The 280074-nt window shown below is 44.3% G+C and overlaps 24 protein-coding genes and 1 non-coding gene across 50 annotated transcripts; 13 read left to right on the top strand and 12 right to left on the bottom strand.

Moving 5' to 3' along the window:
* Nucleotides 1-6977: 6977 nt before the first annotated feature.
* Nucleotides 6978-7689, bottom strand: LOC131665987 (uncharacterized). The gene is made up of 5 exons (XM_058938290.1): nucleotides 7641-7689; nucleotides 7424-7566; nucleotides 7289-7343; nucleotides 7097-7208; nucleotides 6978-7032 (listed from the first exon to the last, which is right to left on the bottom strand). The coding sequence occupies exons 1-5, from the start codon at nucleotides 7687-7689 to the stop codon at nucleotides 6978-6980; spliced, it is 414 nt and encodes a 137-aa protein (XP_058794273.1).
* A 1086-nt stretch (nucleotides 7690-8775) lies between these two features.
* LOC131665951 (SIFamide-related peptide) lies at nucleotides 8776-10058 on the bottom strand. Its single transcript, XM_058938234.1, has 4 exons — nucleotides 9993-10058; nucleotides 9488-9575; nucleotides 9162-9316; nucleotides 8776-9089 (listed from the first exon to the last, which is right to left on the bottom strand). The coding sequence occupies exons 3-4, from the start codon at nucleotides 9295-9297 to the stop codon at nucleotides 8998-9000; spliced, it is 228 nt and encodes a 75-aa protein (XP_058794217.1). The 5' UTR covers nucleotides 9298-9316; nucleotides 9488-9575; nucleotides 9993-10058; the 3' UTR covers nucleotides 8776-8997.
* Nucleotides 10059-19715: 9657 nt separating this feature from the next.
* LOC131665876 (glutamate decarboxylase) lies at nucleotides 19716-40810 on the top strand. Of its 6 annotated transcripts, none has more exons than XM_058938089.1 (12): nucleotides 19716-19802; nucleotides 19919-20000; nucleotides 21356-21447; nucleotides 21738-21828; nucleotides 23592-23828; nucleotides 29987-30309; nucleotides 30373-30624; nucleotides 31125-31192; nucleotides 34900-34978; nucleotides 36013-36162; nucleotides 36277-36471; nucleotides 36557-40810. In XM_058938089.1, the coding sequence occupies exons 3-12, from the start codon at nucleotides 21385-21387 to the stop codon at nucleotides 36728-36730; spliced, it is 1632 nt and encodes a 543-aa protein (XP_058794072.1). In that variant the 5' UTR covers nucleotides 19716-19802; nucleotides 19919-20000; nucleotides 21356-21384; the 3' UTR covers nucleotides 36731-40810. The 6 variants fall into 6 exon arrangements, with proteins under 6 accessions (XP_058794072.1, XP_058794074.1, XP_058794071.1 ...); XM_058938090.1 differs by having other exon boundaries at nucleotides 19727-19794; XM_058938091.1 differs by lacking the exon at nucleotides 21356-21447 and having other exon boundaries at nucleotides 19722-19802.
* A 3737-nt stretch (nucleotides 40811-44547) lies between these two features.
* On the top strand, nucleotides 44548-46245 carry LOC131665955 (fas apoptotic inhibitory molecule 1). Its single transcript, XM_058938240.1, has 5 exons — nucleotides 44548-44579; nucleotides 44936-45168; nucleotides 45254-45379; nucleotides 45453-45502; nucleotides 45574-46245. Exons 1-5 carry the CDS (start codon nucleotides 44560-44562, stop codon nucleotides 45739-45741), a joined length of 597 nt encoding a protein of 198 aa, XP_058794223.1. The 5' UTR covers nucleotides 44548-44559; the 3' UTR covers nucleotides 45742-46245.
* Nucleotides 46246-46417: 172 nt separating this feature from the next.
* On the top strand, nucleotides 46418-48242 carry LOC131665986 (uncharacterized). The gene is made up of 6 exons (XM_058938289.1): nucleotides 46418-46496; nucleotides 46551-46673; nucleotides 46946-47059; nucleotides 47106-47511; nucleotides 47575-47807; nucleotides 47874-48242. The coding sequence occupies exons 1-6, from the start codon at nucleotides 46418-46420 to the stop codon at nucleotides 48209-48211; spliced, it is 1293 nt and encodes a 430-aa protein (XP_058794272.1). The 3' UTR covers nucleotides 48212-48242.
* A 569-nt stretch (nucleotides 48243-48811) lies between these two features.
* Nucleotides 48812-52339, top strand: LOC131665902 (angiotensin-converting enzyme-like). The gene is made up of 13 exons (XM_058938142.1): nucleotides 48812-48972; nucleotides 49532-49669; nucleotides 49755-49913; nucleotides 49994-50093; nucleotides 50164-50307; nucleotides 50492-50795; nucleotides 50878-51030; nucleotides 51087-51211; nucleotides 51290-51465; nucleotides 51539-51699; nucleotides 51781-51903; nucleotides 51982-52166; nucleotides 52218-52339. The coding sequence occupies exons 1-13, from the start codon at nucleotides 48904-48906 to the stop codon at nucleotides 52337-52339; spliced, it is 1959 nt and encodes a 652-aa protein (XP_058794125.1). The 5' UTR covers nucleotides 48812-48903.
* On the bottom strand, nucleotides 52214-54387 carry LOC131665904 (uncharacterized). 2 transcript variants are annotated; one of them, XM_058938144.1, is made up of 9 exons: nucleotides 54249-54310; nucleotides 54115-54177; nucleotides 53940-54032; nucleotides 53734-53872; nucleotides 53582-53667; nucleotides 53159-53374; nucleotides 52907-53072; nucleotides 52750-52835; nucleotides 52214-52678 (listed from the first exon to the last, which is right to left on the bottom strand). In XM_058938144.1, the coding sequence occupies exons 4-9, from the start codon at nucleotides 53802-53804 to the stop codon at nucleotides 52455-52457; spliced, it is 849 nt and encodes a 282-aa protein (XP_058794127.1). In that variant the 5' UTR covers nucleotides 53805-53872; nucleotides 53940-54032; nucleotides 54115-54177; nucleotides 54249-54310; the 3' UTR covers nucleotides 52214-52454. The 2 variants fall into 2 exon arrangements, with proteins under 2 accessions (XP_058794127.1, XP_058794126.1); XM_058938143.1 differs by having other exon boundaries at nucleotides 53940-54177; nucleotides 54249-54387.
* Nucleotides 54388-54475: 88 nt separating this feature from the next.
* Nucleotides 54476-58594, bottom strand: LOC131665906 (methyltransferase-like 26). 4 transcript variants are annotated; one of them, XM_058938149.1, is made up of 3 exons: nucleotides 58577-58594; nucleotides 58473-58499; nucleotides 54476-55452 (listed from the first exon to the last, which is right to left on the bottom strand). In XM_058938149.1, exon 3 carries the CDS (start codon nucleotides 55440-55442, stop codon nucleotides 54789-54791), a length of 654 nt encoding a protein of 217 aa, XP_058794132.1. In that variant the 5' UTR covers nucleotides 55443-55452; nucleotides 58473-58499; nucleotides 58577-58594; the 3' UTR covers nucleotides 54476-54788. The 4 variants fall into 4 exon arrangements, with proteins under 4 accessions (XP_058794132.1, XP_058794131.1, XP_058794130.1 ...); XM_058938148.1 differs by lacking the exon at nucleotides 58577-58594 and adding an exon at nucleotides 55768-55830 and having other exon boundaries at nucleotides 58473-58496; XM_058938147.1 differs by lacking the exons at nucleotides 58473-58499; nucleotides 58577-58594 and adding exons at nucleotides 55768-55830; nucleotides 58219-58466.
* On the bottom strand, nucleotides 55837-58222 carry LOC131665905 (dnaJ homolog subfamily C member 21). The gene has a single exon (XM_058938145.1). It carries the CDS (start codon nucleotides 57987-57989, stop codon nucleotides 56034-56036), a length of 1956 nt encoding a protein of 651 aa, XP_058794128.1. The 5' UTR covers nucleotides 57990-58222; the 3' UTR covers nucleotides 55837-56033.
* Nucleotides 58595-59214: 620 nt separating the features above from the next.
* Nucleotides 59215-72583, top strand: LOC131665931 (WD repeat-containing protein 7). 9 transcript variants are annotated; one of them, XM_058938192.1, is made up of 25 exons: nucleotides 59215-59329; nucleotides 59688-59857; nucleotides 59947-60179; nucleotides 60256-60377; nucleotides 61842-62032; nucleotides 62111-62256; nucleotides 62531-62551; nucleotides 63148-63174; nucleotides 63967-64060; nucleotides 64134-64539; nucleotides 64623-64843; nucleotides 64925-65259; nucleotides 65351-65556; nucleotides 65710-65847; nucleotides 66233-66301; nucleotides 66854-66955; nucleotides 67742-67948; nucleotides 68020-68287; nucleotides 68344-68560; nucleotides 68619-68841; nucleotides 68899-69236; nucleotides 69307-69630; nucleotides 69705-69797; nucleotides 69857-70054; nucleotides 70139-72583. In XM_058938192.1, the coding sequence occupies exons 2-25, from the start codon at nucleotides 59693-59695 to the stop codon at nucleotides 70322-70324; spliced, it is 4530 nt and encodes a 1509-aa protein (XP_058794175.1). In that variant the 5' UTR covers nucleotides 59215-59329; nucleotides 59688-59692; the 3' UTR covers nucleotides 70325-72583. The 9 variants fall into 9 exon arrangements, with proteins under 9 accessions (XP_058794175.1, XP_058794173.1, XP_058794174.1 ...); XM_058938190.1 differs by having other exon boundaries at nucleotides 60256-60398; XM_058938191.1 differs by lacking the exon at nucleotides 62531-62551 and having other exon boundaries at nucleotides 60256-60398.
* Nucleotides 72584-81528: 8945 nt separating this feature from the next.
* LOC131665923 (homeobox protein unplugged-like) lies at nucleotides 81529-89283 on the bottom strand. The gene is made up of 4 exons (XM_058938175.1): nucleotides 88680-89283; nucleotides 88278-88601; nucleotides 83414-83673; nucleotides 81529-83353 (listed from the first exon to the last, which is right to left on the bottom strand). Exons 1-4 carry the CDS (start codon nucleotides 88933-88935, stop codon nucleotides 82961-82963), a joined length of 1233 nt encoding a protein of 410 aa, XP_058794158.1. The 5' UTR covers nucleotides 88936-89283; the 3' UTR covers nucleotides 81529-82960.
* A 9580-nt stretch (nucleotides 89284-98863) lies between these two features.
* LOC131665950 (dynactin subunit 6) lies at nucleotides 98864-104484 on the bottom strand. 2 transcript variants are annotated; one of them, XM_058938232.1, is made up of 5 exons: nucleotides 104360-104484; nucleotides 99810-99980; nucleotides 99632-99750; nucleotides 99418-99560; nucleotides 98864-99340 (listed from the first exon to the last, which is right to left on the bottom strand). In XM_058938232.1, exons 1-5 carry the CDS (start codon nucleotides 104380-104382, stop codon nucleotides 99239-99241), a joined length of 558 nt encoding a protein of 185 aa, XP_058794215.1. In that variant the 5' UTR covers nucleotides 104383-104484; the 3' UTR covers nucleotides 98864-99238. The 2 variants fall into 2 exon arrangements, with proteins under 2 accessions (XP_058794215.1, XP_058794214.1); XM_058938231.1 differs by lacking the exon at nucleotides 104360-104484 and adding an exon at nucleotides 100179-100733.
* A 2000-nt stretch (nucleotides 104485-106484) lies between these two features.
* Nucleotides 106485-108573, bottom strand: LOC131665985 (coiled-coil domain-containing protein 13-like). The gene is made up of 10 exons (XM_058938288.1): nucleotides 108491-108573; nucleotides 108312-108406; nucleotides 108110-108246; nucleotides 107868-108030; nucleotides 107560-107795; nucleotides 107313-107491; nucleotides 107032-107236; nucleotides 106775-106956; nucleotides 106571-106705; nucleotides 106485-106506 (listed from the first exon to the last, which is right to left on the bottom strand). The coding sequence occupies exons 1-10, from the start codon at nucleotides 108571-108573 to the stop codon at nucleotides 106485-106487; spliced, it is 1437 nt and encodes a 478-aa protein (XP_058794271.1).
* A 311-nt stretch (nucleotides 108574-108884) lies between these two features.
* On the top strand, nucleotides 108885-108957 carry Trnar-ccu (transfer RNA arginine (anticodon CCU)). The gene has a single exon. It is a non-coding gene; the product is annotated as a tRNA-Arg (tRNA).
* A 196-nt stretch (nucleotides 108958-109153) lies between these two features.
* Nucleotides 109154-111522, bottom strand: LOC131665945 (uncharacterized). The gene is made up of 5 exons (XM_058938221.1): nucleotides 111493-111522; nucleotides 111064-111377; nucleotides 110031-110989; nucleotides 109815-109953; nucleotides 109154-109730 (listed from the first exon to the last, which is right to left on the bottom strand). The coding sequence occupies exons 2-5, from the start codon at nucleotides 111352-111354 to the stop codon at nucleotides 109485-109487; spliced, it is 1635 nt and encodes a 544-aa protein (XP_058794204.1). The 5' UTR covers nucleotides 111355-111377; nucleotides 111493-111522; the 3' UTR covers nucleotides 109154-109484.
* Nucleotides 111523-120099: 8577 nt separating this feature from the next.
* On the top strand, nucleotides 120100-229197 carry LOC131666005 (tensin-1). Of its 2 annotated transcripts, XM_058938318.1 has the most exons (23): nucleotides 120100-121072; nucleotides 158065-158173; nucleotides 158902-158939; nucleotides 182186-182299; nucleotides 182372-182500; nucleotides 193676-193759; nucleotides 196424-196678; nucleotides 196992-197155; nucleotides 197251-197400; nucleotides 197772-198069; nucleotides 198399-198636; nucleotides 219089-219393; nucleotides 219484-220130; nucleotides 222430-222631; nucleotides 222728-222925; nucleotides 223479-224129; nucleotides 224511-224875; nucleotides 225056-225145; nucleotides 225585-225687; nucleotides 226043-226229; nucleotides 226314-226679; nucleotides 226759-227038; nucleotides 227126-229197. In XM_058938318.1, exons 1-23 carry the CDS (start codon nucleotides 120980-120982, stop codon nucleotides 227283-227285), a joined length of 5226 nt encoding a protein of 1741 aa, XP_058794301.1. In that variant the 5' UTR covers nucleotides 120100-120979; the 3' UTR covers nucleotides 227286-229197. The 2 variants fall into 2 exon arrangements, with proteins under 2 accessions (XP_058794301.1, XP_058794302.1); XM_058938319.1 differs by lacking the exon at nucleotides 225056-225145 and having other exon boundaries at nucleotides 120121-121072; nucleotides 182186-182500; nucleotides 193676-193738; nucleotides 222430-222640; nucleotides 223479-223928.
* Nucleotides 140703-144052, bottom strand: LOC131666006 (putative sodium-dependent multivitamin transporter). The gene is made up of 7 exons (XM_058938321.1): nucleotides 143851-144052; nucleotides 143347-143466; nucleotides 143055-143276; nucleotides 142646-142989; nucleotides 142452-142571; nucleotides 141722-142384; nucleotides 140703-141306 (listed from the first exon to the last, which is right to left on the bottom strand). The coding sequence occupies exons 1-7, from the start codon at nucleotides 143854-143856 to the stop codon at nucleotides 141036-141038; spliced, it is 1746 nt and encodes a 581-aa protein (XP_058794304.1). The 5' UTR covers nucleotides 143857-144052; the 3' UTR covers nucleotides 140703-141035.
* A 1674-nt stretch (nucleotides 229198-230871) lies between the features above and the next one.
* Nucleotides 230872-235296, top strand: LOC131665984 (carboxypeptidase A2-like). The gene is made up of 9 exons (XM_058938287.1): nucleotides 230872-231041; nucleotides 232181-232675; nucleotides 232758-232857; nucleotides 232955-233060; nucleotides 233160-233321; nucleotides 233540-233765; nucleotides 233990-234217; nucleotides 234418-234602; nucleotides 234963-235296. The coding sequence occupies exons 1-9, from the start codon at nucleotides 230872-230874 to the stop codon at nucleotides 235142-235144; spliced, it is 1854 nt and encodes a 617-aa protein (XP_058794270.1). The 3' UTR covers nucleotides 235145-235296.
* A 1019-nt stretch (nucleotides 235297-236315) lies between these two features.
* Nucleotides 236316-237181, top strand: LOC131665983 (trypsin-1-like). The gene is made up of 3 exons (XM_058938286.1): nucleotides 236316-236367; nucleotides 236430-236760; nucleotides 236815-237181. Exons 1-3 carry the CDS (start codon nucleotides 236316-236318, stop codon nucleotides 237179-237181), a joined length of 750 nt encoding a protein of 249 aa, XP_058794269.1.
* Nucleotides 237182-238278: 1097 nt separating this feature from the next.
* Nucleotides 238279-244084, top strand: LOC131665982 (transmembrane protease serine 9-like). The gene is given in 13 exon segments (XM_058938285.1): nucleotides 238279-238319; nucleotides 238421-238735; nucleotides 238942-239050; nucleotides 239053-239196; nucleotides 239198-239251; nucleotides 239327-239489; nucleotides 240912-241049; nucleotides 241134-241224; nucleotides 241298-241604; nucleotides 241689-241773; nucleotides 242947-243277; nucleotides 243528-243843; nucleotides 243917-244084. Coding segments are annotated over 13 exon segments (2262 nt in total).
* A 594-nt stretch (nucleotides 244085-244678) lies between these two features.
* On the bottom strand, nucleotides 244679-247383 carry LOC131666034 (carboxypeptidase B-like). The gene is made up of 7 exons (XM_058938365.1): nucleotides 247017-247383; nucleotides 246750-246944; nucleotides 246142-246261; nucleotides 245759-245892; nucleotides 245499-245674; nucleotides 245192-245423; nucleotides 244679-245104 (listed from the first exon to the last, which is right to left on the bottom strand). Exons 1-7 carry the CDS (start codon nucleotides 247234-247236, stop codon nucleotides 244742-244744), a joined length of 1440 nt encoding a protein of 479 aa, XP_058794348.1. The 5' UTR covers nucleotides 247237-247383; the 3' UTR covers nucleotides 244679-244741.
* Nucleotides 247384-247651: 268 nt separating this feature from the next.
* Nucleotides 247652-250195, top strand: LOC131666035 (uncharacterized). Of its 2 annotated transcripts, none has more exons than XM_058938366.1 (5): nucleotides 247652-248231; nucleotides 248859-249066; nucleotides 249127-249329; nucleotides 249404-249546; nucleotides 249995-250195. In XM_058938366.1, the coding sequence occupies exons 1-5, from the start codon at nucleotides 248175-248177 to the stop codon at nucleotides 250089-250091; spliced, it is 708 nt and encodes a 235-aa protein (XP_058794349.1). In that variant the 5' UTR covers nucleotides 247652-248174; the 3' UTR covers nucleotides 250092-250195. The 2 variants fall into 2 exon arrangements, with proteins under 2 accessions (XP_058794349.1, XP_058794350.1); XM_058938367.1 differs by lacking the exon at nucleotides 247652-248231 and adding an exon at nucleotides 248660-248760.
* A 1393-nt stretch (nucleotides 250196-251588) lies between these two features.
* LOC131665865 (piezo-type mechanosensitive ion channel component) lies at nucleotides 251589-273620 on the top strand. 5 transcript variants are annotated; one of them, XM_058938064.1, is made up of 38 exons: nucleotides 251589-251860; nucleotides 255708-255796; nucleotides 257895-258110; nucleotides 258207-258430; nucleotides 258508-258954; nucleotides 259962-260009; nucleotides 261060-261171; nucleotides 261245-261354; nucleotides 261443-261709; nucleotides 261771-262100; nucleotides 262172-262320; nucleotides 262393-262536; nucleotides 262619-262746; nucleotides 262814-262956; nucleotides 263029-263205; nucleotides 263303-263831; nucleotides 263920-264036; nucleotides 264102-264544; nucleotides 264629-265019; nucleotides 265187-265651; nucleotides 266337-266479; nucleotides 267292-267468; nucleotides 268265-268534; nucleotides 268617-268693; nucleotides 269008-269091; nucleotides 269812-270091; nucleotides 270170-270333; nucleotides 270418-270585; nucleotides 270658-270834; nucleotides 270906-271053; nucleotides 271124-271338; nucleotides 271420-271578; nucleotides 271673-271799; nucleotides 271872-272287; nucleotides 272362-272756; nucleotides 272831-273065; nucleotides 273150-273377; nucleotides 273454-273620. In XM_058938064.1, the coding sequence occupies exons 2-38, from the start codon at nucleotides 255733-255735 to the stop codon at nucleotides 273602-273604; spliced, it is 8118 nt and encodes a 2705-aa protein (XP_058794047.1). In that variant the 5' UTR covers nucleotides 251589-251860; nucleotides 255708-255732; the 3' UTR covers nucleotides 273605-273620. The 5 variants fall into 5 exon arrangements, with proteins under 5 accessions (XP_058794047.1, XP_058794046.1, XP_058794049.1 ...); XM_058938063.1 differs by lacking the exon at nucleotides 259962-260009 and adding an exon at nucleotides 259452-259574 and having other exon boundaries at nucleotides 261254-261354; XM_058938066.1 differs by lacking the exons at nucleotides 259962-260009; nucleotides 265187-265651 and adding exons at nucleotides 259452-259574; nucleotides 265967-266032.
* A 648-nt stretch (nucleotides 273621-274268) lies between these two features.
* Nucleotides 274269-275563, bottom strand: LOC131665867 (uncharacterized). Of its 2 annotated transcripts, none has more exons than XM_058938069.1 (2): nucleotides 275319-275563; nucleotides 274269-275249 (listed from the first exon to the last, which is right to left on the bottom strand). In XM_058938069.1, exon 2 carries the CDS (start codon nucleotides 275202-275204, stop codon nucleotides 274278-274280), a length of 927 nt encoding a protein of 308 aa, XP_058794052.1. In that variant the 5' UTR covers nucleotides 275205-275249; nucleotides 275319-275563; the 3' UTR covers nucleotides 274269-274277. The 2 variants fall into 2 exon arrangements, with proteins under 2 accessions (XP_058794052.1, XP_058794050.1); XM_058938067.1 differs by having other exon boundaries at nucleotides 274269-275235.
* Nucleotides 275564-277439: 1876 nt separating this feature from the next.
* LOC131665862 (venom serine carboxypeptidase) lies at nucleotides 277440-279294 on the top strand. The gene is made up of 2 exons (XM_058938053.1): nucleotides 277440-277954; nucleotides 278167-279294. Exons 1-2 carry the CDS (start codon nucleotides 277670-277672, stop codon nucleotides 279283-279285), a joined length of 1404 nt encoding a protein of 467 aa, XP_058794036.1. The 5' UTR covers nucleotides 277440-277669; the 3' UTR covers nucleotides 279286-279294.
* Nucleotides 279295-280074: the final 780 nt, after the last annotated feature.

The raw sequence follows: 280074 nt of genomic DNA, 5'->3' as shown, positions 1-280074 counted from the left end.
CTCTCACAGCTTAAGCACTGCCAGCCGAGAATGATTTACAGTGGTATAGATTTCACCCCTTTCTTATACCATTTCCGCTTTTGCAATTCTTAGTTTTCATCAAACTAATGACTTTTCAAAAATAAAATATTAAAACATTTTGCGCTTATACGTCTCTTGTGCTATTCAAAAATGTTTTATCAATTCTTCCGATACATTGTCATTTTTTTGTTCGATAACTAGTATTTAGCATTCAGTATTTATTGATAATAAAATAATATAAAATAAAGAACCTTACCATAGGTTCTTAAAGAGTCCTACCAAAATAAATATTGAAGTCAGCCATCATGAAATGATTATTAGTATATTTGGTCATTTCTACATATTTGTTGTACCATTATAACCGAAGAACTTGAGTGTAAGCTTGTTGTGTATAAAGCACATACGTATAAAGCATTGAATATTGAGTATAGAGAACTTAAGTACACGGTGTAATCCGATAATCCGACTCGATCAATTTTCCCAAGTGTCGTGTACTCAAAATATTTATAATCAACGGTGTCGGTGTGAAAATGATACGTTGGCTTATTCCCTTCGAGCATACCGTTCTCGTGATGGCCATTTGCGTATATTCAACTAGAATTTGACAATGACAGTCTTTGGGAAAACGAGGAGCAGCGTATTTGAAAGACGCCGGATGATTGGTGCATTTATCTCCACTATGGGCCTACTGTAGAACATTTGTAGCGTGACGTAATATTCTGGTCGTGAAAGACCTTGCAGCATGGGTATTCGGCATATCGTTTATCGTTATTTCTCCTTGTGTAATTACATTGTTATTAATTTACGGCTCGTCCGGGCATGAAGAATGAAAAATTAACAAGGTGGAATGAGAGATGGCACGGTAAGGTTGTTGCTGCATAAAATATCAGCGTGGACTAGTTGTACGCGTGTTGAGTATAATAGCGCGATGAAACGACTGTGTTTGCAAAGTATATCTTTTCTGTTTCGTTTCGACTCTTTCATTCTTTGGGCAGAATATAGCCCGTGTGGGGCTCGTCTGCGTGGAGCGAGATGAAAAAAAGGATTGGTTACGCATATCTTTGGCCACGGCTCACTGAAAGTAATTCGATGGCCTCGTTAATGTCCGCTTTTATTGATTTGGGTCGAGCGTAAATTCGAGATTATGCCTTTTAACGTCAGGCCGCCTCTGGCCGGTTCTACCTACCGCGCATCATATTAGTATATATATAATACATTTGATTGTATATTGGTCTATTAATGGCCATACAAAATACACGTGTATTTCTTTGGCTATATAAATTGGATACAAAGCGGCGCGCTTTGTGAGTTTGATGAACTGCGAACAGCAGTCCATACGAGGTGTTAATGAATGGGTGATTGTCGCAGCAGCGGCGTAAACAGTTCATTCAACAAATGGGCCCGTGCAAGCCAAGCAGGATCGGCGTCGCAGGAGGACAAGTTGTCGCGCGCGCCAAGCTAGAGCGAACCCGAACAAAGAAGCCGAGATTATGCCATCGCGCGCAAATGTATGCGCGGCGGGCGAGGCCTGCGCGCGGTCACGTGATCCCCAAGCCTATTTGCGTATTTTGCGGAGCGCGCTTAATTGGCCGCGGGTTGCAGCGGCGGCATCTCGATGTTATCGGCGTAACCCGGGGCGACGCGCCGATTCATCTTTAATGGCAGAACGCGAAATCAAAAGGACCATGACGGTGGCGGATCTCTGCTGCTCGTTTTCTACCGCTCGCTACTCAACTCTGCTTCTTTTTGTTTCTCTCTGTCTCTGCCTTTCTCCCTCTCTCTCTCTCTCTCTCTCTCTCTCTCTCTCTCTCGCTCTCTCGGCTTTCTCGCGGTTGGCGCGTCGACGACGCCGCCATCATTACCCGGCATGACAAAGCGCCTCCGCTCCCTCGCTCCTCTCTTCGTCTCTTTCTCGCGCAGTGTGCCGCGCGTGTGAATACGCTAAGCCTTTTTCTCTCTTTGGTCACCGCCTATATTCTTACACCTATTTTTCACACGCTACAAGAGTCTTCCAATGGCAGAGGTGACTTGCCGATATGTAACTCACCGCCGACGCCACCGCGACTGACTGTTGACTGATGCCGCCGTCGTCACCGCTGCTTTCATCATCATGGCTTTGACTGGACCTGCCCCGCGCGAGTTGTTTCCATTACATTCTATTTCTTCAATTGTTTTTTTCCCCTGATTCCAATGTCTTTTCGCTGTTTGGAGCACTCGTACTCTGCCCGTACAACTAGGTGATGAAATAAAATATGACAGTCAATCAACATTGATTTATCTGTCCACGCATACTCGGTTAATTACTCCATCGAACGGTAAATCGACTACTTCGAATAATCTGAATTGGAACAAAAACTATATTCATCGATTAGGCACACGAGGCCTCATCATGAATGACCTGCGGCATCGTTCCTCAATGGATGAGCGGGAAAGTACTTTTCCTCGGTCTAGTTAAACAAAAAAAATAACCGCCGCCATCAGTGCCGAGTGCAGCTCTCTCTCTCTTCCTGACAAGCTCACGTGGCAGGTTCTTTCTAAAGAGAGAGAGAGAGAGAGAGAGAGAGAGAGAGAGAGAGAGAGAGAGAGAGAGGGATAAAAAAGAACGTTAGCCGTGAGCATTTATGCTCTTGCCTAATTGATCCTCTTCTACCTGCCGCAGAGATGAGGAAGGCGAGGAGACAGGCGCCAGTCGCATCCCTTTTTTCCTTTCCGGTCTTTCTTTGCATGTGCCTCTGACATTAAATTAATCTTGAAGCTTTCATGAGAAAGAGAAAAAAAAATCTTGTCTTTAGTTAGAAGCGGTGCTTAATTGAATTCCGTGCGAAGCAGGGCAATGTTCGATCGAACGATGACACGTTGGTACAACAATCAACTCAATTTTGCCAATGTGGAATAGTTCGACAGCTGACGTGAATATAGCACCCCATTAGGATAGTCTCACATTTAACTTTAACGAGTTGATCCGGGCGCGCTACCACGGAGTTTTATGTAATTGTTAATTCATAACTGTCTCGGAGCGCGAGCTTCTTTGTTTTAATGCGAATTAATCGATTTATCAATAATTAATACCTACACTTTACTGCGCGCACGTACAGTCTTGTTTCCGCTCCTCTCGCGCGCAACAAATTAAATTGCGTGGTCTTCAATTATAACTCATCACTGTAACAACAACGTCAATTAAATTTTATAATAGTATATAGTTATTGTAGGTTACACACGAAAATGTTTTAATAAATTGGAACGCGCGCGGCGTCACAGTTAACTATTAAAATGACTAGCCGACTCCCTTAATTGCATCAACACCATTAAGGTTTCAATCGGTCTAAGCTTGATCACAAAGATTTCGTATACATTAGCGGCGCAACAGAAATATTGATTTTGACGGGGCAGTAATTAATCGCCGAAACGAGGCGGCTAGAGCCGCGTGGCAATGGAGGCGTGCGCGAAACTGGCAATTAGAGAATGCACGGCCGATAGATGCGGATCAGAGAGTCTCTATGGTTTTCGCTCGCGACAAGAGATCGCAACTGGTTGTGTGCCTTATCGCGTGTCGAATTAAACGGTATACGACGGCTGCCTGCGGATAGGACTGCAACGCCGCACACAATATTATGTGCGCTTGCATTCGTATCGCATGCCGCAAATTGGCGCAAATATTTACGCAATTGGCATGATGATAACCACATTACGTGATTATGTGCGCTCGTTATGTGCGCGCTCACCCTGCGTCCGGGTAAACGGCGAATCAGGGTTATTAAGCGACTCTCTGCGGCCCCGTACTCCATAGCATATACGCACTATGTCTCTCTCTCTCTCTCTCTATAGGTGCATTGTTGCAAGCGAGTCTATATGACACTTCCGGCCAAGCGAGCGAGCTTTTTTTTTCTATATATCGGCCTTGGCCGTTTTCATCAGCGACGTATTTTTCCCTCTCTTTTTTGGAATCTGTGTCGCGCGGAGCGGGCGATTGCCGATACATACGAGCGAGCGCGCCGTGCGAGATTGATAGTCTCTATTTCGTGCATGCGAGTTGATGATGAAGGGTGAGCAAAAAATTGTTAACTGCCAGTCGCGTTGTTCGGGAAAAAATTTGAAATAAAAACAGCTGCTAAAATTATGACAAATACCGATGAATTTTTTTTTCTTCGGTCGCGCAAGTTTTTTTGTTCTCGAGCATTTTACATTTCACCTTTGTTATCTCAGATCTGGAGCGACTCGTACGACCTATTTTCCCAATGTTAATAAAACACGTTTTTACGAATAGCTACACGGAGTACATATTGTCGAACGCGACAAAACGCAAATCCATAAAACTAACACTGATGTTTATCGTTAGCTCGCGGTCGTATCAGAAGTGTCTTTTGAAAATTTTTCCTACAAAATTGCGACATTTGGCATTCACAGTCGACAAGCGGCAATTTTGAAATGTTTCTTTATTTTCTTTTTTTAACGACGGCGAAATGGTATTTGACATAAAAGTTTTACTATTGCTAGCAAATTATTCAGGAAGACTCTTATTCAGCTTTTCAATGTAGTAAAGAACAAATCAAGATTGGATAAAGTAATTTTACCGGTAGAAAAAAAATTTAATGATGTAGCTCTGTCAAGTGCCTCTCAGCTCGTGGACGTATTTTCTGTGACGCCGACACGTAAAGGAACGGAAAATTCATGCGAACACGGTTTTTCTACACGCAGCCGTAGTCGGATTTTTTTTTTCCGGCGTTAATTGCTCGAGCTGTGCGCGTGCGAGGGGCAATTCGGTGCGGGCATTGCGGAAAAAGTGTCGCGGGGTCGCCACGAGAAAATCCATAAATTGGTGCACGGCTCTCGCGTGGCGATGCGTTGCGCAACGCATAGACAAGAGAAGCGAGCGAGATAGAGACATAGACAGGAGGCGTTACGTGCGGTTTCCGTAAAATTGCTAGGTGCGAGAGTCGCCGCGCGGAAAGCCTCGCCAGCGGGTTTCTCGGCTCGCTTTTGTGACGTGCGACGGACTTTTGCGAATTCTCGAAATGACGCGCGGGCGCGCGCGTGAAGGAGAGCAAGGGAGAGAGAGTTACGGGACAAAATTCGCGCGCGTCCCCCACGCGAAAGGAATAATAATTAGCCGCGGTGTGTGTGGCTATACGTATACGTAAATGTTCGTGTCTACGTACGAGGTGCGCGCGAGCGTCCAGAGGAGAGTGCAGTAAGGGACAGAGCGAATGGTTCCCGGAAAATTTTAACGACCGCTCGAGCGAGCCTCTGGCCGCGAGGCGATCGTTACTCTATATGCACTTGCCAAGTGCCCACATGCACGTTACACGCACATATATAGATATACACGGGAGCGCGCGAGCCTGCCGCTAAAAGAACCGAGCCGCACTTGCAATTTTTCAGGGTGCCGCGCGACCCCGCAATTCTACCGCACAATTCAGTTATTCAACTATAAGAGTCATTCGCATTCGTCATTACAATGTCTCTGTACTTGCTGAATAAATTAGGGTTGCGGTGGAGCAGTTTTTCAATGACGTTTCCGATAAGTCGTTATTCAATCAATCATGCTTTCTTCGGCGTGAACCAACCATGTATACGGTTATTATCCGCAGTTCAGTCTGGCTTACATGCAGCTACAACGATAACAAAAAATCAGTCGATCACTGCGCAAAGAATTCCCAGAAGTTCATTTGGAATTGCAAGAGATATAAGCGCAGACATGTCGAACGCGATCGTATATATGACTGTGCTTTCAAATCCAATAGCAACATTTAAATGTCTCTCACCCATAGAGTTTCGTTTCATTATGCTACGCGCTGCAGTGCGCACGCGAGCAACGATCAAAGAACGGAAAAAAAAACAAAGCAAAACAAAAAAAAAACATCTGTAACGGCAGCCCGACGCGAAAACGCGCCGTTGGAAAATCCGCGCTCGCGTGCGCGTTTTCCCCGACGCAATCATTATCGGCGAGGCTTTTTATTGTCTTCTGCACAGCGGCCCGGCTGCCGTAGCCTTTTTTCTCTTTACGATTTTTCGGGGAATCGCCGTTCGCTATCTCGCGCGCGCGCGCGCGCCGCAGCCACGCTGCGCTTTGAATTTTAGATGCGACCTGCAGTGGCAACGCTTCGACCGATTGGCAAATTTTATGTATGCCTATAAAATTTGTCTTTGCCGAGGAGAAAGCCGCGGCAAATTCGCAACCTCGCGAACTTTCGACAGCGCCGCGTTTGCGAAAGCGTCGCGGCTAATGATAAGAGATTTTGAGCGCGCTTTCGGCGATCGTAATGGCAGCCGCTAAAAAGAGTCGAGGAGTGTGTAGGAACCGACTAGATGCGCGCGTACGTCGCGGTGCAAATTGAAACGCTTCGATAGACAAGTTAACGGTGCTTGTGTCAAACGCGAAACAATCTTCGATTGCGTCTTGCGGTATTTAGGTCAGCGTGGTAGCAGCAGAGTGAGGCACGATGCCGGTGTTTTAGAGCCCTTGGTAATGAATTTAAATTGCCAGCTCGCGACGTCGAGGCGACGACATAAACACAAAGGGTTTGTGCCTTAAACACCAGAATTATTGTAATTACAACAATTTATTGTTTCGCAGAGAGTGCGCTCTCGAGCTCGTGAAACGAGTGGCGAAGAGGGAGACGAGGAGAAAATCGTTCGGGCCGCTGGCGCCATCTCACGCCAGACGCGCATATTTTTCGTCGGACTCTATTATCGACTAATTCTACTAGTCGGAACGAGCCGCCTTCATTTACTTACGGTTGGTACGAAAGTAATTCAAATGTATACAACAGAGATGTGAATACCGGAGGAACATTATTCAGGTTGAAAGAAACTCTCCATGCATTTCTAAAAAGTATCTGCAATATTCTTGTTATATTGATTTTATTTTTGATTCAATTTTTTCCATCACCTCGTATAGTGTGTAAATATTAAAATAATATTACTTTAAAAGTTTTATTGACCTATAATTATTTATTTCATACTTGTGGAACTTTTGTCCTTTTGTCTCGCATCCATAATTCGTTGTTGAAACTAGACAACACAATAAAATTGCACTTTAAAGTCATGTCAATTTTCTAATTTTCATTGAACTCACTCGACCGATGCTTTATGCAGTGAATCTTTACTGTATCCAGCCAAGGTTCTCCATAATTCTGGTGGACCCTCAATTGTTAGCGGAAAATTTTGCCAGGCTTGAGTATCAAATTCTATCATCAACAGGAAAAAATATACAATTTATTCAGAAGCATTTATAAACTATCGATACATATCCATCTAAATAGCAGACCTGATTGGAAACCAATTTTTCTTTTTGAAATTTGACTCGCATGGTAATCATCAGCCTATATTTCATACATGAACATGACAATTGTTTAGTATATACAAAGAGTAGTATGGTTATAGATCAATCATAAAATCTTACAGTTGTATCGAAAGAATGTTCATTTAATTCACTTCTCCCAATACGAGGAACATGTTTTGCAATCTTTAAAAAGAAAGCTGGTACTTCATCAGCATTTGCATCATAAACTCCAAGTTTAGCTAATATAGCTGCCACTACTACAACTATTGTAAAAGAAATATAGTTAAAAGACGAAACTGACTTGCATAGTTTTGTAAAAATTACACTCATACATTACCTTTAAAAAAAGAACCTTTCCGAAAATGTAGAGTTTCAAATTTTGCCATTTTGTTCAAAGTTTGACAACTACTGAACTTGATGAAACTAAAATGTCTCATATATACGTGCTAAATTATGCCCTCTTTATTTTATCCACGTCTTTAATTTGAATTGGCAAATTTACTTCCATTTTATTGCTATCACGTTTAACCCAAGTAAATATTGCCAGTCACTTTACACATTCAATACCTGTAGTTTTTATTCCAATTATGAAGATTATCAATTGAAATTATTCAAATACGGCCTTGGTAAAAGTGGTGAAATCATTACAAAATTGATTTAATTAATAAAGTTAATTTTCACATACGTTACTTCAAAAGTTACCGATATTATTTGTACGGTGCGGACAAAACTTTTTTACCTATTCAAAAAACGTATATCGGCTACATGTAACTTTTGTAAAACATCATACAGGTCAGAGCCCTTATATTCTTTTTAGTTCATTGATCTTTATAGGTAGAATATATACGACCTCAATAAAATAGTTCATTTGCATTTTGTTTAACGTCTTTGTTGATTTAAACATGAAAGAATAAAGTATAATATTTATAAAACTGTTGAGAGCCATAGGTATCTTCGATAGACAAACAACAATCAACATTATATTTCAGCGGAAAAAAAATGTTATTTCAATTTATATTACTACGAATATTTAATATATTTTAGTTTAATTTTTTATTATTTATTAATCCTTAAATGAAACATCGAGTAAATTTATCTCAAACTCTATTTTAACAAGTACCGCAAGTCAGTGCCCCTGTTCTAGCCATATGTCTCTATATCGATATAATCTGACATTGCGCTATCAGTCAGAAAAAACTTCTCTTTTTCTTCGAAAATTTTCTTCAATATATTAAAAATATTTTACAATTGAAGTAAATAGTAATTATCACTAATTTTTCTTACGTATTCATACTGAATAAAAATTATTGGAAAAAGATCGTTTTTAAGTTTATAGTTAAACATGTAATCGTTCTTTCTGTTCATAGAAAACTTTTTAATAATAACACAACTTAAAATATTATAATGAATGGTGCCAGAGAGAATTATTTCAGGACGATGTAAGATGAAAGATAAATGAAGAACTTTTTTGAATCACATCTTTATTGAATAAATAATAGCTTATACATAGTGACGAAGGATCATAGAACTAAATTACTTTGAAATTATAGCAAAGAAATTGATATTTTTTTATGATTTTTCTTTAAAATATTAGATATTTAATTATTCATAACTAAACCGACATTTTCTTGATGCTCAACTTCAAGCGCTCGACCTACTATTTTCAATCTACTAAATTTTTCGACGATATTGTATTAGTTAGAATCTTGATGCGAGTACCATGAATTGCAGTTGTCTCTTGCTATTTCACATATAGCATCCATAGCTCGGGTCGCCATATCATAATCTGTACAACAAACGAAAGTTATATTGATTATTTAAATATACAAGACATTTATCTCTAAAATCAGTACATGACGATTACCAGAAATGGAATTGGCACGTTTGCCAAAAATGCTGCCGTTGAAAGGTGGTTTACGATATGCAGCATCAACATTGATGATTGTAATAATCAATGCCACAATTAAAAGAATTGCAAATCGAGTAGTAAACATTTTCGAGTGCTTATGTTTTCTGAAACAGAGAAGACAATGATCAATAAATTTTATTAAAAAGCTTATAATAAAACATCACGGAAGTTTACATTACATTCTCATATTTTATCAATTTTTGTAATAACAAAAATATATTATTCAATTATAAAATGACGCTCTCATCAACGTATTGTCATTAGAAAAAACTTACCGCCTTCTACAGAAGCAACTGCTAGAATGCTGGCTGATCGAGCGAGCTTTCGCTTTTATACTCTGAATATGACCAGTGACAAATAGCCCTGCCAAACACACAGGATTCATTTCATTATAAATATCGAATAAGATTAGAACCCGAGATTGTTTTTACTTGAAATATTGAAAATATATAATCGAATACTGATAGAATTTTCAATTGAAACAATGAAAATCAAACAAAGTCATCTTTAAAAAAATTCAACTCGAACACGGCAAAATCTTAAAATCCTATGAGTTTAAATTTTAACGTTTTAAGTGTGTAATTGTGACGTCACCCATAAGAAATACATTGTCGCTGAATTTAAACGTTTAGAAGTGTTTAAAATTGAGGACAATGTATTTCTTATGGGTGACGTCATATTAAACGTTTAAATTTAAATACATGGGTTTACCGTGGAAAGATTTTTTGACAATCATTCAACTTTCAAGTTAAAGGTTTAATAAAGTGATTGTTACTTTACTTAGTAGATGACACCTGTGGATGGCTTCTGGACAACGGATACTGACAAACTGCGGCAAAGAATCGAGACTCCACTCCTTATATTGCGGCTGACTTATTGGCGATATCATTGTAAGGATAATACATTGTGCAGCTAACTCGATTAGGGCTTGTGTGTTGTGAAGCCATCAGTGACATTAATACAATTTTGCGTTTTCTTGATGGAATACGAAACCTCAAGGGAAATTCTGTCTTCAGAATTTTTTCACAAGTCTCTTTATAGCTATAGTAAATATTATGTGTAGAACATTCAATGATATTCAGTAGTCAATAATTAAGTTACTTCATTGTATAATAAAATTCTAAATATATAAATATTCGATATCGTTCGTGAGAAACAAATTGAAAATTTATTACTTATCCTCCAAAATTACAATTAAGAATTTATTTAATAATGTAATCAGCTTGGTTACTTTAATGAAAAGCATCACGATTAAAGATCATTGTTTAAAATATTTTCACAGATAATATCGCAACTGTTGTGACAGTTTATTTAAAAATAATTTACTGGTTTCGATTGATTCTCTGCACGTTTGTTCCACTTTCAACATTACATTACATCTGTACCCTTATATCCGTATTTACTGAGAAAAACTAAATACAGTCCTTTTTTTTAATGATACAAAATAGAATAGTATCCTGTAGAAATATATAAATGAAAAAACATAAACGTTTTATTTTACCATTATTTATTTAAAGTCTAATAAATTGAAATCAATATTCGCTGATTTTGACAATTGACGTTAGCAAAGAAAGAAACATATTCTTGAAATGACCAATTTTCTGATTATATAAATAATTATTTCAACGATAAATTTCTAACATTAATTAACTTTCTTAGACAAAAACAAATAATTATCTATTTTTTATCTTACTCTTCAATGGTAATTTACCGGCGTATCATAAAACTCGCTCGTCGATGCGATCTATCAATTCTTGTTCATTTCCATCAGTCGATAAGACGTTTATCATAGTATATATAAATATAATATTTCCGCAACTATAACAAAATAGAAATATAAAATAAACATAATATATTGCAGGTTTTAAGTTTAACTGGATGGAAATTTATACAATTCTTTATTCTGTTGAGAAAAAGAATGGCTGTTACTTATAATTACAATATATAATAAATTGTAGATAATGTAATAATTGTTTAAAAATGTACTCTTCTCGCTTTATACTTGAAAACTTGTGTATTCTTTTAATAAGTATTGTCACGATAATTGATTTGGATGATATTAGGAAGTAATATCACAGCAGCATACACTAGCTACCTACCACTTACACACAAAAAATTATATTTTACACCATTTTTCCAAACGATTAAACGTAGTACCCATTGCAGCCTGAATTATTCCTTCAAAATTTGTTTGTTTGATCAAATAATCGATAATGTTATTATGAATTTATTTTCTTTATTCGTCGATATTACACTTGAATGAAGTATGGTTCCGAATGTTTTGATTTCACTGCTATTCGCTTCCTGAATTTTTTTTTGCGAAAATCTGTATTACTTTACAAATATAATTGTCCAAATGTTTATATAGAATTTTATCACATTGTCAAGATATTATACAAGTACACCTCATTACTCTAGATACTTGGAAAACGACTACTATTTAGCCATCGAAATCGCAAGATGGCTCACTTTCTATTGTTGAGCCTAGCTCGCATATCTTTGCATAATTCGTGTATTTGAGTGTGGATTAAAAGTCTACATATTTCTATATAATTAAAAATATTTTAAATCATAACTAGAAAATCTATTGTACGTAGTAATAAAAAAACTACAGGAATTAGCATTATTAAATAATTGACTGGACATCTCTAATTCTAAAAAGATAGTCTAAAAGACTAATAATCACAAGCTTATCATATTAACTGACAACTGTTGTAAAATTTATGTAAGAATTGATTTACTAGGTACTTATAAAAATTTTATAATGTAAGTTATTACATTATTTATTCATGATTGATTATAAATTATAACAACTTAATGATCCTTATAAAGCAAAAAAAGTTATCACAGAAAAACTAGTTATAGCTTCTAAAATAATTAGTTATCTATTGCAAAAACATCAGCAGTAACATAAAAGTCACCATAAATCATGGAGATAATTACTTGTTTTCACCAAGTAGTTGCATCTATTTGTGTGTAGCAGAAAGCTTAATAACTTTACGAATAAAGATACTTTAGGCTAATTTATATTTTTGATAACTTCACATGTATTATAGCTTATAATAAAGAAATAAGTTTCTATATTAGATTATTTGTTTAATTCTCAACATAAATTGAATTTTTTAGATAACTAATTTTACGATGATGTTTGTATATAATTGACCATGATTTGGAATAAGAAATTAATCAATTTGGTATTACTAATAAAGTTCTGATAATCTTATTCAGTAAGACATGTAAATTTTACATCATTTCGAATGTAAAATTGCACAAAAAATTAGTAAACTGCATTTGCTGACTGTCAGTAGTGCATTAAATTGAATGTTTTCATAAATAACAAAAATAATAAGTCAGGTAAAGAGCATTGAAAATAAAATCTTTTTGTTATTTATAAGAATAAAAACATTAAAGAGTAGTCACATCTTCTAATATCGATTAAAAAAGGAACTATTATATTTCATTTATTAACGATAGATTTATTATAGATTAATTGGGGTAAATATTAAAGGTTTAGAATCATTATTAACAATAAAGAGTTTATAACTATGACTTTTTACAATACTATTTTATTATTTCTTTATTCTTTAATGTACATTCACAAGCAGCGGTACATCTGTAACAAGCAAGTAAATAATGTAAAGTGTTGAAGAAAAATCGCCTTGTACATATGCAGCTTCAGTATCAGTGATCTGATACAAAATTATTCAATAACTTTTAATTAGAAGCAAGCTAATCTTAAAGTTACCACAATTATTTTCACTTAATTCGATTCTTTGACTTACTCTAATTATTGTCAGAGACAGCATCTAAAATTGAAAGTTATTTCAATAGTCTTATATTATTATGTATAAAATATGCATTTTTAAATATCTGCGTGTACTCCTACTTTAAATGCAAATGAATACCATTCTTAGAGTATGTATCATCTATGATTTATTGTCCTTACACAACATTTTTATAAATAAATGGTTAAAAAACTTGTTTATCATAACTTTAGTTTATCTTATCTATCACTAGCAAACAATCTTCTGAAAAAAAATGTTGCAGAATCTTTTATACTGTCATAATTTATCTTATATAGAAGTTCGACAGTTACTACAATAAATGATCTATTCCGTTATCTTATATTTAATTTTTTATGTACAAGTCGGAAGACGTTGATTTTGCTGATAATTACATGTAAAAATTACGATTTCATACGTTTTAAACAATCATTCACTATTATGTTACACGGCAACTACACGATAAACAATATGGAATAACCGCCGATTTTGCACATCGCGCCCGGTTTCGAAATAGATTATTGCATAATAATACACACATAGTTCTCACTTGCCGAGTTCATCCGTCGTAAAATTAAAAATGTTATATACTGTGAAAATTATCACTGAATTAATAAATTTTTTTTAACTTTTCAAATTGCAATTTTTAAATACTAAACAAATTTTGAAATCACATTTGATGATTACGTCGTATGAACTAGGCAAAAGTGGACATTCTTAAGCCTAAAAATAACTACAAAAACGCCAGCAATATTAGTATATTGATTAAATGTTGATAGATTCTCGATACATATAGTTGTATGGCACATGTTTATACATATTCTATAACTTGAACATTAATCTAAAGTTAATTATATACTATGTCAAATCAAAACTCTTGAATATAAATTTTTAGTATGAGGTAATATCGATTATTATTCTATATACCTATAGTTTAAAGTATTTAATAGAAAAAGTAAACTATTTTACCCAGATAAAATTATCTAGATAAATTTTACTAACTCTATAGGATATGTTAATTCATATGCTATCATATTATTTTTATCTGTGCATAACACACATTTTGTTTGTACAGATAAGTATACTTCTTCTTTTTAATTTTTATAACAAGTCCTAAAATACGTTAGTTATAATATTACAAATTTTCACAATAAACATAAACGCATTAATAAAAATAAACGATCTGGACTTTAAGTAATTTGGAATATGCAATGTCTGTTAATATACAGATTCTTTCCATTTCTATTTCTCGAATGTCTTGGAGGCTCAATGTTGAATCTGGGTAACGATACCATGATGATTATTCTTCTGTTAAATCAGCTATTCTGCACATCAAAATTAAAAATAATCTATTATTGTTTTAGAAAACCTTATTCATTAATTACGATAAATGGCGAAAATATAAGTTGTCGAAAGAACTGGATAATCAGAAAATTTTTTAAAAAAAGAAAGAAAGAAAAAAGAAAATAACCAGTATAATGATGTATGTACTTTATTCGTACATTCATTCGTTTCAAAATTTTCATAGCCAATAAATGAATAATACCATAACAAATTCATATGTCCTGTATTTTTCAGTGTAAAGATAAATTATAAGGCTTACCCAAAGTCAATATTTGGTGCTTGAACTGGATTGCAATTGCTCTTTCCTTATAAATATATAATTCTGAAAGCCAACCTCGTCACTTTTCAGGGAATTATCCGACGATAATACACTGTCAATATTCAATTGAAGTAGAGTCAGTAAAGTATGCAGTATATCTTACCCCTGAGGGAGCTTCGGCAAAACTGAGCAGAATAAAGGCTAAGCGCGTTGTTTGAAGCAAACGGTAATGGCATCGCGCATGCTCGGCGCGTGGCCTGAGCACCCTGTCCGTAGAAGGACACCCTTGGTTAAGGAGAAGGGAGAGGCCTCGTGTAGCCCACACCCACTACTATCTCGTCCTCCCTCTTTCGGCGTCATCTGAAAGTGATGGCAAATCAATACCAGGCAGCACCAGTATCCACTACCATTGCCACTGCTTGCATCCATGATACCGCGAAAATAGCCGGTAGCGCTAAGGTATTTCCGGTTTACATATCTCCCTGTAACTACTATAGACAATGCGACAATGTCATAATCCATACATGTCTTGTGGTACATCTGTAAGCTCTCATGTAGGATAATAATGGCATGTTCATTGACTGGTTGTAACAAAATTATATTCATAGGCTTTGTAAAAAGAAATTACAGACAAAGTTTCAATCATTTTGAAAAGATTAATTCAATTTAACGTATATAAATATTTTTAGTTTTATTTGAAACCAAGATAACTTCTTATTCAGTCTTAGACAAAAGACGAAATTGAAATCTTACAATAACACCTATAAACAATTTACTGTATATTATGATACTGAGTACAAACTTTTCTATAGTAGTGTAAAAATTATCAAGGGTTTATAAATTTACGTTTTGAAAAAAGGTTCTAATATATTTTAATAGTTTTAGAGATTTGGTTTCATAACACTTTCATATAGTTGTGTCACATATAGTAATGCAATATTATCAAAGATTTCACACTTTCTAGTATATTTTTTAAGTAATCCCTTTTTCTTGATAAATAAAGTTTGTCTGGTATTTTGTTATCTAAACTAAAATTAAAAGATTAAAACTATTGCAATATATGAACTTCATAAGCTTATAATACTATAGCATTGTTATGTTTTTAAATTACAGTTGTTCACAATAACGAAATGCAATGATACTATATGTTTTATGTAAAAAACATAAAAAAATCCATCTTATACTAAATTTTTAAAATTAATTATATAAATTTTTCATCTTGCCTTCTAGTTAACAAGAAGAATGCAAAGATAATACAATAAATACACTCTTTATCATCCGCAAATCAGTTATATGAATTATCATTTGAGTTAACTGAGCTATGAAAACTTTGAACTCACTCTATCAAGTCACTTATTTGCACTATGATTTGAGACTTAAAAGTTGTAGAAATAAATTATTTTATTATATGATATACTCTATTAAAAGTTTTCTAAATAAATTTTTATAAAAATTAATAGAATTTAACTGAATTTTCAAGCGTTTGTAATATGACGTAATAAGAATACAAAATAATTGACAGAACTTTGATAAAAAATAATTGAGAACAATAGAGATAATACAACTTACCACTTACTGGCGCAAAAACAAATTATGAGCAATGTAAAACAAAGCTATATTTGTAAAAAGAAGTTAGCTATTTTCTTCGAAATCATACGTAGCATCTATTGAACCAAGAGATTCTACCATTATTTCAATTATTCATTTTGATTAATAATTGTTTTTTCTTCAAAGCTCAAAATTGGTAAGTTTTTCTGGTGTCATTTACATAATATTAAGTACTATATAATTAAAATTTTTTTACAAATTAAGTGAATTAAAACTCTACAATCATAGATAAAACGATTAAGTTTGGTGGTATATAACCTGAATCCTCGCTGAGTTTCTATAAAGTATTTAGTAATAATTCACATATTATTGAAAAACACACACGGGTGTGTGTTTGTGTATGTATATGTCTTTTACAAAATGAGTGTCACAGCTGAATTTCACAAAATTGATTGCATTTGTCTAATAGAAAGCTATAATTTTAGAGGTCTATACATATTTAATCATAATATTATCGCACACCACAATCCCTTATATATAATAGCTAAAATACTTTAAAAAATTAACAATATTCTACTATTCAAAAACAAATTCTGACTGAACTTGGTAATCAAATTTTTAAAAGAGTTAGAAGTATCCAAAAAATGAACATAAGTACTTACATTGTAGATATTGCAAGTTATGCACGATGGATAAAAAGGATAAAAACATGTAGCGGCGAATAAATGTAATAAGTTAAGTCAGATAGACAGTTCCAACAATACATTCAAGTGAGGTTGCAATATTTAGGTACCTGCATTGACGGATTGTATTATAGATATCAAATCTCTGTCACAATAGTGAGGAACCGATGACATAAATGAAAATTATTATGCTATTTAAGGCAAATTCAACATAAATGTTGGTTTTAATGCACGAAAGTTTTCCAAAACAGGGTAGTCAAGAATATTTTTTTTATCGCCCATCACGAATGATTTCTATTGTTTATTCGCGATTTCAATCAAATCGAGCCGGAATATGGATCTTGGGAAAGCTTTTTTATATAATTTCTCTATCTTGTTGTCAGCTTAGCATAACTGAAAAAGTACATATTTACAAAAACAAAGTGCGTTCAACGTCGTTACATTTTTATAGGCGTATTCAAGTTTTAACAGCGTTAGTGTAACGCTCATAAGGATTTCAGGCTTCATTTAAAATGATAATGAGCTCAGGGAAGCTTTACTTCTTAGCGGCACAACAGCGGATTCTAAAGCGAAGACGTGTAGCGTTTTCCCAATAAAATGCTTGAATAAATGTGTGCTTTTTTTCAATTGAAAACCCTTCATAAACAATGAAAAAATTAACGAGCATTGTCGAGACCATTAAATCATTCTCTGTGACTTGGCAGGCGGCCTCGAACTTTCGTCGAATCGCAGGAGAAAACCGCTGCCTCACTTTCTGCTGCTTGTTTTTCATCCTGGGATGATAAAACTTTTCGGTTCGCGCGTGGCTCCAGGGCCAAGAGAGGAAGATCTTTTTCTCTACTTATCAGAAAGTTCGTTAGATCGTTGTTAGGGAGAAGTTTCTCGTGAAATAATGAAGGTAAACTTTTTACGAGAGATTTCGCCTCGCTGGAATATTAGTTTCCCTGGCATCTGCGACATCGGCAATTAAACGCCAGCAATTCAATCTTTAAAAAAGCGCTCGAGCAGCTGCACACGATAAAAAAGAAAATGACGAAATTTCGTTGGTAAAGAGATAGAGTAAACAGGCTTTTTGCCAAGCAGCGTCCGACATTAGCACTCCTAATGAAAACGAGAGCCAGCAAGCTATCACTCGAGCACATTTTCCGACGGAGGCTAGCAGAAAGAGGACGAGAAAAAACGGGTACACGGGCGAAGGGATAGTGGCAAGGAAACGAGTGCCGCGGGTGGGCGCGTTTGCAAAAGTTTTCGGGTCTCGTGCGCGCTCGAGGTCTCTGCCGCTCGCGTCCCTCACCCGTGCGAAGGCCGCGCGCGCTCGTATTGATCAAATCCTCTCCGGCGGCCATGCTGCTCGCGGCGCCACCTCATTGGCTGACGTCCATTTTGCGCGAGGCCCTCCTCCAGCAACCCCAACCCCCGCTAAGTTGCGAGTGAGAAAAAGAAAGAGTCGGCAGCAAGATGAGAGAACGCATCGCTGGCGACGTTTACCTTCCTCCCCTTTCCTTACTCGCGTTTTTTTCTGCCTCGCTGTTGCACGGCTCTGTGCCAAGACTGACGTGGGTGACTGTGTACGAAGTCGCCGGATAAATCACGCTGGCCCACATACGCTCTGCTGGCTTCTTCACGCTATTGCCTAATGAGACTATCCGTCACTCGTCGTCGAGGATACCAATTTTTTCCTTCGCTAACTCTATTCTTTTCTTTCACCGTGAGATTATTTTCCATTCACCCTTATCGAATATCATTTAAAATGTAATGTTACAGCACCAACAGATACCAGCATTATTTTCCAGATTTATTTATTTTCAGTCTGAGTAAAAAAAAAATATGCGAAAGCTCGAGAGGTTACTTTCTACGTGTCAAAGATGCTTGCGAAACTTGGACGTGAAACAGTAAAGTTCACTCTCGTAAAGCGCTTACGAAAAAGTTTTTGAGTTGGCCTCGATTTTACAGGCTTATAAACTTTCGAGGGCAGTTGCACGTGGGTCGGTTGTTCAGATGTGGCGTTTAATTTTTGCAAAACTTTATATTTGCGACGTACGTTGAAGATGACATAATTGCTGTATTTGATTTGGGGACTAATGGCTATATAAGTCGCAAGGTAAAAGAGAAGATTATTTTCAAAATTATTGCCTACTAACGCGAAAAGTACTTTGTAATTTCCGTCGGATAATGAATCGAAGATTTGTGATGCAACGCTTCATGGGAGATTTAGAGAAATGATTGTTATTTTGAAAATACGCTCTGATCAGGCACAGAGGGAATGGCGGAGAGATATAACACTGTACTAAAAGTCAGGAGTTCGCAGGTGCAAGTTACGCAAGTGAAAATGGCGGTGTAAAAAGTAGAGAGCATAAATTACGAGGGACGAACGAAGCGAAAGAGGTAATAGCTGCTCGCAAGCTCCTCGCTGTCAGTCGTCGACTCTGGCGTGGCTCGGAAAATAGATCGGTGCTCGTTGCTCGCATGTGGAGTACGCAATCGGCATATTATAGTATCTAAAAACGTCATTATAAGCCGCATACTAGCACAAAGTGCATGATCGGACAATCGCGAGCGAGGGGAGAGTGACGCAACAGTAAAAGTATCGGGAGGATTGGTGGTGGGGCACACGTCATTCGGCGCTGTACATAGGCATACACACATCTCGTTCGAAGTAGTGAAATCGCTGTGGCGATATCTCAGCGGCGTGGACAGCACGGATAGAGAGTACACGTGCTCGAGGATCACCGGGGATGGGTGCTGGCGGCTGGACGCGGGGGATGAGTGCTGACGCCATTGGCTCGTAGGCGTCGTGGGAGCCACGCCTACCCGAAAGTGGGTCAGCCGCCGGAGCGCCACCCCGGCTCTTGCTCGCGGCTTCCTTCCCTTCGAGCTTTCAGTCCCGCGCGAGCCCACCCCAAAGCCCGTTCGCCGTCGACGCTGTCGTCGCCGCCGCTGCTACCGCCACCGCTGCCGCTCTATCTGTCTGTCTGTCTGTCTCTCTCTCTCTCTTTCTCTCTCTCGCTTTTTCCGACCCCGAGTCGATTCTACTCTCTCTTTCTCTTACCATCCCTTCTCGCTAACCCGTGTACCTGACGCTACATATAGATACTGGTTAGAACGAGAGACTGCGGCCAGTCCAGTGGAGGAGCACCTACGCAGCCGCTCGAAAGGACGGAAGGCAGGACAGGTTCGTTCTAACCCGCCACTTATCCTATTTCTATGACCTCTATCAAATACCACTTTTTCAACCCTCCCTCAGAGATTTCGTACATTTTACAATGACAACTTCATCATCTACAGAGCTTTTGTTTTGCCACAACCTTCAGTTTCACATACTATCACCAGTGTAAATTTGTACAGTCAGTTGTGTAGTAACTTTTAGTTAACTGTCGAGTTCATAACGTTAGTAGCCCGTCGCTAATCTCTTAGATAGTAATTTTATTTCAAGAGTTTTCCCTCGAACAAAAAATGACAATTTAATCAGTTAATGGCTATCCCTGGAAAGGAATTTACCAACTGCACTCCAACCACAAAGCCTTCAAATCTCCTCAAATTTACGATTTCACATTAGCAATTCGAAGTTACACCTTATCCTAGTTAATCGTTAAATCCTGTCGCTTCTTATTGGTCATTAAAAATCAAACGTATTTCTTTCCAATGCCACATTTGCACACAAACTTATGATGTATTCTATTCTCTAAAGAGGAACCGTATCACTCGGAGTATGATTGCGCATGAAATCTACCGTTTAGTAGTTGAAGCCATCAACTTTTGTTGGTTCACTATTTTAGCGCTGTCCTCGAGCCAAATAATCCGCGCGGCGTAATTTTTCAGCAAACCCTGAATACCCAGTCGATAGTGCGTCCTTCAACTGATATCGGTTGCTGCGCACGTTAGCGCTGAGAACGTAATACAATTGTTCGGCGTGCCTCATTGAACATCGAACACGGACGAACATTGACTCTCGAATTCGCACGATAGTTGGATTAGCTCGGTTAAAAAATGAGATAATTGTTTGGGCGATGCCTGAGTCACGTCACACTACATTTCTACCGCTATACGTTGCGCGCGCCATTTTGGATTTCGATACTCGACTGCGAGACTACATACGTATATAGTGCAAAATGCCTTGCACATATAGCTCGGCGACTTGTGCAGTGGAAAATAGCCAGTTTGCGGAATAAAAGAAGTTACGGTTTGCATTCCGCATTAATTAGCAAGAGGACAGGAACATTCCGTATAGCTGTCTAATTACTATTGATCGTATCCATCAACATAAATCCATTTGAAGAGCACGCCTCATTGCTCTCAACTATCGATTATGCATTAACCGATTAAGCTCTGTCGAGATCTTCGAGCAATAAAAAAGACAGAGAACGATTTTAACGTTTCCTTGGTCGCTCGGTCTATTGTGCTCCAACGGTGCTCTATATTGCCTCTGGCACTTTGAGATGTGGAACAAGCAATTGTGAAACGCGCAAAATCTTAGCTAGCGCTCGGAACCAAGAGACTGTAGACGAAATCTGTTGTTGACTGTTGTAGGGATCTGAGTCCAGGGGCACTGCAGAGTCATGGACAATATCAATGTGCAAATGCTCGGCATTAAAGTAACAGCGATCAAGGCATACTTATATGTAAGACCCACGCATTATCCATCTCTGTCTTTCTTTCGCATTTCTTCTATCTCGCCACATTACTCAAAATTTTTTCGCATTTACCCTTTTCCCTTGCTTCTATTGTTGCCTGAGCCTTGCTGTATACACTGTACTATTTGCCTCTTGGATTTACCTTCAATTTACATTTGATTTTTATGCATTTTTTTGTAAGTTGTCAAATATATATGGCGGCGGATACATGAGTACATAATATATCGAGCGAAACTTTATTTTTCCAGCTTAACGTATATTGCTTGTGTGAATTTCAGAACTTTGCCAGAACACATTCACCCACCAGACTCATGGGCTCCGAAAACACATATTCGCTCTCCAAAGAGCACTGCAACCTCAAGTATTCGGGTGAGAAACTATTTCTTGGGATTTATCCAGCTCTCACGGAATGCCTTTCTGCTTGACAACTCGCTAGACGTGCCTAGCCGTATTATATGTGCGTGCTTCACAATACTGCACACCACGCGAATGTACTTTTAGCCTTCCTTCGACGATACTTTTGAATGCAATTTAAAACAGCCGGGGGCTTCTTTATCAGTGTTTGGCCAGTCGAAATAAACCAGTGTCCCGATCGAAATCAATAAGCGACGTGCTGGCGTGTCGACACAGATTCCGTGAGTTTTGACAGAAGAGAGAGAGAGAGAGAGAGAGAGAGAGAGAGAGAGAGAGAGAGAGAGAGAGAGAGCGAACGCGACCCGAAGGGGTGCATAATAATCGAGGATTTAGAATTAGTCTGAAGAGTTCGAGAGCTCAGAGACGACAGATTACATCACCACACGGGCACCGAAGGGTTCTCGCCTCGCGCACACTTAGCTCGCTTTACTTTGCGCGTACATATTGACACTCGGGCGCGTGTTGGAACGCCGATAAAAGTGGCACTGTATCTTCGGGCGCGCATTCTTATCCGGCGCCCGACTGCGCGCCTCTATTACGAGTACATTCGCGAGCCCTCGAGCTCGCGCGTTCTTTTCGACCAAGTCTGCTCCGCATAATCAGCTGATCGGCTGTAATCTCGCGCTCGCATAAATCGGCTCGGCTAATTGCTACAGCGAACGCTACTGCTCCCCCGACACGGCTCTGATTTAAGTTGGATCGCGCGCCGCAGCTGGCATTCTAGCGCCAGACTCTCCAAGATTTAGTGCAAATTTGTTGCGCGCGCGCATTACATCCGGTTTATAGTTGACTCTAGCTTTGCCGCGGGCGGGCTGCTTTACGGCTATCGGTAAATATTGATCATGCGTAAAGTGACGTTATTCCGCGCTCTCCGTATGAATTTCAATTGAGAATCACGACGCTCGAGGGCCTATTAAATAAGTGACTGTCACTCCGAGGAAAAAGCAGCATTAAATAAGGTTCTCTCTTTATCTGCCTTTTCGTTAAAACTATATAAGCGCTGGGAAACATGAGCGCGCGCGATCCTCCAGACGTTAGATTGATGGGGCGAGATTAGCCGGATCTCCGGCAAAGAAGCCCAGGGATTTTCCTCGTCCGACCGACCGATCAAGCCCCATCTTACAAATAAATACCCTCCTATTTTGTTCCCTGCCCTTTTCTCTCGTACTCGTACTCGTCTCTCTTCCGCTATATTGAAACGACCTCGCCAAATAATTACTGCATCATACTTGTTTGCCTGCGCATTAAAGTGATTCTCTGCATTTGACGTACTTTTGGCTTCCTCTGGAAGAAACGTGCTGGCGAACAGATTTTTATTATCGGTGCCATTCTTCTTTCAAAGCGAGCCGTAGAATAGTTGTAGTTAGTGGGAATCGAACACCAGGTTGGAAGGTCAACGGCCAGGCTGAGGAGTAAAAGATGGCCTCATACCACCAAACAAGTGAGAGTGTGTCAATTGAGGTCTATACTTTCAATTGTTTGATGAGGTGATGCCATTCTGAAAGCCAGCGATAGCATCGCATCAGAAACAAACACGGTGAGCCGAGCAATCGTAGCGCATTCATTTCATATTGGGCACGAAAGTTTGAAATGGCGCCTATTGTTTGCCTACTAGCTTCCTATTTCTAATAATGACATTTTGGTAGCTTGACCAGCTCCCATTCTGTCGCGATAACTTGTTGAGCTTACTTTTTTTTTCTCTCTTCCGATTGGCTTAGATATCCTGCCGCAAAATGCAGAGGGATTCCCGGCCACCAAAGAGTTCCTCATGAAGGTAGTCGACATACTCGTCGACTACATTAAGAATCAGAACGACCGAAACTCGAAGGTGCTCGAGTTTCACCATCCTGACGAGATGGTGCGACTGTTGGACCTCGAGATCCCGGACACCGGCGTAACATTGCAGCAGCTGCTCGTCGACTGCTCGACGACACTCAAGTATCAAGTAAAGACAGGTGAGTGACGGCTTTATTAAAATGCAGATTTAAAATCAATCGGCAATAAATGGATTGAGAATGCTAAAAAAACTGTAATGCCATCGAGGGTTAAACCTGTCATAACGGCTGCATTATCTCGGCAGTCATCCGTATGGCGGCTCGATAAGCTGCATAATTTCATATTCAATTTAGCATACGCTGGCAGTAGCAGTGGAGGTGGAGATAAGGCGGTTAAAGATACTCTACATAGCCGTCGGGCGAGCCCCCGAATATACACACGCGTATCGTGATAAATAGCTTGGGGTGGCGAGAGCTTTGCAAAGAGAAAAAAAAAGCCACCAAACATAAAATATCTCTCTATATTATCGAGTATCGATCGATCTTCTATAGCATACATCTACTTAGCAAGAATCGTGGAGTTTTGTTTTTTCTTTGGTCAGTGCTCTACCGGCCTTCTGATTGTGCATAAAATCCAGCTGATCTGTGCCCGGCTAAAAGGCAATAAGTACATGCATCCTTGGGAACGGAAATGGAAATGTTATGGGAAGGGAGGGGGTGAGCCGGCAAGGACGGAAGTCGACCGCAAATCCCCCGCGGAACTCGGCTATCTCTCGCGGGATTCGATTACCGGGCCTGAATGGGATGCTAATGCACAATAGCCAAGCTCGCGCGACTCGTGGATACACGGCGATACTATGGGGCGACACCCTTCAACTCGCTCTCGCTATTCACGGGACGCGTGCCCGAGCGATACGCAGGCAAGCCCAGCGACGTCCATAGACCAACAAAAACTCGTTATTAGATTACGCGCGCGCCCCTTCCCTCCCTCCTTGCACCCGACAAGGCTGCTTGCCTTTTCTCTCGTGGCTTCTGACTTTTGTACGTGCGTTTTTCCTTTCAACCTGCAATCTGTGCTGTACATACAAATGTCCCCGTTCTACTGTTGGCAACGAAATTTCGACCTATTATTGCACTACGGCGCAATTAATAATGTGCGCAACGGGTTCAAATGAGGTTATTGCATTTGAAAAAGTTTCACGCCAAACAGTGGGAGTAAACGGACAATGAGTTGCGTGTCAGAATAAATCTTCGTGATGTGCATATTCGAAGAATGAAACTCACGTACGTGACGTGTAACTAAAAAACGTCATTTGAAATTCAAGCAACTTCCTAGTCTAATTTTCAGAATAGTACCTGTATCTATATACGTTGAGCCAGTGAAGGGCCGTAACGGCTTTACTGGCCTGACATTTTTTAGATAGTCGTTGTCGGGAACAGGCGAACAAGAATAATGATAAATTCGAATTTCGTTGAAGAGCAAATGTCCAATTTTAAGCTTGCTTATGTCGAAAGCTTGGAAATTAATGATGCTAAATACAAAGTGAAGGTTCACAAAATATAACGTGGTTAAAATATATCAAGCGCATTGTCGTAATGGCTTTGTTAATTTAAGGATTGTTTCGTGCGCGTACTACTGAGGACTTTTTCGGCCAAACATCCGAGGTCAGTGTGTCGTCGGTACGTTCCGCTATCCGCCTCGCTATTTCCGCTCGCTACTTTTTTCTTTACTCTCGCAGCTTTGCTGCATGATAACGAGTGAAGCCACGGAGGAGGATGTGGCATTCAAATTTTTTTATTTCCTACCTAAAATGAAAGCGGATGGTGACGATGATATACTTTCCTCATTTTCTCACAACGTAAATGCCAGTACAATAAATTCTATCGATCACGTATATGCAGTACAACGTTTAATAGATGAGAATACTGGATTGGATATTGCTTATCGAGGTAATGAGATTTTGTTCACTGAGTTACTCATGTTTTTCGTACACACGCTTTTTGTTGTTTTGACTGTTACACGAGGACGTCTTTCTGTCTAATTACTGCTACGTTCATTTGGATCCGTTTCTAACATAGGTGTACAATGTAAGGAAAATTAGGGGTTTTCGCCAGTGGTCAAGGCGCATCTGCGTTTATAGTTTTATGAAGAAACGGTCTTCTTTCCTTCGACTGCTGCTATGACCATAACTCATTGATACGCTATCATAAGGATTTAGAACAATAGAACAAGGGCAAAAGGAATAGCCGACGCATTGGTTGAGCTGTTTCTTACTAGCTGTGCCTGTCTACTCACTTCGCTCGCATTCCGTCACAGTAGTGATGCAGTAAAGCATCGCTGCTACTTTAGAGTACGTAGTGTAAGCCCAAAACATTTCTCTCGCGATCTACAGATCGACCTTTTGGCGGTAATGTAATCCCGCACTTATCCAACGTTGCGTCCAGCAGATATATATTTTTTTCTATTGATTTCAAATTTTGACAACAATTTATCTATTTTCGGTATTTCATTTTGCTCAGCAAGAATGTGATTGATGTTTGTGTATTTTCCGATAACGTTATATAAATGACGCGACCTAAAAAAAAAGGGAATCAATTCCTAGCCCCAGAAATCACGCAGCAATACGCCCTACGGATTGGTTTTTTCACCCTCTGCTGATTCCTTCTTTTGGATCTATATTCCTGTGGTTCTTTTTCGCGTAGGCTTTTGTCATCGCGATGCTCATCTCTGTCGGCACAAAGCTCGCTCATACGCCCACCAGCGGTTTATCGATCGCTCGATATTACAATCGCCGCGATGAGATATTTCAACATCCTGCGCCCGCTTGCTAGCTGCCATCTCGAGGGGGTACTTCCGCAGTGTGCTGCTGTCGTAAAAACGCGCCGAGATTGCAGACTTATCGTCGATAAGGATTATCAGCATGTAAAGAGCTGAATTTCAATCGATAATAACGGTCCTAATTTACGAGTATATCTTTTTTCACTCTTCTCAGTTGCAGACTCATACTTTATAAGTGCGAGGAAATCTTCATCGGTTGTTGGCAATTGATATTTTTTGAATTAGCTACGCTGTTGACTGACAATGTCTGAATATAATTCGCAAAAGACCGATGAAAATGAATGAATGCGAAAAAAGGGACCAATTTTTAAATCCCCTGTACGCGATTGCAGTTGGAAAAGCAATTACGCCGCACTTTCCGAGGCAATATATCAAGCTATTCAATATAAGAGAATTTCACGGGGACTTTTGATTTGGACTCGGCGTTGCGCCCCGCATCTAAAGTTGACAAGTCAAGCAGAGCACGCCCGACGTATCGAATGTCTCGGAAAAATAGGAAGATGACTCGCTCGACGAGACGGAAAATCGCAAAAGCCCACAATTACTCTGTGTATTTCTGTTGTGAGGGGGGGGGGGGGGGGTCGAACTGGCCAATTATTCACAGAACACGGAGGAATTTGCGGCAAAATCCCAGAGTGGATGCTACGCGAGCGACGGGGGGGAGGAGGGTTGTGTTTGTATGTATCCAAGATCCAAGTGCGCGGGTGCAAGCGCGAGGCGAGGGGGGTCGAGCGAGAAACACTCTTGCGGCGCTACGCGTACGAGCGGGGCCACGTGCGCCACGAGAAGGGAGCCGGCGACGGCCAAATTCAATGGGATCGCTGTAATTAAGAGCCATTTCTACGCGATTCTCTCTCTCTCTCTCTCTCTCTCCCTCGAGGCCGCTTTTAAAAGCGATGCGTCTCCGGAATTTCAATCGCTGCGGGCCGGTGCAACGCTCGTGCGTACTTCTTTCCGATAGAGCAACCTTGCCAGCTATTGATTTCACTTCTTTTTCCAAACCGAGGCAACCAGTGTAAAATTGAATTGCTCGCGGGGTATCCATGACTTGGACGAATGAAGTGTAATCTACTGGCCTGATGAAAGCGAAAAAAGAAAGCTGGGCGCGATTAGTGGCCGTTGATTAAATTTGAAAAAAAAGCGCGTCGAGAGCGAGGAATTCGAATGTAGAAAAGCGCGATGCATTCGAAGAATTTCAATAGCTCGCAGTCGTTCGTGCGAAAATTATCTGAGAGGCAGTCGATCTTTCACGCGGCCGGGAAAAACGCGGAGCAAGACGTGAGTATTTACCGGATAAACGAGAGAGAGAGAGAGCGGGCTCGCGCAACTCCCTCCTACGCGGGATTTGAATTGTTCCCGGGTACGTGCATGATTGATTGTAGGAACCCCGGCTGCACACTTCTCTTCATGCGAATCTAAAGCCCCCTAATTTATCATCGAGGACTCTGCAGCAAGCAGGTTTGTCGCCGCCAATCGCCGACTTTTTTTTTTCTTTTCTCTCTATCCCTCGCTGCGTAAGTTTGTATAATATCATTCGAATCGAGTTCATTTCTCTTTATCAACGTCGGCTGATCGAAAGCCATGGCAGCGTCCTCGGCAGATCAAGCATTTTATTGGTACCAAAGTACTAACATTGAAGTCGCTCTCATAAATCTCCATGTATTTGCGAATATCGTTTCGGAGATAAAATCGAGACTGATTGCGCCAATTTCGCTTGGCAGATATGTTAGGTGAGAATTAAGCGTCCCTGATTAGAAGCCATGCTGAGTGCCCGCAGTATGGAGGACAGCGGTGGCGGCCATCTGGAAAATTCTCTTAGGCGCGGTCCGAATGTGCATACAATATGCGGACGCTCGAAAGGTCCTCCGTTTGAGAGCCGCTGGGCAAACAATCTAGTCGGGCAGCGACGCGTGTGACGCGCAAAATGCGGGCCACCCCAAGTCGCGCGAGATAATTGCGAATAACAGCGCGACAAACGGCCGCGGCCGGCCCAGCCGCCACTGAGCCTGAGATCGACGTCTATAGGGGATTTACCGATTGCGGAATGCTTCGGTGCATCGCTGCCCCTGCTGCCCCCTCTCCTCCTACTTTTCCCTTCTTTCTCAATCCACAGTGATGCGTGGAGCAAATGTATCTATAACTTAGCTGCAGGCACCGAGAGATTGTAGATTTGTCTATGATATAGCCGATATTGTGATTAATGGGCTGTACGGGGCTATGCTCGTTATTGCTGTATTGGGGCCGTAGTTCTTTCTCGTTAGCTGCCATAGCCAAGGTCTGCAAACGATTGTTTCACTTGCGCTCGAGTTACGCCGATCGAGACAGCACGTACCTGTCCAATGACTCGTAGTTGAGCCGTCCGTGAGTACCATAAAGAATAGAACGCGTGGAACAGTGGATGCAATTTGTTTAATCCAAGATAAAGAATAAATACAAGGATAAGGAATCGTCTCGGTCTTTGCTTCTGCACAAGTACGCGCGTGAAAATCCTCGGCTAGGGGCACGTCGGCCAGACGTCACACGTCAATCAGCCGCCCCGTAATTCCGCAAGATTAAAATGCTCGTTCCTCGTGCCAGAACCCTTGATTAATCTCTCTCGCTTGCTCTTTCTCTCTCCTTTCGGCCAGCGCTACTTATTAAAAGCTCAGAGCTTACGTCACGGGAAATTAGCTCCGCTCTCCAGCACTTTCTATCTCTCGCTCTCCGTCTCTCTTTTTCCCTCTCACTCTTTCTCTTGGTCAAGTACTGCGGCTTCTCTTTTCTAACGAAAGTAAACCAACACCTCCGTTGCTTGCCGTTGCTCTCAATCATCTCTGCATTGCCGAAGGACAAAGATAAGCATTGACTCTTTGATATTGCCTCGACGGTCGATTCTAGTTTGCTTCAGAGAATGGATCGCGGGAACGAAATTTATGTCGAGCTTGGCCTCGAGGAAAACAAACTTGCCAGAATCAAATTGCACCGCCAATTTCCCGATTACGTGTGATGAGAACGCGGGTAGGATATATTGCAAGTATCGGCACGGGCGTGGATTCGCGCTATAAAAGCGAAGACATAAGAGCGAGCGAGCGGAGAGTCGTGGACGCGTTTGCGTGCGTGCAGCTGAGAGCGGCGTCATCGAAGCGAAAGCTGAGCAGCGAGAGCGAGAGCCGCCCATCAAACAGAAGCATTAGGCTTGATCCGGCGCGCGATGCTCAGCCAAGCGGATGACAACACCGGCGCAGCTTAAAGCTTTTCCCCTGCCGCTCTCCCGACGCGCACTTTAACCGTCTGCCGCTGAAAGCGCAGTCACGGCACGGGGCGCTTTTCAACCCCCTTCTCACATGGCCAACTACTCCTGCGCCTGGACTATTAATTATACCGCGCCCGCGTCATTAATGACCGCGAGAATTGTCCGAATCAGAGCGGGTTTGTCAATCTTCGAGCTGGACTTTGATTTATATTTGCAGAGCGTACCGACGATCGTTTACAAGTTGAAAGTTGCAATGGCCATTTGCAGGTCATCCGCACTTCTTCAATCAGCTATCGTGCGGCCTGGACCTGGTCTCCATGGCTGGCGAATGGCTCACTGCTACGGCCAATACCAATATGTTCACCTACGAGATTGCGCCCGTGTTCATCTTAATGGAACACGTGGTGCTGCACAAGATGCGCGAGATTATCGGCTGGCCCAATGGCATGGGCGACTCGATTCTCGCTCCGGGCGGATCGATCAGCAACCTCTACGCTTTCCTGGCCGCTCGCCACAAGATGTTCCCAGAGTACAAGGAGCGGGGCCTGGCAGCCATTGGTGGACAGCTCTGCATGTTTACATCCGACCAGGTAAATCTCGCGCGCACGCGACGAAGCGAGTCGTCGAGATTAACCTGGCCCGTCGATTTGCAGTGTCACTACTCGGTCAAGTCGTGCGCCTCGGTGTGCGGCTTGGGCACCGACAACTGCGTGATGGTGCCGAGCGACGAGCGTGGACGTATGATTCCACAGCGCCTGGAGGAGCTGATTTTGGAGCGCAAGGCCAAGGGACACATACCGTTCTTCGTGAACGCCACTGCGGGCACCACGGTCATCGGTGCCTTCGATCCCATTTCGGAAATTGCCGATATCTGCCAGAAATACAACTGCTGGCTGCACATCGACGTGAGTTCTACTCTCTTTCTTCTTTCTTGTCCTTTTCACCCTCCAGAGCCTCGGATGATTGAACGGAAACTCGCCGCCAGCCTGTTATATCGGCCGTCGTAATGGAAACGTTCGCGCGGAATGGACACGTCTTTACTGTGTGTAGCAGACGTTTAACAGACGACGTATCACTTATATTTTTCGAAATTATCATCTTTGTTCGTAATTGAGTGGTGCTTCAAGTGACAGTGAATCGCTCTTAAAGTTTGCCCCTTAAGCGAGAATCTGTGTCAGCGACGCTAATCCGAGGGCGTAAACGGTTGAGTGTATCGACGAGCGCTTTAACGTAAATTATTGATGCGACAGTCGAAATGACTCTCTGGTCGCTTTCGGCTTTTGCTGTCCGACTATTTCTGCAATTCGTCGATGGGCCGTCACTGCGATCACCAAACATTGCAATAAAACGCCAACTATGTTTGCTCCTTTTCTCAAGCTCACATTCGATTTTCTTCGTGTTACAGGCAGCTTGGGGTGGTGGACTGCTACTGTCTAAGAAATACCGACACCCAAGATTGACTGGCATAGAACGGTGAGTTTTATTGTTGATCCTTGTTCAACGATGAAAAATGTCGCTGTCTGACCAAATCGACTGCTCACTACTTGCACAGTAATTAGACCGCAGCCACGTAACATTTGCAACGTTGACAGCAATTATAAAAAGGTCAATGCTTTAAGAATTCAATTGTTCATTCCAAAGTTAATTCGAGAAAAAGCCAGCTTGAAATACAACGTAAAATTAGCATTTCTTCGAGCGTAGACTCTCGACACGAGCGATCCATTACCAGCAAACTATCTCGGCTTTTTTCCTTTCTCTCTTTTTCTCTCCGCTGAGCTTCGTCATCCCTCCGGCGAAGCTATTTTGCCACAATGGTGTCGAGGGCCCGTATTGATTTTGACGCCCCTCGCGGCCGCACTCAGCTGCGACTGTTTTTCGAAGGACTCCATCAAACTAAGCTCCCAATAAACTATAAAACTAAGGATTAAGCGTCTCTCGCTCTTTTTCTCTCCGCAGCCACTGCCTACATCTCTATCTATCATGTGTGTTTGGCCCGTTCTGTTTTCCTACGTATAGAATAAGAGAGAGAGACAGCGTAAATCCCAGTTGTGCAGTCTGCGCCAGGGAATTACGCCGTCATTGAGTCCCTCTCTCTCGCTCTCTCTCAGTCCCGGCGTGTTGCTCTTTTAAATATACTTTGGAAAGCGACGGAAATGGAAGTTTGTATATACACGGGAACAAGTGCAGCTTCCATAAATAATCGGATTTCGCACTCTCATGGCTTTTACAGCTGTACTTTTCTTACTTTGACGTGAACTTCGTACAGGTACCCCATGTGAAAGGGAATTATAATAAATGTAAATTAAATTGTTTTCTTACATTTTTTTTATAGCCGGATTATAAAGCTCTTTCGTATTCTAATATATCGTCTAACTGTAACTTCAGAAGATCGTCAAAGCGTACAGATTTATTTTTATAAAATTTTAAACACTTTTATTAATTTTGAAGTACACGTATTTTGAAATTTTAGAGAAGTTTGCGTTGACTATTTCGAGCGATAATTCATATAGACATTAATGCAGACAGGCAAACTAACTGAATGGACGCTTTTCATAGTCACACACCGGGTACGTGACAAAAAACGAAAAAATATCCCGACACATCGACATCGAGGTCACGGCTGCGTGTACGCAAAAACAGGACGAAAATAACAATCGCGGCACGATGTACGCGTACGCAGGGGTGGGTGTACACGCAGATGCGTCGAGATGCAAATCGTGAATTAATCTCGCCAGAAGCCCCACATGCAGCGCCTGTTCCATCCCCCTAGTCGGTCAGACTGCAGACAGCAGCTTCCAGTCCGGATAACAGCAGTCACTCCTTTCAAGGCGCGCTCGACTCGCGGCATCCCCTTCCTCAACCTCGCAGATTACCGACACGAGCGCGTCTTCTAGTCTCCTTCTCCGCTGGCTTCCGCCGCGGGACCTGTAGCCCTCGGCGAGCTTCCGCTTCGCCAGTGTCCCTTGAAAATTGATACATTTCTTTATTGATAACGTAATCTCAACATCTTTTCAATCTGCTTTATTGTCGGCAAAGGACGTTGGCTATCTTCGATTGCAATATTATTAATCATCTAAAATTATAAATCAAAATTAGAAGTGAAAAAATTTATCTATGATTGAAAAATATTAAGAATTGCGTTCCTTCTTGATATTTTCGGTTCTAAGATCTACTTCTAGATCATAAAACATGTTAAAGCGATAGCCGACAGCAAGCGCGAGTATAACTGTCACGATATTAATTCTTTCGTACGAATAAAGAGAAATGCAGCGAGTGAAAAACCATTTACAATCCCGGGAATGGACGCGATACTTTCCGCTCTGTTTTTCTTCTCTACTTGCAGGCAGCCAAAAGTCGATGGCAAGCTCGGCGTACCGAAGCGTAAAATCAGGACGCATACGAGATCTCGGCGCACGGGAAGTTGTTCTCGCGGCGAAAGTCTTGATTAAAATGGCAAGCAGCACCGGCAGGGAGGGCGAAGGACAACGGGAGATTCGCAGGCGCAAGCAACAGCTGGATCCGTTCCCCGGAGCGCATTTAGCACTGACTCGCTTCCTCGTATTGACGCGCGGGCTCGCGCGCGCGCTCTTTTTCTCTTATTCTCTGCGCCTCGCTCGCTCGCTTGCTCGCCCGACAATGTCGGATTAAACTCGGCTACAAAGGGAACTCTCTCTTTCTCTCCCCGTGAGCGCGCTACGAGATTGTTTTGTCAAAAGTAACAGAAAAACAAAAGAAAGATAGCGAGAGAGAAAGAGAGAGAGAGAGAGAGAGAGAAACGGAAAGTGAAAGCGCAAGTCAGACGCAATCGCAGACGATCGTCTACGCAACGAGGGGCCGATGGGACGCTGCTACAGTGAAAAATGCCTCGTCTACAGTCCGACTGCAAGCAATGCGGTTGTGCCGGTAGAAATTAGCGCGTATCTACGAGAATCCAGTGATTACGCACTCGAGTCGTAAGTTGCTGGTAGGCCCGGCTAATCCGTATGGCTGGCGCGTGCGTCATTAATTCGGTAATAAGTTGGCGGAAGAAAGAAATCTCGCTAGGCGTCAACAATATGAGTGGGGAATTATAGCGCGCGGACGCTTACGGGGGTCTCGGTTAATTAGCATCGCTCTCGTCTCGTATATAATCTTCGGCTGTAGGGACTGGCGGCGGTGGCGGCGGCGGCGGCGGCGGACGGCGGCTCAGCCCCAGCTGCGAATCGCATTAATCACAGGCGGCTTTATAAAGGCGCGCGGGCCGTGCACAAGACGACTGCCTGCAGCCCGAACGCCCATCGACCGGAGAACACGTATATACGTGTATACATATATAGCTTTCGCCCGCAACTGTTGCAGTACGTCGCCTCGCTGACAGCGGTTAGACTTCGTCGAGCCGCTCTCCGGCGACGCACCGCGAGCACGCGGAGTGCAAGCAGACGACCGGAGGAAAAGCAACGTCGGAGGCGCGTCACTCGGACGCAGGAGCTGCTCCGTATGGCCCGTGAGCAGGAGCAACGGTCTTTCGGCTCTCGCATTCGGCACAATGATATTGCGCGCGATGCTCGCGTGACAAATGTTATCGATACATGGCGAGTGACAGTGGCCAAGTGTCGCGCGAATATCCTACACGGCGTGCAGCTGGCGCGCGCGCGCGCGCGTCGAGGGTCCTCGTGCTGAAGTGATTCGCGTCATGCGCAGGCACGCGTCGCTCTCTCGGTCTCTTATGAATCTCGGCGCGTGCCTTTATTTGCCTGCAGTTGATGGAACATGCGCCGAATGCTCCATAGCTTCTGCCGCAAGAACTGCGAGAGCTGCTAATTGATGACTCTTGCGGATCGCGTTGAGAGATTCAAGGGGTTAGACGTGCCCTGCGGGAGTGTCGGCCGGTGTATTAATAGTTCCGATCGATGGATCCGCCAGCAACGCCGATAGAAAGACCCAGCGAACTGCTTAGCTGGCTTCGTATCTTATAGCCGGTTACCTCTCCTGGGATACACCGGAGCTCGACTCTCTCCGCGCGAATATCAGAGACTTTGACGACCAGCCGAGGCTTCGCGCTCCTTTTTCCAGCCAGCCCCGAGTGGAGGGGCTGCATCTGGGGAGCATCGCTCGCACGATGAGGATTTGGCGTGAATGACTCGAGTGCCGCAGATCCATCTAATAAATATCTCGTTTAATGTTCGATTCTCTTTTTGAAGGGCTGACTCTGTAACCTGGAATCCTCACAAGCTGATGGGTGCTCTCCTGCAGTGCTCGACCATCCACTTCAAGGAAGACGTAAGTCACGTTCGCAAAGATTTATGACAGTCGAGCGAAGCGATGACGAGGCCGTGCTCCGAGCTATCAATTTTCTGTGAATGCAAAGCTGAGAATCTGACAAAAACGGGCGGCTACGCGTCTCAAGGAAAAATAACGGAGCGGCCCAGATCATCCTACCGTGGGCGGTCTGCGAAAAATAGGAGCGGGCCGCGCGGGCAGAATTTCGCGCGCGATGTGCTCGGCTACGCGCGGCTCGCGCGTCTCGGCCTCGCGGCGCGCGCACGGCGCTCGGCATTCCGGCGCTCTCGCGGAGGAATTTAATTAAACTAAGAGATAACATATGTTGCCGAGCTGCCGAAGGGTGCTGGCGCTGGGCTCTCCCCTTGGGCGCGGGCTCCGGTTATTGCTAACTTCTGGCCGCCCCTCCTCTCGCCCTCGCGGGATATTAAAATTCCGTGCACCGGCTGCGCGCCACCCGAAGCCGGCCGATTGTTTTTCCACGCGCGTACGCCGCCGAACTGTGTCGCCGCGCGCCCCATCGGCCCCCGCGCGCTCTGATTTTCCGTGACGCAAGCTCGTTTCGGCGACACTCGGCATGATTTTCTTTTTTCCAGGCGACGCGGGGCTCACGGCCGAGCAAGGGGGCCGACCACGGCCACCGATCGCGTCGCAAAATTAGCCCGAGCTCGTTCCCCACATAGCGAGCGCGCTTCGGTATGCACCCGCGCGTTCGTCCTCGCGGACGCCAAGAAGCCTGGCCGATATTGCCAAAATGCCAAAGTACATATCCAAGTTGACGAGGCTCGCGCGCCGCCATTTTGGAAAGCTCGATGGCAAGCTCGACTTGCGCTTGCTGCGCATGTGTTGAGCCCGCTTATTGACCGGCAGCGCGCCAAGCGTTTCGCGGATAGCCTCGAAAACGCCGACGCCGTTGTCGCTGCTGCGAAGGAGAAGGACTTCCGTCCTCCCGCCCGCCGCGTTTCCTCCGGATATTCACGCCTGGGCGTTAGAAAAATATCACGAAACTGCGCTGTTCTATTGTTGGTAAACAGGGTCTGCTGATTAGCTGCAATCAAATGTCAGCCGAGTACCTATTCATGACGGACAAGCTTTATGACGTTAAGTACGATACGGGAGACAAAGTTATTCAATGCGGACGGCATAACGACATTTTCAAACTTTGGCTTCAGTGGCGCGCAAAGGTAGGCACGAACAATCAATATAACGCGCCATTTCACACAAGAGCGGGAGTCGGAGGGACGGGGAGACGGGCAGGGCCAATCTTTAAGCCTGGCGCTTGTGTTGTTGCGTCGCAGGGAAACGAAGGCTTCGAGCAGCACATGGACCGGCTGATGGAGTTGAATCAGTACATGGTGCGCAGGATCAAACAGATGCCCGACAGATTCCACTTGATCCTCGAGCCCGAGCTGGTCAACTGCTGCTTCTGGTACCTGCCGACGCGACTGCGCAACAAGCCCCACACGCCCGAGAAGGAGAACGCGCTGGGCCAGGTAGGATCCGATCACGATTCGCTAGCGGCGGTCTGCGATCGCTCGCGACGACACACAGTTAATCGGTCGCGTGGTTTGTCGCCAGATCTGCCCGATTCTCAAAGGACGAATGATGGAAGCCGGCACTCTGATGGTGGGCTATCAGCCGGACGATCGAAGACCCAATTTCTTCAGGAACATTATATCAAGCGCGGCAGTCACAGAGGCCGACATTGACTTCTTGCTCGCGGAAATGGATCGGCTGGGCCATGATCTTTAAATCCCGTAATCCTATCGCATTAAGAGCAGCTGGCGACTGAAGGTATATCGCGACCTTTCACTTATTCGCTGTCCTATTTTTTTTCACTTCTGTTTCGACGCCCCTCGCGACACTGTCGCTCGATCTTCCGTTCCTCTCAGATTGTCTTATTCATATTGGTGCTTCCTTCGCGATTTATTGAACAATCGATATTGTCTTCACTCTTTGAGATTGCCACGTGATATAATGTACAAAGTCCCATAGAGCCGTACTTGCATTCCAGTTATCCATTCCACCGTGGACTCGCGTATATGAAAATCAGGAATATTATATGATGTTATCAATTAGCTCGATTTATAAGAATTTATTGCATTAGTTAACAGATTTTATAAGTAACTCTCAAAGTATTATTCTAATCTTTCAGTGCTCGTAGATTTATCTCAACGGCTCACTTTCCTACTTGATTAAACAAATTTTTAATTATTTATAACAACCATTTTTTGTGGCTAATATACAAAGCAAAATAATATAAATGTTGTATATGAGTTGAAAATTTATGATAAAGTTAATGCCAGATATTTAGAAAAATGTAGAAAACTATCAAAGAAAGTACGAAGAGTATACATAGGCAATGATAATCTACAGTTTAAGCCGGCATGAGACTGTAGTATTGTTATAAAAAGTTCAGAAACAACGTAAAAGACCTGGCCATGATAAAGTTTAATGTCAATGAAACAAAAATTCATAGTCTTAAGATTAACTAAATGTAAGCAAAAGAGCATAGCAAATCTATGTAATATCGTCAGAAATGAAGAAAGAAGCTATAATATGATGATCTGGCCGTGAACCAGCAAGTTTTGGTTTATGAAATATTGTGACGTGCACGGATTAATGAAAATATCACACGGTGCAGGCGAACCGTTTTTGTTACAAATGTCTGCAGCGCAGATCACTATATTTTATTATTTAAAACGATTCCGATGTTATAAAGTATAAATATGCAGATGTCTGTACAAAGATATGTTTTTTTCATACAGATTATATTTTTCACGACATATTTTTCAATGAGGATTTTGCCTAAAAAATTCAAATTGCGTTCAGAGTTTTTTAATCGATAGCTCGTACGAGATTTTTCATAGTGTAACGATAAGATATAAAACTGGGAATACGGACATATTAAAATCTTTCATGTAACCAAAACCTGTTCAGAGGCTGCAGCGAATTGTTCGAGGTGCAATGAAACTGTTCATATTTCGTTCATTCACTTCACACGAATAATTTTAAAGGAGTAACTTCATCGAACATACGATTTTAAAAAGAAGATTGATTGTTATCAAGAATGGTACTATAATTGGTTAATTTACGAATTAGTTGTTGGGTTTTAAGAATAGTTAATTAATTGCTTCTTTGAACATTTCTGCCAATGCCAATACAAGTAATATTTTAGATTTAACTTCGTAAAACATGTAAAACTGTAAAGATTTATTTTTTATTCCGCTGTTGAACAGCTTAATATTCATAGATCCTCTGTTATTGTAATCTAATCATTGAATTAAAATAAATATGTATCAGTCAACGCGAATATACTTATACATATATACACATATACAAATATACATATATTTAGAGCAGAGATTGAACAAAAGAAAAAAAACAAACCCATGAAAGTACGTGCTTTTATTGACAAAACTCTCGCAGACTCTTGGCCTGTATCACACAATTGCAAACTAAACAATGAAAACTTTCTATCTATCTACAAGGTTGTTCTATTATAAACAATAATTAATTGTTTATAAAAAGAAGACAGCATGTAGGTTATCGAGGTAATAGAATCAGTTTTATTCGCTGCATAATCATTTTTCTTCATCGCAAATTTGTGACCAAGCCGAGCCTTTACGTGAGAATTATTTGCATGCGTGAACATGTAAAACTCCTTTCTGTGTAAGTGTGCCACAGCCCTGAAGAAAAATGGAAGCAAGCTGTCGGATCGCCCGCCATTATTGCGTAGATTAAATTGTTGCTCATGAAATAACACAATAATATCTTCATTGATGGAAGAGTTCAAGCATGTTTGAACGATTTTTGTTAAATACGAGTAAGCTTGATTTTCCAGACTTAGCCAATCTATTAAAATATGTTTAAACAGTTATTTTACGCGCAAAGTAATGATTCACAAAACCGTATGTAACAAGCATTTCAATCACGTCTATATAGACAAAATAATAATAAAGAGAGAAAAAATCAGAGTAAATGTAATTCTGCGTACATGGATGGCTGTTACTATCACAGAGACATCGACAATAATTGTTGTCAAGTTGTTAGAGTAAACTTTTTGTTTGAGAGAGGTGATTGCATGACTATACATTCTAGTCGAGCTCCCGAAGAAATGGTTAACTTCTAGTCTGCAAATTAACACTATTTTACTTGCGCGAACAGTTTGGAAAGAATTGGATATTGATTTTATGTAAAATAAATAAAATGCAAAATATTTGTCAGATAAATTTATCAATTATCTACAGATGATTTGAATAGACAGGACTTAACATAAAATTGTAAAAGCCATCAATTTTTTCCGAAATCCACTTGAAGTCGATTGTTTTAAAGTCACGGCCAAATACTCAAATTATGATAATGTTATCTCATAAATGTACATAAATGCTAACGCCGTTGAAGTTGCCTTAGGCAGTTTTTAAGAAACCAGATAATAACGTCAGTCCAGTAACATATAGTAAATGGCGTGAGAGAAGTCGAAAAATAACTATATGAAAAATGTCACAACGCAATCATCAATGTAAAGAATTATAATATGCCTGTAAGCAAAACCAATGTTATCCCAACTACATATGTATTTTTCAAAGTTTGAACTTTGGTGAACCTGTTCAACTGTGTTATTCTCTGAATATGATGTTCATTGTTTGCAAAATTCAAAAAAAAAATAAAAATCACAAAAAAAGTTGTAGAAATTTACATTACTATCTCTGTTATAATTATAATGAACCTTCAAAATTGCAATGAAAGCTGTAAAACCCTTTGAAACAATGTTCATTTAACAACGGCTATCTAACTATAAAAGAAAAATTATATGAGCAAGTCAATCTACTGTATAAAGTATGCGTACAACAAAAAAAGAGCATAAATATTTTTATTAGCAGTGAGCAATTTTTTTTAATAATAATCACTTGTACGATATCATAATTAACAATGAGAATTTTAATCTTGTTATATTCGCGATTCCGCAGGCATTGAATCGTCAATCTTCCACTGTGCTTTATCAAAACGAATTTAGTAAATTGCAAAATTTACTTTTCAGTAAGACATGTAGCAAAGCAAAAACACTATGTATTTTTAATAAATATTACCAACATGAGTTTATTTCTGTTATGATCTGATGCAAATTGTTTTATATGCACTTATCTGTGATAGACTTCTGACATGCGTTGATTGGGTAGATAACTCTACAAGTAACTTTGTTCACGTAATTATGAATTGTCAATTCTACATTTTAAAAAGCATACATTGTAAATATTTCGTAGTGAAAAGCAACCTTGATGTATAATACAAGGAACATAACGTAGTATTTATAAATTTATGCAAATTTATTGTTTCGTTACTCAAGTTCTTGAATGGGACAATGAAAGAAGTATAAGAAGCTCATGGCTTTAATTGAAAGAGAAAACAGAAAAAAATATAATTCAGATCGTTTTGTTGATCTTAATCTATTGTTGTTTATTACACATGTTTAATTATACGAATTGTAAGATAAAAAGTAATTTTAAGAAAATAAATACAACAACAAAATCAAACGTCTTCCAAAAGGACAAACGTAGGAAAAATATTAAAATAAATACGCGTGTATGTATATTTTATCTGAAATTTTTGTTTAATGGCTTGATATAGTTCTGCTTTCAAATTTGGTTTTATGTGTAAAAAAAGAGATAATTAATTAGTAAAAAGCTTTGTCTTCTGCGACAGTGATGAGCTAGAAAACTTGAATGCTCTTCAAAAAGTAAGCTTGCGAACCACACAGTCTTACCTACACAAACTTACTCATTCCTGATTAATTACCTTGTGTATATCAATGTCTAATACAATAAAACACTGTTATTTGATGTTTCTTTATCAATTATTTTTCACCCTAGCTTCTTCGTCCCAAATTCTCCAATCAACGAAGATGTAAAATAAGACTTCTATTTTTTCCTCCTACTTTAAAAAAATAATAAGTCGACGACATGCAGTGTTGTGATTGATTGATGCAAAATTTTGAATTTCCGTATACTTTGAAATAGCCTTATTATATGTCCAGAAGTGTGATATTTACATTTTAGCAGTAAATTCAATCTATAAATAACTAACATTCAAAGAGGTAACAAAAGAACATATAATTTTGAAACGTATTGCTAATAATAATATAACACTGGAACCGTAGAAAACCTATTGAGCAACTTTATTGTTGCGTGATACAAATAATGCAATAAATAACAGAAAAACCAAAAAAGTGCAAGGTGGGCTAAATAACACCAGTATTGAGAAAAATGTTAACACTATGTAAATTTTATTTTTAACGTTATTCCTTCGTCTATAAATGAACGCAAGAACTAGTCAATGCATTCTAACTTTATCATATAAAATTCAAAGTAGTTCCTCTAATTTATAACTAGTGTCACTTGTTTGGTCACCGTAAACATGTGAGTAAATTATACGAGGCGAGCCTATTGGACTCGAAAGATAAAACTTCAGTATGATAGTCTCGCGCAATTCATCAGACAATCGCCACAGTCGTAGCTTTCCTTAAAACTGAAAATGAAATCTTTCATCAAATGTTTTTCGCATGCGAAATTTCTATTCAGATTTGCCATACGGCATTTTCATTACTACTGATAATGTAAGTATATACTATTGTACATAAGGATTATATATAAATAAGCGTTTGAAAAATAAAAGCATTGTTATTATTTGACAGTATCTTGATTCTACAAAAGGTTTCGACGAATTAATAATCTGCAATTTGTCAGATTATAAATACAACTTCTTATAAATCCTTTTAATCACGGAATATTTCTCTTCACGTGACATCTAAAGTTCAAGAACACAAACTATTGCGAGTTCAAGTAGCTCGATATAACAGGTTTCTACTATACACTAGCGTACCAACTTATCTACTGAATCAAAGTACCATGGAGCACGTTATACTATCGTTATTCGAAACTTTAATAGATGGTGTTGAATCAAATTTTAATTTATAAGATAATTTCATCGTTATTGATATATAAGCAAATACGACATTTAATTTGATATTAGCTATTTGCGTTTTCTTATAGCCAAAGTTAAAAATAAGCGTCGCAATTGGAAATCAAATTTTAGATTTATTTGTTATAGCCGATTAATTCATCGATCCTTTATTGACAACACAGCAGCATGTTTTCCACCAAGGCGGTCTTAATTTCACTTGATAATTCATCGTGAATGAAGGCTAGATAAACCTTACAGAGCTTGCTCTCCATTGACAATGCAACTTTGCAATAATCGGATATTTGATCGAAGTAAAAGTCACTCTCGCTATTTTTTTATAAACTAGTTTTTTTCATTCCTTTTGCTTATCACCGTATTAATATTTCCTTAAGAAAAGGCGACGATACATTTGTCGGCAAGACTAGACAATTACAATATAAACTTCTATTCTTCCGTTCACCCGTGCGAAAAATGTTGGAATGATTACATCACCTCATTGATATACGTAAAGAAAAAAAACACGCGAAAAAAGAGTGCGATGTGCGTGAGTAATGCCGTTACTCTGGTTAAAGGAAGTACCTACCGGTGGGCTACCATGGTAGAGTGAGCTTGGTGGCGGTAGACATAAGGCGTACGCGTGGTCAAACGCTTCCGGCGGAGGGCCCCCCGCCGATTTACGAGCCCTCGTGGACTTTGAGTACAAAGTGGCTTTCTTCGTCGGAAGCCCCCCCCCCCCCCCCCACGAATCTCGGCGACACGCTTGCCGCGCGTAACCACATCTTCGGACGACTGGAGCGGTAAGCCAAATCCTCGTTAGTCGCAATTACCACGCCAAGCAAAATTGTACGACTAACTAGTTACAGCTAGAGATGTTCAAAAATGAGAGTATGTGCCACTACCATCGTTTATTGCGCCCAAAATGCGCTGGATCATAACAATCACTGCAGCTACGGCATTAATTTAAAGGTCGACATCAAAGATAAGCATTGACTTCGCTATTTTTTATGCGATTCATTCGTGAGAAAAAATTGTAGTACCCACGTGGAAAAAACAGTTTGGAACTTTGTTTAGGACTTTATAAAAAAATGATTTTGTTCAATTTTACATGATTTTATAAAATTTTATACATTTTAAATAAATAAATATTTATTATATAATTATATATAAATATTTAAATAAATATATAAATAAATATATATAATTATATAAATATTTATTTAAATATATAATTTATTTAAATAAATAAATATTTATAATACAAGTTGAATATAAAATTTTATAAAATTTTTCACAAATTTGACATAGTTTTGTAAAATCATGTAAAATTGAACAAAATCATTTTTTTATAAAGTCCCAAACAAAGTACCAAACTTTTTTTTTCACATGAGGGCTAGTTCCCAGCGGAATGAACACAACAGTCAGGCGATGTAATTATAAGTGCATATACTGGACAATGCAACAGCAATTAGCTTATCAAACTGTGACTGACTGCAACGTTAATCCCGGCGAGTTGATGGCTTTTGGAACTATCAACAGAGAGGTGAGTAAATAGTTTAGCAGAGGTAGCAGTTGGTTTCTTGTACGTGTTTTTTTATGTTTGTTTTTTAACTTGGATTCCTAATTTTTACGGTTCGATACTCGACCTTAGTAGGGAAAGTACTCCTTATACCATACAAATTTTTTTTGCTGGATGACAACGAAGTTGTCATTCGTAAATGAGTATTAGCATTGTAAAATTTGTTAAATACAATAATAATTTATTTGTTTGTTTTTTAATTTTTCGAACAGATTTTTGCGACCGTGAAGGATGCTTGATAGGTTTTGGATCACGTACTGGAAAGTTACTGCTATTAAAACCAGAATAAGATATATTAAATAAGTAAAAATTATAGAAGATTTGTAAAAAATTTTGTATTGATAAACATTATTTATTTTATTTTTTATTCTTTCTAAACATTTCTCGAGATTTGGATAATATATGATAGTAAGATGATAGTATGATGATTATTCTCTCTTTTTGCTCTATGTATATTTTTTCTTGAAACATAGAAATACATCGGATTTGCGTTCCAAAATAGTCATTAATTTGTATCTTCTTTGTTCCTATAGCAAAAACTCCCCTAAGGATAACCCAATCTCTCTCCCGCTACTAAATCTAGAAATTTACGTAGGTTCTAAGCCACAAAAATCACGGTGTTTTTGGTATATACACTTATTTTGAAAAAAAAGCTATAGATACCTATCGAAAACCGAACCCAGACTTACCACATGGCAATCTTGTACTCTATTCATTGAATCATCACAGCTCTTATTCATGTATTTATTTACATTTATTAATTTACAAGTATTGCTATCTTCTTTCCAAGGCCTCTATTTGATTATAAAAAATGAAGAAAATATTTAAATAGATTGTAAGCATCAAATGTGAATACAGGTTGAATATAAACAAGATACAAAGAAGCCTTGAAAAAAGTTATCTGTTTATGCAATCTCATTTAAATTATTAAAAAAGCGACAGCGCAGAAATGACCAAAATATTGATCCTGACTGTATTCATGAGCTTATAGTCGCACGTGCGCGATCAATAAAGTGTACAGTGTTCCGTCCACCTGCCAGTGATCATGACCAATTCGATTCTGCGGTAAATATGTGGCTGTACAATCCCATGCCATTGTAATAGAACATTTATTTGAACACTTGTCGGTGTTTTCAGTAGACCGCACTGTCTTGCCAATTCACCGAGTTCTTTCAGCAACCGCACTGACAATTTAAGCGCAAGATTTTTTGGCTATAGTTTGAGCTTTGCCTTGTCATATAACACGCAGTAATGGTAATAATTTAAGGTTAGGAGAAATGCTGGTTTTAACATATATTGCACCCTTTATTCTCAATATACACGAGCACCGCGAGGCCTGCGTGGCAAATCGAATATATTTTTCTGGCGAGGCCAAGAGAGCCGCCTGTGCAGCACTAAACGAAGTAAATTGCGCGATGCAGGAGCTTGCAGGCACTGGAGTCGCTAGGGAATCAACCCACGGCGCGCTGGGAAGTTCCCCTTAGCGATGGCGTGCATGTAATCGAATTCGAGCACGGCACGGCGACCGGCCGGCGCATCGTCAAGATAGACGGCAAGGTGTTGGTCAATCGCGAATGGATGTTCCGGCTAGTTGGCGACGAGATTTTTCAATTTGAGGGCGTTCGATTCGTCATCAGAGTTGACCCAATTCCTGGTTTGCTTCATCCCATCTTTTCTGAGAATCACAATCACTATACGCAATGGCTTTTCGACAATATTAATCTCTCTCGAATTTGCAGGTCTGAAATACTCTTACACGCTGTGGGTAAACGGCAAGAGCTTTAAAAATTTTATTCAATCGCAGTCGAAAATTCTAGAGACTTGGTCCACTCAAATAGGTCAAAACGAATATAGAATTATTTTAGGTATGCATCGATAGATTTTTATTATTGCTCGTAAAGTTGGAAGCATTCGCATAGTCACTGCATTTTTTTCCAGATAAAAACAGTCAAGCAGTATGGGTAAATGGCGAACAAGTCGAGGTTGAAGTGAGTATCTATTAGTTTTATCTCAATTAGTCCAAGCTTGTTACCATATAAAGACAAAAAATTAATTGCAGTCTGAGTTCATCGATGGCGGCGCAGAAATACTTTTTACGATCGCGGAATTGCCAGCTGTTATAAGATCTTGCAGTTCAGGACAGAAAGATATCGGTATTATTTATTCTTTATTCATCAATGACATTAAGATTTCAGAGCAAAGCTTAGAAAATAATGTATCAGAATGACTATCACTTAGAGAAAGTATACTTTTACCTATGTAAATGTTTATACTTTCTTATTTTTCTTAGTAACTCTTTATAATTGGTGTGTTGATATTTATTGTATATATATACATACAATATATTTGTGTGCGTGTATTATTAATATTGATATTGCGATTATATCATACACTTTAGTTTGAATTTTATTCTCGCCTGCCATTTTTTGTAAAATCAATATCGTTAGTATAGACAATAGAGGATTTAAAACAGTCTTTACTGTTATAGCTGTTATATCAACTTCAGAAAAAAACTGATAGCAGTCAGTGCCGATGGTCTGAACGAATATATATTGTCGATGAAACGTTCTAATTCCTTTTTTTGTCTACACAGATCAAGGACAACGATATTGATATATTGTATGCTGTTGTTTATCAATTTCATTATTTATTTACAAATGTAACGTTTACTATATTTTATAAGAATTTAGAAGAAAAATTCAAATTTTGCAAAAAACAAAGAAATGATGAAATGAAAGATTGTTGAATAAACAACTTCTGTCAATTGTAACTTATTTTAATAACCTGCTGTCGTTGTGAATAGCGCGATATAAAATTATGCGAATCCAAATACATTAGTAAAATCGTTATTACCCAGAAACTGATGAGATTGAAGAAATTTCAAAGCTTCTTGACATCTCATAATGCTATCGCCACGTGCAAGCTCCCAGAGCTTTGCTGCAAGGGTCATAACCTCCGTCAAAGACGAAGGCAACTACGAAGGTGAGACTCGTAACGAATTTGATTAATGCGCGAATAACGCTGAAATAAATGCAGAAATGTCGGACGAACAGCTACGAATGACTTTGGAAGAAGCGATGCGTACAAGTAGAACATTGACCCTAGAGAACGAAGTATTCGAGCATTACCTACGTCGCCGATATCCGCTGTACTTACAAAGTAAACGATGTGCCTCTTGCACGCTTCAACGGCACTCGACCATTGTTTGTGATTTTTCGAATACACGATTGCCGGCGTTGGCGGAATTGAACGTGCATTATTATTATTTCTATAACAATTAAATAAAACTGTCACGTTTGTGCTTAATTAGGTCAATGCTCGATCCCCGCACGTCTCACTGATTTCGGCCACCACTGCATAAGATATTCCGTTTTTTAGTTGAGTTTATCTCTTATGAGAGAAAATTGTCGGTTATTATGCCATTCGTTCAGAATTGCCGCAGATAACCGAATCAGCACGGCAAGCACAAAGAATCGCCGGCTTGCGCGTGTCACTGCTACGAAGTAGCCGAGTCAGTTCCACGGCCAGCTTCGCCAGCAGCATGGGTTACGAGAAAACAGCGTCGATGGTTAGCATGATCACTCGCACCAGTTCCGGAAGTCATCGTTCGTCTTTCGGCGTGTCGGTATCATTACCCAAGCAGAGCACCAAGGGGCCCAAGTAAGCGCGGACAAAGCCCAAGAAGCACCGTTGAGTCTAAACGAGTTGCCTTCTACACAATTATAAGAGCGTTGCAATTATGCTCGAGCTCAAAAATATTTAGGATTACAGTGAGGCATCGTATCGAATTGATTGACAAAGAGGTCGAAGACATGAAAAAACAGTTCAAGAAATTCGAAAGAGATTTGACGAGAAAGAAGGAAGACATAAAAACGCAACTGGAGGTAATGAAGTGTCGGATGACGGAAAGCAAGGAGGCCGTTGCACAATTTGAGACTGAGGTACTAGGTCATGTCGATCCAGTAACGAACAAAGTTCCTGCAGAAAAACTTGTAAGGTAATAATTATAGCTTACAGTACCATGGAATTGAAAAAAAAAACTACGCAATATATCGCAAAGGTTCATGGAAGAGCAGTTAAAAATAGCCGGGGCTATAATTGACAAGTGTAACTTGGGAATAGTCACCAGTAATCGCTTAATTAGGGAAACTAGAAAACATATTGCACGGAGAGTAGACGTTGGTAACACACTGCGTCCTGTAGATTTCGAACAATTGTCTATTGAAAATGACTATCTCATTGAGGAGAACGAGAAAAATAGTATTATTCTGAGGGCTTTAAAGCGAATCAATGGTAATAATTAAATAATTACGAATCAAATAAGCTGTTTTACTAAATTTGGAAAAACGGAATTTGCAGGTCATTTCAATCTCATGTCAAAGTATCGCAAACAAAATCTAATCGAGCGAAAGTTACAATTGCAGTCGATCGAGAAAGAATTGATAGTGAAACAGCGTGAAAATTTTGACCTGCATCGCACCCAAATAAGAACAGGCCTAGAACTGGAAAAAGCGCTGGCTCAGTTCAACAATATTAAGGAGCTTCAGGAAGAATACGAAATACCGGATGTCCTCGACTTCCTCGAGACTCAAAGACAATTGCAGGAAGCAAGAAAAAACATCAAAAGATTAAGCCGGCAGCGAAAACTTCAAGTATTACAGTTGAAACGTTGCAGAATGTTTAATTCGCCAAAATAGTAAAATTGTCCTTCTACTTTTCCTTACAAGATTGCCGCAATTGAATAAATATGTATAAATAAAAATGGCCGCTAATAGTCTCTCATGCAGAGCTTTTTGGTTGATACGTAGTAAGAGGGCAATTCGGTCAGACATGCGATGTCACGTACGAAAGTAAAAATGTATTCGAAGGTTCAACGTTTTTAAATCTTTGCGAGAATCAGAAGTGTTACAAAGACACAATAACAATCTGATTTAAAAAATCGCACGGAAAGGCCAGAGGCAGAAGGAAAACGCGCAGACCGACGGAGGAGCCAAGCGAGAACTCAGCAGAGTCGTCCGTATCAGGTAAATCTGCTGTTAGAGTAGGACGTGCGTGCCTAAGATTTCGGCGTGTGCGGCGCACGAGCGGTCTTCACGCTTCACGCACCGGCGACGCCTGTCCCTTCCTCCGCCTTAGCAAGCGAAGCAAGTTGCACTGGCGAGTCCACAGCCGCAGCACCAGTACACTTTTGCGCGCCCTGGAAAAAGCGCCAGTCAATGTTTCTTCGCGCGCTTTGCTTGTCGTTCCTAAGGTAACAGCGCGAGGAGCGAAGGGTGTCGCTCGCTGTTTATTAGTAAACTGCCAAGAGGGGAAAGACGCCCGCGTGCTCTCATATGAGGTGTGCAAGAAAGTCTTTTGCTCTTTGCGGTGAGTTCGCTCTCTATTGAAAATGAAGACACTGTGCATCGCTCTAGTTGTTCAGCTGCTTGCCGGATACTCGATCGCGCGTTATCTCGAGGTAAGAGTTTCCAAGTTACTCCAAACTTCACCAGCGGCTCCAGTTTTTGCAACGTTATTTTGCGAAAGTTGCGAAAATTTGCACTGCTTTTTTCAAATTCATAAACATTATGATTATTTCAAAGAAAATTATTCACTGATTGTAGATAGAACACAAAAATTGCCTCAATTCTATTGTGAGATGAACAGTTTAGCTAGGGTCAAGCTTTGATGCCGAGTAGTGCGATATCAACGGTACATTCAAGATGATACTCTTCGATAAATAGCCTTTCCGCTATTCTCGGACATGCATGGCAAAACGCTTATTGTTCTTGGATCCGCGTGTCTTGAGCTTGAGTCACTCTCGTTTAAAATAGCCCATTAAGTTTTCTTTTTACGAGTCCGCGCCCATAACCGGCGTTGCTAAACGTCTAATCGACTATTATCTTCTATTCGAAAAACTTCCATTCTCCGCTTGCCAAATGTCATTCGAACGACGAAAGATTGTCCTTAATTGAATGGCCGATTTATGTGCGTGTGTGATCTGGATGCGATCAAATAGAATGACCTGCTGGTTTCAGGGCTTGAACGTTAATCTAGGCGAGGCGCTTCAGTTTCTAAGAGAATATGATCAGGAGGGATCAACCGTTTGTAACAAACTCATGACGGCACAATGGAACTTTGCCACCAATATTACTGATCATAATCGTCGAAAGATGGTACGCGATTGACTACTTTCAATTGCTAGATTACTCATTCTTACTCTATTTAGAAAATTAACTATGACGATTTTATTGCGTGCAGCTCGAAGAACAAACGATGAAATTGAAATTTGATCGAGCTTCTTGGCGCAAAACTGTGAGTTTCGCTTGGAGTCGTGTACCTGATCCATTGGCGAGGAGACAGCTTAAATTAATTGCAATTAAGGGGCGCAACTCACTAACGGACGATAAATTCAATGAAGTGCGTATTGTTAAAGCATTATAAATTTTTATCATTGCAAACTAAGTTTCGTGTCATTGTCATGCGATACAATGTTATAGATGCATCACCTCATCATGGAAATGAAAGAGTTGTACAACAGAGCAAGGCTATGTCCTTACAGAAAAATAGGAGTACCGTGTGATCTATCATTTGACGAAGGTACAGTAAAACATCGCAAATCTATTTTCAAACAATTCATCGAACCGATTAATAGTGAATACATTTTCAGATATTGCTAGACTAATGTCGCAATCCAGAGATTATGATGAGTTGCTGCATTATTGGCAAGCATGGCACGAAGCTGTAGGACCGCCGCTTCGAAACAAGTATATCAGATATGTCCAATTAGCTAATCAAGCTGCAAAACTCAACGGTACGAATTTTATGTTTTATGAGCGTTACTCATTAGGTATAGAATGTGATATTGCGACAAATGGTTGAAAAAATCTCTGAACATATGCAATGCTTGGTTAACTGTCAAAGCAATTCTGTTCGAACTGAACGTGCATTAATACAGACAACAATTTTTAGCCATTATTTGTTCACTCTGACTCAAGGTTTCGCTGACGCGGGCGATCAAATGCGTGAGATCTACGAAGATGATTACTTTCAGCAAAACATTGCCGAAGTAATATCAGCGATAACACCTTTGTACAAGCATCTGTTTACGTACGTGAGGAGTCGACTGATCGAGAGATACGGCGACAGGATACGCAGCGATGGGCCCCTGCCTGCACACGTTCTCGGCAATATGTGGGCACAGAACTGGGAAGGTATTTTTAATCTTGTGCAACCTTTCCCAGCGGTCAAGAGATTCGACGTCACTCTCGATATGATGATTCAAGGCTACACTTCTCTCCGGTATGTTTTCCCACGAATCGTGCTTCTATGGAAAATGAATAATGCGGTTTCCTTTACATGCATACTCATTATTTTGCTTCAGGATGTTTCAAATGGCAGAAGAATTTTTCACGTCTATGGGAATGAAACCCATGCATCCTGAGTTCTGGAGATATTCAATGTTTGAGAAACCGATAGATAGGGATGTCAAATGCAGTGCTAGTGCTTGGGATTTTTGCAATAGAATGGACTTCAGGTATCTTTGGCGTACTAAAAACCATTTAAGGTCTACTCATATTTCACTTTTTTCAGAATAAAACAATGTACGAAAATAACTACCGAAGATTTGGTGTCTACGCATCACGAAATGACCCACATTCAGTATTATTTGCAGTACAAAGACCAGCCGTTTATCTTTCGAAGTGAAGCTTTACCCGGTAAACAGCAAACTGAATATTTTTACATTACGAGAATAAATACAGCAATACAGCATTGTTTCTTGCTTCCCTTACAAGGATTCCATGAGGCAGTGAGCAATGCCATAAGTTTATCCGTTTTTAATCCTCAACATTTGCATAGAATCGGCCTCTACAACAATTCTACAGATGATTACGAGAGTAACATGAATTTTCTCATGCTGATGGCTTTGCAAAAAGTAGCCTACTTGCCATTTGCTTACATTGTAGATCAGGTAAATTATACTAACTTTTAAAGATGAACTTAAAAACCAAATAATTTAAATTATGAATGTTTATTCGTATCAGTGGAGATGGCGTGTGTTCAGCGATGGTGTAGTCGACATGACCACTCGATGGTGGGAATTGCGATTACAGTATCAAGGTATACTTCCTCCTGTTCCTCGAACAGAAAGAGACTTTGATCCTGCATCAAAATATCACGTTCCGGCAGATCTTCCTTATTCCAAGTTCGTTGCAAATTTATCTTTCTTGAATTATTATTCTCTTGTATTTTTGCGAATTTATCACGAGCTAAATATAATTTTCAGTTATTTTGTATCAGTAGTCCTGCAATTTCAATTGTTTGAATCGCTTTGCGATACTTCTGGTCACACGGGCGACCTACATAACTGCGACCTATACCGATCGCGAGAAGCTGGGCGCTTATTATCGTAAGTTAATCTTGAATAATTATATTTGAAAAAATCGCCTTAGAACAAAAAAAACAATGTGATAAAATTTAATTACAGGGATATACTGTCATTGGGTTCTTCGATGAGCTGGCCGAATATTATCAGACAGATGACGAGAGGCCGAACGAACCGAATAGATGCAGGTGCCATGTTAAGATATTTTAAGCCGTTGACGGAATTTCTAAGGCGACATAACCAAATGGAGCCTGTGATCGGATGGGTGACAAACCAGGAGGATACAGGTAAGCCTAAACTATAACATAAACTAAATTGTAATTACCTTGTAAAATTAGATCTTCCATATTCATTTACAGCTTTGTTCGCCCATTGGTATCTCGGAGGTACCGCCAGTATTACCTCCTTAACAGTGATTTTACCAATAATACTACTTCTAACGCTTTACCGTATTTTCTAAATGGAAAGATAACTATGCAGATATAAGAGTCATAGCGTTCTATGTAAATAATAACTTATATGTAAATAGAAACATGTACAAATTTTTTTGCGATAGGTAATATTTAAAATGATAGCTAGCCCGTTGCAGTAATTTTATGACAAGGCTTTCCTTCATTGTAACACTTTAGCTTTTGTAGTTTCTCGATATTCACTTCCATGCCTTGTTGATTTCCGTTGTTATCGACACAAAAGCAATCGTTTCTGCGACACTGCCAAGCTTGAAAATTCCCGTTAGGACAGCAATCTGGCAATTCGACTACTCCAGCATTTGCCAATAGCTGACGAGCTCTTGCACAATCTAAAAATTTTTAATCTCGTTAAAAATCATCAATTACATCAGTGGAACTTTCTTTTGAGCATTGCGCATACTGCAATCCATATTTTTCTCTTCGGGTTCATCGATTTCCGCTTCGTAATCGTCAATTTGTTTACCATCTGGATCGACGCAGATTTTTCTATAAAAATGTAACATCTATTTCAAGACATCAAAACGTCGAACCAACTTAGTTAAGGAAAAAAGCCTTACTTAGAACCTGCTAATTGAATTCTCAAAAATTTTCCATCTGGTTGACAGAATGGTTCCTTCATTTCAGTAGTTTGATTTTCGTTTGCTTCGACGCTCATTGCATAAAAGTTATAATTGGTTTCACAATCGGTACTATATTTTCCAGGCGTGTGTTTTGATGGATCAACTATAAAGCATTGAAAGGTAAATTATAATTTATTGCTGCCCGTATAGTAATTTAAATCTATAGTAAACTTTAATTTTTTTACACACAGCACATTGGATGATTTTCTCTAATTTCCTTTTCCAAAACTATATCGGTATCCGCCATCGGTGAACCTGTTTTAGGGTCCACACAAAGACAGGCCGCATTTTCACCTATCACGCACTGTAAATTATCAAAACTACCAATTTCTGTGCAGCGGGACACGATTATTTGATGACGAGTATCCAATGTATTTTGTGCTTTCCATGCGTTCGTTGAACAACCTAATAAATATAATATTTAATTTATTATTTATATAACACTCAAGAAATTATTTATTAAATAGTTTTACATAATATATTGCATCTTAATTAGAATCAATTTTCTCGAATAAAATTTTAGACCAAAACAAATAAATTGTGATTTAACTTATTAAAATAAAGCTTTTTACAAATTGCAATTTGACTTATTAATATCATAAAATGACTCACCACAACTCATTTTTTCCTCATCTTCATAATCCAAATATGGCATTTCTCCAAATAATCTTTCTCCTGTAGGAGCACGGCAGTAGCATCTAGAAAAAAGCGTTTTGTTCAAAAAAAGTTTAATCAACTGATTTAAAAATGTAGTAATTATTTACATAGAACCAGGAATACATTGATAAGGTTTAAAAAAGCCATCGTCGTCACATTGAGGCCGAACTTCCGTCATTCCTACGTCTCCTGCATTTAAGCGCTCGTCATAATTATTTTGAGCTTTTGTACAATCAGTATTTCTTACTGCAAAACGTTGATTTTTAAAGCCTTTTCTATGACCTTATTAATAAAATTTACAAATATATCTCACTTCTTCCACATGTGGCGTTATTCCCCGCTTGATTACTTATACATTGCAAACCTGGACCGCATATTTCTAACGGAGATACGGCACCAGGTTGTCCTAAAACACATACGTCATCTTTTTCGAGCTTTTTTAAGCAATATTCACAGCAATTACAAGTATCTGGGTGCAGAAAACGTACGCTATTTAGATTTTTTCTACAATATGCGTTCGATGTGATGCACTTTCCGCTTTCTATTTGTTTCTAATAAAATGAAAATAATTTCTCGATTGAAAATGTATTGCTTGTTCATTAGTCTGCAATAATTGATTTACCTCGCAGAATTCTTCCGTACACCTGCTATCAAAATATTCGCACAAAATAATTAAAAACAAATGAAAGTACATTAAAAGATTCAGCAAGAATAAATTCATGATATTCGATAATTCAAGAGCAAGCTTTAAAACGACAAGAACTGACTCAGAATGGACAATGTGACAGCTCAGTCCTTATCAGCAATATCTAACTATGAAAAAAATTAAGATAAGAAATAATAAAATAATTTCAGGTAGATCGTTTATTTCCGCAAGTATTGGAATCATGCATACATATTGATCGATCATTTATAATGAATTATTGAATGTATTGACTTACGCTTGAGTAAAAATTACTGTACGCAAATAAAGAGCAGTATAAAAAGAAAACTCGAGATTTTAAATAAAAGTTTAATTTATAATATCAGATCTGATTTTTAACAAGTATGAAAAATTTTTCGAAAGAAATTAGAAAATAGGTAAGAAGTTTGTTGTCAAAGACAATTGGACATCGAGAGTGAAAACTTATGATGTTAAAAAGAAGGATAATGATACAGAGATTCAGAAAACATTGGAATGCGTAGGTATTTTACTGGTCTTTTGCCAGATTAAAGTCTTATTATTAGCCGGCATCTCAATAGTCTCGAAAAGCTGAATGCCGTTCATCGCAGCGAGTTTCTTCAAGTCCTCGATATCCCGTACGCCCCACTCTGGATTCTGCGATTTCAAGTTCTGATCGAACCTGACGTTACTCTCTGGCCACAACTTGCCACTGACGGCATAAGGTCCATAAGTGAACAGAATTCCATCGGACTTCAAGATCTGGCCGGCATTTCGGAAAAGACCCTCGGAGCAGCGGAAAGGTGCGATGTGCATGAGGTTTGCGCTGTAAATGTAGTCAAAGCTGTTCTCACGAAAGATGTCCCCGGGCCAAGTTCGGTAATCGGTGGTGATGTCGATGTGCACTGGCTCGGCAACATTGCTCAGGCCGTGAGCGTGCGCGGCAATGCTTTCGAGAAGGTGAGGCTCGCACTCCGATGGGTAGAACGTCACCTGGGGAAAGTAAGGTGCAAAATGCGCCACATGCTGCCCCGAACCCGACGAAATCTCTAGCAGTCTCTGTTCTGAACCGCGTCGAATGTATTGGTGGAGCACCGACAATATTGGCTCCTTGTTGCGGTCTGCCGCTGGGTAGATCAACTTTTTGGCTGCCATCGAGCTGCTTCTGCAATTCGAAGTCAGCGTGTTAGGTGCGATCACAGAAAGGAATAGGCAACGATCGGACGAACACAATTTTTTATTATTCAGTCGTCTTTTCTAGCAATCTCTATTGAAATCGACTTTATAGTAATTAACTTAACAGTCTAATATATACTGTGCAATAATCAAATGATTTAAAGGAAATTACAAATTAAATCCAAGAATCTAATGTATATAAGCATAATTATTCACGAATGACGTAATGGTAATGAATGAAAAATAATGTTTTAAAGAATTATTGATAACTATGAATATGAAAAAATTAATGCATTTCAATTACCTGTGCGTGGCAGCACAGTGAATAATATTCATATTCGATATTAGAATTTTTGAAATTTATTTCCTGGAAGCAAATATCACAAATTATGTCTTGATTAAAATAATTAATCAAATCAGCAGAATTACATTAGTTTGAAAGAAAAGAATTATCAAAGAACTACATATAGATTACTATACATATTTATTGCTTAAGTATCTATAAGTCGCAGACTCTTTATAATAATACATAATTGGAAGAATTAACAATAAATAGTTCTTTGAGCACATTTAATCACTATTTTTATTGGATTTCCCCTTTCCTTTACCAGTCCTTTCAACACTTTTTTTGACTTTTGTTGAACTGGGTAAATACACAGAATGTCCAGTCTTTTTTAAATGTTCAAATAACTTATTTTTACTAGGAAATTCTTGTTTACATAACGCACAAATATGTTCCAAGTCTTGATCAGCATCTGCACTTTTTGGTGCTTTTTTAGAACGATCAGTTTCTCGTGCTTCTCCAGCTGCTTGTCGTTGAGCTTTTCTCAGTTCTTTAGCTTTCTTGCCTTTCTTTTTTCCTGGCAATGGAGAAACAGTTTCTTGAGGTGATTCATCATCACTTTCTTCTGCTTTACCCTGATTTACATCTAAACTATTGGTTGCTATATCAATATCTTTATCATTATTTACAGAATCTGTATTTGATTGTTTAAATTTTTCTATTAACATCTTCTGTTGCTGCTGTCTCTTGCGTTGTTTCTTTGACAGACCCATCAACATGTCCACCTCTTTATCATCATCATCTGTATCTTCAAGAATTGACATTCTTAACGTTTTATTTTTCTTTTTTTTCTGTTTTTTTAATTTAGGAACAGCTTCACCTTCTTGATCTGATATCAGTTCTTCATTGGGAGTGTCACTGTCATAGCCATCTTCATGATTTTTGTCATCGGATTTGCCAAGGATATATCCTACTCCTATAGAAGATTCTCCTGTCATAAAACTTTTCTTGTTGTCTGATCCTTTTTCTTGGTCATCTGAATCTGAATCAGATATTTTCTCTCCATCAGATGTTCTTACATTTTCATTGTCATCTTTATGCTGGATAGGATCCAATATGAAATCAGGCATTTCTGGACCAGTAGCTAATTTTGTGTCAGATGGCAGTGATGTTTCGAAATCTTTCATTTCATCGTCTTCATTATCTTCTGCACTACTTGAGTATTGGTCATCATCTTGAATCATTGATGCTTTCATTATAGCTAAATTATCTTTATGCTTTTTTGAATTTTCATGGTTACTAAATGCTTTATGAGTTTTAAAAAGCTTAGTACATGCAACACAGTACAAGGTATTTGATTCATCAAAATTTGATTCTTTACTGTCGTCATCTGATAATTCTTCACCAAATTCTGCTGCTAAAGTTGCTTCAATATCTTTTAACTCTGATTGAATATTGGAAAACTTTGACCATTCACATTCTTTGTGCTTTTTCAACTCATTTTGGCGTTCTAGAAGCATTTGTCTCTTGCGATCTTCAGTTTTTTTTTTATTTTCTTTGGCCTTTTCCTCAAGCATTTTTGCATGGGCTTGTACTCTTTTATCTCTTTTACGCACAAATGCTACAAGATTTCTTACCTGCTCATTTCGCTCCTTTTTAGCCTTATCTCTTATTTTTTTATTCTCTTTTTCCATTTGTCGCAAAGCATATCGATTTGGAGCATCTCTTATATTGTATTGTTCTAGCCAAGCAAAGGACCTTTTAGTACTGTAACTTTGCCAATAGCTATAAAACTTATGGAAGTCATCATATGTACTATTTGAGTTTCCAAAGTTAGGTACTTCTTCATCAGAATCACCTTCTTTGCTGAACTCTGCATCTTCTGCAGCTAATTTTTCAAAAACTGTGCAATACACACTATAAAATCCTTTAGGATCATCTCCATAACCTTTGAAACAAGATGATGAGAAATATTGAAATAAATCAATAGAATCATCTTTGTAGTTATCTCCAGTTCCTCCTTTTAATATTGCTTCTCTATGATTGTCATACCAAGCTCTTTCGTGCAAATCACTCAACACCTCATAAGCTTGTTGTACAAGCTGAAATTGTTCTTTAGCTTCTTCAGGATTGTCAATATTTTTATCTGGGTGCCACTTTAATGCCAGTTTTCTATATGCTTTCTTAATATCATCATTGGTTGCACTCCGAGGAACTTCCAATACTTCATAATGACATTTCATTTTATTGTTAGTAAAATTGTAATACACGAGATCTTCAACTTTTACTTATGGAATAAGATAGATACTGTAATACTAGATAGAGTCAGTATTTGATTTTTAAGTTGCATTAAAGCTTGATTGTCAATTCCTTTGATTATTCGATTTTTTTGTAAACTTAATTGACTTTAACGTTTAGAAGATTGTATCTGTACTATAGATTTCGATAAATTTTGAATATATAGCTATTTACCCAGGAAAATGAATCTTGCTTCACCAATTCAGATATAGAAAATGAATAAATTCATCAGTTTGATTGTAGGTTATGATTTTAGATTTATTAAACTTAACTGACAATACTGATATAATTATCGTTCATACACAGATGATTTTGAAATATAATTACTATTGTAAAGCTGAAATGTACTCTTAGAAAATTTGGCAAAAATACTACGCAAGGAAAATATATAAGCAACAATCAAGTAGCCTTATTTTTATCGTGCTTACCAAAAATTTTCCGTCTGCAGCGCCACCCTACACGTGGAAGAAAAGATGTGCGGAGAAAATTAGTAAACAATGTGGGTGGGGTGGCTATATATATATATACATACCTACGTCCCACAAGCATTATTTTTAATGAGATTTTTAATCAGGTTTCTGTAGCGAACTTTTTATAAAAACGCTTTACATTGATTATGATTTTGTTTTTATTGTCTAATGTATTTAATATATTCCACAAAATAAAAATATCATTTTTATTTCACATAAAAATATTATTTCTATAATTTTATGCTGTTTTATATGAATAAAATAGAAGCTACCGCGTATAAATAATTAGGTTCATTCGCAAAACTTTGTAATTATCATTTATTGCTAATGGTCGATTTCAAAATAGCATAAATCAGCGATCAAACCAGATATAACTCCAATTAAATTTTGGATAATTTTCTTTTTAATTAAAATTTGTTCTTGTAAATAATTTTAATTGTATTATTATCAACTATACATATTCTTGTAAGAACAAAACAAAATAATTATTTTAATTTTCGATCCGTACATATAAAATAATTTACTAAATGATCTACCTATAATTGATGTTTAAATAAATTATCAAATATAATCAATTAAAAAAAACCCTGAAATGTTCGTTGACACTGCGAGATTTTTTCTGAGTAAAAAACTTAGGAGTGTGTAATAAACGTGAGTATGCAAGCGTAAACAGCTGATCGTTGCTGATCGTATTGACTGACTAATAATCCAAAATGGCTACATGCATGGGTATACAGTGAGAAGTCGTGGTTTTTCGGGGAAATTCGCCAAGTCTGAAGGCACGTAATACTTTCTACTGCCCAAAAATTAAACAGGTATATTTTAATGGTTGTATCTATGTAATTACAATAACGTTCGGGCTGCAGAATATCCAGTAACGATATTCTTTGAAATGTCAATGCCATCTGACATCTCCGCGAAAGTAGTGTAGCAGACGCTTTATCTTGCTTGAAAGTACCGTAACGAACTTTTAAATATTAGACAAAACTTGAAATTTTGCGACATTTAGCTGCTTATGAGATTTATTTGATAATCATTAAATTACTTTGACACCTTACTTATTGATCCATTTCGAGGTCATTTTATGATAAGTCTTAAGATGTCTTGCATGTGGAATAAGAATTTTAAATATTCAATTATAAAAAGAAATATTTTTGTGTTTCATTGGATTAGTAATCATGACAGTTGGCACAAGTTTAGTTGTACCTATAGTGTTGTGGGGACGTATTGCCCCTACACATTGTATTTCATGCATATATTTGTCTCGAGACCAAAAAACACTGGTCACTGGCTGTTACGATGGACAAATTTGTTTGTGGCAAGTGGATCCTGAAACACTCAAGGTAATATCGATTTAGAATTTAACTAAATATTGTGATACTTCTGTAATATATTTTCATGTATTAGAATTGAAAAGTTTTACACCTTTTAGATGACTCCAAGATGTTTATTAGTTGGGCATACAGCTCCAATCTTGTGCCTTAGTCGAGCCAGTGTTATCATGGAGCAAAATTATATTGTTAGCAGCAGTGAAAGTGGAGAAATGTGTACTTGGGATTTAATTGATGGAAAATGTCGTGAGACAGTTAAGCTCAATAATATTCACACTCAAATGTTACCTTATGTCTCTGCTGGAGGAGAAGATGTTAGATTATTTTGTTCGGGGTATCATTTTTAAGTTATAAATATAGCAAATAATATTTTATTTGGAAGATAAAATGATTGAATCATGGACTTGCAGTTACTATCCAGAGGTGTTGGTGATGGATCCCTTCAGTTTAGAAGTTTTATTTACACTAAGCTCTAGAGTCAATCCTGACTGGATCAGTGCTTTACATGTCTTACGGCCGGCCAAACGGAAAGGTCGGTTCTACGTGCACACAAGTTAGTTACACTCATTCACACCTATGCTTTTTATCTTTTTCTTCGACATTGATTCCTTTATAATCCTATAATTTTATTTTTAATATTTATTGAGTAAAGTAATTTTTTTTATATAATTGAATATAATTATATTGCAAATAATTAAAAATATGTAAAGTTAACAAACTATAGCGCACTCTCTTGATTTCAAGTATTAAAGCTTCAATTTTTTTAAGTAAAGTTAAGTGTGGATAACGTTGGGTTGCTCTGTTTTAATATCGATAAAAATCAGGAGGATTTGTGGTTAAAGTATCTAACAAATATGTCTATCAATTTTCTAGTGTTGTACATAATATTAGACCCCATTAAAACACTTATAAAAAATTTTAATGTACATTATAATGTTACAGCATGTAATCAAAATGGATTCAAACTGGTACTTGAGTGCTGGTAGAAATTGTTTTTTGTACTTTTATTTTTTTTAGAATTTCGAATGGGTTTAATCTTCAAGGTGTCTAAAGACAAACATTTTTCAATTTATTCATGAAAAAATATTGGTTTATTAACTGACTAACAAACATTGGGCTAACATTCTTATTAACATTCTCATTTTGCATCAAATTTTCTTTTTCTCATATCACAATCCTAGCCAAATTCATTTCCTTGCTATCATTAATCATCTACACACAATAATTACAAAACAATTTAATCTGTAAGTATCGTAGTTTCATAATTACTCTTGGAAAAATTAATAGACGTTTATATTTTATCAATACAATATGTGTAAAGCATGAGAAGCCTGTAATATTTATCTGAAGAATCAATTTTATTTATAAGTTGCAATTAATAATATTACTTCATATAATTTAATATTATTAGTTACATAATATTATTTTTAATTTATCTTTCACTTCTGATATTAATTCAACTATCTCTCATAACTTCAAATTTATGAAATATTAATTCTACTGACTTAAGCAGTAACAAATTTTTATTTTTCATATAATTTTTTATTTTTAAATTGCTTACATGAGTTAAATATAAGCTTAGACAATATTTATAAATAATTGTACATAAGGTAAAAAATTATATAATTTTTAGTCATTTCTAAATATTATTATTTAAGTAATAACAACATTGGATTAATTTCTTATTCTTCAATTGATTGCATTCCTGCAAGTGGCTATGCTTTGCATGAATAAATTTTTTTCTTTGATTCCTAAACTGCTTTAAATTAGGTATACCAGTCATTTTTTTGCATGAAATATAATCAAAATTGAATTTTAATGCTTCAAAATGTGCATGTTAATAAGACATTAAAATATAACCAATTATTTTAATGAGTGTTTTGATTTTATCAATTACAAATGAAGAAATATATTATTATAGTATGAGAAAAAATTTAAATGCAGTTTAAAACAAGTACATTTATGGTTTACATTAACTAATCAATGTTTTTTAAAGATGATGTGGTATTGGCTTTAACTACCACTGGCACAGTTAAAGTTTGGACACTTCTTGGACATGAAAATCGTAATAGTGAACCTCTGTATGAGCATGAAAGCAAGCAAATCAGATGTTTGAATGCCCTAGCTATGACATGTTGTCCATACAATCAACGTACAGTACTGATAGTATGTTCTAAATATTGGCAGGTAAATGCAATTTTGTTGTCTTTCTCAATAAAACTAACATATTACATACTTACACCGTACTTTTTTGTATGGTTACAGATCTATGATGCTGGAGATTTTTCAGTATTATGCTCAGTAACAGCACCTAGAGGAGAAAGGTGGATGGCTGGTGACTTTTTAGCTGCTGATCGGGTAATTCTTTGGAGTGATGAAGGACATGGCTACTTATACAAGTTACCAGCCAAGTAAGTAACTAATGCCATTCAATAAAATTATCCAAGTACTCTTTATTTCAATATTACAGTGTTGGTTTAAGTGGTTAGAGAAATCAATTTTTCACGCAAGAATGTTACAAAATAAAATGCACTTGTGTTAAATTGAGCAAAGGTGTAGGAAAAAGATTGATTTCTTAAAGTTTTGTAATTTTACTTTTTATTCTAAAATTACACCCATCACATTTAAAAAGATTAACATCATTCAATAAAACTTACAACTGTGTATTTTTTTTATTGGTTATAGGGTTATTACACATCTTGAAAGGTAGATGTACCAAAGTATTTAAACATAATTTTTACTAAACGTTTACAGTTACGCTTTAACAAATGTTAACTCATAGAAATTTGTTATTATACAAACTAACAATAGTTATCTAGTACTTAACAATTTTTTCGATAAAGTGTTTATAAAATTCAATTGTTACTATTTTACTTTAGACAGTATGGCAGCTAAGTAGTATTGAAGCACTTGCCAGCAATGCACAAGTTTTTATTATTCCATTATTGATCATCATTTTTTCTACAGACATAAGAAGCATTTACAAGCATTGTTCATCATGAAAGAACATTTATTACTATTCCTTATTAATATTCATTATTAATATTAATAATGTTAATCATCACCTTAAGAACTCATATGATCAAAAAATATGTTTTCATAATACAAAAATATTTTTGTTTTGAGTTGATTGTACTACATTGTAAACTAAAAAAAATTAATTTTATTAATAATAATTTTCCTATTCATTGATCTTTAAAATAATCTAATGCATTTTACTGGTCTTTTTTTCACGATGATGATGTTATTTCAATAACTGTTTAACATCTGACATAATCTACGTTGGACCTGGTCTATTATAGCAAGCTGAAGGGCAAGGCTCTCAGCAGGTAACCCGCCACTGTCATTTACAATTCCTATTACCTTCACTGTGAAAATTATGTCTTACCTCGCGACTGTATTGTGACATTGACTTTTTCTCTTCCTACAGCTTATCCATTGTATTTTCACGTGTTAGAATTAATTTATTTTTCCAGAAACCTGTAAAAGTTACTTATTATCAACTAAGTGAGATAGCTTAAAACGTAAAACTGTCCTATAGTTTTTTAAACTAAACTTACTGTCTTTATTTTGTAATCGACAAGTCGAATAACCTTACGATTTTTATTTCGACAACTAGCTTCTCCCTCATCCATTTCAACGTTCAATACTAGTTTCCATATGTTCATGCTTTTTTCTTAATTTTAATAGTATAGTACATCATGAGATTTTACTTAAACTAATAGAATGATTGTGCAGGCTCTTTTTTGCTTCTGTTGCTTAAATGAGTGCACGAATATACCGATATGTGGAATGCTTGGTAGCAGGTGTATATAAAGGGTATTTTATTTGCAGTTCATTGCGTTATATTGCGGGAAATGTAAATAAGTATTGGTTGCCGAGAATTGTAAAAATGAGCAATAGAGGGCTGTTATTGCTCTAAATAACTTTTATACGAAATGGGATAGCTTCTGAATACTATAGATGTGTGTTCTTTAAGTGTTAATATTTTTCGTATGCATGTTTTGATTTCTCAAAAGTATTTTCATGCAAGCTTATTAACGACAAACTAATTTTTGAGAAAGCCAAAACGATCGCTTGAATTAAAGTGAACTAAACAACTAACACTAATTACTGAGCAGCAGCGTGGCAGACAACAAGGAATTCCATTCAACACCTGCGGCCGAATCTGATCAGCCTTATTTGTATTGCACGTTGACGCAACCGGGCGATAAAGTTTGTATACTTGTCGTAAAATTTGAAGATACCTACTGATCAAAGTAAATTTCTGACGATTATACTTTGATAGCCTCTGTCATGCCCGCCAGCAATGCGACTAGTCACAGCCCAGCGTGGCAACAAAACTGTAAAGTATCTTTTGCGCGGCGACAGCGAAGGTGTCGTAATGCTATGGACAGTCCCAGAGGTTCCAGGCGCTCAACTGCCTCAAATGAACGATGCGGCCACGCCAATGTTACCCCCTACTTTGAAAATCAGTATTGCCGATGCTTGGGAAGCAATGAAGCCGTCTCCTGTTGGCATTTTGGATCAGCTGGATGCTGGAGATGGCCACGGTATCAAGCTCACGGCTAGCATTTATTTACCCCAACAAAGTCGGCTAGTTGTAGGCAGAGAAGATGGAAGCATCATCATCGTCCCGGCTACGCAAACTGTAATGTTGCAGCTGTTGCATGGAAATCATCAGCAATACGACGGTAAGCAAAAAATTTGTTGAATTGGAAATGCCGAATAATGACAAAGCGATAACTGTTGCTAACTTGACGTTGCAATCCCTTAGGTTGGCCTCCTCATCAAACTCTTCACGGTCATTCGGGTCGTGTCAATTGCTTACTGTATCCCCAAGGCGCATCCCCAAGATATGATAAAACTCACCTAGTGTCTGGAGGTGTTGACTTTGCAGTCTGCCTATGGGATCTCTACGCTGGAACATTGATTCATCGTTTCTGCGTTCATGCTGGGGAAATTACTCAGCTTTTAGTTCCTCCGGATAATTGTAGTGTAAGTGTATTGTTATATGATAAAACGTTCAGCGTTATTGTGACTTCACTGCAAGTAAAGTTGTTCTTATTGTATTTACAGCCAAGAATACAAAAATGCGTGTGCAGTGTGGCCTCGGATCACAGCGTGACGTTGTTGTCGTTAGCCGAGCGCAAGTGCGTGGTCTTGGCCTCACGCCACTTGTTCCCAGTTGTTACCATTAAATGGAGACCATATGACGATTTTATGATTGTCGGATGCTCTGACGGAGCAGTTTATGTTTGGCAAATGGAAACTGGCCATTTGGATCGCGTCCTGCATGGTATCATAGCCGAGGAAGTATTATATGCTTGCGATGAGAACATCATAGCTACATCTAGTTCGACTAGCAACGGTGGTGACTTAGGTCTTGCCAATCCAGCTGTTCACTTTTTTAGGTACGAGTTCGCCTATAATCTAAAAAAAAGAGCTGCAACAAGAACAATATATTTGCTCCTACTGACTATCGTGCGTTGAATTGCATTGCAGAGGTTTGAGACATAGAAACTTATCGGCCATTCGTCATGCAACGCAACGAGGTCTGCATCAATTGCAGCAGCTCCACGGTGGCCATGGAAATGAGCACGGCAATCAAATCCGGGCCAAAGGAGCTCCACTTACCATCCAAGGCTTCCGTAGTAATCCTAAAGATCCAGAGAGTCACATACTCTTTTTCGACATCGAAGGCTTAATAGGTAAAGTTTGTTTCGCTTTAACATATACTTTATTTTCAGGTATCCTGTTCGAGTGAGCCACGATAGCTCGATATTTTCTTTGAATCACGGTGTTTATCGATAACGTCTTACATTGCTTTATAAAAAAATGTTATTTCGCTGCCATTATTATAGTACAATTATTGAGCGACGAGTATGGTGCTATGTCACCTGGAACATTGGAAGCGCAAGGTTTGATTAATGCCACCGAATATCAGAAGGTTGCTGCACTTACGCAGTCAGCAAGCCCTGATGCGCATAAGAAAATTGCAGGTGAGCACAGTCTTAGTACCTGGCACTCCTCTTAGCCCTTTTAAAACATGTTCTTATCAGTATTCGAGCTATATGAAAAATTGGTTTGATTTTTCAACTTTAAAAATGCTATGTCTACTGTCGGTCGTCTATAATTATTCATATCCCGTTTCTAATATATTATCGAGAATTATCAATGACTGCTATATAATATTTTCAACTTCTCATCAGTTATTTGCCACTTGCTTCGACGATTACTAATAAAAGTAGATGCTTTTTAAAAAATATATTTCAAAGACCGCATTGGTCGTTGAAGGGTTAAGAATGCGGGTGCAATCAATGTATTTTTGAGGTACTGCATGTAAGGTAAAACCCGGTAAACATTGACTAATCTCAACATTTGTAGACTTTTTCGGTCGCGTCAAGGATAAAGCTGGCGACATGGAGAGGATATTGAAGGAAAAGGATCGTCATGGTACCGTGCTATAGCAAATTGTAGAACCTGCAAATTTTATTTGTTTACTCTTACATTTATTATTTATTTAATCTATTGTTCCACAATTTTATTTGCTTTTTAATTACTGTTCATTGTTACATTAACTGGCCTTATATATGTTTTTGTTTCACTGTCGATATCTTATTTTTGTTGACAAATTATGTATATATACACGTTTACGATTGAAAAATCGAATTGAATTTCATACAAATTTGACTGAGAAACGCTACAATTAAAAAGCTCAATGATGAATTCAACAATTTCAATTGATTTTTCAATCCAATTAATTTCATTATTATTTTAATTACCTGTACCTTGTTATATCAACATAAGTTTTCAATGGCAGGACTTACAGCTTGGTGATCCACTGATAAAAAATCTGACGACAACTCGTCCAGATGTAAATCTGCAAGTCTTGTTTGCGAAGCACTGTGCTATTTTGTGGTTTTGTTTTTTACTACCCGGCTTTATTGTAAAAAAAATATCATGTCGAAGTTACATAATTTGCTTAGTGGGTGGATTTCTCTATAGGTATAATTGCTAAGATGAAGGAGGGCGCAGAAAATGTGCATACTAAAATACAAGCCAAAGTGGAAAGTGTTGGCTTGAAGCCGTCGACTCTCGATGGCAAAGGTTAGAAATATGTTTGCTTTGCAATACATGAGACACAAAATAATTGTCGCAAATTATGTTTTTTGCATGAATTGCATTTCCACATCTCGCTTTTATTTATTATTATGACTGCATCATTCAATATTTATTATATTGTGCTCTTGTGAAAATCAGTAATTCAAGGTGCTATTTTATTTTTCGTTAATTAATATTGAATTTATTATTTTATTATGTACGTTTCAAATAATTGGCCATTTCATCGAATCATAAGTTCATTTTCAATATTCCATCTAATGTGAGCTGCTTGCATTTCTTTTTGAAGAAACGTATATTTTTTCTATTTTTAGCATAAGATCTACGTCTGGTGTTCAACGTAGGTGCTTTTATTGAAGGCATGCACGTTCGCTTCCTCATTATTAATTTCATTCATTTCAGTTTGTACTCGATAACAGTGACAATATAAAGGGCAATATACTCCATATTCACTGTTTTGTGTTTATTTATTATCATTATTCACGGTAAATGTCTTGTATTGATCCATAATATCGTTAATATATAATTTATTATAAAATGAGCTTGTTATACGATAGAAGAACAAAGTGATCCATTAGGGTTGTATTATTTTCGGTATCATTCAAAATTGTTATTTATGTAACAATGTCATGTAATTTTTTAATAGCAATAGTCTATACTTTAGCTGTAACTTTCGTTTGTCAATTATTTTTCTCTCTATTACTATTGTAATGATTAAATTTAATTTGAAAAGATTATTGTTAAAATCAACCAATCAAATTGACTAACTTATAGGTGATGGTTGGAACGCTGACGGCAGGAACTCATTAAAGCGCAATGGTGCTTTCAATGAACCGAACTCGACAATGGAAATAGCTCAACTCTTGTTAAGCTTACTGCATGCTTGGGGAATGGATCCAGATCTGGATCGGGTATGCGAAGGAAAATTAGGTTTGCTCAGACCGATGGTGCCTGTCTCGTTTGGAGTTTTATCCAAAGGAGGTGATTATTACGTTTTGTTTGCTAAGTACTCTTTAGTTAAATTTACACGTTCTACTGTTTGCTCGTGCCAGGATATATGTCGTTCCTGTTGCCAACATGGCAGAGCCACTTGGAGCAATGTTTAGGAGAACCAGTAACGCAGTTAGAACAGCGCTTACCAGTCGAATTAGTCAGGCAAGAACGCCTTACGCGAGCTTTCACGTCGAGAGCTCATTGGGAGTTATCAACGACTCTGACCAGCAATCACTTGTTAGCCGTGGTAGCTCTGTCTAATACTTTGATGTCGATGAATAACGCAACGTTTGTCCCTGAACAAGAGAGGAGTCGTAAAATGCACAGGTGACCATGAATTTTTTGAATGATTTTGAAACCAATGAAAATTAATATTTTTGTAGACCGGGAAGTAGACCAGTCAATTGGAACAAAGCAGAAGAAGAAAATGAAGAAATTTACACGGTGCAACAAGCCCAAATCAAACAAGGGTGGTCCTTGCTAGCTACGTTGCACTGTGTATTACTTCCTGATAAAGTTGCTACTTTGGGTGGATCAAAAACTTTCAAAAGACCGCAAGTCGAAATGATGGCTCGGCGTTGGCAACATCAGTGCCTTGAGGTTTGTCCAATTACAAGAATTGAATCTGATGAAGCTATAAAATTTGATTTTATTGCAGATAAGAGAAGCAGCTCAAGCACTTTTACTGGCTGAATTGGGAAGGATGGGACCTAAAGGTAGAAAAACATTGGTTGACAGTTGGGCTCCATATTTACCAATGTACAGCACTCAAGAGCCTATTGCGCCTCAAAATCAAAATCAAAGCCCACCGTCGGGTAGCCCTCCTCCAAATAATGACCCACAAGAAGTAGATGATGACGAAGAAGAAGAACTTGCGGAAGGTACATTTCCCTTTTCAATGAGAAAAGAAAGGAAATAAATAATGCGCGTGTTCATAGAATTAAGCGTGTCGAGAAAGCCGTCAAGTGCCGCAGAGCTAAAACGCAAGCAAACTACTGCTGTAGTATTATTGGGAGTCATCGGAGCGGAATTTGGACAAGACGTGTCGGCTAATAATCAAAAGAGAGACAATGACCAAAGACGGAAGAGTTCAGTTGTCGAAGGTTTTGGAATCGGAAACAACAACCTCTCTAGACTTACCAGCATGGCGCTTACCCATTTACTATATGCGCCACATTCACCAAAGTTACCACTGCACACTTCTCTTAGACGAGCTGCAATAGATCTCGTTGGCCGTGGGTTCACTGTGTGGGAACCTTATCTAGATGTATCCAGGGTAAGTAAAAACTATATCGAGTTAAAAAAGGATTTTGATGCTTAATTATATATGATTGTATGCTTTAAAGGTACTATTAAGTCTGCTTGAAATGTGCTGTGATGCTGACAAACTTGTACCTAGTATGACCTACGGTCTTCCATTGACTCCAGCTGCAGATAGTTGCAGAACCTCCCGTCATGCCTTGACCCTAATTGCCACTGCTCGTCCAGCTGCGTTCATTACGACGATGGCTAGAGAAGTCGCCAGGTTCAACACAATGCAACAAAACGCACAAGCTCTCAACGTTAACCCTGCATCGAGTGTACTAGCCAGAGCCAAGCCAGAAATTTTGAGAATTGTTGAGCAACTTATTGACAAAATGCAGAGTGAAATGAATGATTTATTAGTCGAAGTATGTTTTTTTACAATACAGTCATCTCTTTAAATCTGCGTGAATGATATTTTTAAATATTACTGCGATTGCAGGTTATGGACATTATTTTGCACTGTTTGGATCCTGGTCATCTAAAGACCAAGCCATTAAACGAAGTTTTCCCAGCTGTTTGCAGATTCAACCAAGTAAAATTACAGTATATAATAGTTTGTTTCTCTTAATAATGCGTACATTATTTATATAGGTAAGCCATTACCCCGCTACTCGCAGGATAGCTGTTGGAAGCCGTACTGGTCATATTGCGCTCTATGAGCTTCGTGGCACCGTAAAATGCCAGACTATCATTGCTCATCAAGCTCCGGTAACTGCTTTAGCTTTTTCACCAGAAGGGAAGTATTTGGTTAGTTACTCTTGTTCGGAGAATAAACTATGCTTCTGGCAGGTAAGAACATATTATTTATAGTTTTTTTGCATATTAATTGAATTCAGTTGAGCGTTGAAAAACAAACCATTTTTTATGTAATAGCAAATAAGCAGTGGAATGTTTGGTCTTGGAAACTCACAAATTCGCTGTATCAAGTCTTATAGCACTGCGCCAATAAACGACGTCGCGCGATTGAATCCTATGAAATTAGCTCGTCTCATATGGATAAATAACCGAACAGTGACCCTTATGTTAGCTGATAGCTCTGAAACTCGCTTTAACGTTTGAATTTTTGTGAAAATAATTTTTGTGACGTTTTATCAAATAGTTTTAACCGGCAAATAAGAATTAATATCGCACTTGCTATACGTAGACTTTTTATATATCTATTAGAAATTGTGATCTTTAACCAAATATGTATTGAAATCTTCTTTATTTCCTATGTTACATGTGATCAGTCTTGAATTTTTTTTGAAAAAGATTTGGTAACGATTGTTGAAAGTAGATATTGCTGTAGTATCAGCTTTTAGTAATATACTTTTAATTTAATGAAATCCTTGTTGATTGAATATGGCATCGATTATGAATCAATATATGGTTAACTTATTTGGTATCAAAATGTTGTTAATAGGTCAATATTAAGTATGCTGTTTGTCTCGAATTATTGAGCTCATTCAGTCATCGCAAACGTTTGAAAAAAAATGAAGCGTATTTTCGTTGCTTTTGTGAAGTCATTTAATAGAAATTGTACTTGTGTGCATGGAAAAAGCACTGTGTGAGAACTGCGTCTAACGGCGATGAGAACTGCCAAAAGCTGAGCAGTAGAAAAAGAAACTACATTATCTAAACACCACCCGGGTCTTAACTTGTAAATAACAATAAAATGAGTCAACTGTATATTGTAATAACTTAAAAGTATTGAAAAGTCAGCCTTAAAATCAACCAAAAGACATACCAAGTGTTATGAAATTGTTGTTGGTATTTTTATTACGAGAACAGTTGAACATCTATGGGTTATTATCATGAAATGCTGCATTCCTATGAAAATAGTTTTTTTATATAACTTCTCGCATATTAAATACTTTTATGTACTGTACGATCTATTTTCGAATTGATGACATTTGTACGCTGTAGAACGTGATTAACAAAATTTTAGATACATAAAATATATTTATTTAAATTGAGTTCTATCTTGCACAGCGACCATCGTCAGCTATAGCTGGTTTAAAAACACGAATAGCTGCATGGCAAATTTTCATGGCAAATTTGGTCATAAATGACTTAATTTTATTGTGAACCGGTCGCAAATACAAGTGAATGTCAGAATAAAAGTGTCAACTGTAATTTTTATAAAAAACGTTTTTTCGACATTCAAAATTAATGAAAAATTGATGAATCGTTGAATTATTGAATTTAGAGGTACTGAAATAAACTTTGGTTAACTGTAGTAAACCTTCAACATTTTCTATACAATTGTACATTTTCCTCTATCTTATCAAAGTTAAGAAATGAGAATTGGTATTAACGATATTGCTACTAATCAGCTAGTTTAAAAATACAAGTAGCATTCGTAAATATAAAATGATTTATTTTTACCATTTGAGTTTTCACGCCATTAAAATGTGAACGCGGTGACAATAAAATGGCTAGTTTAATTTTACCACTTGTTACCTTCTAAGCTATAAAGCATCAAAACGTTATTTGTGGAGTGAAATTAATCTGATAATAGTATTACGCTTGCATCTAAATAAATACATACTCTTATCGCATTACACGAAATGTAATGCTTTCCGGATCTTTGACTTGCTGGCGAGCAAAGAGTGCTTTTTTGATTAATACATTTTTAATTTGCGTTTCGTTCAAACCTTGTTTTTATGTAATCCACTTTGCATAATGATTGCGCCATGTTATTTCTTGACAAACCATAGCTTGTTTTTTATGTATAAATTATTAACTACGTTATTATGCCTGTAGTAATGCATTGAGTAATAATAGATGAATAATAGTAAAAAATAAACAAATTTTTGCAATTTTAACGGAAACTTGAGCATTCATCTATGTCAGCGTTGGAAAATGTGTTTGCGTGAATTAAGTATTTTACCGTGATTTGTTGTTACTATTTGCATGGTTTAATAGCCATCGAGTCTTTGATTCCGGATTAAAATCACGCTTCATTGCTACTGGTGTATCAGTTTTTTTGCATCAAATTCAAATGTTATACGATGTTTCGCGACGTCGAAATAATTAACTTTATTTAAAACTAGATGAATTTTTAGTCGAAATGTGTTTGTAGAATGTCGCGATACTCGTGAACGGTTGCCTTTGAAAGCAATCAAGAAACTGGGTTATCAATGAATGTATTATAAATAGTCGGAATGGCGCATTACCAATGCAGGTGTAAGGGTACGACAAAAAGAACAAGAAAAGCCTGTGAGCGTCATGTATTTGTTGTTAGCATTAGCGTGTATTTATCAAATGTATTTAAGCTCATTTATTGATAAATATATATCACTGCTAAACTATTATGTAATAATAAACATGTATATAAATGTACAGAATGTCTAATTTTACTCAAACGCTCGTGTTGCTTTGAATGGGCAAGTCTATTTAACGAGCAAGAAGCAAGAGCATCCTGATAGTTCCCACTGAGTCGAATCTGTTCGGTTAATTAAATAGCTTGAATTATTTAATTTATCTGTAATTAGCTCTAATACATAGATTATACACATTTCATTAACATTGACTGTAGCGTTTAGCTGGTAAGCGCTTATCGATTGTTTCGGCTATAGATATTGAAAGCAGAGTTTCTCTTATAGGTCTTTGGTGTGCGCCAAGCGCTGTAACAGCGTCTGCATATTAATCTACATCGCTGCGGAGTTCGTCTGCACCAATGCACGCACTCTCACGTCTTTTTTTTTCTCCGAGTCGACATCGGCATGATAATCAATTATTTTTATCGCGCAAAATGATCCACCGTCTATCCGTCACATTGGCACGACTGCGAATCCAATCGGTCTTTACTCATCGGTACAAAATGCACGCGAACATTTTATAAAATTTATGCTCAACGTTTGACAGTTAAAATTAGATCAATGTAACAAGATTGATTAAACGACGCACGTAGCGAAGAGTTAGGAGAGACACCCCGCGCTCCCTGAAAGCAACTCGTGTATTATGGCGCATCATGCATTTATGACAGAGCTGGATGGAGGCTTGTGCCCCCTTCGATCTGCGTTACTGCGAAAAACACTAGCTCATTCATAATTCACGTGAGAGTTAATCGCGCGCGTCCTTCCCTCGCCGCGACACATAATTCTGCGTGACTACCAAATGGAAAAAGAGAGTGAATTTGTCTATCGGCTAAGAAATCTATTCTGCATTACGGATATATAAATAATGTATAAGCGGATTATCGCACTATAAGCTACTCGTGACTATAGCACTTGAGGATAGGGGCTTGTGTCGAGATAATTAATTGTTTGTAATGGGCTGTGTGAAAATTTGCGACTTGCAATCGTTAGCATCCACTTTTTAAGGCGATATGATTATTGCGTTCAGCTTAGTAGATGTCGATAGTCGCGAATATAAAAAGTTTCAATGATCCATGTCTAAACAACAATCATCAATGAACACTTGCATCAGATATCATTTCGGCTGCTTATTAAGCGTGTTAAGCGTTCTCGGTGATGCAGATACCAGTGATGGAAATTGCCTCTTCAAAGGAGTGCCTTAGTAACGGTAGCGTAACCGCAACTCGTTTACGTATCTGTATGTCAGCATAGAATTTTCAATATGTATGGTAATTTGAACAAGCCTTCTTCTCAAGTAGTCGCTTTGATTTGTTCCTCTCTTTCTTATCCAATCTTTCAAGCACGTAAGAGAATTAATTTTATAAAGAATTAATTCTCACTTGGAAATAAAGGGTTTTTTGAAGTAATAAAGTTTCACCTCGCAATTTTATATGAATTTCTTGCACAATGACGTTGAACTTATTATTTTACATTTATTATTAAGAGGATGTGCAAGCAGTATTCAGGTGGATCTCAATTGAATAAAAAGTTAACAATTTCATAATCGCATATGTGTGTGTGTGTGTGTGTGTGTGTGTGTGTGTGTGTGTGTGTACACCATACTAATGTTCACTTATACAAAATTCAATTTGATCAGATTAAACGTCCTTAAACGCAAGTGTCTTTATTCGTTGAAGATTTTTATAAAGTTCCGCTTAATTTCAATTATAGAACGTAAAATTAAAAGTACGATAATAACAATACTTAGGGCAGACGTGACTTGGCTTGAGCTCTGTCCACTGGCATAAAAATATACTTTGGCTGTGGCAACACGATCATCCAGTTAGCAAGAGCATGACAAAAGCGGACGAATGATACGAGTGAAAAGTTTGGAGTGCGGTGGTGTAAGGATCGCAGATCATCGCGGGCGTCGTTGCGTGGTCGGAGCGACTTGTCTGCTGACTCATCGAGGTTCATTAAGAGCAGAGAGTGATCGGGTCCTGATAAAGCGAAGCCTCGGCAAATTGGCTATATATACACGCGACACACCCAGCCGATGCCGCGCGCGATTTTCATCTTTGACGTAAATATAATTCCAAAGCGATATACCGCTCGCGGCGAGAGCGACTGAATTAATAATAATCCCTCTCGCGGCTTGTTTGCACTCTATTAATATTTGACGCTGATTAGCGAATCTCTCTCGCTGCTTTCGTGCGCTATCCGTTCCAGATGACGTTAATTCAGTTGTGAATTCATGCTCGGGCCATGTTTGACGAAAATTACGTATGTGTTTTTCGCTTATTGAAAATGCTGTCGGGTAACGCGTTTGTCGCAGATTTCGCGTTAATAGCTCAATGCTGAGTCGAATAAATGAGCGTTCGCCTTGTAAGCGTGCATAATGGAAGATGGTGGTGGAACGCGATGAGTAGTTGGTCAATCGGGGATAAAGGAGGTACATTAGCGAGTCGCGTGGCTAAATAAATCAGTGATCAGTGACTTCTGAATGGACCCGTGGCAGTGACGCCCATCGAGCGAGAACGCGCGAGTGCTCGAGTCACAGCCTCGGACAAGCGAAGTAAGCGACACCGAGAATAGACCGCAATTCCACACTGGTGCCTTGCTCGGCAATGTCTGCCGCTTATAACTGTTTAATGAGTGCCACGCCGCGACGCGGCGCCCGCCAACATCGTGTTTATTTGGCAATTACGCGATCAGCCGCCGCGGCCGCGGAGTGTCGCCGTTCCGCGCTTATTTTAACAGCTTGGCACGTCTTTGTCTCTGTATTTACCGCAATTACACAATCAAAGAGCTTTTATCTCGTGCATCACATCAGCGCAGACAAATTGACAGCATGAAAAGGAGCATTTCAACGAAAAGCCAGGCAATCGAATCGGAGCCACGTATAGTATCGCAGCAGCGCGGCGGAAAATCCCCGACAAGAAAATAAGAGTCGCGGAAGTAAGCTAGAGAGGACGGGTTAGCCGGAGGCGAGGCGCGAGTGTATGCTGAGTCAAGTAGTGCGCGCGTGCGAGTCTGTGTCCACGAGCGCTCCACCCACTTCATCCCCGGCGAAACACAGTCGCACACACGCGAGAGAAAGAAAAGAGAGAGAGCAATAAAAAACAGTCCAGTCAGCGGGGCGTGGATGGGAAGGGATATCCCCGAGGCGAGCACTCGAATTGCCCCAAATCCAAGACTCTCGCGAACGGAAGAGCCATTTAAATAGCGACCCGTAAAGCAGATAACTGCTCGCACTCTCTCTTTCTCTCGCTCTCCTCGTCGCCGCTCTACACTTTTCTCAAAAACCTCTCCGTTTTTATTTTCCTTTTTCCTTCTTCTCGATCTTGATCGCAAGCTTACGCCAAAAGGGTGTGTCCCTTGACAGATAAATTTATTTTATTTGTCCTGCAACGCGAGGCGACCTTTCGATGTTATGGTGTTTTTATTCGATTGATCCATTCTCACCTTCTCCATTGCAAAGTTCCCGAGATAAAGTGCTTCGTAAGCTTCCGATGTTCGGTTGTTTTCATAATAAACGACAAACGTACAGTCGATTATCGCCCAATGGACTATTTCCAGTAGCTTGTGCGCGTATTTCAACCGAGTTGAATGAAAAATCTTTAGCACAGTTCGCGACAATAGCCTGCTTACCTCATCTATGATTAACAACCCGCAAGGACCAACGTAATACATCGTCGAGGAAAGTACAGGCAGATGAGAGTTAAAAAAAGGCATCATAAGAGACGGGGATATCAGTATCGTCGTCCTCCTCGTCTCTCGCGGTGTAATCAGCGAGCCACGCCCATCGTCACGGAGCTCTCTCTCTCTCTCTCTCTCTTTCTCTCTCTCTCTCAACGTTCCGCCCACCGGAGAGCAATTACACCCCGCTAGCACAGAGGAGAGAGAGAGAGAGAGAGAGAGAGAGAGAGAGTTGGTGTGCGCGAGCTTCCTTCCTTCCCTTTCTTGCCGAGACGCTTTTGTGCGCGACGCTATCTTCCTCTTCGCATACTTACTGCTGGACTTTGTTCCGGCTGCTGTATGCAAAGTTACCCAAGGCATTTTTAGTCGGCGCGTCTATTCTAAGAAATCTGCAAGTATACTTCTATTGTGGTTCGTTCGATTAATGCAGTTCCATCAGCATTTAATTGATTATAATGAGCTTTTTTTGTGATCATAATTTTGCGCAGTCATGCTGGCATCCCTTCCCAATGTCACCATAAAAAAGGTCAAAAAAATATCAGAGTCACGTGGCACTTCACACCATTTCTGTTTGCTGCATAAATCTCTCTTTCCCGTTTAATTTACCGAGAAACACACCGGGCGATCACTTCGTCGTTCATTCTCTCTCACTCTCTCCTTTTTTTTATTTCTTTTTTTTTACCGAAATCCACCCTGTCTCAATTTATCGAATCTCGATTCTTTTTTTATCGACCATCCCTTTGGACTTTTTTCCCCCGAGTCACCATGCCATCGCCGCTGGCGTCCCTTTTTCCGACCACTTCGTCGCTCTCTTTCTCTTTCTCAATTAGGCGCCTTAGGGCGATCGAGCGATTATTGTCAGTAACGCTCCTTTAATCTGTCGTATTTGGTCCTGCGATTTCTTTGTTTTTTCTCTCACTCCAGCTTCATTTCGACTTTGCTTTTAAATTTAATTGAATTCGAAAGTAAAATAGACTCTAAAGCATTTGAGAACTGATACAAGAGATTCGATACATAACTAGAAGAGTGCATATTTAGTATTCACACCTGCAAAATTGACAGAGGATGTCAGTTGCAGCTTTTAGTTCATTTATTCATCCAAGAAGGCGGGCTCGTCTAATTGATTAGATTGCACTAAAAGGACACGCTGCCTTCCTAAAATAGGTAAAAGTGTTTTATTATTGTATGAGGCAAGAGAATTTAATTTCCATCCATTAGCTTGTATCTTTGAAATGCATAGGTACGATTTAATTGTCGGGCACGAGGACTGATTGTTTTACACGAAACAGGTTTTACAATTTGCTGCATTTATTAATCAAACAGCGAAATCATATTTAAAGAGTGGTTGAGTGGAGAGTCTGGTTATTTTTACGGGCGACTGATGTGCCATGCCGACACTCTCTCTCTCTCTCTCTCTGCATTCAAAAAGAAGTAGAAGCTTTAAAAATTGATTCGTTTCAATATTCGCCTGCTGCGAATAGACCTTGAGATCTTTATCTTTCTCGCGAGGCAGTCTTCACCGCACGACAGCTAAAATTACGTGAATAAAATGTAATCCAACTCAAAATAGAGTCGAAACGATAGTCGTCCGGAATGTCAATTTTTCAGCTGCTAATGAAAGCAAGTATAGAAATCACGGCAGCAGTCGCCGAGTGACGCCATTCAATCAGGACTAGGCATCGACGGTAAAGCTGCGGAGCGTGCAGTTGGCTGATTAGTCGCGCTCTCTTCGAGCGATTTCACGGCCACTTCGGAACCGCGTCGCGGCAAATTGCGACTGTGGGAAAGAATCGCGCCAAAGTGCTCCCGGACCGATGGGAATTAACGGGCAGGAGGGTAAGGGGCGCGCGCGCCCCGGAGGACGTAGCCTGCGGAGGCTAAGTGTCTCTTTCTCGGCTAGCGCGTGGACGAGCGGATGTGTTGTGACTGCGTCGCTTCGCCGGTCAATCTCACGGCTGTTAACTTGGATTTACGACCAACCTCGGAGAGCGATCCAGGGGCCTCGCGGCCTGCCCGCAGGAGGAGAGGAGCCAAGCCGAGGAGGCGCCAGCGCACAAAAGTGGTAGAAGCCCGTCGTCGTCGTCGTCGTCGTCGTCGTCGTCGGCCGCGCGCGACAACGGTCAACATGCCCCTCGGGTCGAGGAGCGGCGCCCTGAAAGCGCGCGCACCGCGCTGAGGGACCGCACGGCTTCACGGCTGCAAATCATCGATGACAAATGGATGCGCTTTTTCCGAAGCCCCCGCCGCGAAACTTTTCCGCCCGCTATTGTCGACTCGCCGACTTTTGTTCGCGCTCCGTGTGTATATACGGACGCGCGCGCGCGTGTGTGCGTGTCACGTGCCTGCAGGAAGCCATGACTTCTCTCTCTCCCTCTCCATTTGCGGTCTGTGGCTTTCCGACTCGGACGATAATCTGCCGATGTGCGCGCGCTCGTGCATGCGCCACTCATTATGCCGCTTTCGGAAGTACCCGTACGTGTCCGTTCTGACGATTATTATTTTATTAACGACGGTCTGTGGCTTGCCTTTGCACTGGCCGATAAGCCGTTTAATTTGTTTACAGGATACTGCCGGTCTCGTCTATTTTCGGCTGGCGCCGATAAAGAAGCAAAAAGAGGCGCAATCGTTGTTAATTACATTCCTTGCTCCGCGCATTCGTCGCGAGTCTGTTGAATTGTTGAGGCGCGCCAATAACTCGTCGCTGAACGAACGTCAATCGATCTGACGTTTGATCCGAGAGCGGAAATCGTGGCTTAAAACGATTTTAGCTTGCTGATGAAAATTAATCAACCTCCAATTTCGATATGAATTCTGTCGATAAACCGTTCGCTTTAAGTGACAACAGCAGGAGCAGCAGCAGCAGCAGTAGCAGCAGAAGCAGCGCCTACCTTTTTATACAATATTCAGAGTATCGCTCTCGAACAAGCCGTCGCGCTTTTATTCTCCGCGGCCGCGACGATTGCGACGTGCATTTCCGAGCCGCGGCTGAAATATCCTCGTTGGGCGTCAATATTGCTTATCCAATACCGACAAGTCCCGCGCGAGTTTGGCAAGCTCGGAACGGATGAAAATTGTCTTGCAATTAGAGAAGCTCGTCTAGTCTGTCGCTCGCTGATCGGCGCGTTCATTAGCCCGCATTGTCGAAAATCGAGCGTTCTCGCTAGCTTCTTCCTCGCCGACAGTCGCGGCACAACGAGCGGTCGTCGTCGACTGTGTCCGTGCGTAAAAGAAGGACGCCACGGGACTGCGAGCGGGCAAATTGTTCTTAGCGCGGCTCGCGCGAACACAAGAGAATTCCGCGCGCGAGTGTTAGTCTCAGCTAGAGCCCATTTCAGAGAACTGAAGCGCGCAGCCATAGAGCTCGCCGGCTTCCTTTCTTCTATTTACGAGCCTCGCGGTACATAATGCGCGCCGGGCTATAGCGCGTGCAAGATTATAATTCGCCTCTGTCGCTCTGTCTGCCGCCCAGACTAGCAGCTAGCGACGGCGGCAGCGGCAGCCATTACACGTAACGGGGGAAGCTTATATATAGCAGCGCTCGTCGGGGATGGAGGCGTGTCGCCTCTGGGCGATGATTTATCCTCGTCGCTCGCTCGTTCGCTCGCTCGCGCGCGCGCGCGCTACCTAAACTGCTAAACGACCCGCTCCGCGTCTATTAACCGTAATGCACTTAGTTCATTGTAGCCGCTAGGTCCTGCTCTCTGCTGCTGCCTAGTAATGATGCTCGCTCTCATTGTGGCTCCGAGAGTCTTCGAAAGCAGCCTTCCCAAATCCCCCCTCCCCGCCCCGAATCGGGCCGCCACTCGTTCTCTGATTATCTTCCTTAATTTCATTTGACTCGTTCCTTTTTTGCCGTCGTAATTGATTAAACCTCGGCGCGACTAGGGGGCTTTGAACAAACACGCGACATTCCCCCGAACGAGAACAGTCTCTTCGCTCGATCTATTCGATGTGTGCGCGGTCTTTACGCAGCTGAGCGCGTCAACAGACATCGACCTCGAGCTGATCGATGAGGCTTCCGTGCGCCACGACGCTTTTGCATTTGCTCGCTCGGTCGCTCGAAGGGCCGAGAAGGATAACGAAAAACAAGCTAACGCGATTCGCGACTGGTTCGCCGGCGCAATTGGTCCGCGAAAGGTGACGGAAAATATGCGCTCACGGAGGACGACGAGATGGACAAAGATGGACGAGATGGCGCACGCTCGGGCGGGAATTGTCGTTGGAGAGTCGCGCGAGGGCCGCGGCAATTGTTTACAGAGTCGAAAGCAATCGGGCGCGCGGGACTGTAATTGCGGCGCGCGCGTATATAGCAGTTTCGGGGCGTCGCCCGTATCATGCCCACCGAATTACGCGCGCGGCTCGCGCGCTGCTCGCTCGCAGCTGGCGCGCGAGAACGCCTCCGAGCGAATTGTGCGCGCGGCCGGCGGCGCGTAATTAGGGGGTCGCAACGCGCGGCGCGCAACCGCGACAGCCGCGCGAATTAATCGAGCTTCGGACGCGCGGGCCGCTAATTTTTCGGGAAACTGCGGGCGCGCGATCGGAGCCGATGTTTGTCAGCTCGGCAAACGGGCGTCGGCATCGGCGACGATGATCCCCGCGCGCCACGAGCAGTTAGAGAGAAGCGATCGCCAGAGGCACATATGGGACGTCACGCCCACGAGGTATATAGGCCTTATGTCAGCGTACGCGGATACGCACCCGTGTACCTTGCTCCTCGTCCTTATGCCGCGCCGCGGATTGCGGCGGCAGTTTAGCAGCCCCGCTGGGAAGAGTCGGCCGTGGCGGCAGCGACGAATTGTCAAAATACGAGACAGCGCGCACAGTGCGACGATCACGCCTTTCGCGCCATAGATCTTGCCTTTGTGCCGAGGCCTCGCGCGTGCTGTGCGTGTTGTGCTTTTGGAGAGGCGTGAATTTCGGGAGGCGCGCGAGCGGAGGAGTCGGGTCGGTGCCGTTTGTCAGCGCTCGCGCGAGGAATCCTTATTCATAAGGTCGCTTTGTGCACGGGCCAATAGGGGATCGGCGCCATTATTGATTTCTCGAGTGTGCGGCAGCTGATCTTGTTTACCATGACATTCACACCACTCACCTTGGCTACTGCCGCGGACCGCGCGCTCTTGTCTTCCTTGTCCCTTTCTGCTGTGAGTTTCATTATCTCCGGAATCCCATGAGTGTCCGAGCGCACAAATAGCTCGGCCTAGAAATAGCGCGCTCAATATAAATAGTGTCTTCCGCCTTGATTGATGGGATATGAAAAAAGATAGGAGATCGATAGTCTGCAGTATAGGTAACATGTTTTATTGCGCTTTCGTACATGACGACGGTTGACGTCGCCTGCTCGCTTTTAATACAGATCCTTAATGCGCGGTGCCTTTAGGCAACGGTGCCTCCACTCGGTTTGGCCTTTGTGTGCACCATCAAGGTGTAATTCGACTTACCCAACCACGAGAGATTATCGCTTATTGTGCGTGGTCGTCTATACGTTACATAATCATACAGTATAAGTCATATGTATATTTATGTACAGGCAAACGCACAGGTCGATCTTGCTATACGCGCGACACTGCCAGTTTTCTTTTCGCTCTGCCTCTTCGCGTATAGCGGCATCGGTCCGCGGCCGATAATAATACTTTAAACGTACGAAAATTATTGTAAAAAAATACTAGTAAGTGATATACATCGTGAACATCTCATAGCTAATGCCACTCGTATAAATATTCAAACGGTTTGGCAAAAATTCATCGGGTTATTTACATCTCGTTACTGCTATATGTACAATGACGTTATTGTGTTCACAATTAAACACGTTACATGTAGTTCACGCTACATCTTGACCAACTAAAAGTCCTCCGAGATTGTTTGCCGGTATCTCGATAATCAGGCTATGGCACCGCCGCTACTGAAACGATGCTTCGCGCTATCGTGTCTTATGATTACGGTGTAGTCGTGAGAAAATGAAGTATTTTAATTTAATTTGAACCATTATATTGGCGCGGCCGGCCCGTCACGTGCAGCCGAGTGTGCAGTATCATAAGATAATTAGAGAACGCGAGTCGAAGCTCATTGCAATCGAGTTTGAAAATAACGACGGCGCTGTTGAAATTATTTGCAGAAGAAGCGCTTCACACGTACAATAGGTATATGGCTCAATTTAGACTGATTATTAAATGTATGAGGTGAATTGATGCAACAGGAATATCCCACATGTCCGGCTGAGTCGAGTGAAAAAATAGTCAGAGTGCAATTGATCAATTATCGAGCAAATAATATTTAAAATACATCGAGTACAGCCATAAATAATCGGCCGTATATCCCGCAAAAGATCAGCGAAAAATATGGTCTATAAGCGAATCGTGGGTGCGGCAGCGCTCGCTCTCTCGCTCCCGTCGGCGAATATGTATTCATAATTCACCCTTTGTGCTCTCGCCCTTCGCTCCCCGGCGCGAGTCTCGGCGGGATAGGTGTACAAGATTTGTCCATTAATTCATTTGAAATGGCGATTTGTATACGCGGCTCGAATTAAGCGCGGAGTGGCGTGCACGCGCGGCTGCCAGAGGGTTCGCGATGCTCGAGTGCTCGTAGGCTGCCTCGCGCTCGCGCGCGCTCACCTCCGACAAGTCGGCGGCGCCGACGATCGCTACTCGCTTTGGCACTCGAAGCCGCGCCGAACGAGCGCGTCCGGGCCGAAGACGCTTGGCGTCGCTCAGGCGCTCGGCTACCTGGCCGATCCGGCGCTCGAGGGTCGCGGGGCGGAGAACGCCCTCAGCGCGCCCGGCGATCCTATGCTCAGCGCGCCGCCGCCGCCGCCGCCGCCGCCGCTGGGGCAGGGCGAGCTGGGTATCCTCGCCGTCAGGTTGAGGCCGGCCGCCGCGGCGCTGCTCCCGTTGGGCGCCGTCGGCTGCGGGCACTTCTCCAAGTGGTGATGGTGCGAGCGCACGGCCAGCCGACTCACGTGCACCGGGATCGGCACGACGATCCGCGGCCCGCCGCCCGACTGCGCCCCGGAGCCCGCTGCCCCGCGACCGGCCGGGTTGCCCGCGCCGCCGCTCGTCAGGCCTGCCTTCACGCGCTTCCACTTGGCTCGGCGGTTTTGGAACCAGATTTTCACCTGCAATCCGGGCAATCGAGACTCAGCGACCTCGCTTGCCCCCACGCCCGAGCGACTTACCTGCACCTCCGAGAGCTTGAGCGCGTGGGCGATGTGCGACCTCTCGGTCAGGCTGAGATACTTTTTGGCGTGGAACTCCCTCTCGAGCTCGAGCAGCTGCTCGGAGGTGAAGGCGGTGCGCCGCCGGCGCGCCTTGTTGCCCGCGCCGGCGGACCCCGAGGAAGCGGCCTGGCCGGCGGAGTCGGCGTCGCCGGCAGCCCCTCCCGTCGTCGCGCCCTCGTCCTCGCTGTTGTCCGCCGAGGCACGCCCGTTCTCCGAGCCTGAAAAACCACACCGATAAATCAGCCGCTCGATGAATTTCTGCGTCTCGATAGCCGCGCCTGCTGAATCGCCAATAGGTGGTGGCGCCTGGCACGGGAGGAAGTCAGGCATTTTTTTCCCTCGATTTTTGATGGATTATCGATCGCCAGCTGATTACACATGCGACAAGTGTAGATCTTACGGGTGTGATTCGATCGCGTAATCGACGCTATTCTCCAAGCTGCGTCTTGAAATCCAATGGCTCTTTCTTACGGCCACTAGTCGCATATCAGATCTTGTTTATTTTTCTTATTCAAAACTGCAAAGCTAATCCTATCTCGAGTGTCAAAGATTTCGAGAATGCTTGCGATTTCATACAGAAGAGCTGTTTCAAGCTTTCTACATCTCATGTAAACAATAATCGCAAAGACGAATAGAGTTTGGTGAGTAAACTATGTATGTACATATACGTATGCGCGCGTGTTCTACAATCGCGTAAGCAAGTCGAAGGGTAAAGCAATGCTGCAAGTTGGCCAGACAAAGTAAAAGTTATAGGGTCGAGGCAGTGATTGTCGGCAACTGTCGCGCAAGTTTGGAAGAAGCAATTATCGTCACGCGAAGTGCAGAGACGGGAGATTGGGCTGCGCCAACGAGGAGATGGAGAGCAGCGTCAGTCTAGCATAAGTTAAACGGCCTCGCTAAATATCGCGCTGAATAATTAAGCCGAGAGATAAATTTCGATCTGAAGTCCGCGTCGCGCGGAAGCGGATGGGAGCGCGAGCGGCGAGCTCGCTGCGTCTTTACACTGCAACATTTGATAGCTATATAAAGACACTAATCGATCGCCTCCCTATCAGTTGCGCGCGCGGAAGACTTCGCTTTTCTAGATTGGCCGTTGTACTTTGCGCGACTGACGCACGTCGCCGCGGCTCGTTGCGCCCTGCGCCACGTCAAAAAAAGCACCCGTGCGGATGCGACGGAGGAGCGAGCTGCATTCCAGTCTCGATTAAGCTTGCAACTTTGCCCGGCACACTCGTTCGATGATTCGCATCGGCGGTCGTCAGCGCGTTCGCTCATCAAAATGACATACGAACTGGCACGAGCTATTTCAGCGCCACACACCCATCGAGATTCCGATTTAGCGAAGCAAAAATGAACCTCAAATCGTCGACTGTAGATTGATGCGAAATCGAGGGTTCGACATGAACAATTCAAGCGTGCATAGACCACAGCGGCAAGATTTTCAGCCACAAGGCTGTTCCTTTGTTTCAAAGTATGCTGGGTACGAGAAATATCTTCTGAATGTTTAACACGAAAACGGCATACCCATCGCGACGCGCGCGTTCGCGTTCGGAAGAGCTGGATTCAACAGCGATAAAAAGTCGCAGTTAGCGTATAGTACTTAATTGCTTCGCGAGAGGGTTATAGCTGTTGGTAGATTTAATGGCAGGCTATAAAATGCGTCGCTGCGGAGAGAGAAAGGGAGGAATACCGCGAGTTATTGGGTATTTATGTATGAAAATTGTGCTCCGCGTGGAAATAAGGTCAATCGTTAAGGATCACCCTGTACCCTCCGTCTGTATGCCCATCATTTTCAAGCTCTCAAGCAAGTGTTAATTTTATTTTTAGAGTGTGTTTGCTCTTTGTTTCGCTGCCTTTCTTTGTCTTTATACTCTGATGCTACATGCTGCAGTAAGATAATTCGATGTGCTCCTATTAGCAACTGACACATGTTAAAATAGACCGATACTTCGCCATGAAAAATCACTGTCAATCCAAATTCGCTTCGGGTTATCTTGCACTCGCGATCCTGACGTTTCCAAATCTATTGCATCTGGCAGTTCAGCGTGTTTCATGCAGATTTGCAACGTGAGGCGCGAATTAATTTTCAACATTGTGATAGTATAGACAGAGTCTTACGAGCCGTTCAATATGCAGCTATTGTTAAAGAATCAGTCGGCTATAGCATTAATTGACGATCACTTTTAACAATGAGAAATATTTTATAGTAAAATTTTAATTTGTCGCCACGAGCTATCGTTTTTATATGCAGTAAATCTAACTTTAAAGTGCAACTTGATGCATTAGTAATGAATGCACGATAATTATATATATAAATAATTATCGGATAAGTGCTATATATATACATATATAGCATTTATCCGCGGATGACAATTATTCGCAGCTTCCGTTAATTTCCTATATCCGCCACGGAAGTGTTTCATTAAGGATAGCATGAGGATAGCTCGGTGATTTACTTAGCCGCGAGCGAATATTGGTGGTTGCGATCGCTATGAATGACGCAGATCAGAGGTTGCCGGATGAAAAGCTCGCCGAGACTGTAGGTGAGTGTTCAGAAGGAATCGATGACCTGTATTTGAGAATATAAGCGTGTAGCTTGGCGGATGCTATATAGAGGCGGCAAATCGATTGGCCGTCTGAAGCAATTACCTTTGGCGAGAGAGCGAGATACTCGGCGGCGCGCGCGGGGCTATAGATGTAAATGAAACGGGTGTAGGGCTGCTGCAGCCATGAATTTTTCAGCGGACCGGTGGTTAGCGAGACCGAGGCTCTTGACGTCAGCGCCGGCAGTCGGCAGTCGGCGCGAGATCGATGCGCGATTAATTCTATTAACGAGCGACAACACGTAGCGGCAGGACTTTCGGGTCGGGCGCGCGGATAACGAGCTGCCAGACGCTCGGCCGTGTCTACGTTCGGCGCGGCCAGCCGCGAATAGCCCTGGCAGAGGAAGCAGCAGCCGGAGACGCAGGTATGTCATAAGCAGCGAGCACGCAGACGGACAGAGAGAGATATAGATTCCCAGAAGCTCCCTCGTGTCGCGCATGAGAAATAAGCAGGCGAAGGAAGGCGCGCGTGTGGTAGGTATACGCTTCATCGCCCATTCACTCGCGCACGGACGGCGCGCTCTGCCTACGTGACGCGAGTTTCGGCTGTGGCTCTGCTCTCCTCTTTCCCCCGCGTGGAAACGTCTCCCCGGCTCCCGGCCCTTCGAGCGCCTCTCGGCGCTGCCGTTAACTTTACGGCCCGTGCCCACCGCCATAATCCTTGTGTAACTTCTGATTTGGCTCGACAAACGTATTTCTTTGTTTTGCGCGACCCGTGGCCGCCTCCTGAGAGGCCAGAGCACGTCGATCCGCGATACGACGGCAAAACGCGCTGCCGGCGCTATTGTTAAAACGCGGGACGTCATCGCTTTTACTGCTCGCCTTGCGTCAATTTGATTTCCTAACGCGCGCGGCTTCGGCATTGGGCATTCGCGGCACATCGTCCGATTAGCCAGAACAGGAGCCGCCCGCAGCCACACGCGCGCGCGCGACGCCAGGCAATTAAAATACACTGGCTCGCCTCCTTTTTCCACCGGCATCGAGCAATGCTTAGTTTCGTTTGCGCTCTCGCTGATTTTGCGAACCGTTTCTCAATACTAATGCCTTGGCAATCTACCGATAACAATTGCCAAAGCCCACGTTGCAACAATCGCGGGCCCGAGCGCACGCGAGTTGCCGCTGAAAATTCAGCGCGGCCCTGTGATCTTCGCCGCGGCTAAAGCGTTTCATTGAAATGTCGGGTTGGCTGCAGCTTTAAAACAGCCACTCGACGGTAGCTCTTTTGCATAATCAATCGTCGCGCTCCTTTCAGCCTTGCTTAAAGCTTCAACAGCCGAGACTTTTCAGACTGTCTGCATTGTTTATACGCGAGAACCAGCGAAAATTTACGGCCGGAAAAGCCTGAAGATTTCGTTCAAGTTGCACGAGCGCAGCCTTCCAATTGATCATTTCCGACAACAGCGATTTATCACGTTCTAATATCGTGTCCGTGCGCTTGTAAAACAAAGCTGGAAGACTGGTAGTTGTAATGTGTCTTTTGTATGTTAAACGAAAGTGACGCGGCTAATCGGCTTTTATTTATCACGCCAAAATCAATAGACAAGCGTTTCTATTTCCTCGCCAACACCTCATTATGCCGCGACGTTGCATAATTAATATCAAATTTCCTCGGAGTGGGGAGGGATACCTGCTCACCCACGTGCTCTCTCTCTCTCTCTCTCTCTCTCTCTGTCGCTGTGGGGAAACGTCGAGGACCCAGAAATCGAACGCGGGCGAGGTTTGTGTCGCATGTCAAATAGCCAAGCTCTTTGGCGAACCAATTAACCCGTCGCCGGTTGAACGATCCTTTTGATCGCCCAAATACATTTCACCCACGTCGAAAAGCCGTAAAGCCGAGCTCGCTCGCTATAGGCGCTAGCCGCGACGGCGACGTGAGTCACTGAGAAATCGAGCGTCGTGGGTATCGACTGCGCCGCGCCGCGTACCGTTGCCCCGGAGAAATTTTGGGCCCATAAACACGCAATCGCGCGTCTCGCATACGCGCTCGTCAAATAAGCGGAGCCTTACAACACACGCATAAATTAGGCGGCGCCCATTAACTGGTAAGTGACGCATCGACCGAGTGAAATCACACCTCTGCCGTTTCCTTATTCAGCAGCGAGGCGAATGAACCGCCGCGCTCGCGAGCGAAAAAAAGAGAGAGCAATTAGGCGTGTCCTGCGTCGCCGCTGAATCACCGGCGTGATCGCGGGGAAAGTGGAGCGCGAGCGCGCACTCACCGTGCTGGGACTTGGTCAGGTCGTGGGCCGAGGGCGAGGAGGGCGACAGGCTGCCCTCGTCCTCGCTGTCGTCGGTGAAGTTGGCCGCGGCCGCGGCCGCCGCCGCGGAGGACAGGAGGCGCGCGGCCGCCGCCGCCGCCGGGTAGGCCGCGCCCTGGAGGTGGTTCAGGCTCAGCTGGCTGAGGTGGTGGCTCTGCTGGTGCGGCTGGCTGGACGGGTAGCTGGCCAGGTGCGACGGCGGCAGGCAGGGGCCGCTCGCGCCGCCGCCGTACATCCGCATGGGCTGCAGCCACGCGCTGTACAGACTCAGCGGCATCGCGAAACCTGCGGCGAAACTCGCCAACCTGTCAGCGCCAGCGCAGCCGCCGCCGCCGCCGTCGTCGCGCTAAGACCAGCACTTACCCGGCAGAGCTCCGCTGGCCGTCGCGAGGCAGTGCTGCTGGTAGAGCAGTCGGTTGGCGCTCTCCTCGCTGGCGCTGCCGCCCTTCTCCTCGTCCTCGTTCCCCTGCCCGCTGGCCTTGCCGGCGCTGCCTATCAGGCTCTCGATGCTGAACGGCTTCGGATTGGCGCGGATCTTCAGATCCATCGTCTCCGTCTCTTCGCTGGCCGAGCCCACGTCCAGGTCGGTCTCCTCCACACCGGAGTCCATCTCCTTCATCGTCGGCTCGCCGGTAACTTGACTAACGCTCGCTCCAACTTTGCTGGCTCGGCCCGATCAGGCGGCGCTCATCTCTCGGTCCCCGGCACAGCTGATTACCAACACTGCGACCGCGAACGATCGCGCGGCACAACTTTAGCACCAGTCACCGCGCTTCCAAGACAGAACATTTCCGCCTGGCGAAGACCGACGGTGCACTTTCACTCTCGGCAGCACTGTATCGTTCGCCAATATCGAGCGCGAGGAGGCTTCGATCGGCGAAAGAGTTTCTACGCGGCCAGGCGCGCTCGTCGCTTGGATCGTATCGAGCGGCAGCTCGCAGCGACAGCCAGGCAGGAGGTGAGCGGAGCCGAGTCTCTGGCCGACTGTCGGGCTGTCGGCTCCGCAAGCTTCGACTCGCGGCGAGAGCTCGGCCGAGGCGGAGGCGTGGCGGCGAGCAGCTCGGTGCGCATTGGTGGCCGCGGGGCCAATGGGGCGAGCTCGGCAAACCCTTGAGCGCGAAATCGCCATCTTGGCCCCCGCGTGCGCGCGGGTCGCCACCCGCCGGCACGCACACGCGCGCACCAACACGCGTACGCAGAGTCGATCGTCGATGCTCGCGAGGCCGCAATTAGCCGACGCTCGATCCAGCCCTGCCTGGCCTCGCTTCGGACCGACTTCGCTTCTTGCTTCTTTTCCTCCTCGGCCGCACGTATACGCTTGCCCAATGCGGCGAATCCGTCATTAATCGCTATACTCCCAAGATCGACTTTCTATCACCGCAATCACTTTTCACAGAAACAAATAAATTCACGTCCAAAATAACGTCAAGTGGTATCTCATAAAGCACCGCTGTAACGGGGTCTCTATTACATTTCTATTACATCCCAGATATTTTATCCCATTGAAATATCCAAAATAGTAGCAGAAAAGCACTGCATTTAATATTCAACACGAATTCCAATCCAGTTCTAATGCAGGTATTTTGTTGTTATTTAAATCCGCATCAAAGTATCTGTAAATAAATAATCAATATATAATTTTACGATGGCTATTTATAATAAAATGGCCTCAGGTTTATAGATTCATTGACCTCTCCGGTAAAAAATTCACAACAATCAGTGCTGTAGGTCAGAACAAATATATTTTGTCAACAATTTGTGCTGTAGGTCAGAACAAATACATTTTGTCTGTTCTGACCTACAGTAGTGATCGTTGACAAAATGTATCTGTTCTGACCTACAGCACTGATTATTGTGAATTTTTTTTTCTTTTTTTGTTTCCTGAGGAGATTAACGAAACGTTAAAAAAGATCTTCCATTCCTCCATTGCCTATAAACCGATCGAATACAACGACGCGATTACATCCAGAAATATGACAGACGAGAAAATAATTCATGCAAACTCAAGTTTATAATTGTATATAACTGTCTGCTGAATTTAATGTTCAATTACAAATGATCCTTTAAAATTTCATATGATTTCGAAATGAAATTGCGATCTAAGCCTAAATCGCTAGACTCGATAATTAAAATAACGATGCCACATTGTTTTGGAATTGCAAATCGAGTGCTTTATTTATAGTTGCAGTCGGAGGATTATTATTATTATTATATAGATACGTCAGCTACAAATCAATGTCTTTAATTAACTTATAGATCTGACAATGTTCACTGGCAAAGCCGAGCTTCTTTCAAAGGCAATCAGCCGCGCCTGATTTAATTTGCCACTGTCATCAAGGATAAAGAAGACATTGCTAATTGAAGGATGATTAATTATAGTTAGTGTACGAGTGGGGATGTTGCGTTGTTGTCTTTTAATTTAATGTAGTGTATGCATTTCGACAAATATAGAAAACAATGTTGCTCGCATTTATTAAATATCAATTAGCAGGATATCGCGCTTTAGCCGGCCGTCACAGCTCTGCGCGCGAGACGGCTGGAAAATGTTGGAAAGAAATTACGTAGGAGCTTTTAAAATGAACAAGCGAAAAGCTCTTGCCGCGAGCAAGAGCGCACCGGCCGAAGTTCGTCGGTCGGATTGTCATTAGTGGGATAATGGAGCGCCGAGCCGATTTGGTCGTTAGCGGCCGTACGAGAGGCGGTTTTAATTGGGCCTGTGGAGCCGGCAGCGCAAAGTCTAAAGTTAAACGGACGTGTCTCGGCGCTGCCCGCGTCCGCCGGGGCAGCCTGCCAGGAATCTTCATTGGGCAATTGAGAGATGTCTAGCGAGCCTGGCGATAAATATTGCCTTGCCTATACGCCGCGAGCGAGACGAGGCGCTAAAAATATATATGTGCAGGAGCTACGTTAGGCGCGAGCCGCACAAGCTCGCACCGCGCGGCGAGTCAGCTTCGGATGCGATTGCCTGATCGATCGCCAGATCGGTGCCGAGTAACGGTAGGGCGTGGTGATCAACTTTCGCCTCGTCATTTTTAATTGCGACGCAGCTCACTCGTGTTTTCGATCGAAACCGATTATCCGATCCTACTATATGTGATTTCGATGTCGGGCTCAATGGGACGAACAGATATAACTTCCGCGATCGTGTCTCGATGAGAAATTTATTCAAAAGCCAGGAGCGGATGAAATTCGCATAAATATATAAAACTAATCGATGAGAGAGCGCAATGTACGTCGCGGACTGAAGCCGTTTGTCAGTGAACCCTCTCTCTCTCTCTCTCTCTCTTGCAATTCATATTGCATGCATGCTATATTGGAACATGCTATAGCTCCGGATGTAAGCATCACACGTTCAATCTCACCCCAAGTAAATATATTGTCTACAGAAATACAAAAATTCAAATGAAGTTTTCTTGGTAAAGCCATCCTTGCTTTGTTCGTTCCTTCATATTTTCGGCTACTATAGTTCAAGTTTTTAAGCCATATTCTTGCGCATAGGGTCTGTCTGACGACGCGTCGACTAAGACAATTAACAAGGAAAAAAGTATTCTCTGGACTGCTAATTCGAAGTAACTCATAGGAACGGCTAGAATTCTCGTTCTATGTAGAAGAAGGCGTAAATCTTCGGGCTGTTCTTATTTGTCTGGACGATGAAACGAGCAAAAGTCACATCGAAAGAAAGACAAATTAGAGCGACGACAGAAAATGCGGCACAAAGAGACTCACGCGTGAACAGCTTGACAACTGCGAAACGATCTCGAGGCGCGCTCGGGATGCTTTGTTTGTTCGGTGCTAGTGAAGCGTGCGCTATGTTGACATCAAAGAAGCTCGTTCAATACTAAATCGCAAGTATGTGCGCGGGAAGATACACAGCTATTACGTGACTATTCGATGTGATGTATGGCCACGCTGGCGTGTGGTGTGTCGACAACAATGAGACTGGAGTTCAATCACGCGCTGCGCCACGAACAATGAATACATCTGCAATTTTTCCATTTTCTGTATTTCTACCTATAGCCGTGAACATACGATATAATTTGCCCGCGGTTAGACTTGCAAGCCCGCGCATCGATGCGAGACGTAATAAGCGATTGGACAATCAATCGCAATGGGCTACCGAGATCTGACGTCCATTTCGGAGCGGGGTGAGGGGGGGGGGGGCACGGAGGGCGCAACTATCGAGCTTCCATTAGCACTCAGCGCTGCGAGACACGCAAAGCAAAGACGAAATCGCAAAAAATCTAGAGGCGGTAGCGGGACACCGGCGGCACGGCTTGGATGCTCAGACGGCTCTAAATCTTACCACTTTTGCTCGTCTCTCAGGGCAAGGTTACGCACGTGTGAGCATACAGGGGAAGCGCTTCGAGCTGTTTAATTACCGCCTGGTTTATGAGCCGAAGACGCTGACACGGACCCACATCCTTACGATACAGCTGCCCGCTTTTTTACACCTATATCATCTCCTACGCTATCAAACGCAGGGTATGTACGTCAGTATAGCTCGTAATAATCGTTAACTTGAAAGCTCGAAATGACACAATATCCAAATTCCAAGTGTACGGTAAATAATATCCATGTCAGGTCAAACGTACCACGAGCGAGGAAGAAAGAAAAAACAAAAATAAGAAGAGCGCGTGTACATCCTGCGCAGCCATCGGCAGTCCTTCAAGGTTGCACGCACCTATGCGAAGGAGCCACATGTCGCGTGGGACGCAGGTAGTAACTATTTTGGTACGAAGAGACAGAGAACGGTATGGATCCGCGTGCGTGCAACGGTTCGCGTGCGTCGCGCAAATTGATGACTGCCCGGGGGGAAATTGGTGGGCGGCTGTACGCTACTGCGCGTATAGTACCGCACATGCGTTTTGTCGCATGTGGTAATGGATTAGCTGGAATACGTACTCGCTCATGTGCATTTGCAATACGTGCAGAACAGCTCGCTTTCTCTCGATACGCGCCCGTTTTTACTTAACGTGCATATTATGCCTGAATAATACACGACTACAGCTATATCAGCCATTCCTCGGAAGCAATCGATTAATTCGCTTCGATTTTTTTATAATTTCAAGTAGGATAGACGTTCTTAATTCTTTCACTTCGTCTTTCTTTATTTGCAGCTGAAAAATGTGGGGCCCGTTGTCGATGATGCCCGTAACATTCTTTTTTCGTCGATAGAAAAGCTTAATGTCTTAAAAATGAAACAACACCGTCATTTTCATGATTTTTTGGAATACGATAAAAAATAAAATGATAGCGTGAATTTAAGCTACAGATATGAATTTTGTGGATCAAAATACATTGAAGACTATACCTTAGTCTACGTAAAATACGCATTGCTATTGAAACTGTTGATTTATCAGATTTCAGCGTAATTCGTCTTATAAAAGCTATGCAAGAGTCAAAGTTTAGATCTGACAATAAACGAAAATATTACTTTCAACGTACTGTGAACCTTAAAACTCGAGTTTGAATTATTTAAATTTAACATATCTTTTTGCGTTCTTTACTAAATTTCAGAACAATATAACAAGAAACTCATAAAAGTGAGCTTTTTGTTTTATTAAGGTCGGCACTTTTATGGCCCAAAAGAGTGTCACGATAATGCTACTCGATGAAACCTAATATTTTTGAACGGGTCACACTTTATGGAGTGATAAAATCGCAAAATTAATAGCTTGAACTTTAAAGGTATAGTGAGAGCCCTTTTTGAGCATTTGAACCAAAAAACGCCAGATTAATGGAGTTTTCCGTGAAGTTGTTCATATAGCCTGAAATATCTGAAAAGTTGGACGCGCCACGCACTCGCGCGGTAAAAATTGTAATAATGATGTAGAATGATAAAGCTGGTTATTCCAATCGAGCGACGCGAGCGTCAGCGCTGCATTTTAATTCTTATATTCATACCCGACGATGTCAATTTGCCCTGTGCGCAATGTTCCATGTGCGGTTAGTAAAATGTATCGATAACCCGCATGCAAATCACGTCCGTTTTATAGACCTGAAAGCGCAAGAGTATATGGAAATGTGCAATTACGTAAATGCCCTGCGAAAAAAAAATGTTCGCACGAGAAAAGTCCGGGTTACAGTGGCGCGAACGTTTCCCCGAAAGCTATTTTCCCGTTTTTAACGAGCGACAATCAATCTCCTTCTTTATACACGTCGAAAAATCAACGAGAGTAAAAGAGAAAGGACGCGTGCACGCATTGCCGCCTTCATTTCACGGGCAATTGCTGCGGGCTGCGGCGCCGCGCGCGGTTAACTTGATTTAGGCGCGCGCGCGACAAACTATCTCCGCTATTTAGCAGCCTGTTGGCGAAAAACCCTTTTGGGAACACGACGGCCATTTGTCTCGGGCTCTATTTTTAAGTTGTATTGGGCGTACCCAGAGATTCTTCGTAATTGTACAAGATCGGGTGCTTGTTAGTACGAACGTAATTTATGGGAAAAGTTTTGGATGAGAGCTGCGGTTCGACAGATTTTTCCTAATTGGCGCGACACGTGCGCTCATTTAACGCGATGATTGACTAGCCCTGGAAATGAGTCATGAGCGATTCGCCCAGACTCGAAATACTTTTCCCACTGGCTTAGGCCATCCTCAAGTGTAACGTTTATTTTTAAGTTGAGCAACTAATCAGACACGTCGATATGCCGATCCATGAAGCTCACTCGTGAGTAGTTAGTTCGTTGCCGCACATACGAAAATACGCTATAGGCGACTCGACACTCGTGAATCTGCTCGAAGGCGTCTCGCGAGGAAAAGGCTGACGTCTTTTTTTACGAGGCGTAGCCGAGGTCTGCGTTGCCGCAAATAGCTTTCCTCCCCAATTTGTCGCTGCTGTCCCGAGCTTTGTCGGCTCTATTTCTCTTTCTCCCTCTTGTCCTTTTTTTCGTTTGCCCGTTCGCGCGCTCGAACCGACTTGATTAACACGTAGCGTTTGTTTAGTTTCCGAATCGACCCAGATGCAGTTCCGTCGGGACCGATGCGGATCTCGACGGAACAGATTTTTCTTCGATTCTCGGTTTACATCCTTGCTATTTCGAGAATAAGAGCTGTTAGTCCCATGGATGATTCTTGAATGAAGTTTCGCAGAGAAACCGTAAAACAGCCGATACAGCAGCGACACCCATACGGGGGAATTGAAAAGGCAAGAAAAGGCAGTTGAGTAGTGCATGCAAACGAACGAAATTAGAAGGAACCACAGCGTTAGCACATGGCGTAGCGCTGCTGCGGCATGCGTGAGCGTACGCGACGCGACTGCGCTGCATCCGAATGCGCGCGCCTTTGAAGCTCCGCTTGTGTGGAATGCCATCGGCGTGTCTACGATGACAGCCGCTGAAATGTATCTAATTGAAATACATCGTGGAAGTTTGATCTTCTTTTTTTCAAGGAGGTGAATTTGATTGACTAACGCTCTCGTGGCTCCTGTTTCAACACTTTTTTTCTACGCCGAAAATTACCCGGCGGATCAGTAGACGGAAAGCGAGAAGTAAAGAGAGACGGCCCAAAGAAGCTTTCACGCTCAGCTGGATCGCGCGTTTATGTGGGTGAAGTGAGGGCTTCGACAGGAGCGTTATTTGTGGGGTCTGGTGTGTCGCGACTGTGGCGTCGTCGACGACTTCTTTGTTGCCGACCCCGTTATTATATGCGCGCCATGACGTTTCCGAGTATTTAGGAGCTACGGATTTTGGCGCGTGCGCCCGTCGGCTCTCGATCGCGAATACCAAATCGGCCCCGCCAAAGGATACCGACGCATGTGTGACGCGCTCGTGGGCGGTCACCGCCGCCGCCACCGTCGCCGCTACTGCACTTGGCATTTTTCCTTGGAAGGACGAGCGTGCCACCGTCGCGCCGACCACATGCGGAGATATCCTACTTACTTTGTTCAGTGTGCGCTCAATACTTTCCATTTCTTTTTTTTCATTTCTGCGCTTGAATTTTTCAATTTGCACTTTTGTAGTAATTCGTTGGTTGATAAGTAGATTTAACATCAATCTATCGAATAATTCATTCTGTTAAGCCGCCTTAAATAAACATAAAAATCGACTTAACTCTCCCACCAGAATCATCGCAAACCGTTGGAGAGCAAAAGAAATTTACGAGCTTTTGTAATTTTCAGCTAAAATCATCAATAAGTCGGAGAGCGAAAGAAATTTATACACCATGGTAATATGAAGAGAAGTCAACGGACGCGAAAGGGATGTAAGGGGAGAGGATGGCATTGTAATGTAAGAGGGCGTAAAATACATTTGAAAGTTAAATACCTAGCGGCGCAAAGTCACAGGCGTATTAAGTGATCCGGAGTAACCAGGCGTAAAGAGGGTGACTCTCTTTTTCTCTCTCTCTCTCTCTCTCTCCCCCAACCGCGTCTTTTAAATTTTTCACGATTCGAACGTTTTCCGCTTCTCACTTAGAGATGGCTCACGGGAATAACGGCCTGATAATTCATATATCGACGCCACGAAAATAATAAAATTACACTTGATTTGGTGCTCAACTAAACCACACTCTCGACCTGGATAATCTCTTGCATAATTGTCAAGAGAAGATGAGGCACACCTACAGCAGTACCTTGAATTTCGGATAAAAAGCGATTATAATTTGTAGGAGACGAATTACACGCGCAGTTACGAGGAAGGCATCAAGCACATCGACCAATAAATCCAGTCGAGCCACGAGTAGTTCGTCCCCCTGGCAAAAGGCCGAAAAACAGTAGCATGACGAATGGGCGCAGCGATTCTTTTGATGTTTATTTAGATGGGTTTTGTCGCTATTTGTTGCTGCGTGGGTGGAAGTATCGGCGACGCGTGTAGTCACAAAAAAGCGGAAGAAGCGGCAGCGACAGCTCCTTAATGGGCGGTCCCACCGACTTCACATTGACGGAGAGCTGCCTCGCTTGAGCCCGTCTTCTTCGGAGATTAATTTTCGTATTAATAGCGACACGCGCCCTGCCCGCAATTTATTTTTACGTGTAAGCAGCGCGCATCCGACAGGCGTTCGTCGATGGTAAACAAAGGCTCGTCGCGAAAATCCACTTGACGAATGGTAAAAGCAAATCAAACATCCATATCGCGCGCAAATTATCATAAATAATTGGCGTGACAAGCGCTTGACGGGCAGAGCCAAACCCCCCGAGTCTGCGTATACACATCTCCAAATCGCTGCAACGAACGCGCGTCAAAGAGTGGCGAGACACACACACGCACGCGCGCACGCAGGAGTGGCCTGACAGCCGTGGCGAATAGCGCGCATCACCTTCACTCATAACGTTTCTATTGTTGCCGGGGTCCCTTGCTGCTGCTGCTGCTGCTGCTGCCGCTGCGAAATCCACAATATTCACGGCTCTGCTTTCAAAGTGCAGGGGTGACACAACTATACACCTACGGTATCGCACATCAAAATTATTTCAGACTTTATCAGCAATCGATGCTGTTGTTTACTCATCAATTATCACTGACAAAGGCCATCGTGCAGATGCAAACGATGGGCTCTGCAGCAATTTACAGGTCATTGCTCAAGCGGCGACAAAATTCATGTAGCTAAACGTGCGATGATCGAACGCGTACGATAAAACACTGTGTGCAAAAATTACGGTGCCCCCTGCCCTCTATCCAGCCGATTCAATAGCAAACAATGAATATCTCCGTAAATCTGATCTTTGGCTGGCTGTAAACAGCGCAATCGGCGCCGCCCCCCGCTTATGGATACACAGAGCAGCCAAACCACCCGTAAAATCCGAAGGGGGAAGGAAGCCAGCGAGCGAGCTAGCGAACGGACGACTTTGTGACGTGATTATGCTAATGAGTCTCGACCCATTGTAAAACGAGTCGCGCGCGCATTAAGCCCTCCAAACAATGGCGTCAAGACGACTACTGCGCCTCGCTGAGCCGCGCACAGTTTATGAAATTGCCGAAAACAACACGCGATTCTTGATTTCCACCCATCTTTACCTTCCTTGTCTCACATTTCTTCCGACTAACGTGTTATCAGCACTTCTTACTTGTTCGAACGTACCGTCGAAACAAATATTGTTGTCCGACCAATTTCGTGTATTACTACTTAATTATTATTCGCAAAAGAATTAAGAAACTGCCGAATTCACCTTTTATAGAAACATTTCTCGAATATACACAGTTTCAACGTTTGCCATTAAAATTTTCGCTAGAGTTGACGTTTTTGTTGCCGTTATGCCATCATCAGTATGACGATTTACCCTCCATACATGTCAAAGCGTGACAACTCCCTTGTCTTGACTCCCCGTTCTTTTCGCTTTCCATTAGAAGGGGCTTACAACAAAGTCAGCTACGTTTCATAGTTTTAGATTGGTTGTGCTACTATGACGAATTATTTTCATTTGGCAAATTGCCCATTTAATTTATTATTCTCGTTAATAAACAAATATAATGTAGAAAAAAAATTGACTGGTTCATTGTGAACTATAATTTAATTTTGTTTTCTCGTTAACAAACAAATATAATGTAGAAAAAAATTGACTGGGATATTGTGGACTATAATTTATAAAGTAAATTGTAAATAATGGATCAATAGATGGTATTAAAGACGTAATTTATAAATAAAATATCACAAAATAAATACATGTAGAATAAATTACTCAATTTCATAAAAATACTTAAATTGTAATAAAATTGTAAATAATTTATTTAAATTATCAATAATATAAGATTATGTTACGATAAAAATATATTGTAATAAGAAAATGCATATTTATTCTTAAAAATGTGACGAGCAGAGCCATCTCGGACAAGTTGGTAGAATTGAAAGGTAGATATCTGCATTACTCTTGGAGAAGATATAGAGTTGCATTTTAAACAATTTTTTTTTGTTATTATCTAATAGGAAACTTAATAAGTATAAAATATAAGTATAAGTATAACAAATTACAATTGTAAATCTAAATCTAAATCTATACAGAAGGTTCACTTTTGGTTGGTTTTATATTAGGTTTGTAAATGTGATGGTAATTTGGTAAAATTTTCATAAGGTAATCTAGTTGTCCAATTTGAGGCTGAAACATAAATATACTATAAATAAAATATTTATTAATTAAATTACTTGGAAATGAAATGAATATGTTTATCTTACATATGGTTTATCGTTCATCTCTCTACGCTGACATTCGCTGCCATATACAATTGTGTTTTCGGGTACAATTTCCTGTTCTGTCAAAGAACAAGCTGTTCCAATTATACATCCACTTGTCAGTTCTACCTCTTTGCTTACGAATGCTATAAAAAAACATTTTTTTTGTAAAACTAATCAGATATGTAATAGGAAGTTGATCAGATCCCACTAATACCTTTGCATTCAAGAATATTGTGATCTCCTACTTTGGATGCTTCACATGTACTATCTAATTCAAATACATTATAGTTTCCAATAATTTGAACAGGTGTAACACTCTGATCGGATGGTATCCTAAATTCACAAGAATCATGATTTTAATTTCATAGTTATCAAACTTTTTTCAGCTATACCTATTGATAATAGTTGCCATTTCTTCAATTATATTTCCTTCTCCAATAATGATTGGGCCTGCTTCAGCAATAATACTTGCTCGAGGATGGACAACAGTACGAGGGCCAATTGTGATATCACCTTTTAATATAGCTTCTTCACAAACTATTGCTCCAACTCCTACTTTAATGCTGTACAATATGATGCATTGAATATATTCCAGAAAAAAAGGTATTCAAACAATTATTGAAACAAATGAGTGGAAATACAAAATAAAACACGACTTAACTAGCGGATGTCAATGAAATAAATTAAAATAATATTTGTATATTTGACAAACAAGTTGACGAGATCGATTATATTAATGTAATTTATAAAATAATTCTCACTTTGATCTGCGACTGGATGAGGCCATAATTGATAAAATATTACATGCAGGTATATATACACGCTTATAATACGTATGTTTGTTTATCAATAAATACCAGACGATAGCGATTCAACCATCTTTAAATTAATCGACTGCGGCGACCTCTCATATTCGAAGCGGGAAGATTCGAATGAAAATAAGGATAAAAATCGCAACGCATGTAATTCGCGCGTTACTTCCAATGAACAATTTTGTTTAGAATAGTTTTGATGGCTGGAAAATATGATGAGAAATGAAGAATTACATAAAGAGCACAGAAAGAGAAATTCGCAGAGGTTGATGCAAGGAAAGCGCGCGCGCCATTCATGTGACAAGTTTCGCATGCAATACAATATTTTTAGAATAAAATACGCCTGTTTTCTTCGCTCGACTTGGAAACCGCAAGGCCATAGGTAGAGCATTGAAGTGTTGCTCAGTCACCTGTCGGATGTGCCTACGCCCAATGGCACTTTCTCAAATAAGCTAGCTTTACAATGCTCAGCTACGCTTAACACTTCCTTATGGAATATTTGTCGGACGCTGCTTCTTACATTCTACTCGGTTTTGCCGGCATTTTTATCGATCATGCAGAGCTAGAAAATCGCTTGGAAATGAGTAACACTCGACGATATGTTGTACAATCTCACTGAATCAAAATAATATAAAACACCTTGAGCTTCTAAACGCGATTCAAGTATAATATTCTTTCTCGCGGTATCAAGGTATCGTACGATAAGAGATATGATTGTTCTAAGATAAAAGCAATTCCCTTAGATAGCAAGAAGGAAATTCTTTCACAATGCTCGTTAAACATAAGACTTACATTATCTCTTCAATGAGTTTCTCTTTTTTTTTTCGAAAATTGATGCTTGCGACCAAGTTGGGATTTTCGAAGAACGTAAAAAGGTGCTCACAGAGACGGTAAATACGGATAATTGAATCGAGTTCGCGAGGCAGGAAAAAGCGAAAGAGAAACAAAGCAAGCACTCGGAGACAATCCGAGCGTGAAAGAGCGTAATTTATCACGGCGTGATAATTAAGGAGAATAATTTATGGCATTTGTCGCGGCGTTTTTCGTGCATGTAGCACACATCGCTGAGAGGCCTTATCAGAGTTAATAATCTTGGTGTTTGCTGTCTGGTGCCAGCAACGCTCGCTGAGGCCAATAGAAGTAGCTCGACTTGGAGCCGCCAAGCGCTTTCTCGTCAAGGTAAAATTCAAATGACTTTGATCGCGCGCTCTGCGTTACCTCTGCGAGCGGCGAAGTTGCGAGCAAATCGAGCGAATCGAAGGTAGCGACGCGTGACCCGAGCGTGGCGCTGGCAGGCCGCAAAAGAACCATCTGAAAAAAAGGAGCGCGCCGCGTTGCGCGCCGGAGACCGGAGCAATAATCGCGCGCGGGACTTTTACGAGCTTTACGCTGTTTAGCGCGTCGGCCGTAGGTGGTGCGCGCGCGTATCGAGAGCACTCGCTCGGCTCTAATCGAGCAGCAGCGGTTCAACGGCCCTGCGCCGCGATCGGCCGAGCGCAGGGCCCTGAACTTGCCAACTGGTGCTTTCTCGGAGTCGAGTTCAAAGCCGGCGACTGCAGGCGCACGCTCGGCTCGCTGAAAAACGCGCGGACGCATCGTAATAAACAAAGCTTTCTCTTTCCTTCGCCGGCTCGCTCGCTGCCGCCATGCGGGCATGCACTCCATTTCCCAGGTCCGCACGGTGTATCAAGCGACGTCCACAAAGAAAGCAGGTCCATGACAGTGTTATTTGTTACCAAACTGTCGATGGATAGCTCTCTTCATAGCATTCGCTCTTCTCTTCTCTCGGTTTTCGCCGGCTCCTCTTCCTCACCACTCCTCCTCGCCGCTCCTCCTCGTCGTCGTCGTCGTCGTCTCGTCCGTGTGGATAAAGCGGAACAAAGCGCTCGCAACCTGCGCGCGTTTGAAGAGCAGAGAACGTAGCAAAAAAAAATCATGTCACGAACGGGTCGCGCGTAATTTGCCTATCGCTCGCGGCGCCGCTATCTCGCTCACGAATTCGCTGAAAATTGCCGAGAACAGGTTGAAGGCACGCCGAGAGAGAGAGAGAGAGAGAGAGAGAGAGAGAGCGAAGGATTTTTCGCCCGTTCAGCTTGTTATCGGACTGGTGCGAGAGCCGCGGCTCCTCTGCCAGTTAGCGCCCACCCGCGGCTCTATTGCATGCATTAGTGACTACTTACGCTTATGTCGGTACGTGATGAAATCGCGCCGACTGTTCCACCAACTCGAAACCGACGCTCGTTCGTTTGTTTCGATCTCGAGCATTCAAATCACGATGTCGCTGTTAACAGATAAGGCGCATCGATCATTCTTTCATGCACGATTACAATAGCATTATTCGGTCAAAAGTCTTATAATCGAGTAAAATTCCAATACGGTAGCTTCAACGCAAACGTCGCAGAATGAGTTACATATTTACATAAGTGCCTTTACGCTTGTGTTGAAAATCTTATCTCACTACGATTCTCATTTCTAAATCAAGACTGATAATAGGTGTTATTTTCTAATAGTGTCTTTCAGAGCTGCGAAACTTGTTGGCAAAACACGGAATAATTAAATAGACACGAGTCTGCAACTGGTCAACCGAGTTTGAAGAGTATTTAGCGTGCAATACAATGAGGGGGGGTCTCGCTTCTTGCAGGCGAGCAGGGTGCAAAGTAATTACACGCGGTACGAGGCTCCGACCTGCTGCTGCGAGAAAGCGCACCTCGCGGACGGAAAGAAAATAAAAAAATTAGGCTCGGAGTGATTTTTCAATCGGTTACACCTACACGCGATCTATTATCGGGCGCTCCCTAAAATTTAAACAAACAGCCGCGCAGAAGTGCGCGCGCGCGCAGGCGCTGTTTGCGCAGTTGATTTTTCCAGCTGTATTAGAGCGAGCAACTGCCTAAATATCGGAGCTTTTTGCAATGCAAGCGGACGCCTCGCCTAGCGAAGCAACGACCGTCGCTGCTGTTCGCGTATTCGTTAAAGCGAGTTGTTTTATTTTTTCCGTTTTCTTTTTTACATGTTTATGCGTCGCGGTAAACGCTGCTCTATTCGGGGAAGCGACGCGATTGTTCGCAAGCGCGAGCTATTCCGTTACCCAATCATAGGCGTGCAGGTATATATGGCTCACGAGCGATAGGTCGTGCGGAGAAGCGAGTCGAGCTTTTCGGAAGGGAAGATATAATGGTAAATCGTTATCGCGCGTGTGTGCGCTGCGAGCGGCGCGGCCAGGCGATAAGCTCACGCGGTCGTTGTGTGGAAGTCCGACGGGTGTCGCAGCGGCAGGTTCGCCGACGCCCGAAAACGCGCGGACTCGTGCCACACGACCACACAGATAAATCGGCCAGGTGATAGACCGCGGCGCGCTGGCGAAATGGGCAGCGCGCGCCCATGGGCCCCCATCGGAGAGTCGAGCTGCCGACGAGAGGCCGGCAAGCAGACGGAAAAGAGCACGACGCGTGAAATCGGCAGAGGCGCGAGCCCCGAGTCTATGCTCGAGGAGGAAGCTTACGTAACGCCGGGACACGAGAGGCGCTGAATGTGTATCGGCGTCTCTCGAGAGCGCTATTTGCACATGAATGAGGCGTATTCCAATTTCACGGCGACGTCGTCTTCGCTTCGCGCTCCGCGTCGTCGCGCGAAATCGACGCCTGGTTTTTCCAGATAATGTACAATGCGCGCCATTTGCCGCGGTGCTGCTCGCCGGCTGGCGACGACGGCGACGAGAGCTATTGCGCGCCGGCCGGCTGTGTCCTCTTTGCTTTACGCGAGCGCGCGACGAAACCCAAATCGGCCGGAGTTTACTTCGATTTTCGCGCGCACCGCTGTCCCCGCAGACCCGCGACAGCTTGCTTTGCACCTATCGCCGAAAATGGAAAAGTACGCGCTCGCGTTGCCGTTTACCGCTGCTCTCCCGATTTTACTTGCGATTGGCCAAAGACGCGAAGATTGCTCGTTGCCACTTGAATGACCCTGCACTCAGTCCGAGTCGTTACCGCGAAATACAATTGCACACTCGCACGAACGCCAAGTCACAACGCCGAGCGCAATCTGTCGCGACGATCGACTGCAGCCTCGACTAGCGAGCGTCTATACGCGTTCGAGCACTCGGCCATGCACTGTCCCAATAATTCACTCACCCCGGGCTACTCAGGTGCGTCATGCCGGCGCAGTCCCGTGGCCGTTGCCGCCGCTGCCGCTGGGTGACGAGTGGCCGCTGAAGGTGATGTCGGCAGGGGGCTGCTGCTCCGGTCGAAAAAAAAAAAAAAAATAAGAAAACAATCGGAGGAGAGGCGGACGACGAACGCGGGCAGGAGAGCGACGGAGCAACGAGTGACGTGGACGAGGCCTCGGCGTCGACTCATATACCTGCCTGCGACAGATGACGTCACGCGAGCCGGGCGCATTTCTTATCAGCCCCGCGGCCGCGACACCTGTGTGCGCTAAGCCGCATAGCCGCACCGCAACTACACGCACGACTCGCTCTCTTTCTCTCGCTCTCTCTCTCTCTCTCTCTCTCTCTCTCTCTCTCTCTGCATCGCGACGCCGAGTGCTACTCCTAGCTGCCCGTTTGACCAACCGTTTATCGATGCCGCGAGGTCGACGGCTACGCCAGCTCTGCTCAGCTGCCAGATGCTGCCCCCGATTTTTCTGCGCTTTCGGCTTTTCTTCCGCCAGTGCCGAGAATCGGCGGTGAGCTGGCTCCTCCTACCCACGCCTCGCGGGCTATTCCGCGAGAGGAGCTGCGGTGGGAAAGATTTGGGGAAACCGAGGCGCTTACTCGCACGCGCCGCTGCGAAAGCCTTGCGGATATTTTTCTAAAGTGCCCACCGACAGGCTCGATTTCTTATTCGTAGCCGTCCGTTGTTGAACAAGAGTTTTCCCGATTTTCACATATTTCTCCACGCTCTCTACGTACCGAATAGTTTCACACGCTTTCCGGCGTAACGAGTTGCATTAACAGGCGTTTAGAGCCTCGTTGTGATGCTAATGACAGGGCCTCCAAAAATTAAAATAGCCTCGACAAAGGAGTAGCTTGTAGAATGGACAATTTTAGCGTAGTATTGTCGGGCTATTCAAATGAGCGGCTCGAAAAGTCGATGAGAGGGGAAAAAAAATAGCGCAGAGTGTATGCACGAAGGCTTCTTTGAAAGTCGAAGTATTGCAGTTGGAACGAATTTGGAGCAACGCCATCTCCCCGCTGCGAGCCGCAGCTGCGGCAACGGCAGCAACCTGGTTATCGAGCAAATAAGAAATATCTCGCAGGATGAAGCGGGGCCTCCAGAGCAAAGTTCTCTGACTCTCTCGCCCCCTCGTGTTTGATTATTTGTTTTCTTCGTCCTCCTCGCTCGCGCAGTTCAATCAACCGGGCCAGTTGTAACCGTGGTCGGCGCGGCAGTAGCAGCAGCAGCAGCAGCAGTAAATAGCGTGGAAAGCGATGTTCACCTTGCGCAAAAGTGTTGGGTATTGCTCAAGCTCCGCGTGTGGAAACTGCCACAGTGCTAGAGCAAGCGAAGGGCTGCCCGTGGCAGGCGTATCGGCGTGCGCGTGTGCAGCGGGAAGCTCCGAGCGAGGTAGGACGATGAATTTACGGGCCTCTCGAGGCGACGAAGCGGCAGCGTTATGTAAAACGAAAACGAGCCTGCGCGCGCGTTAGTACGACGCCACGGGGGAGAGGGAGAGCAAGAAGACGCGGGCTGCATCTTATCGGTGGCACATTTTCATTACATAATACGCACTGCTCTCTTTCTCTCGCTCGCTCTTCGCCTGCTCATGGCCGCTATCGCGGGCCGGTATTAGTGCCTTTTATGACAGCAGGCCGGGAATTTGTTTGCCGCCATGTAAAAAGCTATGACTGATGCACTTGAATATCGACAAATCGTCCCGCTTATGCTCGTGAACTGGTCCGCTTACAAAAGCCTCCTCGACCATCGATTGATCTGGGATCGAAGCGAGCTTCCGCAAAAACGATCCTTCGTTGGCCCTGACGCGCGCGCCCTCGCGTAAAAATTTCGTTCACGAGAAGCATATCTTGTTCAAATTCGTCAATTGATTCACCCACGATCGTTACACAGCTGTAGAGGAAGTGTGAGTCAGGTTGAATACGTTCAACGAGTCTTGCGCAATCCCATTCTTCGCGTCTTCGCTGCCCTAAATATGTTATCATCGTACTCTGAACTTGATGACAGATAGTTTTTTTTTTTTTTTTTTCGCAGGTATAATTTTTGCGATAACCACGTCACATTTATTTAGCTCGTTAAACACTTACATCGCAGGCAATTTGCCTCTGAAATCAGGATTATCAATGAATTAAGTCGCTCATTATTTTTCCCGATGCAACACCTATTTACCTGCATGCGTCTCTGAATATTTTTCTCGTCTGATCAAGCATCTTTTTAAATGTCGCGAGATCTGCAGCTTTATCTTTTTGCACAGTCGCTAATCGTGTTTTTAATGTCAAGCACTCCTCTTGCAGCAGCTCGAACCTTCATTAGAGGACATCAATTTAATGCTTGACGAAATAGCGAATAAAGTAAGCTAATTGATCGACCAACTTTAAGCGAATGTCTTCGAGGTCGCTCAAATTGTCGGTCGCAGTCGCAGTGAGGTTCGGCTTGGTTGCTCGAAATCTGTAGGAGCCATTCTTCGCTCTCGTCATAGCAGCGCGCTCCAATTCCAATTTCTGCAGCTTGATCTCCAGTTTCGCGCCTCGACTTCGCTCTCTTTTGAAGGATTCCTTGATTATCACAGAAATCCTCGTATAAATGTCTTATCGGTGCAGGCCCAATGAGACGAGCTTCGTACTACTCACGGATAGTTGTTCGTAATCGCCTCGCTCTTTATCTAAGCGCTGATTCAGAAGCGCCACCAGCTCCAGCAATCGCTCTCTTTCGGCTTCGGCAGCTATGCCTTTGGCTATCTGCTCGTGCGCCTCTCGAATACTGCTTCTTGGACTTTCGATCGAGATCTCGCGACAAGTCCTTTTACTCTGATCGATCATTGCTTTACTCTGACAACTTGAACATATCGACGTGTCACATTTAGCATATTCCATCGCAAGTTTAGATCGCTAAAGGTAATGGGGATTGCTACCGTAAGTTGTTCAACTCATCTTCTCTTTCCTCAATTTCATTCTTGAAATTCTTAATATGCAGTTGCGACGCTTCCAATTCACTTTTCAACAATACCATTTCTCTCTCGTACTTATCAGTTTGCCTTTTAATTTCAATCTCGCGGGTCTCAGATCGCGCATCAGCCTCTTCCAGTTGCTTCTGATAAGTAGAATCAAAGGAATCATTCGTAAAATTTTTCGTCCGTCGCTCGTTCTGTTTGAACTTACGTGTAATATATCAATAAGTTGATTATCGTGAGACGTTTTATCATTCAAACACGTTATGGTTTTTTTTGCCGAGTTCAACTCATGCTCCAACACCGATATTCTAGCTTTGGCTGCCTCCAATTTTTTCTTGCAGTCATCGAAAGAGGCCTCGCTGTCTTTCAACGCTTTTGTCAAATTTTCCACCTGCTGCTTTCGTTCTCGATCGAATAAACGAACGCTCGACGAGCTCTTGCGTTCTGCAAACACTCGTTGTGTTCATTACGAAATAATTGAAAACTATTTCACAATGCTGTGAACAGTGTTGAAACCTAAAGATCTTCTTCCTAAGCCATCGCTTTCGGACGCTCTAAGTTGCAACTCGGAAACTTTCTGCTGCAACTGTTGAATCTGCTCAGCTCTGCCACGCCATCCACCAGGCTCAGTTGATAACCCAGCTACCGTCACATTTTCCCCGACTTCACTGCACAACAACTTTCGTTGTATTTGTTAATACCTCATCAACCTAACAGCTACATTTAAGACGCAAAATTTTTTCGAACAGTGAGTATACCTTTTGAGCTTTTTGAAAATCTTGTTTTAAAATCGTGTTAGCATTTTTCGATTCGTAAAGCTTGGTTGTCATCGAATGGAGCCGTTCCGTCAAGTTTTTAATTTTTTCGTCCTTCTCGGTCAAAAGTTCCGTATTTTCTAAATTAAATTCTAGCGATTATCATTATCATTTAACCACAAAGAATATTCAAAGTTAAAGATACCGTGTATGCAGGATATTTCTGTTTGTACAACTTGAGTTTTTTTAATATTGCTAAATATAATGTCTTTAAATGCCAAATTTTTTACCGTTTTACGACTTTCGCCACAGAAACTCTGAACCAAAAATAAAATGATTAAAAAAATAGTAAGCTATATTTTTAATTCTATTTCTACCTCGGACTCTTCACAATTATCCTCTTGAGTCGCGCTTTCATTTCGATGCCTCCGTTTCTTAGTTTTTCTCGTTTTCTTAATAACTTCCATTGCGCATCAAAAAATAAACAACTTCATATGAAAATACATACTTATTTATCTGTACGGAGATATGATATAAAAATAATTTCGGAAAAATTTTAAATGAAATTATTGATTTCGGGTAATATTGAGCAAAACAAATATTTTTATCTGCAGGTTATATTTAAAAAATAAACATTACCGATGCACATGCGCGATGTGGCATATGTCTATACTTCATATCTATACAGTTGCGCGCATCTTCGGTGTTTCCAACATCGATCAAGATGAAGTCAATGCATCCTGGCTTATTACAACACTAAATGACTCGTGCCACACAAGCCCCTGTGGCCTAATGGATAAGGCATCGGTCTCCTAAACCGGGGATTGTGGGTTCGAGTCCCACCAGGGGTAAACTTCCTTTTGATTTTTTTTTAAGAACAATTTATGATTTATGTACTTTTACTGTTAATTTAAATAAAAGTTATTTAAATATATAATTAACTTTTTCAAACACATAAATGAAAAAATACAAAAAAATCAAAAACGATACATTTGATATATTTTTATTTGCATATGTAATATTTTACTACACACTGAAACTTTTTATTTTCAAATTTATTTTTTGAAATTACTTCATTCATGACCATAACCTATTTTATGTATTAAAATAATGTAATATTTATCTATCCATTATACTTCTATTTTTTTAAATGTTACGGTTCATGTATGTACATGAAATTACATTTAGTATATATACAAGATAAACAAATTCATGAATCAGATACATCAACGAATATAAAAAATGTAGTTATTTACTGAAAAATAATTTGAATAGCCAGTGTATAGTCTTGCAATTAAAATGATACATTCAATGAAATGACTTAATTAAGAAACAAATTTCAAGTCATAGAATAATATTTGGTGAAATTGCACGTAGTTTAAAAGGCCTTTTGCTTACTTTTACCAAATCCTTTATTGGGATTATTTTTGAAATTTCTTCTAAAACTACGTTTATTAGAAAACTTTTTACTTCCAACTAATTTTCCATCCTTACGAAGAGCATGAAGCTTCTTATTTTTATGGATCACTTCGGGATTTCTGCTGGCTTTCTTGGATCCTGATGCAGTGTATTCAACTTTAATTTGTCTACCATTAATGAAGGTATGGTGTAAAGACAAAGCTTTCTGTAATAAAAAAAATAAGTGCCAATAAAAAACACTGAAAAACATTTATAGTTATCTATTTTACTATTACTTTCTTTTGCTTACCTCATAATCTTTACTATTTTCTACTTCAACATATGCGAATCCACGAGGCTTGTTTGTACTTGAGTCCAAAGGTATACGAACATCTTTTACTTTCTCCACTTTTGTTAAAAAGTGCTTTTTTAAGTCTACAGTGGTTGCACTAGAATAAATATTTTATTAATACATTATTACTATTCAAATTGATTTTACATTAATATAAAATAATTTATTACTTACTTATATGCAATATTTCCAACAAAAAGAACATATCGTTTTTGTTTTGAATCTGTTTCAGATGAATTAGATTTCAATTTGTTTGCATCCTGATTGGATTTTTTTTTCTGTACTTTTTTCGTTTTAGTAACAGATATATCAGTTTTTACAATTTCATTGGTATTTTCACTTTCATTATCATCATCACTTTCGTCACTGCTTTCTTGATTATCTGATTCATTAGTTTCTTCTCTGCTGTCATTTTTAGACTCATCATCATCTGTATCTATATTTTCATCATCATCCTCATCAGAATTACTCTCATTTTTATTGACTTTTTCAATATTGGAGTTGCTAGACATTATCTTTTTTATTTTTTTAATATTTTTTGTAACTTTCTTAATATTTAATCCATTTTCTTCCTCACTACTATCATTTGAAGAGTCATGAGCTGAATCACCTATTCTATCTTCAATAAATAGATTTTCATTTAAATTTTTAGCTACAAATTTCTGTTTCTTTTTATTCTTTATGTCTGTAATTTTTTTATTTTTCTTATCATTGCTTTTATTTGGATCTACTTCATCATCTTTCGCTTTTATGTTTGTCTTTTTTTTTATTTGATTCTTCTTATCTTCCTTTAAGATATCCTTCGATGTGCCATCTTTTTCAGTTGAAGTCTCTGAAGAACCACCTGATTCTAGGACTTGTACTTTTTTTTTTAAAATTCTTAGCCTTCTTATAGCAGTTTTGGAAATAGTTTCTCGGCTTTGAATATCTGCAATCCTCTTTTTCATGTCTGCTAAAGATAACTTGGACAAAGTTGCAGATAATCCTGCTCGATGTCCTAATTGCTTTTGCTTTGCTTTAAACTCTGCTCTTTTTTTTTGAAGAAGTTCTTTCCTTTTTAATTTTGTAGATTCTTTATCATTAGAAATCAATGGTGCAGTTTCGTTATCTGCAGACATTTCCAGCTTTTCTTGCTGAAAAACATATCTTATAATTATTATTATTTTCAATAATGATCAATTTTTCAAATTTAAACGTAAATATATACCTCTTTAGCCTTCTTTTTATTCTTTTTTTTTAATTTTTTATCCACTACATTGTTTGATGCTTTGACATCTAATTTAATGGTTTCATTTTCTAGCTTATGCTTTTCAGGAATATCTTTGATTTTAAAATCATTTTGTTTCAAAAAACTTGATTTATTTTTCTTTCCAGATTTTTCTGGAATGACTTTTAATTTCTTCTTTGATGAACCGGTGTCAACAGAATTGTCAGTGCCTATTTTTTCATCAACGTTGACATCGGCTTCCAATTGACGCTTTTTAGATTTCTTTGCCATTTCTACAAAAAAAGATATCGATCCTATTGACAATTAACATTAGTAATTAGATATCGCATAGTATTCATTAAGTTATTAATGGGTTCAAATACAAAAATTTTTCATTAATAATTTTAATAAAAAATTATTTGTACTCACTGTTAAGTTCACGTGCTCGGCTAGGTAGCGTCGAATTTTTAAGAGCGTATTAAGGTTAGGTTTTCAATATATATATATACATATATATAGGCACCGTTATACGAACTGTTGTTAGTGAAGCAATCTATTTTATCAACTGACTGGGAAATGAAAATGATCAATACCGCAGGCGGGATTATTGAAAAAATACTTATCCAGAACATTTTTTAAAGCACTTACATAAAAAAATGACATATGAATAGTCTAAATTAAAAAAAAAATGCATTTTGATTTATCAAGGAAATCATCAGTAAGCTGATTATTTAGCTTGATCGCTCGTTCGACAAGTGCCGAAGAGGAAAGTTCTGACAGTGGCTTAGAAGCGAGTGAAGAGGCATTTGAAAAAGAAAAAACAACGAAGCTCGTTGTGATTACGACGTGCATAAAAGTAACAGCAGTCGGTAGGAGAGAAAATAAGCTCTCGAGAATAAGTGTAGCCGCTTCTGACGCTCTTTCAAATGAGCAGTATCCGCGCAATTATCGGATAATGATGCTTTTACTACGCGGAGAACGCTGAGTGCGCTATTATGGTTTTTATGCACTTTTTTTTAATGTTCAATACCGACAACACTAGAGAAATACATGAGTGAGAAACCGTATTTTTATAGATTTCATCTCAAAAGTAAATGATAACTTCAAACTGGCCGTGTGTTCCCAGCAAAAAGTTTAAATCCAAGGACGCATGTTTGAGCGCAAGCACACGCCGATGGAGTAGATATGACGAATGAGACTCGGAGAAACGCTGCCGTCGGAACGGCATAGAAATCGCTGCTTTAGCACTTTCGACTACGTGATTTTCAATCGTACAGATTTTCGCTGACGCGAAGCTACGTGCACCGCGTGTCAACTACACACATGTATATATATGACTAAAGCGCGCGGATGGAAAAGCGCTCACCGACGTAATTTGACACGACAATGAGCTTTCGGCTGTAGCGATATCGCTTGGTATATCTTGGTATCATTGGCATTGGTCTACCGATAAAGCGCACAAGCAAAAGCGGACGAGAAGCAGTGGGCCGACGCTGTCGTGTTAGGCAAGATTGTAAACTCGCGGAGACGAGCCGCGTGACAGCGCGCTGTTTATCTTGGGAGAGGGGGAGGGGGAGGCAGCAATATTGTCCGGCTGGAGTGGAGAACGGAGCCCAGACAGTTCGCGCACGCACAAACAATAACGCGGGTAATGACGTTTGGCAGGTGTGCGCTGCTTTCTCAGCTCACTGGAGCAATTATCCTCGTCAACAGCGAAGCTCGCCGATCGAAAATAACAGTCGAATATGCGATATCAGCGGCCGCGAGTGTAAGGCTTAGTGAAAATTTCAATGAGCAATGGTGCCGCGAGACGTGCCACTCTTTGAATCGCCCTCTTTTACGAGGCGTCGGCCAGTGAAATTCACGCGAAGAGTTTACGCGCGACGTCGACGCGTTCGCACGCCAGAGTACAATCCGACTGGAAGCCCGCGTCAGCGTTGCGATAAAGAGCTCGCTGTCGGCGCGCCCGGCCACTTGCGAACCGTTGCAGTTAACGGCCGCGGGCCGGTAATTGAATTTCGCGGCTAGAAAGCGCTCAATGGGTCGCTGGCTTTAGTCAAACAAATTAGAGCGGCGCGGCGCCGCGTAAAAGCCTACTCCCGTCTCGGATCAATTGGTCGGCTCGATTTAATATCGATCGGTGCGCGCGCGCGCGCGCGCGTCAGAATGCCTGCCCACGCCTTACATCAAGCCAAATCGCCACTCTCGCGTATGTTCGCACGGGGTCGACGAACGGTCATCGCTGCGCGTACGCGTCTGTTCATTATCGTCGCGGCCTCGTTTCTCAACATCCATTTCTAATGGACGAAGACGCACTCGCGCGACGGCAGAGCAATGCCCGTCGACGCCACTCGGGCGCGCTCGAGTCGGCGGAGGGCGAGAGGCTCTAGTCGACGAGACGAGGGTGAAACGATCTCGGCGCTGCAGACTTTCTCGCCTACGGCCGCAGCGATGGCTTCCGGTTCGCGAGCAATCCCCGGCATCTTACGACCAGTTTCGAGTTGACGACTCGATAATTGTGCCGGGAGCGGCACTTCAACGCCGTAAGGCGCGCTGCTGCACATCAAAGCCAGCAGCAAATAATTCAGGGGCAGCTGCGGCGCCCGAGAGCAACGTCGTAAATATAAAGCTCGCGAAAGCTTTCGCCGCGCGGGCAAACTTTGCACTCGCGCGCGGGCGTTAGGGCTGGCACGTGCGCGCGCGCGCTTTGAAGCTTATAGCTCCCACTTTCGGAGCGATGTAAACTTTGGCCGATGGCCAGCTTGCGCACGCCGACCGGACCCGCAGTCGAGCTGCTGAATTGAATGGCAGCGCAGTGTCTATAAATTTGGAGTAAGAGCGCGCGCGCGCGGAAAGAAAGCGTTCCTTCGCGCGGCTACAAACGCGAGCATTAGGTATTCAAACGAGCCACGGCCACAGCACGCTGCCCGTACGCGTAATTCATATCGCAACGCACTCGCAACAAGTGGACCGTTTGTTCCATTCATCCATTATGCCGCCCGAGACAATAATTCACTCGATAATTTCTTGGCGCGCGCTGATAGTCGGCAAAAAGACAAGGAAAAGAAATGCCAGCGCCAGGCACGACTTATCCTCGGACGCTCCTCTGATCCTGCTGCAGAGTTGCGCAGCACGAGTCGCTTCCGTCGGCGAGAAACCGGTTGCGCCGAGGAAAATTGATAAAACTCCGAGCTGCGAGAGGCTGAGCCGCGGAGCTTGAGCCGAGCCTCGCGGGGGGCTTGTTAGGCTCATACGTATATAGATCGCCGCTGCGTGGCCATTTCCGCGTGCGTCGCGCGTGCGCCCGACGCGATTGAGACTTCAGACACGTCTGAGAGGCAATCCGGCACGCATCGATTTACGATCTGATAAGAAAACGAATGACCGGGGATATAATGGAATTAAAGAAGCTACAAGCAGCACACCGAGTGTCGGCTATCTTGCGTGGATTTATTTCGATGGGAATTGCCGCGAGCCGTCCGTGCTCTCTGAGTGCGCGATAAGGAAGGCCAATGAGTCCGCGCGGTTTGCTGGGAAGTGCAACGAGCGACGATATTTTGCTTCGCGGACGTCGAGAGACCGCGTCCACGCATACGCGAGCGCGCACCGCTTTATTGACCATCTCCAAGCCGTTGACGGCGAGAGTTCCGATTCGACAGCGCCCCAGCCGAACGCGCGAGAAATCGCCTGGCTCCAACGCATCCTGCTCGCCAGCGGCCGCGAGCCCCATTCTCCGGGAGAGAGTCAGCTATTCGCGGCGCGATCACGCGCGATTGACAGAAATTTTACGCGCGCGCAGCAAATCCGACGGCCGCGAGCGCTTGAAATTCCCCAGGCGCAGTCGCGCACGTAAAGTACACGCTTCGCGTGCTCTGGCCGCGCGATCGCGCTCCGATTTTTTTATTTTCGCACGAGCTCGCGCTCGACGGTTTTCGGCGCGTCGGCGTGGCGTTTCATGAATGACGCATGAGCGACAGTAATTGCCGATCGCGCGCCGTCAGCGCGTTCGATACGCTCGCTCAGTGATTTTCGACGGACCGTCGCGGCATCGCGAACTGCCCCATTGAATTTCGAAGCGATCGCGCGGGTGTTTACTCGTGACGCGAGTTTCTCTTAATTTCTCGGCGATTCGTTGCCTCGCTGAGTTCGCAAGCGTTCCTTTGTAGGCGCGCTATGAAAAAAAGTACGTTACTCCGAACGAGCTTTTCACGAGGAAGCCAGCACCATAAATATCGGAGAGTGCCAGTGCAGACTATCAGTTTCCGAGCAGATGAAAGATCGGCTGGTTGACTACTCAATTGCGAGCCGTGCGGACGTAACAATGAGTCGAGCCACACAGACTCGGCGGCCACAGATGCGGCCGCGCCACGGGAAGTCCAGGTGCCGTCGAATGGGGAGACCGTTCGGAAAAGTGGCCGTGAACATGCGGCGAGAATGAAAAGTGCGCAACGCGCCTTTGGAAATTGGCCGCGCCAGAGCAAACGAGCTAGCTGCCTGTCGGCGACTCTCGGTTTCGATGCGTTCTCAATTGCGTCTACGCGATGGATAGGCGCGCATTTGTTCGCGAGAGCCGGTCAGTCGAAGCAGGCAGCGGGCTGCAGACGCTGCGTAATTGCTTTCCTTTTTCTCCCTGGCATTCATCAGAATTTAATCGAACTATTGAAGGGTCAGAATGGCGCCAGCTTCTCCGAATGGAAGTAGGCAATAACTCTATGGTAGCTCTTGATTGATTCGTTTCCAGAGAATTGCACTGAAGTGGCTATGCCTATAAGTTATCGCGATAAGAAGCTAACTATAGTTTATAGCGTGCAAATGTTGTAAAACTGTATCCGAGGCTCGAAAGTTCCAGAAATCAGCTTTTCTACGAAAAAACCCTGCGCTCTCGTAGAATCCTGATATTGAAGGGGCAGCACGCATAAGCCGATCATTAACGTTCCTCTGCGTGATATCGCTTAAAAAACCTATCGCTTTCAAATGCGCAGTCCCAATCTGGCCAGCTACAGACACACCCACACACACACACACACTCGTACAAACTAGCGCGCACCGAGGGTGTACAGAGCGCTGAAATTACAGGTATCACCTGGGAGTATAGAGGCGGGACCAGTCCGTCGCGGAGATTGCGCATTGAAACATTATTAAGTCAGCTCTTTGTGCTGCCCGCGGTTCCTCGTACCATGCCGCGGTAGAAGATTACAGGGGATGCGCACGTTCTGTTCTGTGCTCGCAGTGAAAGGTCGAGATAGAAGGCGCGCGATCGATTGCGTTCAATTTTGCCCTCGCAACTCCGCCGCGATCGAGAGCTCCTCTGGCCCGCGCTGCCGCGATCGTAGATCGCGCGAGTCGACCGTCTTGATTCACTGGCATCAAGACCTGCAAACCGATGCCCGCATCGGTACTCAGGCGCCGCCAGGCTGCCACTCGGCTCGCGCCTCGCTCGCGTCCGAGTCCGGCGACGTTGCAGCACCGTCCCCGTACACGCTGGTGCTAAATCGAGTGCGCGGTACCCGCGCGTCGTCGACGCGTTTACATATCGCGCCCGCAAAAAATGACGCGCGCGGAGCGAGGATCTCGCTTTACGAACAGCTTTACGGCCGATAAAATTATCTGCTCACGGCGCGTACCTGCCTTATGTCTTTTTCACGGCCAGCAGAGCAGCCAATTAATTGTCTTGCAGCTCTTTTATTGCTCGGGGCTATCGCGCGCGGGAGGTTGCCCATGCCCGCGCGCCGTCCGACTGCTTTAGTTTGGTACTGCGGCCTGCCTCGACTCTCGCTTACATGCCACACCGATCGTTTTATTGCCCCGATGTAGGTGTGCTTAAGCAATTCCGCTGCTTTTCCCTCAACGGTCTAGAATGTTATCTTTGCAAGCAGGAACAATCTGACTTGTTTTATATCCTCGTTTTTTAGCTGACTAACTTACAGTGAAAACTTGAGCTCTTCGCATTTATTATTGCTGAAAATCATGAAGGCTTCGATCGCAGCCAGCGCGAACTTGTTATGATTCTTTCAGCGCTCACCTCCGGAACTCGGATATCGCACGTCGATTTTCATACGCGCGACATTTTTTTCCGCGTCGCGGACCTTCTCTGTAAACGTATGCAATTGTTTTTGCACGTTGCCCGCCAAGCTTTAGAGTTATTGATTTTCTTTAATCTGTGAACGTAAATGGAAAAAGAAAAAAGAAAAAAGAAAAAAAAGACAAAATGGAATGCAAACACGGGTACGAGTTGTGCCGCGAAAAAACTATTGGTGCGTCGCGAATTCGGGAAAATCGGTGGAGCGATTTGCGAGCAGTTACGTAGTACACCTACACTCTTAGTTTATGTGGGGCTGGGAATTTCATGATATATCCAATCATGAAGCGGAAGCTGACCGAATTTTTTTGAACGTTGCTCGTAGATGGCTTCCGCGACACGTGACACCGTCGCGTATTTTGTCCTTTGTTCCACTTGATTTATTGCAACGCCAATGTAATACTCTCTGCTGCACAATTCGTCACACCTAGGTGTTTCCAATACAATCATTTCAATTTAACCTTTCTGCAGACCAATGTGAAAGTTGAAATTGCGAGATCATCGTAACAAATTTTTAGTTACGCCCCTTGAAGCTTCTTTTATCGGTCTCCCTCAAAAATTTGATCAATTTTTTAGTCGGACTGTAGTAATAGTCAGATTCAATGTTTTGTAAAGTAGAATAGACGAACAAACGTTTGCGTCTGTATGAGCCTTTTACACGGAGTATCCAATATTCATCGAACTCGCGGGCTGCGCGCCAAGAGTTACTACAGAAATAGCAAATGGGAATAAATTATGGACTTTATATCTCGTTACAATTTTCACTTTCATTTAAATCTCCTAATCGCATAATAAATACGCCAAATTCACCGAGCTTTTTGCGTTCTAGTTCATGTCTACGTCAAATTGGAAAGTAAGGATAGCTATTTCTCATACATTGGAATGCATTAAATAGTAGGCATGTAACATTTTTGACTATTCATAAAAGGATTTTCTAATTTACGCGAATTTTTCGTTCGTCAGTAAAATTAATTCAGGAAACGACACTTTCCGGCGATATTACTCCATGCGAGAATATTCCAATTCATCGTTTAATAAAAAAAAGCATCTTTCCAGACGATGCATTCATATCTCATCAGTTTAATTTAAAAAGGAAAAACAGAAAAAAGTTACCATGTTACTCGTTTTCGATGACGCGAGTCGTCGTCATTCATATAACACGCCTCAGCAATCACAACTTTTGTATTTATAACTCAAGCTCTCCAGATGTTTGTACACGCGAGGAATAAATATGTGGAGTCGGTGAAAAATTGTCGCGAGCAAGTAAAAACATCCGAGAGAAAAAAAGGTTGAAATTACCACCATGCCATCCGTTCAAATAATTTATCTCGTGGAATAAGCAAATGAGTGAGCAATTGATGTCAATGTCAGGTTCGATCTATTCCTGAATTTCTCGGAGCGGACGCAGAGTGCTCTACATGTATAAATATACCTCGTCGAGTATGCAGCGCGCGTGTGGTCGTTCAGAGCTGATCTCGATGATATTTCTGCTCGTATCACCTCTCATGCGCGTCCATTTGCACACGTGTGGGTGGAGAGGAGAGTTCGATGATTTCAACTCGCATATTCTACGCTACGCTTCACGGCTGGTTCTCCGTTTATTTTTTTTCTACTTGCAGCTTTTGCACGGTAGTTAAGCGTCAGTTAACATTATTCATGTACACAGTTTTTGCCTCCCGTTTGATGCGCTTTAAACGTACGAGTTGAGATCAACGGCTCAAGATGACAGTTTCTCGGTGATAAATGAGATATTTAAAGTAGCGCTGCATCTCATTTAAAGTTTTCATGTCAGCAGTTTCGGCTATTTTGCCCGCGAGTCGAATATTAAGAAATTAATGCTTGGTTTTCCGAAACTTGACTGCCGATCCTTTCGGACTGCGAAAGACCGCAATAAAAGAAAACAATTCCAACTATTTTGTAACAAAATATAATGGTACGTAGCGTTAGTAAGAGTGTGCTTGTACTTCGGCAGCGGTTGCGTAATTGCAATTAACGCCGTCCAACGCGCGGCTCAATAAATTAAGCGCGCGACAAAAAAAAGGAAAGGCCTATCGAGCGAAAACATCACTTATACTGCGCGTAGCGAGCGAGCGCGAGAGAGTTGTGGCCCCTGCAGCCAGGATTATACAGAAGCGCGGATGGGGGGGGGGGGGCTGTCGCATCTTAATTCCATTGGAGGGCGCCTGTCTCTCATCGTTTTTACGAATAGCCGCTACTCAGTCGCTCGCGAAATTCTCAAAGAATTCCGCAGCTCGCGCACAGAGGCGACTGCAGACGAGAGGGACAACTCCCGCGGGACAGGCGGAAGCGGAGAGACCGAGAGAAAGACATGCAGCGTCAACAGCCAACTGGCACGAAAAACTCGACCTCTTATGCACGCGCACGCGTCCCTTTTTTTTCACGGAAAATACAACTCGCGAGCGGCGCTTCTTTGAGACCCTGACAAATTCAATTTTCAATTACTCCGTCGACATTTCTCGGCGGTCCGCTTGGCAGAGATCGCTCCGCGCAGTTTTGTTTGATCGAAGAGCATTGGAAAGCCGCTGCAAATATTTAGACATTGAACGACTGTCTGATCGACGAGAGTAATAGCGCGCCCGTGTTGACAAGGGCGGAAAACAACGAATCCGCCCACAGAGATTTTTCACACTTGGGCCGGGGCCCAGAATCATAATAGAAGTACGAAAACAGCAGGTAGCGACGAGGCGGGCAAGGCCGATCGGGGGAAAGACCGTTGCAGCGAGCCTTCGCGTCCCTTTAAACGAAGCCGAAAGAGCACGGAGATCGAGAGAGACGCGCGGCGCGCACGCACGCAGAGCCGAGGCTCGAGCGGCGCCGCCGCAGCACTGCCACCGCCACCGGCGCTGTTTGCTTCCCGGCCGGTATTTTCTGTCAGTCGACGCTAGACCGCGGGACGAGCAGGTCGTGGGAGAGCTTGCGCGTTTCTTCGCCGCCGCCGCCTCCGTCTACATTGAGTTTCACTCTCGACTCTTTTTATTGTTTGTTGCTCGCTTCGTTCTGCTTCCGATCGGCGGTTGTAGGCCAGATCGTCGAACAGACTGCTATCGCGACACTTGGCCGGCGCTAAACGATAAGACTTTGAATTTTAAAGAAAGAATAAAACGCTTTTGTAGGCGAGCGATAACGAAAATAAAAGGCAGAGATGACGACAATCGCAGCACCGTGACCCAGATTCGCGCCTTATTACACAAGTGACGAATAAACACACTAAAGAGAGAGAGAGAGAGAGAGAGAGAAAGAGAGGGAGCACGGAATTATTCAAATTTGCCCGCTCGCGCGCAACTGCGGCCGAGAAGCTTAGATAACAAGCACATGATCGTTGCGAATGAAATTGGTATCATCGGTGATCTTATAGGCTGCGAGATGGGCGATGGACAGTGACAGAGACTTTTTTGCGATCGGTAACCCGTTAAGACATTTTTCGAATCGAGTCATGCATCTGCAACAACTATCCGGTGAATCATGGAGAGAGAAGACAATAACAGTCGGATGCAAACGGCTGAATAAATAGCGTATCAAGGGCAATCGAATGATGCAGTTAGTTGTTCGCGCCCGCTCGGCCCGCTGCGGTGCCATTACACTCGACCGCAACAGCTGAATACCTCGGCTACAGCCATGACGCCGACTGAGCTTCGCGGAAGACAATTCAATCAGGGACGCTCCCAAGCTGCTCCAAAATAATATCCGGAGTTTGGAATTACACCTGAGCTTGGCGCGTGAGAATCGAAAGCGAGAGAGAGAGAGAGAGAGAGAGAGAGAGAGGATAAGAGCTGCATCAGAGAAAAGGAGAAAAAGGAGAAAAGGACGAGTCGAAGCATGCCGTGGATAAAGTGTTTGGGCGGCGGAGGCGGCAAGACTCGGCGAGGCAAGCCACTCAGCGTCAGTCAGCCGATTCATCTGCTTGTGAAGGTGAGTCCTCGCGTTTTTTCATTTTTGTTTTTGTTTTCTTTTCACGCCGAATTGCGCCCGCCTTGAGAAAAATACGACAGATAGACGCTGACTTTTCAATTTGACTGATCGACGAGGTCGCTTGTTTTATTTTCCGTTAGCCCGCAGCCAAGAGGTGCGAACGAAAGACCACCGAACGCTTTGTTTTATCGCGGATGTTATTCCAGCAATTATTTACCAGGAGACCGTCCGCTGCTGCTGCTGCTGCTGCTTCGGATTACCAAACGTGCGCGCGCGATTCAATTTTTTCTCTCCGCAGTGCTCGCGCGCCCCGCCAATTTTTCAATTTGAATTATTGACCGGATTAAACTTGCGCAGATGTGTATGCTACGCGTCATAATGTTACGCTGCGCGCTCCTCGCTCTGTCCTGCTCAATAATTTAATAAGCATTCAGCGTCATAATGGCCGTGCGCGTACGCGATCTATTGAATATTTAAATGCGTCTTGTTGTCGATACAAAACAACGAATCAAATTCCGTTCTAATGCGCGTGCTAAAAACGCCACACGGTTAAAAAGAAAAAAATCTCTACAATTACTGTAATCATGCTCGAGTCGGAGATGTAACTTGTTTTTTGCTTTACTTTGGAGCAGCTTTTTGTTGTCATCAAATCGATTTAAAAAACATCATTTATGCGATATTCAGTTCAACGAATATGATCGCGTGTATCTCGGATGGAAATCGATGCTTTGTTTTTTCCAAGAACAATAATCGTAGCAAATGCTTCGGAAGAAAGGGTTGACTATATTATTTATTACATCTCGGGCTGCTGCTGCCGACTGGCTCGATAATAATTGCGGAGCGATTAATTTTTATTGGTCTTCCGTTGATCTTTTATCGAGCGACCTGTTGCCACATGGCCCATTAATCCCGCGCCCGACCGCAGCGTCGACGCGAATAGATGGATTATACGCTCTCTCTCTATTGATGAAGCATTTTACGTCAAGACTTCTTTTCCACGTCGTGGCGTAATTCGGACACCGATTGTTTGACGAAGCAGACGCTCGTAAAAACTCACTTTCATTTTTTTTAGTGTCTTCGAACGACGATAGTTTTATTTCCACTTAATTAAAATGCTCTATGTATCGTTTAACAGCGAAACAAGTCTCTGAAGAATAGAACTTTATGAATTTTTTTGTTATACCATGTAACTAATCGATGTACGCTTTACTTTTTAAAAATCGGTAGGAGAATTACATAGACATAAGGTATATATGTCGTTTTACATTGATGAATGTCACATTTAATTGCTGTACTGGAGCGACTGAATAACTTGATCTTAGAATTTCAAATAATCCAAAGAATTCTTTTGTAGCTCGTACAGTTGTAGCTCATTGAATAGTGAAAAGAATATTCTTCAACGAGACGTTGCATATTCAAATAGCAGAAATTGAACAAAGAGTGTTCGTTAGCGTCCTTTCGGAAAAAGTGCATGCAAGTTTTGCCGCATAATCAAGAAGGGATGATTGGCGCTGCCGCGACTAACGAAGCTGGCCAGACGGTGTTACGCAATCGCAGTTAGTAGCTGCGCGCAGATGTAGGAAAAGCATTAGTGGGACACGGGAGAGTTGGCTTCCCCCAAGAATGCTCATAAAGACGCCGCGGCTATACGGAATCTCAGGCCGCAGCCATGACGGACCGGTGGCTGGCCAACGACGAGCTATAGAGACGCAGGCGCGCGCGCAGCGGCTGATTTATTCATTTGAAGCGTCGCGCCCAAAAAAAAAAAAAAAAGAAAAAAAGAGCGCCGCCCGCCGAGAGGGTTATGGAGCTTCATAAATTTTTGATGATGTATGGTGCGACTCGGCTGCGTGACTCGTCCCGCCACCACCTTCTGCGCCGCGCGCGAAGCTATCACTTTTCTCGGGTGAACTTTGTTTCATTAGAATTATCGGCCTTCACGACTGTGAGTCACAATCGATTTGATTCACGAAAAAAATGTCAATTGCAGCTGCCCTGTCCGTCCGATGACGCATCGGTGCATCGATATTTGTTTTTTCGAAAAAAATAAAATTGATTGCTACATATCTGTATCCACCCACACTCTCGAAACCGAAATGCAAAACGGGTGTCGGCAACCATCCGTTATGCAAAGTCAGTGGCTCGACGTTTGTAATAATCATCGATGATTGATGCTAACCGAGACGCGAAAACCCATCAGTGAATCGACGTAACTACCTAGATTAGGATCCGCACTGCGCGGCTAGTAACGCGCACGATCCGCAGCCCACGGGCTTAACACCACTATCCATGCCTGCGCCCTTCTTTCTACTTATACGCTTAATACTCTTTCCGTTACGTCAACCAGCAGGACCTTTCGTGACGCTTACGCCCGCAGTTTTTTCAAATGGATTCGTAGTCTTTGATGGGGTTGCGTAATTGGTTGATGTAGGGCTAATTTTCAATTAGCGTTTCTCATTTGCCAAGGAAAACTTCGCTATGTGAATGAGAATGAAGAGTTTTATCTGAAGAAACTGTCACTGGTATATGCTATTGCTAGAAAAACTATTTATTTTGCATTTTGCGAGGAAAACAAGGAAAACAAAACAATTATTCATCGTGATCATTGTGATATCACTGTCAGGCAAATGAAAAGCCAGCAATGTAGACTTTCCGGCTTCGAGGCATTGATATATAATGTGATAAATCAAAATTTGATCGATCTGCAAGTGACGTAATATATATAACAATCGTAATAGTCGTCTTGGTGCTCCAATGCTTATTGAAAACTGTCCTTATTACTTAAAAAGCCTTGAAACTGGAATCGTTCTTATAGAAATCAAAAGGATGCCGAAAGATCGTCGACCGCGCGAAGATTTTTTGTTGCAAGTAGCGAACAAACGCGGCCGTGTGTGTCTGTCGTGTTAGACATCGAGCGCGACTCTATGTTTGCATTTTTTCCTCGGCTTAACGCTGCTTACGGGCGAGTGTATGTACACACACTCGAGTTTTCTTATCGGCGTAATGACGGCTTCATTCGCATAAGCTGGGAAAATAATGTAGCGGCATGCGCGCCGAGCTGCCAGCATACAAACGCAGAAAAAGAGAGAACGAACTCCAGCAACGAGTATTATGCAAAACTTTACGTACGTTTCGTTATTATCGCACCTCGTCATCTGCATTCCCCCCTCTCTCCTCTCGGCCCCGCCTACTTTTGACGGAATAGCTCTATTATAAGGAAACTACGCGATAGATTCGACGAAAATTTTCAAGGATCTCGAGTTCGCCAGCAGCTGGACCCACTATACAACGCACGTTTCTTACATTTTTTTATTTTTAATTCGTAAAGTATATATATATATATATACATTGCAAGAAGAGAGAGCTGCCTATGTGTAGAGATTAACATTAGATAACGGTGAACCACACGTGTTTGCCGGGTTGTAAAGTTTTTATTGACGCTACCGCCGTAAAGCGCGAGAGATAAAAATGAAGAGCAAAGCGATGGAAGATTTGCGCCGGAAATAGCCAAGTCGATGGAATTTGCGCGCGAAATGCAAATGAACCGCGGCCGGGGCAGTAATTTATCCCGATCATTGAAGCTGCAGAGAGGTGAGTTTCGTCGAGCGGGCGACAACGCTTGACTCTTTAATTTTGACGGGAGCGATGCACGGGCGTAAATAACTAATGCCCAAATCGAGCTGTAGGGGGAATCGATCAGGCCTGCGGCCCGAGCTCGCATCCCGGACGGTCGATGGATTTCCATACGCACATTCGTCTCGGCGAGCGCTCGTTGCATCCTTCGTCTTTTTCGTCAGCGCATAAAGACGAATAAATTGGGATGTAAATCATCGAACGGGCAAGCAGCGACAGTTCAGCAGCAGCGTGTATATGCTTCTCATGCCGCCGCGGAGCCAGAGGATATGCGCGAGCGAAGCGTAAAAATCAGCGTTGCACTGACGAGCCTGGGCGAGCCGCTTTTTCATGAATTATCGAGGAGCATTACGGGAAATTTTAACGTCAATCGCTTCCACCGGGTAAACGTATGTGTAATGAATTTTGTAACGAGCCTGTTTTAGGTCAATAATTGTCTAGGCTTTTCGCTCTGGAAAAACAGTGCGCTGTCGAATTCGCGCGAGGTAAGCTTCCGCGGTGCACCTTTTCGGAAAGTCTCACGGAAAGCACTACGGACTCTGCACTCGAAGCAAGCGACTAGAAAGCTACCAACGGCGATAAAAGTCTCGAGCGCTGTTCTCTGTCTTGCCCATTGTCAATGCTCATCCCGCTGGAATCGCGCAAGGGACTTGGCCTCGAGCTCGCGCTAAAACAGCAGGCGCGAGACAAACGCACAGGATCTAATTAAGCGAATAGGGAGAAGAGGAGGGCGAGAGCTCCGCGATCGAATCAGACACGGAAGCTGCAGCGAAGTGGACGCCCACGCTCGGCCGCGCTACGTTTTCCTTTCCTCTTGGCAGTGACGATCAGCGTTCGTTTGTTTGCGCACAGTTTCGCGTTGGCCGCAGACGATATTACATTCAATTCCTGCTCAGTCTCGCGATTGTAATACAAATGCGAAGCTAATATTGTTACAAGGAAGAAAAACAAACGCTCGCTCGTCCATCGATTGGCCATCTATTCTGGACGGGAGCTTCGTCTTTGATTTCTGTTTGCCATGGGTGAAAGTAGCGAAGTGCGAGTCACGCTTGCGACCATCAAACAGTTGGCGAGCACGCGCGCGCCACGAATAATGAGAATTTGCGATCTTTCACAATGATGCCATTTTTCAATTGCCATGCGACTAGATGGCTCATTGTTCCACGCGTTTTCGCTATTAATATAAATGGCCATTAACGACGATGCGCGGTAGCATCTCGAGGAACGACGTTGTAAAACTTATCGACTATCAACTTGCTGAGTCGAACAGCGTTTCACGCTTTGTCCGAGATCCTTCTTCTTTTGCTCCATCGCCAGGAGGTTTTTACGCAAGAAACACTGAATTAAGAGATAAATCGTTGTTTGCTCCGCAATGTCTCACTTTATTCAAGCGCATTAACGAGTTTCCAGCGCGTGAATCCAAGCATTTTTTATGCGTAAGAAAATTTATCGGGAACAAAGATCGCGTAGTTAAAATTTAAAGCACAAGGCGCGCAGGCTACGGAGCAAGGCTTTGTGTATAATACGGTATATGTGTGCGCAAGAGCTCGCGCGCGAGAGAGGTTGAAAGGTTGAGGATCAGTTAAGGGGTGATGTAGTGGAGGCGTTTAGTTAAATCGATCAGATACAGCTGCAGCAGTGGAGTGGTACTACCATCGCGCTCGGGCTACCGTCTGCCTATACCTTCAGCCTCGATAATTTATACCTCGATCTCTTTTTCACTTGAGATCGTCTCTTTTATGCGCGCCGCAGACTCATATGCTACGCAATGCCCCGACAATCCTCGGCACTTCGTTCAAGTATGCTTGGATTTTATGTGCTATCATCGATCCTTGCACAAACGTGTAAATGACTATAAAGCACAGCTGAATACCTGATTTTACGACACTTCTTATCTCCCCCCCCCCCCCCCCCCCCACTCACTCCCACAAACTAAATGCGCTTCCTGCACAAAATGTCTCGATGGGAAAACACTCAGCGGCTAAATTTCGAAGCTCTAGCAACTCTTTTACTTACTCTTATTAGCTGCATTTTTATGGCCTTTAAATTATAGCTTCAAATTGCCAGAGTCACTTAGTCGAGTTAGGCATTTTTTTCCTCCGCGTCGTCTAAACAAAAAGTATCAAAGCACTCTCTTGTACTGTACTTATAAACGAAAAGTATACTTCCCCACGGATTTATAGCTGGAGCTCTTATGGGAAATGAAAAAGAAAAGCAAACTCTTTATCGAAGTCTATAATTGAATGTAAATTTGGTCGATTACGGCTTAGTAATGTCGGACAATTTAGAGTGATAATAGTTGGAGGCCACAGTGCACAGTGTCGATCCGGGACAGCTCAAGAAAGTCCTTAGCTTTTAATCATTGCTACTGATCGGATAATTAGCCGCAATTCCGCGGGACCGACAATGCGATGCGCGCGCGTGCGCAGTACGCAATAGGTCGACAAAATCATCTTCGATACTCGTCGGTGAGACTCGCAGTCGTGTATCATCTCTCGCTCTCGGTGTTCAATTTTGACGGGCAATGCAGCCGTTCCAGATACCTCGGCCGACGCGCACTCGAAAAGAGCGAGCTTAAGGCGTACATCTGGCTGCATGGCGCGCGGATTACGGTACGCCGGGCAAAAGTGCAGCGTCTGCCAGACCGAGCTGGCGCGCCGCGCCGATAATGAGCAGCTATTACTCACTTCGCGCACGTCGCTCTTGATTTTCGGCTGGCAAAGAAGTCGAGCCGAGCTAATTAAAAACGTCCTTGAATTGGCCTGCACGCGGCCGGCGAGAGAAAGAACGAACGAAAGAAGGACGAAAATAAAGAAAGGCTTTCTAAAGTTGTAACGCAGTTACGTGAGGGGAGTTGTGAAATTTATTTCCGTCGGAATGTGTTTACGTTAGCACACGAGTAACGAAAAATTGCTCGGTGCGTCGCCACCGATATTTTCGAGCTTCCGACGTCCACTCAGTCTGGAGCTGGAATATTCTAACATCACGCATCACCAATAGGTTTTTTTTTTACATCCCGATATTTTAACGCGTCGGGCGAGTTTTCATAATGGGGCTTTCGAAAAAAATCTTGAATATTGAAAGGAAAAAGAAAACAGCCTCGCGTCAGCGCCTCGAGAGCAAGAAAAACTTTGATCCACTGCGAACAAACAAACAGAGAGGGAGGAAAGATAAAGGAACAATGTCGAGCAAGGCCGTCCGTTCCTCGATGAAAGTCTCCGCTGGATTATCTTCCAGACTCGCGTTCTCGTTATGTACGCACGATTATCGGGCGCACATTGGCTCGTCGCTGCTATTGAGTAATTGTCTCTCTCTCTCTCTCTCTCTCTCTCTCTCTCTCTCTCTCACGTATGGATATAAATCGCGCGGCAGCGTTAATTGTCGGTGTTAATGCATTTGCCGCGCAGGCTTGGCGATGCGGCCGACGCGCGCTTAGCATTCGGAATTAGAAAATGTCGGACGCCGCTGCGGGCTCGCAGCTGTCTATATAACGCGCTTATTTTTCCTTTCCAGCAGCGCGAGCACGTTAATTGCGCGTCGCTCCTACTCACGCCGCGCTCTCTCGTACAAGAGATTGTTTTACTCGTCGACTCGTTGCAGTCTGCACCGGCCCTTTCGAATCAGAGTCGCGGCGTTGCTTTCCCCTCCGTTCCATTATTTCCTTTTCTTTTTTTCTCCTTTTCGGCTGCGTCTAGTCGTCGCGCACCGGCCGATTTGTGTTAGTTGCGCGCAGCAGAGCAGCTTGAAGTTTTCGCGGCGGTGCCGCTACCGCGACGCTCGAGTGATTTGCCACCGACTGAGATTCATCCCCGGTTCGGAATTGGCCGAGTGCCTGTCGAGCCAGCGACTAGACTCGTCGCGTGCTCTCCCTTTTTCGCTTTTCGCGACAAAACAGCAACTCTCGAGAGCTTAGCTCAGTTTGGAGTACAGATCGCCGTAGTTCGAGGTCTTTCATCCTTGCGCTGCTCGCTGCCCGCGTCCGGGTAAGTGAGCTAAGCGATGGGGATGAAGCCTAGTTACGAGAATTCTTCGGCAATGATTAACTTCCTCCCCCTCTCCCTCGCTCTCTCTCTCTCTCTCTCGACGGGCCTTCAACCTGCTCTGCTGTGTTTGCCTTAAATTAAACTTGGCAGAAAAAACGTAAACAGCCTGTTAGCTTGCGCAACTCTTCTCTCGTTAGATGAAAAATTGCTTGTCGCTCTCACTGCGAGTGAGAAATTGAGTTGGCTCGTAAACGCACGAGGCAATACAAGCTCGTTGCGGTGAAAACGTTCACCTTTTTTTTTTTGTAGCGGGTCTAATCAAAGGAGGGCAGGGGCAGACATTAAAACTGGCGAGGCGGCTAATATCCGGTGCGTCACTGACGTCTGCGCCCGGAAGAAAAGCTGCCTCGCGTTGCGATTCACGGCTGTACGATCGTTGCTGTTGTGTTTCGCGCCAGCCCTGTCGAGTCGATTCGAACCAACATTGCCGTGGGACTACTTCTCAATAAATAGTCAGAGTGCGATTTCACAGCTTGTGCTGTTTCCTTTGCGCCTATTGTCAGCGTCTCGACTTCCGGCTTCGAATCCAAGTGTCATTAGGCGAACTTTTGTCGAGCTCACACGCGGGGTGCGTCTTTGTTGTGACGCCGAGGAAAGCTGCTGGCTGGCTCGTGACTTTTAATACTTGGATTATCGTTAAAAGCATGGCTCGGCGACGCTCTCTTTCTCTCTCTCTCTCTCTCTCTCTCTCTCTTTACAACTCTGACTAATTGGTACGTAATGGTGGTTGGAAATGGCACGGCGAGAGTGCACTACTAATAACGAAAGTACACGTAAGACTATCAAAGCTAAACATCATTATGATGAAACGTTAGAACGCGCGATATTTTGGGGCCGAGACTGGCGAGCTACTCGTACGATCCATCATTTTTGACCAGCGTTTCACTAAACCTCTCCCCTTAAAAACATAAACCACCGACTTGCGTACGTAGCTAGCAGCCCGGAAACTAATGGAAACTTCAGAGCGCTTACAAAGACCTCACATCATCGACTGCGTGTAATGGAAGCTAAACAAAAATACACCATTCGGCGAAAAGGCATATCGGCGCACTCGCTCGGGAGCGGAGTACGGCCTCAGATCAGAGGTCCATTTTCGCGCTCGCACGAGCCCGTATAATTGAAAATAGATCGTTCGCCCGCGAGTAAATTTAGGCGAGAGCAGTGCACTCGCCCCGCGCGCACGTACACGCAATGCCTCGCGGTGTGCGCGAAATTCTCGAGTGTTGTACTAGTTATTAGAAGCCGGCAGCGCCGCCGCGGCGTTGCTTTATTTTTGCAGAGCCAGGGATGCCGTTGAATTCCCGTGACTCGGAAAACAGAGGGAATAAATGAATTTTTCAAAAGCTCCTCTCGCTGCACCGTCGGCATACTTCAACGAGATTTTGAAAGCTTTCCTCTTCAATTTTCAATGAAGCCGAGTGTACGAGCTGCTATCTCAAAGTAGATAGTTGCGAAAAGTAGTTTTGCTAAATTAAAACTACAGCCCTCCCGTTGGCAGCAGCAGCATGATGCCTATACGCTGCCACAAGGGAAAAAAGTCGTCAGTTCGGTTCAGCTCGGGTGATGCGTCGCGGCAGTAAAAGTTGTAAAAGTCAAAGCCTATGTAATGGTGTTCCTGGGCGATGCAGCCGAGTCGCGCGACCGCGACATGTGTTTCCCATGTGCGACTATCATGTGGTCGCCGTTGCCGTCTCTCCACCTGGCCTCGTAAACTTGGCCCTGCAAATTGCCGGCAATAAACGAGTTTCTCGAACGGCGCGGCGGTGATTCTCAAGGACCCATGGCTGTTCGTGCAAAAATTGATTTAAGGATCCAACGCGCCGGGAAACCGCTTCCACGTAGTCTCACCGTCGAGGCATCTGGAAAGGCTGTCGAAAAGTTGCAGGCAGCGCATCCGACCCGGAGAGCCAGCTGCGCGCGTCTCGGCGAGAGTAAGAAAGCTGGTAGGCGAGAGAAAAAGCTCAATGCGATATCCACGAGGCAAGGACCGGATGAGCTGCCGCAGCCGCGGGCGCGCTTACGTCGCGTTGAAAAGACAAGTGGAAATCCTAGATCTATGCTGCATGTACGCCTTTTATGAGTATCGTCGGCTGATTTACGAGCGATTACTCGGATCGTAAATTGCGAACGCATGCCGATGCTCTCGCGGCAGAGAGAACAGAATACAGCTCGAGGCGCTCTCTGCTCTCCGCTTCAGTGAAAGGGACAGGACTAAAAATCCTCTACGCCTGGCCAATTGTCTCGTTCTGTGTCCGCTAATTGTGCTGCTTGCGCCTCAGACGGTGACTGGCAGCGACTCATTTATTTGTCTTAAAGAAATTAAATTTTTATCGTATTGTGATTCTGACTTTGCAGACGAGATATGTTCTTCAAAAATAAAAAAAAAACTAAAGAAAGAAAAACAAACGTCTCGATAGGCATTGAGTCAGAACATTAAGCTTATCACGCTGGCGCCGCAATTTACATCTCTGACCATAAACACGGAAACGCACAAAAAAAACGGCTTCCCGAAGCTCTGAGCGGTGCAGCGATAAGGTTGTCCAGCAGAATAATAGTAACGGCGTAACTTTCAAGCGGGCGGCGCACTTCACAGGAATCTGGCGGGCAGAGCTAGAGGGAAATTCACTATTACCAGAAACAAGCCGGCGCGAAAGAAGGAACGCGCGCGAGCTGTACAAATGTTTGTTTTGGAAAATTACACGCTGAACTTTCGTATGGAGGCTGTTCGGCGAACCGCGCAACGCGCGCGCACTTATCAGCGGGCGAAGGGCTGATGCACGCGTCGCAAGCTGTTTTCCACGCGAGTCTGTGAATGGAGCGCGCCGCGCTCAAAATCGATTCGCGCCGGTGCGTCGAGACGAGCGCGGTTCGTCTGTGCGCGCCCCGCCGACCTATCTCCGATCGCGAACTGTCGTCGCTCCTTGCCGCCGCTGACAATGTCCCTCTCGAGTGCGTTTATCGAATCTCCGCCGAGCCGTCAGAAAATTCATCATATACCGGTTGCCTGCAAATCTATTGTCGAGCGGCTTGCTACGAATTTGAATATGTCAGTCGGCTGACTCGTCTCCGATTTTTTACTAGCTACTACTTGGAATTGCGAAAACATTATGTCGCTTGTACGCCATGTCGCGACGCAGCCTCTGCGATCAATCTACATTTGTAATTCAATATTACGTTATTATCTTAACGACTTTGTCGTCTACCAAGCACTCTTGGTCGAGATCACGTCGAGTTGCGATTCTAGTGATCATTCATTTGTTTCTATTCTTTGCGTTAGAATAAGGTGATCACGTGCAATTGTTACGTAATCATACTTCACGTCGGTGCTTAGTTGAACAGTTTAGTAAGCCCTGATGAAAGTTGCTCGGCATGCCGAGAAAGTTTCAAGGAGCACTTGCCTTCGACGAGAAAGCCGGAAAAATGTGAAAGTTTGTTAGTAAAGAAAAAGCCTCGTAGAGGGTAAGGACAAGTCAGAGAAAACCCAAGCCACATCCAGTCAGATTAGGGCTGTGAATAGCGCGCATGAAACGCTCCAACGGAAAGTAGGCATTCTCGAGTACATATGTGGTCTTTTCTACCCTCTTGTCTAGCCGTTTTGTTTACGAAAATAAAATAAAAACGTAGCTTTGCGTCAAGCAGAACGCTTTTTGTCCCTTTTGAACATACTTGCCAACGAAAGTGCTCTTCTCCAGCCAAACTGTTTGGCAGTAGTTTTTTTCGTCGAGCTGGCGCATGTAAAAGAACGATCGATGGTAATCTGGTAAAACATGAAAAATGCCAGAATTCCGGTAAGCGTCACACGTCTTTGAGGGATACACAATAAAGAAGCTCGCGAGGGCTGCATATAATTTCGTGCATCCGATAATGTGGCATCGAAGCGCGTCGGCACGTTTTAGCGATCATTGGCCGCCTATCGCGTCCGGGCGAGGCTGTGGGAAATATTTTAATAATCCCCGTTTATGCTGTCGGGGATGCTGGATTTTATTTATTAATCTTTTTTCAGTCAACCCTTCACTTTCACCAGGTGCGTTCGATCCCAAGAAATACGTGCGGCTATGCGGAATAATATAGCGGTAAATAAGGCGAACTGTGCGCGTGCTAGTGCGAGCAATATGCACCGTTGATCTGTCGGGCCGATATAGTTGCATTGATCATAAAGCAAACAAGCATAAATAAGAGGCGTATCAGTTTGGCTTATGGGAGTTTCGCCATCTCGGCTCGAGAGCTGGCATTGTCACTTTTCCAGCGCGTGATCGCGCCGTTAAGCCACCAACGGACGAGCGATATAAAAAAAGAAAGGCATACACAAGAGCAAATCCTGCAAGGATCTCAGGCTACTCTTACACGCGTTCGCTCTGCCGTGAGACAGACCGAGACACGCACGCGCGCGCCACCCCCCGCGCCGCACCGCAAGTGCCGCAACTCGAAAGTCGAGATGGCGCGAACTAGTCGGGACCGCTGCGCGAGTGCATCTCTCGTTATCCTCTTCATTGGCGAGCGACCGGCGCGTATTTGCACGCGCAAGTTCAGACTCAAGTGGTGCTTTGCGGAAGGACGAAAATCGCGCGGTCCTCCCGCGCTCGCTAGCCGACCTTTTTCGCGAGCCGAGCTCACTTGCGTTTTGATGTGTGCCTCTCGCCGACGCTAGCTCGCCTCGACTCACAACGGTTCGATTTCGGCCTCGGTGGGATTCCGTAAACACATAAATCGTTGAACACCAGCCGAATAAAAGGATGAGAGGGAAGAAAAAAAATACGGAGAAATCGTACCCGCATAAGTTTGTTTGTTCGCGGCGCAGTCGACGTTGCGCGCGGGGAAGGGACACGTGGAAAATAAAATTGTGCCAGGAGGAAGTGTGGCTAGCGGCGGTGACGGGGGCACAAAGGATTCGCTGGCCGGGTCACGCGAGTGAGGATTTACCTGGTCTCCTGGGAGAGTCCGATTTTTCCCTTCGGTTGCCCGTCGGACGCCAGGCCGTAAGAGCGCGATTATTTACGAGGCGCGTGCAGCGTGTCTGTCTCTCTCTCTCTCTCTCTCGCTCTCTCTCTCCTTCTCTCTTCGGCTGCGACGTATGCGGGCGGCGCCAACGAGGCACCCAACCAGCCGTTTCTTCTTGTAGCCTCGCTCGCAGCGTTACGGCGATCGAACGATTTGACCCACTTGCCAGTCGCCGCTTTTTATTCGCCTTTGTTTTTTGCTTTTGTCTTTTCCTTTCGTTTCCTGTTTCCATGTTTCATGACTTTTCAGCCTTGAATGGTACAAATATAATCGGCGTCGAACTTTCGCAAGGTAATCGTCGAGCGCTCTGCCGAGTACAAACATAGACGTGAAATTAACGGTCGCGCAAATGATCGACGGTGGAATGATGCTGGCACGCGGACAGGAGCGCCCGGCTCGTATGAATGAATCCCGCCAAAGCTAACTATTATGCAAAGCATTTTCACGGATGGCGGGAGAGTCGACAAAAGCCAACGCGCGGTCACGCGGCGTTCGTTAGTCGTCGCAGCGCGAAAAGTCAACGGGAAGCACATACTTGCGACTGCCGCTGCCGCGAGCTTTTCCACGGAAAATGTTTGTTCCGCGATCGCGGCTATTTCGGTCTTAACAGTCGCGACTCGTCTCGCGCACGGGCCACGGGTGGGTTTATCGACTGCGCGAGGGCCGCAAGTGCGAGCGTAAGAACCGGGAGAAGGAGGTCGAGTGGTGCAGTGCCGCTGGGAGCTCGAACGGTTAATCGCATTCGACGCGGCTTCTGCTTTCAACTGTGGATTCTGCGCGCGGCGCCTAATAACTGGTCAGTCCATTATCTTACTCGCCGAATATTTACGAGCGAGCGCAGGTCTTCCAGTTGGCGCGTAGGTCCGCCTTCGAGTGTAATTGCATCTCGTGCCACCGCAGACTAATTGCCGCGAGAGGTTTTCAGCTTCGCGTGAAAGTCGAGCCACAAATAAAAAATAAAAGCTGACGGTCATGCGCCGCTCGGCCCGCCGAGATTTCGGAGCGATGCTGCTGAGTTGGTGGCTTCCCAGAAGACGGCCCATCTCGGCAAAGACGATGCCTGCAACCTGACTCCCGCGGCTCCGAACAAAGCTTGCCCCCTTGATTTTTCGGCGATACTCGAGACCATTTTTTTCTCCTCGAACGCCTCCGCTCCCGCTAGCATACTGCAACGATTTACTTTCGCACTCCAAAGACCAAAACGTTGCGCTAGCTTTTTCATCTGTACGAGCAATTACTCGAAATTCCTTTCAAAATATGAGGATGTTATTAGAAGCATTTCACAGTGCAACGAACATAATGTGTTAGTCAAGAAAATGTGTTTCGTGGAAAAGAAGCCTTCGTTAGGATCTTTCTCGGCTCCTGCCGGTAGACAATTTCCAACAAAGATAGGCCATCTTGGACCCAGGATTAATGAGTTCTGCTAAAGATGCTGCCGGGCGTCAAAACAGGAAAGGCCCCAAGTTTCAACTCTATTCAAATAATTTGTCGGTTCTCTTTTATATACACGTTCTTTTAGTAATTATATTACGCAGACATAATAAGAATAGTACATCTGAAAGTTTGAGCGGTTCATAATTTATCTATAGCGATATTGAAGTTGGCACGACAGAAAAATGTGTAAGTGAAAATGGCATGGTGATTGCTCGTGGTAATTGAGAAAATAAACTCAGTGTTGACTAATAATTAAAAACCTGATCAGCAAGATTCACCGACAAAGGAAGGTCGTTATCGAAACCTCGGCAGTTCGTTCAACGGAGTCGTTTAAATAAATAAATAAATAAATAAATAAGTCGTGAGAAACAGTACGAAATACAATCTGATTAGCATTTGGCTTCAATCTTGAAATATGCAAATTTTCGCAAAGAGATTGCGTTTTTGAGAGCGAAGCTTGTAGTCGAATGCAAACAGACTTTCACGCGTGCGAGCCGCTTAATACTGGTAAAAGGCTATTAATCGTATCCGATTACCTTAGCTGCTGCTGGTATGGGCTTTTTCGCAGATATATACGCGTATACTGCGAGCTGGATTGCACGCACGGCGTCATATTCCCGTGGAGCACGCGATATTTCAATCGTGCTGCATCGAAACGTGCTAATCCGAATTTTATGGAGCTGTATTTTTTACTTAGCTCGTCGTGCTTGTTTGCGCTTGTTTTTAGCGCGCATCGGCTTGCAAGTCATTTATCCGGTCGATCGCGGTCGCGCGCAAGCGTGATTTAGCGCACTGTCCACTGGCTGAATGAAATTAAATCGTTGTCTATCGGTCGCGCGGCGGGCACTTGGGAAGCGTTCCTTTAAAAATCGCGCGCTCGGCGCTGAACTGTCACTCGCGCAGCTTATATAACGGCGATGGCAAAAAGGGCGCGGGTTCGCCGTGGGCTCCAGGGGCTTTCGGCGAACGCTCGAAGAACTATGAAAGCGCGCTTCACTGCAGTCACACGTGCGAGTGACCGCGCAGCGGAGTTTACGCGTTGCAAACATCTGCGTATCTCGAGCATCCTCAAGACCCTCTCCGCCATTAAAACAAACCTACGGTTCCTTTCTCGCGAGCTCTCGCGCGTGAAAGCATCGTTATTTATATTCCCCCGGTTCGGAAAATAAAACGCGCGGCCAAGGCTGTTTTCCAGCTTATATATATTTGCAAGCGAGTTTTTCAGCAACGTACAATCGCGGTGGCTAAAGCTGGCTCTCAAGATGTATGCGCGCGCGCGAGTACGGTTAGGTGAGACGGGAACGAATTATGCCAAAGTAGCTGGCGCACAATGGCGGCATGCCGGCGGGCTCGCGCGACAAAACTCGTATAGGAGAGCCGCGCCAGGCACGCGCAACAAGAGAAACACATTGCCGGCGCCGCTCGTACGTATACATCGGAGACACGTGCAGGCGCAACCATATTGCACCGACCGCAGCGGACAATGATCGGGCGCCGCTACGGCAGTGATGGGCCGCGCCGAGAGCGCGGATGGCGTGTACGTCTTTGAGTCACGCGCGGTGGGTGTAACGATGATGCCTCGTCCACCCGGAAAACCCGACATTCTCTCGCCTCATTGAGAGACGCACCGCTGGAATCTCTATAGATGCGCCTTTAGCCTCTCTTCGTGCAGCACCGACAAAGCTCTCAATTTGTCGAATTGGATACGATTGATGGGATTTCTTGAAATTTATCAATTACGCGAGATGGGCAGCGTCTTCCCAAATGGGCATTTCTTTGCTTACTCAGCGTCGCCCATCATATTGGACCACCCGTGTCATACGTTCAGCCTGACCGCACCACCGCTGTCGATTGTTCCAGGTCCCCGAGTGAGTCTCGCTGCGGAGGAGCTGTGACGCTAATCGCCCCAGCGCCGCGCTGGCCGAAGCATCGGTCTGTGAACGTCGTGGTTTTTTGCGACGCGCGCGCAGCCTCGCAATCTTATCGCTTGCACGTGGGTCGTCGCGGACGGCCCTCGGAATCGCCCCTATAAATCAGCAGAGGCGATCCTGCAGGCCGACCACCAGCCAGCTTTTTCTCGTGCCAGCTGGCTGCGCTCGGCCGACCAGCCGCCGCCGCCGATCGGTCGATCGATCGATCGACCGATCACGAGCAGCGCCTGGCTAAATCGGAGGCCTCCTCGCCCCACGCCTTATCGGCTCTCGATCGACAAGCCGCATTTCCGCAGGACAGCGCGGCCGTGCCGACGTCGCCGGCTCGTTTCTTGTTTCGGCGGCGGTGCGCTGCTCCCGCGACACTCGCTCCGCGGCTCTCCGGCGGAGCACACATCTGCGAATTGTTTTTGCCGTAGTCTCGACGCGCAGCCCCCGCGCGCGCGTATATCTGGATTCAGTTTGGTCGTGCTCGCGACACTTTCGAGGCTGCCGGCCTGCCTTTGCGTCTCGACGTAGACCCCGGAGATGCGCGAAATTATCGAGCCAAGCGCTCTGCTTCGAGAATAATCTCGCGTTACGCGGACGTGCACTCGCTCTTTGGCAACCAGCGGCCAGCAGTGTCTCCGGCTAGCCACAGCGCAGCTCGAATCCGCTTGTTCTCTGTCGCTTGTCATTGCTCGTATCGATGCTCGTCGCGTCGTTCTAACGGGCACGCGGTGTTTGTGGTTTGAACGACGGCTCCAACGAGATGCGTGCCAGGCAGGCGCAGTATTTATGAGGAAAGAGTGGCGCTCGAGATGCACGGCGTATTTTCGTGAATCAGCGCTACCGCGATCCGCGGGCTTCTGCTTTACTTCGGCTGCTCTAGAGAGGCCCTCGAGACCCAGAGCAAAAGCAGCTCGTACCGTCCGGATAGCACTCGATCGAATGCCCGCGTCACGCGCAGACGCGTTGGCTTCTTTACGACGCCGACGAGCCCTGATATCACCTGCTACAAAGCAGCTATGTTCGAGGAAATGTAGAATTGGAGCGGTTCCAAAATCCGCGCGTGCTTGCCCAACCGTCGGAGCAGCGTTCGGAGGTGCGCGAAGGGCCTCGCCAAGCAGGACGCGCGGTCAAGTTCACGGTGAATCGTTCACGGCTATCGACGAGCCTGGCCTATTGACCCGTGGTCGGCGTGGCGGCCGGCACGCGCCAGCTGACAGTTCCATCAAAGTATTTCTGTGTATCGCGTCGGGCGCGCAGCTGCGGTGCCTGCATCTGCCCGAGCGCGCGCACCCCCGTCGCCGTGCTCGCCTCGATGCTCCTTCTCCTTGTTTGCTCGTCTTATTGTTCGGCGAATTGCCCGCTTCCGCGTCGTGCGCGTCCTCGGCGGCTTTACCGGCGGCTCGATGCGGTGCGCGCTGCCCTTCTCCAGGCTCAGACGGCGCTCGCTGCCGCAAAAATTGCTCGGCGAGGCGCTTTCGAACGCTGCGCAGCCGCCTACGTTTCGTCCTGGCGATGCCCCTCGTCGGCGGGAACGGGCGCTCGAGGAAGGCGGGCATACGGCGGTGGAATGCGACGCGTAACGCGGGCGGGCGCGGAGTGCAGACGGAAGGGCCCCCGCGCGCCGCCGCTTATCTCGCTTCCATGGTCAATGTACCATTCATGAGCATCAGCCACTCGGCCCCTCCTCTACCGCGCGCCTTTTCACTCTCCGAGGGATCGATCCGATCCCCTCGTTGTGCCCGCCGCGTAATGTTATCGATTTTCATAGAGCGCCAGTGCGCAAAAATTGCCACGGCTTATGCGACCAAGCCGCGGCGCAAGACAATGGCATTATACATCTTGACGAAGATGCATAAGCTCAAGGCTTCATTCTTACGAGTGCGCGAATGCAAATCGATGCGCCTCGTCGAAGCGCCCGCAGAGCGCGCCGACAGCGCTTCCACGCGCGTACAACTATGTGAGAGCGCGTTTACTTGGGATAACGAGCTGGCTAAGATTAATTTATTAACGAGTTCATTCGTCATCGGGCGATGATGTCTTCGTTACACATTTAATTTCAGAGGCACGGCCGCGTTCTCGGGCACGCGACGCTACGTTCGATGACTCAATGGCTGTATGTACGCGTCCATTCGTTTCTCTTTCAAACAGGGGCTCGCAATCATTCAGCGCGATGGCTCGTTAAACGCGACAACGGTGCTCGGGCGACGGCCGGTACGGAGGCGGAACGGAGAACCGGAGGCGCGAAAAATAATACATTATCCGCTCTCGGAGGTAAGCACCTTGTGCCTTTATCGCCGGCCATATGCGCAAGGTCATCGCTCGGCTCTCTGACTTTGCGAAACTATTGCCGAGCATATGGCCAATGCGGCCACGCAGCCCCTAAAATCCAACTCTCGTTTATCACTCCCCTGTGCGCGCACCGGCCGAAATTGCTATTGCTCTCGATCAGCCTGAGTGCGCCTCGATTTTCGGGCTCGCCCGCCTTAGCCGGAAGCACGTTTTTCCCCGGCGCAGGGCGAGCGCGCATAATCGTCAATATGGCCAGCGCTGGGTTTCTCGCTTTCGCGGCCATTACCGGGCACGGAATTGCCCTGTACAATCCAATGAGGCACGCGAAAGCAGCATGAAATCGTTATCGCGGAATCTGGCGGGTAACGAGGAAAGCGGATAAGAATCGGAAGAGAGATCGCGGCTCAATTTACCCGCGCTTGCACACCTAATAACAGGCCTCTCGCGGCTGCTTACCGGAGCGCCACAATTAATTAAGCGTCTAGAGGCAGCCAGCAAAAATGTAATCATTCTAAGTGCGCGCACTCGCGCTCGCCTGCTCGGCCTGTGTTCTCCCGGGGGTCCGGTTTCACGCGGAGGGTGGGCCACGCCTCGATAAACAGCTCTCTTTCTCGCTCTCTTTCGCGTCGCTCGCTCGCTTCTACCTGGCTGCCGCCTTGGAACGCGCGCGAGTTTACGCTCGTGCCTAATGCCTCGGGGATAATTCGAGACGCACGTGACTTTGTTTGCCGACGACTTGCCCGACTACAGTCGCTCCTCGTGGCTTTTGTGGGCAGAACCCCCCGGTATGCCCCGCGAGACAACCCTCCGGGATGTACAACTGGCGCGGCTAATTGATTGGTCGAGGCTTTCTAAGCAAACAAGGAGGTGCGCTCGGCCGCAACCTCCGCTCGTCTCGCCTCGCCGTTTGCCCGTTCTCCGACGCGACCCGAGCTCTAACGACGCGTCAAACGTCTTGCCGAGCGGCTCGATTTCGGCTTGAGCCGGCGGCGCGTGAATCACCCTATCGCGCGCGGGCCTGCGTCACTGTAATTGAATTAGTCGTACGTATACGGCGCTCGAAAGATCCAAGCGCTCCTCGGCCCTCTCTGCTACTCTCGCGCTCGTTCCTCCTTTTTAACGAGCTTTGCGTCGGCTCCGTAAAATTCACAAGGCCACGAATTTATATTCGTTCCTTTCGGAGGAAACTGCAGCTTGTGCGACTCCCCTCCCATTTCTAGCGATCACGATCTTCAACTTACGAACTACTCCGTTTTTACGAACTTCAGCTACGCTCGAAGACCACTGCGCGCAAAATTACATTGATTTCGTCATCAAACGAAATTAATATTATTGAAGCTAGTCAACATATCTAATAGTTATTTACATACACTGCGACGTGCAGCACTATCAATAAAATTATCTCATTCTCTATGTCTCAGGTGAGTTGTCGATTTTCGCAGTTCAAAATGTAGAGCAAGTACACGAGTGATACTTGGCGGCCGCCACACTGGTAAATTCGCACAAAATCAATCATTCGCCGTCCGCTCCAAAGTCGTGAAAAGCGTTGTAATTGGAATCCGACTGCCAGAAGTCGACCGGGGCCTTGCCGTGAGGAAGTCTGCCCACTTCGATCTCGCCGGGCGCTCCCTCGTCCCTTGGTAGTCATTGGTTTCGCCGTGCGTTCGCCTCCTCGAGCGCGAGCACTTGGCTGCTCGTCGTTTTGGCGGCGTCCGATCGTTTCCTGCGTATCCGCTCGGCCAACATCGGCGTGAAGAGGCTTGGATCGGGCTCGATCGGCCTCTCGCGCGAAAACTTATCGAACAACAGACTCGCGAGGTAGCCCACGACGAGAGTGATGGTCGCGCCCATGGGACTGTACCACATGTACGATATGCGGTAGAGGTAGAAGTAGGAACTCGGGTCTCGCGGCGGTCTGAAAATGAAGCGCAATTCATGTCGATTATTCGAATCTTCACAACAGTCCCGTTGCACAAAGACTCGCGGATTTCCGGATGGCGCACGCGTGACTTTTTTTGTCTCTCTGCCTTTTTTCATTGTACGCGCCTCTAAAGGTATTCGAATTAGCGTGAATGGCGGCCCAACAATGCGCATCGGATTTGTCGCCGCTCTTTTTCATAGCATTATTCGCGCGAGTCGGAAGTCGTCCATTAACCCGCTGGAAAAACGCTCGATTTTACGGAACTTTGCATTCGATGATCGCGGCGCTCGTTACATCCCCGTAAACAACAAAGCCGTCCTCAGAAAAGAAAAGCGCGCGCGCATGGGAAGCGACGACGATTTATGGCCGCGGCGTGAGTCCACGCAAGAAAAGCTCGGGCAGCACTCACTCGGCGACGGACAGGCCGGCGGGCAGGACTGTGAAATTGCAGCCATCTGTGGAGGCCGGAAGCGGAGGCACCTTGGGCCGGGGCTGCCCGAAACTCGCCCACATGCAGGTCAGCAGGGCTGTGACGATGCCGACTACGGCCCCCTTCTCGTTGGCGCCCTCGAAGAACATGCCGAGGGTGAAGATGCCGAGTACCGGGCCGGCGATCGAGCCCGTGATGGAGACGGTGAGCGTTATGAGGCTACCCAGGCTGCCGGCCAGAAAGGCGATGGACGTACAGATCAGGCCGTTGGACACGGCCAGAACTTTGCCAAAGTACGCCTCCTTCTCGGCCGGGAAGCTCCTGCCTGCTCGGCGGTACAGGCGCTTCAGGTAGTCCTCGAGGAAGACGGCCGCCAGCGAGTTCAGCATGGCGGATATGGTGCTGAGACTGGCGCTGAAGATTCCCGAGATGAAGAGGCCCGCCAGTCCCGGGTAGACGGCCATTTTGGTGGCCGCGAAATGCGGCATCAGGCGGTCGGCCGAGCCGACTTGGCCGCTCCTCACCGGATCGCAGTCCTTGTAGACGACGAACAAGACCAGGCCGCAGAAGCAGGTCATCAGCCCGAAGGACACCAGCATCGGCACGTTCATGAACAAGGCCAGGCGCGCCGCCCTCAGGGTTCTGCAAACGACAATCCGGGCTACGACTTTATCCGCGCGTGCGAGTGCAAGCGAACGCGGATCCTCACTTGACGGTCTTTAGACGCTGGACCTCCACCTGATTGACGCCGTACAGCGAGCAGAACAGACAGAAGCAGCCGCAGATGAGGCTCCAGCAAGTGTGGCGTATCGTCGGGTCCGGTCGAAAGCTGAAATCGGGATCGGGCCGTTACATCGCTTGCACCGCCGCGCCGCCGCGGATGCCGATAGCGGGCGATCTTACTCGAAAAACTCGAGTCTGCCGCGCTGGCTGGCGACTTGCCAGACGCGGCCGAGGCCACCGTCGATTTCGCTGGAAGCCACCGCCAGGATGCAGACGAGCGAGGCGAACATGAGCACACCTTGGAAGATATCGGTGACGAGGACGGCCTTGATGCCGCCGACCGTCGAGTAAAATATGCAGATCACAGCTATGAGAGTTATGCTGGTTTTGCTGGACAGTCCCGTTGTCGCCTCTATCGCCAAAGACGGCGCGTACAGGACGACGCCGGTGTACAGGGTCAGCTGAATGTAGTTGGCTATGCTCGTGGTCAATCGTGCAGCTATGCCGAACCTCCTTTCTAGATACTGCGCGCCAGTCCAATAGTGCACTATTAATAACGAGAGCGCGACGTCGTGCAGGCATTGCTAACCTCGTAGACGCTCATGCTGTCGAGCTCGAAGAACACCGGCAGGTAAAAGTAGCCGACCACGACTGTCGCCGCGACGATGCCAATGTAATGTACGGCGAACAGCGTGCCGTGGGCGTAAATCTCTCCGCTGATGCCGAGGACCGTGATTGCCGAAACGAAGGATACCATCAGAGCTATGCTCAGAGGCAACACGCTCATCGATCTATTGGCCGAGAAGTACTCCTGCGTTCCAATGGACAGTATATTCAGACGATACGCTTGATGAACTTTCATTGGTTTTCTACGATCCTACCTCGATGGTTTTCTGTTTGCCCCCGGTGAATCGGTAATAAACGCCAATGCCAGCAGACACGAGCATCACCACGCCGAGGACAACGTAATCGGCGGCTTGCAGCATCGACTTTTTCCTGCCCTGAAAATTTTCCTCCCGTTAGTTTGGTCGCTTTTCTCTCCGCGATCGATACCTGCTCGATAGAGAAATGGCCGAAACTTAAATCACGCTTGAATCGGTTGACGTACAGTCGGAATAACCGAGTGAATTGCCATAAAGTATTGGATTTGCTACTAAACGTACTGCTGTGTTTGACGCATTAATGAATGTAAATTCACGTGGGAACCCAGCGCCACTCTCTGAATTCGCATTTCGTGTTAAATCCAACTACTTATCCAGCCAACGTTTGCGTAACTCTCCACGTGACCTTCCACGCGTATTATTCGCAAATGCTCGTAGTCGCTTGCCACCACACTGGCCGTGCGCTTAATTTTATCGCCAAAAAAGAGAAAACAATATACCGACCTCCATTTTTCTCGTTTGCTCTTGATGTCTCCGGCGGCTTTCAACACATACGAGAGATCGCGCGAGGTCTCAAAACGAGCGTGACGAACGCGAGTGCAAAAATGTTGGAGTGACTTTTCATGGCGCGAGGGTCAGTAAAAAATCTACCGAGCCACCAAAGTGCGCGTCACAATGTCTACTGACTTTCGGCCGCGACACGATAATTCGAGCTTACGGCGGTACGTTACGTAAAGGATGGCTCAGCATTTCCAGTAGCGTAAACACGCAAATCCTGGTCGCACTGCTCATCATCGACAGCAATGCACGTGCTTAAAATCAAATTGGTACCAAGTCGAGCTTCTCGCGAAAAGTCGTCGGAGAAGGGCATAAAAAAATGCGAGGTGGTCGCCGTTACACGCATTGGTATTCTTACATGTCGCGCACTCGAGCGAGCAGGAAGTGGCTTTACAATTGTGTGTGCGTAGGCGGGTCGTGCTCTCGTGCGAGTGGTAGTGGTGTCGCGGTAATACGCGACACCGCTATGCCATTGTCGGACAGACCGATGCCCGACTAGCGATTGCTTTGGGCCGATGAGCATGACTCTGGCAAAAAGAAAGAAACCGAGCAATAATCGGTTTTCGATGGCGACTGCCTCGTCAAAAGTACGGTCCTGCGCTCGGTTTTTTGAGGCACGGGCGGGAAGAGGCAGTCGCAAAGTGGCGAATTCCCGTCATTAAGTCGTTAGCCGCTGCATGCGCAGGATAACGTATCAGAGTTGGCCTACTATTAACTGGCTGCTGAAGTCGTAATCACTGACCCTCGCACGCTTCCTCAAAATCCACCTGTAATATTTCTCAATTTACGGATTTGATGAGCCTCTGTTATGAAGAAAAACGAAAATGACTGATCCTCATTGCCGATTAGGGATAGTTCTGAGTCAGCGTATACTCTACTGTTTCCCTCTATGTTCTTCTTTTTAATCATCAACTTTTTCTTTCTCACGAAATCAGCTCAGTCATCGAGCGTTATTATTAGCGCTACTATTACAAGCTTTATAAGAGGAACACACCTGAGGAGCTTCCCTTTGATTTTTTTTTCCTCGCGTACTCGATAAAGTTGTAAGCCGGAGGATGAGTTTTAAGATGAAAAGGCCGATATTATTATTTTCCAATGAAGGAATCGCTACAACGAGTGAGAAAAACGGCATTTCTCACCATTCTCATTTGGTTTTTATTCGCTCGCTCAATTAATGTCTCTCGTCGGCCAGAACGGCGGCATTGCGACGGCGGAAAGCGACACGTAACGCGGGCGACGACACTATTCAGTTGTTATCGAGCAAGGCGAGGCTGAAAGGCGTCAAAGACGTCTCGAACGAATATCCGAGGCAAAGGAATCGCAGTCGAGCTGGAGGATAAGGTCTTTGCCTGACTCGCGGGCGTTAATTGGAAGCGCAGAAACAGGCCGCAATCTGCGAGCTTGACATCGCGGTTCCCCGGGGGAGAGAGTGGGGCGCCTATTTGACTTTGAGCCAGCAGCAGGCGTAAACTTGGTCGCGCGCGGCAATGCACATTTGACACGGGAACACACTCGACACGGCCACGCGGAGTATTTACTCGCAACTACAAACTGCAACATCCCAGTGGTTCATTAATAAGAAGGTATAACCGGCTATTAGCAGACTGCAATGCTTAATTTTATTCCATTTCAAGTATTCTAATGAACTTGAGTGCGCTTTGCTGGCTTGCAAAAGAAACTCATTCCGGCCTCACAGATAATCCCGCCGCTGCGCCACGATAAAACTACGTAACTCGGCTTAATTACGCTAATCAGGTATACGATTACTAAATAAACGCTCGCGGAATGCGAGTATGGCATTTTTCATTTTTCGTAATTCTACCGAGCTTATCGGCGTTTTAGCCACCAAGCCCTGTTAGACGCGCGGACCGGAATGCAAAGTGCAGGCTCGATGGGGACTCGACGTTTGTTTTTCCCGCGCGCACGAGCGTCGCGAGTCACGGTGTAACGGGGTCAGACGTTCGGTTTGATCTACTTGTCGCCGTTATTGCCGCAGGCGCCTGCAGATACCAACCGTTTTCAGATCGGAGCAGGACGTCAGTTGGTCAAGTCCTGTCGTTTTATGCGCGCAAGCTCGCGAGATGGCTGCTTGTTTTTCTCCGCGTTCACGTAGACGCGAGAGGAAAAGGTAACTCCGCGTGCGTCGCGTTCCGATAAAGATAATGGTGTTGCGCAGGCGTGTGAGATAAAAGGAGCAATGAGACCTTGACGTCCGGATATTGCGGCTGAAAATGTGCGTTCGCGGGGCCAGCTGGAGCGCGCTGGCTGCACTTGTAATGCATCGGAACGCTCGCCGCGAGAATTAGCCGGAGACCTTGCTTATGTCACTCGTGTATGGCGTATCTGCCGAGCGCGACTCCTGCCGCCGCTTTCCTTCTCCTCTGCGCAGCCGAGAGCACAGAAGCGCGCTAATATCGAGGCCAGCGATTAGTAATGAACGGCACGCAAGACGCACCTAGTCTGACCGCGCGCATCAGCTATTCGTTTGTTGAAGCCCCCGATCGCTGACTGGACTCTCAATAATGCGTATAATCCAGCTCGATTATATGTAGCTGCCACATTACTAATAATAGCTCTACGATAATACGGCACGTCGCTGGGACATTCGCGGACGCAACTTTCACCTGGAATAATTAAGGAGTAGTCTCCTTGACAGCCGGGGAAATCCGTGGGGCTCGCAGAACGCCGAAGCCGAATAGCGATTTCAATGAGCAAACAGCCGGAGAGATCGCGGCTTCACGGCGACGCGTACAGGGCGGGCCTGTCCGTGTCCTCGACGCAGGCTCGTTTCGAGCGCGGAGGTCCGCGGGATCACGGGCCGCGCGCTCTCGGCACAATGCGAGGCGCACGTCGACTCCTATTTTTGAATCCGCTTGTCGCGAGCGAGAGTCCCGTCACATTAGTTTTCCGCGTACGCCTGCGCGCCTCGACAATGGAGCTCGCTCTGACTCTCCGCGCTGGAGCGATGACTCGCCGCAACTGTGAACGATGGGCGTTCCAATTGTTACCGGCGGATTTTCTTTTCCAGCCCAACCCGCTGCGAGGCTCGCCGACTATTTGAGTCCCGCGTCCTCCGCCGAACGCGCGGTCGGACCCAGCCTCGCGGAGCGGACGTCGCGCCTTCGCCCGCCTGGATTCGCGCGCCAAGCCACTGCGGCTGCTGTCGGTCGCGTTTCCGGGTCCGCTCGTGGAATTGCCTGCTGTCGAACTGCGCTCTGCCGAAACAGCTGGCTGCGTCTATGGCTGGTCGCGTCCTCGACGGGCGCAGGCGGTTCTCAGGCGCATCGAATCAAGACGAGCGCGGACAAATTAAGTTTCATTAAAGCCGAGGCCCCGCGAGACAATCGCCTTAATAAGGAAATCATATTGAACTGGCTCGCATAATAAATGATCCTCGTCGATGCGAAGACTGAGAAGAGACGACGACGGAGACTACGCGAGCTCGCGCGCGATGATGGACGGGAGGAAGCGATGATGACACGACTTATCCGTCGGTCGCGCTTGATAAACTCTGGACGATCGCGCGCTTTTGTGTGTCCTTTTTTTTCGCTTTCAATGATAATTACGTGCACGCGTATCTGGCGTTCTTGCCGGCGTCGCGCTAAAAATTTGTCTCGTCATTAATCTTCTATTCACGGCTCGATATACCATAGCCCTAAGCTTATACGTAGCATTGTATCGATGTATTCGTTCCACGCGGGCAATCACATTTTCAAGGCGCATACCATTAATACCTCCTGATGTATCGACGTGAAAAGTGTACAACTTCCTCGGTAACCTCTTTCTCGCCGAGAGGAAAAATAATTATATAATCGAATTTCTCGAAGAGCATTGTAAATAAGTGTGGATTTTACAACCCTTCGAAATAATTCCATTCAACCAAGTGCCTCAATCGTGATCAATCAGAATTTATATGTTACGTAGCCGTTGTACGTGCAAGGATTTTTCACCAAGGCGCACGTCATCTGCGAACACGCCTCGGCGAGACGCCGCCGGGTTTTCGCAATGGAAAACGATTCGACGAAACATAATGGCCCGTATATACGTCATCGTATGCCCGTCGATTTTTCAATAGGATTTCGATTTCAATTAGTAATAAATAAAGCGAATGGGTGTTACTCGGTGTCGCAATTAAGGTAATGATAAATTTTCCCAGCTTCATTGTAGTGCTAATGATCGTTGGGTAAGAGCCCATTCAATGCAACGATGACGAATAAGGTGGATGCGGCGGCGGTGGACGTCCAAAATTTTGATCGCGCATAGCTTAATCGCTTCCAGAAATAATGAACGAGCCGGTGCCAGAGGCGTCGAAGATGAAGCAATTGATGATTGATAGTACAAAATTTGCACTTACATAACATGATAGGTATTTATGTTATTCGAGTAAATCATTAGGCAGGCGACTCAGCCTATAAATAACCGGGAGGCGATATTAACGCGGAGCGAGCGAGGCTATTGCCGATCGTTACTTGAAAAAACCAGCGTCAATACGATAAATTCTCGGCATCGGTTACGATCTATAAAACAGTGGGAAACAGGTTCGATCGGCTTGTTCAACAAGCGCACCTTGCGCCGCACTCGAGTTCGCACCCCACTGCGCCAAGTGCAAAACGTGCGATTTGCCGCGAGAGTGAGAAACGGCATTCGCCAAAAGGAAGAATGGGGGCGCGCGAGTTTATTGACTTGTCGAGCACGCCGCGTCGAGTCCGAAAGTCGCGGACGGACGCCACTTGGTCGACACAGCGTGACGCGATAGAAGCCACGACGTCCGCCGGTGGCCGAGAAAAAGAGCGAGTCCAGCGGCCGAGCGGTAACGGCCGCGCATCGCTGAACGGCGAGCGTCGTTATGATTTTTTTCCCGTCGGCTTCTGGCGATCGCCGGCTAGCTCGCGGCCGGCATCTCGAGCGCAATAATGATAAGCGTCCGGGGCCGCTCGGCTCGCGGGTATTTATTATGCCGGCCAATCTCGTTTCGAGCTCTGCCCACGTGCACTTTTCTCGCGAAGGACGCCCACGCGCTACGTGCATTATGCGCTTATCGGCGGCGGCGATCGATCGGCTTTTCCGCGTGTATCTATCGCGCCGATCGGCGAGAGCGCGCTGCCGCCCGAGACGCGTGCGCCTATGTATCGAGCGCGCTTGATTTAGGGCTCGATTTAACTGGCTATCGATCACCGCTGCCTCATAATCACAGCTAATTAGCTCGCTTTTTAATAGCATCCAGCTGCTATTAGCTTTGTCATTACAAACAGGTTTCGCGGCCGGCGCCAGCCAAATCATGCTCACTGTTATTTATGCCCTCGCTGCTTTTATTTATTGCCGCACAACTGTACAATAAATCAGATTACAACTTATTAAAATCTTCGAGTCTCGCAGCTACACGCGAGAGCGCCGGTTTTCTTCTCATCCGCCACCAGAATGCAGGCGGTTCGTTCAGCGAGAGGCGCCGACCAGGCAGCCAGCATTTTCAATCCTGAAGAAGTCTTTCTGCAAATTTATAGTCCAGTTATGTTTCCAATTAATCAATGCGCTTCGATGTATCCATGATTTTCACAAAGTTTCACACTTACGGCACATTGGATCGCTTTGTTAGGGTTGTACCAGTTTTTCTTGCACTTGTTCACGGCTTCTTTCAGGCAAACGTCAGTTATGTTCTTAAAGACCTTCTTGAGCATCTTTTCGATCTTTCTTCCCTATAAAACATTTAATCAAACATTTTTTAATTATACTTAATGGTTTCCATATCGATGTCGTTCTATTTTTCTGATCTGCTATTTCTATCGACTCTGAATAATACACTTTTTTTAATAAAAAACAACCTGCACAGTAAATCGCAGTTTCAAACATATTCAGTATTTGGCTTTTGCAAAAAAAGATACTTGTTTTACTAACGATTTTGCTTCTCTCGGTAATATCAAGCAAAGATTCTTCGAAGTCGATATCTTCTTCTTCGACACTTTGTGCAGCAACGTTTACCATAGCTATTACCAATAGCACGGAAGAAAATATCAAAAAGTAACGAGAGAACATGCTTGCTATTTTTATTACAATGTTTCACTTGTCTTTTTCACTGGACTAAATGAAGTCTTATGTACCTCTGGCAACCGTGCGATAGTTTATATACTCGTCAAGTGTTTGATTATCACCAAATTAAGTCAATTCGATTTGATTAAGCAGCGGATCATAGGGTGAACTTTCCTTGTGGTACTTACTCGAATTTAAATTAACGCAAGGTAAATATCTGTTGTTATCGTAAAAAAGGACAAGAACCATCTCTGCCTGGGAATCACAAATTATCTTATTTACTTTGCACTCGAGTTCATTGGCAATGTTCATAAGCAACGCTGCACGCGATACTTATGAGCTTCCTTAATACTCTTCGCACGAAGAGTATTAAATAACATTTCGACAACTACAAGCGGCTCGACCTTGCTTTTTTTCTACGTCGACAGTGAATGCACGCAAGAGGTACATGCTCGCAGTTCTCAAGCAGGCGGGTACTTGAAAGTGTTCCTCGAAGATCGACATTTCATCCCGAAAGGCTGGTAAATCACCGGTCATTACGATCAATTGCCGTTTCTGTCCGATTTTTTACAATATTCCAACTCATGAACTTGCAATAAGGTTGTGTAAGCACATAATTTCATACAAAAAATAACTGATTTTTTCACACGTAATTCCAATCAAGATCAAGGAGTAACGACAAGTTTTTTAAGATTTTTGTAGCTTGCAGTTTTAAATTTGACAGATGCTCCCATCAGCATGTATAAATTTACAGTAATGACGACGAGCAACGGTCGATTAATTAAACGGTCGAGTGATCACTAAGGCATTCAACGACACTGTTTGCTGATAGAAACCCTGAAATATTTCAAAGTAACGATAGCTGTTCAGCGTTGGCATAAACATACCACTCATCCCTTACGTATGAGTGGTAATTGGCATTTTTCACGCTAACCGCATATAGATCTGTGTACCATAAGTGGTTCATTTTGAACGGCACGAATATCATAAAAAGGTAAATTCGCTCGAGATTTCGTCGACCGGCAGGGCAGAGCGCTTAGGGCAATTCGATTAGCGATAGATCACTTGGATAGAATAATGCTGGCGGTCATCGCACTTTGGCGTGGCGACTTTCCTATAGCCATAAAAAGAGAGGCGAACGATGGAAACGCGGAAGCTCGTAAATTAATCGGCACGAGATCGCGAGCCGACGAAAGTCTCGTTCATATTGCGTTCAAAGATTTGCTTATGAGACTGTGCTGATTTATTAGGTTGGCCGCGAGTTGGCTTGTTTTCAGCGTTATTAATGCGATTGTTGGCCTTTTACTCGGCGGCAACTGCTGTATCGGAGAAACGGACGTCGATAGTCCGAACCCAATTGAATCTAGACATGCGTGCCCACTTTCCTTTCAAACGGATCATGATAACGAGCCGATAGCGTCAACTTCTTTGATCTCAGTTGGGAAACCTGGAGCTTTTATCTGCCGATTGCTCGAAACTTTAGCAATAAAACCGAACGTTTTCGTTTATCGAGCATTTAGCACGGATTTGCAGCGAAGTTTGGACCGATTAATTTTTCGATCGGCCGCGCTGGCTAGCGCGGCTATAAGCGTTCGTAAATTGCGCGCGAAACAGCTGATCCCAATTAAAATCGCCGAGCGCCCCAAGAGCAACTGTGCAGACGTTGGCCGGGTTGAGCGCTGTTGCTGCGACGCGCCGCACGCACGTTTACACGCGGAGGCTTTACATGCATTAAACAAGAGAGATGGCGGAGAGGGGGGAGGGGAGCGGGGAGGGGGAGGAGGAGGGGGAGGAGGAGGGGGAGGAGGAGGGGGAGGAGGAGGGGGCGAGCGGCCGCGGCATGAACGCGTACGCGCGCGCGGAACAATGAGCCACTTAGCCGCGCGGATTACATAAATTGGCCGCCGCCACCGCGCTTCCCTTTTAGACGACTCGTCTGCTCGGACACAATGGGGCGCAGCCCGCAAAAGTCCGTGTGAAAACGCCAAGACGCGCCGCCGGCTGCCGCACCGATCGCTACGGTACCTACGCCCCGGCGATATCGGAATTTCACGAGCTCGCTCTGCTTATGGCCCCCGACGATTCCGGCTCCGTTATAACCCTTCCGAAAGGGACATCGCGGAGGAGCGCCCTTCCGTCAGACTTGGCGGCGGCTGAGCGACAGCGTCATTATAGCGCCAAGAAAGAAAGAAAGAGAAAACGACCGATTCCCGTTTCATTAAAGCGCCGCAATTTCCTCTTGAGCCGCGGAAAATGTATTCCAGCTGTACGCAAGCGAGTGACCCACATACGGCGTAGCTCCTCGCGCCGTGGCCCAAGGAAAACGCACGCTCTCGAGCTTCGTAAGCGCGCTTCGCAGCCTTATGTTATCGCATCGATCCCGCGTGTGCACGCGCGCGCGCTCGTCGACGTCGCGGCGCCGCCTACGATTTTAATTATCATTCTCGCCAGCGCGAGAGTCGAGTCCACGGGGAGTCGGGAAACCCTTTCAAAGTTCCCGCTTCTCGAGGCGGAGTCGCGACGTACAGCTCGTGATTTATAACCTCTTCGAGCCTCTAAATATAGAACCTCCCAGTCGAAGGCAAATTATGACACTTCTGAGGAACGCTCGCGACTCGCGGGCGCGTTTTTCCGGAGCACGCTCCTCGTGGAACTTCATTGGCCATCTCCTTTCGCGCCCTCCGCGAACGCCGCGATGACTGTCCGCCGAGACTTGCGCGAGTACGCCGTTGCTGTGTAAACAGCTGACAGTCGGTGAATTGAAAGCCGCGGAGATTTATTTAAAAAATGTTCTTTGTCCAGTCGCGAGTGAAAAAAATGAGCCGTGACTGCGTGAGACGAGGAAAAATCTCGGCATATTTATAAGGAGCCTGCAGATATAGCTGCTCTATCAGCGCGCGGAGCTGCACGCCTCGACTCATTTCGTTTATTTTCAAAGCGCGCGCATACAAACGACCGAGTCAACTAAATCGCGGCGTCTGTCAACGAGCCTATCCCTGCGCTTACATTTGTTAAGCGCAATCTTTGTTCCCCGCATTCTTCGGACCTTTTCGCAGCAAGCAGTACGGCCAAGAGTAATGAATGCAAACTCACTGGATCATTCATCACTCGAGCAGCGACTCGAGATCTTATCGTCTTTCCGCGTTGGCAAAAAATCGCTGGTGGTTTTTTTGTATTGAGGCATCGGAAAATTGGCAAATGCAGGTACCTTCACTTTTCATTTTCCGCCTTTTATCGTTCTCCTTCCTACTCGTACGATTACTGTAGGGGTCGGACTGACGTCGCATTAAACTCGAGCACAAGAATATTTATAATGGCGACACTTCAACCGACGTTATCCACAATGTGTCGCTAAAAGTCAATCTTCGCTCGCAGACAGATCCGATGGTTTATAGTACAGTTGACGTGATCGCCAAGGAAATGCGCATGAGAGCATCGACTTCAAATGCGCCGCAGCTGAGTGGCTGTTCTTTAAAACTCGTCAGAGTACGAGTCTCGCTTTGAATATCGAGTTGTCAGGCGGCACGCGCGCGAGCATATCACTCGAGATACAGTGTTGTAAATTAGAATAGTTAGCCTAGTTGGCTCTTCGATTCCATGTTTTCTCTTGTAATCGTCAAGGTAGCTCTCTCTCTCTCTCTCTCTCTCTCTCTCTCTCTCTCTCTCTCTCTCTCTCTCTCTCTGTGTCTCGACGCTGATAGTTTTTAGCCATTCATTCAGTCGTCGACGAAAAGCAGTCGATTGATCAGTTGGCGTACCGTTGACTCTGCTTACTCAGCTTGGCAAACATTTCAAGAGCGTACGGCATAGAATTAATATTCCGAGAGGTTTTTCGTTTTGGACGCTTGCGCTCGCGGATAAAATCGAATGGTAATTTATTCCCGCGAGCGAGCGCCGAGAACCATTTAGAAGTCTGCGACTGTAGCTTAACATAGATCGCTCGTGTCCACGATAACAGAGTGCGTACCATAAAATTCCTTTTGATTCATGGTTGCACGTGGTGTTTGCATTTTTTTCACTTATAATTTAATTAATGCCGATTATCCTTAGACAGGGATAACGTCAACGATAACTTTTATAAGCTGGTTGATAAATAATTGAAATCGTTCAATGGCTCGAAAGTGTACATCAGCGCTCGCGAAACGGTTTTTTATTCTTCCGACAAGTTGTTAGCAAGAAAGTGCGTTCAAAGGCGACACACCTTACGCCGATGTTTTAACGAGTCATTCTGCGTCGATGTGTCATTAGCTCGCGGAGATCTTACAAAGCCAATACAAGTAAAAATGCCTAGTGTTTCTTTTTTTTTGTCATCGACAAGCTCGCAGCGTCGCAGTAAGAGTCGAGAATGCGCGACCATAACGATAATTCAAAGCGGCGTCGAGTGAGCATTCCAGGGGAGCTGTATGCGGACGCGCTTAGACGTATGCACGAGCAGCGAGATTTGCCAATTTATTAATGCCGATATTTTCCAATGACTCATTCCGGTTGGTCTTCGCGCTGCAGTTCAAGCCGACCGCGAGCAGAGATGGACGGAAGCTGGTAGCTAAACTGAGAGATCGGCTAGGCGGATTCGCGCGCGCGGGCGCTCGTTTATCAGGGACCTCCTTAAGGCGCGAGGCGGGATTTAAAGTCGCGCTCGATATAGTTTACTTGCAGAAAAGAGCTGCGGACCGAAATGCGAATGTCCCGCCATCACACCGCGCGGTGCGAGAGCTCGAATTGGATCTACCGTGCGTCGCGCACATAGAGCTGCCTCCAACTGCGTCGAGTATGACGCTAAAAATTAACCACTTATCTTTGATCGAGCCGACAGTTAGCGCGCGCTCTCTCTCTCTCTCTCTCTCTCTCTCTCTTTATAATACAACTTAGATATCGAATACGATGTTGTTTTTAAGCGGCCACTAACTTGATCTGTAGGAGTCACTTTGAACGATTGACGACACGTCGTGCGAAGTAGAGTGACAATGAGAAAGAGGGTGAGATGGAGCATCGATCGATTCGGCCCGCAACTATCTATTCCGATGTTCTCTCCTCAAGACGCGTCGAATGCCATTTTCACCAGCAGGTGTCTTGTCACTACTTATTTGAACCCTATAATGACGTCGGAAGCTTAATTCGTATGCTGACTCGACGAAGCATTAACTACCGCAATCGCGAGATCTATAAAGAAAGCTTTCCGTAGCTTCCGCTATAAATGTTTTAACCGGTAAATTTACGATTACCGGTGATATGCTTTAGCTGATCCCGACAAAAAGATTTGTTTATTTAATTGATCCCATTATGTTGTCTGCTTTATATAAATATTCAGAGTTCAATCATTTTTAAAAATTTGCTTAGCACTAAGACATTTTCCATAGTTTAATCGGAACGTAATTTTAAGAGGTAATTTTGTGCGAGAAATTGCTGTGCACATTAAAAATTTAAAGAATACTATACACGTCTAAGCAAGTAAAAGTTTCGCTTGAAAATTCGATTAAAATATAAACTATTCTTCTACGACAGGGAAACATGCAAAATGAATGAATATTACTATAAGTAATATTTCTATTTGCTACACTAGATATTCATGAAAATTCAGTAGAAATAAAGCATTTTAAGTAACGTATGATGCAGGATGTGTTATGCAGCTCGGGTTTGCAATATTTTCAAACGTGTTAATAATTTTCTTCTTATTTAAATGCATACATCTTAAGATAAGAAGTGTAATTGTAAATATAGTTTCGTGTATTATCAAACTATACAGATGTTCTCAATTCATCTTTGTATAAAATCAGGCATACTTTCACATATGCAAGAAAAAAGTATAGATTCCCATGAGTAACTTGAGATCTAGGCGATGCTTTCGTTGAGCCATCCCACAGATTAGCCATGCTCGTATGTAAGGCACGTCAGTTTTTCATAGGGAGGGCTCTTGTAACATGACATCATAGACGTGAATACGGAGGCTCGCAAACACTCTCGAACGATGCTATCGAATCGTTATTCCGTGGCTCTGATTCGCATTACAAACTAGATAGATTGCTCGCATAGGATAGGTGTGCTGGTAGTCCGTGAAATTCTCAGCATCTATCACTGTTCTGTGGATGAGGCTTGTGAAAATGGGAATGGATGTGCATCATTGAATAAATCTGAAAAGGTCTGCGAGTTGCGAATGGGGGCACGCGCACTTTGCCATAAGCCACGTTCGAAATCTCCCACTCGCGCTTTCTTCGCGCTTGTCTCCTTCGCGAAGCTTGATAATTGGAAGCTCGCCGCTTGAGCGTCGCCCATCGCGCGTAATCGCGCATAGCAGTCAGCTGACTCTTCGCGCTAAACGGCTCGCAGCTCTATGTACAGCGTGTGGCGCGGTACAAAGTCGACGCGCAGCGCCGTTCAAGCGCGAGCTTTTTCAGCCTTCGCTTGATGTTGCATTTCCCGAGGCATTTTCGCTCGCAGGCTATACGTTGCCGGCTTGTGCTTCATTTGTCTGCCAACGCACCACCATTGAAGAGGTGTCGATATCGTGCGTGCTGTCTACGACATATTGGAATGATGCCGGATGTCTTTTCAGTGAACGACGATTGATTTTTTAGCGTATTTAGTTTGCCAGCGGCTTTATTCGCCCAATCGTATCGAATCGATGACCTGTGACATACGAATCCAAGAAAAGAAACGCTGAATATCAAACTTGCTGGTTGTAAAAACATTTCATTTGCAAGTTTTTATTGGGCTCCTTTTATCTTTAACCGTTCTAGGCTGAGAAACGGCAGTAACTCGATTCGTCACGGGCGCCTGATTGAATCACGATCTCTAATATATTAATAGACTGAATCTCTCATTCATTGGTAGCTCTCGAGAAATTAAAAACATCCTATTTCGCAATTAGCACGCGAGAGCGTATCCGTTAATGAAATTGCTCTCGATTCGGTCATCATCGTATGCAAATGCTTTCGCGCGAAAATTGCTTAGCGAATCGCTAGGCGCAGGTATGTGCGCGATGTGCGCAGCTATGTCCCGAAACGCACTTGGTCGCACTCGAAATACTGTCGAGTGCCTTGAACTCGCTGCTGAGCAATCATCATTGTCGTGCGAAGTCTCGATCCGGTTCGGAAAAAAGACCGTGAAATTGCGCAAAAACGTAACGCGCGACGACGCCAACCGCATCAACGGGGCCAATATTCCTTTCAGCATTTTTTCACTCGAGTTCTTGCGTAAGGATTCGCTCAAGAGTGCACTTGGAAATAGCTGAAGCAAAACTGATGATGCTACGTCTGTCATAAAAGAGAGCAGCGAAAGAAACACTATCGAAGCTGTTTCATCCTTTTTTGCTTGATACTGACTGATGTAACTTTCGTGTTTTCTTTGTCGAAAGACAATTCGACCACATCAATACGATACTGTCATCGGGCTCGGTAAATATTGGGGATGTCGAAATTCTATTACGAAGTAATGAAGCAGATCTGCCCAATCGAAACATTCGGAGCTAAGAAAGCAAATAAAACAGTCAGTTAAAATTGATTCGAGCGTTGGGGCAACGACAGACCAATTAATACGCAACAGGCGATATTATCATCTTGACTGATTTTATTGATTGCGACAGAAATGAAATATCAACGAGCGATCATTCCTTTGCACCATCTGCCTTCCTTGTTTAGTATATATACACTCAATCAATACCAAAACAAAACGACACTTTTGTATAGCATAAATTACAACTTGCAAAAGAAAGCAAGCCGAGTGTTTGCGGAATGTGCTGGATTGCGTGCGCGTAATTACGAGCCGGTAATGCCCGGGCTTGCGAGACCAATAATTCCATTTGATTTTTTGTGATAGTGTAATTTTTTAACTTTTTCATTTCGTGTTACGAGATTTTCTCTGCAGATTAAAAGAATGTAAATCCGAATTATATTGATCGAACATACAGTTCATATTAAATGTATTTTAGGCAGATCAAGAGCTTTCTGCTCTTCCGCGAGTCGGATTGTTCCAGAATATGTAACTGCTTATAGTTGATGTTGGCAAATAAGTAAATAAATATAATATGTAATTAAGTTTAAAAAATTCAACGAATCTACGTATATTGATGTAAAATAATGAATTCGCGTAGAACAAATGCTTTCGCAAACTCATAGTTTATATATTTTCTTCTATTTACAGAGCGACTTTGAACCACAATGTCACGTTTTCCGTACAAAACGACTGCGCAAGCCCCGACCGTGTCAGCTCTGTCATCAGGCGGTGATAAAGCAGGCATCCAGTTGTCGAGGTAAGTCTTTACAAAAGCAAGCTTACGCCGCGAGTCGATAAAGTAGAAAACTATGGAAAGCTCCAGCCGGAAGTCGTTTATTCAGTGAACATATGTATGTACGTGCTTGTTCTTAATTGTCCTGATCTCTTGTTAGAACCTATTTTTACGGAGCAACGTATGTCGGAGTTTAAAAAATGCCTCGAAAAACAAAACAGATAAATTAATTCCATCTAACGATCCACCTATCTTGCTTTGTGGGCTAACAGTTCATAACTTGACTTCTAGATCAAGATTCTATCGCGATACCTCTCGTAAAAGTGAAAAATATAAAATCATATCTTTTATTCAAATAAATAACTGAAAACCTGTACAGGCAGCTGCTTCGTACATCTCGTTATTCCCATTCAATTTTGAGGTTTTGTAAATATCATCGTCACCCGAAATTTTTTAAATAATTTCAATTAATGCATGTGACTTTGATATTTAGAACAAATATAAAATTAACTAAATAAAAAGAAATATTCAGGGTAGCTCCTAATTGATCCAAGAAGCGTTATTAAATCAGATGTATAATGATTCAAATTGCTTGAGAATAATGAAATCTGCCAAAATGACGGTAACTTCACGATTGCTCAAAAATAAAAAATATAAGTACATTTGCTTCAATCGATTCTATTCATGTTTCAGCACATTTAAATTCTATGTTTGTACCACGTAATTAAAAGGTTTTTTTTTCGTTGTTCCAGTGTGCAAATACATCTGCCACAAGGCGTGCGAAGATAAGGTTTGTTGATTGAATCCAATACTAAGAAAATCTGCATGTTTGTTCATTTTCCTTCTTGGTTTTGAAGCATTTGATGGCTCGAGCTCACAGAATTCATTATTATGCAAGTGCAAGTACTGTAAAAAGATTTGGTTTGCAAATTGCGAAAAACTGTAATATTTTAAGCTTTGGAAATATTTTCGCTTCACCGTCTGAAATCATTCGATCTTTTTTTAGCAATATGACGTCGATAGGCAATAGTCTAACCGCAAGAATGAATGCGTAGCCAAGGCTTGCAGGGAAATTCAATTACTTGCTTATGTGATTAGGAAGCTAATAATGTCGATGTTTATAAATATCTGGAAAATTAGATTTTAAAAAGGCAAATAACGTAAACAGCGAGACGGGGAGAATAGCAGTATGAACAAATAGAGAGCGCAAGGCGTGGGCGACAGTCTGCGAGTAATTCGTTACAAGTGTTGATCTGAAAAAAGTCATCGTAAGTGCTTTATTTGCTTGCGAGTGTGTATGCGTGTGTTTACAACGAGCAGTAGCTTTCACGCGGAGGCACGCATAGTCGAGTGAGAACAAAATATTTCAAGCCCAAGGCAAACACTCGATCTGCGAAAAGAGGAAGCGAATGTGGCAATGAACAGCTGAACGATCTCGGGAAAGCGGTTAAAGTGGATGGCTGGCGGACGTTGCACGTACGCACGCGCGCGCGCGTCAGAGAAAGAACGCACCGCAAACCAAAGATTTCTGCTTCTTCTTCTTCTTCTTCTTCTGCTACTTCTCGTTTTTCCTTCGTCTCAGCGGCGTGTTTTCCTTTTTCGCGCGCGCCAGTCGAGCATAAGAGGAACTACATCTCGCAGCGAGTATGCAAGCTCGCGGCGCAATCGTCGCGGTCTCGCGAGAACCACGCACTCGACCACGCGAAATGAGAAAACGACGTGCGTGCGAGAGCCTCCAGACAAGCTCTCTCGCTCTCTCTCTCTCTCTCTCTCTCTCTCTCTCTCTCTCTCCTCGAATGAGAGGCCGGCACGACTGCCGCAGCCGCCTCGACTCGGCGCTGCTTCCTGCCTGTTTGTTTACGCGATTGTCAATTACTCGAAATGCGCAGTCTTGTAGCGGGCAATTGGTTTTGCTGATTATACTTTAGGAAACACTATTCGTTCTCGCTCGCGAGTGCGTTTACCGTGACTGCTTGCTCCTCGTGTCGCTGCGCGATCCGCTGCTCAGCCTTTCTATTTGAATAATTATTCACACGCTTTTTCGAGAATAATTAGCTCCGTGAGCCTCGAACACATTACCGTAGTGCAAATGGCTTGTTCACGAGTTCGTACGCGAATAAAAAAAAGCGCATTCGGACTTACTGAACGATCGCGACTGTTGATTAAAATGTGCCTTGATGTACTTGCTATTTAAAAGCTTGTCCCGCTACAAAGAGAACTTACCGAGATGCCTGATGAAATTTTTAATATTCGAACTCGTCAAAGTTGTCCGAGCTCGTATTATTTTCTTTTCGCGGGGCAAAGATTCGACGGCAAGAGAAAATTGATCGTGGCCCAGAAAAGTTTGAAAGTCAGCTTTGCCCGCATCAGTCCTACTTCTGGGAACGTTGACTTTGTCATCGGTTCGTTCCAAATTGCACGCGATTCGAGAGCGGAACCTTTCTTCTTGCTGCAGCCCCTACTGTGCAGCCGCGAGCAGTTAAAAGTTTGAAATCGCTTGCGGACATGTCGCGCGCGAGAACGGTAGCTGGAGCGATCTTCGATAGCGAGCGAAGGGCGAGTCCGTTAGCGGCGGAGAAGGGGGAGGGACTGATGCCGAGAGAACGTGAGAGAGCGCAAAGTCGTGTCGGATTTTCATTGGGTTTTTGCCTCTCCCTCTCGGGATCAGCCTTTTTCTCGCGACTTCTAAAAGAGCTGGCGCTTTGACGTCTGTGTTACTAGTGTACGTAGCTATATGGTCACGCGTATAAATTCCAATACTCCGCCGGTCGTGCGCGCACTCGTGTTTACAAGAGGGACATCAAGATACAGACGGGCGTTAGTTTCGAGCAGCTTCAAACGGAACGATCGCGATTGTCGATGCAGCCGCGTCGCAGGCGCGAAGCGTTGGCGAGGCAGCGGGGCGAACGAACGCTCGGAAGCTCAGGGCATCGGCGGGGAGCGAACGAGGACAGGCGGCAGTATGCAGGCGCGATGGCGATCCTCCGGGGAGCCGACGACTGCGACGAGCGGGTGGCGTGGTCGGCGCACGTGTGACCTTCGCTCGCGTAACACAGATCGACCGCGGCCGGCGGCAGTCGCACATATGTGGCGCGGCGAATCCCGCGCGCGAGAAGGAGAGCGACGCGATCGACGAGCAGAGACGAGGGGGGAAAGGCTAATTCTCGGGTCCGGCTGCGGAGAGACAGCCGCTCGAGATGACGTTCCTACTCGTGACCCAAGCTCTCGCGTTTTTTGCAGCGGCGACGGCGGCGGCGGCGGCGGCGGCGGCGGCGGCGGCGAGCAGCGCTTCCCACTGCCTATCCGCTGCTTCTGCGATCGATCTATCGGCGTCCCCTGTTTCCTTCTCTCTGCGGCCGGAGCTGCGGTGGCTGGCGCGCGCGCGCGCGCGTGGGTTAATGCCAACGCAGCTGCGTCTGGTTTCGCCGGTTCTTGCCGGCGCGGCTAGTTTGCCGCGCGGAACCCCCGCTATGGTAAGCGCGGCTTTCGTACTTGGCGAGGACGGCTGCGCCGTGCTGCCGCGGTCGATGCTCTCCACGGCTTTTCTAGCCTAGCGGATGCTTATCGGTACACACGAGAGGTGACATTGTTGCATGTCGGCATTTTTCACAGCGCGCTGGATCCTCATTGTCCACTGCGCCGCTACTAGCGGTGTTTCGAGCTTGTGCGATATAGTTAGATCCATTATCCAAAATTATTTGACGAATGGTGGATGACCATGATATTTGCAAGAAGCTCGAAATTGAATGGGATTAACGAGATTTACGAGGCGGCGGCCCCATTTGTCAGCTCGGCAATGGCTGCTCCGGCTCCGACTCCGAGTCCAGCTTGTGCTCGTGTGCTCGCTTCGCGGCGATCCACCCGAACAATTACAGATGCCCAAGACTGCTCAAATTTTCTCGCTGACGCTGCGCAAGCAGCCTACAGCCCGAACGACGTAGTCCCCGTGCGGTACATCGACTCGCATTACCTCGGCAGACTGCAAATTAGGGGGCGAGCGGCCCAGAGCATTATACGCTCGCTCGCTTCGACGCGGATAGCACACGAAACTCTCGTCTACTAATGAGACAGTGCGCAATGATGAGGGCCTGATAATGCACCAGCGCACCGCGGCTAATGATAAGGATAAGTGCAGTCTCGATTGATGAGTGTGCCGGACGGATTGAGAAATTGAAACGGACTCGTGCAGCAGCGCTTTTGATATCTCGTCGAAGCTCTGCTGCCTCGAGGTGCCTCCGGTTCGAATTTGCGCTCGACGTGAGACTTTCGTCCTCAGCCCAATTGCTTCTCTTTATTTGACAGTCAATTTGGCCCATGCGAGCGAATCATGGAGATGCGACTGCGACACGCAACAGATTGAGAAGTCGATAAGTTTGTTGGATCTATTCGAGTTGAGTCGTCTCTCTCTCTCTCTCATGTACATGACAATCATTGGACGGAGCACGCGCAGCCAGCCGAGATCGCGTGCCCACTCGATATGCAGGACTTGGTTTCACTTGAGCCATGAAGCCAAGAGTCCTTGAGCCTTCGGATAGGGCACACCCTCCCTATGGCGTAACGGTATACAGCACGCGGGGTCGTCGCGAAAGAAGGCGAGCGAGCACACAATGCCCGGCAACACGGCGAATGTGACAGAGGTGGGGGAGTAGGAGGAGGAGGAGGAGGTGGCGAGCTGCCGCCACGAGATCCCAAGGTGCGCGTGCACAAGAAGCGTTGGGTGCGCGCGAGGAAAAAGTAGGCGCGCGAGCACCTCCAGCCTATGTACGATCGCGTCGTGGTCGACGCGGCGCGATGACTTCCTTCTCGGTAATCCAGAGAATCGACGCCGGCCGGATGAAACGGTACACGGCCAGCCTTTCAGCCCACCTTCGCCGAGGAATCACTTGGCTGACCCCTTCACGCTCGTGCTCTCTGTAATCGGAAAATCAGTAGATAAAGTCGAGTTGGCGCAAAGACCGCTGGCCACGAGGAACAATCAGTCCCTAATGGTACTCCTGCGCCAATAATTGCAGCTGCTACGAGCATCGCGCACAAGGATTTGGTCGATTTTTTCATCAGCATCAATTTCCGAGATTACGCGGGACTCCGCACAACGTCCAGCGCTTTATTTGTCAAATAATCTATTTCCGATAATTAGCCTGCAATCCAACGGTTAATGGGATTGATCCCGCGGCTTTGTCGAATTGTCAAGGGCCTTTCTGCAGCAGCGGGCACATCAAAGGTCTGCGCACGTCTGTGTTCGCGCCGCGCCAAAAGCAAACAAACGCGACCTATTCATCGGGGCTCCCTCGACGAAAAAGAAGAGGCCTCGACCACACCCTTTCACGCTCTGGCGTCTAATCTCGACGAGGCAGAGTGTAAATGGGGCGCACGAAAGACAACGAAGCGAATCACAGAGGGCTACTCGACTGCTGCCACTGCCTACCTACCTACCTACCTACCTTCCTACCGACTACCTGCGGTCCAACGAGCGCGGATACCCACACCACGCGGAGGCGAACGCGCGCGCGCCGCGGCTCAGCCTCGCGGTCGTCGCCGCCAACTCAGTCAGCGAGCAGCGCTCCACGCCGGAGGACGTCTTTGGCCATTGTTCGCCGGGCCGACGGCCACTCCGGGTACAGCGATTGCTCGCCAAACGCGCGTTACCTTTGAAAACAAAGCCAGCAGTCGAAGCGTTCCTTGGCCAGTGCTCCGGTCGGTTATCAACGATCCGCAGCAACCAGTGAATGCACTCGAGCGCTGGCGGGACGATTACTCAGCGCTCGGGCGCTACGCAAAATGCACCAACGGCATCGAATTTGCAACGGAACAAAAGTCGACGTTACGCCGAGCGATTGTCTCTCCTTCTCCGGGCAGCCGAGGGGGAGAGATAAGCCCGCGTCTCCGGCTCGCTCGGCGCGCTGCGAAAAATCGCTCGATACACAACTGGCATTGCGCGGCGAATGAGCGGCGCGCGTGTGGCGCATGCCACGAGCGGGAGAGGCGAACGAACCGAGGAGAAGAAGAAGAAGAAGCTGCGATCGACGCCGGCCGATAGCTTTGATCGTCGTCGGCGGCTGCGGCGGCGGCAGCAGCGAGCGAGCTGCGTGGAACGCCGGCCAGCGCGCAGTGCGTAGCGCGACCGCCGCCAAATAGTGCGCCAAGTGCACTTCCGTCTGTCCTTTTGCCGCTCTCGAGATTCCGCGGTCGATTCGACCGAGCTTCCGCGCTCGACTCGTGGTCCGCGCTGCTCGCGAGAGCTCCGGAGATGCCGGCAGTGGCGGCGAGCGCTCGGTAAATGTTCGCGAGACCACGTGGGCCGGAGGCGCGCCGACAGGTAGCTGCCGCCCGGCGGCGACCTTGTGCCCCTGGAGCTCGTCGTCGAGGTGGTGGTGTCGGGCGCGGAGCTGGCAGCGCCCATCCGGACAGCAGCAACGGCATAACGGAGGTGAGCTCAACGCGAACGGTCAGCGCTCCCGTAGCGGGGTACATGTTTATTACCTGTCAGTCCAGTCCCGCGATTTTTGCCCTTTTACGGTGATAACAGGTCTAACTTGGCCTCTCTATCTGTCCGTGCGGAGCAGCACTACTATTTGCCTTGACTTTGCGAATGGCTCCGCTGATTATTCCTCGCCAACTTTGCTCTTTCGATTTTCTGCGTGTGCTGAGGGATGAAATCGTCAAGCCTGATCGGACCTCTTTTTTGTCGCTAACAGTGGACCGCGTGCCTTGCGTTTTTACCTGTCAGCAGATTTATTAAGTCATTTTTACTTAACGCGAGTCTGGACAGCGTCAGACATTTCGCGATGCGTTTCACATGTTTCCGTCGTCAAATTGATCGCTTCAATACAGATGTGAATATTACCGAAGTTGTACATACACACGCATATATATATATACATGACTGGCGGATTAGAAAAATAGCAGTAATTTTGATTAATACTCTAGAAGGCCAACCATAAAACTCCCGATGAGGGCGACTGGTAGATAACAGCTCTTCATTCGATACACAGTGGCGTAATTTGTTTGGTATCTAATCTGCGTAGCCAATAGTTCAGACAAGTCACGAGGCTTCCTGTAAATTGCCTAGATTTCACAATGGCGAGTTGAACATTACGAGGTGGTGCCGCGAATTTGTACCTCTTTCTCTCTCTTCTTTTGTCCCTCCGTCTTTTTGTCGCGAGCACAGACACGCATGCAAGCTTTCAGTCTGAGAGGGAGTTCGTAGGTCTAGCTGACGCGATAAGACGGCTGATTAGATAAGCGAGATCTGCGGTGCACGCTCGCGACAGAATTCGCGCCTTTTAAACTAGCCCCGTAACGCGGTGTATTGTTGTACGACGGCGTCCTGCTAAAAAATCAGCGAGAATAAAGGGCTTTTATGCCAGCGCGCGTGCACGAGAGGTATGTATCGCTGCATATGGGCATAATGCCGCTGCTACTATAATACAGCTGCGGCCCGAGCGAGAGCGAGTGAGAGAGCGAGAGAGAGAGAGAGAGAGCTTCCGGATCCGATCGAGAGATGACATCACTTGTACCAGCGAGAACTGCGCGGCTTATCGCGATCCACGATGCGCATATTTCACACGTACTAAAGCCCACTAATTCTGCCGTTATGCACATCATGCCTCCTTTTGCTACATGAAACTCGTGATTTTTCGCGCAGGCAGTCTGCGAAGCGCGCCGAGGGAGGCTCGGCGTTGCATTTGTTTATTTGTCGCGGTTAAACTCATTAAACTGGCAAAATAGAACTGGCTAAATAGGATTCGCGCGCTGGCAAATGAACTTGGAAAAGGATCAGGGTCGCATTTGCAGAAACGAGACGCGCGAAGACGTACAAATAAGCTGTAGAACCGAGCGTCACAACATCCGCGGATTATTCTGCGGGCTCATTACTTATAATGCGAGTGGCGGCCCACACGCGCGCGACACCCTCTCGCCTTCTCCCACCTACGCCGAACCGAATAAGCCAGAGCCAACTAATTGTCTCTGGTTTACGGTTGCTTCGATTTACAACCTATACACCGGCCATTGCCTCCCATGCCGCACTTTCGTGGCGATTTATCTGCGCGCAAGCATGTCGCGGCCCTCATATGTACACTACTCGCGATTGTATCGCGTTATCTGCTCGCGGCGGCCTCGCTTTGTGCTTTGTTCCCCCCCCCCCCCCCTCCCCGTCAGCTTGCTTTGCCTCTCGCTTGTATCTGCGCTTGTATCGATCATCGTTTGACCATTCGACTCCACTATGCATCGGAGGTCTGTATTAAAACCTTATAATTTCATTGTGCAACGGGCTCGATCAATCGTTTGCTCGCAGTCCACGAAACTATGCTTCAGAGCCCACGGGAATGGCACTCGAAGCTGTTGCAGCGCGGCATTGGCAGTAAATATTGATATTTACTGCCAATTTAATCAAATCTACCGCGCTAACGAGATTTGCGCTCATAACTCATTGGCTTCGTTTGTACTTTTTCCTCGGGCAAATGTACAATGCTCTTACGAGTGCCCAGCTAAGACTCTCGTCGACTTGCAGTCACCAAACCACAAAAATGTCGAGGCAAAAAACGAACGGACGTTCGTTTATTATTCAACAATGGCGCTCTCTTGCGTAACGTTCACTCGGAATAATGTCTCATAGTCCCCGGACGGATTGGTCGTAATACAAAGTGGTCGGATCGTGTCATTGCATTTGCATAGAATCGTTAAAAAAGAAAAGAGATACTTGGTGCCGGCTATTAGTAGTTGCGGGACTGTCTGCGGCCGGAAGTGCAACAAGATAAGGCTCGTGAGCATTCGAGACGTCTGCGCGTCTAGCGGCGTGAGCAAGGGACGAAAAAGAAGGCCGACTGCGGGTATTGATTTGTTTGCAGCCTTACGCGTACCTCCAGATATACATCGTTGCGTGCGGTCGAATCTGCGCGCTTTCCTTTCCCTTCGCCTGTTTGCTTTTTCCACGTCCTTTCGGAGCCGAAGTTTGCCGGGAAAAAACGCCGTGACCGTGTGAATGCCTCGGCCAAATACAGATTTCCGTGTAATTAGTAAGTTGGAGTTGGCGCGACCAGCACGTAAATCAATTGTTCTCGCTCTTGGAAATGTTTACGGGCCGTCGTGGTCGTGGTCGTCGGAGGCGCGCCCGATAAGCCGGGGAAAACTGCCGCGGATATCTCGCAGCGCGGTTGGATATTTATGCCGCAGTCAGTCCGCGTTCAATTTATTCGCCACAGATATAATTCGTCTCCGCGCCTTCTGCTCTGCCCTGCCTGGCCGAGAGCGTACCTGCTTCTCTTTAAGTGGGCAGCCGACCGGAAACGAGACGGACAGCGCGGATTCGCTAATCCAACGGCCATTTTCAAAGCGCCTGCATTCGTGCAATTAAACGCTCGGGGCGATATAAGCACCTCGTTTGCCGCCTGTTTAGAGGTGCTTCGATTTATAGCTTCGTTATTACGCTTTTCAACGTTGCTTCGCGTTACTTATTTATTCTTGTCTAGTCGTAAAACCAAAGTATACATTTGCGGAGAGCATCTGCGCGCAATTCGTTGAGAAAACTCTGACGTTTACTGAAAACGGCAGTTTATTGGATTTGCTTGGGACGGCGCAGTCTTGGCTTACGAGCAATTAACGACCGAGACAGGGCAAGTCTACGGGTACGAATGGCAAGCCGCAACCCGTAAGAGTCCACTTAGGTACTGGCACGTGTGTCCGCTGAAAATCTCAGAGCGGAAGCCGCGCGAGTGGCAAACGACCCGCCTCGGAATTGACTCGTCGTGGTGTAGCTCGAGTCACGATCGCGCGGCGCTGCTCCTGGTTAATTCAAACGTTACTCGACTCGTCGGCTGCTGCTGCTGCTGCCGCCGCCGCCACTGAACCGATTTCAATGGACGCAAGTGTATGCGCGCGGCAGCGAGCGGACGGCTGCCGCGCTATTAGCCTGTACACTCGTGAAAGATCTGCACTGCTACCGTCCGCGATGAATTAGTCATGGGCCACATCGCTAAATGTTAATCGCCGGCGGCGTTGCCGTAGACAGAGGACGCCGCGCGCAGACGTCGGGGGCAGACAAAACGTTGCTCGCATGCGACCAGCACTTGGCGTCGCTGGATCGCAGCTGCGCGCATGAGGCGACGAGCACGAGGATCAGCGTCGAGGGGATCGGCCGCGGGGATCATCCACGCGCTCGTTTACGGCTTCATTTGGCGCGGGGCACGGGCTCATGAATTATACAGCGGACCGACGACATTCCCATGGGCGGCGAGCGGCTTCGCGGTTTCGCGCCGGCGAGCGATATCAGCAGCCGGAAAAATGACGAGCGCACCGAGAAAGCCCGAGAAATGCTAATGCGCCGTCGGAGCAGGCCGATCGCTCTTCCTGCAAGATAGTCGACCTTCCGCGATCGGCCCCCATGCCACACTACCATTCCCAGCTGCCCTCGCCGTGATTACGGAAAGCTCCTGAGAATGCCGTGCTCCGCGCTCGTAACCCGAGATTGGACCCTGTCCTTTTCCTCTTTTTACCGATAAACCGCCGAGGAATTTCCGCGCAAATCTCGAGTAAACACTTCGCGCTCGTATATAGAAACGAACCACCACCCATCTTTTACGGGGCGTCTTTGGATCGACTGTCGTCGGCTGGAGGGAGGCCTCGCAACGAGCGATTTTCGCCGAGTGAAATCTCAATATTCGTGATGCTATTTATCCAAGACGATCAAGCCAGTGCAATGCATTATATCACTTGGCCGAGTACTTTTCTCGATTAACTGCAAGGCGACGCGCTGATTTATAAAGAGAAAGACCAGGGCATAATCGCATTCCTCTCAACTTAAAGAAAGAGCTATTGATCAATTGGTGCAGCGCCGAGGTATGGAGTATGGGCGCAAACTCTTGCGCTTCCTTGCGCTCTCTCTCTCTCTCTCTCTCTCTCTTTCCCGATGCACATTTATCCGCATCTCCAAGTTTCTTCCTGCAGCGCGCGCCTCTCTCACTAAAATAAGTGGCTGCCCTTGCTCCAGACTCTCGGATAAGTCGTTGCCCGTCGCCAACTCTCGACGATGAAGATTTATGAACTACTCCGCTCGAGCAATTCACTGAAAAGTCCAACACTCGTAATTACCAAGGAGTAAGTTGTAATATTTATCGAGGCGGTCGGTTATCATCCATTTTCAAACGTCGCGTCCTGATTCACCATACCATCCGCGCGTTCGATCAAATACAAAGTTCAAAAGTGCCAAAGAAAAACAGTTGGCTATCGGTGGAAGCAAAGGCGATGCGTGTCAGAGCCGAAGCGGTTGTGATTCGTGACTCCATTACGACCAGACGGGAGGTCCGAAATTTGACGGTAAACGGACAGCTCGGCGCCGCCAGTTCGGCATGTAAGCTCTAATCGCATCAAATTGTTTTGCTGCGTGTTCGACTGGCTGCGCATAATAGCCGTTCTTCTCACGACTGCCGTCGCCGCCGGTCTGTTCAAATTAAAATGTTCAATCGTGAGCAACTAATTCGTGCTAGCCGAGCGTAGCTCCTTGACGAGGCGAATTAGGCTCTCCCTCTCGATTTCCATTCGAGCTTTATATTCGGCTTTTTCCTTCGCAGCAGAGCCGAGTCAATCCGATCCAACTGCTCTCGAGAGACTTTCGATCTCGCGTTCGTAGCGGGAATGCCAAGCAAAAAGTGGCCAGCAAGAAATAAATTGTTGAATAATCTTCAATACCAGCCGGTCTCTCGTAATCGAGGTCATTTTTCTATCAGGCCAATACGAAAGCCAAGCTTTCACGGCGTGATATACTGTTTATTGATTGTTATAGACACATGCCGCGAGCATCGCACCACTCGATTGTGCTCGCGCCAAAGAAAATTCTGCGTGCCATATCGAAAAATCACTGTGGCAGTAAGTAAGTGCCAGCGCGTGATGCTTTATGCACTGGCAAACCAAAGCCCCGGCTTAAAGGATAATCTGGCTGGACATAGTAGCCACTGGCCGCGCGAAGCTCCTCTCCCAATATCGCCTACTCGTGATCCTCGGCTGTTAGAGGCGTTTAAGTGCATCCTCGGATCGCAATCAGCATTAGCGCGGCGGATATTATCGTTGTGCCGAGCCTCCAGGCGGTGCGCCGCCAATTTACAGCCGCGCCATGAAAAGAATCAAGGCGCGCGCGCGCGCGCGAGGAACAAGCGAGTGGCGTGGCATTTATTTAACGTTCGAGTAATGAGCTACACCCGTAGTGCAGAGAACCAGCACCCGAGGGAACGATTCTCTGATCGAGCGTTTTTCAGTCTTTCAATCTGTTTGCCGGAATTGATTTTCTCGCAAAATCAAACGATTATTTTAGGCGGCGGGACGGTAGTAGCAAAGGCCAACTCTTTGGATTTTCCCATCGACCCGCCAATCCGCTCGTGAATTAATTAAGCTCGTGTTCGATGCTTGTCTTTTTTTCTTCGCGGCGTCGTCCCGTGTCCGGGCTGAATGGGAGCAATGAAGCGTCGACTTTTGGCCCAAGCGGGTGTGAAGATGGATTCTTGGAGACGGTCGGAAGGCACTGCTGTGGAATAATAATAGCCAGTATCTGCTGTACGAAAGCGCGAGCGTCGTTGATTGCAAGCATCGCCTTGGGTAATGCGCCTCGCATAAAAGTGGCGCGCGATTTATTCGTCCCAGCGTAACATTGCTGCGTAAATTATCGAAGGGCCGAAGCGCATATGAATTCATTACGTTATTCGGCGAACAACAAAAGAAGCAATTAGCGGCGCATAATAAAAGGAAAAGAAAAACGAATAACAGTTTGCGCGCGAATAAGTTGGACGAGCTTTGTTGGAGATGCGACGGCAGGGCAAAAAAAGGTGGTTGGCCATGGGCCCGGGGTTCGTATGCGATTTGCACATCTCACGTTTATTACGTGTTCGCGTTTGGGTTCCGTTACAGCCCAGACCGAGGATAATTGCTAATTGCAGGTGGGCCGCTGCTAATTGCCCCGGCAGTCGCGTATCCACCGATCGAGAATCGACGATCGAGCGCACGTTAGGACGCGGCCAAAGGCGCACGGGAGAGCGCCGCGCTTCCGTCTGGAGACTGAGACGCAAAGAACACGAGGCACAAAGAGATGTATATATATACTAATAAGCGGGAAAGCCGGCCGACATCGTAAATCTGTAATATACTGGCCGTGCGCTTTGCGCTTTACGGCCGCGACTTGCATCACCGCCCGGCAGCAGATTCGCCGCGGCGCAATACAGAATGGGCGTGTGTCTGTCGGCGCGTTCTCGAGCTCGGCGACCTTGAACGAGCGCGCCGCTACCAGAACAACCTCGCACTCCCTCTCTCTCGGTCTCCGATGCTGCGATGCAGCATCTTCTCCCTTTGCCGAGTAACGATTCTCGCCGTGCGGGCCGGCTTGTCTTATTTCACCACGTTATAGAACGGGGAATAGTGCGCGCCAATTTGTCCAACTTCCGAACATAAGATAACCAATCGCGTTTCGGTTATTACTTTTGGGATTCCTTCCGGCCAGCCACTGCGACGCGCTAATTTATGGGAAATGGGCATGCCCCCTCGCAATGGGCTCTGTTCGGAAAGCAAGCAATCTGCATAAAGTCTCGCTGGCAGGAAAAGCCGTCGCCGATATAAAAGGCACAACTTCTTACCTGCAGCTGTGGGCATAGAAACGGCGAAAATTTACGAGTACGAGGGCCGTAAAACTAAAGTCGACGAGTGTCTGTCCGATGAGTCCTTAACAGTCGAGGCTCTTCGACTTTGAGATAGAAAATAGGTGGAAGGCTATATAATCTCGGTGTCCATTTGGGTCAGTATGTTAAAGCTTATCGCGCGAGTGCCGAGCGGAATGCAGCGGGTAGGACGAGTTCGGCTCGCCTTATCGATCTCTCAGGAGAGTGGCTTTTATAGCCGGACACGGGGGAGGATTTCTATCGGGTTTAATTAGCCTTGGCGGGCCGCTGACCTCCATACCCCGTGCACACGGGCGCGCGCGCACCGAGATCGGCCACGCACCTTCGGGGCTATATACCGAGGGAGAGAGAAGAGCGCGCGCATAAATTTGAATAATCTCCAGCGAGATGTTTTCCCCTAATTGTAGCTCGCGCGTATGCACGTACGCGCTCCCGCTGCCTCGCACTCGAGCTGGCCTGAACAAATAGCCGATCTGCTCCAAAAGCCTCCCGCTATGCTAAGTGATTCTCAGGGCTCGCTCTAAACAGCCTTTTTCTCAAGATAGCGCTCCGAACATCGCGTACTGTTTGCTTTACTATAAAGTCTGTCTTCGCCATACTTGTAACATCCCTATATCCAATAGTTGTAGGCTAGCGCATTCTTTGTAATCTCTTACCGCATGGTAGTAGCACACAAGAGTTGATTTATTTGCATTTGATTGATTGAGAAATATTTATATTGTTCACAGGTGAGTCACAAAGAACCTCATTCCACAGCATTAACTGTCTTCATCGCGTAAGTTCCATTCATTTTCATGGATTTACGAGCTGTTGTTTCCGCGCTACTCCAGACAGGCGCGGAACAATCGATGCTTTCAAAAAGGCAAGCGCTGGCAAAATGACACGAGGGCGAGAATTGTAGGTGATCCCATAACCGACGGACGTTCGATCGGCCGATGTTGCCCCTCGTACATCGCTAAAGCACGGTTCTCCGAGAGCCCGTACAGTCGCACGAGAGCATAGGTATAGGTGGCTGGGCTTTGTGCGCGCGGAGCGCATCCATGCAAACTCGCGCTCCATCGCCGGTCTGCCGCGTGCTCGCGGCGCGGCCGCCGATCGACTCCGATAAACCGAGATCGTGCCCATTAATATTTAGCCGGGTAGCGCCGTGCGCCTAGACGTGTAGCCACCCAGACTCTCGACGATCGACGACTTTTTATCTGAATTCTATTGAGCGCGTCGTGGAGCGCCGTGTGCTTTCGGCGTGTTTGTTCCCGTGTACCGGCATGCGATTAGAAACCGATAGTGCCACGAGAATCTATTAGCTCTGGTCGCATCGGCGGAACAGCTGTCGACTGCGCACGTGTCTCTTGATATGACGGTCTTCCGAATGCTATCGTCCGCCGTAGTTTCCATATCGGTGGCGCGCGATTGCTTCGCGGAGTCGCGCGTGCTCGCAGCGAGTCCGGCGCAACGCGCGTCATAAATAGCGAGGCGCACACGAAGGCGCGCGCGCGTTTTAATGATAAAGCCGCGGCGCACGGGCGCGCAGCGGCACGCACGGAGCCGCGGCGCGGACCGATTTTACGAGCGGGCCGCTTTGGCGTAATAATGGCTTCGCCGGGAATGACCGAGTTTTGCGCGCGCGAGAACGGCTGGAAGGCCAAGATTTCCGCGCTCGTTGTTCGCCATCTCCGTTGTTATCGGCTTGGGCAGTGGCCATGTCGGCCAGCAGGTGCACGCGGTTGCCTTCACGAGAGTTTACATCGGGGTCGCGGCGAGGGAGCAGCGGAGGGCTATTGACTGTCGCTACACATTAACGGAGCTATCCGGGCTACGTCGTGCTAATCTCCGAGGTTTGCTCTCTCGCACATCAAAGCGAATTTGACGCTGCGTCTACTGGCGAGCAGAGCCGAGAATCGTGCACACAGCAGAGGACAAGACAAAGCCTGGAGACGTCCGCCGGCGTTGTGTTTGCACGTTGGTGGCGTGGTTAAACTATACTCGTTTAGAGAGTGCGCGGCTGAGCCGTGGGACACGCAGTCCATTCCTCCTCTTCCTCCTCCTCCTCCTCCTCTTCTTTCCAGGCTTTGTGCGCTTCGACGCGCGCTCGTGGGCGCGAGCCACGTACGCCATGAGCTGCCTGCTTGCGACTTTCTATCTTTTGTGGGGACACAGATATTACGTGGATGCGCCAAAGCTGCACCGCAGACCTATCCTCCCACTCCACTCCAGGGCCGCTCCGCTCTCGCGAGTTCTGTTGTTTAGTGCGCTTAAAGACTCGTGCTAACAGGGGAAGAGCAGTACCTTGCTGCGCGCGGCTCTCTAACCCTTTACCGATATTACTCGGCTAGACCGTTTTCATTTTCGGTTATTTTTTTGCCGCTTCGACTAATGAGAAATCTCGCTTGATGGACATTTTTACGTGCTGCGCTCATTTTCATATTCCGGCACTTTCGAATTTATGCGGCCGCGAATATCACGTATCGTCTTATATCGATTTTCTGGAGCTCACCAGTCGCGATGTTCCCATGAGGCCTGACATTTATAACGCGCGCAGGCATTTATAGGGCGATAAAAAGATTATACTTTAACATTAGCAGGCCGCAAGACGTGAGTTAAGCATTGGCAGAAAGTTGACGAGATAAGAAGAGACTTTTCACAGAAAATCGTTATTATCCATTCTGATTGCTTGTCTCGACACGAAAAGTCCATTCGGAAATTTCACTCGAATATATTATCGTCGTATCTTGATTGGGCAAAAGAATATGCCAGGTGTGGGTGCCTGGGCACGACATGGTTTTACCTATATACCTACGCATCTTATAACGAAAGATAAGATACTCCGGAATCGCGTTAGAAAATCCGATTAGATCGAAAGTTATTGGAATGATCGGGCGTCCACTAGAAGCGCTGTTCTTTGAATTTTCAGCAAAGTATATATTGCGATTCGACTAGTGAGTCGACAAACTGAGCAATCGCAAAAAATAGCCCGCGACACTCGGACAGGATGCAGGCAGGTCTTTCAACTCGCGTGGAATAAAAGACGATAGATAGAGGTCATGAAGGGCCTTGGGCATGCGATCTCGCGCGCATTCAGCTTCTACGTCCTCGTGCATTATTCATAATCAAATGAGCTTGATCGGGTTGTGCGTGCAGCAAGTATTACGCGATCGACTCATCATCAATCCTCTGCCCCCCCCCCCTCCTCCTACGCGGGAAGATCAATCATGGCCCAGAAAAAGAGTTGATCCGATGATCGATTCGATCCCGTGCCAACTCGCGCGACCTGCACCTCACTCGAGCTTGTCGGCAAGTGCGCCCTACAATTTGAGTGCTTTTGAAATTACCAGCCGTTCGTATAACTTGATCGCCACGGGGAGCCACGATAGTTTCATTGCTGAGCTTCCGACTAGGCTATTCTTTGCCCATGGCAATGCTTCCGTTGGCGCAGCATCGTCGGCTTTGTTAATTAAATTACTGCGTCGACTGTAGCTTTCCAGTTACTGGCTCCGGGTCAATTCTCGAATAAATGACAGCTTGTTCAGATAGAGATTCGGGGAGAGTTCGTTGCTGCGATACTCGAGACCCGAGGATAATTGCACGCGTGAGAGCAATTGCGCCGTAATTCTCGTGACACTTTTATTGTATTACGGGAGTTGCATACTTGTCAATCGATTATTAACTTTTTTTTTTTCGGGCGATCAATTATCCAAATGTATCGAAAATATGGACAAGATTACAGAAGTGAATTGGCGTGACTGGTCAAAATCCCATGGACACGCTTTGAAGGTTCTCGCGATCGATCGATCGAACGTAAAAATTGAACGCTGCCGTTGCACGGTGTAGTCAGTCGAAAAAAAAGTCAATTACCAAGGGATCCGTTAAAGAATTGAAGCTACTGCGTCTGACCGATCGCGGTTGTTACCACTGAACAATTTACCTCACACGTGGACACAGTTATTCCTCCATTTGTCTATAAAATTTTTTTCCACAAACAGAAAATAAAGACCTGCTTCACCTCTGAAACTAGACACCCGCACGATCGAAAGATGGAAATTCCTTGAGCCTTGTACGGTGAATATTGTGACAAGACTGGCCCAACACGCGAGAGGGGATAACGGATTGGAAAAACGAAGAGGCCTCGATAATTCGAATGTTTGGCGGAGACGAGGGGAGCGAGGACTACACGAGTACAAAGGCACACACAAACGCCATAAACGACGCCATAGGTAGAGATTGGAAAAGCTAGCGCACGATCGTTCATCTATATACATGAGAGCGCGCGTGGACGCAGTCTTGAGGAGAACAACGGCAAAAGCAGCAACAACACAACAACCCCTCTCGAATCTTAATCTTGGCAGCGCACGATAATCTCTCATGAGCGAGAGACGACAAAAAGGAAGTCGGCGGAATAAACAGTGAAAGAGAGACAGCGAAAGAGAGAGAGAGAGAGAGAGAGAGAGAGAGAGAGAGAGAGAACGGACGTGCAGGCTCTCGACGTCTTCCGCCCCCACCGGTGCGGCGACTCGGGCTGGCTAGCTGGTTGGCTCGCCGCGTCTAATCTGCGGGCTAGCTGGCGGTCGCAGCTTCGATCATCGGAACCTGTAGCGCGTCGAGCTGCCGCGGCGACTGCACCGGACCGCGGAACTGCGAGAACAGAGGAAGCCCGGCAAAAATGCGAGCGCGGTATAAAGCGCTCCTCGCTCTCGACTCGCTGCAGAGCCGCAGCGCACGGGAGGGAGCGCGCGCGCGCGCGGCCAGGAGGGAGAAACTCACAAAGCCGGCCCAACTCGCGCATCGACGACCGGCCTCGAGAGCTGCAGTCGCGATACGTACGCCACTCAGTAACCAGCAGCATTTTACCGGCAACTAACCGTGAGAACAACATTCGACAAGACGCGCGCGCGGGTACTTCTTTTTTCCGCGCCGCCTCTGACAAGTGGCCCCCTGTCTTCGTCTGTTCTGTTCTGTGCGCGCCGCATTTTTTTTTTTCCCTTCCTTTTTTTCTGTGCGATCTCGCCGACGCGTTCTCTGCTCCGACGAACGAGTGACCCACACCTCCTGCCGCCAGAAAGTGCCAATGTTTTGATTTGTGCCGCGCGAATCAGTGGTGAAGTGCCGCGCGCCAATGGTTTCGAATTCGAAAAAAACGAAGAGCACGCCGCTTGCTCAATTAACGAGCAGCTCGTGCGCTAGATATTGTCGACATTGCAAGGCTGTTTGACGCAAATTGTTCCTAAAAATACCTATGACAACTCGCTTCTTTGGCTCGATTCGTGTTTTCTCTTTAAAAACTCGTCCTGTTTTTTTCCGCACTGCGGCCGTTCATCAAATTTACAATCTACAGTGTATTTATTCACAGAGATAAAGGCGCGGTATTTCGTCTTTCGGGTCTCTGAAATGATGGCAGATAAATTTATCCGACGCTGATACTGCGGTCAATAACGTGACAACTGTGATGCTGGAATACGCCTTTCATCGATCGCTTGCGAATGATTCCGATGAGCCACGTAATAAAAAGAAAAAAAAAAAGAAAAAAAAGAGGAACGAAGTAGCGGGTATTGAGTTTGAAAATCGTAGCAATCTTTCATAACTGTGCAGCTTCCGGCGTCCAAAGTGAGAGGTGCGCCGCAGCGTAGAAAAAAAAGGCGTAAGTCGATGGTCATCGATATCGATTTCTCTCTCCACCTCCGCACTTTGCTTCTCTATTTTCATTCTGGCGTCATTTGCCTGCGCTTGCTAGTGCCGATTCGTTTTACTGGCAACGGTTTCGTTTGTGAAGCAATTTGACGTTCACTGTCAAGCAACGAATTGTACTCGCGCGCTCGCACTTAGCAGGTAGAAAAGCGAAATCCTTGGCTCTAATCAGATGTATAGAGCTGATAAGACTTGATAAATTGTGCCGAGAGGCCCTGACGCGGAGTAAACAGAAACAGCAATTATAACACTCGAGAGCAATTAGCGTAGCGAAACCACACACGTGTACATGTTTTGCTGTCGCTCTGGCTGGTGCGGATAAATTTCAGAGGGGCGAGTTGGCATTCGCCTCGATAAATTGAGCATCGAGCGAGCGAGAAAGAGCCCCGTCTGTGTCGGAAGCACGCGCGGGTACGTCGACTGACCGACCGGGCCCCGCGAAAAGTCACGCGCGCGTCCACCGATATATAATATACGGATATGCGCCGTGCGTGCTGCCAAGTTCGCGCGGCTCTCTGCGATCGGCTCGCGATTACGTAAGCCCTGTTATTCGTAGCGAGCGACAGCGCGGCGCGTACGCTTCTTTTTTCGCGCGCACGGAGAGCCGCGCGAACTTCGAGAGGCTGCTGATCGCGATTAACGACCGCGGCGGACAGCAGACGACGCGGCGCTCCGGACGCCTCGCGTTACGTAAGCGGTGTCTTCGTTTTCCCCGTCCGCTTGCGCGAGGAAGTCCTCTCTCTCTCTCGAAAGTAAACGCGCTCCCGAAGGCGAAAAATAAGCACGATTAATTCGCGCGCATAAATCAGTCGTAATAGACGGCGGCGAGCCGTACAACAGATTATTCGATACAAGAGCCGCCGCTTGCCCAACACTGAACGCGCCGATTAATTTATTATTTCAATAAATGAGCTTTGGCGCGCGAGATATTATCAAATAATTAGCACGCTCTCCATCTCCCCCGGCAGGAATATTTCCAAGAGCTCGGATCGCGCGGGGAACTTAAGAAAGAGAAAAAAAAAAGTCCGTGAGCTTTATCTGATTATACTCTTGGTGCTGATTTGCATGTACGATATACCCAGAAAAACGCGCCACGTGCTCTCTTACATCTACGCTCGTCAACAAAGCGAGACTCGGTTTCCACTGAAATCTATCCAACGCGACGACACATTAATTTCCATTTGAATCATCGTCTAAAAGCATCCTAGATCCCTCGTTATTTCCCATCGGCGTCTCGCGCAGCATTGTTGTTACGCCCCCCCCCCCCCCCCTCCCATCTTTTTTTTGGACACACGTGCCTTTCTCGACCCAATTAATTAGATCGCAAGCAAAAAATAAGCCGCGAATTCCGTGATCGCACTTGCATTACGCTTCGCCCAGATAAAACTAATTGAGTTAATCTTCGTAGCCGCTTGCAAAGTGTCGGCGGCGCGCTCTCCGACTTAATACGCGATACCGTTCCGCAATGTGACCCGAAAAGGTGCCAGCAGATAAGCTGTGAACGCCTCTAGCTCAGATTTGTCTCTTCTGTGATTCGCCGACCAAAACTCGCTGCGAACTATCCATACTTCTCTCTTTTTCGTTTGTTTAGCTCCAATCCTCGCTTTTTTCTTCAACTTTTTTCTTTGTGATGATTTATCGAATTCCTTAATATCTTTATAGCCGTTTCTTCTACAGTGCGCTATGCAATCTTCTGAACATCTTTGCATAATCAAACAGACTTGCTTTTTGTAAAAACACGTTAAACCTACTCACAAATCGCTAGTATATATTATTTTATCGAAACTCCTTCCTCGCTGATTAATCATTGTGATATTTCTTATATAGCGTGCTGTATCTTTCGTATCAGATTAAAAGTGCTGAAAAATGTCGATAAAAAAAATTCGCATATATTTTCAGTACGAGCATTAATCGGCTGTATTACATAACAATCTGATAAATTTACAAGCTCGTTCTTTAGCATCCTTTCCGCGATTTTCACGTGTCGCGTGTCATGAAATATCGTATCGATTAATTTCCACATAACGCCTTAAGCGAGATGTGTAGCAATATATTTGAAGCACTGAACGAAAAATGCAATCGTCAAACAGCGTTGCAATGACGGGAAAATGCTGTAGTAATGCGCCGAGTGGAAACCAGTTTTTAAGCATCAACGAAATGTCAAAGAAGCGAACGAACGAAAGAGCGGACGAAGAAGAGAGTGCCCGCGGCAAGTGCAGTCCATCGAAATGACAATTGAAGCTATGCGAGGAGGAGTAGAGTGTTAATCTGCATGGAGTGACAGTGAGCATTAGCACTCGCACGACCTTCGCCTCCCGGCGTCATTGACTATTTATATTGTCTGTCGGCCGCGCGAGTAAGAAAAAAGTGGCAATAAGACAGGGCAAAAACAAGTTTGGAGAAAAAGAGAGAGGGAGAGAGACAAAAGGGATCGTAGCCGCGTGACATTTGCGAGTCACGCCGGGTTCGCTCGGCTTTCGAACTGAGTCTGCGGGCTCTTGCGGCCGGCATGTCGCCGGCATGAGGACGAAGATCCCGAAGAAAGAACTGGATAACCTTTTTGACGAGGTGGGTTCTCTTCTCGCTCTCTTGGCGTACGTACACGTACGTGGCCCTCCCCCTTTTCCATGCTGATTGTTTGATTTGGCCGTGAGCGCGTGGGAGGACTTAATGTTTGCTCGGCCACTCTCTCGATACGGACACCAGTGTGACCGGCGCAAAGTCCGCAAATACTCTCAGCAGCTCCGTCTCAAGCGGTTCAAAATATTTGATAATCGTCCTCGTTTCCTTTATGTTAATGATCTTAGCCTATGCCGCGTAATCACTTTTTCGGTGTCCCATCGCATAATCATTTTCACAGTTAGCTCCACTTGCCTGCGCCACGTGGAATTGAAAAATAGCATTAACATTTTATACGAGACAATGACGGTCCATTATCTTTAGCCATATTATATAGTCAGCTCAGAGAACAGCTTCAGAACCATGGGATTTAATTTTACGAGACATTTTGTGTGACTTGAATGTTTTGACGTCCCGCTGTGAGATATATTTTAATATGTATTTTATTGTCGGTCGTTTAATTGCTTTGCGGCTGAACTCAGTTTAATCAATATCCATTTGACTGCAGTCGTAACGCGATAAATCTCAAGCAGACACGGCCGCTAAGAAGGACAGTTCCGGCGAGTAAGTCGAAAATAGAAGCGATTGCAAGAAGATAGACGGCGATACAGCTGCGGAAATCGAGGACGCGGCGATTCCCATACGGCTAAACGGCTGGCGAGAGCGCGAATATGATATCGCGAGTGGAGCTTGGACCGCGAGTCGTGCGAAAGGAAATTGATGTGTCGTGGGGTTGCCGCGGCGCGGCTCGACTCGTGAATCGCGGACCGCGTGTCGGGCACCGTCGACGATCGCGCGTGGGTCGAATCCCAGCGCCGCACTACAGTTTTATAGGCCGCCGCCGCCGCTGCCGCCTCAATTTCCTAGCGACGCCTTCAGCCGCATGACTCACACTTGCACTGCGCAGCTGCCAATATTGCGCTCTTTTTTAATGGCTCCGATAAATTTTCAATGCCCGCGCGCCGGCGCGCATTCGCATGCTAACGCGGCCGGCCAGGCACACACGCGCGCGCGCGCACAGTTACATAAACTGTCCGCAAATGCGTTTCTAATTTTAGCACCGTTTTTCGCAGTGACGCGCGCGGCTCGCGCTGGATTTTCATTTTCCGCGTACGAGCGCGGTCTTCGGCGATAAGCGACTCGCTTGTGCGCATTCGACTCTCGCTCAGTGGTAACAGTCCGCCGGCCGCGTTCGACGCTTATTTTTTTGCGCTCCGGCGCCGAGATAAGCTTTATTGTCGCCGCATCAACCTCGCTAAATCGCGCAAAACAGCCAGTTTATCTGCGCACTTTAAACGTTTCGCATACACTTGCACAGTCGATAGCGACTAGTCCATTCGTTCTCGCGAATAATTTATGTTTCAGTCGTAATTCGCGTATTTCGCGCTGCCGCAATAATCGCCTCAAAGCGAGTATCCTACACGTGTATATCACGCATGCAGTTTCGAAATACCGCAAAGAATGTACTGATTATAAGGTGGGAGAGTGCGAGACAGCTGTAATTCAATTACGCGGCGTTTTCATTTTCTCATATTAATGTCAAGCCGTAAGTCGGAGCCGCGCGTCTCTCGCCTGTGTAAGAATTTCGTGTCACGATCGAACACTTGCGGCTTACGCAAGCCTCAAGTGTCGCTTGATCTTCCACACTGCACGATACCGTATATGTGGGGAGCACCGTACGAAAAGTCCATTTCTCGAAACGTTTCTTGGGGTCTTTTCATCTGCGGCTGACCGCAGCGACCGTGCCAGCGAAATTACGAGGTGCGCGCCCGCAGAGTGCCGCTAGACAATCACAGACCGTCTCGACGGTAGTGCTCGTGCTCCGCTAATTGTTATCATTGCGTAAGCTCGATGGCCGATGAGGAAGCAGTGGCAACTACGCGAGCCTTTCTCCGGCGTCGAGCGAGAAGCCGATGCGCGGCAGCCACGCCGTCCTCCGATGCCTCGCCTCCGGTGCGAACGCAAAGCGCCCGCGGACGCCTCTCGGGGAGCTACCGGTCGTCAATAGCGCGGTCGGATTCGAATCGCACGCGCCACTCAGCGACGACTCGTGTGCTCATGGAGAATCGCGCAATGTTCGCAGGCCGCGAGGTTCAGAGACACTTCGCAGCAGATCCACAAGCAATGGCAGGCGGACCCGGCGCGCGCCTTCCCGACCGTCGGCAACGTCAGCAGCGGCAGCCTCGGCGCGCAGACGGCAGCGGCGGTGGCCGCAGCGCCGGACGCCACGCCGTCAACGCCCGCGTCGCCGCCGCCGCCGCCGCCGCAGCAGCAACAGCAGCTCAAGCCAGCGGCCGCCAACGGCAACGGCGCGGCGTTGACAGCTGACGCCGTGTCGTCCACGCCGAACTCCACGCCGAGCCCCAGTCCCAGCCCCGATAACAGTCGGAGTCTCACGGTGAGTAGATCCGCGCACACTGTACCCACGGCCGCACCACGCTCGCCGCAGCCTCGTTGCCAATTATAGATAAGTCTCGGACCGAACCGTTTTCAGCCGCTCTTTCGACGTTCATCAGATTACCCTTTAATTATCTCGATGCCATTATTTCACGGGGCGAAATCTGACAATGACAATCGCCCGCAGAACGTGTCACTACGCAGAAGCTCATTAAATATTCAAACGCATGTACTTGCCTCGCTCCATGCAGTCGGAGCACAAACCAGAAATGTTAAGTATAAATGTACACGTGAGTTTATACGAATGGGGGGGGGGGGGGGGGGGCGACAATCTCCGCAAATCCGGCATGGAGTAAAACGATGCGGCTGCCGCCGATAAAAACGTAGCCGCGCGAGCGAGCGCGGCAATTTCAATTTAACGAGAGTTTAAAATTGCCACACGCGCGTGCAAGCGAAGCTCTGCTTCCTCGAGCCTCGGAAGGCGAAAAAAGCAAAGCCGCGAAAGTAGAACGGAACGGGATTGGGGCGTCCGTCGTAAAGTGTCTCTCCTATAGCGCTCGCAGTCCGCGGGGGTAGTAGCGCCGCTGCTTTCTCTTGGCGAGCACACAGCAGCCCACCTCCACTCGAGCCACGCTTCAAGGCCTCCGATCCAGGTCAGGGGGTTCGCACTTTCCCCTTCGAACTCCCATGGCTTTCGCCGACTTTGCAGCATCGCTCGTCGCGCGCCTCCAACACTTGGCGTCCTATATAACCCAACTCGCGCGGCCGTCGTGTGCGAATGCGAAACGGTTTCTGGCGCGAGGAAAGAAAAGAATGCATTGAACTCGTTCCGGTAGCTCGAGTCGCATTGACCTCCGAGCCGTCGGGTTGCACCATCATCGTTTTAAACTTGGCCGCGCCGGCGGCACGGCGTTGGTGCGCAGCCCCCGCGGCGACGACGCACGAAAAACCGGGCTAATGCGCGCCGCGAACCTCGTTCGTCAGCTAAAACTTGGGCACGGACGTCGAGTTGGAAGCGAGCCTCCGCGGACGTGCCTCGCTCGTATTTCGCGATGACTCGGCGACTTTGCTTTTCGCACAATTGGCTGGATTTATCTTTCGATGGAAAGAGCCGCTGCGGCCGACCTACGTGCGGTTGCGTTTCAAAAATTACGACTAAGATTCCGCGGAAATCGCCAAATTTTACGCGATCAGCTATCGATTCGGAAGTGTTCGCGAGACAGAAATACGAGCTTCTCTGCCGCGGACACGACAGCATTGATATGGAAGCGCATACGGACGCTCCCCGAAGTTATTTACTCGGGCGTGTTTGTTCAATTGCATCGCGACGCTCTCCCCGGGGGCCGCTCCAACGGAAATCCATCGAGTATCAATCATTGTCGGGACATTGTTAGCTCAGCGTCCACTCCGTTCATTCGTTTCGGTTAGTCATTTCATAGTAAGTGTCGCGCGAGGTATCAACGCGAGATTTTAATTGTTCCGTTTGTTTTCTGGACCTCTGGCACGTCATATTTTACAATTCGTCAATGAAAATTACGGAATCGCATTCTTCTTCTAGTGCTGTTGTAACCGTTGTTACAGCGAAGCGAGCGTGGTTATAAAAACTATGTTGCCGATAACTGCGCTGTCTCAACAGCTTAACGCTTGTCTTAGCACCTCATCGTACGCTAACCGAGGGCCTGTGTGCCGTTGCGAGTCAGAACGCCCACGACGTCGAAATAGACCTGCGTGCCCGATCTTACGTCCCAACGAGAATGCCATCGCGTACTCGTGGAGAATCGCGTGCCGTTCGTTTATTGGCAGGTCCGTTCATTCCTTCCAACCAAATGGCTTGCGGAGGCAAAGCTTGCGCGATTGAGCAAGGAAAGAAAATATTTTTTTAAATGAAAAACAGCTCCGGAGGAATTTCGGCGGCAGCATGTGCGATTATGAGGCAATCAGCCGGGGCGTCGCCGACAAATTCCGGTAAGCAGCGGCAAGCGGCAAAGCCAGCGCTCAAAAGCGCCGTTAAAAGACGCGTGTTCCCGTCGGAAAAAAGGGACGAGAGGAAAGCTGCGGCGTTTTCTCGTCGTACATGGAATTTTATTGCTCGCGCGCGCCAGACACGCGTCCACGTTTATTTTCGGAATGGGGGGGAGGGGGAAGAAGCTGCCGCACGCGCGTCGCCGGAAGAAGGGGGTAAAAACTGAAGCGCGCGCGTCTGCATTTCCGTCTAAAATTAAATTCCCCCATCGGCGTTATCGGGTCGATTAGGATCGGGGCCTCGTGAATGCTTGTGGCCGCACCGATCATTCCGCCACTGTTTACATTGGCATTTTTCGGGGGAGCGCAAGTGCATAACGACGCCGACGACGTAGTCACAGTAGAGTTGGGTTGGGTTATATGTTTTCCTAGCAGCGTGTTTTCGAGCTTTCTTTTGTTGGCTTTTACCAGGCCGCGAGATGTATATTTTGAGTTCATAGAGTGGACGAATGCGAGTACTTCTCGAGTTGTTAAAAGAAGGTGAAAGTCGAAGCGGTATTAGAAAAAATAAAGGACAAAAAAGCAAATTGAAATTACCGCGTAATAAGACACGCGTTTACGGAGAGAGCAAATGAAGCAGTGATGGATTATAATTATGGAAGGAAAACTGGATAATGGATTGCTTATTAGAGCGAAGGCTAAGTGATTAAGACGGCAGAGTGCTATGGCCGTTATTAATTCGTTTGTTTTGTATTGTTTCCGAAGAAACACGCTCGAAGAAACGCGAGGTGGGTCGCAATTGTTGAGCGCAGGCAGAAGTAGTTTGGCGTACGTGAGCTGTTGCAAATTAGCCAATCGCGGCCAATCAAGGGCCGATCGAGGATCAAGGCCAAGACTTTGCGGACGATATACGTATCGGGACAAATGATCGCGCGACGCGCGGGCCTGGCATAGCACGGCTTGCCTGCCCGCCTGCCCGCAACCGGTTTGGAGGCTGAAAAATTGGCCGCGAGTACTGCAACAATAACAATATCAAACTCGCGAGCGTGCCTTCATTCGGTCGAGCGAGCTTCCGACCGTCTCTGCGACCTCGAGGTTTTCTCAGCTGCGTTCATTCGTCGAGCAAATCAAGTATTACCACAACCGTCAGATTATTGCCCTCGCGCAGTTGAGATTTGCAAAATAGACTCGTCTCTCCCTCTCGATCAGCTTGTAAAATATAACGATGACCCGGGAAGGAAGCGAAATACGAGTGTGTTGGTAATCAGCAGGAGAATAATACGAGATGGAGGCACAGCTGGAACAATAGCGGAAAGCCGAGTAACCGAATTAGGTTATTGTCTGGGCCGGCGACCGAGCGGCGACGGACTTATCTATCAGCTGCAGTAGCGTTCGAGCCTTTTGCAGATAAAAAGCTGCAAGGACGAGAGTAGGTTATAGCGTCGACCACACCATACGGATCCCTGAATGGTCGGCTCGGTAGCGGCCGTTGGCACTGTCTTAGCCGAGTGACGAAGACGCGTGTCCCTTCTATCCGTCTGCTGTGCGTTTGAGGAGCCGGCGGAGAGAGGAAAAAGGAGCGGAACTAGGCTGTATATGTAGCGAAGGAGGAGAAAGAGCTGCAGGCAGAGCGAGAGAGCGGAGCGCGGATAGGACGGGGCGCATGCGCGGACCCCTGGATATTCTCTCGTGCCGCGGGAGCTAGCGCGCGCGAGCGCGCGCTTAGTTACATCCTCGTGCCTTCCGAAAGCGCGAGCGAGTCGTCTGTCGGCCGCCCGCCAAGCGCCGACAGCCCGCCGACCTCCGACTGCTGCTCACCTGCGCGATCATGTCAGTTCGATCTTACCTCCTCGCTTGCGCTCCCGACGCGCGCGTCACCCGCGAGTGCGACGACAACCTCTGCGTATGAGAGCCGTGCCGAGTGCCAGCTTATAGCTCTTATATGCACGCCGAGAGGCCAATCGCACGATGCCGCATCACAGCTCGATCGCCCGCGATTATTATCCGAGACGTCTGGTGAGTTTACTCCAGGAAAATACACTTTGTCCAATATCTCGATTAACTTTTAAGGAGTTCCGCCCATGAGCGCAATATCAAAAGCCATTCATCGTCGCCTGCTCAGTTTAGTGGTTGCTCTCCCAATTTTCGCGATTTAACGATATCCAAAAACATACTCGCGTCGGCGTTGTGCAGACTTGTGATATTTCGCAGGCGACGCGATGATAATGAAACAGATGCCGAGCGCTCGTTGGAAATTTCGAGAGTCAGACTTTCGCAAAACACGTCGAACTGGCAAAGCCAATGGAAAGGTGCGTGGGGCCGCGATCACTATCGACGCGCAGAAGGCACGATAACAATAAGAAGAGTACTAACAAGTTGAAGGCGACATTAGAGCGCGGGCACAACAAAGTGCGACCGGAGGTAATGGCCAGAGAGCCGCAGCTCGAGCGTTAATTGCGCTATTCGATGGGCCGCATTGCCGCGCAGGACGACAGGCTGCGCTGGCGTTCGTTGTCTCTGCCGCGGAGCCACTGCGCGAGGCCCTTGAGAACGGGAGCGCGACTCTCGATGACTGGAAAGCGAGCCCGGCGGCGCTGATTTCGCCCCCTTCGTTCTTCGCAGGCGAGCCTCGATAGGAGTGGTCGTCGCGGTGGTTGGCGCTCTCCGCTGCTCGCGTCTCTATTCCAATTTGCGCAGCGCGAGTCTAATCCGGCACGCAGCGCGGCGCACAAAGGGGCAGCGGTGAAAACTCCCGCCAGCGCGCGCGTATGCGAATCCAAACAAGCGCGTTATTTCCGTCCGACGCTAGGCGTCGAACTTGCGCGCTTGCGTCACCGGCTATTCTCGTTTGCATTTTTATCGTCTATCTCGCTTCTCCCTCGACAGCAATTCGCCATATTTCACCTTCGCGGGACGACCTCATCGATCCCGAGTGTGCGCACCGCGCGCCGATCATTCAATCGCCGCGCGAGCGCGCGCCGTTAACGGCTCGTCTGGGCGTCGAGTTCTCGTCGCTCTCGCCGACCGCAAGCTCGCGCGCCAAACCCTCGGCTCGATTAGCGGCGCCTTAGCGCCGATTAGCGCGAACGGCCTCGTTATCCTTCGACGGAGCGCGCGCTCGAGGGAACAACAAACCGAGGCGCACAAACGAAGGGAAAGAGCCGTGGCGAGCGTGCGGACGAACAAGGTGGCTGCGTTCGCGTGTGCGCGTCAACGCGCGGTGGACAAAGACAGAAGCTGGCGCGGCAGCGGATTCGCGAAAACGTGTTAACGGCTGTGTAATGCTCGGGCGGCGCAGATAAGAGCTCCGCTATAGCGCGCGCGCAGCTGAAGATGGATGACGGCCGACCGGTTCGTTTCTTTTCACGCGCCATGCACGGCGGCGGCGGCGGCGGCGGCGGCGGCGTCTCCCCCTCTTTTTTTTCGGACACGCATTAACGTGTGTCGCCGAGTCGATCGCAACATTAATTTCGACCTCTTCTCAAATTGAGTCGCACCTCGCTTTTTCAGACTCGCTTTTTCTTCTGCGCTATGCGCGCGCATTTTTTATGGTTTGTCGTAAAGCTCGATGTTTTATTGCCGACAAGCAGCGACAGGACTTTTCGAATATGGCCTTTTATCGCTAATATGAATTTCTCGATAAACATCCTGTTGGAAATGTAAATTTGAGCGAGACTTATGAAGGTGAGGCCGCGCTACGGCAGCTTTGAGATTCCGACGAGAAAGACGCTAGCGAGGATGATCCGCTGAAAATGGCGAAAGCTCACGCGCGGGAAACTCATTGGAAGTTGTGAAAAGTGTTCGACTCGGTCGAACTTGTTTCTCCGCGTGGCAGACGCGAGGGAGGGCGAGCGGAAGGCAACGAGCGGCTCGATCGCCTGGCCGCGCGTGGCGCCTACGTGCGCGCGGCTTTTCCCCTTGACGAGAGCGATTAGAAAACGGTTGCTCGATACGCGAGAAAATGCGTATAGACCGCCGCCGCCGGCGCTACGCACGTAAAGGGGCGAGCTACCCGAAACAGCCACACGACGCGCGCGCGGCCGACTTGTATCGTCGGCTACGCCAAAGTGCGTAGCCGACGATACAAGTCGGCCGCGCGCGCGCGAGGTGGAGAAAGCACGCGAGCTTGGGCTCTTGTTTTCGCGACCGCGAGCCGCAGCGGAGGCCTAATTTTAGGCGTGTCATGCCACGAGCTTCTCGCAACGAGCCAGCGAACGCGCAGTTATTTTCAAAGGAGGCTGCTCCTCTGTTGGCTCGTTATCGTCGTCGTGGTCTACGAGTACAGCAAGTCATCATATCGCAAGAGCCCGATCAGGGCGCAGAATTGGCAAGATTTGAAAGCGAGGATTCGTCGCTCGCGGGGATTGCGCAAGCGCGCAATTTCGCAATACTTTCTCCGCGTGGCAAAAGTATCGGGTCGATCACTCGGCGCAGCTAGCAGTAAAGCGAGTCTTGGCGAAACAATAGCGGTCGCAGCGGCGGCGGCGGCGGCGGCGGCAGCCGGCGGGGCGACGGGACAGAGATTTAACGAGTTAACGTAACGTGACGTTTGAAAGGTAATAGGGACGTGGTCGAACATTGGAGTTTGCGACAGCAGGAAGCGAGGTACACCTCTATCCCCAGAGCAGAGACACTCCAATAGCTGACACTTTGTCACGCTGCGCGCTCGTTCCCCTGCTTTATTAACACTCTTCCTATCCTTATTACGTCCATAAGGAGATATCAATCGAGTGCCGACAGCAACGCCGATCCGACGTACACATCTCAGGCTTATTACAACATTGCGATGCACTCTGGCTTTTGTTTAACCACTATGCATCGTACACCGCTCAATCTAGATCTGCGTACTCCGCCTCAATTTTTCTTACAAGAACAATTCCCGGTGCGATCGCGATTGCGTCAATTTTTATCGCGCTAAAAAGCCAAAGTAAATGCTTACGTGAAAAAAAACATGTATGCGCGTTCTTATAAACCACTAGAATACATAACGAACGTTGCATTGGTCTTTTCTAGCAAATGACAGACTCAAATATTTCATTTCGTACGTTTCATTCCACTGTCAATGGCAATATTCGCAGAATGGGATATCGAAAAACTGAAAGCAACCATAAATTCGTAAGAGCGAAATAGAGAAAAGTATTGTTCGCAAGGAGAGTTGTCAGGTAAGTGGCAATCTCATGACGAAGTGTGTAGCGTACTGGTGGCTGCACCGCAACTGCACACCTCGTTTGTCGTTGGGTTATCTATCGCTGCTCTCTCTCTTTCTCCGCGAACGCTCCGGGAAGCGAGGGGACTCTCAGTATCGATTGCAATCAGCTGAGCCCACGACGAATTGCTTTTCCGAGACGAGCGTCGATGCTTTTGCACTTCAAAATACGTTTGGGTATTGAAATTTTTGGCGAAAAAAAGACACAGCAATTGGCAATGTCAGCTGACTTTGACCTTCGCTCTTGTCTCCATGTAGCTTGCTGCGTTTGCTCGTGAAATTCGCGGTCGACAGCTAATTGACGTGGCTGAGAGTGAAAGCTGACAACTGGCACGCGATGTGTGCCCCTAATTATTCCGCGAAAGAAGGCGCAGCAGCGAGGGAGAAGCAGTAGAGCCTGTGCCAGTTTTTTCGGCGACGCTCCGACCCGATGTTTTTCGCATGACTGCTATTCGCGCGGCGCGAAACCAATTGGTGATTGCAGCGAGCGAGTCGTGCTGCTAGTGACGTTGGCCACTCGCGCGGCAAGCGTGCATCAGCAATCTATAATCGAGCAGCTTCATTGGGCAAATTATTGGCGACGCAGGCGGCAACGAGTCGATCGATCGATACGTGAAGATCAGATCTGCCGGCGACTAGCTCGAAATCGTGGCCTCCCGACGAGCCAGTGATCACTGCCCAACTGGAAAAGCGGCGAGTCCGTGCGACGCAATCGACGGTAGAGAGCGCATTGACGAGGCGCTTCGTTCGTGGCCTGACCAGCTAAATTGCACTTACTTTCTTTTCCAGCTTGTCGGATTGTCTTTCGCTCTTGTGCACGCGGCTATCGGCCGAATTCTCGCGTCGCGCGAGCGTCTCGAGCATGTCAATTGCGACTGGTCAGCTGTCCACGTCCGAACGCAATGTAATGTATATACTCGACAAGCGGCTCATGGATGGCTCACGCATGTTTTATCGAGACAGATCTATTGGGGAAACGCGTCTGACATTTCAGACACGTCAGCTACTTGTTGAAGCGTTGCAGCCCTTCGTTTTGATTACAAAGTACACTGGGACTACTTGCAGACCCGCTATTGCCATCGCCTCGGATCGCAATTAGCCGTAAGGTATTTCGAAAGCACGCCGTCGTGCTGTTAAGTATATGCTTTCGTACGCTCGCACGCGCGCATAGACGAGGCTAATCTCCAATAAAATCATATTATGAACGCGATTAACGCTACACTATAATCATAAGCTTACGTAAAACACGTGTGAAACACCGAAGCCGCGGCTTTGCCGCACGTTTAGGCAGGCAGCGACAGCTAACGTCGCGGCGCCCGCCGTTGTATTTGCCGTGCCTAAGCGCGCGGGCATCGCCGAGTGGACTGACTGGGGCTGAGTCAAGGCCGCGACCCGTGCAGAAGAATAGAGCCTGTCGTTTTCGCGCTAGCCATTGTAATTGCACGAGCGCCGTCGTTTCCTCTTCGCATCCTCTTTCTTTCGGTTCGTTTCGTCTTCTATTCTTTCCAATTTGCTTTTTATCGCGGCCTTGCTGCGTTACGTCGACTCGACGCAACAATTGTCACTCTGTGCGGACGATGACTTTACGAGTCGACCGAATATATAAAATTCCCATGCAGATTTTTACCGAGGGTTTTTTTTCTTCGAAAAGACGGCCGTAAAAATATGGGCGGAGGCGCGCGAGCCGAATTTTAAAAGCGCATTCAGCACTTTTACGGCTTTCTGCGCCACTGATAAAGCCGTTTCGATAATCGAACGGCACTTTGTGAGCATCCTTAACTGGATATTAAATGAGATTTCATTTGGTCCGACTGCGAGGCCGGAGACAGTCTCAAAATTGCTTTGACCGGTCGTTTCTGTTGCAGTCGAGGTAAGCAACGGTTAATTACGTTGAAAATGTATAGTTGTCGATAATAACAACGAGTATCAGCGAGTGCGCGTGATTCCAAGTTATTACTCAACTAAGTGGGCCGAGTAAATGGAATTGAAATTTGATAAGCACGGTTGAGCTGTGCATTGCATAAATTTCAATGCAATCCAGTCGACCTATCCCAGGGTTGGATATTAATAGGTTAGAGTAGCGAAAACTGCGCTATCCGCGCCATCCCGCCAGCCTCTGGCTCGACGTCAAAGAGCGAGAGGCCGGAGCTGCGTCGCGGCGGGCGCCGTCGCGTCGGCCCGCACAGCCGCCAGAGGCCCGGCGGCGCAGGATCGAGTATACGCGAGGGAGATGGGAAGAGAGACCGATGCGCCGTCGCATCCGCAGCGCGGCGTCGGCGTCGGGGCGGCTCCCGCAGTCCTTTGGCCCAATTGACCCGGTCAACACTCGGCTCACTCTCTAGCCCTTACGCTCGGGCTCTCCATCTGTGGTGTTTACCTATAGCTCGTCGTTGTCGTCGGTGTGCATCAGTGGCCGGGTTTCGCCCGAGTGATCACGTCGAAAGCCAAGCCGCTCGAGAGGCTACAGAGTGCGCTCGTGTTGGATCGCGTTCGTGTATACCTTCGGATTTTTCGTTGTTTTTTTTTCGTTTTCAATGCCGGCTTTTTCCGCGGATCTCGAAAATTTAAAGCGTTCGCGCAAAAATACCAAGCGTAAAGTATATACTCTGGCTCTGTACACTTGCTTTCACGTGATAAGTAGTACGAGTCGAGTGTAGTCAGGCGGTCTCTCACAAGGAAGCTTACGATAACGTTCACAACGATACTGGAATAACAGAAGAAGAAATAATTCGCGTTCCGTCGAATTTAACTTTCGCGAAAAGCACAAAGAAATGCGAAGGGCAAGGAAACAAGTGGCGCTCAATAAGCACAGACGCTTTCCGCGCGAGAGGCTCGGGACATTTGGCGCGGACTGCGAGAACTAGCGCCCCCCCCCCCTCTCTCTGCCCCCCGCAATTCGATACACGCGAGCGTCAGAATTGGCGAGATCGAAAGTAGCGGTGCGCTCGGCGTGCAGAGTCCCGCGATCGCTGATTTATCCGCGTAAGCGCGCGCGAGATCGATGCTGTACAAGCGTCGAGATTGTGTTGGAACACGGCGCGTAGCCTTTGACGGGCGCCAAGTGTCGGCTCGATCGCCGTCGCCGCGCGCCCGTAGCGATTACTCGGCCTCGCGCGCTGTTTTTCAATAGGGTCGTAGCTGCAAACTCCGTTCGCTCCCAGTTACGCAGATCTTGGCCCTCTTTCGCTTCGCAGCCTGATGCGCAGCTGTCCATACGGAGCCGAGTGCCGACGATGGCTAAGTCTACGGAAGATCTCGAGTGGGCACTCGAGTGCAAAACCGACCGCCCTCCCTCCTTCCCCCGATGCTCCTCTGTACACCCGATGCTTCGAAGACGCGCGAGCTTCTTGCCTTTTGCTCCTGTGTTTTTCCTCGCTTTCTCGCTCTTTGCTTTCTCCCTTTCTATTATCTTTCGAGTGCCTGCTCGTGCGCACCGCGGAGGACAGCGAATTTGCTGCTTTAGCCGAGAAATTCGAATGTTTCAGATAGGAAATCGCGATCCTCGCGAGAATAACGCTCTTCGCTTCGACATTGCCGATATTTTTTTTCCGTGGAGCTCGATTTTTTCAAGATATACATACGCGAGTCAATAATAAGTTATTTTGCGACGTCAAATGACGAACGCCCAAAGTTACGGTCCACAATGGGCGAAGAGAAACTTGCGCCGTCGAAAAAATATTGCAAGCGACGACATGAAAAACGGCAACGTTGGCGGCGTTGAAAATGCGATACCCATGTACGAGGATACCGAGACGCTATTGCACAGAATCGCCTTCACTGTTTGGCACACGGCGCTACACCTTGAGCGCGAGGTGCGTCAGGAGCTCGAATTCTATAATAAAAGTTTTTTCCAGGCGTGACGTACCAGTGAATATCGCTCTTCGCTAAGCCGTTATTCTTGACAATGTTATCATCGTTCGTTTTTTTTTCATTTTATATGAGAACAATTGATAATAGCTCTCTGTTTTGTTTAGACATATTTCTAATAAAAGACCATTTTTGTTGCAGCTCAATGGTAGCCACGATACGCAGCCAAAGAATGCCAATAGCCTGGCGAGAAGCAAGCAGCAGGTGAGCAAAATTCACAGTCCGGTATTACCTCTGAAAACTAGAAGTAGTCGTATGGAAATTTTCGGAATGATCAGCGGAAATGATTCGCGCGAAACGAGTACTTTAGGTCGACTTACGCACGCAATATTGGGGAACGAGTGTAATCTTGGAAACGAAAGATTAGCCACTTGACAATAGCTCGAAATTGCATTTCCCGAAAATCTCATAACCCAGAAATGCCAGCGCAAAGACGCAGCCGCTAGCCATTGCTCCTCGCGGCTGGGCGCGGAGTAAAAGCTCGCGCCATTAACAATTGAAATGCCCGGCACGGCATTGCGCAGCCGCTTAACGACCCCGAGAATTCTCTCGCTCTCGGCGGACCTCAAACGACCACTTCTACGCACGACGCCGACCGAAAAAGAAAAGACGAAATTAATAATAATCAGTTAACGCTGCTGGTCATCCTTTTCTCAGCGGCGTCGTCGCGTTTGCCTCGTACGCAGAAGCAACACAAAAGAGCAAGTCGTTCCGCTGCCAATTAGAAATTAACCATTGACAATTGCCGGCGGTCGGCGTTAATTGGCATTAGTGGCGCCTGCGAAACTGCAGCGACCTTAGCGCCCTCGAAGAGCACCCAATCGCGCTCGATTGCTCGCTAGACGCGCCGCCCGTGCCAGACTTATGTCTACAGTTGCGATGGCAATTACCTTCGGTCGTTTTAATCGTCTTGACGAACTTGGCCGAGTGGCTACAGCTTAGCTCGAGTTACAGCCTGTCGGCAGGTGTCAGTATTAGCGTTTCTTCCAAGATCTTCTCAATTTTTCCAAGCTGCAAGAGCTAGTGGCGAGTAACTGGATACGGAGCCGGGGCCTACCAAAGCGAAATTTCTATTCGAGTCCTTGTGTTGCTCGCTCGAAGTGGTCCGCAGGTAGAATGAGAAATCGCGACGTTCTCCTCCGTCGACTCTGCGCGCATATTCGACGCGGCGATTATGCGAATAAGCGGCGGCAGCAAATTGAAAATTTAACGATTCCCAGGCGCGGCGAGAAGCTAACGCCCTCGCTGGCTAAAAATATTCGTCGACATTTACTACTCTCGCCTAGCCGTAAATCAAGCGCACTTGTAAAATTTCCATCGGGGCGCACTTGGCGTAGCGTCCTGCCAGAGTTACGGCCTAGAGAAATGCAATCGCGCCGAGCATACGGGTATGGGGCCGATAGAGGAGTCGCGGATGATCCTTCGGTCAAGGCAGTCGTTAAATTCGCGAGCGGCCGCATCCTGCTGCCGGGTGCTGTATAAATTCGGAGACCCCCCAATCGGCGCGCCTGCTCTGTGACCGCCCTTTCGGACTTGGCAGTGGCGAGCGTGCGACACACTACTGCTTTAACGCAGACAAACTTAATTTCGATTATCAGCTGACTGATCCGCGCAGTACTGCAACGTCTCTCTATTCGGCTTGAAATTATCAACTTGTAACTGTCCTCGTCCTCGCGTAAGTAAGTAATAACAATCGTATTTACTCAGTGCACGGTGGAAAATCGTTGCTTGCAAAAGTATAAGGCCAAATTGGAGCTCGTAATCCATTTGCAGTATCTACTTTTAATAAATCCCGTCAAATTACTTGAGAGCTGCTACTGTAAGAATTAAACGGGCCATAAACGATTATCTTTGCGATATGAAAAAGAAGAGGACTACTCTTGCTCCAATGCCGCGTTTGTTGTTAGGCTTCCTTTTTATTTCAAGCTGCTGCCTTGACTGACATTTCTCGTTAATAGTAGATGCACGTGATAATTGTCAGCGAAACAATCACAATTATTCTCTCACGGCTTATATATATATAAGCGTAGATTTCCGTGGGCGCTTGATATTCGCGTTTACCAGGTGCAGAGCAAATTAATTGCTGCTTTGACGCGACATCTTTTCGGAGCGCAGGGATTCATTTTTATCTTCTGAATTACGACGAGTACGGCAGCAACCTCGAGTGGCAAATCTAATTGGCGGCGATCAACAAGTGAGTTAATCACTACCAGTAGGTGTATCTGGTCATGCTCTCTTTCAAACGTATCGCCGGCGCTTACGTTTCGAAAAGCCACGCGAGTGCACGCACGTAGCTTTATGCGTCTGCATTATGCGATTTCCATAGAGGCTCGAAACGCGCCAAGATAAGATCCAGTCACGCAACAGTCGCGGCTCTGTTCTCTGCGAAAAGAAGAAAAACAAATTGAAATAAAAAAAAAAATCCGCGGCGACCTTTACGTAACGATCTGCGGCATCTAAACTGTTCGACGCGCCCCACCCGCAAAGTAACGCGCTCACGGAAACGCCAAGGAACAGCGAGCTGGAAAAAACAAAGCGCAGATTGAGTGCAGTGCAAGTTTTCGCGTGAGGCGGTTCGCTCCGCGATGGGCAAGTCGAGCGACGGCGAGGCGCACCGTCGCGCACCGCAACTGCCGCTCTTTTCGCGTTCGTAGACAAACCGACGGTGCAGCGCCTTTTTCGCGAACGAGCTTTTCTCGGAACACACCTCTCGAATCGTTATACAGCGTTTGGAATGTCGGAGTGGGCCTCCGTGTCATCATGGCCCGCAAAACGTACTTTATCAGAATTTTATACGAGCCCGTATACGCGAAGAAGGCAAGCGTCTCCCTTTGCTGGGTATTTGGAGCGCCGGGATCCGCAGTGATCGTGATTGTTGAATGGTTGCAGGTGCACACGCCGACGTCGAGGTCGCAGCGAACGCCAGGAGTCGGCGCGGACGCACCGTCGCACACGCCCTCGAAATGCAGCGGCAGCAGTGTGAACGGCGGCGCGGGAGGTGGCCGCGGTGGCCGCGTGAGCGAGGTGATGGAGCTGTGTTACGTTACCGAGAGGATAATAGCCCTCTGGTACAGGGAAGACGCACGCGGGGTCCTCGAGCACGCGACGTCTCTGCTGCGCGGCAAGCACGCCGATAATTACATGGTCAGTACAGCCACGCTCGTCGCGTGCGGCCTCGCGGCCTTGAATCGCGGCTCGATGCGACGACTCGACCCGCGCCGCCCGAGATTAGTCACGCGCTTTGTCCGGCCGCGAGCGGCCTTTGTCGAACAGCCGTGGCAATGCCGTGTCAGACAATGCGACAGGTGTGGGCCGCCGAACGAGAGGAACGGCTGCTGCAGGAAGTGGCGATAAGAAATCGGCTTGCTCGCGCGGCGTCGTCTTCAAAAGCCACGGGCACGAGTTTGGGGGCACGACGCGGCCTCGCTGCGCCCACTGAGAGCATGACTCATTGCAGATGTTCAACCTGTCGTCGGCGGGACGGCCGCACGAGAGCAACATCCGGGAGGTGGGCTGGCCGCAGGGACTGGCGCCCAGTCTCGAGAGGCTGTGCGCCCTTTGCAAGGAGCTGGACTCCTGGCTGAACGCGGCCTCCAACCGCGTGGTCGTTCTTCACGCGAGGTGAGTACGCCTGCGCGCTCGAGACGCGATCTCGACTGCGCGGCGCGGGCAGGGCATTAACGAGTCTCTCTGTTTGCCGCGCTCTGCGGGAGCAGAGGAGGCAAGGAACGCCTGGGCGTAGCCGTATCCGCATACATGAACTACAGCAGCATCTGCGGGGGCCGCGACCAGGCGCTCGACAGGTTCGCCATGCGCCGCTTTCTCGACGACAAAATCGGCCCACTTGGCGTCCCCTCCCACAGAAGGTAACTGGCCTCGCGCTCCCTTCGCGCCGTCCGCACTGCCCGACTACCCCCCCCCCCCCCCCCCAGTCTCCTCTCGTCAGCCAAACCATTATTGCATCAACGGCTAGACAAACTACGAGCGCGTGCACGTGCAAATTCAAGTGCGCGACAACGGTCAATGCCTTATCTCGCCTCGATCGACCTTTTTCGCTACAGCGCGCCCAACAGGCGGACCCCCTGTCCTTTCCCATTCTACGAACGAACGCGAACGCGCATACTAAAACGAAGCTATCGGATCGCGAGCGTACGCGGGGATGCGAGGCGCGTCCCACGCTTCGCGCTCAATTTCGGCTTCCCACGATCTACGACTGACGTCGTTGCCGACCACGCAGGTACATCGAGTACTTCAGCGGTCTGCTGGCGGGCTCGCTGCGCATCAGCCCGTCGCCTCTCTACCTGACGCACCTCACGGTCCTGGGTGTGCCGCTGTTCGAGCCCACTGGCTGCCGAGCCTTCTTCAAGGTCTACGAAGGCCTCACGCCAGTCTTCACCTCGGACCTCTACTCGGTGACCAACGCACGCGAGTTCACCGTCAACCTGGGTGGACTGAGGCTCCGGGGCGACATACTGGTCAAGTGCTACCACAGGATCTACTCGAATCAGGGCCGCGAGGTCATTTTCTCGCTGCAGGTACGCTTATCGACGGTCGATCGGGGCTGATGCCACGTGCGCGTCGGCCCGACGGATCGATCGCCTTTGAATTATTCAAGCGCCCGAGGGCACTCAGCCGCGCGCGACTGTTCATGACGATTTCACGCGATTAACAAGAAAAAAGAGAAAATAACGCGGTCTGGCGAATTGAAATGCCAAGTACGACCGTCGAACGAGGATTTTTTGATAAACGAGCTTAATTGGTATTCGATGAGCCGGCGATCGGGAAAGCGGCGCGAGCGAGGTTTGCTCGTTTCAACGACATTTAATGAGGCTCACGTACCCCGTGTGCGTCTGCTCTGGGACAGTTTCACACGTGCGTGATCACGGAGAACGTCGTCTCGTTTCCCCGCTCGGAACTGGACGTGGCATGCGAGGACCCGAGGTGTCCGCCCGACAGCGTGGTCACCCTCTACTTCGCCAACGACGCGCGCCGCCTGGACGGGCCCGTGCCGGCGCCCACCCCTGCGGTGCCGCACGCCTCTGCCCACCACGACCCCATCCTCCACTGGGACAGCTACACCAACCTCGAGCTCAGCGACGACGGTGAGTGCCTGATTACGCATTAGCACGGCGCGTTATCGCGCGCGCGCGCGAGCGCTCGGATTCAGTTCTTTTCGGTCGCCGTCGCGATATCCAATCGGCACTAGAGCTGAGAATCGATAAATGCCGATGAAAAATACGATAAGTGAAAAACTAGCGCTCGCGACGGTCCTATAAATCTATTGTCATTGATCGGCTGCAAGGTACTCCTACTTTGTTATTATTGTTGTTATTGCGCCTCAAGTCCACCTTTGCTCTCTCTATTTCTATTTTGCGCTAACGAGCGTTCGGCAAATTCGATCGCGACAAGGACAATCACTTGCAATCAGGACGAACACCGTCGGTCGAAGATACGGCCTTCCGATGAGTAAGGCATTAAAACTTTCTACGACATCGTTATTCCGCATTTGGAGCAACGGGCGTGCCCGAGGTCAAATCAATTTCCCATCTCGATCGCTCAATAGAGCTTCAATGAAAAAAAAAAAACCCGTCGAAGAAAATACACTTTATTTTAGCCTACGGAAGCTCCGTTCGTTATCCGTGACACTGGCGCACGCCTCGAATTTCGAGAAATGCCACTATCAGTTCGGCATCTTGATGGTGCAATAAATCTCCGCGTTATCGAGTCTCGCCGAGAGCCATAAAAGGTCAGATTTCGCCTCAATATCCAGTAGATGAAAACAGCCTGGCAGTGACACGAGCGAGCTCGTCAGAACTGAAAGCCGCGCAATTAAAGTGTCCACAAAGTTGTAAAGCTGGAGATTGGAGGGTCGGCTAAAAGAGCGCGACAAAGTTGCGAGTTCCGCGAGGACAGGCGGCCGCAGCCAGGACCGCAGCCACAGCCGCAGCCGCGCGAGCAGCGTTTATTAGAAGCAAAGTTCGAGGTTTTACGATGAGTTTGTGTGGATACGCGCGCTCGCGGCTCAGGCAAATGAGTATGTCGACCGTGGCGCGAATTTCGAGCTGCAGCAGTGGCTCGCGCGCGGCCAGCTCATCTTGCTCGCTGCACACGTCGAGAGAGTTACAAGACGTCGGCGGCCCTGCACGTACTCGCGGTAATCGGGTTATCTGGACTCGCGAGCGCCGAGAGAACTGTGCCATGTCAATTCTGCTGCTTGGCTTTCGTCAGTCGGGCTCCGTAAAACCGACTCGACTCTGATCAAAACTATTATTCGCTGCGCTCAACTGCTCGATCGTCCGCGCGACGTAGCTGCCGCTCGCGCAGTTTATCGCCAGAAATCCGCCACTGTGTTCGCGTAAAGATAAACGCGTAGGAAAGCCGAATCTAAAATTAAGAGAGCCGCGCCGTAAACTCTCATTATGGGCTGTTCCTTTCTTTTCTCTCCGCGGTTACGTTACGTCTTTCTCTCTTTTGTATGCGCCCTCCTGCTCTCGCCTTTTCTCTCCGGCGATTGCTGTAATTATATTTTTACGATCCGCTTGCTACTTTCGTCTTTAGCATTTGACTCTCCTTCGTCTGCCCTTTCTCCTCCGCCCCGTCTGTTATTGTGTACACTCGAGTTCGCTTTATTGCTTATTAATTTTTGCATCTCGTAAACACGGCATTGTTCCCCTTTTAATAGGCTTTCTGCGAGATTCAGATGGCAATTTTCAAAATGTCTTTGTTTGTTAGCCAGCAGAGTGTCGCGCATATCTTTTCATCGGAATCTATTTGCCCGCTGAAACGACATCGAGAGGCAGCGTGAAATTAGCTGCAAGATTTTTCTTCGCTGCGGCCAGCGCGCGAAAAATACACCTCGATCGATCAAATATTTGCACTCGAAATTACTCGCTTATAATTGGTTGACGCACGAGAATATTTTTCTGGCTGGATACTAGCGAAAGGAGAACATGCGAAAGATATTACGATGTCATGATAAGTGCAGCTAATGAGCCTATTTCCGTGTAATTTAATTCAGATGGCGGTTTGATCCAATTAATTCAGTTTCTCTACGCTGCTGGCTGTATATCATTACGAGTATTAAATATAACACGGAGTAAAGTAGCAAATAATTCAATATAAATGACAACATTGTACTAGCAGATAGGGCTCCGATAGATCAAGGCTTTCCATTTCATAAAGCTGACTTACCTTTATTGACGGTAATACCGACATTCTTGCGCACTCGTCGCTCGAATCTGAAAAAAAAACTCGCACGAGTGCACTCTTGGAGACGATGTATTCCGGGAAAGCGGCGGAAACGCCAGCTCGTATGGAAGGTGGAAAAGCGGTTGCAGCAGCAGACAGATCAAGTAGTGGAGGGGGTTCAGCGAGTTTATTCTCGTCATCTTGCGAGAGAGAAAGAGAGAGAGAGATTCGGACTGCGCCATTCTAAACGCGTCTAAAGTATCTCTATCTTGGTTTTCAAGACGACGACGGCGGCGGCCAGGGGGTCACGAGCTACCTACAGTTTTCAGTCGCTGCAAGACCGCCAAGTCGCGAGCCCGCGCGCTCGCGCTGTCGCTCGTTTGCCTATTTATTTGTGAAGTGGTGTGTCGATTTTGCGAACTCCACTCATCCACTCGGATCGTGAGCTTATCTCTATGTGATTTTGTGCACTTGTCTCAGGCATCCCTTAGCCAGCTTTTACAGCTGACCCGACTGCCCAACTAGGCAATCTCAAAAGGTTTGTTCGATTCCACTTTCAAAATCTCGTGACATTGGTTTTGACTGGTAGCTTGCTTGCTTTCTTGCTTTTGTCTCGTGGTTCGGAATTTTAAAGAGCTTGATTGACTTTAAAAGTTGCTTTAAATCATCGAACGTGGAAGAGGATATATATAGTATAAATTATAATTAAACTGCTTAATTAATTTTCATCGATAAATCAATCAGTCGTTTATTAAGAACGAGCCGAAGATCAACATTTTTTATTTTATAATTCGAAGCATCTACCGGATGAGTGTCAAAAATGAACAAAGTTTGAGATAAATAAAATGTTCTTTTTTTATTTTATAATTACATCGAAAAAACTAAAAATATATGTCTAGGTTCCAAAAAACTCTTGAAAGACTAAAATTAAACCTCGCGCGAAGTTAAATATATCGTATTACAGTGGAACGATACGCATAATTTGAGAGCGAAAAATATTTAATTTGGTGACCGCGAAAGACCAGCACTCCACCTGCTTTGATCTCATTCAGAAAAAGCTAACTGGCTTTCTGCATAGAATCTCTCCTCGAGGACCTCATTCATATAAGTCTGTCCAGGAACACAGTTGATACTCCGACAGCTGGCAGCTTCGCAGTTACCTTTCTAGCTGTTCCAAGTATCTCGATCCGCCCACTGAATTGTTCAAACGGCGCACCGCGACCTCGGAGAAAAAAAAATCAGAGCGACGCACACATAGGCGCAATATCCAGTTGGTCGTACGCCCGTAAAGCCGATTATTTATCGAGCCCGGAGTGCCATTGGCGAGCGCAACGACTGCGGCGCGTATGCACATTTCCTCGCGCGCCCTGACAACCGATCGCAACTCGCGGCTCTATCTTGGCTCTCTTTTCTGCGCATGTTCACGATTCTTATCGGCGCATCGTTAAGCGCACTCGCCAACATCGCCAGATAAGCTCTCGGAAGTGTACGCTCGGTTCAGCCGTGCGCTGATGTTTCACTCTTTCTCCTCTGGCTTTTCATTCTTTTGCCACGCCACTTTCTACAAATGTTTAGCTGTCGAGTTAATGCCTTGACGTGGCGGTAGAGGATGAAGGTTTGAGTGTGTGTGTGCATGCAAACACTATATGAATAAATAACTTGAATATCTCAAGATTAACACGTCTTAGATTCCGATGTGCGTGGTGCACTCTAGATTCGTCTTATTTATTATCAATCTTTATATACTCGAATATACAGATAAAAATTATATACAGATTAAAATTATCGATACAATTAAACGTTAAATAAATTATTTATTCAGTAATGTGAAATTATCTTAATTAATATAAAATACAATAGCATGAATATAGTCATGAACAAAAGAACAATACCGTGACATACAAATAATTAAAACTCAACAATTCGTCTATAGATGTCGAACTGGTAAGCATATTTCCAAGATGACTGATGCGCAACTAGGAACATACGGGCCGAGTTTCTTGTTGTTTTAGGTGCTCTATAAGGTCAATTGAAAAACTAAAATAGATAAAGATTGGCGCTTGTCCATAACTTTGCATTGCCGATAGTGATAAAGTAGAAAAAAACAGTAATGTGACAAATAATCGAGCACTTGCATTCGCGTTCAGCTAGCGTGACGAACGTTTGGTAATCGCGACCGATAGGGCTATGGACCAACAAACATACTGTCTTGTCAGCATTGAATTTGGAATGAACAATCGACTGATATTTTCTTTATTGTTGCTTCGTACTGATCTCGCAAGACGGATGCTGGAAAGAATCCTCTCTGGCAACTTGCGTCCGTAGGAAACCATTGATCACGTAATAGCGCTTTAAAAACTTATCAAGTCAAATTGATACATAATTAATATACGAAGATAATCATAATAATCATAATAAGTAATAGAAACACTTTTACTTGTCGCGATACGTGGCAGTATTCAATTTCAAGAAATGAATCTCCAAACTTAAATTTTAACAATTCAGAAACTTTATCATTCAAGTAAACGTGAGTATCATATTTTAGTTTGTCATTTCAATTTGTAAATTGATTAAATCTTCTTCATAAAACTGCCTACCATTAAAGAGAGTCATTAAATATCACTTCAATTAAAAAAACGAGTCAATCATCATCGATGCAATTCATGAAAGCACCATGGTTTCAAGACTATCAATGTTCCATTAGTGTTGAGCATCAACGAAGATGAACATTATACCGCGAAAAATTATTAAATAGTAGACTAACTACATTGATGATCTACTGTTTGAAGTAATATTCTCAGTCTACATGAACAATGCATTCTTCTTCCATTTTTTTGAATGACATAAGATGCAGCTACGATCTACATCGATATGTGTTCTTAGGCTCGTTGATTATTAAAAATATGCATAGCTCTGTCTAGCTAATATGGACTGAGAAAGCCACAAAAGCTTTTGTTCGGTGCCATCGATGCGTAGTTTTAACTAAAGTGATCGCGGCAATGATTGAGAAAATGTATATGGAGCTGAAAGCTGTAGCGATAAATAGAGATGAGCATAAAGCGCTGGCGCATGGTCTTATCAATAAGAGAAAGGCTAAGAATATAAGAGTCTAACACGTGTGTTCATTTAGGCAAGCTGATATTTCAAGGATAGATGCTGAATACTGCGTATAAAAACGTATTATTTTCCACAGTCGTGAAAAATGGGTGGAACATTGTTGACGGGCTGATTCATTATAGAAATTTGATTAAAATTTAAATTTTTCACTTCTAACTTTTGTCCTTTTATCTCTGTGAGAAAATATCCAAGTACTTTTTCTCGCATTTGAAAGATTGACAAAACGAGCCCCAAGAATAACAGAATATTAATTAAATCAAAAGTCATTAATAAAAAAATCATTTGAATTACATTCGAAATAAACAATAAACAAACTGATTTATTAATACGTAAATAATTTTACATCAATTTTTGCTTTTGTCAAATAACTTGTACGAGATTTATAATCGGCAAGTTATATAGTATACGAGTTATATCGGAATAAGCAAATCAACTAATTGTTAGTCTAGATGATCGAGGATCTCTTATCACACTTAATTTTTTCACGATAAAATTATATATTTCATAATATTTCCTTGAAATATATAATTTTATGCTTTTGAATTGAAATTTTTAATCTGTAAAATTTTCTGGCGAGATGGAAAGAAGGTTTGGATGTGTAAGTGTGTGCACATAATTGAACACTATAAGAATTGTCAACATGAATATATTACGAATATCACTTTTTAGACTGAAATATGCGTAGTGTTCCTTAGAATTGTTTATAGATGGCAAATATGCAAGTATATATTTCCATCGTGATTGACGCACCGTTGGGAACATAGGGTCCCGAGTTTCTGATTCTTCAGATGCTTTAATAGGTGGAGCGATAAACTAAAATGAACAGAGTTTGATATTTACTGGAAACTTCGCACTGATCTTAGTAAATAGTCATGTGACTTACTATGTAGGCACTTGAGTTCGCATTCGCCTAGCGTGGCAAACGTTTGATAATCGCGACCGGGAGAGCCATGGACCGATACACATGTTCCCTGATTTTCATTGAATTTGTAATAAACATTGGATAGACGGTTTCTATTACTGTTGGTTTCTACTGATCTCGCAAGACGGATGCCAGGAAAGTATCCTCCCTGGCATCTTACATCCTTAGGAGTGTGATTCCGGAATGGTTCTTTAAAAAATTATTTTGTCGAATTTATATGTATAATGTTAAACGAGAATCATAATAAAGTAATAGAAGCATTTCTTACTTGCGTGACAATCAGCAACGAGTAGGACGATGCTTAATATCGTAATAATGGCAATTTTCACGAGATAAGATTTCATTGTAAATTACTGATGTTTTTTCGGCAAAAACTATTAGACTTGAATACAAATGACTATAAACCGAGAGTAAAACGAGGGAAAAATTCCGAACAATATATTGAAATTAGGCAGCGAACAGCCAATTTCCTATTTCCAAGAGAGATAAGAACTGTCTGTTTCGAATTTTTTCATCGCTACGTGTCGAGGCCGACTATGCGTGCAAGTTTAACTATACTGATGCTTACTGTTTGGACACGTCGAAATAAAAAGGCCAATATATGAGGACTACTAGACTAACGAGTAGAGGGGAGAAACGCGAAGCTCCCTCTAGTCGGCGTCGATGATGATACTGCTTACCGTCTGAAGACATACCCCAAGTACAACAAACTAATGTGGAAAATTCCATAATCATGAATATCATAAGAGGCTTATCAATAAAGACATGCTTAGCAAATAATTATTAACAGATAGCCGACTGAGGTTTCTTTTATTGTAACGAATAGATGAAAATTGATGTTTCTAATTCCTAAAATTTTTTTATTAATTTATTATACGTGTTTAAAAGATACAAACTCGTTTTATTTCTGCTTATAAAACAAAAACTACTGGAATAATATACATATCCCAATATATCCCAATGGATAAATTGGGATATAATTAAAAGATCTTTTGAACGAGTATTCGCTCATTTCATTCGGATTATAATTATTATCAAAAAATCCAAAAAGCTAAAAAATTAGTTAAAAAGCGGCAGTTTTCAAATATTCGCATCACATTTTTTTTATGCTGATGCAACTGGATTATAATATTACGTAGACCGTGTTGTGTATTTTATGTTTGCGAAATCATTTTCGAGATTATGTTCCTGGCCTAAAGAGCCATCAATCCAGAAAAGACGTCTGTTGATTTTGTCGCGCGTGGTTGTCTCTCGGACGTCAACTTGGGCGCGAACCTCGAGCAAACGCGAAGCCGCAGCGAAAAGAGTTCGGCAAAGCCTACATAACCAGTGCGCGAAAAATATTCTACCGTCGTGTAACATTCGCTTTTTTATCGCCAAGGCTTTAATGACGAGCGCGATGACGCCTAGGCTCCATCATCGGAATGCTGCAATCGTGCGATGCTGCTACTCGTTTGATTTTCCCCCTACCGTCCTTTCAATGCGCTAGCAGCTCGACAACGGTGTAGTTTTCAAGAATCACGGGGCCAAAATTAACGGGGAAATAACCGACGCTAAACAGGAATTCCAACAGTGAAAATGTTCGGTCGTGTGGCTGATTCAAAGCGAAGTGATATGTCGGTTTGCGAACTCTATTCAACTGCTTCGATCGCGAGCTTATCTCTATGTGATTTTGTGCATTTGTCTCAGTCATCTCTTAACTAGCTTTTACAGCTGACCCGACTACCCAACTAGGCAATCTCTAAAGGTTTGTTCGATACCGCTTTCAAAATCTCGTGACATTGATTTTGACTGGTAGCGAGCTTGTTTTCTTGCTTTTGCCTCGTGGTTCGGAATTTTGAAGAGCTTGATTGACTTTAAAAGTTGCTTTAAATCATCGAACGTGGAAGAGGAATTATATAGTATAAATTATAATTAAACTGCTTAATTAATTTTCATCGATAAATCAATCCGCCGTTTATTAAGAACGAGCCGAAGATCAATATTTTTTATTTTATAATTCGAAGCATCTAGCGGATGAGTGTCAAAAATGAACAAAGTTTGAGATAAATAAAATGTTCTTTTTTTATTTTATAATTTCATCGAAAAAACTCAAAATATATGTTTAGGTTTCAAAAAACTCTTGAAAGACTAAAATTAAACTTCGCGCGAAGTTAAATATATCGTATTACAGTGGAACGATACGCATAATTTGAGAGCGAAAAATGTTTAATTTGGTGACCACGAAAGACTTGCACATCTCCTGCTTTGATGTCATTCAGGAAAAACTAACTGGCTTTCTGCATAGAATCTCTTCTCGAAAAGTTCATTCATATAAGTTTGTCCAGAAACGCAGTTGATACATGGACGTGCAGCTTCGTAGTCACCTTTCTAACTGTTCCAAGTATCTCGATCCGCCCACTGAATTGTCCAAACGACGCGGCGCGACCTCGTACACGATCTCTCTACTCAAGCACTTGCGTTCACATTCAGCTAGCGTGGCAAACGTTTGATAATCGCCGACCGATAGGGCTATGTACCAATAAATATACTGCGTTGTTGGCATTGAATTTGGAATCAAGAATCGACTGATATTTTCTTTATTGTTGCTTCGTACTGATCTCGCAAGACGGATGCTAGAAAGTATCCTCTCTGGCAACTTGCGTCCGTAGGAAACCGCTGATCACGTAATCGCGCTTTAAAAGCTTATCAAGTCGAATTGATACATAATTAATATATGAAGAGAATCATAATAATCATAACAAGTAATAGAAACACTTTTACTTGTCGCGATACGTGGTAGTATTCAATTTCAAGAAATGAATCCCCAAACTCAAATTTTAACAATTCAGAAACATTATAATTCAAGTAAACGTACGTATCGTATTTTACTTAGTCATTTCAATTTGTAAATTGACTAAATCTTCTTCATAAAATTATCTACCACTAAAGAGAGTCATTAAATATAACTTTAATTAAAAAAACGAGTCATTCATCATCGATTCAATTCATGAAAGCACCATGGTTTCAAGACTATCAATGTTCTACAAGTGTTGAGCATCAACGGAGATGAACATTATACCGCAAAAAATTATTAATTAGTAGACTAACTACATTACGGATCTGCTGTTTGAAGTGATATTCTCGGTCTACAAGAACAATGCATTCTTCTTCAATTTTTTTGAATGACAGAAGATGAAGCTACGATCTATATCGATATTTGTTCTTAGGCTCGTTGATCATTATAAATATTCATAGCTCTGTCTAGCTAATATGGACTGAGAAAGTCACAAAGGCTTTTGATCCGCAGTTTTGACTAAAGTGATCGCGGCAATGATTGAGAAAATGTATATGGAGCGGAAAGTTATAGCGACAAATACAGGTGAGCATATAACACTGGCGCGTGGTTTCATCGATAAAAGAAAGGCTAAGAAAATAAAAGTCGAACGCGTGTGTTCATTGAGTCAAGCTGATATTTCAAGAATAGATGCTGAATACTGCGTATAAAAACGTATTATTTTCCACAGTCGTGAAAAATGGGTGGAACATTGTTGACGGGCTGATTCATTATAGAAATATCACTAATATTTAAGTTTTGCACTTCTAACTTTTGTTCTTTTATCTCTGTGAGAAAACATCGAAATACATTTTCTCGCATTTGAAAGATTGACAAAACGAGCCTCCAAGAATAACAAAATATTAATTAAATCAAAAGTCATTAATAAAAAAATCATTTGAATTACATTCGAAATAAATAATAAACAAACTGATTTATTAATACGTAAATAATTTTACATCAATTTTTGCTTCTGTCAAGTGACTTGTACGAGATTTATAATCGGCAAGTTACATAGTTTACGAGTTATATCGGAATAAGCAAATCAACTAATTGTTAGTCTGGATGATTGAGGATCTCTTATCACACTTAATTTTTCCACGGTAAAATTATATATTCCATAATAATTCCTTGAAATATATAATTTTATGCTATTAATTTCAAATTTCCAATCTGTAGAATATTCTGGCGTGATAGATGGAAGGCTTGGATGTGTAAGTGTGTGCAAATAATTAAACACTATAAGAATTGTCAACATGAATATATTGATGTTCAGGCCGTTCTTTGTTTTTTAATTACGGGGATGTTTTTCTCGTTCTTTTGGTTTTCTTTTTTATTAAGAGTGGTTCGAGCCAGCATTTTTCTTTGTCAATCCTTGTTGCCAAAGGTGAAGAGAGAGTGACGTCACTGTTTTGAAAACATTAAATATAAATGTTTTTGTCGTCATCCCCTTTCTGACATTGTATTTCATGAACAAGTCGAATCCTGCAGTTGGTTAACTCACAACACGACTGTTTGTGATACTTGTTGACTGTTTATTGAAGCAAGTCTCAACCAGCCATTGACATCACACATTTCCCCTAAGATACTAGAAATAGTCGAATGGGGGTGACACTTTTCGAGCCAATTTTGCCTCCTTCCAATGAGACTGAAGGGAGGATCAGAGAGTGCTCTTATGCTTTAGCCTTCTGTATAATGTAGGTGTATCGTCGTCAATTCCCAAATCTCACTCTAATAGTGGCTTAGAGTAGATGGATCTCTTTAGACCATCCAGTCAAGGCATCATCCAGAAACGGCTCCACCGGGAATCCATTATCAGGCATTCATCGAGAGGACTGAGCGACACATCATCCAGGGTTTTTTTCGGGGAAGAAGAGAAACGAGGAGATTGTTCCCGGCCTACTCATCTGACTTCTACTAACTTCGCTGCTACTCTACCGTCAATTATTTTTAATTTTCACCGTGACTTAATCCTTTTAGAATTTTTCTAAGGGAAAGGCGCGTTTGTGAACAATTAAGAATATCACTTTTTAGACTGAAATGTGTGTAGCGTTTCTTAGATTAGTCTATAAATGGCAAACAGGCAAGTATATATTTCCATCATGATTGACGCACCATTGGGAACATAAGTTCCCGAGTTTCTTATTATTCAGTTACTCCAATAGGTGGAGCGATAAACTAAAATGAACGGAGTGTAGTATTTATTGGATACTTTTCACTGATCTTAGTAAATAGTCATGTGACTTACTATGCAGACACTTCAGTTCGCATTCGCCTAGTGGCAAACGTTTGGTGATCGCGACCCGTAGAGCTATGGACCGATACACATCTTTCCTGGTTTTGATTGAATTTGTAATGAACACTTGATTGACGGTTTCTATCACCGTTGATGTTTGATAATGATGACGGATGCCTGGAAAGTATCCTCCCTGGCATCTTGCATCCTTAGGAAAGTGATGCCGTAATGGTTCTTTAAAAAATTATTACGCGCGTTCTTTTGAGATGCCTACGATCTTAGCTATCTCGCGCACCTTCAATCGTCGATCTGCCAATACGAGATCGTGAATTTTTGTCACGTTATCCTCCGTGGTAGCCGTTTTCGGAGCACCTGGACGTGGCTCTTCAAAAATCGACGTGCGACCACGTTGAGACTCGTTGTCTAGACTCCATTGTCGGAATGCTGCAATCGTGCGATGCTGCTACTCGTTTGATTTTCCCCCTACCGTCCTTTTAATGCACTGGCAGCTCGACAACGGTGTAGTTTTCAAGAATCACGGGGCCAAAATTCAACGGGAAAAAAACCGACGCTAAACAGGAATTCCAACAGTGAAGATGTTCGGTCGGGTGGCTGATTCAAAGCGAAGCGATGTGTCGATTTTGAGAACTCCACTCATCTGGTCCGATCGCAAGCTTATCTCTATGTGATTTTGTGAACTGGTGTCAGGCATCCCTTAGCCAGCTTTTACAGCTGACCCGACTGCCCAACTAGGCAATCTCTAAAGGTTTGCTTTGATGTCATTCAGGAAAAACTAACTGGCTTTCTGCATAGAATCTCTTCTCAAGAAGTTCATTCATATAAGTTTGTCCAGAAACGCAGTTGATGCATGGACGTACAGCTTCGTAGTCACCTTTCTAACTGTTCCAAGTATCTCGATCCGCCCACTGGATTGTCCAAACGGCGCGGTGCGACCTCGTACACGATCTCTCTACTCAAGCACTTGCGTTCACATTCAGCTAGCGTGGCAAACGTTTGATAATTGCCGACCGATAGGGCTATGGACCAACAAACATACTGTCTTGTCAGCATTGAATTTGGAAAGAACCATCGACTGATAGTTTCTGTCATTGTTGCTTCCTACTGATCTCGCAAGACGGATGCTGGAAAGAATCCTCTCTGGAAACTTGCGTCCGTAGGAAACCATTGATCACGTAATGGCGCCTTAAAAGCTTATCAAGTCAAATTGATACGTAATTAATATACGAAGATAATCATAATAATCATAATAAGTAATAGAAACACTTTTACTTGTCGCGATACGTGGCAGTATTCAATTTCAAGAAATGAATCTCCAAACTTAAATTTTAACAATTCAGAAACATTATCATTCAAGTAAACGTGAGTATCATATTTTAGTTTGTCATTTCAATTTGTAAATGGATTAAATCTTCTTCATAAAACTGCCTACCATTAAAGAGAGTCATTAAATATCACTTTAAATAAAAAAACGAGTCATTCATCATCGATTCAATTCATGAAAGCACCATGGTTCCAAGACTATCAATGTTCTACAAGTGTTGAGCATCAACGGAGATGAACATTATACCGCGAAAAATTATTAACTAGTAGACTAACTACATTACGGATCTGCTGTTTGAAGTGATATTTTCGGTCTACAAGAACAATGCATTCTTCTTCAATTTTTTTGAATGACAGAAGATGAAGCTACGATCTATATCGATATTTGTTCTTAGGCTCGTTGATCATTATAAATATTCATAGCTCTGTCTAGCTAATATGGACTGAGAAAGCCACAAAAGCTTTTGTTCGGTGCCACCGATGCGTAGTTTTGACTAAAGTGATCGCGGCAATGATTGAGAAAATGTATATGGAGCTGAAAGCTGTAGCGATAAATAGAGATGAGCATAAAGCGCTGGCACATGGTCTTATCAATAAGAGAAAGGCTAAGAATATAAGAGTCTAACACGTGTGTTCATTTAGGCTAGCTGATATTTCAAGGATAGATGCTGAATACTGCGTATAAAAACGTATTTTTTTCCACAGTCGTTAAAAATGGGTGGAACATTATTGACGGGCTGATTCATTATAGAAATATCACTAATATTCAAGTTTTGCACTTCTAACTTTTGTTCTTTTATCTCTGTGAGAAAACATCGAAATACATTTTCTCGCATTTGAAAGATTGACAAAACGAGCCCCCAAGAATAACAAAATATTAATTAAATCAAAAGTCATTAATAAAAAAAATCATTGAAATTACATTTGAAATGATCAATAAATAAACTGATTTATTAATACCTAAATAATTTTATATCAATTTTTGCTTCTGTCAAATAACTTGTACGAGATCTATAATCGGCAAGTTTCATAGTTTACGAGTTATGGCGTAATGAACAAATCAACTGCTTATTAGTCTGGGTGATTGAGCATCTTTTATCATACTTACTTTTTCCACGGTAAAATTATATATTTCATAATAGTTCCTTGAAATATATAATTTTATGCTTTTGAATTGAAATTTTTAATCTGTAAAATTTTCTGGCGAGATGGAAAGAAGGCTTGGATGTGTAAGTGTGTGCACATAATTGAACACTATAAGAATTGTCAACATGAATATATTAAGAATATCACTTTTTAGACTGAAATATGCGTAGTGTTCCTTAGAATTGTTTATAGATGGCAAATATGCAAGTATATATTTCCATCGTGATTGACGCACCGTTGGGAACATAGGGTCCCGAGTTTCTGATTCTTCAGATGCTTTAATAGGTGGAGCGATAAACTAAAATGAACAGAGTTTGATATTTACTGGAAACTTCGCACTGATCTTAGTAAATAGTCATGTGACTTACTATGTAGGCACTTGAGTTCGCATTCGCCTAACGTGGCAAACGTTTGATAATCGCGACCGGTAGAGCCATGGACCGATACACATCTTTCCTGGTTTTGATTAAACTTGTAATAAACTCTGGATTGACTGTTTCTGTTACGGTTGGTTCCTGCTGATCTCGCAAGACGGATGCCGGGAAAGTATCCTCCCTGGCATCTTGCGTCCTTAGGAAACTGATGCCGTAATGGTTCTTTAAAAAAATTATTGATATAATAATAGTATAATGTTTATTAACGAGAATCATAATAAAATAATAGAATAATTCTTACTTGTGTGACAATCAGCAACGAGCAGGACGATGCTTAATATCGTAATAATGATAATTTTCAAGAGACACGATTTCATTTTAAATTACTGATCTATTTCGGCAAAAATTATTAGACTTAAATAAAAACGAGCGTAAAACGAGGGAAAAATTCCGAACAATATATTGAAACAAGGCAGCGAACAGCCGATTTCCTATTTCCTAGAGAGATAAGAACTGTCACTTCCGAATTCTTTTCACGGTTTCGTGTCGAGGCCGACTACTGCGTGCACCTTATAACTTATAATGATGCTTACTGTTTGGAAACGCCGAAATAGAATGACCAATATAAGGACTACTAGACTAACGAGTAGAGGGGAGAAACGCGAAGCTCCCTCTAGTCGGCTTTGATGATACTGCTTGCCGTCTGAAGACGTACCCGTAAAATATTCTTCCATCGTGTAACGTTCGCTTTTTCATCGTCAAGGCTTTAACGACGGGCGTGCTGACGCCTAGGCTCCATCGTCGGAATGCAGCGATGCTACTACTCGTTTGATTTTCTCCCTACCGTCCTTTCAATGCGCTGGCAGCTCGACAATGGTGTAGTTTTCAAGAATCACGGGGTCTAAAGTCAACGGGAAGAAAACTGACGCTACACAGGAAATCCAGCTGTGAGGCTGTTCAGTCGGGTGGGTGACTCAAAGTGTCCTGTGGCGCCACGAGGGCCTTTCCTCGGCCGGTGAGCGCAGCGCTAATGAAAGCGAGATCGAAGCGTAGTTGTGGCCGGCTGGCAGCACGCGAAATGCACGGTGACGAGCGTCCTTGCCCTAGATCAGATCTTTCTTTTGCTCTGCCAACATTCGCACCTCTCGCCGTGCCGCGCGCCCAAGCGCAGGCGGCTCTCTCGCTCGGCTTTCCGATAGCCGAGCGACGGGTCTGTAAATCTGTACCACGAAGATTCAATGATCCGGCGATTAATCATCTGAAATCGGACGTCTGGCTGAATTCCGGGTCATAAATAATGACGAGTCGCGAGCCGCGCGGGAGAAAACGATAATGTCCGTCGCGTCTGCCGTGCGAAATATATGTACGTCTTGGCGTTTGTACTCGGCTCGCTCTCTATCAAACGTAAATCTCGCGCACTGCGTCCGCACGGAGGCGCTTCCCCGCGGTGAATAACGCGGCAGCGCTCGCCGGATAAATCTGCACGCGGCTCGAGAGCGTAAGACCGAACGGCGCGCGCGGGGCGAAAACCGGAGCGCGGAACTTATATCGGCACGTCGAGTCGGCGGCGACGAGCGCTAAAGGAAAAATGAGAAAAGTACTGGACGAGTCACGAGCGCTATCGGGAATCCCGCGTCGTGCGAGCGCGCTCGCGCGGATTATGGCAGAGCGGGAGGGCCGTTATTCATGGGGCGGATTCGCGAATCACGAGCGTGATACGATGGCCGCGGCGACGGCCTCCGCGCTCGCCGCAATTAATCATCGCCGCTCCGCTCGCGAGATCCACGATGCCGCGCGCTTCTCCTTCGGCTGTGGGCCGACCGAAGAGAGCCTCGTGGCCGCGCGCGGAAAACGCCTCGGCGCGGGAAAGCCTCGCCGACACCTGACGAACGAGTTCGCCCGATGGCCATGTCGAAGTTTTGGATCCTTCCCCGCGTACCTTGCCAATCAGCGAGAATCATGATTGTGGATAGTGAAGGCAAATCTGCAGGCACTACGGACATTCGACTCTGGGATATTGAAAGAAACGTTCGCGGACAGACGTAAATGTCGATGTGATTAGAATATATGGGTAGCGCTGTTCCCCATTAAATCATCGGCCACACAGCGTCCACGCGCGCCAGTCGCCAGTCGCACGCGAGATCGGCGATCCATACAAGGCCTGCAAGCCGCTGCTCTCGCTCGCTCTCTTTCTCTCTCTTTCTATCTACACAGCGGGAAGGGAGCACAGCTCGAGATACCGCGAAGCCGCATGAATGAAGCTAACGCCGTTTCTCCTTCTCCAGATCTCGCAACTGCTGCTGCTGCTGCTTCTTCGCTCTTTATTTTTGCAAATTTTTGTCCCACGAGCTCTACTTTCGCTAGCGGTAGTTTTGCCGCTTCGCACTGTTTGGTGTCTCGACCGTGCACTGTCTGCTCAACCTTTTCACTGCATTCAAATGTAGGACAGCTAAACAGGTGGGAGACAAAGCCGAGCGAGGATATTTCGCAGTGACGCGAGTTCCAAAATACGAATTAAACGGTTGAAAATTTGGACAGCCAACAGGCATATGGATGGATCAACGCACCTCTGCCGGCGGCCCGCGAGATCCCATCTGGCGAGCTGTGATCGTATCCGCCGTGTTTAGATAGCTGCTCGCTCTTACACGTTGTTTTTCTTTTGCTGCAGCGCCGGAAAAAAAGGGATGGTCGTCCACGTTAAGTTAAATTACGCGAGTAGATTTGGCTCGTGTGATTTAGCGCACGAGTGGGAGGAACAACCTTGCCGGCGATGGGCGACACAGTCGCGCAAGTTTGTTTTGGGCCGAGAGTGCATTTCGATCGCCGTGGTATGATTTAACTTGGTAGGAGGCCTTGGCGATTCGAGCGCACTCTTTTCGCAGACGCGTCAGTGTGGAACTGGCTCTCCTCGGCGATGCCACCACCGCGAGTCACCCGCACGCGCGGCAATAACAGACGAAAGTGAGAGTAGCGTGGGCCGATCGGATCCTCCTCGGCTGCGAGTGTCTGCCGACGTTGCCAGTGGCGATTTGGTGCTCCTACCGAGCGGATAGCAAAGTGTCGCGTGCGCGCGCGCGCTCGTGCACAGGCCTTTCCTTCGATTCGTCAATGCCGCAGGCGCTTATATGGACACGCTCGAGCGTTGCCGCGAGCAGCACGGCAGGCCAGCTGCACTTGGTCACCGTTCGCCTGTGATCTAGTGAGTGTGACAGTGCCGAGTTTTCGGCTGATACGCCGCGCGGACGCAAGCGCCGAGGTCCTGGTAGCTTCGCCTCGCTCTACGCAGCGCGAAATGCAAGCGGGTCGCGACGAAAGCGCAGGCTGCTAAAACGGCGCATCGCGGTAGCGCCAGGCCGTCAAACTGGAAATTCAGGGCGCGCTTCTAAACGCGCGCGCCTTTTTCGGCGCGCGAACGTCGGTCCGCGGCCAGCCTTTCTCTCGCGCTGCCGTCCGTCACTTCGTGGCCTTCCGCCCTTTGGGATATGTACAGCGCGCGCGCGCGCGATAAACTTGTCACTCTGGTCCTTGCGCGGCGAGCAGGCCCCCGACCGTTTGTTTGCTTCTGCGATGAGTGGATCTTTTACGCTTCGTGGAACTTTGCAGTTGCTTTGTGACGCAAACCTTGTTTCGACGACACTTCAGTGCTGATTGTTTGACGCCTCGGAATTGCTTCCAATAACTTTCTTTAAATGACCGTTGGCATTGAGCAATAAAACTCAATATCGATCTTTATCAGTTGCGTCGCAAATCTCTGGACAGTTGCGTTGACAATTCGAGCCATTAGGCAATGAAACGCGATGGTACACTATCGAGCAAAGTCTAATTAAATTCCCTCGTTCTCTTTCTGTCGATGGCTCGGGGAAATGAAATGCTTAGATCGCTCGGGTGCGAATAATTTTCTTTCCGACGGAAAGCCACCTGCGACATCGGCGGATCGGCTTGGCTTTGCACTACGCAGCGCAATGTCAGCACACACGGCACGCCGAGATGCAAGGTGCAAGTGCAAGCGCAGGCCGCGAGCTGCACGCATAGCTCGACCGTTAGCTTGGCGAATCTTTTATTGGCGCGTGGGGCCTGCGGCCACGCGAACATGCGCGCGCGCGCGGTCGGGGCCGGCGGCCCCGGGGTAATGCGCATTTCCATGCAGTCGCGCACGCGATTCGATTACGCGTGACTCGCCGCCTCGCACAGCCAACTCCACGCACGCGGCGCAACTAGCTGTGTGGTCCGGACTCGCAGGCTTGGGCTGCCTTTCTTCCCTCCCTGAAAAATCCCCTCGAGATCGCGGCCGGACGATTAATCATACAATTGTTTGCCTTCGCTTCTCGCATCTTCGGGCTCGCGCTTGTGCGAGCTCACGCGTTTGCTGGCTTGCGAATTTACGCTGTGTACGAACGAGTTACATATCGCCGATGTTCGTGCACCCATCGCGTGCGACTTGAGCAATATTTTCTTGGAGCGATTCCAGTGATCTCGTACGAATTATTCAACCGATCTCGCGACCTAGGCACTTCGTCACTCTAATATTTCTTGCGAGGCGATCCGAATTTCGAGAGCGTCGACGACGACACGCTCCTCGAGAAGCACGCAACTCAGGCGGATTCCCCGTTCCGCGTGACCACATGGCCCCTTTGCAATAGAGATTTTTCCGCCTGCACACGCCGATTACATGTAAATCGACGCGCACACGATACGGCGGCCGCCGCCAGCCGCAGCCAGCTTTATAATTATTCGTAAGCGCGCGGGCGTGCGGCCGCGACCACCGAGCGTAATTGGCAATATGACGCGACGGGACACTTGGACGCCGTCTTCGCAACCCGCGATGCCATTTGCTTGTTGTACCGACCGGCTCGCGCCGAGCGACGCGCTAAACAAAACGACGACGCTTGCTTCTTCCGTCGCTTACGCACCACACCGATCAACGCGACAGATTAATGCAATATAATTGTAGCATTTTGAATATGTGCTTTATTTAAATTACTTTCGTATATAAATTAGCTGCTTTTCGTGTACCCTCGATGAGGCAATTGAGCCTTTTTTTTTCTCGCGTTACGTTGCTTCGAAACTGCACGCGATATTTTGACCGCAGGCCCGATAAAAGTGCAAAACGACAAGCGCAAGGTAGGCGGTGCGGCGTGAATTGAATTGGGACGAGAGACGAAACTGACGAAGCAGCCTCCGACTTCGAGGCGTGTCGGATGCGCGCAGTCGTTCCATCGTCAGTCGTGCCTTACAAAACTTCTCGACAATCGTTCGAAAAGCTTTTCGTTTGGACGCCACTGTCTTATCATCGCTCGGCACTGCATCAGTCGTTAGATCCAACCGCGATTATTGTACCTCTTGCAATGCGGAGCTCGAACACGCGTAATAATTGAATTGTATATATCGGATACATCGAGTATCCGATGAAACAACCGCTGCCTCGATAGACACATTGCGCATAAAGATCTCAAGCGGCACGTTAAGCTCTCGCAGGGAGCCCGCAGCGAAAGACGAGCGGATAGGTGCTTAGATGCATCGGAGTGCATACGCACTCGGCAGCCACTTGCCGAGCAGCACTCGGCCCCTCGAACTCTCTATCTCTTTCTCCGGCCCCCGCGAGCAGCTTTCTTCCGTTTCTGCTTTTTGCCTCGTAGCTCCCGTCCCTTTCGCACGCTGCGCGTTTGCATTTGACTCTCTCCCGTCGGATTCACTCGGCTGTTCGCGCAGGCGCCTTTGGAGCCGAATTTTACAATACGCTCGTGCTTTTGGACGGCGTTCCCGAGAACGAGGAAGCTGCGCGAGCGGCCAATTGCATTTCGGATCGTGTATAGTGCCGCGCACAACTTTGAAACGGCTACTGCCACGCGAGTCGTCACGATCTCCGCCATAGCCAAGCGAGGTGCTTTAAAATACGGCAAGATCAGCTGGCGGCGTGCGCGCGAAACGCAAGTGACGAGTGGAGTTGCAAAATCGTTGCGCTGCCGGCTGCGCGGCGTCGGCGCGAAAAATGCGCGGCGTAGGTGTGCGTGCCGCGCGTAGAGAAAGAGAGCAAGGGAACTCGTTCTCGCTCCGTTGAGCCGCCACTAAAATTAACTCGCTATTCTCGCTAGCCCGAAAACCCGACAAATTACGCAACGCGCTCGAGACTTCTCCGCGCAAGGTTTCCGCAGCTATGCCGTCGGCTGCCGCCGCCGCCGCCACGTGGCAGGTAACGCTAATTGGTCAGTTTTAGCGGCTACGCTTGGTCATAATGCCTCAATTTGTCGCTCAGCTCGCGGTTATCGCGAGCAGTCCGTTGGCTCCGTGCTACTGCTAAGCTCGTAAATGCCACACGTCAACTACGCGAAATTAAAGTTGGACGATTAATCGGCTTGTTGAAATTTGGCGATCGGACGGCGTTCACTGAAAATTGGGTAATATTTTGTTGGTGCAGAAGGCCGTGAAACGCCCTTGTCGCCACCACCAGCCTCGAGCTCGTCGGCGCAGACGTCACCCAGGGGACTGGGCTACACCTGTGGGCCAATCGATGGCTCGCTTTACGCCGTGGTCCAGCAAACCGGTAGCTCCGGCAACCGGGATGCAGCAGCAGCTCGCAACTCACCGCTGACTGTGTCTATGGACAGTGGCATCAGCAGCGCACCGCCGCAGAGATCCAGTCCTCCGGACCCGCAGGAAGCCGAGAACCAGCTGCATGGAGACCTCGACAAGCTTCTGCAGGATATGATGCTCACTGTTGAGGTGCGTATGGTTATTCGCAATATTTGCAGTGCGACCTGTAAAGTAGTGCGACCTCGAATCGGTCAGACTGATGTTCGGTTGACGCCGCAGTCCATGCCAGATCCGCCGAGCGAAGAGTACAATCGAACGACTAGAAGTGGCTCCGCGAAACTGTGCGTAGTGGAGCAGCCGCGCAGCTACAGCACCCAGCCGAGCAGCCCATCGACCTACTCGACCCTCAAAGACTCTTACCGCAGCTACAACAGCAGCAGCAGCGGCAGCGCGAGCAGCAGCACCGTCAAGGAGTCCTCGCCGCCCTACAATTCCAGTAGCAACTACAGCACGCTCAAGATGCGACCCTCCTATGACGCCGTCGACTACGAGCGAAAAGCCGCCAGTGCCGCCACCACCGCCGACTCGTTCTCGCCCCCGGGCAACATCGACTACATCGACGAGGACATACCCTACCACGCGCGACAGACCAGCCAGCCGTTCTCTTACGGAGCCACCAACGAGATGATCAAGCACCAAAAGCTCTCCTCGCCGTCGCTGGTCAGGAAGGCCACGGCCACCAGGCAGACCAGGCCCGGCGCCGCGCCAGTCGTCGATCTTGACGACATTCTCGGGGAGAGCAGCGGCGCCAGTGCCAGCGGCAGGAGACCCATCAGCCCGATGCAGAGCAACACACCCGACCCGCCGCCCGAGTTTGCCAACGGATCGCCGGGCGTCAAGTCGCCCAGTCCGGAAGCTGCCGATGGGTGAGTACGCGCATTTTCGACCATTACCGGCGCTCTTGGCCCACGCGGAACTTCAAGCTGACGCGCGACATAGGCCAAATTGCAAAGTATATTTATTGTCCCAGAAAATCTAAAGTCAAGAGCGTCATTGCGATCGCTCGGCGCGTGCCTCGCGATGCCTGCGCCGCCCAAAGAAGAAATCGTCTCTTTGATCGACCGGCGGATCTTTAGTCAAGCCGCATCCTTCGTTGCTCTCTAAAAATAGTCTTGGAAAATGGAATTTTTTTTCTTAGCATACATCGCCGAGAGAAACATCCGAGCACCGTTTGAAATTCGTTAAAAGATACTCGATTTCTCCTCTCATAAGCCGCCGTTGCGATTGGAGGATTCGCCGTCGAGAAAGAAAAGCAAATACGGAATTCAGAGAACGTTCGCAAGAAAAGAGAAACGCTCTTTCTCCCTCGAAATCTCGTAGCTTCTCGCGCACTCGAGAACTAGCGAGAACAAACAAGTGCGCCGTTTTCTCGGGAGAGATGAAAGGGAAACGCGCGGGAAGCGTTTAATAATATTTAGCGATATTGATGCGGAGAAGCGGTTCTGGCGCAATACACAGCTCGCGGCGTTTGGGCGGCGCAAGTAAGATTAATTTAGCTCTCTCTCTCGGCGCAAATACGGTGACTCTCGACGTCCCATTTTTCGTACACCGCTTTCTGCATTGTTATAGGCGAGCTTTTGCCAATTAATCTAGGCGGCAAACGAAGTGTGCTTCGTTTCGACAAGCAAAACGAAAAAAGCCGACTGGTGCCTATTATAAAGCCTCGGCTATTTCGATCTTGGGAGTCGCTCTCTGACATAATTATATAAATATAGCGTTAACGCGCGTCGTGTGCGTCGCTCGGCCAGTAGGAAAACAAGGAGACGGAAAATGTTCCCTGCCTTCTTTTCTTTTTCGTTTCTTCCTCGTTTTCGCGCGCACGCGGACTTGCGCCGTCGCCTCCAGCTGCCACCTCTCTCCGCTTGCCTCTTTCCACTTTTAACCGAAAATTCGGGAGGCCAAACTACAAAGGGCCAGAACCGGCCGCCACACGGAAGTCGTTAGGCCGAGGTGGTCGTTGCGTCCCCAATTCTCGGAAATCGAACCAGTTTTCCGGCGCGACGGCGGCCTAATTGACTTTTAGCGTATGTAGTGCATTGCGTTTGTGCAACAGTCAGCTGTAAGTGGTTAGAACTCGCGTCGGCAGTTGCCAACTGGATTCGGGTTGTATCCCGTGAAAATTGCTCAAACTTATCGTCGTAAGTAGAACAAGAGCGCACCTTCAAACGCCACGGATATTAATGAGCGGCGCATGTTAAATGCGAAAAAGACGTCACGCGCACGCTTGAGAGTGGCTAGGCGGTCGCGTTACTGCTCGCCATCAAGCACGCCTGGCAGGATCTGCTAGCCCGTCGTTGCTCGCGCAAAAACTGTCGAGCTCTCATTGGCGTTATCCATTTGCGACGTCCACTGAACATGCCTCTTCAACGTCTCTGCGCGCGGAGATGATCGGCACGAACAATCGCGGCCTGAAACAAGTTGCGCCCGCGTTGCCTCACGCCCATCAAGTTCGCCGCACTCGACTTGTTGCACAGACGCGGCTCTCCTCGATATCACGGCGACGTAGATAGAGCCAGTCGTGCGTAGATAGTCGTGCGTCTTGGCTCGGGACGATTGGAGATGTCGATGTGCCGAGTGGACGTCGACAAAAGACGTCTAGCTGGCTGAATAACCGGCGTGGCGTTACAACGAGCGCCAGATGATTATCGCGCGACGAGCCGAGCCCGCGACCCGCGCGCCGCTCGTATTCCGCTCTGAGCGTCGCTCAACAATCTCCCTGTCTATCGGTTTGCACCTTGTTTCGCGCGGACCGTGCGCGTGGCATCCTTTCGCGATTTCGCAAGCTTCGCCAAGCGCGTTTCTCGAGGCGTTGACGTCGTCGCAAGCTTGCCGCGCGGCGAGCGTCGATGGCGAGTTCGAAGCTCGCAGCGGGTGCTATAGGTGGACGAGTCGTCGCGCCGCTTTGGTTGTACTAACTTTTAGCGGGAGCGATTGCATTATTCGATAATCGCATTGAAAAATGAACGGCCCCGAGTCGCATTACTCACCGATCAATTACCATCTCGATCATATCCAATTACGATTATCCATCCGTGTATTCTGGGTCGCCTACGCCACACCTACTCCCTTCCTCTTCTCTGTCCCCCCCAGCACACGTATGTGCATATAGGCGCAGATCACTCTCGCAGCTCTTTCGCTCATCGTGTCCCGGCGGCAATATTTCAGAATGTCCTGGCTGAAGCAGCAGCAAATGAAGCTGGCGGCGAGACGAGACGAGCGCAGCCCGGCCAAACTCTGGCGCCAGGAGAACGGTAACCGGATGATCGGCGAGCTGCGCAACGTGCAGCGCTCGCGGCTCCGCCACGACGGATACGCCAGCGACTCGGCTGTCCTCGACGACGACGACGACGTATGGACGGTCAACTCCGCCCAGCAGGTACCCGAAATACCTTTGTCGCTCTGTCCTTTCTTCTCGCGCCGATTATTCGTCACACGGGCTCTGTCTGCTTTCCGGCGCCCATAGATATCGGCTCGATCCAACAACACCTCGGCGCCGGCCAGCCCCCTCTTGCCGCAGCGCTCGATCAGCCGGAAATTGAACGGAAGCGTCGTCGGCGCTGCGGGCTTCGGCCAGGCCATCAGGCCGCGAGCCGAGAGTGTCAACGAGCGATCCTACGGGCCTAAACGCGCCTACGAGTTCCGCAAGTACAGCGACAGCCACGTAAGTGTCCGAGCGAAAAATGCTCGTGCTTTGGTTCTTTTTCATGTCTCACACTTGATGACGCATCTCTTTGATTTTCTAACACCCTTTACACACTCGTTAGCATTAGACTAGGCAGTGACTGAATTAATAGATTGCAGAGTATATAATACGATCTACTTGTTATGATTTCAATCATGGTTTTTTTATCTTTTGTTGATTAAACTGTGCATTTTTTCATACATCGTACTTTATTTATTATGTATAGCATTTTCGTTGCACTAATTACTATTATTACACTGAACTGTAAACTGTAAATTTCACTAGCTCAAATTATACCGATTAGTGCGTGTCTAATGACTCAATTATGCATCTGCATGGCTCTTTAATACTGGAACGAACGTTATTAAAATCATTCCATCATACGCCCAAACACGAACCAATGAAAGTAGTAGTACGAGCCTGAAACGCAGTGAATCATTATGAAACGAGAGTGATCGCGTTGCGGAAAGTGAGAGCCGCCGTATGGTAAGCATGTTGGCTGAAAGAGCGAGGCTTCGCTTTGCGTTTGCAGAATCCGCCGCTGCACAAGCACGCGAATGGCAACGTCAACGTCAACGGCAACTGCAATGGCGACGGCAACGACAGCGCCAGCGGCATCGCCAGCCCGCCGATTCCGCCGCGACCAGAGTCGCGGAGCGACAGCTTTGCGCGCACAGAGTCGTTCTTGCGCGAGCACGGTCGACTGCTCGGCAGCAGCCTGAGTAACCACAGCAACGGCACCGCCAATGGAAACGGCAACCACGTGGCCTTCGACCTGGACAGCGTCACCTCGTCGTCGCGCTACCCCTCCAGGCCGGAGTCGCGAAATCAGTACCACGTCGGCGCGGCCAACGGATACAAAAAGGACCAGGGCCTGCTCTCGATGCTCGACCAGCAGCAGTCCGAGCAGCACCGATACCACCACCAGCAGCAGCAACAGCACCAACTGCAGAAGAGCGCCAACGACTCGGCCGATCCTCTCGTGAGCCTCATTCAGTCGCTGGCCGAGATCAGGCCGCTTTCGGAATCGCTCGTAGCACCGGCTCACGCCGGCATTACTAGCACTACTAACGGCTCGCATCAGCAACCGTCGGCCGGCTATCTTACGGCCGGCAACTGCTCCATTAACACCTACACCATCCCTAACCACTCGTCAAAAGCATGGCAGAGTTGCACTACACAGGTTCGTGATCGCCATTCACCGCCACACCACGCTAAATGCCTATGCCCTCCGCCGCCGCCGCCGCCACCGCCATCGCTTAGACTGTCGATATACACTTCCAGTTTTTCTTTGTCCCTGTTATCAATGCATGCTCGCGTCGCGGCCAATCATCGTGCAAAGGTTTCCGTTGCTTTTCGTAGCTTTTCTCGTCAGTTCCATTTTGCGTCGACAAAGAGGGCGAATGGCGTCTGTCCACGGTAAGATCGAAGAGAGCTGAGCTTTGAATGGTTCTTGGGATTGCGCTGACCGATCTTTTCGCGGAAGGATCGTGCCGGCATTATGGTAGATGTTCCGACGGCCGATCTACCGCCCGAAGTAACGTCCTTGACCGTGCACTTGCAGTCGCACAATGACTCGCCGTCATCGTGGACCGAGAGGAGCGTCAGTCCAGGAAGCACACAAGGCGTGGTCGGAGGCAGTGCGTCGAGACCGCAGACACCTGCGTTCCCCGTGCACCCACGTACCCCCTACGTGAACAACGCCTCGCCCAGCGTCACCTTTGCCTCGGATCGCATCTCGCATCAGCAGCAGCTCGCTACTTCCAACAATCTCAATCACAATCACGCGGTTGCTCTCAGCTACGCAAACAACAACAACAACTTCAGCGAGAACAACAACAATTATGCTGTTGACAGGGCGATCTTTATTGAAGAGCGCAGAGACGTCAGAGAGACGGGGCTTCCACCCAAGAGTCCTACAACGCAGCGGTACGTTTGTTTCTTTTTACGATTCCTCCAATCGATTGTTTCTTATTCTTCATTCCCTGGCCACTTCGGACGATCGAGATAATATCGATCACGCTTTCTCATCTTTCATTTATTGTTGTGATCATTTTTACCATTATTTCTTTTTTTTTTTGACGTTAATGATTTTGTGTATACATATAGACGGTTGAGTTTTCCGGATAGTGGCTCGGTAATCGAACCGCGTAACAAGCGATGGCTACTCACTAAGCAATCGGCGTCATTCGACTATAGGTAATATTAATAAGACAACGGAGCTATAAATAGTAAATACAAAGGTCTTGCACAAAATTAATGTTTCAATGTCGTGATTTCTAACACTCTACCACTTGTACTCTGCCAAAATTTCATTGCTTACTCTGGAAATGTATACCAAGTAGCCTAGTCGTATTCTGAATAAAAATCTGATGTGTCGCATTTTACACAAGAAGCTCAAACTTTCTTCTTTCAATGTCTACGAACTTATCACTACGCTAACTTGAATGAATTTAGCAATTTTCGAAGTTTTCTTCACTTAAGTCTCTTTCACGCATTTCTAAATCTTTAAGGTTTCTATATGTGGAATGTATATTTTAGTCGTTGACGTTCTTTTATAAAATGTGAATCTGTTAGCTGCTGTTATATGTATATGAAAAGCTATGGTGAACTCGAAAATAATATTTGTAAATTACAGCAAGGACCGGCCTGTCTCTCCACTGGACGGACTGATAAGTCACAACTCGTATGGCCGAGGTCCTGGCACTCCTACTCATGCCGACTATGGACAGACTCCAAAGGTAATCAATAGTCAGATTAATGATATTGTGACCGTTTCAACGGATACATATTATTTCAGTGAATTTTCGCAGTCATTAAATTGTCCGCTTTTGTTTCTCTCTCGTTTATTTTAGTCCAACAGAAAATCAACCGCAAGTATAGTCACTACGGTAAAAAGTGTTCTTATTGAATGAGTTTCTACGACAAAGATTTTCCTTAAAAGAAAAATAGTCCGACCTCAATTAATGTTAGCCTAATAACGTATCCTTGAGTGAATTATGTGAAATAATCGTGCAATGTACCTATCGATGTCCCTTTGACACATTTTGTTCAGTGGAACGTAGGTGGCTAAAGTAGAATTTGTTGATGTTGCAGAGCGCGGTATCTTACACCTCTATAAGCAGCGCTGGTGGACACTCGTCCTCGCAACTTCAGTATTACGGATCCCGCAGATCGAGTGTCCATTCAAACACGGAGCCACATGAAGTAGCCGATGCAAACGTCAAGTTCGTCCGCGATACCAGTAAAATCTGGTACAAGCCCAACATCTCTCGCGAACAAGGTACTGCCACTACTGCTTCGCGTCTGCCCATACGAGGCGTCACTTTCTACTCGTTCGCTCATCCAAACTCGAACTGTGCCGTAGCCATCGCGATGCTGCGCAACGCGCCGCCAGGAATGTTCGTCGTGCGCGACAGCAACTCCTTCCCAGGAGCCTTCGGCTTGGCCCTGAAAGTGGCGACGCCGCCGCCGGGAGTGCCGAGCAGCCCGAAGGATCCGTCGAACGAGCTGGTGAGACACTTCTTGATCGAGCCCACCTCGAGGGGCGTGCGGCTGAAGGGCTGCGCCAACGAGCCCGTGTTCAGCTCGCTGTCCGCCCTCGTCTACCAGCACAGTCTGATGGCCATGGCGCTGCCGTGTCAGCTGCTGCTTCCCGAAGCGGAGGCCGCCGCTCGCGTCATCGAGTCACAGGCCGGCAGCAGTCCTCAGCAGCTGCTGGCCCAAGGAGCCGGTAAGTGCCCGAAGGCGTCTCCTCGCCCTGCCGATAGCTGCGCCGACCCGCGCGATAACGGGTAAATTCTGTCGCGCAGCCTGCAACGTGCTCTACTTGTTCACCATGGACACCGAGTCGCTGACCGGCCCGCAAGCCATCAAGAAGACCATCACGGCGCTGTTCGAGCAGACGCCCAGGCTCAGCGCGACCATCGTGCACTTCAAGGTGTCCACCCAGGGCATCACGCTCACGGACAACACGCGCAAGCTGTTCTTCCGCCGACACTACCCCACCAACAACATCAGCTACTGCGGCCTGGACACCGAGGAGCGCACCTGGGATTTCCGCGCCGAGAACGGACGAGCCCTCAGCGAGCAGTGCGTATTTGGCCTTGCCGGTTCTCCGGGTGATCTGCCGCGACAACGAGCCGTTGATAACGTTCTTCTTTCTTTGCCCCCCGACAGCCGCTGCTTTGGATTTGTCGCGCGCAAGCCGGCCCACAAATCGGACAACCAGTGCCACATATTCGCGGAGCTCGAGCCCGAGCAGCCAGCCACGGCGATCGTCAACTTCGTCAACAAGGTCATGATGAGCAGCGCCCACGTCAAGGCCAACATCGTCTGAGAGTGGCGATAACGGCGATTTTTTAAGGCCTGCTCACTCTGACACGTGCTCGACCCTCGTCCTTCCCGCCCTCCGCCCTCGCCGAAAACGCATTTCGGAGCAGTAGTCTGGCGCTGGTTCGCACTCGGCTCACGAGTAACCTAATTATCCGGACTTCCAGCGTCTCGCTGATCTTCCTACAATTTCGAACGAACCTTTACAATGCGCTCGCTAAACAAGACTTACCATGAAAATTACACCCTACGTGTTCCGCATTACCTCCACGTAAAGAGTAACAGTAGTCTATGAAAATGAAAAAAAATCGTCGTTGTCAGTTGTCCACCAACACTGAAGGTGTACTGAGACTGCGCATAAAGTATAACTATCACGACAACTCTGCATGCGCTCGTGTACCGTTGTTCGATAGTCGCGAGGTGTATCGCCATCATTCTAACGAACCTTATGTTGGCAGTTGCAAGTAGTCATTATGTATACCCGTAATGATTAATAATGTAGAGTAACGTACGTCCTATCGTACTGTTTTGTTAGGGTAGCTGTAATATCTATGGGAGGAGCTGAACAGAAAAGCAATATTGAAAACTGTATATAACACACGAGCCTTATGTAAGAAAGGTAGCGGTAATGTGACTGAGAAAAATAGAGACGCCAGCGTTGATTCAATTGAACAGCCATAATAAAAAAGTAAGTTATTGTAGGGACAACAAGTCGAACCATTAGTTTCACAGGTTCTTTATGGTACGATTTTGTGAAATAGTGGTGAAACGCTTGCTTTTAACTTTATTTGTAAAATATTTAGAGGAATCGATAGAGTTAATATATAATGTGACGATCTTGTAAAATAAACAATTTAAGTTGTGCCTTATAAATAATATATTTACATTGTAGACAATGAATAGAAAACCTTGTGTAATTTATGACGTTATAATTTTCAAATCCGATTCTTAGTCATAAACTGAGATGATCTAGTGCTATAATCTACCAGATTCAAATTTAAACGATTACTTGAAGTATTCTCATTAGCAATCTGTTTTCTTGACAAATCGAGCGGGAAGCACACGAATCGACACCGTTGTGTCAATAACGATGAGCCACTTGCAAGCTTGTACCCGTGGCGAGACTATCATGATATTTTCTCGGGTTCTTAGGACTGCTCGAGAGAAAGAGAACTATAGTATCACAAGTATCTCTAGATAATACCACTAGACTCTTGCCATTGTTAGTACTCTATCCTGTTAGAGTTGACGTAGCATTATTGACATCCCCGTTTCGATTGCCACGGTTCACGGTTTCGGGACAAAGGAAGACAAGAAACACACGAATCTCATTCTCAGTCTAAAACTTTGAAAAATATTATCAACAGTCAATTAAAGGATAAATTGTAGGTACGACAATATTTTCGACGCGTTTGCATAGAAAACGCGCGCTTCCTCGTTTATTTATTTTTTTATTGCTTTTGTGAAATCATCGTTGCCATCATTATTCATTGATTTAGGGATGGACGAAAATTGTTTTGCGATACTATATGCGCACTAGTCAAAATTCAAGCAATAATAACGTCCGGTCACTTTTACTTGTATATGTATCTCAACTGTAACATATTAGTGCTTTACGTGAATAATATATGTATATTTTTATAGTTTTACGACGTAAATGATGAACTATTTTGGACATTATTGTCGGCCTGTCGCTCGACTTCATTTTTACTGTGTAACATTTCCTTCTGCCTCAGTCCACACGTATTACTAACAATAATTTTATTGTATTTTTCTTGTAATTTTATTTCAGTCATTATTGTAATTATTCATAATATAATTATGTACGCTTTATTCGATATATGTTTGTGCCACGATTTTATTGTCGTACAAGAGTATAAGTATACAGCATAATTCCATGTGTAACAATAAAGTATATTCAGTGCACAATAATAATTCAGTGTTAATTGTTCATCTACGATCCAAGTTTTCATTTTTATTTATTATCAGCTGAAAACGCAACTCTGAGCAGGACTTGATCAAGTCTGAGTCAACGCCGACTAACTGTAAAGACAAATCTGGCGATCGGACAAACACTTCAGAAAATCCAGTCAAACAGTATTTGACATTTCCCCCGTTAGTTTCAGCAGACACTTCACATACGCACTGAAAACGCCTCAATGAATTATAATAGATCAGAAGAAATTGTAGGTTGTTCACTCTGCCATAAACCGTTCGAAATTGTGTGTACGCCATGACATTTGCGTCAGCAATTAGTGTATCGAGAACACAGTTGAGTCGAACAATGTGTCGACCACTACGGTTGGACATTATTAATTATGACTCGGTTTTGAAGAACCGTCACGGTCATATCTGCCTTTGGACTTACGCTGGATCTGGACAAACGAGAGTTTTTTGTCGGTTCCCGAAAAGAAACATTCATATATTAATAGAAAAATTTACAGTCATCGTTATTAAGCGCTGCCAGTAAGTATAAGCGCAAGTGGAGCCTAAGTCTCGTTGGGAAATGCGACTCTTTCTTCTGTAATGAACAATCGGAGCATAACCAAACGGCTGTGGCCGGCGCAGCGAGCCGCCGCCGGCCGCTGTGGCGTCAAAATGTGACAACATAGCTGAATCGTGGGATGAGGTAGGTAGCTAGGGAAGAGTGTACTCTAGCTAACGGCAACTTGGCTGCTGACCTACTGCCTATACCTGCCGTCAGCCTCGACCTGGCCCCGGCAATTGTGTGTCAGCCGCGTGTATATGCGTGTACGCCAAGTATTTCCTTCTTTCTTTATTTCTTGTTGTTTTCGTCGATTCCTTGAATTGTCGGAATAGCTCGGCTTCTTTGGGATTGCGCTCGACTTATTACAGCTCTTTGGCATTGTCATGTCGTCGACTATTACGATAACAGTCCAGTAACTCCGTACAAGTAGCTCCGGCAATTGCTTTCCATAAATAAAACTTTATTCTTTTTTTTTTCATCCGTTTCGATAGACTGTTCGCCTTTTAGACTCCGCGATAAATGTGATATCTCAGCGATTTTACGTTCAATTAACTTTATGCTGCTGAGTAAATTGTCGACCAACTCTATTCGTATATAACATCACGGGATTCATATATTTGATATAGCTATTCAACGGTACATCGCAGTGAAATTTGCATAATGAACGTCGTTTGAGCAATCATACGTAATTTTAGCATTCCACTGAGTGGAGGTGAAGCTGAACTGCTGGTCAAACTGTTTGCCCGAAGAGCGACGGTATCGTCGGAAAGCAATTAGGAAGGGAAGGTGCAAGAAGAAAGTGCGACGAAAGGGCACGCAACGCGGTGTCTGCCGCGGGAATAACGCGCTCGAGCGGAGAAACCGATGGGACAGCGTGCGTGCGCGAAAGTCCGCGCAGGTTGAAGGAGATGGGTCGGCGGCGGCGACGGCGGTAGTCGGGCAGCGGGCGCGATCGGCCGCACAGTGAATCTGCGTCACGTACGCGCACCGCCGGAGCAGAGGAAGGAGGCTCGGTCTTTCTCCTTGTCCTTGGCCACCCGCGGTCACTAGCCCAAACTCTCTTTCAGTCGAGCGGCCACTTTCGTGACGCGCGCGCACCCATGCGATGGCCAAGCTCGCCGGACTAGCGACCCGCCTCTGCTCGGCACATCTTATCCTGCTGCTGGCCCGAGCCGAGCCGATCGATATCGCGAGCTCGATATCGAGAAACCTCAGCGGCTTCCTTCTCAGCAGAGATGGAAAGTTCTACGTGCAACCGGTTCTCGCCAATCGCAGGTATGCCGCGTTGTCTTTCATTCAATTCTGCTATTTTTCGTTGCTCGACGATATTCTCGAGCGATATTCGAACCTGCACACTTGATCGCGCCGAAATTCGCAACCAAATCCGGCTATCTGCTATTTAGAGTGCCATTCGAGAAATACTGAATAGAAAGGAAACAAGTCCGGTCGGTGAGCATTTCTTTTTTTTTCGACCATCTACTGGCAACTGTTGATTTAGTTCGCTCTACTTTTAAAAAGGCCGCGTCAGATAAGCAACCGAAGAATTTTTAAGAGCTTACTGTATTTCTTTTTTCCTTTTTATGAATTAACATACTGTTTCTGCTGAAATTCCGTTCCAAAATAACTTCGGAATAATGCAAAAACTCTTGCACAAACTATCACACTGACAGTGCGAGTTCTACTTTGGTACATAGGAGACTCAATATTCGCATGATAATCACTAGCGCTTAGATTGTTTTTTCTTTCGTATTCGTTCACAACACGACTTTGCCATCAATCAATTCTCTCAGCTTTCTTCCGTTCCACCTCGTGTAATTAGTTCAGTTCCTTTATAAATGTAGCTGGTCTGACAGTATTCTCCGTTTTTTATTTTTACTTAAAAAGATAATTACAAACAAAGATCAGGTCACGTGTGCAACCGTTAATCTACGAAATCAAAAATAGTCAATGAAAACTTTTTTACGAGTATTCAAATTTACTCGGAATTCTGAATAGACTCGTGTAAAAGTCCGTTCAAATGTTTCGAGAACTTGTTTAGATGTCTCCCGTTGCATAGACATTCCACTGGACAAAAGCGGTCGATGAATGTGACCCAGTATTCGTGGTGATTTACGGCTCAGCAAAATTAATTAAAAACTACGTCTTGTCCATCAATGAGTAACCCATTGCAAAGTAAAACTCCGATATGATTTCAAATCGTTCACTGACTTGTCAAAGACGTTTTTATTGTCCTTAAGCGAATAGTTTGAGCTTTCTCGAATAAATCATTCGTCAGTCGTCTGCGACGTTAAAAAAACAGTTTAGCAGAGCGTCCCGGTGAAATCCGTTAAAGTCACGTTGACAAACAAAGTCGGTCATAGCTCGAGAGAATTTTGCACAATAAGTCCAAAATGATTCTTTCCATGCACGTTCAGCCTGAGCACTGGGATACGCGATGAGCAGCACAAAGAATTTGAAACCAGATCAGCCGTCAGCGAGGGTGAAAGTTGGAGCAAGATCGACGAAGATGGAGCAGAGACTTCGACAACTGGCGTCGAGCTCAAAGTCACAAAAACCCAAGAGAATGAGAGTAGCGCCGAGGAAAATCACGAAGACGACGGCATTAGCTGGGAGCCAACGCCGAAGTCTTGGTGGCGGCGCATTGTAGGCGCGAGGTCCAGGACAAGAGCTTTTTCTTTCTATGGAATCGTCGAGTCTGCCTTTACTGGAATCACCAAGTTCATTGGATCGATTATTGGCGATGATGACAATGATGACGAGGCAGATTATCAATACAACGGTGTTAATTACCAAGGATACCAACTGCTAAGAATCATCCCGAAAAATCTAAAACAGGTTGAGCATCTAAAAAAGCTGAGGGATAGTGAACCAGACGATGTTAAGTTTTGGACTACCCCAGTGAAGAACAGGTACACATCTCGAGCAATATAAATATTATAAATACTAAACAGGCATCTTACAGAAAATATTTTTTCATTATAATATTTGTAGAGTTACAGATATAGTTATATCTCCAGCAATGCAGAATGATGTAAAAGTATTTTTAAGGCAGAAAAAAATCGATTTTATTCTACTGACGAATGATTTGCAGGTAATGCGAGACCCCATATCAAGCTAACTTATAAACTATAAGTTAAACTATACTTTAATCTATATAAACTGGGTGCTTGAAATCGAATTTTCTTTAGAAATTCATAAAATCTGAAAATCCAAGAATGCCAAAAGAGCGTCGTCAAGATTTGTTCTCTTTGCAAGGACATTCGATGACTTGGAAGCGGTACCACCGATATAAAGGTAGGCGAACATCTAACATTCAGATTGCTCTTTTCTTTGCTTTCGTCGAGAGTGTCGGAAGAATGTTCAATTGCTTTTAACGCGCTCATCAAATTGTAGATGTCATGGGATATCTGGACTATTTAGCTGAAAAGTACCCACAACTTGTCGAGGTGATGTCCATAGGAGAGAGTTTTGAAGGACGAGCTTTGAAAGTCGTCAAAGTTTCAACTGGCGCCGATAAAAATGGAGAATCGAAACCATCCATCTGGATCGATGCCGGTATGACGAATAATAATGTACAATTTTGAAAACCGGTCAAAATGACCACATATATGTAACAGTGCCAATATGTTCTCCAGCTATTGTGCTCGTTAGTCTAAAAACATAATGTATAGCGGAAACTCGTAGGGATTGCATGCGCCGTAATAAGGCACAATAGCATTGGCTTGAATATTTCAAAATAATTATGCGCTCACTGAGATTGTTGTCCGTTGCAGGTATGCACGCGCGCGAATGGATCAGTACGGCGGTAGCCACGTACATATTAAATCAATTAGTGGAGAAGAGCGACAACTACTCGCGGCTCCTCGATGTCACCGACTGGATCGTAATGCCAGTCGCTAATCCCGACGGCTACGAATTCACGCACACCAACGACCGACTTTGGCGCAAAACTCGAAGCATCCACGACACCGATGCCGACGACGACGAAGACGAAGCGAGGTAGTACATTCGTTTACGTAATTACTGTGCAAATAGTTAGATATATAATCGTGTTCGTCGCGCATGAATTATCAAATTAATATACTTTACAAATAACATCTTTAGCTCGTGGTTGCTATAATCCAATTGGAAAAATAAGGTTTTATCGATAAATTTAAGCTGCAAGTAGCTGTGAGATAAGATGAAATACAGTACTTATTAAATCTGTTTACATGTACTTGCAGACAAGGTCCCGGCATCTTACACATGCTGACGCACTACACCAAGTGGCTCTTTGGCAGTTGCGAAGGCGTAGATCCCAATCGAAATTTCAATATACACTGGGGCGAGGACAAAGTTGGTGGTGCGAGCACTGACCCGTGCCACGACACGTACGCTGGCCCAGAGCCGTTTTCCGAGCCCGAAACCAAAGCCATCTCTGACTATATAATGGAAAATCGACAAACGATCAGGTAGATATATCATTCGGTCTATAGCACTCTCTGCCAATGCTCGACAGACGAAAAAAATGCTCTGAGCGCACGGCCGATCCATATGCTACCAACAGCCTAATCTTTGCAAAGTCGGACAATGCCGTATGCCAGAAACGGGCAATTCTTTCGTGTGTACTACTTACAAGCTAACTGTACGCTTCCTCCCCTTCTGCTCGCAGAACCTATCTGACTCTCCACTCGTACTCGCAAATGCTGCTGGTGCCTTGGGGTTTTACGCGCAGCAAGCCGCCGGACTTCGATGACTTGATGAATATTGCCAACAAAGCCAAGAAAGCCATCGCCAAAGTCAGCGGCACCGAGTACAAAGTCGGCCCCGCCGCCGAGCTTCTCTATCCGACGACAGGTCAGCTAAGTTGAACGCGCAGATCGCCTCGGCGATAAGCCCCGCTATCTCGGTGTTTATAACAACACGCTTTATAACAACCGAATGAGATTGTAACGATACGCGGCGACGCGCCAGAACTAGAAAGCGTAGTCAAGATTACATTATCATTAATTACACTTGAACGATATACTAGTATCTCCGATAAACATAGTATTTTTAAAAGAATTGGGTACACTTCCGAGGCTAATTCCAGGACATAAGTATGTTGCGACTTTCGACGACCCTTACAGAAATAAAATTAATCATTCAAAATTAGTCGGAAAATTGAGCTGATATCGATAGAGCGCCTGTACTAACGATGACCCATTTGATCAACAGGCTCATCGGACGACTGGGCGAAGGCGATCGCCGGAGTAAAGAACGCATTCACGATGGAACTGCGGGACCGGGGGCGCTACGGGTTTCTGCTGCCGGCTGCGCAAATCATCCCCACAGCGAGAGAGACCTGGGCAGGAGTGCGCGTGATTGCACGCATGGCTGCGACCAGCAGCAAGACCTGAAGAATAGTGCGGCTCTTATCCTCCTATCCTCGCAGTTCTTCGTTCTCGTTTATGTGATTTGTCAACTTAGCAGTCATCTAACCTGACAATTCTTCTATTTATTTATTTATTTATTTATTTATACCTACTGTGCCTTCGAATCGCATTTTCATTGGTGGTTTTATCGAACTGACTTGCGTCTATAAAAATACATTGCTTTAGGATGAATTCGCATCAAAATTAATGTTAGTTGAGAAGATTGTAGAAAACCTACAGAAAATTCGTCGCTTTGTTGTCTAGACTGTATTAGTTTGTGCGAGCCAGTACGGAGATTGTCCAAAAAGCGATTGTTCAAATAGATTAAATACGCACAATTCGCGTTGCTGTGTATGTAATTAACTATGATAATGTACTACATTTATGCGTATGAGTGTATGAGTATGATTATCGTGTATAAAAGTAGATCGGTATGCCGATTAGCGACCTACTGCGCTGCTACCGGCGTAATTAAAATACTTGTAAATGATGATTGTTTTGTTATGACTCGTTGATACCTACTTTGTGTTTACTTATGCACCAATGTGTGTTCCCTCCGTTTAACGTTTATTAATTATTAAAATATTATTGTACAGATATAAGCTCGTCCAAGTTCATTTATACAAATAAACCAGATTGCGTTTACACTACTATCCCTGAATCAAATTGCCTTTTTAAAGTTTTAATCAATCAAATCAATAATTGTTACTACAACATTTAATGATCTCTCTCAGCCCTCCCCCCCCCCTCCTCTTCGTCTGTATCTCTCTCTCTATATACATTTTTTTTTTGCTTAAAAACCTTGATTTTGCACGATTTACTGAGCATTTAATTCTGTATTTACATATTCCACGCCATTTAATTCACGTAATTTTATTTAATTAATATTTATCTCTTATCAAGAGTTGCTTATAAAAAATTGCATAATAATGTTTTTGTACACAGCATTATTAATTTTTCTTTAATATTATCATCTCATTCGAATCTATGACATGCACGCGATTTAATTTAAACAGTTTATCTCAACCTCGTTGATTCTACGAAAATTAATTACAAACAGATGTTAATCCGCTTAATATATCGTTTAATTAATGTAAAGCTAGCTTCAATATTAGTATAAATGGACAAACGATTGGAATCGAGATCACTTCTCAAGATGCCATTTAAAGTTATTGTTCTCTGTTGCCTGTTGGCTATTGCCAATGCGGGTAAGTTTTTGGGCAATAAGTTGAAATAATAACATTATTAAATATATAAAATTTATGAACAGGTCCGAGAGTATCAAATTGGATGCCACCATTAATTTCTACCGTGGGTTTTCCAAATAAAGTAACCCGCGTTGTCGGCGGCAATAATGCAGAAGTAGGCGAATTTCCCCATCAAATTTCATTGCAATACATATTGTCCGGAGTTATGACGCACATTTGTGGCGGGAGCATAATTTCTGAAAAATGGATCTTGACTGCTGGACATTGTGTTTTCGGACTCGGAGAGGTTTCCTCTTTCTTTGTTAAAGCTGGTAAACATAATATCATGTTGGAAGAAGACAGTGAACAAAAAGCGTTAATAGAAGACATATTTATTCATGAAAATTACACTGGGTACGTATCATGTCGTAATGTATCAGATATACATTTTTCGAATACACTTTTCAGAAGTAAAACAGCAATTGTCTTTTATGCCTATGTCATTACCAGAAACGTGGCTCCATTCGACATTGCTCTCTTAAAGCTCAAAGTTCCCCTCAAATTTAATAAACGCATAGCACCAATCAGGTTGCCAGCGGAATCTGGTGTTGAACCTGTTGGTTATGCTACCGTATCTGGATGGGGATCTATTTCTTTGACGGTCAATTCTACCATGCCTGCAATTTTACAAAAAGTCAAAATCCTAATCATAGATTTTAAAACTTGCTATGCCGCTCTTCTACTTTCCGGCGAAGAATCAAAACTTCACAACACCAATTTTTGCACCGGACCACTTAATGGCGGATTAGGGGCTTGCCAAGTAAAAACAATTTAGTTATTTGTAATATATTTTATTTTTTATTTTATGATATAATGTTCTAGTGGTTATTAACCACCAGTCTAGAGACAAATAATTTCCTCTTGATTGTAGTAAAGTATATATATGTTGTAAAGTAGATAAATTTGAGAAACTACATTTCTTTCGTGAGATGTAAATTTTTTTCCATTCAGTATATGTATACCAATTTTAAGGGTGACTCTGGTGGTCCGTTGGTGGCGAAAAACAAGTTTGGAGCGAATGAGCTGATTGGTATAGTTTCTTGGGGATTCGTACCATGTGGCAGTGCAGGTTCTCCATCTGTGTTCGTTAAGGTATCTAACTTTCTGAATTGGATTAATCTTACTATAGCTAAAAACGCTTGAAGAAAATTATGGTTGATATTTTAAATTATTGACAATAAAATATGATTTTATGTAAATATTATTTACTTCTATAATAAAAGAAAATGAAAAATAAATTATCATTGGATTTTATATTTCCATTCATTGCAATAATTTTGAAAAAAATTTCTATAATTATTTATAGTATCATGTATTCTATATTTAATCATTACTTCTTTGTACTGTATATTTTTATTAGCTACATTATAACTTTTTAATATGTAACATATTTAATTAATCTCAATATGATTAATTCAATATGATTCCATTGAAATTAACATTTTTAAATAATTACACTTCATAATAATATGAAATCATTCATCAATATTGTTGATTTTAAATGCAAATATATTATTTCATATTTTAGAACAGTTGATATTAATTTTAATAAATGATAAAAGTTATCATAGAATTTTTACTTAATATTTTAAAATATGAGTAGCATATTGAGACATTATGCTTTTAATATCGTTAAAAGTCAGCTTTATCAATGAAGTTCACAGCATCGTCACTTTCAAGTACAATTTTTTATACTTTTATCCTATTAAATTTTGTATCTAATTACTGTTAAATATTTCTACAACTATAGATATGATATCACTTTTAAAAGAAGTTTGATTCATCAAGCTTAAAAAATGAAAATTGAAAAGAAATGTATCGTTTCTCGTGTATTGTATTATCAAAAACAAACGCACTCGAGACAGTGAAGCAATGCACACATTATCACAATCATTACAAACAAAAGTAAGCACGTAAGTAGCATACAAATTAATTTTACAGTCTCATGAATTTTCTCAATAAAATACAATGCTGCAATAAACTAAATTTCTAATCTCATTCCAGAATTTTGTAGTAAACAACAAAGTAATAATTTAAGTGAACCCTATAAAATTAACCGCGTAATTGGAGGTGCAAATGCTGTAAAAGGAGAATTTCCTTATCAAGTTAGTTTGCAATCGGGCAATTTGCCACATATTCCGTTGAAACATATATGCGGTGGAACTATAATTGATGAAGAATGGATTCTCACTGCGGCACATTGCGTTAATAAATTATCCCCATTTGTATATATGGTAGTTAAAGCTGGAAAACATTACATTAACATTCAAGAACCGCCTGAACAAGTTTCCTATGTAGGAAAAATCATCATTCACCATGAGTATCATGGGTAAGCCTATTATTAGATCAAATCATTTCTAATATCTAATACTCTATATCGTGTCTTACAACAGCAGAAATTGTTCAACTATATTACTAAATTGAATTTCCCATATAAAAATACAATTTTGAAGAGATAAAATCAATTTACCTAGCATTGGTTGTAACCCTTCTGTTTCCGACTCTTTCATTAAAAGCGTAAAATATGTTTTTTAGAGAAGTCTCGCCAAATGACATTGCATTGCTGAAACTCTTGACACCATTAACGCTCAATGATTTCGTAAGTCCAATAAATTTGCCCACTGCCAATGTTGTTCCAAAGGTTGCTCAGAAGCTCTACTCTCTGGCTGGGGATCAATTTCGAAAACTGCTTCTCCCATATTGCCACGAATATTGTAGAAAGTAACTTTACCGCTTATCGACAATAGCGTATGTAAGCGAGCATTGAGGATATTGGGAGAAAAAGATCGAGGAAATTCACCAACCTAATTTATGTACTGGCCCACTAACTGGCGGATTGCAGTGTGTGTTTACTATTCTCCGTTTGTGTTTTCGATTTCAAATGTTAATTACTTGATCATCTTATTTTTTAAATTTGTAGGGTGATTCTGGTGGGCCTTTGATGTCAATAAATGAAAAAGGTACAAGAGAAATCATCGGTATAGTATCGTGGGGTCGAATACCATGTGGCGGTTACGGAACGCCTACGATTTTCGCAAAAGTATCTGCTTTTATTGACTGGATCAATGATGTATTGAAGAATTATAATAACTGAATAAATTTATCCAATTTAATTTATAAATAAAATATATCTTTATTTTTCAATTAATAAGCAATGCCAATAAATAATAAACTTATTCGTTATAAAATCTAGCCATTTATTTATATATTTTGTTTATTACTATTTATGTATTAGTATGGGCATGAAATTTTAATAATATTATGATAACTAATTATTTATTTTTATTCATCTAAGTTTGCCTCTGTTTTATTAATAGCAAATTTGATATTAAAAATTATGCAAAGATAAAACATTCGTATTTTGATAACTCTGTAACAAAGCATATAATTTCGAACGTTAATTCAAGCATATATTAAACAATAACTCAAATGTCCTAAAATTATGCTGTATTTATCATATTTACCAATATTATACGTGAAAATATGTAACAAAAACTGTAATAATTAGAGTTAAAATTTGATTTTTCTGAAGTTACGAGCTATGATATTACGAGTTCTTCGAATGAATCGAAATATGTATTACTATTTTCTACTGAGAATGTCTTATAAACTAAACAGCGTATATCTATTTTATTTATTTCCTGCTTTGAAAGTTATACTTTTGGAGGCAATGATTTTTGATAGCAGCGAAATTACCCGGTACAAGTAGTGTCGTTACTAATTACGCATTGTAACTACACGAGTCGTTATTTATGTTGCAATGAATTTTTTTTCCTAAAGTTGCTTCGTTTCATCTAATTTTCTTTGGAATTGCATTAAGTTATAACGCTACCACCCGATTGCACAGCTAAATATGTATAGTGGTGGCACATATTCCAACTTACTCAATGTTGTGTACGTAGGTAAAAATGATTACATATTATTATTCTTAGTAAATTTAAATAGAACAACAGATATCACGTGAATGTCTTATAATAATTTTATCATCTCTGTAGATTACATCACTTTCTAAAGGAACCACATAATTCAAAGTTAAACATAATAATCTTTCTACCTTTCTATATTGTTATTAATTGGCTGTAGAACTAACGAGCTAAATCAAAATTCAGTAATAAAATACGTTTACTCTTTATTTGTAATAATACATTACGCCTGAAGGAATTTTACCTACAAAAATAGTGATAATTTAATTAAATAAAATCTTATAATTTGGGGTTTATCAAAAAAAAAGAATAATAAACGAGTAATGCTTGTATTATGGAATTGCGATATCATCTATGCACAAGAAAAAGTGAGAGCGTAATTCTTCAATTATCAAAAACGTGCCCATACGCTTTAATGAATGAAATTCAAAGCGAACGACATTGTCGATCCTCAAAATGATTTAAAAGCTTGTCATAACTAGTTCTTTCGTAGCCATCGTCTACTGCCGTGAGTATATTGAAAATTATATCTGTCAATATTATATATATAGAAATGTAATTAGATTTTCACTTCATTTACAGGGGATGATAATCTAAGCTTTGTAGCTTCTCTTGGTGATGTTTTAGTGATCAGTGGTGTAAACGCCGCAAAAGGAGAATTTCCACACCAAGTTTCCTTACAATGGGGAAATCCACCGCTTAATCCTTTCAACCATATGTGTGAAGGATCAATCGTAAATGAATATTAGATTTTAACAGCGGCTCATTGTGTATACAATTAACCAAAATATGGGCAACTTATAGTACGAGCTGGAAAAAATCACGTCAAAGTACACGAAACTACTGAACAAACTGCCTATACAACAACAGTTATTATAAATAACATATATCAAAGGTATGTAAATAATGCTCTGATTCTTCGGTAAATTTTAGTAAACAAGCAATGTTATTTTTACTTTTTTTCACAGCGGTGTTTTCCCATACGACATAGCCCTTATAAAACTGGCTACTCCTTTTAAAATCAATAACTTTGTCAAGTCGATTCAACTGCCAAAAGCTAACACGATTCCTCAAGGAGAGGCAATACTATCCGGCTGGGGCTCTATTTCTAAAACGAAGCAGGTCATTTTGCCAGACTATCTGCAAAAAGTCAGCTTACCCATTATCAATCTCGACATTTGTAGAAGAGTATTCAGAATAATTATGGAACCGTATCCAATTCACGACACTAATATTTGTACGGGACCTTTGAGTGGCGGATATTCGGCCTGCAATGTAAGCATTGCAAACTACAAAATTAAATTCTTTTCACAACTTTTTGTTTCGTCCTAATTTTGTAACTGCTATGAATTTTAACAGGGTGACTCTGGTGGCCCTCTCATAACGTACAATGAGAAAGGCATACCTGAAGTCATTCGAGTAGTTTCGTGGGGCCATGTACCATGTGGCGCAGTTGGAGCACCTGCTGTTTTCGTCAGAGTTTCCGCATTCATAAATTGGATTCATAATATTATTTACATACATGGCGCATAATTTAAGAAATTATTATATTTGTCGCCAAAATATATTCCGCGATTCTGCAATGAACTCAACAATCTCAATATTACAATTAAAAATGTAAATTTTGAAACAAATATCGAATGCATTTGTCGCTACAAAGTTAATACATTGTTTACCGAAACAATTTCGATAAAATAATTTTCTTATGATGAAAGCGACTCAGGTAAGTTATTGATCTGAACTAATGAGAGCGGCAAGATCGAAGTGGCGGGAATCATATGATGGGGTGCGTTTCTCTTGCAAGAACAACGACATATATCGTCTTACAATGGGTAGATCTTTGTACTTGATTATCCAAGATGGAGTAACGAAAAGTAAACTCGATGATAAATAGAGCAAATACAGTTGGCAACTCTAATGAGCTAAGTGAGTTTGATGAATAAGCTGAAAGCAAGGCAAATAATTAGAGCGATTAACCGATGTCAAGTCGAAAGGCCCGAAGGTAAATGAACGTAAGATCATTGCTAAGCGTGCGCGCGCGCGTGACAACAGGTGAATGTAGTGATTTGTACACGAGTTGGAGTGGCAATAAAAGAGGCAGAAAAAGGCGATTCTTTCAATAGCCTTTTACGTGAAATAACTTCCGCTGGCCAAGTCCGATGGATACGGCTGGTCTTGCTTAACGAATCAGACCTTATTTTTAGCGCGCGCGCGCTCACCTGCCGAGTGTAACTCAGTGTAACAACCGCTCGGAAACAGATCGGGAACCATTCGGAGATCCTAGCTTTTTCCGCATCCGCGTTACGCGCGAGCTTCATTCTCATGCGACAACTCGAAAAAGTACCTCATTTCTGCTCTTAGCCTCGGTTTGATCAAGTCGTACACTTCTGTTCACTCTCTCGCCTCTTCCATGTGCGGCTTTTTTCTTTTCAAATAACATGTTCAAACTACGTTTCCTGCTACTTGGTGCTTTTTTCATTGGAATACCAGAGAATAACGGTGAGTAAACCGACAAAAGGCCTTGGACGATCACTCGATGAAGGCGCAGTTGAATTTATTTCCGTTATTAAACCAAGTGCAATTTTTATGCAACATAACGGAAAAATCAAATTTTCAGCTCTGCGAGCAGCAGATGCTGAGCTGGCCTTGCTGGCAGAACGTCCGACGCGCATCGTAGGTGGTGAAAATGCCGAGCAGAACAATCACCCATGGCAAGTGTCGCTGCACTGGTTTAACAAGAAACGCGGAATAAAGCCTCGACACGTGTGCGGTGGCACCCTACTGACCGCTGGCTGGGTCCTCACCGCAGGTCACTGCAAAACCTTGTCGCCGAAGCGGCCCGGAGGCCAGTATTTGATTTTCGCGGGCAAACATATGCTCGGAACTCAGGAAGACACCGAACAGAGTCGGCTTGTTGTGGAAACTTTCGTTCATCCGGAATACAGAGGGTGGGTGCACTATTATTCACGCCGCTTGAAATACAAGTCAAATTATTAGACAAGTGAAAATAGAGCGAGAGTAGATGTGGTCAAATAATGAACTTGCGCACTTTGCGGTCAACCAACGTTACGCTTAATAAACTACTCAGATTGTGACATGATGACATAAAAGCAGACGGTTGCGCCAATACGTTTCACCATTGTTGTCGATTTCCAACGGTAGTTTATCTCGCCTGAATGTAACGTTTTTGCGTTGCAGATCTGTTGGTCCATACGACATTGCATTGATGAAATTAGAGGAACCTTTCGAACTGAACGAATACGTATCGACCGCGTCTCTGCCCTACCCTGACGAGGATCACCACGGCGAGGCGATACTGACCGGTTGGGGCAGCATCAGCAGAACGCGTAAACCTGAGGCACCAGAAGTCTTGCAAGCAGCGACGCTGCCGATTCTTCACTACGAAGAGTGCAGGGAGGCGCTCAATCGTCGTCTCAAAAAAGAAGGAAGAAACCCACTGCACTCGACCAACGTTTGCACTGGCCCGCTCGATGGATCAGCTTCCGCCTGCAAGGTATCACTCTTGTTTTGCCCACTTTTCTTTTTATTAATTCCACTGTCAACGCGTAAATGTTCTGGATTTTTAGGGCGATTCTGGAGGTCCTCTAGTAGCGAAAAATGCGTTTGACATGGTGGAAGTCATCGGGGTAGTTTCGTGGGGACTGTTTCCTTGCGGTGGAAGAAACGCGCCGTCTGTTTATACAAAAGTCTCGGCTTTTGTTCCATGGATTCAGAGCGTCATGTTGAACAATTAATCGAGCGAATGGATCATCGTTGATTAAATGGAGTGTTGTTTCCTGTACAATTTATGTGATAAATAACGAAGAAAGTGTAAATAGCAAATAAAATACTGAATTTCAATGACGTCTGAATTGCTACCAATCAAAATTATAAACATGATATTAAAGTGTAAGCGGTAAAGTGAATGGTTGGAAAGGTTGGTATACATTTAGAGTGAATCGGTAAGAAGTAACGGATGGGTAATTGACCTCGCGGGAAAAACCGTTCCCCAATGAAATTCGTATGATCCTTCCTTCCTGACGCTCACTCTCTTTCTCTCTCTCCATCGACTATTGCTACCTGCCGATAGCGGGATTGTGAACTAAACCAGTTTCCAGTCTGCGGTTCGATGTACTGCGACAAGCAGAAACACCTCGCATTTCGAGTAATTCGATTATGGAACATGCTTATCATGGAACTTTTTTCTCACGACGATCAACTATTGCACAATCAAATTAGGTTTTATTTTGTTCGATAGCAAGAATAAATAATTTAACAAGAAATTAAAATCGTTTAAATAACGATGAGATATTTATTAATAAATATATAACTTATGGCGTAGAGTAAAAATTACATCACAATAGCTTCAGCAGCGCGCAAGCTGCAAGTGTAAGTACAGTAGGCGGTAGAGCTCAGAGCTGTAGTACTGCCTTGGCGACGACCTTGACGGCAGCAAGAGCTTCTTCAGCGGTGGGTTTGATGTAGTAAGCCGGCAATATAAAGCCATTTTGACCCTTGTCCCTTAGCTCGACTGTGTAGGCGTACTTGACTTTGATGTAAGCCTTGGCCCAGTCGTCGGCGCCACCCGCGGCCGCGTACAGGGTGCTCGCGCTGTTGCCCACCGTATACACACTGTTGGCCCCCCCGGCGCTCTTCATCGCCGCGGCCATGCTCCTGCCCACGCTGTCGAGGTCCTTGTAGTCCGGGGGCACGCGGCGATCATAGCCCCATGGGTACAGAATGTATTGGCCATAGCTGTGGAACGTCAGGTAGGCCTGCATGCAAAACGAAACCCATTCTTTCGGTGCAACAGCATTTTCACATTTTCGTTCGAATTCACTTGGCTTTCACCCACGACTTACTTTGAAATTGGCAGCGCTTGCCTCGAAAAAGTTCTTGATGGCACGCGTCTCGGGCTCGGAGAAGGGCCCGGTACCGGCGTACGTTTCGCGACAAGGCGATTTGCTGGTACCCATACCCCCCCACCTGTAGCCAAAGTTACGGTTGAGATCGACGCCTACGCAATTACCACCCCTCTCGGGGTGTCCGCGATTTTTGCGCCACAGTCTGTTCCCTCGGAACGTGTACTCGTATCTGTAAACAGAGCGATTTCGATTCCGTCGAGCCCTCTGCATGGCCTTGCTGTTCAATCTGAAAAGCTTTGATTACCCATCGGGATTGACGACAGGCAAAATGTAGTAATCCGTCTCAAGCTGGTCGATGTGCTCAACCAGATAATCTATGACGTAAGTGACGACCGCAGGTGAAATCCATTCGCGCGCGTGAATGCCTCCATCGATCCACAGCGCTGGAGCGTTTGGCTGCCCTTTGCTTATACGGAGTACCTGTGTGCGGATTGAACCATCGCAATAATGAGATTATTTGAAAAATTGCGATCTATTTACGTGCAGACTGGCAGTTTCGCTTACTTTGAGTTCGCGTCCTTGGACAGATTTGCCAATAGACATAACCGAGCAGAATTCCGGAAAGGTATTAGCCAAGTAGTCGAGATAACCATTGATATCGTCGACTCGATGATAGCTCGTCCATTCCATTCTGTGTCCTAAAATTACGTTCTTTCCGCTTGACCGAGAAATTTATTTTGCTCCGTTGTTAATCGACTACACTGATACACGCTTCGCACATTCAGATATTCTGCTTAAAATATTCGCGGCCACTATATTGTTAATTGCAATTACAAGCCATTCAAGTGCTGTGGAAAAAGCAAGCTTGGATATCTAAAGTGAGGTATACAATTTGCCAGGTAAGAAGCTGAACTAACGAAGCGTCAAGCAGAAAATCAAAAGCTCACCCTTCCAAGGCCAGCGATGATCACCGACACCCTCTAGCGAATTATGCATAGGATAGCGAGAATAATATCGCGAGGAGAAACTTTTTCGCATCACAGAAGTTTTCCACCAAGCGTAGCGAGCTAAAACACCACTCCATCTGTCAATTTGTCATTCATTTCATGCGCACCACTCAATGACAAATCAAAGCTCACCACATTTTGTCAATGAATTTCTCAACAAATAAAATCAATAAAATTAAAGAAAAAAACAAGATAAAGCATTACAGCCGTTCTTATATAAGAGTACATTGGATTATTTGAACAGTCTACGATGAATGCTATGTAGGTTATTAGTTCAACGACCGTGTAAAAAACCTGAAATGTGCGAGTAGAGAGAGTCTTTTTTTGATTCCGTTCGATTATCTATAGCACAAAAGCTTTCACTTTGGATTATCGGTCACCTGCGCGCTGTTTAATGTTACTGTTGGATACTCCAATGGAATAGCAATTGCAGAGGCGAAAGTGTCATTGTAATTTTCATTTGGGTTAATTCGATCGGGCTGTCGAATACAATATTCGAGAAGAGTTGTATATGAAAACAGACTTGATGATTTCACTAAGTGACCTACCGTTGCGACCCTCCAGCTCTTCGATTTCCGTTTGAGTTTTAACTGGATTCTCATGATTAATCATTTGTTGGAGATCAGTTATGAGAATGTCGTATTCGATGTTCCGCCTATGCAAAAAACGAGAAACATGATGGATATTGTCGGGAAGTACCAGCACATCCATGGTCGTGTCATTGCCATTCCACAGAGTTAAATCTGCCAATGAATAATTGCTGTAGATTCGCGACAAAATTAACGAGTTGGTAATAAGTAGAAGCGTGTACAAACCCTCCTTTTCCTGCAGATAACTAAGATATTCGGATTTGTCAGCGACGTCGACGATTCTCCAAACTTGGGCGCCCTCGTAGGTGACCACATCTTCTTCGGGAATATCGAATTTCTTTGACGAGGCATCTTCGCTCCTAAGAAACTTGGGCTCTGACAAGACCAACGCGCTAGCAGTAACCAGCAAAAGTGGCAGCAGCCAGAAGGATCCGCGAGATGTCATGCTCGCGGAGGCAAAAGACTGACCTCGCGATCGGGAAGTCGCTTAGCTTTTATAATATTGGAGAGCCGGCACCGACGAGCTAACGGTACTCCCTGCGCGGGTGCGCTTGGGTATACGCGCGCACGTGACACCAGCAGCGGAGAAAGAGAAGAGGAGGATCTCGCTTTGACCGATTCCTCCGCGTTGTCGGCGATTTTCTCGCTCGCATTTGTTCCCCGGAATGGAACAGCGTCGTTCATTTGAAAATGTGAATATCGGTAGAAAATGTTGCAGTCCACCGGCGCGCGCAAATTGGCGATAGTTCAATGAAATGCCCGGCAAAGACAAAAGCAACCATCGAACGACGACCTTGTTTTCAAATAACATCAAGGATTATCGAGTGCGTTTGCAATTTTTTTCCCAATAAATTTCGTTTGAAAGGAAATCTCAGTGCGCAGCAATCGTTCAAACACTTGCTCAACTCACTTGAGCCGCGCAGAATGAAACAGTTGAAAGTGAAAAGTAGGTTATCAGAAATAAGATTGAACGAATTCTTGGAGGGACAGAGGCTCTGTGACCCGAATCCGCCGGTCGTGAACGATGAGAGAGTGAGAGAGAGAGAGAGAGAGAGAATTTGCGCACATGCCAGCGCGCGGGGCGTTGGTGTGTTCAGGCCGTGTTCCACGGCAGCCATCAATTTACGCAGCGCGCTGAGGTAATAAAAAAGGGGGTGACAAGTATCGGCGTGTAGGCTTGTTCACGGCGCAGGCCAGCTGCGCATCGTGCGCCTCAACTGCCGAGCGGAGTGAGAGGTCGTCCCGCGTTGTACTCGTCGCTCGCTACCTCGTTTAGTATTCCGACTTGTTTATCGCACCTGAAGAATTTCCGCCACATAGCCAGCTGATTTCTTTTTTTTCATCCATCCCACCGAAGCCGCGAAGCAGCCGCGTCGCTGAATCATGAGTTGTTTGCTGACTCTCGTGCCACTGATTATAGCTGCAACTGTTAACGCTCAGGTACATACGGAGAACTGTTTTGTTTCGCTTCCAATCTTTTGTGATGCCGTTCCGCACGTGCCAATTCGTCAGTCAATAACGTCTGACAAGCTTGAGAAGAAATTACTTTAACTAATGTTTCCAATAATAATGCATCTCTACGCTTAATTCAGTGTTATTATTCCACTTGCCGCACTCTCACTCTCTTTATTTAACATTAAATATCCAAACATATTTTTTTAAAAATCATTTACACTTTTTTAACGTTTCATCATCTGGACAGTGTTTACATAACTGCGTAGCTGTCGTTGAATCGTATTCACTTATTTACTTCAATCATTAACGATGATCTAATGTGATAAATCCCTAAGCACAATGAATTAGCAAATATAACGAAGCTGAAAGCAGTACTGTTGAAAATTAAACAAATGTACCGGTGAAAGTAGATAGTTGAACTTTAGTATAATAAGACAGAGCTGCATGCACGTAGTCTGCTATAGGGCTTCTGCTCGGAGTTTGTGTTGGTGAACGTAACACGCTAAATCTAAACGTGCGTACAAAGTTTCACTCGAATAGAACTAACTCTACAATGCTGTTTGTGGCGACTCCATTAATTAAAATCCACGTCTTTCGATCACTTTGTTTCAGAGCGATGGCAGGTATACTGTTACTGACCAAGTATATTTCGATATCATGATCGACGACAAACCAGCAGGAAGGATAGTTATTGGACTTTTCGGACAAGACGCTCCGAAAACCGTGAAAAATTTCATAGTGTTAGCCACTGATGGCGTCGATGGCAAAACATACGCGGGAACTAAATTTCATCGCGTCATCAAAAAGTTCATGATACAGGGTACGGGCCAGCATTCTCTCGACAAAGCCGATGTTGACTTTGAGCACATGTTTATTTTAGGTGGTGACGTGGAAACCGGAGATGGAGCGGGCTCTATCAGCATCTACGGCAAAACCTTCGATGATGAAAATTTCGCTCTCAATCATAACGGGCCCGGCTTTCTTAGCATGGCTAATGCTGGCAAAAACACCAATGGTTGTCAGTTTTTCATCACCACTATTGCCTGTCCGTGGTTAGATGGATTGCACACAGTATTCGGAAAAGTAATTGCTTCGCACGAAAAGTACATTCATTGTCATTCAATTTTACCGATTTTTCGTTAAAAATATTTCTCTAGGTTGTTGACGGATTGGATGTGGTTTTCAAAATTGAGCAAACAAAAACGGACGTCAACGACAAACCCGTGGTACCCATCTACATTCACGAAAGTGGACTGATTCCAACACCCTCACCGTTCACCATCTCCGATAACCCTTACGAGTAAACCACTTACTCCTTAATCAATTTCTACGTACCGCTTTTTTTACAGATTGCATCAAATACCTTCGCTTCATGTAGAGTAGAAAATTTCACTCCATCTCTGTTGTGTTTTCGTTTGTTGAATAAATCATTCGTTACGTGCTTTTCATTGAGCGTACATTTTCAAATAAGCCGCTATATAAAACGATGATGAGATAATAGCTACCATCACGAACAATAATACATACATTACGATAATCTAAGTGTATATAAATAAAAGTATTATTAGTCTAAGTAACTTATCTCGTAAGCTGAGCTACACGCTGCATATTAGTTTATTTATTTGTCTTTGTAACAAGTCGGTACGTAAGTAAAGCATTTTTCTACCGTATATTTCAATTTTGTATTTTTTTACGACGCTAAGATACGGCAGCTCAAAAAAAAAATCTTGTTCAATTTCCATTCACAGTTTATGGTCATGGGCAAAAGCAACTGCGATTCCTTTGAGTTTTAGCTTCTCAGTTCTTGGATTTTTCCACTGGATGATGAGGCAGCTTGATGTTTGACTAATAATCAAAATTTCAACTATTTTTAAAAGCTGTAAGAATAAGGTCAGCTCCTTTTGCAAAATTATAAAATGCACACGAATGGTGTACAAATTTATCACATATTCATGACGCTTAATTAAAAATAAATTTCTTATTAAAATAAAGTGTTAATTTTCCTAACAATCATAAGCTTACGTATTGATTATGACCTGCAATCATTAGTATGATAAAATGTCACCGAAATCGTTTTCATAAGTAAATAATCAAAAACAATGAGATTTTAATCTACAGATAAAATTTACGGCAAGAGTTGTTGAAAAAAAAATGTTTACACGCATGCGCTCGATCCTCTAAGAACAAAGCATGTAAAATTTGGCGAATACTTTTAGATGTTTTGAGCAATGCAAACTATTCCAACATTTTCTGTTTTTAAATTTTAGATTGTTTGTTGATTCACGCCACCTAGCTCAACTCGTCCGAGACACCGCGATTATATATACACATTTACCATATGTTGGTAAAATTATCTACATTGAGTAAATCTATATACCAACACACGGGCATCAATACATTTAATTCAAACTATGCCACATTTTATAAATAACTATTAGTATAATTATTCTACTCTAAAGAGAGTAATGCTATCTTAGTTGCATATTTCAGCATTGCCATATTTTCCGCTGCAATTTTTGATTCGTAAACAACTTCATAAAAATTTAACGCGCACTTGAAATAGAAATAAAAATAGAGCAGTCTTTTCTCCCAGATACTCTTTCCGATCAATGTTGTGCTGTTATCTCGCTCATTGGGAATGCGCCAAAAAATGATATTGAAATGGCGTTTTTAAGAAAATATCATGAATATTTTCAATACTTAAAAAACTACGTATATATATATATATATATATATATATATATATATATATATATATATATATATGACAACGTTATAAGGAACCGGTTCTTCCGCAGTAAATACGGCAGCTCTGGACAAATACGCCAGACGATTCCTTTCATAACTATACCGGTCTACATATTCTATTTCTTTCTTCTATTCTTCTTCTTCTTCGCTCCTTTAAAAATACCTTTGCTAAGAAAGTGCATAAGCAAATTTTCCAAAAAGTCCTAACTGGTATATGGTATTACGTATGCATTTTCAGAAACCCTTTCCATTAAATTATTTGAACTAACGAAGAAAAGTAAATCCGTAGAATTACCCGTCAGCTATTATTTAAGATGGTTTATTTACATTGAGCAGCAAAAAAAAATGGTATTCGTTAGTAATTGTTTTCATATACAAAGGTCAGCGGAGATCACTTAGCGTAACAACAATCTCGCTATAGCTGACATCATACATCACACAACCGCACGCAAAAAGGGAAGAGCGGCGAAGAGAAAAGTAAGGCGGCGATGAAGCGTTCTCGGCGTCGGCGCAGCTGAGCCGGCTTTTCGCGTGTGCGGGCAACGGCATTACGGCACACGACGGGCCTGTCCACACGGCTGGCATGCTCGCACTGGTAGTCGTCTCCCACTGATCACAGTCGACCAGCTGACCGCGTCGTAGTCGCACTCGCGCCTCGATTGTGCTCGCTAAACGTCGCGACGACGAGTCAATTTTACTGCGCGCGAGATAAGTGAACGTTGAACATGGCCGGTGAGGTTATGCCAACGCTGACTCGTACAAGTGAATGATATTGTTAATAAGCAGTGAAGTGCCCGATAACGGTGCATCAGCACCTAGATAATACAGTCGCAGGGATGCGCTGAAGACATTCGTAGATAGTACCAGTGAGTATAGGCGTAGTTGAGCTTATGCTATTTGCTGTCCGTCCTAGCCCTGTACTCAGTTTGGAGCCGGTCTTGTTTTCTTCAACACCATTGCCCAGTCGCGTGGCAGTGCGTACCTTTTACGCTCGTTCCAGCGCTGACAGTCGGTGCCCGTACTTTAATTCATATCGAGTCTTAGCAATCAGCTGTTGGCCTCGCTCTTGGTTTATCCGCGTGTACACACACTGTTTCCGCGTGTTTCCCATTTCGTTTTCACTCTACAATGTTACTTTTGCTCGCGCTAGATAACTTCAAGCTGTGTACAATCGTAGAGCGTGCTGCTATTACTGCATGAGTCGTGCTTGCCAAGAACTCAGCTTTCTAGAAAACAAGCAAAGTGCAGCACTTTGGAAAGCGAGATTTGATATTTCTGGCTCTGCAACAGTTGATTATCCAACAACAATATTCGCACTCTTTTGATCTTCAAAGCATATGTAAAGTGTGCATTGTAAAATGAGCAAGGATTCGGCAATATAATATGCGTTTGGATCACTACAGTCTTAATGTCAAACAATCGCAGCTATATCGCGTTAGTTTTGCCTCGAGTCTATTTTCGTATATAATTGATCGGATGCAATCTATGCTGCGAGTTTACAATCGGAAACGGACAATCTCTAATAGTTATGGCTTTTCTGATTTCAAATTTGGATGTGAATCTGAGTAATGGATCGTAGCATTAGACAAAATCTCTCGTTCAGGAAAGTAGTTTAGCTTCGTGATTCGACGCCATCGTGCATAATATCATTTTTATTTATCAATTTTTTTAGAATTTCGTACTAACTTGATGACCAAACCAATCGAACTGGTTTGGTCGATTTTGGATAGTCAACCACGTTCTTGCCTTTATTATGCTAACGACGTGAATAATTATGTGAGAAGATGCAAAGGACACGTGAAATCTAGTCTCGTCGAGATGGTCTACGCAAATCGAAATAAATCTCTGGCGATTCAAAATCGACCATTAAAAAAAGAAATGAAGGAATGGAATTCCCATCGCAAACGCGTGGATTTATATAAATGTCTGACGATATATCAGAACGAGCACTTAGCACCTAGCTTCGCGTCACAACGTCGGCGCAGTTGACGTGTCCGCGCACATATATACGTATACATATTCATTCGTTTATGAGGCAGTGTCCGTATCAGCGTGCGATATTTTTCTTTGCACGCTCAAATAGGCGAAACCTGCCTGCGCGTAATGTAACCTTCGACACGCGATAAAGTATACACGAGTGCAGCGCTTTGTGTTGAAAATTCGCACGTACGACAGACCACGGTGATGATGTCACTGTAAGCTAGTGAAAACTCACTTATTTCCGTAGAATTCTCATTGAACATGCACCCAGACTACTGCCATATAATCATTATTCGTTATTAAAATTCTATAGTTTAGCTTCGTCGCTCATTGGCGCATTGGCATTGGCTCAACGCGACTTATAGGAGTGAGTAAGACCGCGACTGTTTCTATTGAGACATTTTTTTACAAAATCCATTTGAGAGATATCGATAGACGTAGTTGATGCAACATCGTTTATTTAGGCTTACAAAGGTAAGTGTAATGTTTACCTGATAACGGAGATAAGGCTGTGCGCATCAAAGCTTTTATTTGCGCACGTGAAAGAGGTGTTTGACGCTGAAACGTCGTCATAGAAATAGAAATTATCTCGATGACATTATTTTCATCAGGAAAAACAAAACAGGAGTAAGTGGCTAATGGCTGGTTCGTTGGCATTTTTCGTTGGCATTTACTTCTTCGGAAAATAAATGGGATATCCACTAGGGAAAAAATGGCTCCTCGAAAGAAGAGAAAGAAACGCGAGGTTTTGAAGACACATTGACGCGACCGTACACCCGCTAACAAATCGACTTGCAAAGGCAGACATTGGCGAGTCACAACAAAAAGGCAATAATCAGAGGACGCAGCACGCTCTAATTAGTCTTTGTCAGTCTGTCCTTTTGTGGTGCACGCGCACGCAAAAAAAGTCGGACGCGTATCTGGCATTATATGGGCCGACGATAATGAATTCCACGGCGAAAGGGCGTGACAGCGAGGGAGCTGGCGCGCGCGCGGGCTGCTCGGACGTGGACATCGCACGCAGGCAGGCGGCAGAGCTGAAAAGTCGGGGCAACGCTGTGCGATTAGAGGGGCCGTATCGTTATGCCGTCGATAGAGTGCGCGATACTGATTGACGACGGGTGGACGCGGGCAGTGACATGATTGACGCTTTTATGGGGGTTGTTTGTCTTTCGTCCGCGCTGGTTTACCTTGCGGGCCAGTTTGATGGCGAGCGGCGATTGATTGCTCGGAGCCATGCCGCTTTGTATACGCGTGCCGGAGAATGGCTCGGTGCGTACACAATAAATTGGACGACGCAACTGCCGGGCACAATCAGCCGGTCAAATCTTGGCTACGACGATCGGCATCGCATGCGAGATCGGGCAGCTCGCTCGGTGTTTTTTATTGTACGTAGCCTGCGTCTCGGCCGAGGACAGTCGTGGGCCAGGCACCTTGACGCTCATTTGTCAAATGGAAGCGTGCGCGCTCGGTTAATATGCCATGCACCACGCGCATGCTAATACTCTACTCGGCGCATGAGTTATCGCAGGCTAATCGGCTTTTTGATGATTACGTGACGTTTAATTAATACGGCCGTGTAGCTCGCAGCAAGAGGCTCTTTAGCTCGCGACGCCACCACGCGATTCATCGAAAAAGTGCAATTGACGGAAGTAGCGAGGCGATATTGATGTGACGTCTAGACAAACGCGACGTAGGCACGACGACGAGAATAGAGCACGAGAAACTGATACGGAACTTTTACGCACTGCCTACTTCCAGCCCAAACCAAGCGCGATATCGTATAATACTTTTTTCGATCGTCAAAAAAGTGCCATTAACTTCGACGGTGATATCTTTCTATTTGCTGGAACCTACTTTTCGTTTATACGCGTCGCACTGTCGTCGTCTGGCTTTTGTTCGAATCGAATAATTTATTACGATTTTTGTGGTAACTTTCATTTTGCTCTATATCGCGTGTTTCTAACTTGTATCATAGCGAATCGTACTTTTCGCATATAATATCATAAATAAATTTATTAGTTTATACACGCAATATAAAGACCACAATTCTCAGGCCTCGGATGATAGACGGCGAAAAAAGCTACACCCGACTATTGATGACGATTAACATGCTCTACGATATGAATTCCGATTAAGCAAGTTTGCTAAACAGTATCTTTTAATTTTTACTAGTTTATCAGCACTTATGATATTATTCGCCAGTATCACATGCTGACTTAGTCTCGCATATAATTAAAAATGAGCTCATCTCTTATAAATAATGTCATCGAGTGAAACAACTAAAGTTTCATAACTCGCGCGTAATTTAGTGGGGTCGCAGTGGTTAAATAGTAGCTAAACGTTTCCAATCAGATAGCGCAGCTGATAAGGTGTAGCTATTACCGAGCGTTCACGTCAAAAGAAATAGATTTTGTTGTTGTATATTCTACGCGGCGAATCGGATGGGATCGGTCGCATCATTGTCAGTTAGTAGAAACTAGGCCACAGGTCGATTATCCGAAATTCCCCATACAAGTCGTACGTCGCTTCGTCGAAAAATGGAGAAAAAGTTTTATGGGCTGACGATGTAGGTCACGCTTCGTAGTCCCTTATATGGGCTCGCCCTTTTCCACGCTAATAAAATTTAATGACGTGACAATTTTTCATTAGACAAACTCCACCGCTCGCGCGCTTCTCTCCGACCATCATTCAAATATTTTATTATCAATTTATTTTATAATTGTGTTGCAGGTTATAGCGAAAGTACAGCCAAAATATGACCAAGTATTGGCTAAATACGGCCTTGATGAGGATAGTCTATCCTTCGCTACTTATTGCATGTAAGTAAGATTTTTCGCTTTCCTGAATCTGTTCATACCCACGTAAACATGATTGGTCTTACGATGGATGCGTTTAGTCCGTTTTCACCGAAAAGTAAAAGTATACAGGAATCCACTTTGGCAATGCTTCAACTGTATTTTGTAAAACGAAAGACAGGAGAAACACACTTTTTCTAATATTAGATCAGCACCGCGCTAAATGCAGACGCAAAGCCGTGCCGCTTTCCCGTATTATGATTCTCGATGCCACACTCGAACGCTCCACTTTTATTTTAAAATTTTAAAAATGGTTGAGTCTTCGGTTTCACGGTTCGGTAAAAAGTGCCTGTCGTCATTTCGATGTCGTTACTTCATTGCCGCACAAGAACAAAACGAATCTAGCGAAAGACGTGGACCAACGTTAAAAGCTCCAAGTAAGATCGCCGGAGAAATGATACATCGCAAGATTATTAAATATGTCGCTGCGTGAGGAGCTACGAGCAGGTATCGGTTTGCAAGTGGAAGGGGGGTTAGCAAGTTGCTTTTGTGCAGCTGAGGAGTAGTATAGCTATGCGTGCAACTCCACCATTCGTGCCTTCTTCATTTCACGCCCTAAAAGCGTCGTGTCCGTCGCACGGCGCACACTAGGGGCTGTCTTGTCTCGGCTAACTTTTCTTTTTTTCAGCCTGATTCTAAAACTAGGTTACAACCATTTACCCCGGTCAGAATTTATGACACCTTGCGCATCGACGTCCTTTTTTACCCCACTTCCGTTAATATTAGTTTTACGAGCTAGGCCTTTCTTCCAAGTTTCCCGTTGAGCTACAATTTCACAAAAAAAAATTTCTTTATTCTTTATTATCGCGTCTTCGTTTCGCAGTCGTTAAAGGATACTATAATATTATCAACTACACGTGTTCCTTCATTTACAGTCCGGTTATAAGAATGAACAGTATTGGTTATAATTTCTAGCCATTTGTAAATTTCATCTTTCTTACTTTGGAATTTTATTTCAAGCTCATACGTGGCCCTCGATTCTTCAAGTAAATGTCTACAATATATTTTTACGTGACAGATTTATATTTTAAAAATGAAGTTTATCTGTAACCAACCCCATTTACTAAAATAGTACCGACATTAGTGCAAGAAAGTGATTTGAGCCTCGCGTGAACGTTCGTGCCCGAGTGAAGCAAGGGTGAAGAGGCCTCGCGAGGCTCAAATCACTTTCTCGCACTAATATCGAAATGTACTCTATACACATATCTTATTTGAAAAAGTTATGTTTCGATAAAAAAAAAATTTTTTATGTAGTGACTTCAGAAACACTTTGAACATATTTATATTTATGAAGGGTTCATTTTGTTTCAAGTTTATTTAATTTGTATAATAAAATGTTTAAATAACATCAGAAATATATGTTTTTAGTATTTGAAAACTTTCGTCTATATAATGTATAGAAATTAAAAACAAACACGTTTTCAATAGTTTAAAACCAATTTTATTCAAATATATAAATAAGCTGAGTTGGTGCTGACAAAATTGGTTAATAAGAATATTGTATGATTTCTATAATATTTTCGGAGAAGTACAGAAAGCTGATAGATCTAGATACAGATTAATAAAAATATGAAGATTAATTGCTAAAAATGTGAAAAGATGAATGATATTTGCTAATAACATTTCATATGAGGCAATAATGAAAAATTACAATATTATGGAGCTAATAGTATTATATTAACAAGGTTTTTTTTCTTACAACAGAAGACTTTCGTTAGACCAAAAATGTTGGTGTATCAGCAACTACAGTTCTTGTTTAAAATTCTACAGTCATTGTTAAGCTGAAAGTTCGAAAGTGAAAAACGTGAAATTCACGTTAAAATTATGACCAGAACTGTATTATAATTATTATATAAATAGAATTACGTTTGAACAATAGCATTAAATAGGTCTGATATCGCGTGAGTAATGCGGTTAAATTACTTTTCGCCGGATGGAGTTGTGTATGATAAATGTCGAGCGAAAAGAATTATTCATAAAAAAATGCGTAGATAATCAGTGGAATTTAATTAAAAAACAAGGACATTGAATCGGTAAAAGAAAAACTGGTGATATCTTACAGGTACAATATGGAGGCCAGTAGGTTTGTCGCTAGTGTACCTGACTTTGGCATTACTATCGCCGATGATCCCAGTGCCGACGACCACTTCCATGAAAAGTCACACTGGTCGATTTCTCAAGACCTGCGTAGCTCTCAGTTTAATCGTCGCTGTTGCTCAGATAGCATTCCACGTTGTCCTCTTGGCTCTGTCTCCTTCTGGGGAAATTTTAGAATACTGTAAGTATGGGCGACGTACGACTTTGCGACTACCACCGTCTTTCTCGAAGTTGAGTTGGACAGGCAAATAGCTGACTTGAGTTTCACTATCCATAGGCAAATTTCCAGAGACACTACTCAGGCATATAGGGTTCGTCAGGTTAGATGGGGCCTCGGTGTGGGAGGTGTTTTTCTGGCTGACCCCGGAAATCCTCGTATTTCCCTCGAGCGTTGCCGTCTACGTATTGTGTCGTAAGCTAGTGAGCCCTCAGCCCAGAGAAGACGAGGACAACGCTTCGCTACAGCGCCAACAGAAGAGTTCAAAAGAGCGATCGTCTAAGGTACAATGACTTTCGGCTAAGCTACAGTCGTGGCCGCCTAACGGTTCGATCAAATAACTCATTCTTTTCACTTGCAGATAATCAACTTTCTCGGCGGTATTGGCACGTATGCGGTGTTAGCTGCACTATGCTGCGCCGCGTCGTTGAAACCCTCAGTCGAGGGCGCATTTTACTTTCTTGTGTTCATTGGCTCGGCGACCTGGTGGGCCTGCCATCGAGAACTGGGCCGAGGGTTTGCCTTTCTCTGTCGGATGGTGATGGCTGTGGTCGCGCTGCACATTACGCTACTTCTCTTCTATCAAAACCAGTGGCCTCAGGACAAGCTTCCAGCCAACGAGACGTGGGCGAGGTACTTCGGTTTCGTGGCAGTTTATCAGACCCACTGCGACGACAGTGGCACCGTTGATCCGAGGGACGTTCACTACGTTAATACTGCCGACTGGTCCACTTACGCCTACTCGTTGCGCCTATTTCTGCTGTACTTTTTACTGGCTTTGCAGTCCAAGTTTTTGTTTAAGAAGCCGGTGAGTAACAACTACACCATACGTCTTCCAATACGATTTGCTGAACAATAAACTATCTATTTATTGTTCACCTATTGGCTGTGGCTAAATTTTTGGATTTCTTCCATCCGATATTTACAGCTCAATGATTTGTCTTTAAAAAATAAGATTCAGTTGCTAAAAGTGTTATGAGTCTATTGAGCTATAATAATCTTTTCTCTCCGTTTATGCAGATTTAATAACAAATAGTTCTTAAGCTTTCTTCCAACTAACAGGGTGTCTATTTATTTATGCGCCTTTCGCCTTTAATTTGGGTTGTTCTGTCCACGCCAATAACTCAATAATATTAACGGTCTTAATACCAAGTTGGCTTTCAGCTATATATAATACGATGCGATCTTAATTGACCATAATGAAGATGGAAAACATTTTCTATTTCATTTCGACCAAAGTAATTTTAAAAAACACTGCACACATCAAACAAACTGCGACGCGCTTTTACTCATGAGGCATTGCAGGCTAATCAAAGAGCACGTCTAAGCGGAAGATTGGAAAATTTGGATACACCACTGTCGCGCCACGTATCCATACGAAAAAGGACGCCCTCACAGCGTTGGCAATCAGCGCGTAGAAAGGCTCGAGTAAGGATTCTACAATCCTGCATGAGCTTTTCCTTTCCACGTATTTCAGCGCTATTTTCTTTATTTGGTCTACAATAGTAATTTTTCAACTTTTTCTCTAGAAGTGGCTTAAATAAATATTTTGTCATCAGTGTATTTTAATAATTTACGTAATTCATTACTGCAATTATGTCAGGCTAGCGCGCACGTACAGTTTACTAAATAATAATGCTTACACTTTTATCAAAACACAGCGAAAACAAGGAACGTGGCATACTGCTGCTTATGCATAGACCAGAGGATGTGTCGTATTTTATCTTTTAATTTGACAATCCTTTTTTATTTTTTATATTTATTAGAAAATCATTTGGTTTGCTAGCTGCTACGTATTAGTTTGCCATATTTTAGATCCCGTCTACTGAGCCGCAACCAACGCAGCCAACTGAAAGGACACCTGTACGTATTCGAAGTATCGCTTTTTCAATTTTTTCGATACACATTCAAAATAAGCATCAAAATCTTTTGTACATAGAAAACTATTTGTTTAATGCTGACACCATTTTTGATAATAGTACTATATGCTATTGTTTTGTATTCACGTTTTTGCTATAGTCATTTCTTATCTTTCAACTTTGCACTGCATTAAGCTTTCCTATTCAACTTGTAAAATTTCTCTATAGGTGCAGGTTTTAATGTTTCGTGCGAATTTTTATATATTCTGTAAATAGAAATGTCGATACATTTTATTAGTAAAAGCTTATAATTTTCATTTTTATTAATTTTGCAACTTCATCGTTACTCATATCAATTAAACGATAAGCATTTTCACTTTTCTAGATTAAACTGCAAGCCACATTAGATCAGGCAATTTTATAGATATGTTAAAACCAAACAAAATCCTCAGAGAATTTCGACTACGAAATTTTATAGGGGGTTATTTTAATAATAACAAAACCCAAATAGTATTTAAAATATTTTTCACAGACCAAAACACTGTTATTTTTCGTTCGCGCGGTTAAATCAGTTCATTATTTTTTTTTTGCAAAAGTAAAAAATCATAAACATGATCAGTATGGTAATTAAAATTAGATTTTTTTTCGTATTTACAAAATAATTATCCAACGGAAGCATTCGTGCGTCGTCGTAGTTAAATGGTAATAGTAAAAATATACATACGCAAACATGACTATTTTTTTATTTGCAAAAACAAATATAATTTACGTTATTTTGCATTGTGCAAAAAGAAATCAACTCTTAGATTTTTATACTGTTTAAATACTCTTTTACAACTTGCCTTAAAATGTCACTGAAGATTTTGTTTAATTTTGCCCAATTTCTAATTGTATTTGATTAACTGGTTTTTTGATTAAGTAAACACTATTTCATCAATGTTTTTAATCGCAATAAAATTTTTCCTGGAAGTTTAGTTTATTTTTATTAAACTCACTCGACTCAACGTCAGCAATCGTAGGTTTTTTTCTCTAAACAATTCTATAAATCCAATAGCTAATGAGATTTGGATCTGGACGAACCGGACTGTTGCAAGATTCGACTGGCAGTGTGATCGTTCAAGATGGGCAGCAAGAGGACAGTATTCAATTGCAATCACTTAGCGAAGGTTGATATTAAATTAATAATAAATTTCCGCGTGATAGATAGTCGTGAATAATTACTGAAACAATTAACTAAAGGTGTTACAGAGGATCAACCTGGTATTATGGAGCATATAGTCATGGCAGTATTCTCAATTTTTCAACTTGTCGTCAATTCATCTTATTTGGCTACAAATATCATTATGATGGTACTCAATTAAAAATCCATTACAGAAGACTTTACTTAGATACCATAAGATTCAATTGCTTAGGCTGAATTGATACCATTGTTTTTAGACTTGGAGCATAATGTATCATAGCTGGACAACTTTTGCTCTTCTACTGTGGGCGTTAATTTTATGGATGGTACCAAATAAACGATCGTCAATGATGAAGTGTTCTCCTTTCATCGTTTTATATTGCACAATTTTGGTTCTCATTCAGTATGTCTACAGTATGGATCTGACCGAAGCTGAATTGCCAACAAAAATTTATGGGATCGAGATGTCTGATATAGGCTTTCTGAAACAAGACAAACTTAGCTGCTGGCATCTTGTAGTCAAGGTATGATGATCTATTACATGAGCGATTATCAATGGGTTCGAGTTCAAAGAGTGCTTTACAGTGCCTGTTCATGACGATGTTCTGGATAACAATGAGACAATACACAGCGGAGAAAATGAGACAACGACGCTCGTCGGCACTACGAGACATGGTAGCGCCTCTTCATGTGTCAGTGTCGACCGCGACAACGGCTATGAATAACCAAATCGAGCCCGAGATCAAGAGTAAATTCATGAAGGACGTCGGTGTTGTTGTAAAAAGGCTATTGACTAGATTCTGGATTGCCATCGTGGCTATAATGCTGTTTACTAGCGGCATTACCGGCGAACGCATGACCCTTTTCCGTATCATCTACATGTCTCTATTTTTAATTTTCATTGTCTCATTCCAGGTAATAAGAATTTCGTATGTGTCGCTCAGAATAATCAATGTGTTGCTTATATATGTATACATTTCTTGCAGCTATCTTGGAAAGTGTGGAGGAAAATGATGTATGGCTTTTGGATCACCGTTATTGCATACTCAGTTATAATGTTGATTTTAGTTTACACTTTTCAATTTCCGACAATCAGCCGCTACTGGCAGGACTATCTTTATGTAACTCCCGAACTGTAAGCAATATTATTTCTGTACTTTCACTGTTTCCTCGAGTGAAATAACTGATCATCAATTACATTTTCCAGACAAAGTGACATTGGCCTAATTAAATATGAGCAAAATAACTTGTTCGTCGGGCTTCTCCCGCCTACATTTTTTGTAATAATTACTGTTCTACAAATACATTACTTCCACGACGATTTCCTTGAAATAACAAACATCGACAGGGTGTATGTTCAACCACTTATCCTTAAAAACCTCAGCATTACAAGTCTCTAAATTAATTTTTACAACATTAAATTGATACTATAGGTCAGAAACTTCGAGAAAAGATAGTTTGGGTCACTCTCCAAGTACTGCTCCCATAGTCTCGCCGACTGAAATTTTTGCATCTGAGCGTGACGAAGAACATCACATATTTACTCTCAAAGAGTTGAAACGTGAGTTTTATAATTGAAAAATGTTGATAAAACTCTTTCTTGAAATTTAACAATTGGCATTTTCTAGGCATGTCAAAACTGGAAAGGATTGCGCTGATACGGAAATTATCCACTCATCTATATAATTTTTATAATCATGTATGGCTCTTCATGGAAGTACATATGCAAAAGATTATTTTTATTTCTATCGCTCTCATGTGCATCGGCGACGTAAGTTCCTCTTCAAATACGACTAATTGTCTTTACATTGACAGTATTCTTGTAACAAATACTTATCTCTAGGTGTGCGCCATCAATTTTTTCTTTATGTTGACCGTAGCAGTAGGTATTAACTTCAGGCGTTCATTGCAAATCGTAGTTATAAATTTCATGGCCATGACAATAGCTGTTTTAATGGTCATAAAAATGCTTTATCAAATTGAATATATTCACCACCATAGATACGACACGAATTGCACGGTAAAAATATTATAATTTCATTTCGAATAAACGTGTGAATATCACATGCAGCATGTTGGCTAAAACAAGCTGTTTAAGTAATTAATATAATGTTTAGGATACGAATGGCACGTCAAACAGCACCTGGAAAGGTAACAATACAGCAGCGTGGATTGGATTTAGCAAGACTGCAAATGCAACCGAAAACGACAGTGTTGAACCGACATTACCGAAGCTTCTGGAAGGCTACATCGGTATTATAACGGTGACGACCCTACGAGCAATAATCGCAGTCCGTCAATCGTTCCATCGGCAAGAGAATGGGGAACCGTTGGAGACGCCATCGGTCATGTTTCCGAAAATCAAGCGTGCCGATGCCGACAAAGGAATCGTATCATGTATCAAATTCTTATTCAATTACGGTTTCTACAAGTTTGGTTTGGAATTCTGTTTGATGGGCACTGTCGCGCTTATTGGTATCCGATTGGACTTCTATTCCCTATTATATAGCATATGGCTGATGATATTGTTCTCGATGAACCGTAAAACTGTAGCGAAAGTCTGGCCGTTTCTGAAAGTGTTTGCAGTCGTGCTGCTTCCGTTGCAATATGCTTTTGCCGTTGGCCTGCCTCCCTGGCTATGCATTGGTAATTGGCATACATGTCTAGCTAAATATTAACGAATTATGGAGTAGGATTGCATATAAACTCAATTTATTCATATGCCTTTTATCAGGATATCCCTGGAGTGAAACATCTGATCAACCTAACAAATCTCTGATAGGATTACGAGACTGGATGTTTTTGCCAGGCACAACTTTCGACACTCAACCCAACGTAAAAAAGCTGATATGTAAGCAGCGAACAGTATGTGAAATACCTCGTTGTAGATTTTTATTTATATTATTTATTTTGTAGGTGATGTCATTCTACTGATCATGATTGTTCGACAAAGCTTAGTTTTTCGAATCGAGCAGCGCAGCGATACAACTGGACAAGAATACGCAGGTGGCCACAATTATTCGGTGTGCAAGGACATGGAAAAGCCGAATTTCATTAATCCCGTCAGAGACTACGTTTCGCAAATTCACAATTGGTTGGACGTGTTCAAGCGCGGTAGCATGATGAGTCTCATGTGGCTAACATTGTCCATCATGTTTTTGGCTGGCACAAAAAGAAACAATTTGTTCTCTCTGGGCTATCTGATTGGCGCTTTTGTATTTTTATGGCAAGGTAGCGATTTCTACTTGAGGCCCGTCAAAACTATTCTTAAATGGTGGAATATACTGATTGGCTACAATATTTTCGTGATATTTTGCAAGACGATATTCCAAGGCATCGGATGTGTATTAATTGAAAAGGTACATTGCAATATGTCATGTCGTTTTCGGTTCTCATTGAAAGCACTTATTTTTAATTCTTCAATCATTTGTCTTTTTCATCAGCTGGTAGACCATTGTAGAATCATTCAGTTATTGGGCATAGGATGTCTTGACAAGTTTGAATCACAGTTTACATCTGGCGAGAAATGTCATGTAGACCGCGAGGACGTGGGCATGGTCTGGGATGGGTTGTGCTTTGGCTTTTTACTCATTCAGAAGCGTTTGTTCCGCAGTTATTACTTCTTCCACATAGTAGACGAGACAAAGGCCATGAGTATTTTGGCCTCTCGAGGTGCTGAGCTATTGGAAGAGTTTCATCAGAAGCGAATCGCCGAACAGGAAGAAATTGAGAGAGCAGGTCTGCAGAAAATAAAATTTAAAATGGACAAAATCAAGGCCAATCAGCGCAAGATCCAAGGACAGGGTTACAAAGAGCCTAAAACTCATCACATCGGTACGTATTATCAATCTGTAACCATCGGTAACTCGAGAGCGTTGTCGAACCGCGTGAAAAGTTGAGCGAGAAGATGGGATGGGGAGAGGAAGTGCAGTCGGTAGATAGAGTAGATTGGAAGTTGTACTTAAATTAATGGATCCGTCCACGAAAAATGTTGGAATAAGGTGAAGCACCGTTGGCTCGGACTTCGAGCATGTCGTCATGCATTTCGTCGACTCGCACTCCGCCGCAAGGCTATCAAACGCCGATCGACGACGATGACGACGACGGCGACGGCGGCGGTGCCAGGGGCGAAGATGACGCGCTACCTCTGACTCCGGCGGCTTCGTTGCTGCAAGCGCCGTCGCCCAACTCGGCGATAATGACGGTGGGCCTCGAGGGCTACCTCGAGCCAGCGCGCATATCTTTTGGCTCTCCGCCGAGCAGCGAGCTCAACCCTCGCGGGCCTTCGCCCGACGACACCTTCCCGGTGTTCTCGCCTCCGCCTCGCGACACTTATCGACAGAACGAAGACGTCCGCAGGAGGCACAGGAGGCAGTCAAGTGTAGCCGACAGTTCATGGGCCACCCACGCGCCTAGAACCTCACGCCGATCCATCATCTCCACGACTTCGAGATCTCATCACACATGTAACCGTCTCGTAGTAACCTGTCGCGGCTAGCTACTTCGTCCTCGATGTCAATCAATTTTACTAGCAGCTTTGTCACCTTGCTGTCTCTGATCTGTACATAAGCTTCCATCGAGATTCGCCTCAATCCAAAGGAAATATATTCTACTATCTGGATGTCGTTCTGCAAATTTTACGATAGATCATGTAAATACACATCAATCACCGTCAATATCCATATGTACATGTCTTTCTATTTCAGGCCCCTGGTCGTGCGAATTTTCTCCCTCATTATTAACTAATTATCCATGTTTTTTTGTACTTTATTTCTTTCCAGATTCTTTGTACGAACCGAGAGATCGGCCAACACATAGGCACAGACTTCCAAAAACTCACGTAGAGGGTAAACTTGACATTGAACATTTTTACAGCCCTACATTCCTTGTTCACTTCACAGCCCAGCAGTATCCTGATAACATACTTATACATACATTGTACAGTTTCGAGATTACGTAGACATTAAATCATTGTTATTGCTGTAGTACATACGTAGATTTACATATCAAAGCATGCACTTCACTAATATTTATCGTCGTTGTAGTCCAGTCTTCCTGTCATTTAATCTAAGCTTAAGCTCAATACTTTCATTGCTTTTGACCAATTAATACTAATATTGATAAAACGTTAATTTGAGTATTCTTCTCCAGCTATACGATCGGGAGATTACTACATGTTTGATGATATGGATGATGATGACTTGACCGACTTGTTCCCCGAAAAAGATATATCTGAAGAAGAAAATCGACGACGTGAACGTGAACAACGTACTCGTCGTATGACTGTTTCAGAGGTCAGTTTTGTGAAACTCCATTGTTATTTATTTAACGAAGAACAATAACTCTTTCGTTTTATTTCAATTATTTTTCCACAACTTTACACGAATAGGTCACACTTGTACACTTGTAACAACGATAAAATTATTGTTCATACAAGACACTATTTTCCGCATAATCAACGTATTAAAATTTTAATGTGCTTGTGTTGAACCAGTTGGGGAGAAAGATCTAGCAGAGTATGGCAACTCTGAGGTTGTTCAGCACAAACATATTACAATTTACGATGAATACACAACACTAAATAGACATATGCAATAATTCAGTTTGTTTAACTTTGCAATAGTTATTTGCTAGAAACATTTGCAAATGTCATGAATGTCTTGAAATGCAAGATCTTCTAAATGTCCTGTTTATCCTTCATGCATTAAATATGTTTGCCCCTTGAAATTGCTTAACGATACAATTTCCTAATTTGTTGGCATGAATATTTGTACTTTATTAGAAGAACCAATTTGAAATGTTACATTTTCAAAGTATTTCTTCATTAATAGTGTTTCATTAGCGAAAATATAATTATTTTAATATCGATAGATAGTGAACTGTTTGCAATAATTAATTTGACATATTTTATTAAATTCAATTTGGAGCACATCAGAAGGTGAATAATTAAAAAAATTATAGCAGATTGTGCGTCATGATAACTTCCTTGCATGTGTCATACGTTGATCGCTCACACATATAACACTAAGATCTAGAGCTGTTCGCACAGCGGTATATCATTAAAAAAGATGGATAAAATTGAGGCGTTTGAGTCGTGCCTTTGCAGCTGATGAACACGCTGATTAAAACCGACATTGAAATAGCAACGCATGTCGCGTTGTACGGAGGAACACATAAGGACGCCCTGAAAATGCGACGTAGGAGTGTGCCGCTGACCCGCAAGAAATCATCCATGTCCTATCTGAGTGCTCGTTCCGATACCGACACTGCCGCGGCTACCGATGTGAGATTGTCCTCCACAAATCCTGCATGATATACATTCGTCTGCTAATACTCTCTTTGGCTTAACAATGACGTTATCTGTCAATACACATTCTCTCTTTCTCGTCACGCATTCCTTCATAACTTCGTTACTATTTTTTCTCTTATCCTTTACAGTTTCCATCATGTGTATTTGCCCATACCTTTTCTAGTCTAAATTGTATCAATTGTACAGCTGGTTGGGGTTGATCGAGCCGAGAGTCGACGCTTTTATTCTCGCATACATATTTATTTTCATACTTTTTTTTATTGTCAAGCTTTATTATATTATAGGAAATTTTCCCGTGCATGATTCAATAATTACATTGAAATACTTGTTCATGTTACTTATTGCAATAATGTGCGATCCAGCTAAACGAATTGTACTGAAATATGACATTGTGTACACTAATTAACTTTATATGTTGTAGTTTAATCTTTTTCTAATGGATCTTACATAAAATTTAATATTTTTCTATTTTTTTTAATTTACAAGTTCCGGTACATATGGCAAACATAAGCTGCTTTGTAATATTAAAGTAAACGTACAATTTTTTAAATTTTATTTTATTTCAAGAATAATTCTGGTTTTGGAAAAAGCGAACAACGTGTAGATTTTTCAAATATTGCAAGCTTATGCTATTCATTAACTTACGTAACAAGATATGTGTAATTATACTCTGCACAGTAGTTATAGATGAAACTATCGAAATTGATCAATGACAACTGCATCCAATATTGTTCAAATATTCAGCTGACCTATTGATATGGGTTTATAGCTTCCTGAACAAGTAACTACAAGTTCTGGCGATGAAGATCCAACGGAACGTGAAATTGATGGCGAATTGGATAAAACTTCAGAAAAGGATAGTGTAGGATCTAAAATGAAGGATGCAAAAGATACAAAAATATCTTTGCTTACTTATTTCAAATTCTCGTGGGCTTTCATTAATAGTACTATGGTATCTCTGACAAAATATTTGAATCGGTACTCCAATGATTATCGCTACGTAAGAAAAGTATTGGCCAAAGAGAAAAGGCTACTAAAGGTGAGTCTTTTTGAATCATCAGTAAATTGTCCGAACGTGTTACCTGTAAACAAAAGCGTTCAAATTTGAAAACTCTTTATAGGCCAAGCCAGATTTTCGTATGGGCACTCGCCTTGGCATAAGTCAAATATGGCAACCATTACCCATAGTCAAACAGAGGTAAGTTGTGATTGACAATTACCTCCATACTATTGTAAAGCAAACCGAAGTGCTTCTTTCAAATCTAGTAGAAGCATATGTGTATGATAAAGACATTTTCAAAGTTACCCATTATTATAAAAAAAAATAAAATTGTTTACGAGTGTACATAATTAATATTAGAATATTCTTCACGAAAGTCTGATAGTTTACATTAGGATCACGCCAACAGAATATTTGTCAATTTTTATTTTAAAGAACAAATTATGCTTGTGTGTGAAAATGTTCATAAATTGTACATTATTAGATGCGAGTAGTAACGCTTGCTTTAATAGATTGACAGCTAACGGGAATTCAGATGACGTCATTGAAGATCCAGGTGAAGGGCCGAGCAATAGAGATGACAATAGCGGGAAAAGGTAGGCTTTTTTTGTAGAATTTCTTGGAATTATTATAATCGGACATACTTCGCGAAATTTGAGCATACTTGCAAACATGGTACACTGATTGAAGTACCGCGGGGCTCATCGAAAATTCACTAAATATTTGATTGGCGCATGCGAAAAAGTTTCTGGTTCGTAGAACAACAATATTATTCAAACTATAGGAAGCAGAGCTCGCAGTCAATTCCACACATCCAAATTTTAGTTCCAAGTTTGGAGCGAGGATTGGACATATCCTCATCTAGGTATAAAAACTGAACTGCATGAAATTGATAACTGTGCTAGTGGCACAGTGTCACGCAATTGTACAGAGATGTTTTTAAATTTAATAGCAATCAACGTGCTTTACTTTTACCATACGCATGTGACATATTCGCAAAATAATAACCGTCTTTCTCGCATAATCTCGAGCAAAATTGCATAAGAAGACGTATTCAACTTTGTTGCTACGATATTGTACCGCTTGTTGATCAATTTTAATTATTCCAATCGCATTTCTTGTAAAAAATAACAGAACTATTGATGCTTCTGTGTATCAGAGAAAAGATGTAATATGTGGATTGAAGTTTATTTGTAATTTTAAGATATCGAAAAAACATACGATTAAAGAAATTCAAAGTGCATAAATCTACAAAACGTACAAGATCACATGGAGAATCGTATAGTGAATAATGATTTTTTTTTCCTGATAAACAGTTCGCTGTTTTCTCACACTTTACGTCCACGCAGCGAAAACGAGGATGAGGAACTTCTGTCCGAGATAAATCAGCCGCCAATCATTCAATTGGCTGCTTCTATCTGGTTTGGCATCCTCGCTCATTCAATGTTCTTATGCTACTTTATGGTATTTTTGCATCAAATAAAGAATGCATCATTTTTGTCAACGCCTTTACCGCTCATGGTTTTCTTGTGGGGCTCGTTAACCATTCCGAGACCATCAAAGACTTTTTGGGTGACAATTATTGCTTACGTAGAGGTTAGTTATTAAAATTAATATAAGCTCCATTAAATTTATCAGACAATGATTCATTATTTGCTATCTCATTATATTCAGATCATTGTCATAATCAAGTGCATGTGTCAATCCAATGTTTTGCCCTGGAATGATAAAGAATTGACGTCCAATCCATTTGAAGTACCTAGAATTCTTGGCGTAGAGAAAAAGATAAATTATGCTTTATGGGATTTACTGCTCCTTCTCGTTGTATTTTTCCATCGGTATGTTTAATTTTAGAACAATCAAATTCATATGTATGTATGTTGCAGACAATGTGAGTAACATTGTGCACCATTTGATTGTAGATTCATGTTAAAGTCTTTGGGTCAATGGACAAGTCCATCATTGAAATCTCGAAAAGTTATTTCAACGGGACTCACGTTAGCAACGATCCATCAGCAACCAAATAGAACTGACGAGGATAAAGTTGCCCAAAAACCTGCCACGACAGAGGCAGAAAAAACTAACGCGACGTAAAAAAATGATTCATTTGTGCCAGAATCTTATGCGAAACTCAAGTATTATAATTACATTACTATTTTTAGAGCAAACGAAATAACAACTCCGGAAGGTAAAACATTGAGTTTGCAATTACACGATGGTACTGACAACGAGAACAATTCGCCACTGCCGCCTATTGGAGATAACGAACAGTTGATTGTAATTCAGGCAACCGAACGAAATCTTATAGAAGAAGACTTTCAGAAAGCAATGCGTTTAACGTAATAATCATTTTTTTAAAAGTGTAACTTTGTCAACATAGATGTTATAATAAATTATTTTTTTATTGCAGGATTATGAAATATTTCGAGCCTTTGAAAATATTGTTCAATAATATATTGGATCCGTCCGGCAAAGAAAAAACGAATGTTTACGCCTACATGTTCTTATGTGATTTCTTCAACTTTATACTGCTCATCTTTGGATTTTCAGCCTTCGGTGTAGGTTTCTGCACGCATTGAAGCTGTTTTAATTATCATTTGAATAAAAAATATCAATGAAAATTCGCAGGCTCAACAAGGAGACGGAGGTGTAGCACAGTATTTTGCAGAAAATAGGGTTCCAATGCCTTTTTTACTTATGTTACTGTTGCAATTTGCTCTCATTGTAATAGATCGAGCTCTATTTTTGAAAAAATCTCTTAAAGGAAAATTAGTTTTCCAATATTTCTTGGTAGTCGGCGTTCACGTTTGGATGTTTATTATATTGCCTAGTGCGACTGAAAGGTATCAATTAACGCTTCCTATCAATTGTCACTTTGTTTCAACAAATTATTTCTTACATATATCATAAAATATTTTCTTTAGAGCATTTAACACGAAAGTCATACCTCAAATTTGGTACATGGTAAAGTGTTTCTACTTGTTGCTGGCAGCTTATCAACTTCGACTTGGATATCCTACGCGAATTCTCGGAAACTTTTTGTGTAAAAAATACACCATTGTAAATTATACTCTTTTTAAAGGGTTTGTATCAACTGAAATTGATCAGTTTTATAAAGGCTTAACATTATTATTAGATATTAACTAACACTAGTTTTTAATGATGAATTTTTTTTAGATTCATGGTTGTTCCCTTATTATTTGAAATGAGAGCTGTAATGGATTGGATTTGGACAGACACGTCAATGACTTTGATGGATTGGTTCAAAATGGAAGATATTTTCGCAAATATTTATCAAATCAAAGTAATAAGCTGCGTCAATAGGTAATATTTCCGACTTTGTGAGCGGCATAAACAAACAAATATTTGTTTGCAGTGTATGCGCGGACTAGAGAGTGATTACCCTCAAGAACGAGGTGTAAAGAAAGCGCAAATAAGCAAATACATGGTCGGAGGTGGTGCTCTCATTGTGATGATTGGAATGATTTGGTTCCCTCTACTTTTGTTTGCTCTTGGTAGTACAGTTGGAACTTCCAATCTGCCTACCGAAGTCACACTTAACATCAGAATAGGCTCGTATGAGCCAATTTATACTATAGCTGCCCAGAACAGTTCGATAGTACGATTTAACGAGAGAAATTTTAACAAACTACGCGAATTGTACGAAATGACTCACCGCGACAGGCCGGCCGTCACTTTCTTGGAGAATTACATAAATACAGATGTTGTAGTCGTTCGGCTAAGTCCGCAATCTGGAAAATTGTGGACCATTTCGCCGCCAGACAAAGCTAGGTACATACAACTGAGTATTCGCCTACTAATATAAAATTACATTGTACTAGAGGGGTTGTTTATTGAATTCGTAGACTTAAAGAAGAGCTGCTGGCGAACGATACAGTGGTAACTGTTTATGTAGAGTGGACAGTCGAAAGAAAGCCAGCCTCCAAAGATCTCTCTGGCATAACTTCGAAAGTGCATGACTTCGCACTGCAACCATTCGTCAACGGAGTGAAAAATCCAGTCAGACAGGCTATCGTCGATGCACTGAACGGTGTTGGCTTTGCGCCATCTCCGAGTATCACGATCGTAGCTACAGAATCTGACAATTCGACCGAGGTTTCACTCTCAAACAAAACCACCACTAAACCCCTGGCAAACAACACCTCGGGTGTTTTGTTGAGCAATGCACTGCCTTTGTTTCTCAAAGTAACGAGCAATAGTGTTTCCGTGGTGCCACAATTGATGAAACCCTTGCTCAAGAGTGAGTTGCACGCCACGTTGAACGCTCGATTTGCAATAAATTAAAAATAACATCTTCATTTGATATTACTCTAGGTAAAATCGACATCGATGATGAAGATGACGAGTCAAAAAGTTATCTGTATCGAGATATCAGCCTGGTTGTCGCAAATAATTCGATAAATCAACAGTGGTTCACTATTCATGAGAATTGCAATGACAGTGTGGCCGATACACTTGTAGTGCCACTAATGGATTGTTCATTCATATCGATGTATATGTTTAATGATAAAATGTTTCCGGAAAGTCTCAGTTTTATTAGTGGCTTAGGGTAAGGTCTTGCTTTAAATTTACTCTCTCGACTGGGTATATATCAACTAACGTTAGGGATACCAATTTAAATTTACATTTCCAGTATATTTGGTCTCTACACTACTGCTGTCATACTCTTTAGCAGTTTTATCAAGAAAATGGTCAGTGACATGGCTCCAAAGATTATGTTTGAAGATTTGCCTTACGTCGATAGAATTCTAAGGCTTTGCTTGGACATTTACCTTGTCCGTGAAAGCGGAGATTTATGCCTCGAAGAAGACCTATTTGCTAAACTTGTTTTCCTCTACAGATCACCAGAAACATTAATAAGGTAATTTAAATTTTTAGAACAATTGCTTCTGCAGATAAATTATTTCTAACATAAATGATTTCCAATAATTTTCAAGGTGGACGAGGCCACCTGAACCTGGCGAGCAAACCGATGGCGAGGACGACGATCAAAACTACAACGAGATCGATGATGATGGCTTGGCAGATAGAGATGACGGCCAGGAAAGTCAATTAAGGAGATTGCCAGTTGGAAGACATGTCGAATGAACTTCTTTCTTCAATGAACATGGCAAAGTGTTTGTGTAACATATTTAATAAGTGTTTTCGTAATCATTGTAAAAATGTTTTTAACTCGATTGTCAATTTTCGAGTACTTGTTTAAAGAATCGCTTTTGAGTGAAATGGAGAATTTGTAGACGTAATAGCAGAGCTTGTTTTTTTTTAATAATAGATGTCAATTAAGTTGGTAGGTAAAGAATAGTGCAAGGATGGAAGTATGCAAATTACGTGAGCATTGAGTGAATATGAAGAAATTGTATTTGTTGAGATACAATGTCTCTTTGAACACAGTTCAATTTAAAATGTGCAAGCTCATCTTTCTTTTCTAAGTATAATCCATTTTTTAAATGACTTTTGTATTTTTGTTACTGGATTCATCTAAATCATTGTCACAAAAATCATTAAATTGCTTTAATTTTTTATTTTTATGAAAACGTGTAGTTACTGTACATTCATCAAACATTGTACATATTATAAACTTTATAACTTAATTACATGTATTATAAAATTACAAATTGTGTTTTAATAAATATTACTATTTGTGTATAAAACAACTTAAAAACATGAAGGCACTTGTAAAACGTTTTGAAAAAATTATTGGAATTGTTAGTAGCAGTTTCCATCAACTAAATCAATGTAAGTATAAGATAGCTGTAACAATTTACTGCTGCAATTCTTTTAATTTTAATTTCAATGATATATTTTCTTCTCTAATCAAAGCCGTCTCTTCAATCTTTTTCTGTAAGACTTCATTTCTAGCACGTAAAATAGAAATATCTTCTCTCATTCTTTCATTTTCTTCAACTAAAGCTTTAATGTTATCAAAATTTTTGTGCAAATTTAATTCTCTAACTAAATCATTTGTTTGCATCATCAAGTGTTTGATTAAATTTGCTTGAGAGTTGATGTGTAAATTTTGCATTGCTCTTAAAACTTTTACAGTTTCTTGCTCAGTGTATCTACTTACAAGATCCTTAACAGCACTGAGAAACATCACTGGATCAGCTTTCTCTAAAATGTCAGATTTCTTTACATGCCCATCTGAGATTCTGTGATTAGAATCTTTCTTTAAGTCAGCATGTGAACCATTTTCTTTTGATGAACAAGAATCTATCGATGGTCTAATATTTTCTTTACTATCCAAGTATTTACCAGAACCTCCTGAACTACCTGAGCATTTACGATCTTTTGTAGTTTTGTTATCTTGTACTTTTGATATTGCTTTCTGGTCTGGTTTTGTTTGATTCTCTATTGGTCTCATAAGCTTTTCATTCCCAGAATTCTTTTTCTCAGACTTTGGAGTAGAACTCAATGGCTTAGCTTCTTGCCCGGATGATCTTCGAGGTTCTTGACTGCCACTACGTCGACTCACTTGAAGTTTAGGTACATTGGAAGAAGATGAAGAAATGATTTTGTCATGCTTTGTTCCTTGATTATCACATTCATTTTTCATGGAAACATTTCTTGATGGAGACAATGCTTTTCTTGTTGTAATATATCGATTACTAAATTGCTGAGTACTTTGATTAGTTGGTGTATTAGAACTCTTTGGAATCAGATCCAAATCCTCCAAAAATGAGTCATTCATGTTGATTTATCAATAAATAATTTTATGATACCTACACAAAGAGAACTTTAATTATTTCATAAGAAAAATTAACCTAACTTTGTATAATAAAACTTCGTTACAATAAAAACTTACATTTATTTAGCAGCGATGAAAATTGAATTATGCAAAATTGAGAGGAGATTTAGAATCATTTACAAATGGCACATTTTCATTTCAATACTTTCCGTTACGTTTGAGCAATGCATTCTGTAACTGAAGCTTCACGTCTGCGAACACTTGTAATTCTTTGATAACAGTATAGTTAGTTACAGATATCTTATATTTTATATTAACAGAAATAAAGACTCATAATGACATTTACAGATTCCTGTGACTAAAACAATAACACACTATACCGTATAACGGTGGAAGCGTGAATTAAAATTGAATTTTTCGACTATTTTCGATTCCTCATTCTCGATCAGCTATTTCAGTTTACCTATTTATTCTATACGTGAATAAGTTCAGGTGGCACTAAGGCCCCGGTTACATAGGTACAATACGGATGCAGACGGATTCGGACGCGAATCGCAACTCTAGTAATATCACTAAAAATATCTAGTTCAATTATTTAGTACCAACACTACCGGTAGTGAGCAAAAGTGACTGTTGTTTAAAACTGTAGCGCCGAACGTACCACATTTAATGAACGCTTATCTAACCTTTACATTATTGCAGTCTATAAGATGGCAAATGATAGAGAATTGATAGACTTTCAACTAAAATTAGTGGAATTAGGCCTTAATTTTATGGCAGTACTTGAATATATGAGAAGAAAAAGAAAATATATATAAATGATATGTATTAATCATCCCAAAAGCTTTTTTTACATTAGCATACTCATCAATAAGCAATATTCATGAGAATTTGAAAAGTAAATTGTAGACCTGACATTTGAACATTAAATGTGGTACGATCGGCGCTACAGTTTTAAACAACAGTTACTTTTGCTCACTACCGGTAGTGTTGGTACTAAATAATCGAACTAGATATTTTTAGTGATGTTACTAGAGTTGCGATTCGCGTCCGTATCCGTCCGCATCCGTACGTATCATAGATTGGGACCGGAGCCTAAATGACGAAAGAACTTAGCGGGAAATCGACGAAAACTGATCAGGAAAATTTATAAAGCAACTGCGCGTGATTGGCAAGGATGTCAAAATTCATTAACAACTTCACGTACATAATTAAAATTTTGTTAATAATAAAATTCAAAAATTGAACATTCTCAGATCAATAGAAATTAAATCTGCGAAGCGTTTAAATTTGGTTTTTATAATAGTCAATGTATTGAATCATCAGCAAAAATCATATGCAATTTTATTTAATCTAATTAAATAAAAAATTCATTACAATGATCTGTTACAAAGAAATAAATATTATAGCGATACACGCATCTGGAAGATCGGTATAGATATAATGTAGACTCAAGAAGTATACTGCCCTCTGAAAAAGGCTGTGTCCATAATTATGGTTTATTTTTCAAATATTGAGCAATGCTAATTACATTAGCATCAACAATACCTTAAATTGCCAAAAATGCCACTGCAAGTAAAATTGATAGGGATGGTTTATTTTTTCAGTAACCAATAATTTTAAGTACTTCTAACAAATAGTTAGCATGACGGTTATTCCAAAAAATAACCCATTTCTATTAATACAACTCTTATTATAAGGCCGCAATTGCTCTTAGTGAGACTGAAAGAGTAGTTGCTAAAACCAAATGGTTTTCACGTTTCAATTTCAATTACATGGCGTAGATCTATTCAATCAACTCATTTAAAAGCCCCTCTGATCTTCCATAGTTATACAAACTAATGTGAAATTAATGGGTCGACTTTACTTAGAGGTTTAACCGCGTATAGTGCCCGCAACTCCAAATAAATATATAGGTCAATAGATTTTACTGGTCAAAGTATTGTGAATCAATTTTGGATCGTCCGGTCTATTAGTTTCTTTAAAATAAATATTTATAAATATTGTTTGAAAATAGTATTTTTTAGTTTTGGAGATTTATTTACGTGACTGAGCAAATAAAAAATGACAGCTTAGTATTATATTACGGATAGGGGATCCTTAATATGAAATCTGAACGTGATAAACAGATTTTATACGAAACGGGAGCCAGTAGATGATCTGAAGGCAGTCATGAAATGATCTCGAAATGAGCTATTTTATTCGACCTGCTGTACGAAACAGAGATGTTGCGGAGTCACGGCATAGTTCACGTTTGTTATTTCACTTTGTGATACCCACAAGGCGGTTCATCCAGTTTATCATTATTTATTCATCATCCGGCCGCTCGCGGGTGACGAGGATGACTGATAACTCTTAAAAAAAGTATTGTGAACAGACATTCGCGCGTAACAGACAAATGTTAAACGCCCACCGGCTCTCATTTGGTGTCCGAAACTATACGTAACGGAACGCAGAACCGTGACATCATGAAGTCGTTGTTAATTGTGATTTTTGCATTTACGTTTTGTGATTTCACATTGGCTTTTACCAACGTTTATCCAAAATTGAAATCTCATCCTATTCCTGCGAATGAGGATGTCGGAGATCCACTCTTTCTAACACCTCTGATAGAAAGTGGAAAGATTGATATGGCCAGAGCGAAAGCCATTGTGCAGCACAAAGACGTTACTGATGTCAGCAGCTATGCCGGATATTTGACTGTTAATAAAAAGTACAACTCTAACTTGTTCTTCTGGTTTTTCCCTGCACAGGTAATCAATTTTTAAGCTATAAATGTTACTCGTTATAATTTTTGGTCTATTAATCTGATTGCTCTTATATAAAATAAAGCTTAATAATTTTATCATATTATTTTCGTCACCTAAATTATTATCACTTTGCAAGATAAGCTCTTATCACGTAACTAGTTAGGTGTAACAAGTGGTTAGTGATGTCATTAAATAATGGTCTGTTGTTGATTCAGATAAATCCAAAAAATGCTCCAGTTGTATTGTGGCTGCAGGGTGGTCCAGGGGCAACCTCTTTATTCGGTCTCTTCACTGAAAATGGACCCTTTAGTGTCAGTAGAAACATGACACTCAAGCCCAGAAAATACTCTTGGAACATCAACCATAACATGATTTACATAGACAACCCAGTTGGTACAGGCTACAGTTTCACTGATAATGATTTAGGGTATGCCATAAATGAAACAGATATAGGCAGGGATGTTCATACTGCATTGGTCCAGTTTTTCAACCTCTTTCCGGAACTTCAACTCAATGAATTCTATGTTACTGGTGAATCATATGCAGGGAAATATGTTCCAGCTGTTTCACATGCAATCAAAGATTACAACATAAAAGCAAAGACCAAAATTAATTTACAAGGTCTTGCTATAGGCAATGGTTTTTCAGATCCGTATAATCAACTTTTTTATAGCGATAATCTGTACCAAATAGGACTTCTGGATTTTAACGGCAGGGATATGTTTAAAAAATATGAATATCAAGCAAGAGATCTTATCAGCCAAAAAAAGTGGATTGATGCCTTTATTCTGTTTGATAAGGTGTTGAATGGTGATTTAACAAATACATCATCACTATTTAAAAATTTAACAGGTTTTGACTTTTACTTCAACTATTTTTACATAAAAGAGTCAAATAGCTCAAATTATTTTTCTGAATGGGTACAGAGGCCAGATGTTCGTAAAGCTATTCATGTTGGTAATTGTTCTTTTAATACAGAGACTACGAAAGTTGAAGAAATGTTAGTGGAAGATATAATGCAGTCTGTAACATTCTTTGTTTCTGATCTTCTGCAGCATTATAGAGTTTTAATTTACAATGGCCAATTAGATATTATAGTTGCATATCCATTGACAGTAAATTATCTTCTAAATTTGGATTGGCCTGGTGCTAAAGAATATAAAGTAGCTCCTAGAAAACAATGGTGGATAAAAAATGATCTAGCAGGTTATTCAAAGACTGTAGGCAATTTGACTGAAGTACTTGTGAGAAATGCTGGCCACATGGTGCCAGCAGATCAACCTATGTGGGCTTGGGATTTGATTACGCGTTTTACTCATCGCAAATCATTTTAATATTGTAAAATAAGAGGCTGTTTAATGTACTTTTTACTCTATATAATATACTTATACAACTGTACATGATTATATGATATTATTATTGCCTTTATTAGACTGTTAAGCTATTCTTGAAAATCTAAAAAATTTAATTATTGATTGCTAGTAACTCAGCTATTCTGCTTTTGTTCAAATATAGCTTTTTGATAAAAAAAGACTAACTCTGAGCAGACACACTTACACTTTGCTCCCAACACTTTTATATTTAATATTATGAAATTGGAAGTTTTCAATTATCTATTAGTGAGCCGGAAATCCTATAGATTGTACAGTTTAAATACAAGTTCCTTGTTATGTATTTAAGAAAATCTTATTTACATTTTATGCGCTTTGAAATTTTAATTAAACATGTATAAATTTAGCCTCATCGAATAAAGCACATATTTTCTCATATTTTACTTATTTATTCATTGATTATTTCTAAAGAACATTATAAAAGAAATTTTTTCAAATATTACGTAACTTACTTTCATACACAACGATATATAAATCGTCAATAATCTTTGTTCCAATGTTTAGCCTGAAAAAACAACAATGTGAATCAGTTTAGATTCATTTGTTGCAATAGTTCTTTCAAAGAATTTGTTTACAATTATACTTTTGAAAACTATCATTTGTCTGTAATTTTTCAATCGTTCAAGTTGTACTGATTTTGAAGTTTTGTTTTCAAAATTCAATTTTCGTGATATTTTCGAGAAGAAACTATTGCTCTGCAAGAGCCAAATTTGATTAACATAAGTTGCCAAT

Source organism: Phymastichus coffea, unplaced genomic scaffold (genome assembly GCF_024137745.1).
Source record: "Phymastichus coffea isolate CEN01 unplaced genomic scaffold, Cenicafe_Pcof_1.1 PCOF00055, whole genome shotgun sequence".
Lineage (NCBI taxonomy): Eukaryota > Metazoa > Arthropoda > Insecta > Hymenoptera > Eulophidae > Phymastichus > Phymastichus coffea.
The sequence above is the reverse complement of the archived record's forward strand: the minus strand, read 5'-3'. Positions and strand labels throughout refer to the sequence as shown.

Bases quoted from the DNA above. Each gene is read 5' to 3' on its own strand.
- LOC131665987 (XM_058938290.1), bottom strand. From the start codon at position 7,689: ATGGCAAAATTTGAAACTCTACATTTTCGGAAAGGTTCTTTTTTTAAA. The intron at 7,344-7,423 runs GTAAGATTTTAT...TATGAAATATAG, and splicing joins AACATTCTTTCGATACAACT to GCTGATGATTACCATGCGAG. The intron at 7,209-7,288 runs GTCTGCTATTTA...TGTTGATGATAG, and splicing joins AAAAATTGGTTTCCAATCAG to AATTTGATACTCAAGCCTGG.
- LOC131665951 (XM_058938234.1), bottom strand. From the start codon at position 9,297: ATGTTTACTACTCGATTTGCAATTCTTTTAATTGTGGCATTGATTATT. The intron at 9,090-9,161 runs GTCATGTACTGA...TTTGTTGTACAG, and splicing joins CAATTCCATTTCTGGTAATC to ATTATGATATGGCGACCCGA.
- LOC131665876 (XM_058938089.1), top strand. From the start codon at position 21,385: ATGGACAATATCAATGTGCAAATGCTCGGCATTAAAGTAACAGCGATC. The intron at 21,448-21,737 runs GTAAGACCCACG...TGTGAATTTCAG, and splicing joins CGATCAAGGCATACTTATAT to AACTTTGCCAGAACACATTC. The intron at 30,310-30,372 runs GTAAATCTCGCG...GTCGATTTGCAG, and splicing joins GCATGTTTACATCCGACCAG to TGTCACTACTCGGTCAAGTC.
- LOC131665955 (XM_058938240.1), top strand. From the start codon at position 44,560: ATGACCAATTCGATTCTGCG. The intron at 44,580-44,935 runs GTAAATATGTGG...TGCGCGATGCAG, and splicing joins ATGACCAATTCGATTCTGCG to GAGCTTGCAGGCACTGGAGT. The intron at 45,169-45,253 runs GTTTGCTTCATC...TCGAATTTGCAG, and splicing joins CAGAGTTGACCCAATTCCTG to GTCTGAAATACTCTTACACG.
- LOC131665986 (XM_058938289.1), top strand. From the start codon at position 46,418: ATGCTATCGCCACGTGCAAGCTCCCAGAGCTTTGCTGCAAGGGTCATA. The intron at 46,674-46,945 runs GTAAACGATGTG...CCATTCGTTCAG, and splicing joins ATATCCGCTGTACTTACAAA to AATTGCCGCAGATAACCGAA. The intron at 47,060-47,105 runs GTTACGAGAAAA...CACTCGCACCAG, and splicing joins CAGCTTCGCCAGCAGCATGG to TTCCGGAAGTCATCGTTCGT.
- LOC131665902 (XM_058938142.1), top strand. From the start codon at position 48,904: ATGAAGACACTGTGCATCGCTCTAGTTGTTCAGCTGCTTGCCGGATAC. The intron at 50,796-50,877 runs GTATGTTTTCCC...ATTTTGCTTCAG, and splicing joins CAAGGCTACACTTCTCTCCG to GATGTTTCAAATGGCAGAAG. The intron at 51,466-51,538 runs GTAAATTATACT...TATTCGTATCAG, and splicing joins TTGCTTACATTGTAGATCAG to TGGAGATGGCGTGTGTTCAG.
- LOC131665904 (XM_058938143.1), bottom strand. From the start codon at position 54,347: ATGAATTTATTCTTGCTGAATCTTTTAATGTACTTTCATTTGTTTTTA. The intron at 53,375-53,581 runs GTGAGTCATTTT...TATATTTATTAG, and splicing joins TGAGGAAAAAATGAGTTGTG to GTTGTTCAACGAACGCATGG. The intron at 52,836-52,906 runs GTAAGGCTTTTT...ACATTTTTATAG, and splicing joins ATTCAATTAGCAGGTTCTAA to AAAAATCTGCGTCGATCCAG.
- LOC131665906 (XM_058938148.1), bottom strand. From the start codon at position 55,799: ATGAATATTATTCACTGTGCTGCCACGCACAG. The intron at 55,453-55,767 runs GTAATTGAAATG...TTCGAATTGCAG, and splicing joins CACTGTGCTGCCACGCACAG to AAGCAGCTCGATGGCAGCCA.
- LOC131665905 (XM_058938145.1), bottom strand. From the start codon at position 57,989: ATGAAATGTCATTATGAAGTATTGGAAGTTCCTCGGAGTGCAACCAAT.
- LOC131665931 (XM_058938190.1), top strand. From the start codon at position 59,693: ATGACAGTTGGCACAAGTTTAGTTGTACCTATAGTGTTGTGGGGACGT. The intron at 64,061-64,133 runs GTTTGTATACTT...ATACTTTGATAG, and splicing joins TGACGCAACCGGGCGATAAA to CCTCTGTCATGCCCGCCAGC. The intron at 64,844-64,924 runs GTAAGTGTATTG...TTGTATTTACAG, and splicing joins TTCCTCCGGATAATTGTAGT to CCAAGAATACAAAAATGCGT.
- LOC131665923 (XM_058938175.1), bottom strand. From the start codon at position 88,935: ATGAAGGAGATGGACTCCGGTGTGGAGGAGACCGACCTGGACGTGGGC. The intron at 83,674-88,277 runs GTGAGTGCGCGC...GTGGTTTTTCAG, and splicing joins CCTGACCAAGTCCCAGCACG to GCTCGGAGAACGGGCGTGCC. The intron at 83,354-83,413 runs GTAAGTCGCTCG...CCCGGATTGCAG, and splicing joins TCAAGCTCTCGGAGGTGCAG to GTGAAAATCTGGTTCCAAAA.
- LOC131665950 (XM_058938231.1), bottom strand. From the start codon at position 100,204: ATGGCCTCATCCAGTCGCAGATCAAA. The intron at 99,751-99,809 runs GTATAGCTGAAA...TTGTGAATTTAG, and splicing joins ATGGCAACTATTATCAATAG to GATACCATCCGATCAGAGTG. The intron at 99,341-99,417 runs GTAAGATAAACA...TTTATGTTTCAG, and splicing joins AGATGAACGATAAACCATAT to CCTCAAATTGGACAACTAGA.
- LOC131665985 (XM_058938288.1), bottom strand. From the start codon at position 108,573: ATGGAAGTTATTAAGAAAACGAGAAAAACTAAGAAACGGAGGCATCGA. The intron at 108,407-108,490 runs GTCCGAGGTAGA...CTGTGGCGAAAG, and splicing joins CAAGAGGATAATTGTGAAGA to TCGTAAAACGGTAAAAAATT. The intron at 106,507-106,570 runs GTAAATAGGTGT...TCCTGATTTCAG, and splicing joins ATATTCAGAGACGCATGCAG to AGGCAAATTGCCTGCGATGT.
- LOC131665945 (XM_058938221.1), bottom strand. From the start codon at position 111,354: ATGGCAAAGAAATCTAAAAAGCGTCAATTGGAAGCCGATGTCAACGTT. The intron at 109,954-110,030 runs GTAAGTAATAAA...TATTTATTCTAG, and splicing joins GTTGGAAATATTGCATATAA to TGCAACCACTGTAGACTTAA. The intron at 109,731-109,814 runs GTAAGCAAAAGA...TTTTTATTACAG, and splicing joins AAAATAGTAAAGATTATGAG to AAAGCTTTGTCTTTACACCA.
- LOC131666005 (XM_058938318.1), top strand. From the start codon at position 120,980: ATGCCGTGGATAAAGTGTTTGGGCGGCGGAGGCGGCAAGACTCGGCGA. The intron at 198,070-198,398 runs GTACGCTTATCG...GCTCTGGGACAG, and splicing joins AGGTCATTTTCTCGCTGCAG to TTTCACACGTGCGTGATCAC. The intron at 224,130-224,510 runs GTTCGTGATCGC...GTGCACTTGCAG, and splicing joins GGCAGAGTTGCACTACACAG to TCGCACAATGACTCGCCGTC.
- LOC131666006 (XM_058938321.1), bottom strand. The intron at 142,572-142,645 runs GTAAGATCGCCC...TCCCGATTTCAG, and splicing joins GGCAGACTCGAGTTTTTCGA to CTTTCGACCGGACCCGACGA. The intron at 141,307-141,721 runs GTGAGTGCTGCC...CTTCATTTTCAG, and splicing joins GCCGGCCTGTCCGTCGCCGA to ACCGCCGCGAGACCCGAGTT.
- LOC131665984 (XM_058938287.1), top strand. From the start codon at position 230,872: ATGGCCAAGCTCGCCGGACTAGCGACCCGCCTCTGCTCGGCACATCTT. The intron at 231,042-232,180 runs GTATGCCGCGTT...ATGCACGTTCAG, and splicing joins CCGGTTCTCGCCAATCGCAG to CCTGAGCACTGGGATACGCG. The intron at 232,676-232,757 runs GTACACATCTCG...TAATATTTGTAG, and splicing joins ACTACCCCAGTGAAGAACAG to AGTTACAGATATAGTTATAT.
- LOC131665983 (XM_058938286.1), top strand. From the start codon at position 236,316: ATGCCATTTAAAGTTATTGTTCTCTGTTGCCTGTTGGCTATTGCCAAT. The intron at 236,368-236,429 runs GTAAGTTTTTGG...ATTTATGAACAG, and splicing joins GTTGGCTATTGCCAATGCGG to GTCCGAGAGTATCAAATTGG. The intron at 236,761-236,814 runs GTACGTATCATG...TACACTTTTCAG, and splicing joins ATTCATGAAAATTACACTGG to AAGTAAAACAGCAATTGTCT.
- LOC131666034 (XM_058938365.1), bottom strand. From the start codon at position 247,236: ATGACATCTCGCGGATCCTTCTGGCTGCTGCCACTTTTGCTGGTTACT. The intron at 246,945-247,016 runs GTTTGTACACGC...ATTCATTGGCAG, and splicing joins TTATCTGCAGGAAAAGGAGG to ATTTAACTCTGTGGAATGGC. The intron at 245,675-245,758 runs GTAAGCGAAACT...ATCCGCACACAG, and splicing joins TCCAAGGACGCGAACTCAAA to GTACTCCGTATAAGCAAAGG.
- LOC131666035 (XM_058938366.1), top strand. From the start codon at position 248,175: ATGAGTTGTTTGCTGACTCTCGTGCCACTGATTATAGCTGCAACTGTT. The intron at 249,330-249,403 runs GTAATTGCTTCG...ATATTTCTCTAG, and splicing joins TGCACACAGTATTCGGAAAA to GTTGTTGACGGATTGGATGT. The intron at 249,547-249,994 runs GTAAACCACTTA...TTCCATTCACAG, and splicing joins ATCTCCGATAACCCTTACGA to TTTATGGTCATGGGCAAAAG.
- LOC131665865 (XM_058938062.1), top strand. From the start codon at position 255,733: ATGACCAAGTATTGGCTAAATACGGCCTTGATGAGGATAGTCTATCCT. The intron at 261,172-261,244 runs GTTGATATTAAA...AATTAACTAAAG, and splicing joins ATTGCAATCACTTAGCGAAG to GTGTTACAGAGGATCAACCT. The intron at 268,535-268,616 runs GTGAGTCTTTTT...AACTCTTTATAG, and splicing joins AAGAGAAAAGGCTACTAAAG to GCCAAGCCAGATTTTCGTAT.
- LOC131665867 (XM_058938069.1), bottom strand. From the start codon at position 275,204: ATGAATGACTCATTTTTGGAGGATTTGGATCTGATTCCAAAGAGTTCT.
- LOC131665862 (XM_058938053.1), top strand. From the start codon at position 277,670: ATGAAGTCGTTGTTAATTGTGATTTTTGCATTTACGTTTTGTGATTTC. The intron at 277,955-278,166 runs GTAATCAATTTT...TTGTTGATTCAG, and splicing joins TCTGGTTTTTCCCTGCACAG to ATAAATCCAAAAAATGCTCC.